Here is a 278,829-nt window from a genome sequence, read left to right as displayed (position 1 = left end):
ACAAACAAAAAGACCAACTCAGACCACATAGCAGTGCTCCTTCTCAACAAAGGAGGGGGTAGGGAGAAAAGGGGGGGGGCAAGGCAAGGAGGAAGACCAATTTAGGCCTGGTGCACACCTGTAATCTCAGTGGAAAAGTTCAGGACTAGCCGAAGTTACATAGTAACACCCAGTCTCAAATTTAAAAAATAAAAATATTTCTTTTGAGACATGGTCTTCTCTAACCCAGGCTGGCCTCAAACTCATGGAGGCTTGCATCACTGTACTTGGTTTTAAGTAGTGCTGGGCGTTAAGCCAGGACTTCATGGACAAAGGATACACAAGCACTCTACCAACTGAACTTTATACGCCCAGCCCCTCCATTATTTTAAGAGCTGGGAATGTAGCTTAGTGGTGGACCAGTGTAGGGAAATCCCCCTGCCAAGGTCAAAGCCTGACATTACTGGACAGCCCTGAGCTCCGTGCAAAATGTCGGGCTCACTTAGTCCTCTCCTCCGGCTTCCTCTTCCCTGGGGGATCCGGGACACCACCTGAGGAATGTCGTGCAGGCCGGCACCTGGGATTCCTGGAATGCTTCCCCATGCTAATGAGGCATCTCAGGACCTTAGCTTTCACTCAATGACCTTTGACCATGCTGAATATTCTCACCCTCTTTCCCAAAACTATATAACTCTCTTCTCACCCCAAATAAAGTCTGTGGGTACACACCCACCCCAATAAAGAAATATGCACAAGTTAAGATGGTCTTGGAGAGCTGTCTCAGGAGAAGGCCTTTGTCTGAAAGAACTGTAACATTTAAGAAACCAGGAAAAGACCTCCCTTCCCCTCCCCTTCCTCCTTTCTCACCCTTACCCCACCCACCCTACCTCTACCCCACCTACCACCACTGCCATCCCCCTACCCCACCCCCTACTTCCCACCCTCTACCCCTAACACCACCATTCCCCATCCCAACCCTCCCCCACAGCCCTCCACCCCACACCATCCCCCACCCCCACATTCACTTCCAACCAGACCAGGATCCTGGCTGATCCAGAATCCACTTTATCCTTCTAGCCCAGTGTGCTGCATCAGGACACCCTGAGAGGAAGAAAACAGAGGACTCAGAACCACAGACCAGGGTGTGTAAGGCCCTGGGTTCTATCCCCAACAGGATTAAAAAAAAAAATCAGCTATTAAAGTACAGTTGTAGCCGGGCGGTGGTGGCGCACGCCTGTAATCCCAGCACTCTGGGAGGCAGAGGCAGGCAGATTTCTGAGTTCGAGGCCAGCCTGGTCTACAGAGTGAGTTCCAGGACAGCCAGGGCTACACAGAGAAACCCTGTCTCGACAAAACCAAATCCAGAAAACGAAAAACAAAAAAAAAGTACAGTTGTATTAAACTGAGCCGATGGTATTTAGTGTACAGGATGAATATGCCTAGATGAGTCCTTTCACACACAACCAAAACCAAGAAACTGACAGTCCCATCACCCAAGAAGCTGGTTCCTGGGCTGCTTGTCAGAAGAAATCCTGTTCTCTTCTACCCAGTCTGCACTCACTCATATGGAGTAGAGGCATGGACATCAGAATCCTGCCTCTGGGTCGGCAAGGTGTTTTCCATTTCAGAGCTTGGCTCCTTTGTTTATTCCCTGGACAGCCCAGTTGGGATTGGTTATAAATACAGCTGCTGGGACATCAGCCAGGCTGCTGGGCTGTAGAGCCAGTGTGTGTGGACCTCTGAGAAAGCAGTTACTGACTGGTTAGCGCCACTTCCCTGTCTACCCAGCCTGTCCCACACAGGGTGTCACAGCTCAGTGCCTACTGAGGCAGATCCTGTCAAAAGCTTCAGCTGCAACCTCACCTGGGGTTCCTGATGAGCTGCCTACAAAGCATACTGTGAAGACAAGTCCCTGGCCCAGAGAGATTGTGACCCAAGTCACAAAAGAGCTAGGGTTCAGGTGGCTGGGGCAGGACCTGGGGACCAAGGAAACAGGACAGAATTGCAGGGTCCAAACTTCAGCTTTGGTCCAGAGATAAGCATACACTGCTGCTGGTATGGAGTATGTGACTCTCCCTCCCCATAGAGAACCCACCAGACCTGTACATACAACCCCCAGGCATGTACACACACAACCTCCAAGCATGTATATACACCCCCAGGCACACACACGTGCAGTCTCAAGACCTGCACATACAGCCTCCAGACATGCAATGCAATCTCTAGGCATGCACACATAGCCCCCAGGAATGTATGTGCAGTCCCCCTAAATATGTACACAAAGCTTCCAAATACACACATACAGCCTGTAGCCTGTAGACCCTGATACACACACACACACACACACACACACACACACCAGAAAAAAAAACCATACATATATCACCTGTCGAACAGTCACAAGCTGACGAACAACCAGCCACTTTCTTTTTTTCTTTGATTTGGTTTTTTCGAGACAGAGTTTCTCTGTGTAGCCCTGGCTGTCCTGGAACGCACTCTGTAGACCAGGCTGGCCTCGAACTCAGAGATCCGCCTGCCTCTGCCTCCCAGAGTGCTGGGATTACAGGCGTGCACCACCACTGCCCGGCTACCAGCCACTTTCAAATGCCAAGACTTGTGCACCAGATCTGGCTTAGCCAGAGACTGCTTCACATTACATCTTAGGCTAGGGCTTACAGATGACAAAGGTGTACCTCTCGTGGTCCTGGATGAAGAAAGTCCAAAAGCAGATCTGATGACAACCTTCTCTCTGTGTTATCTGGGGGGAGGGGAGGTGTCGCATGGAGCTCTCTGCTCTCTCTGTAAGAGCTGGTGCTATTCATGGGTCTTTGCCCTTTATGTCCTGATTGCCACCCAAGTTCCCAAGTACTACAGACTCGGTGTTAAGAAATCAACATATGGAGTGGGGGCAGGGGCACTTCAGACGTTAGCCAAAAGAAAAGAAGCAAAGCATCTGTCCACTTGCACACAAGTCGTCTTTCTCCAGACATCAGGCTGAGCCCACATGGAACATGCCTGCTCCCTCCTGTGGAGCCCGTGCAAACATACACACACATGCTGAGCTGGCAGTTACTTCTCACAAAGGTCCAGCCAGAAGGTAAGGAACATGTGTCTCCAGTGCTCTATGGCCTAAAACTTTCCCCTTCCTGGAGCCTAGACAGATGTCCTGGAGCTAGAGACAGTCCATTCTCACCCTGAGCTCTCAGGGCCAGATGTCAGCAGCAGGAAGTCTTCTATCCTTCAAGACCCAAGACTTCTTCCTCTCCTAGTCAACGAGGTTGCTCTGATGGACCCCCACTACCTACCTTTTGTGGTTCCATGTATGAGGCACCCCCCTGCTTCTGAGCAGCATCAGACAAGCTGGAGTAAGGGATGTTGAAAGGCACTTGCGAAGGGGGCAGGACTGTGGACATCCGCAGCCTCAGAGGACTCTGTTTCCAGAAGGAATGAAGCCATGATGTCACTGTCCAGAAGGAAAAAGGCGTGACATCACAGAGCCTGGCCTGTCTAGCACCTTGAGCCAAGCTACCTCATACCAAGCCAGCCCCTGCCCCATGTGTCATGCCAGGGTTCTACCTGTCTGGGGCATCCTGAAACCCAGAGATGCCCGTCCACTGTGACACCCACAATCCAAGGTAGCCTCTGACCACCTCTACCATGAGCAGAAGCCAGCTCTCTGTCTCAGGGAGGCCACAATGGGTACTGCACAGCCCAAGACCCAGTAAGGTCTTTGAATAGTAGTCTCCAGAGGCTCACATCCTGGGTTTTTTATCTACAAGGCACAGACAAAGTCAGGATAATTGAACTGTATCTATCCAGTGTCATTCTGGCCACAGACCAGAAAACCAAAGTTAGACAGGAAAACTTCACCTGCCCAAGGTCAGCCCAAGGCAAGTTGGATGTAGGGTCCTCTAAACATCTGACCCTTGAGTGGCAAGGTCAACAGCATCTCCCCTTCCTTCATAAAGGCCCCCGCACCCTGGCTGTGCTCTGGGCTAGCCTGTGCTTCTGTCCAGAGCCGCACAGGATGCTCCTAGAGATGATCAAGCTGAGGCACCCCTGCAGCTCGGATTATGGGGAAACAATTTAGCTCTATGCACATGGCCAGCCGGTTCTTCCACTCCCAGAGATGGCCAGACCAGTCTGGCGGCTTTAGGCAGTCCCTGCCTCCTTGCAGCTCCCGGCTGGGAGAATCGGAAACCTGTCAGTCGGGTTTGGTCAAAATTCTGTCTTGCAAGTTCATACTGCTTGCTCCTATCTCTCCCAGGTGGGGATCGCTGAGGACTGAGGCCCCCGGAGGTCCAAGGCTGGCCAAGTGGCCATGTGAGTACACGGTTACAGCAGGCAGGGCCCTTCCTGGAGCTGGGTGGACTGGAGTCGTTGGGGTGCTCACCATGGGGGCTAGAGACCCAGCTCAGTCTTCAGAGCAGGAGGCCGGAGACAGGAAGCAGAAGGCCTGGGAGGCGGGAGGCGGGAGGCAGGGACAGGCAGGCTGGCCTGCCTTCACATGTGTGTGGTATGGAGGACTACCTGATGCCTGGTCCTGGGGACCAAGCAAGGAGCAGGAAGGTTCAAGGATTTCCTGGGCAACGATTTGGGTGCAGCAAAAGCAAAGCCTGTTGTGACAATGTAGCCCCGATCTCTGCAGGGGGTTCCAGGGCTGAGAAATAGACTGGTGGCCAGCACTGTGTCCTGGACCACTCACTCTCCCTTTCCATGTGGGTCCGGAGACTTTGAAGCCATGGAAATGAAGGAAGCACAAGGCCAGGTCCACCCACCCATAGCTCAGAGCTTGCCCGGAGACATTGTCAGGCCCTAAGGTTGAGGCAGTGGCTGGGAGACTGTAGGATCAATCACCAGCCTATTCCGTCCCCTGCCCCCAGGCCTGGGGCCCCCCCGGAGTCAGGTTGCAGGGCCCTCTGTTACCTGACCTGTTACCTAAGCTGCCTTATTCTTTCACTTGTGCCCAGGCAGGCAGTGTGCACACAAGCATGGGATGTGCAAATGTCCGTGCCCACCTACCTGTGTGCACACAGCCATCCCTAACCCCACGTAAGGGGCGTGTGTGGCAGGGGATGGGCTGTGATTGTGCAAAGGCATTTACTTTGGGCATGGACTCAGATGTGGGTTTCTCAAACTGAAAAGTATTGCTCTGCCTGTGGTGGCTGCCTGTCTATCAGGGCCTATGTGTCAGAGAGATCCAAAGACACCAAGAAAACCTTTCTCCATAAAGCCCACCACCTGACTGACCAAAGCCTGTCTATGTCTAGGCCATATCTCGAGTGAGACAACGATTGTAGAATTCTGATCTCAAGTCTCTATCTAATAGGAGGGGCCATGGGTGACCCTGATGAGATGAGGGAACACATGGGGCACTGTTCCCGGCCCCGCCCTCTGGAACACACATGGAAGCTCCTGCTATAGACTAGGCTCCTCCTGTCTCCCTGGTCACCACTACCAGATTTACAAATGGGGAAACTGAGGCACTGCCAGACAAGTAGCTTGTCTGAAGCCACTGTGGGATGCTTTGTCCATCACAGCAGTGCCCCACACAGAGAATGAGAAGAGATGGACCAGCTAGACTCTGATTCAAATCCAGCTTCTGCCTTCTTGCCTCTGGTCTGCCCCAAGCCTTGAAGGTTGACTCTATAGCAAGAGATGCTCAGTACTTCCTCCAAGGCCAAGTGGGCTCCAGCCACATTCTTGTGGTGTTACTTGGCCCTGCCAATGTAGGCCAGATAATAGCTTGGCTTCCTTGGCTAAATGATGGGCCAGAAAATCCCTAGCGAGATACAGGTACAGAGTGCAACAGCAACTGCTGCTGTTACCGCTATGGTAGTAGGTGCTGATTTTTGTGGCGAGGTGGGTATCGGATTAATAATAGACCAACAGCCCATCCTTAAAGATATAGAACCAGGGTCTGCTGAAGAGACCTCTTCCCTTGAGAGCCTGATAAAAGACAGGGGCCAGGCATTAAGGACGCCAGACAGGGTGGCTGTCATTGTTCTCCTCTGACTTAGCACTTCTCAGAGGGAGCAAAGCCAGCTGCTATTACCTACCAGTGACATGACCAGGTAGCAGGAGGAATCCAGGGGCTCCAGGTGCCCCAGAGAATAACACCCAGATATGGCCACTGACCTATCACTTGGGCTTTGCCATGGGGCCAGATGGCACCAATCTTATGGGGTAGCTACAGCTGGGGCCATGAACCTTTATCTATAGGGGATGAATGGCACCTTCTCTGGGAATGGTCACTAAGACCCATGGACTAGTAAGCACTATGTAACCAGTGTTGATGACAGGCCTCTTCTCTGAACTCGGGGAAGGATCTGTCTTCCTACAAAAGGTCTTTTTGTTTGTGAGATTCAGGTTTGTCACAATGAGGAGGGCACCGTTAGCTGCCAGGGGTCTATACATGAGGGAGATAAGAGGTTCAAGGTTCCCTCTGTCACACACAGAATATGTGCTACCTGCCTTCTGCCTGGAACATTTAATACTGGTGGGAGTCTCTCAGAAAATTCAATATTGGACAGGGTGAGGAAACATGGGATCAGGGGATAAAGCGACTTACCCAAGACTAGGAAGGACAAGTACCACATTCAAAGCCCGGGCTAGCACTCTGGGCTGAGGTAGTAGCTCTCCTCTGGGACACCAGCCTGCTGGCCTGCTGATTGACTATGGAAAACCCCTACCTCCTCTCAGAGGCCACTCAAGGGGCTCTGTGAGGAGCAGGTGAAGGGTCTGAGGTTCAAGTGGAGAACCTAGCAGGTGGGTAAGGTGGGGGGACCCTGAGAAACATGTGGGAGCTCTACAGAACAGAACAGGTAAAGACTCCATCGAACAGCTGGGAGGGTCTGAGGTTCAGGTAGGGCTCCCAAAAGGGTAGTAAGGGCCCTTGCAGTACTGGAGGCCTCACGGAAGCACATGGGTACCCTAGAAGGTAGATGGGGACCCAGAGTGGCAAATAGGGGCCCATGAGACATGTAGGGGTCCTGGGGAGCAGGTGGAGATCCTTGGAGCAAGTGAGGGACTGGGAGGGGCAGGGGGAATGGGGGGGGGGGGGAATTGAGGTTCAAGTAGGCTTCCTGGGAGGCAGGCAGTTTACTGTGTGCTTTCCCTGTGAGGACCTGTGATTGAAGGCTTCTGCTGTCCCTCTGGCTTCCTCACTGTGCTCTCCTAGGCTCTGACAGGGGACCATTCGGCTCAGAGATATGCTCTATTTGGTTCCCAGGAACTGCACTGAGTTGGTTTGAGTAGCACTCAACCTGTCCACACAGAAACCATACCTCACATCCGGCCTTCTTCCTCTTGCCGGCTTTGACTCTGAACAAACCCCACCTCTGTCACCGACCCCTCACAGACAAAGGGAGGCACAGTAAGCTTGAAGGTGTATAATGTCTATGTTGGTGGCAGCTGCTCCCAACTTTGTACTTGCCTCCCCAACTGTCCAGGTTGCAGCAACAAATGGAGCAGAGGCTGATCCAGCAGCCTTGTCCCTCTAGCCCCTCCTTGCCGAGGATGCAGAGCCTCACAGATCTTCCGGCCTGGATGTCGAGAGTGAGGGGGTCCTCTTGCCCCTTTCCTGGGACCCTAAGGCACAGAGTTCGAGTCTCAGCTCACTCCCATCACCTTGCAGGCCCAAACCCTCACACTCTCCTGGGTGTCACCCTTCTGGGTTTAAGGTGGCACCAAGACTTACTCTTGCAGGTTTGGTCCCCTGCACAGCTCCGTACCCCTATGCAAAATACAGTCTTGGCCTCCAAAAAGACCCACACTCACCTGCAGCTCCCTGCATTCCCAAGCGACCTTTTCTAGCCTAGAGTCACAGAGCAGACATCCTAGGGATAGCTACTCTGCTGACCTGTGGCTCAAGGCTTCCGGGCAGCTATCTCCCTCCATTTCCTTTTCCTGCCTAAACCCCCAACACTCCAGAATGGTGGGAGCTTGATGGAGGGAGACACCCCAGGCATGGCAGGGTCCACTTCATCTGATTCACATGTATCTCCGCCATCTGCTTACCAGGGAAGTCACGTCGTACCTATAGCACTGTTACCCAATATGTATCGGGACAACCTTGCTTGGTCTTGTCTTGGCCATGGGTCCCTGGATAGGATGGACCATCTTCCTCTGAGGGAACTAAGCCAGTGGACAGCAGAAAATGCAGAATGGCCCATGGGACCTTAAGAGTCACAGCCAGGTGGTGTCTGTAAAGATGGGCCACAATGTACAAAGAAGGCAGCATGTGGACCCAGATCCCATTAGGCCTCTCCCAAGCCTACAGGCACCTCAGGATCCCTTACAAGTGTTGCTTCAGCCCATAGAGCAGGTGCTAGGGGCCTGGGAAGAGCCACCCGTTGGGCAAGTCTGGGTGGAATTACAGGTGTCTCTGCTCAGCCCCTTCCTCGCCCTGTTTGTCCCAGCCAGCTGGTTTCACCTTCTGGGCCTCTAGCAAGGTAAAAGCCTACGCAGCTGAGCATACAGGCCCCATGGAAAACATCCCAGGCTCACACTAGGTGAATGAGCAAGGTCTGAGTTCAAATCTACTCATACCCCTACATCCCCCACACCTTGCCCCCAGTGAAAGAGGGGGAGACAGGATCTCTTTGAACCTTAGATTTCCCACTGGAAGATGGGACTTCCCTCTGGAAATCCCTTGAGATGTCTTGAAGATTAGATGGTTCTGTTGAAGGTGATAACTGTATTGAAATCAGAAGAGAAGAAAGTCAGCTAGAGTCCTGTAACCTAAGACTGGGGCCCTCAGCCTCTGCCCTTAGCCTCGGGGTGGTTAGTTAACCCACAACGACACCCCTCATTAAGATGAGCCTCGGCTGCCAGTCTCCAGGTGAGGGACCTGCCAGTTCTTCATTTCTATGTGGCTCACCCACCAAACACAGAGCCACCAACTGTCACCTCTACCACTGTAGCCAGCAATGGGGCAATCAGACCCCAGGTGAGTCTGTAAAACCAGTCTGGGAGTTCATCTTCCTCCTGGTTTCTCTCCTCGTACCATAGGTGTCTCTGCTCAGTGAGTTCCTGTGGCCACCGGAGCCACTCACTGTCCCTCAAGATCCCCACTGTCCCTTCTCCCAACCCCCAGCCTTTAGCCATTCACTCTCTGCCCCTCCCCCATGCAGCCCCTTGCAGTGAGCAGATGTGCCCCATGTGTAAAGTTTTTATACTTTCCAGCCCATAGCCCCTACCTAAGCCAACCCTCTTCCCACTCCCCTCTCTGCAGGCTGGACACAGAAGGGCAATAGTTGTCCCAGGCCTCCTCCCAGCCACTGCAGAGTGGCCAGCGTACAAGGAGTCATGGACAGCTTCATGGAGTCGCTGAACAGGCTGAAGGAGGCCCATGAGAAGGAAGTCCTGGGTGAGTGAGCAGTGGAAGGCTCCACTGCGCTCATAGGAAGACAGTCTTGGGGTTCTCGGCCTGTCAGGGAACTTCCAAGGATCCTCTCTAATGCACAGTGAGTCTGGCTGGAGAGCAGAACCCTGACCTGAGACACAAGCTGCGAAGTGTTTGGATGACCAGCCTGGGCTCAGACTTGACTCAAAAGACCGCCTCATCCAGAATATCTTCAGACCATAGCCTATCAGGATCAGGAGAGGGGCATAGCAACACCTCATGACCACAAGCTACATCCAGCCCCCAAGCATGTCCCTGCTGTGTCCTCTCAGGAGGCAGACAGATCTAGCCATATAGCTCATAACCCAGAGGAAGAGGCCGCTCACTCTAGAGGGTCCTAAGGTCGTATAAAGTGTCTCTGGCACTGAACAGACACCTTCTTCCTTCCCTCCCCAAGTTCCCCTGCTAAGTTCTCCACTGGTCAGACTTCCCTCGACCCACTTCACTGCAGTTCAGACCTTGGAGGCCTTTCAGAAAGGGCCACTGAAGGTCAAAGAAGCTAGCCACTCCCCCAAGCCTCAGGGAAGAAGTCACACTGTCTTTCCTGGAATCCCTGGGCCTACCCAGGTTGGGATCAGCCTCACTGGCTCCCAGAAGAAAGGTGTCAGTGAGAGAATGGTCTCGTGGGACTTGCTCTGAAAGCCCTATGGATCATGCAGCTAGTGTTATGGGAATGTCCCAGAAGCAACAAAAACAAAGCCTTCCGGGTGCACTTGGGGATACAAGCTAGGGTTAATAGGATTTGAGCTTGAGAGTCATGGAATCAGCGCTGACCAAGAGGAGACCAGGCCACTCCCTAACAGAGGAGGGGACCTTTTTTGGCAATTGGTTTGGGCTGGCAGACAACTCACATTATACCTAAGGGACTTGGCTGGGTACACAGGAACTCAGGGAGGGGCAGAGGCTGCAGAACCCCAGGGGCTAAGAACTTGCAGCTGCTAAGAGAGTAGATGGCTAGCCCCGCCCTCGGAGATTGTGTTGATTTGAGGACTGAATAGAACCTAGCTAGTAGGGAAAGACACAAACCAGATCTATCCATTCCATTCTAAGTGACCATTAGACAAGTCCAGGAGAAGTTAAGGGTGTGTGTAGCTTCCCTTCCCTGCCCCTCTTGGATACTCTGCTCCTCCCAGATGGCCAGCCACTTCTAGAACCAACCTCTAATCAGATGCTCAGCTAGAGTCCCCAGGCCATAGTTCAGGAAACCAGGACATCTGGGCAGAGGTGTGGATGGGGTGTCCTCTTCATACCTTTCTTGGGGGCCGCTTCCAAGAGTCAGGCAGATATCAAGGGTCTGGAGATGCTAACCTGGGCAGGAGTCAGGAGTTCCCATGGCATGCCTCAGCCCTACCCCTGCTGTGAGGAAGCAGCCGGGCTGGGCCTGACATGCACCTCCCTGTCTTCTCTGCTAGGCCTGCAGAACAAGCTTCTAGAACTGAACTCAGAGCGGTGCCGGTGAGTCAGCCCAGCCAAGCAGAGGAGCAGACATGAGGACAGCTGTTCCCACAAGCCATGGTCACCAACACTGCCCACGAGGTCCCAGGGTGACAGCCCACCCAGCATCCCAAGTGAAAGAAGGGAAACTGAGGCTTAGCATGGCAGGGTGGGCACAGCGAGTCTCTTGGCCAAGGTGACATAGTGGTAGTGCCAGGGATGGACCAAGTGACAGTACTTGTAAGGTCCAACACACGGCCTCAGTTGCTATGGTTGGCCTACAGGCCACCCTCCTGTGTCCCATCTCGGACTAGACCGGTGTTTCTCAACCTTCCAGATGCTGCAACCCTTTAATACAGCTCCTCATTTTGAGGTGACCCCCCAACCATAAAATTATTTTTGTTACTACTTCATAACTGTAATTTTGTTACTGTTATGGATTGTAGTGTAAATATGTGTGTTTTACAATGGTCTTAGGCGTCCCCTGTGAAAGGGTCCTTCAACACCCCAAAGGGGTTGTAACCCATAGGTTAAGAATAGCTGAACTAAGCGGCGGTGGCACACGCCTTTAATCCCAGCACTTGGGAGGTAGAGGCAGGCCAATTTCTGAGTTCGAGGCCAACCTGGTCTACAAAGTGAGTTCCAGGACAGTCAGTGCTACACAAAGAAACCCTGTCTCGGGAAAAAAAAAAAACAAAAAACAAAACAAAGCAAAAAAAAAAAAAAAAAAGAGTAGCTGAACTAGATCGAGGTCCATATGGACCACAGTTAAGGTAACACAAAGACAAGGCAGGTCCCCACAGGGAGATGCACCAAACCCAGGCCACGCTGGGCACCAAGACCAGCAGCCCACCTCAGCTATTTGCCACACAGAGACTCACAGAGAGTGGAGGAGCTCTTTGCCAAGAATCACCAGCTCCGGGAGCAGCAGAAGGTGCTAAAGGAGAACCTGCGGGTGCTGGAGAACAGGTGAGGGAGCTCCTCCCAGAGCCAACCTGAGTGCCTTTAGCACAGACCGAACCAGACAGATGTCTCCACTGCAGGACTTTGCAGAGCCTAGAACCTCCTTTCCATGATTCCCTCCCAAACACAATTACAATGAGCTGCTAAGCCCTCAGCAGAAGGCAGGCCTGGGGGGCAGGGGGAGGGTCCATGGAACTCAGTTCGGGAAGGCGGGACACATCGTAGTGATGGGACAGTGGGGCGATGGGGCGGAAGGATCCAGAGTATCTGCCTCAGCATGGCTTCTCCGTCCCCAGGCTGCGGGCCGGCTTGTGCGATAGATGCATGGTCACCCAGGAGCTGGCCAGGAAGAAGCAGCTGGAACTGGAAAGTGCACACCTGCAGAGCCTGCAGCATCTCTGCATCCTCAGTGAGCCACACCCACAGTCCAGTGACCCCCCCCCCCCAGGGCCTGCCCAGCCCACAGAGAGAGACCCAGGGAAAGAAAGAGACAAGCTACACTCTGGTTCCCAGACACATGGAAGGAGGCCCCGTGGCCTGTGTCTCCTCTCTCATGAGGTCCTAGGCCGGGGCATTCCCCACTCTCCTAGGGACAAGCTGGGGTACAGGTTTCATCCCTTCTGCGAACCTCAGAATGGTGCTTACTTAACACTATCCCTCCTGCAGTGTGCCAGGCTAGAGCAAGACAAGGAGAGCTTTTCTGGGACCGTGGGAGTCCCCTGCCCCCTCCCTGCCCCTGCCTGGCCCCTCCCTACCCCTACCACCACCACACTCACTGCCAACACTCTTTGCAGCCAATGAGATGAATGGGCTGAGGGAGGAAAACAAAATCTTGAAAGAAGAAGTGAAGCGGCTTCGGAATCTGGGGTGAGTGGGGAGGCACAGGCCACTCACCTGCTCAGCGGGCCGCCCTGCTCATCCTGCCCCACAGAGAGCCCTGGCAGAGAGCCCTGGCTGCCGCAGGCAGGCGCTATAGCATCTTCATCCTCATCATCCGCCCTGTTCCTCTCCAGAGACAAGACCGCGCCGCAGGCCTGGGAGGGCACCTCAGAGCCCCCATCACCCTTGCCGCTCCCCTCCCCCAGTAGCCGGAAGGGTGCCACAGAGAACCCCCCAGGAGGCCTGGAGGAAGCTGAGGAAGAGCAGCCAGGCACAGGTCCACAGGGTTAGGGGAGGGGCTGGGAGACTGAGCACTGAGCACCTGAGTGGGTATTGGGGTTGGGGAATCCCATAGCATTCCCTAGCTCCCTGTCAATCCTCCTCCACAGATAAAGTGTCGAGCCACAAGACATCCCCAGTGGCCAGAGTCTCCCCAGCTACCAACCTGCCAGAGCCACGGGCCCTAGACATGGTAAGGCTGCACCTCCTGACCTACCCCCAACACTAAGTGCCTTCGAGGCGAGCGGGTTGGCAATATCATCCCACTGTGTGAGAGGTCCTCCATACCAACCAGCTTCCCATCCCCAGGCCAGGCCAGCTTCATATGAATTGGGGGAGGCAGACCTGGGTGAGGTACCCCACCATGCTCACTTACCCACCGTATACAGACCCCACAGTGCATCTCCAACCAACTGCACTCAACGGTAGCCGTGGTGCGGCCTGGCTCCAGGGCCTGCCCACCAGACAGTGGTACTGCCAATGGGACACCCCCACCGTCCACGAGAAGCACCCCATCCAGCCCAACGTACGAACATGGTCTCCCCGTGGACAGGTGAGATGTCACACCCCCCCACACACCACTGGGAACAACTCTTTGCTGCACCCCATAGTAGAGGAGCAGCAAGCAGCCTGGGAAGTGCTCCTCAGCATCCCCCCAGGTACCCCTACCTCTTCCTGGATTGACTTTTCTGGACACCTGGGTTGGTCCACAGCTCCCACAGACTCTGAGTGACCGGGCCACGAGGGCATCAGGATGCTGGTATACACCTTGGCGAGGACCTCAGTAGACCTGTGTCTCATTGCCTAGCACAGCCAGTGGGGCTGTGGGGGATGGACAGGAGGATCAGACACTCCAGGAAGCTAGTGCTCCCTCCACAGGATCTTCTAGTTCACTTTTTCTTGCTGTGGTAAACAAAACCTCTGACCAAAAGCAACTTAAGGGTTTATTCAGCTCACAGGTCAAGGCTCATCCCCAAAGGAAGTCAGGGCAGAAATTCAAGCAGGAACGGAAAGACAGGCTTGTTTGCTGCTCTCGATGAAGTATCACCTCTATTAGGGGACTCACTCACAGCCAAGGGAATAGAGCAGGAACAGTGGAGGAGGATGCCAGCTAGCTCCCTTACGCAGGCTAGGAGCATCTACCCACACACAAGGGCAGGCCTCTCCTGCTTCACTTAATAATCAAGGCAATCTCCCGTGCATCCACCAATCACATCTGGGCAGTCCTTCAACTAACACTATCTTCTGAGGGGGCATTAGGTTGTATCAAGTGACAGTTGAAGCTAACTAAGACATGGGAGGAGGCTTAGGACCCAGTGACCTGGCCCTGGGTCCTCTTTGGTCAAATTGACCACTTTCTATATCCAGTGGCCTCCAGAGCCAGGGCCTGAAAGTCTGCCCTCTCCCGTGGCCACGTGATCTCAGGTGGCTTGCCTGACCTTCCTGGGCCTCAACTTTCTGCTCCATGAAGTAACATGCCTTTGTCCTCCCTCTAGGAGCCCACTCAGCCAGTCTCTGCTAGCTAAGGGTCACTAACATCACTTTTCTCTCCCTCCTAGCTTCTTACGGGCCTCCCGGCCATCAGCCATAGCCTTTGAGACCCTGAAACACACCCTTCAGATGGATCGCCTCTGTCTCCTGAACCGCCACTTGTCTCTGCACCTGCAGAGCCCCCACAGCAGCCCCCTGGCTCCTGCTGCAACTCCCAATAGCCCCCTGCCCCAGGGCCCGAAGGCTAGAGAGGCAGAAACATGGGAGGAGCCTGGTGCCTTGGTGGGAATGCAGGACCCACGACTGGAAGGAGCATTACACCTGCTTCTAGTCCAGCAGCATCTGCGGGCACGGGCACGGGCAAGCACTGCCAGGATGAGGGTCCCATCTGCACCAGAAGAGATGCCATCTTCCCCACCAGCTGGCTCAGATTCTGGAAGCTCTGACAGTGAGGCCCCCAAGCCAGCTCTGAGCACAGAGGCCCAGCCTGATGGGTGGCACCCTCGGTCCACAGGCCAAGGTAGCTCCCAGAGGCAGGAGACACATGTGGCCACTCAGGACTGTCCTCCAGACAAGCCTCTGGACCTCTCTGACCGAGGACGGTGTCGGGACATCTCCAAGGCTACTGGCCAGCCTTTGCCACTCAGCTCCACAGTTGTCCACACTCCCGGCCCCCAGCTACCCACCTTGCCCAGACCCCAGATTCACAGCTCCCATACTCTCAGCAATGGCAGCACAGAGACTACAGCTCAGGAGTCTGAAGAATACTCTACTCCTAAGGTAAGGATCTCAGCCCTGTCCTCAGCCTCTACGCAGCTCCACTGCAGGATGGTATTACACCTCGTGGGCTGCTCTCTCTCTCTCTCTTTTTTTTTGTTTGTGTGTGTGTGTGTGTGTGTATGTGTGTGTGTGTGTGTGTTTATGGTTTTTTGTACTTTTGGTTTTTTTTCCGAGATAGGGTTTCTCTGTGTAGCCCTGGCTGTCCTGGAACTCACTCTGTAGACCAGGCTGGCCTTGAATTCAAAAATCCTCCTGCCTCTGCCTCCCAAGTGCTGAGATTAAAGGCGTGTGCCACCACCGCCCAGCAATGGGTTGCCTTCTCTTTGCCCCACTAGTTGATACCAAAGAGCAACCTAGCTGTCTTCACACTCAGATGTAAAGGACTGAACACCTACTACAGTCTGAAGATTGAGTTGGCTTGGGTACACACACACATACACACACACACAAACACACAGAGACAGAGAAAAAGAACAGAAGAGAAACAGAGATAGAGACAGACAGAGAAATAGACAGAGACAGACAAAGAGAGACAAAGACAGACAGAGACACACAGACAGACAGACTCAAACCATTAATTTGCCTCTCCCAGGATACCTCACACCCTCTCCCAGAGATCCATGAGGGCCTGACCTCTCCTGGAAGGACTGCAGAGGAGACTGGAGGAAGGCCAAGGCCAGGACCTTACCTGCAGAGGCCAGACACTGATGGGACCATGGGTAACATTAGTACTCAGGGAACCAGTCCAGTGGGAAGTGATGTACAGTGGGAAGGGAGGTGAATGGCAGCCTGTGGGCCTCCAGCAGAGTCTCTCCCACTGTGGATAGAGGCTGTCCAGAAGAAGTTTTTCTAAGGGAAGGCTCCAACTCACAGGGCTGTAGGAGCCAAGCAGGGGATTACCTAGCAGGTGAACCTGGGTTCAGAACTCCGGCAAGATCCCCGGAGCAGCCCCTCTACGTCCTCATCTGAAGAGTTATTATTCTTTCTTGTCCTGGGACTGCATGTCCAAGACCACCAGTCTGGTTGACCTCGTTTCTGTCTTTCAGAGCCTAAGAAGGTCAGAGCACAAAGACCAGAGCTGGAGCAACTGGAAGAGTCAGATACATCAGACACCAAGGTGGGTCCTCAGCCACTCATTCAAGGTAGCCCTGGCAGATGCCCAGGCAGGGAGGGTGTTCTTTACCCTGAATGTGTCTCCTTCTGCCCAGGTGGGCCTGATTTCTGAGGCAAGTGCTGAGCCAAGCATACCAGGGGACGGGCATGCTGAAGACCATCGACAGAGTCAGCAACAGAAGAGGAAGCGGGCCTCAGACCTGCAGGACAAAGGTACCTGGGGAGGTACCTGGGGAGGAGGGGAAAATAGGGCCTGGGATGTGGTGGGCGTGTCTCTAGCCACCTGGAGAATAGCGTCTGGGCCCCAGTTGGAGCTTAATAGAAGCCCTGAGCTTCTCCAGCAAAGGCCTCTCTGTGAATCCTGACCAAATAACCTCCTTGAGGTAACCCTGGGCCTTAGCTTCCTTTCTTCAAGAAGGCCAACACCAGAACTCCATTAACTTGAGTGGAATAAAAGTGTGGCTGAGAGGGGCTGGGGTGTAGCTCAGCTGGCAGAGAAGGCTTGCCTAGCCAGCATGAGTCTCTGGATCTCATGCCCGACACTTAAAGAAACTAAGGCTTCCACAGGGAACAATGTTTCTCTTTTCATTTTGTTTTGTTTTGTTTTGTTTTGTTCTGACACAGGGTCTCACTATGTAACCCTGACTGGCCTGGAGCTTTCTCTGTAGACCAGGATATCCTCAAATATACAGACTAACCTGCCTCTGCCTCCTGAGTGCTGGGATTAAAGGTGTGCACTACCACACCCAGCCGCAGGGAACAATGTAAATTACATTATGACCCTCAACTGCCTCAAGGCCAACCTAGGCAATATGAGCCCCTGTCTCAAAAAGAGAGATGGGGAACTGAGGACAGTTATTACTGTCACCTGTAAGCAGCTCCCTGGGGCTGGCATCCTTGGACCCTCTTGTGCACCTCTGGGCAGGCACAGAGGCACCTCCAGCACATCAGGGGATTTGTGCTCCTTCAGTGTCAGGGTTGCTCTCATGTTTGCCGAGGGCGGTACCTTTGAGCTCAACTCTGTCTGATAAGATAGCTGGACTCTCAGCCTGGTCCTGGGTAAGAGTATCAGGACACTTCCTGTTCCAATGCACAATGGTGAGTCTTTGAACACCTAAGCTAATATGCATGTACCCTATGTTTGCCCAGGCTACAGCTCAGCAGGCTGGGCTGGGGCCACCACAATAAGCCATTGTTGCCGGAAAGGGACTGACCGCAGCCTGTGTTTGCTCCCAGTGGAGGCCAGGGTTTCTATGTCATTTCCAAGCACTTCCTGCTGTGTGCACATGGGCTGGGGTGTGGTCCAGTGAGTTCCCACGTCTCACCTTCTACCTTTTCACACTAAGTAAGACAACCCACCTTGTCCTCCAAGCTAGAATTGAGTGGCCACTTCTCTCCATTCCAGGACACTGCCTGGCAGCCAGTGAGAACAGGCTCATGTCCTGTGAGGGCCATGCTCCCACTTTGCCTAACAGGATGTCACACATCCCAGGCTTAACTTGAGCCATGAAGAGTGAGAGGGGTGTGTAGCTGTCTCTGCCTTGGGCTTACTACTCTGACTAGCACATAGAATTGACATTGCTTGATGCGTGGGGAAAACTGAAGCCCGATGAATTAACTGGTCCCAAACCACAGGCCTGCTGCATAGACCAGCATCAACCACAGGCCTGCTGCATAGACCAGCATCTCAGAAGGTGTTTCCTTCCCAGACCAGATGCCTGTCCCTTGTAGTCATAGTCCCAGTCACACTGTAGCAGTGAGAGAGACTCTGGGGTTAGGCTCTGTGAGAGAGTTGGTCCTTTGGTCATCCTCTTGTGGTTCTCCTCCCGTGCTCCAGCCATTTACTGCCTTGTCAGGAACAAGCGTGGCCAACAGTCTTCACGGAGTTGAGCTTTCTTGAGAGCCTAGAAGTAGAAAGCCAGAAAAACTGGCTGCTGCTGTGTCTATTCTAACTTCATCTTTCCCACAGCCCCCAAGAAGCCATCGCAAGGGAAGAGGAAACCGAAGGAACCCCTGACACCGGCAGAAGGTCCCAGGAGCCCAAGGGACATGGAGGACTTCAGCCTCTCTCCCATTAGCAGCTGACTCGCCAGACTGAGGGACACTGCATTTGCCCAGAAGTAGCTGTCACAGACTATGGCCTGTACAAGTCAAGCCACACAACCTGAAGATAGCTCAGAACAGTCAATGTGCATAAGCTCCACCTACACCCAGGGGCCTGGTGAGACAGTCTCTTCTCAGGTCTCTGGGCAGCTCCTCCCACCTGGAGGCAGGGCAGGGGATAGGGGAGCCCCAGCCTAGCCCTGCCGTCCTTTTCTGGACAATGTCCCCACCTCCAGATTCATCAGAGGTCCCAGACCCTACAGACTTTTCCAGGCTAGGAAGGAAGCCTTAGTCAACATGGTCTCATGCGCCCCCTTGTGGAGTTTTATCAAATACAGCCTGAAAAGGGGGAAAAAGGCACAGGGTACCTGGTCAGACGTGAGAGAGCTCAGAAAAAATTTGAATGGCGACACATGCAGCTGGCAGGTCTGAGGTTAGATGCATTGACCCATTCAGGCAGGTGATCCAGGATTAACTTGGATCCAAGGACAGAAAGACCGAGCAATATTAGCCCGTATGTTCTGCGGACCCCTTGCTCACCGTTAACCTGGTGATAATGAGATGGATGTCTCAATGTCTCTGAGCTTAAGAATCAGCCCTGAACCACTGGATCCTGACAGTATTGAAGAAACTTAGGGAAATCTCTGTGTGTATGAAGTTTAAGAACTGCAATTTCCAGGGCAAAGACAGGCTCTATTGGCAAAGCTCTCAATCCGAGCCAAGTGGGGTAATGAGGAAGAAAGAAGCTGCCTGGGGGTGGGGGAGTCAAGGAAGGTGGCGCCTGAAGCTTAAATTTGGGTTTTGAGAGATGAATTAGAGTGTGCCAAGCAGGCAAACGTCCTAGCATGCTCTTATGAGCATCTAGATGTGTCCCAAAAGGTCAGGATAAAAACCAAGGAGAACTCACTTGACCATAACTGAGTGAGGAAGGCCAGAGCTGGCCAAACCAGGTAGAAGGGACTATAGCATAAAAGGGTACTGTGGGTACAATTATAAGAGCCTAAAACTTCGGAACTGTCAATGGGGCTGGCTGAGGCCTGGGCTTGACGAAGTGTCATTCTCCACTGAGCAGACATTGACCTCTCTACCTGCCACCAGAGAGACCAGAAGGACTAAATACCAAGGGACAGCTGGGGGTGTATGTGTATATCTGTGGGTGTATGGGTGCATGCATGAGTGTGTGTGTGTGTGTGTGTGTGGTGTTCACATAGTTACAAGTTTTTGAGCTTTTTCAAAATTGAATAAAACACAAACTGTATGTTTTACCCACTTCCACCTCCTGGTCAGGTTTGATCTGTGAGGGAGCAAACCACAGCACCACACCCAGGAAGAGGCCAAGTTCCTGCTTAAATGTCCCTCAAGCACCTCACAGGTGCCACGATGCCTGCCAACATTGGGGTCTAACTCTAGAGCTATGTCCACATCCTGGTACCCTGCCGGGAACACTCCTCCTTATCATCCCTGGTAGACAGTGGCTTCTGTTAGCTATGAGTTTGTTGTTCCTCCCTATCAAGGACCTAAAGCCACTGTACCACAGACCCAACACTATCATCTCTCAATTACCCATCCCAAAGCGGCTTAGGCATATGGCTAGGACATCATGCTACCGGAGACCAAAACTTAGAAAGGTGAGCTGTTCCCGTGGTCATTTGCAGACAGTGGCTGCTACTAGCAGCCTGAGTGTGAAGGACACCACACCAGGTCAGCAGACACCATGGCCCCCTGACAGAAATGACTCTCTCTGGGAGTGCCCACCACCCAATGGACCAAGCCCTGCATTCTGCTAGACAGGAAAACTGCCCACCTTGTCACGGGTTCCTGGCAGAAGGCAGCTAGGAAAAGACAGTGAAGGGGACAGAACAGAGTAAGGATAAGCCTACTTGTTCAGGGATGAAAGGGAGATGCCATGGATAGATGGGGATGTCTGACAGAATCAAGACTGCCCACCTTGTCACGGGTTCCTGGCAGAAGGCAGCTAGGAAAAGACAGTGAAGGAGACAGAACAGAGTAAGGATAAGCCTACTTGTTCAGGGATGAAAGGGAGATGCCATGGATAGATGGGGATGTCTGACAGAATCAGCCTGCCTGAGCCTTGAAAGCAGGGAGGGAACAGGCAGGGTGTTCCATTGATGGCTTCTCCTCCCAAGCAAAGAAGCCACTTCCCAGGGATCCCTGTCCCTCAATCAACTCCACTCCAGCACCCACTACAAGCAGTCACAGAACCAGAGAAGGCAGTGACCATAGACCAGAAAGAATATCAGGGAGACTTTCCTTTGTGCTTCCTCGATGATCCATCGAACACTTTAAAGACAAGAAGTCCACATAGGTTGGGAGCTGGAAAGAGCAGGTGGTGGTAGGTGAAGGCAAGCTTCACCAGTCTCTCTACAGGTGAGGACCGACATACACACACAGTACAGAGCCAGAAGGGTTTGTATACTCGAGTCCTGGCCACCCTCCACGGAGGGAACTGAAATTCCAGTATCATGCAGACTCAAGGCCATGTCCATGCTGCAGCTGAGGCAACCCAGGAAGGTGTCAGCTGTCCTCAGATCATAGATGGGTGTCTTTAGCAGTCAGTGAGGGAGGGCCCCGCTGGCACAGCCTGGAAGTTGCGGGCTCTGGTGGTGCATGGGTGGATGCCTGCCCAGAAGAACCTCAGAACTGAAGAAACACCCTGGAGCAAGTGGCCACGCCTAGCCCGCACCATGAGTCTGCAGCCCACAATGAGCATTCTCTGAAGGGTGCCCTGTACACTGAGTCCTGGACAGAAGAACAAGACACAGGTTCCCACCGACCTTAGCGTTTAGCGTCTCTTGGGCACGCCAGACCTACAACAGTAAGACGTTAACTACCTCTAGGACCCAGAGGAGCACACTCTCGCTAGCCAATCAAAGAGCTCAGAGGAGCTTTTTTTTTTTTTTTAATGCTTATTTGCATGCAGGCACGCCGCAGCCAATAGGCAGGGACAGCGGAACTATATTTGCATATAGACGCACCTCCGCCAATGGGCGGGAGTGACAGAGTGTCATTTGCATGCAGGCGCGCCGCGGCCAATGGGCAGCTGCGCGGCGGCGCGGCGCGGCGGCGCACTCGAGCATGGCAGCGGCAGCGGCGGGAGGAGCCCCGGGTCCGGCCCCCGGCCCCGCCAGGCCCGCGCCGTCGGCCCGGAACCCGCCGGCGGTGCCGCGGAGGCGCGGGGACTCCCGGCGCCGCCAGGCCGCCCTCTTCTTTCTCAACAACATCTCCCTGGACGGACGGCCCCCGAGCCTGGGTCCCGGAGGCGAGAAGCCACCGCCGCCGCCGCCACCTCCCACCGAGGCCCGCGAGGCGCCCGCGCCGCCGCCCGCTCCACCTGGAGGCCTCCCGGGGCTGCCAGCCAGGCCCGCGCCCCAGGGCCTGCTCAGCCCCACGACGGCGCCCGCCGGCCTCAGCTTAGATGGGCAGCGCCAAAGGTGAGTGGGCTGGACGGGGGCGGCTGCACGCTGGGGTCAGGGTGGCCTAGAGGCCTAACCAGCACTCCGGCTGTGTGACCTATGGCCTTGGCAGCCCGGGGCACCGGTGGTGGTGAGCCGGGTCTGTCCTCCCAGCTCACAGGGTAGTTGACCTGTGGGTTCGGGTAAGCCACAAGCTCGGCAGACCTGGACATGGTTGAGATGAGGTGGGTCCATTCACCCCGCACACAGGTGTGGTCACCTGGGACCCACCAACTAACACTCAGAGGTCTGGGTGAACCGGACTGTTCAGCCCGGGACATAGGATCAAGAACACCAACCTAAGATCAAGGTGTTGGGTAACTTGGGAAGGAGATTCTTCAGCCCATGATGCAGGAGCCTGAGAGGTCCAAGGGTCCTTCATTCTGGTACTTGAGGGCCCATCTCTGCAGCGTGCAAGAGTCAGTGGTTTGTAGTCCCGTCTGCCCTTGGCTGGGGCTGAGGTGATGTGGCAGCATCAGTCCAGAATACAGGAGACAAATTCGGGATTAACTGAAGCTGGTCCAGATGTAAGGGATAGTTTCATTAAAGCTGTCAACTCCTGGATATGGGGTCAGCTCTACCTAGAAAGTCCCCTGAACATGGATTTTGGAGTTCTGTCAGTCTAATTGACTCTAGACACATCCCTCCCCTGGCTACCCTAAACACCGGGACTCACAAACACTTTTTACCGGCTGTATGTCCAACCGAGCTGTGGGCCAGGGTCTTACCTACATGGTCTCATCTCTTCTCAGTCTTGTACACCTGGCCAGACCTCCCTGTCCACTGTCCCACACCTGCTAGGCTCGGGGCCTGCAACATAAAACTGTTCTTTCACCCCTGCCTGGATCATTTCTAGGATCCTTCAGCCTAGCCTAGGACAGCTCTTATTCCTAACCACGCCCCCACCCCTACACCCCAGGCTGTGCTCATTTCCCAGATGGCCACAGCTACCAGGCACCATGTGGGTCTCAGCCTGCTTAGCCCCCTCTTGCATTCTCCTAGAGAGTGACAACAAGAGCCGGGTCTGTACACTGAGATCCCTTCTGGGCAGGCCCCACTGCTATATCCGAGCTCCTGCCAGGTGGCTGGGTCCCAGGTGTGGGAAGCCCTGGGCAGGTCTGTAATGGGAAAAGCTGTCTTACATCTGACCCTGCATCACATATCTGTGTCCAGAAGGGCCTCAACTTTCTGTGACTACCAACTCATCCTACAGGTAGGGCCAGGTCATGCTTCTCCACAGGACATAGAGGGACCCAGTAGCGACAAGGGGTCAGTTTGTCTCAGAGTGTTAGCAGGACCCCTTGTGAAGAGCAGGCTGAAATGTTGGTGGGTGAGGCTCCCTTTGGTCCCCATACCGCCCTTCCTAGTTCTGCCTCACTTCATCCCGGTCCCCATGCTCTTGCCCACAGTACATCTTCTGGGGGAAGCCATCTTCTGGGGTTCTGCCTCCGAGTTCCTGACACTGCCATGGTGTTGGAGAGTTGTCATCCTTGTGTGGTCACAGCCCTCATCAGGAGGACAGTCTGTGGGTAGGAGACAACAGTAGCTAGCCTCCTGAAGTGAGTCCAGACCAGCCTTCCTCCATCCCCTAGCTCTGTGACCTTGAGCACCTAATGAGTCTCTTATAGCCTCAGTCTCCCGCTCTGTGGAATAGGCTGACAAGAAGCTCTTTCTCCTTGATCCTAAGGACTCAGTAAAGTTGACAGCTTGTTACACCTTGGGCCCTCAGGAATGTTTTGTTGTTGTTGTTGTTTGGTTTTTGGATTTTTTTTTTTCTAGACAGGGTTTCTCTGTACAGCCCTGGCTATCCTGGAACTCTCTCTGTAGACCAGGCTGGCCTTGAACTCAGAAATCCACCTGCCTCTGCCTCCCTGAGTGCTGGGATTACAGGCTTGCACCACCACCACCCAGCCAGGAATGTTTTCTAACAAGAGACAAAGTCAGTGCTGGTTTTCTACATAAGGCCTTTAGAGCTGTTTATTGTCTTTTTTACTGCGTGCCTGGGAGTAGCTCATCTCTAGGACCTATGGTCGGTCAGGTTCCAGGTGTGTATTCTAGCTACTTGGCCACCTCTGCCTTCTGCTTAGAGAGCCTGTGTGTGTACCTCCAAGGCCATGGTGACAAAGAGCACAAACCTGGTAGCACTTTCCCCCAGCCCTTGATGCAGATCACTGAAGGTCAGGCTGTAACCTGGAGGTGCTTCAGACCCTGTACAACTTCTACAGGCCACGGGTGCTGGTGGCTTAGGCTGTGTTGATCCCTCTCCTCCGCTCCATGTGGGGCTCCTCCCTGCATGTCCTCACAGGCTTTTCTTGTCCTCCTTTTACCTTGATCCCTTCCTAGAGTGTCTGTAGCTTAGGCCCCCTAATGAGGGCTTTTGATGGATCTTTTTGGGGAACCAATTCAATTCACAACAGCCCTGCTTAGTGCCTGCTGGAGAAATGAAGAGGAAGGGAAAGTCCCCACAGGCAAATGACTTTGCAAATTGCAGCCTAATTGCACCCACCATCAGAGAGCTGGGTATAGCCTAGAGGCAGGAGGCTGTGTTCTGCTTTGATCTGGAAGAGGGGCCTAGGCCAGCTAAGTAGCACCTGAGCCATTGAGGAGTCATTGAGTGACTTGGCACCTGGGTATTAGTCTCTGCCCAGAATCTACTCACTAGGGGCTGAAAACCACTGAGATAGTCCATTCTCTAGGACAGCCCAGTTGCTGAGCCTGCCTCTGAGGCCCCACTCTCTCTATGAAGCTACTAGACCACAGCTTCAGGGATGTAGAGAGTGCTGGGACTGAGACTCACCAGGAGATCATGGGGGTTTTGCTTATTTGTTTGTTTTTTAGCAGATTTGGGTCTGTGGTGACCCAAATGATGTGCTCAGGCAGGGAACTGAGCCCTGGGCCCTGATGTGAATGCTGTGGTGGCCTGTGCTTCCTTAGCAGGGGAGGGTCCCAGACTCCTGAGCATGCTAGCCAGGATGGGCTCCTCACTGGGGCTTCTCTGCAACCTGTCATGTGACAAGTGGCTCCTGAGTCTGCCCGGAGCCTTCACAGTCCATCCACTCTTCCTGGATCCCTAATGGGCACAGAAAAAGCCACGGGGAGGTGATCCTGTCTAGACCTCTCCCCATCTCCCAAGTCACCAAGTCAGGAAGCCTGTCACATACCAGTTGCTGTTTTTAAGGTCTGTAGTTAGGTTTCAGGTACTGACTGAAGAGAAGATGATGATGGTTTTCAGTGGCAGCAAAGTTGCTAAGGGGCAGTTCTGAGCTGTTGGGACAGCTGAACTGCTAAGAGGTAAGCCCTCTTAGAACCCTCCCTCTCACTCCTGACCCCTGGCCTCTTCACCCCATGTCTGCAGCTTGAGACTCTGAGCTCGTGGACTTAGATGGTTGTCTGGAGAGTGTCAGCTGAGGCAACAGAAAGTCCAGACCGCTCCTCAGTGTTTATCTGCTTTTAGTAATTTTCAGATTGAGGTGCCAGGCACATGTGAACAGTACAGGAATCTGAGTGTGCAGTTCTCCGTATACATTTGTGAACATACACAGTACATGCCACTGTACACACCAGACGACAGCCCCTGGGTTTCCTCATACCCTCCTCAGCCATCTCCTCACCAAGAACCCATTGCTACATAGAGTGTCATATCAAGCATTGTATACACAGATGTCCCACACATCAACCTTTATGCTGGCCAGCACAACTGGCTCCTGGTGGGGTCACTTCAGGGCGCACTGTGGGGCGTGATCCTGTCTTGTCTGTGGAGTGCGGTGTCTGCAGCATACAAGCCTGGCCTTTACTCAGAGTAGCTGAGCTACACGTGTGGGCCTCTACTCCTCTCTTGCCAGCTGTTTGATTTCAGACAAGTTGGATGGTTCTGTGCCTCAGTTTCCCTATCTGAAACTGAATAAGAGTAATGAGTACCTGGTACAGTTCTGACGATTGGATTTATAAATAGCATGCTTGTGAGGGAGGAGAAAACCACAGGGAACAAGAGGTTAGACGAACTGGGAACATTGCACAAGCTCCCAAGGGAGCATGGCATCCCTAAGGACCAGAAAATAGCAGGAAGAGCAAGCTGGGCGCCTGAGGAAAGATCTGCCACAGCTCTCCCACACTGTCTCTGAGGACTTGCAAATGAGATCCCAGGGCCACAATCAGCCACCTGGTTTTGCCTGGATAATTACCTCAGGGAATGCCATGTCAAGCAGATGGCCCTAAGGGCCTCAGAACAGACTCTTCCCTCAGGTCCCACATTCTGTCCCACCTCAGGCCAGCTGCTTTTCACCGCCCTGTGCTTCCAGCCCTTAGCTAATCCTTTCTGGGCAGTTCTGCCCCCACCACCCAGCACACAGCCCTCATGGTTTCCTGAGCCTGTGTTCTAACTGGTCTAATCCTTCCTATCCTAGGCCCCTAGCCTTTCCCTCTGGCCATGCTTCTAGGCAAGGTACCTGGCCCACTCTCCTCCAGAGCCTCTGGGATGGTGTCTTGTTCCTACGCAGGCTCAGCTGATGGCTGTGGGATCCTCTGGAGGTGGCACTAAAGGTGGCATCAAAGCAGTCAGTTCACCTGGCTGGTTTTTCTGTAAACTCCTGTGACTTTTGTTATTTAATTATTATAAGTGACCCTATAATAAAGAAGGGAGAACCATGGACTGGGGTCACGGTGACAGTCTCGGAGCCCACCAGGACCTCGACTGAATTGCACTGTTCGTGTGCCCTTGGGCAAACGGGGCTCTCTATGCCACCCCCACTCATGTGTGAGTGTTATAGCCTCTGAAGTGTTGGTGTGAGGTGGTGGATCTATTCTTGTTTCAGCAACAAGCACAGGCAAGGGCAGGGATCTTTGCCTGGCAGGTAGGTTCTGACTGTGCCACACCTCATATAAGCCAACTATCCTGCTGGAACGGGACCTCAGTTAATGATGCTGCAGGAACAGTATGGGTCTGGCGTTAAACAGATACAGCTCCCCAATGTTCATGCTCAGGAAATGGCTGCTGCCAAATGTTTGGCGTGGGCCAGGGACCTGTGTACAGTAAGCACACAGCAGTCAGTACTCTAGGCACCCTGGGAGCACAAAAGTCTAGAGCCATTCCAAAGCCCCTGTAGACGGTAGGCTGGTAAACTAAACGTATGGATGTTTTACTTGTATATCTGTCTGTGTACCATGTGTTTGCTTAGCACCCACAGGGGTCACAATAGAGCATTGGGTTCTTAGCACTGGAGTCATAGATGGCGTTGAGCCACCACGTGGGCACTAGGAATTAATTGAATCTAGGTTTTCTGGAAAAGCAACCAGAGTTCTTAACCATTCAGCTGTCTTTCCAGCCCCAAAGAGCAGACTTTTATTTCTCACATTCCAGAAGCCCAAGAAGGTGTGGCAGGCTCCCTTTGAGGCCTCACCCTTGGCCTCATAGACTTGTCTTCCCTTGTCATCACATGGTCCTCCCTCTGTGTGTGTCTATGCCCTAATCTTAAAGACACCAGTCACACTGTATTAAGGGCCACCCCAGGTAATCTCTTTAAAGACCACATCTCCAAGCTCAGTTATATTCTGAGGTCCTAGGGTTAGTGTATAAATATTGGGGTGGGGCACATAATCCCACCAGCATCCCAGTATAAAGGACCTGTTTCTTATGAGGCATGATCAGATCTGCAGGTGCCTATACTATAAAAGCCCAGGGGCTCTTACTCTTAGAAGTTTCTGATAACAGCTGAAGTTCAGCCTGTGTGGTGCCAACCTTTCTTTCTACATCTCCACACCTAACGTGGAGATATTTTTCTTGTCCTTGAGGATAAGCATTTCTGAGCTGCAGTGCCTTAGACTTTGGCATATCAGAGGCTCATGGCTGGATTTCCAGGTCCTGCTAGAGGACTCACTGATCAAGGAACCTGGGCTTAGTTGCATCAGACACACCAACAAATCAGTGAAGCCTTTGATGTTGTGAAAGAGCGCCCCACCTGTAAATCTGGAAGGATGGACAGGTAGATGTGATTGGGAGCTCTCAGGGAAAATACTGCACTGAGGACTGACTGAGTCTCCCCTCTCTGGGAATCTCTCTGCACCCTGCCAGCCACAGAACCCTGGAGGAAGCTGTAGAGAGTCCTTGGCATTCCTACCCCGGACTTCTGGCTCAGTGCCAGCCTGGGGCTTTCCTTTCCAGGCACCTGGAAGTCCTTGGACTTCAGGCTCACCTCACCTCCGATTCTTCAGTGTGCCTTTTCCTGCTGATCTCCAACACCACTGGAGGCTTCTTAACTATGACATAGCCATTTTGTGCTTTGTGCCCACTGGGTGAGAGGAACTTGATACAAAATAAAGCACAAGGACACTGTGTGTACGCAGCAGTTAGTACAGCTGAGGTACTCTAACTGCCATCACCACTGACACATCCCCCCACACTGCCAAGCACATGTCTCAGTACCACTGCCATCCCCAGCAGTAGCTCCACCACCATCAACATCTATACCATCCCCTGCAATACCTTCTCCGTCATCAATCAACATCTGTACCATCCCCTGCAATACCTTCTCCGTCATCACTGTTCTGAATGGGTGGTTCTCCTAACAGTGCTGTGTGGCAATACTTGGCCTTATCTGCTGCACTTTCAGAATGTTTTTGGTGCAGAGCATGATTACCCATGGATCCTGCTACGAGGAAGAGAGGAGAACCAGTGTCTGTGCGTTAGCAGCTGGGTGGCCTGGAGAGTCCTTTGGCTACTTTGATCTTGTCAGAGGGCCAGCCACACATCTTGCATGGGGCAGTCTATTAGTTAGCAGAGCTGGGTCTAAGGGAGGGTGCCCCTTGTGCAGTCATCCCACAGGCACGTGGCTCAAGTCTTTATTTAAAAATGCCTGTACAATTGCTGAGGTCCAGGTAGGAGGAGGATGGCTCATATGTGTTCCAGCTTCTGTTGGGAAGCCTCAGAGTGTATGTCTGGTGAATTCCTTGGCCAGATACCTACTTTCAGGACTCTCTTGGAGTGAGAACTAGTGAGAGTGTTTGACATATTTCACTAATCCTAAATGACCCATGCATCCTGCACACGACAAGCTGAGTCAGGAGCATTTGATGGGAAAGTGCTAAGGGCTGGAGTCTAGCTTAGTGGTAAAGCAACTTGCCTACCATGTGTGAGACTCAAGATCTTCACCACCAGATGCATGTACTCAAATGCACACACATATATGTATACACACAGATGCTGTGGCAAGAAGTGACTGAATCACGGCATTTTGTGTTCACAGCCCTGGTGTTTTACAGGAAGTTATGATACATAGGTGAGCGGCTTCTGAAGGAGTTGCTTCTCTATGTGATCTCACTGGGCAGCAGTGGAGGCTGGGGAGTTAGGATTGTTCCAGACAGTCAGTGGCCAGTCTGGAACACATGAGACCCTGTTTTTAAAATTATGTAATAACAAAACAAAAAGAGATAAGATCTCATATAGCCCAGGCTAGCCTCAAACTTGCCATCCTCCCTACTACCATGCCTAGCTGTTCCTTATTTTTTCTTTAATAACATGTACCACATGACTAATAATAGGAGGATAAAGACGGGAAACTACAGCCCACTTGGGTCTGGATACAGCCCTCATTCTCAAGGGCTGTGCGAGGGAGTCACAGTGGTTGGCACACCTCAGCCTCAGCTTGAGGCTCCTGGTGACTCTGCTTTCAGGAGACCCTGGCACAGATTTGTCAGTAGCGGAGGTCTCGGAGCAGCTTCGAGCCCAGAACCATAGACCAGCTCTCCCTCCCACACTGCCAGCTTGTAGCTTTGCTGCTGCTTTCACTAACTGTGTCTTGTAAGAACGAGATAGTCGGGGCTGGAGAGATGGCTCAGCGGTTAAGAGCACTGACTCTTCTTCCAAAGGTCCTGAGTTCAAATCCCAGCAACCACATGGTGGCTCACAACCATCTGTAATGAGATCTGATGCCCTCTTCTGGAGTGTCTGGAGACAGCTACAGTGTACTTACATATAATAAATAAATAAATCTTTAAAAAAAAAAAAAAAAAAAAAAGAACAAGATAGTCTGTAACTGACTAGTCCCTAAACCGTGGGACTAAAGACTTGAGTTTGTTGTCCTGGTGTGAAGGTGGAGTCTCATTCCTCAGCCTGAAGCAGCCTGCTCTGGCGCACAGTGCTAGGAAACTGCTTCCCATGTCCTGGCCTCCTAGAAACAGGCACAGGGAATCCAGGAATCAACATGACCCACAGGGATCACTGCTCTCAAAGCAGAGCTGTTACCTTCCTTCAGTCAGTCAGCAACAGGTCTTCCTGAGGGGCAATATGGAGCTAGAACCCCAAGTCCACAAGGAAATCTTAGTTGCACATTTAGAAAAGAATGGTCTAGACCCAGGGGCAGCTCCTGGGAGTGGTGTCTGTGTGTGTGTGTGTCTGTGTATTTGTGTATGGTATTCATGTATGTGTATGCACGCATGCATGTGTGTATGTTGGAACTGCCATGCACTAGAAGCTTTCCCTTAGGAAAGGCTGGTGAGCTGTGACAGGGACAAGGACTTCCCCATGCTGCAGTCTTGGTTTCGTGGCAGCCCTTCCTGCATATTCCCACACTAGTTCAGTTCTGCTCAGCGATCTGCCGCAAAGGCTTCCTGGAGTCCGTGTGCTGTCTCTTCTGAGGCCATGATGTCTTCCTACAGGAGACGAGTCACATCTCAGCGCTGTTCCCTTGAATTTCTGGAAGACGCAGTGGGATGTGCCTCGGTGCAGAGGTATACACCCTACCTGTCCCTGCTCTAAGGCCTCTGACCCCAGGAGCCACAAGAAGGTCCAAGGAGGGCAAGAACGACCTGCTTTTTACCTTACAGAACCAAGCATGCGTCTGGATCACCAAGACACAAAGGCCTGAAGAAAACCCACTTCATCAAGAACATGAGGCAGTACGATACCAAGAACAGCAGGTAAGAGCGTAGGGCCCAACCTGGGGCTGCCCCATGCTCCCCTCACTGTGGGGCCAGGCTGTAGAGCATGTGGTCCTGGCCTGGGGCTGCCCCTGTGCTCCCCACACTGTGGGACCAGGCTGTAGAGCATGTGGTTCTGGCCTGGGGCTGCCCCTGTGCTCCCCACACTGTGGGACCAGGCTGTAGAGCATGTGGTCCTGGCATGGGACTGTGCCATGCTCCCCTCACTGTGGGGCCAGCCTGTGTCTCAGGAGGCCAAAGTTAGGACATCCGGGCCCTGCTCTTGTTGGCAGCAGCACCCTCAGTTCATGGGGCTCCTGCTTCATCGCCCGTGGCCTGTCCCCCAACCCTCTATATTAAACACTGATTAGCATAGCCAGGCCAGCAAGCCACCAGTGTATAATCCCAGGGAAGGGCCACCAGCTGAACACAAAAAAATTAAGAAAAAGAGAACATGGAGCTGGGCAATGGTGGCACACGCCTTTAATCCCAGCACTTGGGAGGCAGAGGCAAGCAGATTTCTGAGTTCGAGGCCAGGCTGGTCTACAGAGTGAGTTCCAGGACAGCAGAGCTATACAGAGAAACCCTGTCTTGAAAAACCAAAAAAAAAAAAAAAAAAAAAAAAAGGCTGAGAGAGAGAAAGAGAGAAAACATAGAAGGCAAAGATGCCTCCCCACCACTGACCCATGCCCAGGATAGAAGGTGCGGCCATATTTGGGGAGTATATACAGGATAAGGCATGGTTATACTTGGCAGCACTAAGAGTCACATTGGGGACACACAGAAGGAGATGTGGTATATTGGGGGACATATGGGAGTCTTAACTCAAACTGGTATTTGGCTCCCCAGAACAGTGCTAGACTAGAATCTGGGCAGCTGCGTATGCCTGTACTGGTGCAGGAGCAGTGCTTTAGGTATGTCCCTTGGTAACACATTACCTGTCACTCTGATCTCAGAGTCCCTTTCCCACTGTAGGTCACCCTGGTAAATGTTCCCAAGAAGTATTGCTGCAGGACTTGGCCAGAGGTAGCTCCCTGCAAATCCTAAGTACTGAGACAGTAGGGTGGCCTATGGTTACAGCTTTGAGCATCCAGGGGCCCCAGTCGTAAGTCCCCTGGATAGCTGAGTTTCATATTAGATCTGGGGCTCTCTAGTAGTAATAGGCTGAGTTTGTCTGGATGCTGTAGCCGATTGCTGATGAACTTTGGCAGCTTCCTGTACCCTCTGTGAAAATGAGGTTGGTCTTTCCTGAGTAACCTATGCTCCCAAGAAATATGAGCTCTGTGGCCCTATGCCTGGGAACAGGGAGCTTCCTAAGTAACTCTAGTGAATCTGGCCCAAGTGCTAAGATGCCAGGCCTGGCTTCCGGAATCCAAGTCCCCTCGGTGGCTCTGGCAGTTTCCCATCACCCAATGTAGACAGGACAGAGCTCCTGCCCTCCTCTGACCTGGGCCTCCCACAGGATTGTACTCATCTGTGCCAAACGGTCCCTGTGTGCGGCCTTCTCAGTCCTGCCCTATGGAGAGGGCCTACGGATCAGGTAAGAGAGCGCCCATGCTGCATACACAGGTAAGCCCTGGTCCTGCTGAGCACAATCAGTGCAGCCCGCCTCTTGAATGTAGGCTGGGGCCTTAGACTCCTGGGTCAGCATATCATCTCCACCACAGCCCAAACTATATGTGTGTGGGTGTGGGGGTGTGTGGATGGATGGATAGATAGGCAGGCTACGTATAGGTTGGCTATATGTAGCCAAACTATATATATAGGTTGACTGAGATATTCCTGAACTCTCTCAAATAAGCTCCTAAAACCTTTTGACCAGCCCAGGCAATTGTGTCCTGAGTGTAAATCAGGGAAGAGAAAATATCTGTTGGGGCGGGGCAGTGTTGTACGTGACCCCACAGAACAATAGGGCACAGAGAAATCTGTGCAGAGTGGAAGATAGCCAGTTCTCAGGGTCGCAGGCCAGCTGCTGAACTATGTGACTGCAGTTGAAAGGATTAAGGCATCTAGGAAGCAAATTTAAGCCAAAGTAAGCGTTCAGAGATATTCCAGAGTAGTGGCTCCCAGGTGCCATGACAGGTGACATGTGCCTGTCATCCACAGGGCAGGAGTGAGATACAGGCTGCTTTCAGGTTAAGCCTTCTGTCACACACCTCCACGGTCATGCCTGTCCCCTTCTCCGGTGTTGAGGACTTTGTGGCAGGAGCTCTTTGTGTAGGTGGATGTGGCTTCGTTGTGGCTGAGCATCCCCACTGACCACAGGCAGAGGGACTGCAACCCTCCCTCTCCTATGCATTGCAGTGACCTGAGGGTGGACAGCCAGAAGCAGAGACACCCATCTGGCGGCGTTTCTGTGTCCTCTGAGATGGTCTTTGAATTGGAAGGCGTTGAGCTGGGAGCAGATGGAAAGGCAAGAGCCCTGTGACCCACCATGGCCAGCAGAGTTAGGCAGAGGTGCTGCACCTTAAGACAGTATTGGGAGCAAGCCACGCCCCATTAATACCTGTCACCAGCTGGCTCATGCCACCCTGAGAAAATGTACACCTAAGAGTACACCATGCATGTCCACTGCTAGCTGTAGGTAACCTGTTTCCCCCTGGGTTCTCCACGTACAGCCTTGCTTCTGGACCAGGAGGCCAAGGGTCTTCCAAGACAGAGGCTAGCCTGGCTACAGACCACAGAGTAGGCGCAGAGGCCAGTGCTCTGACCTGAGAGTACCCGCTCCAACTGGGCAGCAGCAAGGCTTCCGGGTCCTCACTGGAAGGCAACGGGAAGCAGAACTTGGTTGTGCTTTCTGGCTGGGGATCAGGACTGAGCTCTAATGTGATTGCTTTTCCAGGTCGTGTCTTATGCAAAGTTCCTATACCCTACTAATGCCCTGGTCATACACAAGAATGACAGCCATGGCTTGCTGCCCCAGCCTCGGCCCAGCATCCCTCGGGCTCCACCAGGTTCAAGACACAAACCTGTACCTACCAAGTCAACACCAGCTGGCACAGAACTAGGTAGCCGAGGGGCCTTCACCATGGCACTGTCTGGACTAGGCACAGTGATGGGGCAACATAAACCACATGCATGCCTCTGCACTGAGGTTTCTCAGAGGGAAAGACTCCAGATAATGTGGCCCTAGGCTCTGCCTGAGTCAGGCAGAAGAGTCAATCTGTGGGAAGTCTGTCCAGACGTCACTTCTTGTACCTAAGCCCTGACCTTTGATCTGGAGCCCCTCTCAGACCTGAGAGCCTTGCTGTCGTGCCCTTCATTGACTGCAGTGGGAGAGGAGTGGTGTGGGTTCTGATCAGGATCTAGGGTATCAATAGCTGCCTATGCCTACAGGAAGTGACGGGGGTGATGCAGTAGAATACAACCCCAACCTCCTGGATGACCCACAGTGGCCATGTGGGAAGCACAAGCGTGTACTCATCTTTGCTTCATACATGGTGAGTTCCATAACCCTAACATAGTTCAGGGAATGTACTGAATGGCCACCCCTCCACACCATCCCAGGTGCCTTGTCCCCACCCAGCACCAACAGGTAGTGGGAAGGATCATAGCTAAGGGCAGTGTCCCAAAGCAGGATAGCCAGTCAAGCTGGTATCTCCTGGGTCAGCTCTGAATGCCTAGCAGGCTATCTAGCCACAGAGGAGAGACAAGTGAACCATGTAACCCTCAGAAATGCAGTCACCTCTGAAGCCCACATGCTCATGTGCAGGGCATCCATTCCCAAGCATCTTACCTCTGCTTCTGCTGTAGACCACCGTTATAGAGTATGTGAAACCTGCAGACCTCAAGAAGGACATGAACGAGACCTTCAGGGAGAAGTTCCCTCATATCAAACTGACATTGAGCAAAATTAGGAGGTAAGGGCGGGCTAGTCAGATACCCCTTCCTTCCCACACCTAACCTGGCTCTGGGCTTCTCCGTGTGTGCTGACAGCCCACAGCACGTGGCACAGCTGAAAAGGGTGGCTGCTGCTTCCTCGCAGTCTCAGGACAAAGGTTTGCCCCAGGGACATGGCTCCCATCCCACCCACAGTTTAAAACGGGAGATGCGGAACCTTTCTGAAGAGTGCAGCTTAGAACCTGTGACCGTGTCCATGGCCTATGTGTACTTTGAGAAGCTCGTACTGCAGGGCAAGCTCAACAAACAGAACCGCAAACTGTGTGCCGGCGCCTGTGTTCTGTTGGCTGCCAAGATCAGCAGTGACCTCCGCAAGAGTGAAGTGAAGCAGCTTATTGATGTGAGTTCGAGGTGCGCACAGCAGGCACTGAGCCTTAGATGGGGCTAACCCACTGACCCTTTGTTTTCCTTCACTGCAGAAGCTGGAAGAAAGGTTCCGGTTCAACAGGAAAGATCTCATTGGATTTGAGTTCACGGTGCTTGTGGCTTTGGAACTGGCCTTGTACCTCCCCGAGAACCAAGTGTTACCTCACTACAGACGCCTCACCCAGCAGTTCTAGCCCAAACGTGCACCCCACAGGGAGGCTGCTTTGGCAAGAAGGCTAGTAACTTGGCTAGAGCACTGACTAGTGTCCCTGCCCCTCCTCCAGTAACTGCACTTGCCCCTCACAGCCCAAGAAGCTCTTGGCTTCCTTGCGCTGCACACCTCCATCTTGAGACCTTGTTGAGGATTTTCCTGAAGCAAATGAACAGTGTGGGGCCTGGTTTGCTTTTCATATGCCTGAGACCAGCCTGGTTTATGTTGTGAATCCAGAGGTCCAGCCTTCATTTTGTCTAGCCATGAAACCATTCCTGTAGAGACCTTCTGAACATGCTGCAATTGCCAGGCTTCTGGTGCATCCACCCATCAGCACTTTTTTTATTTTTGGTTGATACAGGGAAGGGCAGATACCTTGACCCATTCTGAGTCTGCTCACCCTGGACCTTGTTAAAGCATCTGCCACTGTGAAATCCCTGCGCCATCACATGCACAGCAGTGCTTGGCCACCACCAACCCCTGCCTCCTGCCAGCACTTTTCCCTGCGTTACTACACTGTTGACAACCACTGACTGTGGGCTCTTGACTTTCCTAAGCAATATCATGATGGAAAAAAGGTATTCTAACTTTAGATTTGGTCTCTATGGGAACAGAAGCTGACCCATTAAGACCTGCTGCTGACTCTGAACCACACTTGATCCTGCTACCTAACATCAATGAGTAGATGTCATCTAGGCCAGCTTGCCTATGTACTGACTGACTGCCACTGTCTCCCTGCTGACTGACACAAGAGCCAACATCCTCCACTGGCAGATGCCAGTCCAACACCTCTCAAGTGCTTGGTTCCACAGCCTCAAGTTCCAGAAATGCTCACCCTCAAGCCTAACAAAGCCCAACCACCCAGGCCTAGTGGGTCAGTAATAGCTTAAACAGCAACTTTGAAGGACAGTAAATACCAGTCTTATCCTACCCATGCTTATGCTGGTATAAGCATGCCATGTCCTCAGAGCATCTTTGAGGAAGACAGGTCATCTTCAGGGCAGCCCCATCATTTTGTTTAAAATGAATTCTTAGATACGGCTGACTGGGCTGGCAAATAATTTCAGCTATATTTATGTAGTAAGGCGTATTTTACCAAGCTGGTCTGCTGTTAGGCCTTCCCTCCCTGCCCTCGACAAGAGCTGCTGATGTGTGGTATTGAGCCCCGTTACAACAAAGCCAACCCTTAAACTAAATACAGCATCCTATAGACTTGAGTCCAGAAACTTGAGGTATATCCATGGTGTCCAGCTGGACTGTGACCCAATGCCACAGACCTGGTGCTGCACCCTCAGCACTCAACAGGACACAGCTGTGTCAGACCTCAGAATGTTGTTTATGTCCAGTAGGTTTTGAATGGAAGGTGTTAAAATGTTTTTGTTAAAGTAAAACTTGTTTTTGCAACATACTTCCTTGCTTGTCTCCTTTTGAGTACTGTGTGCTGCCCCTTTTCTGGTCACAATAAAAACACCAGCCCTGCATAATAAAAACACAGTAAAAGCATACTGTTACAGGTATTTATTATCACTTTTATTTGTAGCAAATTATTCCGGAGTTCTTCTGCTCAAAAGTTCCTAACGGAAAAAAAAAAGTATTATTAAAAGCTGTTATCTCTTGGGAAGTCCCAAGCCACTCAACCCCAATGTCCCAATGTGAGATTTCCCCCAACTTACTTTGAGACAATTCCATCGGCCTTAGCCAATCGGAGAATAGAATCATCTGACTCGCCCTTTAAAATTAAAAATAAATACCTGAGTATCCCCACAGAGTTGGCTCCCCACTTAGCAGGGCAGGGCTTGCACTATCAGACCCAAAACTACACCCACAGGAAGAAATGGACACCACCATTACAGCTCAAATATCACTTGAGGCCCATGTAGTAAAACTCACCATCCTGCGAATGGCTCCGCAGATGCCGTAGGTTTTAAACTGGCCATTAAATCGGCCTGTATTTCTGTCAACCTGCGGGGGAAGAAGGTAGGGAGATTAGACCCCACCCCACGCTGTGGTCTACCCTCGATGTTAGGCAACAGCAATGCGTAGAGCCAGGCAGAGGCCGGTCTCTCTCCTAACTCCTTCCCTCGGGGACTAGCCTCACCGACGGGTTCCCGGCTCACCTCGGCCACATTCATCTGGATGGACGCGTGGTCCTTGGCAGCAATGATGCGGTTGCTAGCGGAGCTAAATAAGGAAATACGCAGTGCGTGTAATAGGTTGCGAAAGAAAGTGGCTAACAGGGAGTGGGGAAAATGGGTGCAGGAAAGAAGGGTCGTAGAATCTCACCATTTCCGCGGCACGTACAGGTCCACAAACTCGCCGGCGTCGTTCTGCATTCTCAGGCCGTCCCTGCAGTCACCACACGCGGGTCTTGAGGCTGGTCAGACCCGCACTCCGAGTCTGTCGGCCCAGCCAGACCCATGCCCTGCCCGAGCACTCCCCGCCAGCAACCGCGACCTCCCCAACCGCGCCCGGCCCAGCTGCGCCTGGCCCGCTCGCGCCCACAGCCCGCCGCGCGGCCTACCTGCTCACTGGTCCAGCGAGAGCGTAGAAAGGAAGTTAGCTCGTTCCCTCTCTGTACTATTGGGCGGGAGGGCGGGTCGTCGGTAAGTGCCTCCGGGTCACGCTGACTATAGCAACCATTCCGAAGGCTTATTTTTGAGTTTTAACTTCCGCTTCCGGTGTAAAGAAGCCCTGGTTCTCACAAAGCATAGACAACCGTCCCTGGCTCCGCCTCCAATCAAGACACGCCTCTTTCTTCAGGCTCCGCCTCCGTCGCGGAGCCCAGCCTTTCGGGCCTCTGCTGGTTGGATTGGACTTGGAGTGTCTGCCAGCCGCCCTAGAAGTGGAAGGTTGTCAGAGGGAGCTCGGTCGCTCTGCTGGGATGCTGGTGCCACAGACCTGAAGCGCTTTCGGGAAGCCGCCTCCAAAGCCTGGGAGAGGAACGACGGAGCGTGGCGGAGGGAGGCGGGAACGGAAGTCCAATCCTTGGAAGGGGAAACTGAGGTCGGGTCAAATGAGCTAGACCGCTGGCTTTCCACTGAGCATTCATTCCCTTCAAGAACCCCCTACCCACCCTGCGAACTGAACTGCGTCCTCGCTATCCTGCCCCTCCTCGGCCCAGGCTCTGCTCTTCTCCCCAGGCCCTCCCCTACTCCTCAGGCTCCAGCCGCCTCACGGTCCACACGCCTGGGGAAGTGAGTCCGGCCTGAGAGTGCACACCTTAAAGGATGCCGAGGCAGGTGGCTATCTATTTGAGGCCACTCTGGTCTACACAGTGAGTTCCTGCCTCCCTCAGACCACAGTCACGTTGATGCGCAGTAAGCCCCTTGTTGAGGTTACAGAGCAGCCCGGACCCAAGACTCTGTTGACGACTCTCCTGCGATTACATTTCTTCGCATGTGGATCCACTTTTCTCACTCATCTGTAGAACTGTATGCGTGATATCTCTGGGACTGGAGCTGCAGTCTAGAGCTGGTGCACACACCCAGTTACATGGGCTTGGGGAGAGTCTCCCTGCCATGTGCTCACCTTCCAGGACTGTCACGTGGTCTGGTGAAACCCAGCCTACACTTTCCACTTCACCCCTGGAAATGGAGTAGTCACGTGTTCACTAAGCATCCCTGGGCAGCAGTTTTCTTTCAGATTAGGGCGCAAACCCCACTCAAGGACCAGTTTTCACGGAGAGCTCCTTTATTAAGTAAGGGGAAGAAAAGTTAAAGTGGCTGCTTTCTGACTTGAGCTGAAAAACACCAGCAAATGACCTTGCAGGTGTGACTTTTAGTAAGAGAAAAGGGGGAGGGGGGAGGGACTGGAGAGATGGCTCAGTGGTTAAGAGCACTGATTGCTCTTCTGAAGGTCCTGAGTTCAATTCCCAACAACCACATGGCGGTTCACAACCATCCGTAATGAGATCTAATTCCCTCTTCTGGATTGTCTGAAGACAGCAACAGTGTACTTGTATAATAAATAAATAATCTATAAAAAAAAAAAGAGAGAGAAAAGGGGGAGTTCTACATTAGAACTCGCTAGGACAAGGTGGTATGTTTTGATTGGATAGGGTTTTTAATGCCTGGACCTTGGTAGTCAGCCTCAGGAGGAGGAAGTGGCCAAATTAGGGAATAGAGCTTGGTGACTAACTTTAGGAATGGAATCTATTGGTTTTTAGCAATGCAAAATGATGGGGGAGAAGGGCAAGGTCTGCCAGAGTCATATTTGCCACATTCAAGCTGTCCAGAGTTTTTTCCCATATTGCGTCTAGAATTTGCACTAGATCCTTACTGTGTATCAGAAGTGAGAAGACCAGAGCTCTGACCTTAGGAAAATCACTGTTCATGTAGCCCATAAGGCATGTGGACAGGGGTGGTTTTAGTTTTGAGATCTGCAGCTAGTCTGGCTGCATTTGTGTGTGTTGAATTGAACCCTCAAGGCCTCCTTAGTGGCCACAGATGAAGCACATGGCCAAAGAGAAGCCCCTGAAACCTGCAGTCGACACCACTAGGCAAATTCAGCAGTCCTAGTAAGGGCTGGGACTGGAGTCAGGTAGAAAAGCTTAATGCAGCTACGCAGTAGTGGCACATGCCTTTAATCCCAGCACTTGGGAGGCAGAGGCAGGCGAATTTCTGAGTTCGAGACCAGCCTGGTCTCCAGAGTGAGTTCAGGACAGCCAGGGCTACACAGAGAAACCCTTGGGGGGGGGGGAAGAAAAGCTTAATGCATATAGTGCCAGGCAGAATGTTCAGAAAGGTCTAGCCTCTGGTAACTGCCCAAAACAATGCCTAGAGGCCACCTAACATCATAAAAGCAGGATTTGCAAGGATCAAAGAAGTAGTAACTCCACTGCACCTCCAGAAAATGGAGCAGGAAGGCTAGCTGCATGAAGCCCACAACCATGAAATTCACATCCTCTGGTGTCCACTCAGTGACTGCCAGATTAAACAGCAAGGGAATGTGGTCACTAGAAAGAGGCATTGAGCCAGAACTCAGATGTTAGAAGTAGCAGACAGGGTTGTGGTGAGGGCTTTCACAGAATGTTCACCATCTGTTCCAGAGACCCTTGGGAGAGGCAGGGCACTGCATGTCTGCAGCTTGGCACTAGGCAGGTGTGGGCGGGAAGGTCAAGTGTTTGATCTCGCCAGGCTGTGCAGTGGTGGCACGCCTTTAATCCCAGCACTCAGGAGGCAGAGGCAGGCAGATTTCTGAGTTCGAGGCCACCCTGATCTACCAAGTGAGTTCCAGGGCAGCCAGGGCTATGCAGAGGAACCCTGTTTTGTTTTGTTTTAAAAAAAAGTTTGATCTTAGGATACAAAGTAAGACCGTGTCTCAAAAAATGTTAAAAAAAAAAAATGAGTAGGACTAAAAGAGTCCCAACTAGTCCTCAGCAGGGCCAGGCAGGAGGCTGCGCACACCTTTGATTCCAGCACTCAGGACACAAACGCCAGCGGATCTCTTGAGTTGGAGGCCAGCCCGGTGTACAGAATGAGTTCCAGGACAGCCAGGGCTGTTCAGAGAGACCCTGTATCTTGCCCAGCATTACCCATACTGGGCCACGTGTGGCTGCCAGCACTTACCAAGTCCCAGTCCAATGTGACAGTGAACTCACAGGTAAGCACAAAGCTCTCATTAAATCAACCAGCATAAAGGATGAGTCATTCTAGTTCACCTGACTGTTTTGCTCCTGGTCCCTCCCCCACCTGGCTGAGGAAACAGAGCACTTGTTCAGTACCCTGATCTTTCTGACTAAGTCTTAGTCTTCTGTAAAATGTCGGTGAATAACCTTTTTTTTTTAAAGATGTATTTATTTATTATATGTAAGTACACTGTAGCTGTCTTCAGACACCCCAGAAGAAGGCATCAGATCTCATTACGGATGGCTGTGAGTCATCATGTGGTTGCTAGAACTTGAACTCAGGACCTTCGGAAGTGCGGTCAGTGCTCTTAACCGCTGAGCCATCTCTCCAGCCCCCATTGTGAATAACCTTTACAAAAACAAAACAGTATCAGAGGGCTGGGCGTGGACGGTGCAGGTTTTCAGACTTGTGGGAACAAAAGCCTTTACACCGTAGCCATCTCATCACTCAGGTGGTGGATCATGATTCACACTAGTGACGGATCATGCTTCACACTATACTCACTGTGTAGACCAGGCTGGCCTCAAACTCACAGAGATCTACCTGCCTCTGTCTCCTGAGTGCTGGGATTAAAGGCGTGTGCCCTTACCGCCACTGCCCGGCAGGTTTAAACCATAAAAAACGTGGGTACTGTGTGACAGCTCACACCTCTAATCACAGCACTTGTCTTGTTTTGAAACTGACACTGGATTGCTGCAAGTTCAAGGACAGCCTGGACCATAGAGTGAAACCCTGTTTCAAAAAAATAAAATAAAATAAAATTAGAAAGTATGAGGGATGGGGGCTGAGGAGATAGCTCAGCGGTTAAGAGCACCGACTGCTTTTCCAGAGGTCCTGAGTTAACTCCCAGCAATCACATGGTAGCTCACAACCATCTGTAATGATATCTGATGTCCTCTTCTGGTATGTTTGAATTGTACTTACATAAAACAAATCTGAAGAAAGTCTGAACCCTGGTGGTGGTGACACACGTCTTTAATCCCAGCACTTGGGAGGCAGAGGCAGGCAGATTTCTGAGTTCAAGGCCAGACTGGGCTACAGAGTGAGTTCCAGGACAGTCAGGACTATACAGAGAAACCCTGTCTCATAAAACCAAAAAAAGAAAAAAAACAAAAAAAAGAAAAAGAAAAAGCCACTAACCTCTAGCCTATACACACACACACACACACAGACACACACCCCTCTAGCCTGTACACACACAAACACACCTACCTCTGGCCTGTACACCCCCCCACACACACACACACCTCTGGCCTATACATAAGCATACACAAACCCCTCTGGCCTATACATATGCACTCACATACACACTCACACATACCCCTCTAGCCTATACATATGCCCACACACACCTCTGGCCTACACACACACACACACACACAGAGGCCAGCGGTTATCTCTGGGTGTTGTTGGTCAGAGTCTCCCATAATTCTGTATCTCGGCTGATTTAGCCAGTGAATCCCAGGGGTTCATCTGTCTCCACCTCTCCAGCACCCCAGCATGGAATTGCAATCCCACCCTCAGGGCCCACAAGATCTGGGTGGCCATTTCTATAAAATAATTTGATGCACAAAATTCCAGACCCCAAAAGTAAAGAAGTGAGTACCCCCACTGGAGGAGCCATAGTGAGTTTCTTTATCCTCAAACCCCAAGGATCTGCAGGAGAGAAAACTGCTCACAGCAGAAAGGTCACCTCACATCCCCCATGTACTGTTCCTAGTCGCCATTGGGGGGCATCCAAGAACCATTCTGGAACAAAAGCAAGTCTACACAGTTCAGCTTAGCCGCTTCCAGGCTAGCGGAACCCCTTCACCCAAGTCATGCAGTCAGTCACCTGTCAACAGAACCTCTTGTAAGATCTCTAGGGTGGGAAAGGGGTCAGAGGCCAAGTAAGAACCCCAAAATTCAGACACTGCCAGGCAGATGCCTTCCTGCAGAATCTCAGACCTCAGAGTTTAAACTGCTTCTGCCAGGCAGTCTTGTCAGGCAGGGTTCCTGAAGGGCCCTTGGGTCTCTTCCCCAAGAACATGATCACACCTGCTCTGCCTCAGTGTTCCCCATGCGGCTTATATGACCTCGGCCGCCCACACCATGCAGGGAGTAGGGCTGTCTTTGTATTCACTGTTGCTTTTTAGTTATTGTAAAGAGGATGCTTTTCTATTATTACATTTTATTTTTTATTGTTTGTGGGCGTGGGTATGTATGAGTGTGCACAGATGACATCACCATCCTTATCACCATCATCATTATCAACATCACTATGATCACCATCATCAATTTTCTTTTTTGTTTTTTTTTAAGACTTATTTATTATTATATGTAAGTACACTGTATCTGTCTTCAGATACACCAGAAGAGGGCGTCAGATCTCATTACGAATGGTTGTGAGCCACCATGTGGTTGCTGGGATTTGAACTCAGGACCTTCAGAAGAACAGTCAGTGCTCTTAACCCGCTGAGCCATCTCTCTAGACCCATTATCAATTTTCTAATTAAAAAACTGGGTGGGCTGGGTGTTAGTGGTACATGCCTTTAATCCCAGCACTTGGGAGGCAGAGGCAGGTGGATTTCTGAGTTCGAGGCCAGCCTGGTCTACAGAGTGAGTTCCAGGACAGCCAGGGCTACACAGAGAAACCCTGTCTCGAAAAAACAAAACAAAAAACTGGGTGCATAGATCCCCAGTCCTGGGATGGTTACTCAAGAAGCCTCCATCCTGTGCAGTTCCGATCTAGGTTGTCTGGGTCTCTGTGTGCAGCACACCCCACTGGGTTCCCTATAGTTCCTGAAGGCCCACTTCCCATATGTGTAAACTGAGACTGCCTGGTGTAATGGACCAAAGGGGTGGAGCTAGGCCACCATCAAATGCAGCTTGTGAGAAAAGGACCAGTTCAGGACAAGGAAACCTTCCTCACAGGCCTGGACTTTGGTCGGAATAAATGACAGGTCAGGGTAAGGGGCAGGCCTTCTCTTGGAACAGGTCTGACCAGGGTCTTCAGCCCTTGTCTCCCTCAGGCCCCTCCTGGGTGAAGGCTCTGACAGCCAACTCAAGAAAGTGACTCCTGGTGCCTCTGCTTCCCAGCCATGGTCTGCAGCACACAGACAGTCATATAACCCTCTCTGTCCCCTAAGCACACAAGACTCAGGTGAGGCCCCATTAGGCAATGCCAATAGAAAGTCAGCCCTGCTGTCTGAGGCTGTCTGAGGTCTAGAGGAACTGGGTGCCCAACTTTGAACCACTCAACAGGAAAAGAACCTTTGTAGCCCAGCTGTCCACTAGTTCCAACAACAGCCAACAACTCCCTCCAACCAAGGTGCACTGTCAGGTTGAAGGGAAGAAAGCTTCAGGTCCAGAGTCATGCCCAGGCTCCAGGCTGACCTCTGACCCCAGGCACAGATAGCCCTGACTCTGGGTCTCTCCATTACCCAGCATGAATGTGAAGTCCTAGGACTCATTTCTGGACTCTTGCCACTTCCAGGTCTTCCCTTAGAGACAGGAACAACATGTATGAGTCAGCAAGCAGACCTAGGCATGGGGGGGGGCTGCCCCCACAGGGACAAATCCCCAGTGGTGCAAGTGACTTAATCATTTTTTATCAAGCAAGTTTAGTAGTTGTGTGCCTGTTTCCCCTCAGGTCCTCTCCCTTGGCTCTGGTGTTGGGCGTTAAGGATTTCATGTTTGTTCACTCAGATATAATCTAGTTCTTGGAATGTCCATATGTCTGACACGCTGACTCACTGACACAATTTCCTGGAATGGTTAATTTAGCATATACCTCTCTCCCAGTACCCTCTTTCCTTTATTGACGGTAGTTTTCAGCCTAGCTAATGTGTGTAGATTGTGAGGCTGAGTCTCACGAGTGAGGGGCAGCCACAGCACCCCTCGCACCTGTCACATTAGGGGTGTGAGGTGGAGGCCAGTGTGGAATGGATGTTCTTGCCCACAAGTGAAGTTTTCCTTGCTGTGACCCTTAACTTGAGTGGTACCTTTCTATTTATTTATTTATTTTTTGGTTTTGGTTTTTGTTTTGATTTTTGTTTTTTCTCTGTGTATCCTTGGCTGTCCTGGAACTCAATCCATAGACCAGATTTGGCCTTGAACTCATCGAGATCTGCCTGCTTCTGCCTCATAAGTGCTGGGATCAAAGGCATGTGCCACCACTTCGCTGCTGAGTGATAATTTCTTAATTCATGACCCATTCTTTTTGTTTTGTTTTGTTTTTGTTTTTGTTTTTGTTTTTGTTTTTTGAGACAGGGTTTCTCTGTGTAGCAGCCCTGGCTGTCCTGGAACTCTCTGAGACCAGACTGGCCTCGAACTCAGAAATCCGCCTGCCTCTGTCTCCCAGAGTGCTGGCATTACAGGCGTGCGCCACCATAGCCCGGCCTCGTGACCCACTCTTGTCTGTAACGATGACATGGGGGCTTGCCCAGGAGTCTAGCCTTCCTGAGGAGGAGCACAGTTCCCTTCCCAAGGAAGAGCTTCCAGGCCTGTTTGCAGTGGTCCCAGGCCCCGGGAGTGTTTAGTACTCCTTAGCTCGTGAAGAAACAAGCCTAGGATTGGAATCTGGAAAGATGGCCCCTCTAGATAGTCCAGGTTTGGTTTCCAGCACCCACACGGTGGCTCACAACCACCCAGAATTCCAGATTCCAGATCCAGGGAATCCAACACTCTCTTTTGACTTCTACAGGTATTCACATACACACACAGCACATATGCACACCATATATATATATATATATATATATATATATATATATATATATATATATATATATATAAAAGTGGGCCACTGCTCAGCCATAAACTTTTATCTATCTATCTGTCTGTCTGTCTGTTATCAGATCCCATTACAAATGGTTGTGAGCCACCATGTGGTTCCTGGGAATTGAACTCAGGACTCTGGAAGAGCAACTGGTGCTCTCAACTGCTGAGCCTTCTCTCCAGTCCCAACTTTTTATCTTTTTAAGGAGACAAGCAGCGCACCAGGTTCTAACAGTGCAAGGAAGGACACAGGCAAGAGCTGCAGTGACTTGAACTCTGTACACAGGACAAAGCAAGAGAGACTATGGACTGGGGATGTGTTCTGTGGTGGCCGGGTCATCCTGGAGGCTGAGGGAGAGCAAGTGGAAGATGGTGCTGGGTGTGGAGCCCAGTCTGATGTCCCATGGGTATCCTGGTGACTCCAGCCTTTTGGCTGTCCCTTTGGACCTCATCAGGACTTTGTGTCAACACGCCTATTGCTAAGAGCCACCAAACACAGAAAACTGCTCTGTAAAGAATCAGTTGGTGACCAAGCATTCAGAATTGGGGTACAAGAAACCTCCATAGAAGGGGTGAGTGTTGAACCTCTCATCAACTACAAGAGTATAAGGAACCTCCATGGGGAAGGGTGACTGAAACTTGGATGTGGTGACATATAACTTCCCTGAATAGCTCTTTGAAACTTGTGCTTAAATACTGAGCAGAAGGCACCCACACTAAAGGCAAGAAGACACAACAAATGTCAAAAGTCCTCCTGCTGTTTCTGGACCTGAGAGCCCCATATATTTAGCTCAAATAGTGTCATGGTTTGTATATGCTTGGTCTAGGGAGTGGCACTATTTGGAGGTGTGGCTCTGTTGGAGTAGGTGTGGCCCTATTGGAGTAGATGTGTCACTGTGGGCATGGGCTTTAAGACCCTCATCCTAGCTGCCTGGAGTATTGCTGTGACTGGCCTGGCTGTGCTTTCTTTTGGAAGAATGTGGATCTGGGGACTTGGATTTGGGGACTTGGATTTGGAAAGCAGTGGAATGCTTTAAATGGGGCTTAATGGGGTATCCTAGTAGGAATATGGAAGACTTTGTTACTGAGAGTGATTTGAACTGTGCAGACCTGGCTTAAGAGGTTTCAGAGGAAAAGAATTTCAGTATGTGGTGTAAAGATTGTTTTTGTGGTATTTTGGCGAAGAATGTGGCTACTTTTTGCCCTCCTCCAGAGTCTAGTTGCATTGAAAAAGGAAGTCTCAAAAAAATCCCAGCAGAGACTTTGTTCTTTGGTGAAGTCTCGTGAAGAGCATTTTAAATAAGCGTAACAAACTGAGAAAGGAAAAATATAAAATATATGGTTCAGTATTAAAAGGGCACCAGGAAGTAAACTGGAGCTGAATCCTGTGTTCTAGGAGATAGCAGATTAAGGGAGTGGAACTTTGGGACAAGATCCTACCCAGCTAAGTATAGATCCAAGCATGATGGTACACACCTTTAATCCCAGAATTATAGAAGACAGAGCCATGCAGATCTCTGAGTTCAAGGTCAGTCTACAGAGCAAGTTCCAGGAAAGCCAAGTTTAGGAAGAGTGGGAGTTGGAAAACAGAAAGCTGGTAATAGAATAGAAGGGGGGTATGTTCCAGCTCCTGCAAGCAGCAGAACTCAGCATCTTTGGCCATGTGGCTCTAGCTTTAGAGTGAAAAATAGAACAGACTACTGGGATAGTTGATGCTAAAAAATTAGTGGTGATTAAGAAGAGACCAGCATCACTGAGGGGAAATCTTCTGGGAAGAGTTTTGTTTTCTGAGAGCACAAAGAAGCTGTATTCCAGAGATAGCCAAGATTGTACCTAAATTGCATCTAGACTTGGTAATGTGTAAGAGTCACCCAGGTGGCACTGGTCTTGAAGGCATGAAGGGGTCATAAAGAGCAGCTGAGGCTTGTCTCTGGCCATGGAAGGTCATTAGTGAAGGTACAGCCTCAGTTGTAGTTGACAGCCCAGGATTTAAGAGGTCATGCAAAGGATTTGAGGCTTGGCACTATAAAGAGAGCCTATGAGAGGCCATTGGTGAGGCCTAGATGCAGCAGAAGACCCAGCATATTGGAGATGCCAGTACCATGGGATGATCACCAAGAACAGCAACAGCAGTAGAGTGGACCCACCTGAGCTTAGAGTGCTACAGAGTGCAGAGCTGGGGAAGTGACGCCAGCCCTTTGGAGGAGCCCAGAAGATCATGTGTGCATCCCAGACATTGAAACAAGAAACTGTAACGTTGAAGTTGCTTTGGAGACCCCCCCGAAATGTTTGAGATGCCAAAGCCATGGGCTATCTGCTGAGGAAAGCTGCTAACAGGGAGTGGACCAGCCCAGAAGAAAGAAGTTTGTTACAGTCAACAAAGATGAAAAAGAAGTTGGAGATCTGAAGACTGCTTTGCCATCAGACATGGAGATGCAGAGTTTGGAGTTTGCCCAACTGGGATTACAGTTAAGTGATTGGATGTATCTCAGAAGAGACCTTGAACTTTGGACTTTTGACATTGTGGGGGACTTTGAAAGTTGGACTAAATGTACTTTTCAAATTATGCTATGGCTAGGGCTGGAGATAGCTCAGCAGTTAAGAGCACTGACTGCTTTTCCAGAGGTCCTGAGTTCAAATCCCAGAAACCACATGGTGGCTCACAACCTTCTGTAATGAGATCTGACGTCCTCTTTTGGTGTGTCTGAAGACAGCTACAGTATACTCACATATAATAGATAAATCTTTAAAAAAATATGCTATTAATAGATATGGCCTCCATAGACTCATGTGTTTTAACACGCCTATGGGACCAGGGAGTGGAATGTGGTGGTTTGTATATGCTTGGTCCAGGTAGTGGCAATATTTGGAGGTGTGGTCTTGTTGGAGTAGGTGTGTCACCTCATCCTAGCTACCTGGAAGTCAGTCTTCTACTAGCTGCCTTCAGATGAAGATGTAGAACTCTCAGCTCCACCTACACCTTGCCTGCCTGGGTGCTGCCATGCTCCCACCGTGATGACAATGAACTGAAACTTCTGAACCCGTAAGCCAGCCCCAATTAAATGTCCTTATAAGAGTTGCCTTGGTCATGGTGTCTGCTCACAGCAGTAAAACCCTAACTAAGACAGATGAGGACTGGGTCTGCCAGCCTCTCATTGAATAAGTAAATTCCAAATGTCCTGTTTGTCAAGAGGGAATTCACTATGCTCTGTGCTGGAGGAAAGGCTCCCCATAAGAACAGATCAGGATAACCATGCAGATAAAAGAGAGTATAAACACGCCCCGGTGCTGGCCTGGTTCGCGCACTCTCCGACCCAGACCAAACCCGTGACCCTTGGATCCCCGGATGCAGCTGCTGCTGTTCCCTCTCCTTTTCCTCAATTCTCTGAAACCCTTCAACTCAGACAGACCCCAAATCAGACTCAACAAACACTGGCCTCAGGTGATCAACGTGAGAGGGGAATTGAGAATCTTCCATTCTGGGTCACCAAGAAATATGACCCCAACAACCTGAGACCCTCTTTCAACTGAGGTTAGCAAAGCTCTCCTAGGAAGGGGGGCAGATGTCGGGTTTGTGAATGTTCGACTCACACAATGAACTCAGAGACAGCTAGAAGAACCGGATCCCTCATCTTGGAAACCAGCAGAAACTAGGTTAGTAAAGAACGTTGAAGAAACCTCGCTGAAGCCAGGTGGTGATGGTCGTGCACACCTTTAATCTCAGCACTTGGGAGGGGATCTCTGAGTTCAAGGGGATCTCTGAGTGAGTTCAAGGCCACCCTGGTCTACAGAGTAAGTTCTAGGACAGCCAGTGCTATACAGAGAATTTGTCTCAAAAAACAGAAGACAAGGAGGAAGAAGAAGAGGAAGAAGAGGAGGTAAAAGAGGAAGAAGAGGAGGTGGAGGAGGAGGAGGAGGCAGCAGCCCTATTACTGCCCTGTATTAGTGTTAGACCTGACATACTCATCAGTGCTAATAAAAGGACAACACTGAGTGTCCCTACACAAGAACAGAGGACACCGACAACCACCTGTGGGGTGTTTTGGGTAGGACTTACACTATTACTCTGGACTGGTAAAATGTATCCAGTGGGTGACAGCCACCATTCTTTCAAAAAGGGTGGGCAGATGGCTCACCGATTCTCGGATCTTGAAGTAGGGAGCTATCATAATAGAGATTACTTGATTCTGACAAGTCCTTGAATGCAGCCCAATTGTTGTTGGATGTCCTAAGCCTGTATTGAGCACATTGTTTGGACAGCATAGACTATCAGGCTGAGGTCCCGGCTTACATAAGAGAAACTCACATTAAGATTGAACTTGGAGTGGGAGCTAGAGAGACGGCTCAGTGGTTAGAACCTCTCGAAGAGGACCCAGGTTCAATGCCTGTCACCTGCACAAGACCTTACAGATGCCTTTAAATCCTGTTCCAGGGGATTTGGTGTCTTCTTCTGACTGCCACAGAGTCATCCAGGCACACACACACGATGAGCCAACATCCATGCAAGACAAAGAGAGAGAGAGGAGAGGGGGAGAGAGAGAGAGAGAGAGAGAGAGAGAGAGAGAGATGAGAAAAATGACTGGGATTACATTCTTTATAGACAGATCCTCTAGAATGTGCTGCAGTCATTGGGAGTATTGACTAATACAGCAAGCAGCCTAAAGTGAGGAGTGTACCAGGCAACTAGTTAGCCCAGATCTGTGACCTGTGTGCTTTAAATTAGGCCTTGACTCTGATTCTAAATAAGCCTTTGGTGTAGCACATGTTTGATGAGAGCCGGGTTGACAGGAAGGGTGCCTTGTCCACAGGAATTTATCATTCAGATTGTAGATATCTTTTTTTTTAGATTTATTTTATTTAAATGAGTACACTGTAGCAGTCTTCGGGGTCTTCAGACACACCAGAAGAAGGCATCAGATCCTATTACAAATGGTTGTGAGCCATCATGTGGTTGATGGAAATTGAACTCAGGACCTCTGTATTTTAATGCTGCTTGAAGAGATTGGAACAAGACATTTCCCCGGGCTCCCAGAGGGACAAACTCCTGAGATTTAGGGGAATGATCTGTCGTGTGACTTTGCTAACGAGAAATTTCACTTTTCTATCTCACCTACATCTCTCCTCCTATCCTGAGTTCCCTGCCCTGTATTTACCCCCCAAGGTAAAACATGGTAGGACCGCCAGAGAGGAGGACAGGGGAGGGGCTCTAGAAAGATGGCTCCGTGGTTAAGAGCACTGACTGTACTTGCAGAAAGCACAAGCCCGCCAGGCAGTGGTGGTGGTGCACACTCAGCACTTGGGAGGCAGAGGCAGGCAGATTTCTGAGTTCGAGGCCAGCCTGGTCTACAGAGTGAGTTCCAGGACAGCCAGGGCCACACAGAGAAAGCCTGTCTCAAAAAAACAAAACCAAAAAAAAAAAAGAGAGAGAAAAGAAAGCACAGGCTCAGTCCCCAGCACTCTCAGCTGCCTATAAGTCCTGGCTTTCGTGACCATATATAATTTAAAAATAAATCATGTTAAAAATGAAAAGACAGGAAATGACTTTTTCCCAGAGAGACAGAAAATGCAACTTATGCCCCATGTGTATGAACTATTACATCATGTACATAGTCACTGAGACCCCCAAGTGTGGTGCTACCTTAGATTTTAGGGGTACATGGCCTTTATACCATAGCAAGGATGCTTCAGCTGTTCTAAAACAAATAAGCGAGCTGTGACACCACAGCCTCCTGAAGGGAAACGCAGAGGTGAAGCCTTTTCGGAGCATGTAGGTTGTCCTTATGGGCATGCCTAAAGCGGGCCAGCTGAGGTATTGTAATAGTTGATCACTTAGCTTACTAGGAGGAGACTATACCTCTACCTGGGGCTGCTCTTAATAATGTAATCAAAATATGCCCAGAAAGTAAATCTAGGTTTGGAATAACCGACTCAGACAATGGGAGCGATTTGACCACAGCCTTTGTCAGAAGATTCACCCAGACTCTTGGATTGACTTGTGACCATCATACCCGCTGGCACCCTCCCTCCTCTGATAGAGGACAGTCTTAGTCACTATTCTATTGCTACAAAGATACACCACGAGACCAAGACCACTCTTAAAAGAGAAAGCATCTAACTTGTTTACAGTTTCAGAGGTTTAGTCAGTTATCATGACAGGGAGCACAGCAGCAGCAGGCAGACGTGGCACAGGACCTACATCCTCATCTGTAAGCTCATCCAGTGACACAGTTCTGTCAGCAAAGCCCACACCTCCAAATCCTTCTCAAATAATGCCACTCTCTGAATAAACATTCAAACATATGGGCCTATGGGGAGCGCTCTTTCTTCCTTAATTCCTTCCTTCCTTCCTTTCTTCCTTCCTTCCTTCCTTCCTTCCTTCCTCTCTCTCTCTCTCTCTCTCTCTCTCTCTCTCTCTCTCTTTCTTTCTTATTTATTTTTTGGTTTTTCAAGACAGGGTTTCTTTATGTAGCCCTGACTATCCTGGAACTCACTCTGTAAACCAGGCTGGCCTCAAACTCAGAAATCTGCCTGCCTCTGCCTCCCAAGTGCTGGGATTAGAGGCATGCGCCACCACTCCCTGGCTGTGAGGGACATTCTTATTGAGACAAGGAAAAAGGATGAGTCAAGCTCTAAAAAGACATTTGGTCAAACTAATACTTGAAACAAAATTACCCTGACAAAATGTCTCCCCATTACCCTCCTAAAAATAGCACTGGCCCTTGAAGGGACATAGAATTGTCACCATGCAAGATGGTCTACCATTTAACCTTCTGAATCCTACTAGAGGTCCACAACCTTTAAAGCCAAGAACAAGTTTCTCAGGGACTATCACCTTGGGCTGTTTCTACTCTGGTCTTGGGTAGCTGGGGCTATTAGCCCAGGCACCACCATCCAAGTTTCCTGCCCAGAAGCATAAAGCAGGTAACTATGTGCTGATCAAATTCTGGAGAGAAGAAAATAGAACCCTCTAGGTAGGACCTGACCAAATCCTACTTGGCCAAACACTGCCTAAAGGGTCTAGGAACAAACACTCAGATCAAAAAGTGACCTGCAGGGCTGGAGAGATGGCTCAGCCTTTAAAGGGTAGGCTTACAACCATAAAATATCAGAGTTGGGTTCCCAGCGCCCACAACTGTCTCTCCAGCCACCATTTTTGGCTTATACCACACACTCACACACACAGAGCATGCAAAATTAAAAAGGAATACTTAAAAAGAAAGAAAGAAAAACAGAAAGAAAAGAAAAACTAGAAGAAGAAGAAGAGGAGGAGGAGGAGGAAGAAGAGGATCTGGCCAAACTCATCTGAACATAAAGGAAGCACTGGACCAGTCTTTAAAGCCAAACCTCAGGAAATATTCAACACCCCTTGCTAAAGCACCCTACGCTCTCATCCTGTGACATTGCGACCTGCCACCACGTGTCTCAGTGTTCAGTTTGCCAGGATCATGCAGGTCTTGCGTTTCTGCTCCTCTCTTGCGACCTTAACTCTCTGAGGCTATTTTTAACTCAGGATGCTTCAAAAGGCAAGCTATTAATTTCTTGTCAGAGGCTCACTTTAAAAAGACTTTAGTGACACTCTTGCTTCTAATGCAGGCAAAGGATAGCATTTTTACTATTAACCATGTAACACAGCCGAAATACTCTGTCTATCCAACTTGATGCATGCTTGGTGATACCCTGTGGGAACATGAAAAGACAGCTCTCTGGGATGGTTAAGTACCTTTGTCTCCTCAGAACTCTGGAAACCAACATAAACACAGTGCTGTGAAGAGCCCATAGTGACTGGAGTGACACTTGATAGACCACTCAGGATTAGGGATGGACTTATAACCTACCCTCCACATATGCCATGAAAGCTCTAATGGAGGAGTTTTAGGTAATAAGCATGCCCACTACTCCAAACTGTCAGCATCAACTCTGCCACACATAATGCATCACAACAGTAAGTATCACACCAAGAATCCTCAATATTCAGATCTTAGGGACTAGGAGTAGAGCTCACTGGGAAATCTACCCTAAAAACAGGTAAAGGGGAGATCACTTACCCCCGGATCACTTCTAATAAATCTTTAAGTCATGTCCTTACTACCCCCTTGCTCAAGTCCAAACCTGTTCCCAATTTCCCATCCCTTAGATCCAAATATTATCCTCACTGACCAATATCCCCTGCTAGCTATAATGGAAGCCCAAGACTTAAGACAGACCTTTAAAACTGAGACAGGATGCAGAGGCACAAATGCCTAGTAAGAATGGATAAAATACTCAGTCCATATACTTGATAAAAAGTGGTTATTGGGGCTGGAGAGCTGGCTCAGTGGGTAAGAGCACCGACTGCTCTTCTGAAGGTCCTGAGTTCAAATCCCAGCACCCACACGGTGGCTCACAACCATCTGTAAAGAGATCTGACGCCCTCTTCTGATGTCTGAAGACAGCTACAGTGTACTTACATATAATAAATAAATTAATTAAAAAACAAGTGGTTATTATTTGTGTGCGACTGGACGACCAGAGACTCAAATTAGGGTGGCCCTTCAATCCAAATGGCAAGCACTGCATGATGTTCCTCTTCCAAGGCTGAAGGGCCCAAAGCAATGAGTCCTGTTGTTTCCTGTGAGGTCCTGGCTGCCACTGAGCCCTCACCCCAGGAGTAATTACACCCCATGGTGGGAAGATAATTGACTCTCCATGGGCAATGTAATGGGGCTCAGTGTCAGGCAATCTGTTGAAGAGATGACCAGTCACATAATGAGATATCTGGTGTCTTTTGGAGGATCCTTATTTGAAATCCTATAGGTGGATTAGAGTGACTAGTCTTTTAGTGCTGTTGGCTACCTCTTTCACTATAGCAGTTAGACGCCCCCGCCTGCCTAAAGTCCCCTTCAACAAGAAGAGGGATCTGTAAACTTCAGGAGACTCATCCCATATTTATATAGATGGTATACATGTGTCCCAGCGAGTCCCAAGTTAATTCAAACCTCGAAACCAAATAGCAACCAACTTCAACTAAGCCTGTTCTGGTGGTTAATAAAACTGTAGATTGCTGGGCAGTAGTGGTGCACGCCTTTAATCCCAGCACTTGGGAAGCAGAGGCAGGTGGATTTCTGAGTTTGAGGCCAGCCTGGTCTACAGAGTGAGTTCCAGGACAGCCAGGGCTACACAGAGAAACCCTGTCTCAAAAACAAACAAACAAAACAACAACAAGAACAAAAAAGAAATGGCTCAGGATTAACAAGATTTAATTAGCTGGAAAAGACGGGGGGTCTGTGTGTGAGGAAGACAGTGCCACTTGTTCATTCCAAACAACGTGGTTCTGTATGGGACTGTCACCATGATTCTCCAGGGTCTTGATGCTCTCACCAATGAACTAGCCAAAAATGTAGGAAAAGATGATTCTTTTACTAACTTCATGGAACAATGGTTTGGATGATGGAATGATGACCTCAGGTTATAAATCTATAATTATAATCTTATAACCAACATCTATAATTGTAATAGTTGAGTCATGATTCCAGGAGGTTGTCGTAGACAACCTTGTGTTGGAGGTCTAGTCTGAAGGCTTACAGGGACAGCCAGTGCCAACAGCCTCCGCCCAGGACCCACATAGCCCCTTCCTTTAGATGTTCAGGGCAGAGGCCCACAGCCTCTGAACAGAGTCTGAAGAAGAGAATATATAACGAGATGGAGGGGGTTGTGAAAGAGTTAATCATTTTTATCTGTCAAATATGTTTAGTAGTCTTCTGCCTGTTTCCTCTCAGGTCCTCCCCTTTTGTTACTTTGTCAAGGACTGTGTGTTTGTTTAGCCAGATGTAATCTGCTTCTTGGAATGTCCACACGTCTGACACCCTGACTCATCCTCATCCGACAACTTCCTCAAACACTTATCTGTTAAAATTTTACCCCTTCAGGCTGGAGGGATGGCTCAGCAGTTAAGAGAGCACTGGTTGCTTTTCCCAGAGGACCTGGGTTTAGTTCTTAGCACCCTCAGGGTATTTAGCTGCACTTCCATGAGATTTGACATCCTCTTCTGGCCTCCATGGGCAAAAGGCATGCATATAGTCCACAGACATACATACAGGCAAAACACACAAAATAATAATTAAAAAAACAATTAAGCCGTGCAGTGGTAGCGCACGCCTTTAATCCCAGCACTTGGGAGGCAGAGGCAGGCGGATTTCTGAGTTCAAGGCCAGCCTGGTCTACAGAATGAGTTCCAGGACAGCCAAGACTACACAGAGAAACCCTGCCTTGAAAAACCAAAAAAAAAAAAACCCCACCAAAAACAAAACAAAACAAAAAAAACAATTAAAAACCCATTCCTCCTCTCTGTAACCCTTTGTTTTCCTTTGTTCCTAGTTTTCTTTTTTAAGAGTTATTTATTATTATATGTAAGTACATTTACATATAGAAAACAAAACTATCTGTCTTCAGACACACCAGAAGAGGGCATCAGATCCCACTATGGATGGTTGTGAGCCACCATGTGGTTGCTGGAAATTGAACTCAGGACCTTCGGGAGAGCGGTCACTCTCAACCGCTGAGACATCTCTCCAGCCCCTGTTCCTAGTTTTCAAACCAGGCAATCAGGTTTAAATCGTGAGGTTGAATTCAACCAGTGAGGCACGGCCAAGTGCCCTTTGAGTTAAGGATAAAAGACTGACACCTTTGGGGACTGCTTGTGTTGGGTTTCCAGCTTTGGGCAGCTACACACCCTTCTGTGCTTTGTCAAGACACCTTTATTTTGTTTTTTGAGACAAGATTTCTCTGTAGCCCTGGGCATCCTGGAACTCAGTCTATATAGGCCAAGTTAGCCTTGAACTCTGACTGCAGCCCAAGTTTGTGGGCCACTATGTAGTTGCTAGGAATTGAACTTAGGACCTTTGGAAGAGCAGAAGAGCAGTCAGTGCTCTTAACTGCTGAGCCATCTGTCCAGTTTTTGTTTTCTGTGAAAGATAGCTAGACACCCAAGGGCCAATATTCCACAAACACGCCCCACCTAGTAAAACCTTTTTGTAATTCCTGTTTGCTCCACCCTAAATATTTCTGAGACCACCACCCTCCCTGTCGTGCCCTGTACGAACTAGCTAGTTGAATAAGATTGTGCGAACTAGCTAGTTGAGTAAGATTGTGCGGTCAAACCCATAAAATGAGCCGCAGTCGCCACCCACTGTAGAATAAAACTGAAGTGAACTCCCTGCCCCAGCGTGCTAGCCAACCAGAATTGGCTCATGACACAGCACCCCCTTATCTCAAAAAACACCTTACTTTCTCTCAGTGTGTTACTGTGCCACCCCTAGAATAATCTTTCTTAGCAGTACAGAGAAAGTATCAGGTAGATCCCATTTAACAGATCAGGAAAAACAAGGCTAAGTGGGAAGAAGTCTGTCCTACAGAGTCAGAAGCTAGGAGACTGAGGGCCCAGGCACTGCTTAGCCTATGGCAGTGTTAACAGGGAGATTCAGAATCTGGGGGAACCTCACCTCCCATATGACAAGAGATGGAGTGGGGGAGCCTGGGCGGATTGCAAAGGAATCGTACCCACCTCCATTCCATCAAAGAGGAACTGCCATCTGGGTGTGTTGAATGGCTGTCAAAACAAGCCCCAAGGCCAACTCCAGTAGAAAGTGACCGAATCCAAATTCCAGCCCAGGTGAGTTGCCTGGGCTTGCCTCTCTGAGCCTGGCGCCATATCTCCTGGAGGCTTTTTTTTCTTGTCCTTCTGGAATGTTCTCAGCACTCAAGGAAACGCTGCCAGAGAGTCAAGGCCCAGAAGGAAGAAAGTTTGAAACTCTTCTGTGCCATGCCCTCCCGAGGCTGCCTGTAGCAGGGACTGGCAGGTACCTCAGGTTGAAGGCCGCCCTGAGTCCTTGGCAACAGTGGGCCAAGCTTTCCAATAAGCCTTCTATTGCCAGTTCCCGAGGGTAGAACGGGCAGGAAAGCGGGGACCTTGGATGAGCTCCACTTCTACAGTATGACCTGGCTGTGCAGCTGCAGCCAAGACCTGGTCCATAAAGGCGTCTATCCGGGAACCAGCGTGCTCTAGGCAGCTCCACCACCTTACGCTGCTCCTGTGCTGCTGTTTGTTCCCTGTAGAGACTTTGTCTACTCCCTTTGTGAGAACCTCATGGCCACAAAGCCACTGGATACTGTGTTCTTCACTGTATAATAAGGACTGGATGGATACCTCCTGACCTACCCTGCCCAAGCCCAGCCAAGAAGAAGCCGGGATGAGTTTGACTTGAGCCTGCAGGCCCACTCTTACCTCACCATCTCCCTGGCGCGGTTTTTGTGCAGCCCCTGTGCCTGGCCGCCATCTTCAGCTCTAGTTCCAGGGGCACCTGAGCCATAGTCTCCACTCCTGGGTTGTTCATTCTACAAGCACTCAACAAGTAACCTGTTTGTTCAGGCCTCTGAGGGCCAGGGCAGGAGACTCATAGAGGTTTCCCACAGGACAAGTGGCAATGTGGAGACTTTTGTGGTTGTCAAAACTTGGGGTAAATTAAAGGGCTCTTGTGTAGAGGCCATGGTGGCTGCTCGGAGCCACAGGGCATAGAACACAAACTGAGGATCTGTGACCAACCCAGCCAGCAATCAACAAGGTCTACTGGACAAGTTTTCTTTGTTTGTTTGGTTTGGTTTTTAAAGATTTATTTATTGTTATATCTAAGTACACTGTCGCTGTTTTCAGACACCAGAAGAGGACATCAGATTGCATGATAGATGGTTGTGAGCTACCATGTGGTTTCTGGGACTTGAACTCAGGACCTTCAGAAGAGCAGTCAGTGCTTGAGCCACCTCTCCAGCCCCCAGGTTTTGTTTTTATTTTGGGGGGTGGTGCTGGGATTAGAACTCAGGGCATCCTGAATTTGGAGTCAACACTTAGTACTGAGTTAAAGCTGTGGTTCCCAAATTCCCTAGTGCTGGGGCCCTCTAATGTAGTTCCTCATGCTGTGGTGAACCCAACCAGACAATTGCTACTTCACAACTGTAACTTTGCTACTGTTATGATTGTAAACATCTGATATCTGATGTACAACACCAAAGGGGTCTCAACCCACAGTTGAGAGCCACTGAGTTAAAGTCATAGCCCAGCAGTGGGTGGTTGGAGGGTTTTAAAGAGCTGTGGTTCCAAATGCTGGTGTGCTGGGGAAGAGCTCTTAGAGCTATTTCCAAGCGAGCAGACCTGAGAGTGCTGGTGCCATTGTGAGCAGAGACAGAGCTCAGCTCCCAGTGGTGCCAGGCCTGGGGGAATTCCAGAAAGAGGCCCACTGCATTCCTCCACCTGGGTGGGCAGGGGCGGGGGCTCCGTGCATTCCTGGAGAAGACAGGGGCCCACAGCCTGCGCCGGCATTCGGAGGGACCCAGATAACCTCTGCCCAGACTCAGCTCAGTGGAGCTGGGCTGAGCCTTGCTGAAGACAGCAGGGGTCCCTGCCCTGCCTAAAGGACTGGAAAAAGGCCAGGCTACTAGGTCAGGCCTTTTCCAATCTGGTGGGCAGGGTGTGGTAGAAGTTATGGTGGGTGGGGGCAGCGGAGTCACTGGTGTCTGGGGTCACACAGCCATCTGCAGCAGTCCACAGGTGGCCTCTCCTCTGTGAAATGGGTTTTAGAGCAGCTCACTCCAGGTGACGGTGTCCCGTTGCATCATACGCAGTTGGATCATATGCAGCCCTGCGGAGGCTAATAAGTGGCACCTGGCTCCGTGCACAGGCGCGGCTCTGGGACTAGGCCAGAGGGCCCAAGACAGATGGAAACAAAGGTGCAACACAGTCCATCACTGTGTCCAAAGGTCCCAGGGACGGTCATAGCACAGCAAGGCTTGGGAGAGCTATGATCAACTAGGAGATGGGGCCTTCCTGTCTGGAGACTGCACAGTGGTTCTCCCTGGCCCTGACAGCTGAAAGGAAGCCCTCAGAGGACAGGAACAGTCCCTCAGCTGGGACATACAGACCTCTGGAAAGAATAATCCTACGCTTACAATGAGACGCCCCCATGCACCCGCACACCCTCAGCAAGCAGGAGCCACTCAGTCACCATGTGTTTACATTCCCTGGAAATGTATTTCCACATAAGAGTCATAGGACAAATATTTTGCTAATGTTGAAACTTGGGGCAAACAGAGATCTGGAGCAGAGCCTCCATCTTAGCCCTCCCCGTTCCACACAAGTAGGGGGATAGCTACGTTTCCAGGTGTGACCTCCTCATAGGCTAACCCATGTTCCCATGTAGCCTGGCCTGAACTGAAGGCTACTCGGCCTGGCCAGAGATGGCCTGCAGGATCCAGCTGTGGTAACGTCTCCCTGCCAGAGCTGGATACCCCAAGTGCCCTTTAAAGTTTCTGCCCACATTGGATTTCCCCAAGCTTTTACTAAACAAGTGGGAAAACAGTCAATGACAGGGCCTGGAGAGATGGTTCAGTGGTCAAGAGGACTGACTGCTCTTCCAGAAGTCCTGAGTTTAATTCTCAGCAACCACATGGTGGCTCACAGCCATCTGTAATGGGATCTGATGCCCTCTTCTGGTGTGTCTGAAGACAGCGACAGTGTACTCATAGACATAAAATGAATGAATTAATCAATCAATCAATCTTTAAAAACAAAACAATCAATAACAGTATCTGGGTATCACTTGGTAGTTTGAACCACTACAGACCTCAAGAAGACATGTGCCAGGCCCCCTTGTGTATGGGACGGGATAGGCACTCTTCCAGCTGGATTCTAGACTCCACAGGAGCCTGGGGTGGTGGCCCAACTGAAGACAAGTCAGGGAGGACCCATATCTCTTAGTCTCTGGGAACCCAGATGTCTCTCTGGGTCTGGCCAACTTGAGGGTAGAATGTCCTGGGTTCACTGCAAACCCAAACATGGGTACAGGCCTCCTAATGTGGGTTGACAGGGCCCAGCTGCTGTCAGAAGTCTGTGTGGTCATAGTCGCCAGGATGTGGCCTTGCCTCCACCGATGGCAGCCTGATAGGCCCCAGGCACCCACCCTGCCTCCATGGCCACCAGTTGCCTCCAAGACTAGATCTGATCATTGATCTTGCATAATTGAACTTCATGCTGAAGTCAGGAGGGCCATGGCCACAGCAAGTCCTGAGCTGTCCACATCTAACTCTGGACAGCCTCATTAAAGAGCTGGCCTTCAAGGTCTGGACGGCAAGTAGGTGAGAGTGCAAGTCTTTCTCTCATCCTGCAGGAGCTGACAGCCATCGGGGCCTCTCCTCCTCTCAGCGGCGGAGATTGCTGCTGCTGCTGCTGCTATAGACATAAGTACAGAGAGCATCCTGTGACTCACAGGTTGTCTGGGAGTCTTCACAGGGTCAAGTGTGACTACGTTTAATTCTAGCACTGCCACCAGTCTGTCAACATCGCTGCCCCTCAGCTGTGTGTGCTGTCCCCTCATGACATTCCTTATCGTTCCCGTGGTTCCACTCAGGGGCCACAGAGTGAAGACCATCCCTGTAGGCCTCAGGTGGCCACGATGTGGGCATCAAGTCCTTCACCCGATTGCCCTGTCTCCATCTTAGAGCCTCCAGGCCCTGCACGGGGAGGGGCTGGCCTCCCGGTCAGTGAGATGGTGAGAGAGACAGTGGAATGGACGGGTCATGTGGCCGGTTTGATCTGTGTGCTGAGGCTCACTCACCACAGAACCATCCGGCCTCACAGGCTCCTATGTGCAGGGCTGAGTGACCCAGAGTCATCTGTTCTTTGTTGTTACAGTTTGGACTTTTAATGTAGAGATATAAAGTGTTTATTAACAAGAAAAGCCTCCACATTCTTCTTGGATACGCCCATGACTCAGCCCCTGTGGCCAGTGGTCTCGGCCTGCTAACCTTGCACAGCAAGTCTCCTAAAGCCCTTCTCAGTCCTGGTGGGCCCCTCAGCCACGTGAGCCCTGGCTATCCTGGAATGCATTCTGTACACTCTATAGACCAGGCTGGCCTTGAACTCACAGGGTGCTGGGACTAAAGGTGTGTACCACCGCCGCCGCCAGACACAGTCACTTCTTTTTAATTTATTCTTCTTCTTTATTTTATTATTATTATTGTTATTATTATTATTATTATTATTATTTTGGTTTTTTGAGACAGGGTTTCTCTGTGTAGCCCTGGCTGGCTGTCCTGGAACTCAGAAATCCACCTGCCTTTGCCTCTGCCTCCTAAGTGCTGGAATTAAGGCATGCGCCACCACTGTCTGGCTTTTTTTTTTTTTTTAAGATTTATTTATTTATTATATGTAAGTATACTGTCATTGTCTTCAACACACCAGAAGAGTGTTGGATCAGGGCATCCAGACTCCCATTACAGATGGTTGTGAGCCACCATGTGGTTGCTGGGAATTGAACTCAGGATCTCTGGCAGAGCAGTCAGTGCCATCTTTCCAGCCATTGCCACTTCTAATGACTGTCACACCTCAGGCTGTGGTGTGGGCACAGTACTTGCTGCCCACTGATGTTGGTGTTAGTTCTTAAAAACTGTGCTAAGACTTCTTAGGGACTGCAGGAGACAGGCAGTAGCACCTGCAGACTCCCAGGGACAGCTCACTGTCCTCAGCCCTGGGCTGAGGCAGCACAGCACTTCAATGGTGAAATAAAGTCTGGAGCCACCTTGCTGATAATGCAGTGTCCCATGATCCCTATGAATAAGAATCAGGCCTGGATCCATCTGTGCCAGTGTGAGGCAGGATCTTGGTGTCCTAGAATGACCAGCCCCTGAAGTGGCCTTGAGCCACCTGCAATATCACAAGTGAGATGCTGAGGAAAGAACATGGGAGGGCCCCTAGGTGTGCTGATGGGCTCTGAGGGGGGCTCTGAGGAGGGCTCTGAGGGGGGCTCTGAGGAGGGCTCTGAGGGGGGCTCTGAGGAGGGCTCTAAGGTGGACTCTGAGGTAGGTTCTGAGGTGACTCTGAGGAGGGCTCTGAGGTGGGCTCTGAGGTGGGCTCTGAGGTGGCTCTGAGGTGACTCTGAGGAGGCCTGAGGTGGACTCTGAGGTGGGCTGAGTGGCGCTCTGAGGTGGGCTGGGCTGGGATCTGAGGAGGGCTCTGAGGTGGCTCTGAGGTAGGAAGTGATTTTAGGGCACAGCTAAGGAAAAGGTACAGTGCTTCTAAGAACATTGAGGAGGGGTTCCCAGAAGGCAGAGGGTAGACCTCGGGGCAGGGCAGGGGCACTTGTAGGCCTGAGAAGCTTCTAGAAGGTCAGCCCTATGGCAGCTGTAGAACTAAGGCCTGTCAGCTTGGGGGGTCCTGGGTATCTGTGCCTTCCAACTGGCCCATTGCCCAACCCAGCCTTTCCAGGGCCACAACAGACCCTGCTGTTGAGTTTGGCAGGTCTTGGGTAGCACTAGCCAGGGGGGTGGAGAGAGATGGAGAGAGAGACAGAGGGACAGAGAGATACATGGAGACAAAGAAACAGAAACAGAAAGAGAAATTTTAAAAGAAACAAAGAGAAATAGACAAGAGAGAGAGAAAGGCAGAAAGCAGCCTGAGAAAGCAAAGCAGAGACTCAGAGAGACAAGAGGAGGGTTAGGGTTACAAGAGCTGGGGGGAGCGGGTGGGCAGAGGGGCTGCTCTTGGCAAAGAGCAGAGGCTGCTGGGCCCAGTCAAAGAATTGTCTGACCGGTGTGAGACAAGGTAGGCTGATCTCCAAGTTGTGTTTTTTTCAGTGCAGAAAAATTTGGCACAGGTGGAATGTATGGACCCCATCCTCCCAAGGTCCTGTTTGGTGGCTTCCCTGCTGGGCTACGCCTGAGACACCAAGGCCCATGGGAAGTACTCTGACAACTCAGGAAGCCTTGCTCCTTCTGGAGTCTGGAGTCAGGCTCTGCCCTCAGAACATTCCTCCTGAGCATAAGCCTCCTGGCCATATAAGGCCGCCTGTGGGCACCTCTCACAGGCCCTCACCCCCACCTACCCCATGGGAGCCAGTTTGACCAGCCAGGACAGGGAGGAGCCTGTTGGAGCATTGGTGCTGGGGGCAAGTACAGGACAGTTTAGGGGGTTGAGCACAGCATCCCCAGATGCTGTGAGTCTCCCTTGTGTCTCTCTTGCTCTTTCCATATAGGTTTGAGCCTCAGGCTTCTCAGGGTACTATGTAGGAGGTGGTGGGGATGGGTTAGGGAAGGAAACAGATCCTGAATCTTTTATCTCAGCCAAGTGCCAGGAGACCCCTGGATGCTTCCTCTAGCTGGTAGTTCCCCAGGGGCAGACTCACCATGGAAGGACAGGCCCCTTTCTTTCCTAGGCCCGTTGTCTATCCCTTCCCAGGAAGCTGCTGGGCCTTGAAGGACCTGACATGTCTCTCAGGCAAAGGGCTGGGCCTCTTGCGCAAGCTGGCAGGTAGAGGTGTGTCTATATTCTGGCAAGGATACTTCTGGGAGGCCCCTCATTCCAGTTCCTGAGACACCCCACCCCCTGACCCCAGGCTGGGAAGTGGCTGGATCTACAGGAAAATAATCTCGGTGTAGTATGAGGGAATCTCTTTGGGAGCTCAGATCTTTCTCAAAACTTCTACAATTTTCCTCTAAGAACTGCCAGGGCTTGGAGCAGGGGAACCCCAGCTCATTGGGCTCTAGGTACCTTATCCTATCTTCTGATGGCTCTCCCAACTCAGATATATTCACTAAGGTTGGGAAGCATCAAAATTGGACCCTGAATTCTTTTTATGGGTGTTTTGTTTTTAAGACAGGGTTTCTCTGTGTAACCCTGGCTATCCTAGAACTCTCTCTGTGGACCAGGCTGTCCTCAAAGTCATAGAGATCTTCCTGCTTCTGCTTCCTGGGTGCTGGAATTAAAGGCTGCGCCACCTCTACCCCAATTGGACTGTGAATTCTTGAACATTTTTTAAGGATTTATTTATTTATTATATGTAAGTACACTGTAGCTATCTTCAGACACACCAGAAGAGGGCATCAGATCTCAATTACAGATGGTTGTGAGCCACCATGTGGTTGCTGGGATTTGAACTCAGGACCTTTGGAAGAGCAGTCAGTGCTCTTAACCTTTGAGCCATCTCTCCGACCCCAGTGTACCTGTTACAAGCATGCCCTTCTCTCCAGGGCATCCAGCTAAAGTTGCACCTTTATCCCACCCACAGAGAAGAGAGGCTGGGTTGTGAGGGAAACCTTGAGGAACGCTGTGTAAAGCCTGGGACCTGAACTATCATGACTCACTCACCCATGAGCAATGACTGCCTCGGGTCAGGCCTGCAGCAGTTACAGAGGGCTCTGGGCAGGGAGCTCTTTGCCTGTAGAGGTGATGGATCTGTTTGAATCCTTAGGTTCCTCTTGTGGAAATGAGACAGACTACTGTATGCAGGTTTACATATATATCCATGGTGCCAAGGCCCAAAGGTTCTAAAGAAACATGAAGGGAAAAGTCGCTGCTTGTTTCCAGGTCCCGTCTCAGACCAGTGATGTCTAGTAGCCCCAGCCCCACCCTTACAGGTACAGGAGCCAGGAGACTTTTGAGAAGTTAGATCGGATAGCTGGCCGGGCGACACACACGGCTCTCCGAGCCTGGGGGCGGGGTCTCAGGGTGCTCTGCCTGGGGACTGTCGCTACCAAGCTTCCCAGCCCTGTCTCAGTGCAGTTGGAGGGACATGATGTGCTACTCTGCCAGGCAGCGGCCAACAGAGGCCAGGCGCTGTCCTCTGGGTTTACGACATCCTGATGTCAGCTTCTCAGGGCTGTGACTCCCTTTGGCATCCGTCCAGTCTGAATCTTTTGGAGGATAGAGCTGGATCTTGCTGACGGCAGCTGCCAGAATCAGCTCTGCCACTGGCTCCTGGCTGCCTTCCACGGGCAGGGACAGAGCTCTCTGAAAGGGCCTCGGCGCAGCCCTGAGAAAGGGAATGTGGCTTCCATACTGCTTTTTCTCTGAAGCGTGTCCCTGTGGAGCACACATTCTGGGCCCTGGAACTGGACCCTCTTCTTGGCTTGTCTAAACAAGAGGTAGAGAGTCAGCTCTCTAAGAGGGTGTGGCAGCTACCTGAAGGTTGGGGCCTGGGGCCCGTTGCTTGTGACACCAGGTGACAAGCTTGAGTGTAAGCAAGGGCTATCCCCTGTCCTCTGGGTGGTTTGCCTCCCAAGGCGGGCTTCTAAGGCTGAGCCGGACAGCTCACATAGGGTTGTTTTCAACAGCTGCCCCCAGGTTGGGTGGCTTAGGGGCTGACGTATAGTCCTGGAATGCTGTTGGAATAGAACCCTGGGCCAGAGCAGGGAGAAACCATGCCAGACTTTTCCCCCAACAAGCTGCAGCTGACCTCTCCGCCTTGCTCTGAGCCTGGGCCTTGGTGAGGACCAGTCCTGCCACAAGTCCTTCTCTTGGTCAGCTTGCTCCTTAACTCATTCTAGACTAGGCACCCTCTCCCGCAGGACAGGACCCTCTAATGTTGTCTGGATTGTCCGAAGAAAAGGGGTCAGCTAGCTGGGTGGTGGTGGCGCACGCCTGTAATCCCAGCACTCTGGGAGGCAGAGGCAGGCGGATTTCTGAGTTTGAGGCCAGCCTGATCTACAGAGTGAGTTCCAGGACAGCCAGGGTATACAGAGAAACCCTGTCTCGGAAAAAAAAAAACAAAAAAAAAGGGGGGGGGTCAGCTTTGGGAACTGGTACCCAAAAGATCCTAAAAGCCATGCCAGAGAACAGGAGTAGCCGATTTAACTCCTCTCTTTAGAACTCTGCGATTGACTCCATCTATCCGTGTGACCTCACTTTCTCCATTCACAAGGAAGAAAACTGGCTGTGTTGTCAAAGGAGATGAAAGGAAGATTCTGGCCCACTGTAGTGAATACTGGAAACTGGACCTGGTCAGCGGGGGGTGGGTACAGAGGTGGAGTGGGCAGAGAAAACCACCCTCGGACCCCTCCCTCGTGGGATATCTCCTACTGCTCCTTTCCCTAGCTCCAGATCCAGCTGTTCCCTCCTGGCCCAGGCAGACCAGCTGCCACAGGGTAGTGTGTGGACACCTCACCAGTCCCGTGCCACAGAGTCCTCTGCCCGCATCACCCGCCCCGTCCGTCCGTCCGCCACCAGTTGCTCTCCCGCAGCTGTCTGCTGGGAAGTAGCTAGCTTGGGGTTAACCCTCCGGGTGCTGGCTGCTGGGCTGACTCAGCACGGTCTCAGCCATCTGCCCCTCTTTTCCACTGGGCCGGTCCTCTGGGACCAATCCAAAGTACACCCCGCCTGGCCACTAGGGGGCTCAGAGGAGTCCTGGCACAACCTTTGCCCTCTAGACCCTCAAGAAACTCATTTGAAGTCAGCAGGCTATCAAGCCCGGAGGTCACACGCTTTAGTAATGTATCTCTCAGCCTCAGGGCTATTAGGACACCCAGCTGCTAAAAGGGATGGAGGCAGGAGCAGCGGGAAAGGCTTCCTGATGGGCATGATGGACCTCTAGGCAGTAGTAGGGTGGGGCCAGCCATCTGGGAACCTGCTACTGCCCCAGCTGTGCCTCACTCGGGGTCATAAATCAGCTTCTGAGCCTACTCTACTGAATTCCAGATTCCTCCCCGTCTCCCGCCCTCTCTGGAGCCAGCCCCTCCCCCACACCAAGCCTTCGAAGCAAAGGGAAGCGGCTGCTTTGCCCTCCCCCAGGTGGAAAACTAATAGTGAGGTTATAGAGGAATTCCGGGGAGGGAAAGTGGAAGGATCCAGGGAGGGCAGCTTGTCTTGACCGCTCATTTTCAACTGTGACCGGGGTCCTCCCAGCCCCTTGGGGTTTAAGATTTGTAGGAGACTGGGGGTAGTCAGGAGGACAAGAGGGTGGTGCAAACTTTCCAGACAACTACGGGTCAGAACCGGGCTAGGACATGATGGCAGTGTTTCAGGAACTCACTCGGACCCTTGGGATTATCCAGAAGGCCTAGCAAGATGGGAGTCCTACCCAAAAACGTGAGATAGTGGCCTGGCTAGGAAACTAAAGGGAGCTGCTAGCCCTGCTGCTGAGTCCGACCTCTATGCCCCCTCCCCCCCATCCCGGGGCTTTCCTGTCTGGTCCTAGAATCCAAGGGGAGGTGATCCATTGGCTGTGGCGGAAGCAGAATTGAAGGTACTCAATCATCTTAGCTAAGCCTTCAGGACCTTCAGAGTTTGCAACTCCGAGCCTGGCAGATCAGCTGGAGCCCACTGTACCCCAGAAACACGGGTGCTAGAGGCACGGCTTGCTTAAAAGATGTCTAACCAAAGTCTCAGCTCCCCAAGGACCCTATTGGGTGGCACCTATAGGCCAATGAGCATCCTTAGACATGCCCCATGGGTGGGCACCTGTCATTTCCTTGCTCTTGTATTGATCCCCCATTGCAGAGGAGTTTTAAACCCAATAAGGGTAGACAGGGCTAAATCCAACCTAACAATGGAGGAAGTAGGGGGTCTCCTCCTGTCTAGTCTTCCTCCCCTCCCCCACCATTTGCAGATCACATCCCCTCTAGTTCCTCACCCACGGCTACACACAGTTTATACAAACACCAACAGGGAAGGAAGAGAGTAACAGGCTCGGGCAACCGGGAGGCGCCAGGTGGTTGAGACCTGTTTGAAGTTAGGGAAACAAAAAGGGGAGCCGCTGGGCGGGTAGAGGCAGGCCCGGCATGCTGGGGTCCTGAACACCCAGGGAAAAGGCAAGGGGTCTCCGTGGGGATTGAAGCCATGACCTAGGGGAGAGGAAAGCCTCAGTAGCGCCAAGTTCCCACGGCCTGGCCCGCAGCCAGCAGGTGCCCCTTCCAGGACGCTGGTTTGGCCGGGGTCCGAAGGGTTAAGGTCCCCAGGCCGCCCCCTCTCTTGTGCCCTCCCCCAACCCCCTCTCCGGGGCATAAGGCTCGGGCGCCAGGGCGGGCCTGGGCGGGGCCTGACGTCCTCGGACAGGCGGGGCCAGCCGGGCTGGCCGCCCCAAACTAGACTTGCCGGGCTCCTGCGGCGCGCGCCGTCCCTAGAGCCGCAGCCCCCAGCAGGAAAATGGCGAAGCGCGGAGGGCAGCTCTGCGCGGGGAGCGCACCGGGCGCTCTTGGCCCCCAGAGCCGTGCGACGCTGCCGCTGCGGCTGTTGCTGCTGGCTGGGCTGGCGCTGGTAGGCGAGGCGCGCACTCCCGGGGGCGATGGCTTCAGCCTGCACCCGCCCTACTTCAACCTGGCGGAGGGCGCTCGCATCACCGCGTCCGCGACCTGCGGCGAGGAGGCCCCAACACGCAGTGCCTCGCGCCCCACCGAGGACCTCTACTGCAAGCTGGTTGGGGGTCCGGTGGCGGGCGGAGATCCCAACCAGACAATCCAGGTGAGCGCGGCGCGGAGGAGCTGGTTACACCATCCTGTGGTGTTCCACCTTTTGCGCCGGAGCCCAGCCATCTCCCAGTGCTGGGGAGAGTAAGTACCGACGGACTCTCTCTCACCAAGACTCCCTGGTCCCATGTTTTGGTGGACTAAGAGGGACCCTGACGCGGCCACCGAAACTCGTGCAGACACTGCACGTGCCTCTGTGAGAGCCAATGAAGTGTCCGGGTCACGGACCAAGGGCCCCCGGGGCCGATGAAGTTCGAGGGGGGGGGGGTGACCTAGGCAGGAGGGGACCGGTGATCAGTCCCCAGCAGCCGTAAGTCCGGGATCCCTGCGTGGATAGGACTTGGCCTGGGTGCCCGCAGACTGTGAGGAGGGGGCGGGAGCTCCTGGTTCCCCCGGGACAGGCTGGAACCTGCTGGCCTCCCGGATGGAGACGGAATGAGCGCGGAAGCCGCGCCATCGCCCGTTTCTCCTGGTGTTGAGTCTCACTGTCTCAGCTAAAAGTTGAAGCTTCTCAGCCTGAGAACTGGGAGCTTCGGAGGGAGGTGAAGAGAGCAGACAAAGTTTTAACTGAGCTCTAACACCTGTGGGGCATCTTGGAGGCGCCCCCTGTCTAGCAGGTGGCAGGTCCTTGGGCTTCCCAGGAGATGTGGATTCTGTGCCTAAAAACTCTCCAGAGCCCTGCCTTTCAGGCTGAGCCTGCGGGTGGGCCGTGCTGTCCAGCCGCAGGACTCTCTTGCTTCACGTTAGGGACCGTAGGAGTTGGGAGTCGTAAGGGCCTGGTAACTTCAGCTACCTTCTTAGGGATCTGCTTCCACCTTCCTGGAAAGAGGCTGGCTAGGGAAAGAATAGCTGAAAATGGATTTGTCTGGGCGGAGAAAGAGGGGAGCGGTGAAGGAATTCAGTTCGTCCGCTGGCTTACCTGGCCACCCTCCCCCCAACCTTGCCTGCTTTCTCCGCCCTTCCTTGGGCCTCCGAGTGGGGAGTGGGGAGGGGGGAGTTGAGAAGGGCCAGGCCTCCCTGTGCTCTAGTTCCCTTGCAGTCTCAGTGAGAGCAGGTGTCGGCCATCAGAGACCGGGAAACTGAGGCCTGGAAAGGTACAACAAACACTTGTTTTTGAAGCTTTTCAAGTCAGAGCAGGATCCATCTTTGGGCTGAGCATTTGGAAGTGAGGTGTTGCCTCTTGGCTGGTGTTGCCCTGTATACAATGTCAGGGAGCTGAGTCTCAGGAGGGAGCTCTGTTGGGAGGAATTTGTCCTGACCCGGAGGGATGGCCTGGCCCCTCATCTCTGCTGACATAGTAATAGTTATTCTCTGGGAAGGGAACTCAAGTCCTTTGACACATCCTGGATCATCGTTCACAGCCCTACCTGTGCGCAGACCTTCTCGGAGGGGCACAATTGTTATTATTAGTGTTACTTATTATTATTATTATTTGGTTTTTTGGATTTGGTTTTTTTTCGAGACAGGGTTTCTTTGTATAGCCCAGGTTGTCCTGGAGCTCACTGTATAGACCAAGCTGGCCTCGAACTCAGAAATCCACCTGCCTCTGCCTCCCAGAGAGCTGGGATTACAGGGTGTGCCACCACCGCCCGGCACTAATTATTATTATTATTATTATCATTTATTATTACTAATAGCTAATTGTTATTAGTGGTAAAGGTCCAGCCAGGTGGTCAGAAGTCACCGCCCCTCTCTTGTTACACCTCCTTGGTGAGAAAGTAGAAACAACAGCTGCTTCCCCAATGGCCCACTATCAAGGGGTTAGGCATGAAACTCACAGATTGGCCCCAAAGAGTCAGGGACCCTTTATGGCAACAGAAGAGGGATCAACTGGGCATCCCAGGCAGGAGCCTGAGAGTCCTCCGGGGCCTCTGGGTAAGATGGCGTGTGGCTTGGTTCTCCTGCCCTCCCAGTGGGCTTCACAACACTGCTGCCCTAACCCTGTAGGGCATGACTCAGTGGAAGGGAAAATCCTAATCAGCTCCTATGTTTCCTAGTTCTGTTCCTGGCAGGACCCTCTGCAGCAGGGGGTGGAGGAAGCCTGGTCTGCTGTGAGCCAGAGGTCAGTGGGGGAAATCCAGGCTGCCAAGGGTGCTTGTGGCTCAGTGAATAGCTGATTGGAGATTCTCACTGTGGTTTCCTAACTCTCCTCTCCAAGGAGGCACATACTGACCTCCCTGGACCCCTGGGCTCCTAGAGGCCTGCCTTGTAGGCCCTGAGCCTGGACCTGACTTCTGGGGCAGTATGACCACAAGAAGCCTCCCTAGGAGGCATGCCCACCCCACCCTGCTTGGCATCCATGGAGCTCTGAGAGCTGGGGACACGCAGGCTGTAGGTAGGGATTTATTTATTATTATTATATGTAAGAACACTGTAGCTGTCTTCAGACACACCAGAAGAGGGCGTCAGATCTCATTACGGCGGATGGTGGTGAGCCACCATGTGGTTGCTGGGATCTGAACTCAGGACCTCCAGAAGAGCAGTCAGTGCTCTTAACCACTGAGCCATCTCTCCAGCCCGACTGGCTGACTGGCTCATTTAGGGGCATCATTGTCCTAGCTCCTCAGAGTCACAGCCTGGGGGGTGGTGGAGCAAGGAAGGTGTGTGTCACACCAAAGAGCTCTTGGGGCCCTGGGAGAACTAGTCAGATAGTTTGTATGATGGGATAAACTTGGCAGACAGTGCCTGGCAGGGCGCAAGTCAGCTTGGGTGGCCCAGAACAATGTCCAGGGGCTGATGTCTAAACCAAGATCAGGAGAGCACCGCGACCTGTGCAGGCCGCCAGGCAGGAGCTCCGCAGAGGTCGACACCTGGGATTTGGAGAGCCACAAACAACCCTAGTGATGGGCACATAAGGCGGAAGTCTGGAGCTAGCCGGACTTCCAGGGAGGCAAAACCCACTGTGTGTACCTGGGGCTTGGAGGCTCTGTTGCCACCGAGACCGCCCAATCACAGCAGGGTTCTTCCACACCCCGACCTCTTCAGAAAGTTCTGTACCGCACCCTCAGTCTGGGAGGGGTAGGGTCACTTTCTGGGCCCCAGTCTCGGCAAGTCTCCAGTGTGGTCTTTGTGTAGGACAGGTTTGGTTTCCCTGGAGTATAGGGGGCGGGGGCTCTCCTGGCTGGGATCCATGGCCCCGCCCCTCCCCCACCAGGAACAGCCATCCAGGACTCTGCTGGGACTTCCTACAGGCCCCAGCAGGTGGCTAGGCTGTGAATGATGCAGCTGCCAGGCCCTGTGTGTGATCATGGCGGTGGCATCTTCCACAATGCATCACTGTCCCTACCCTGCAGATGGGGACACTGAGGTTCCCTGGGTGCCTTGTCTTGGCTTTGTCCCAGAGGGCAGAAATGGTGGCTGGGAGCCCCAGGCTGCCACTGCCACTTACGATAATATTTACATTCTAGCTGCATCCACCCCACCCCCAAAACCTGCTTAGTTCTTGTCTCTGGAGACTCAATCCAGAAGATACTGGACTGCTGGGTGTGTCTCCAGGCACAGACTGGGAACTGAGGACCTCTGATTCCCCCATGAACCCTCTTCTTCAGACGATCCTTCTTCCTGATAGCTTTACCTTTCATTCCTGCCCCCATTGTATCATCCTCTCCATCCTTCTCCCCATCCCTACTATCACCCCCATCCCCTATCTCATGCTATCAGCCTCATCCTCCGATCCCATATTGTCAATCCCCTTCCCTTCCCCATCCCATATATCAACCCATCCCCCAATCCCATATTGTTAGCCCCCCTCCCCCATCCCATACTATTCTATCAACTCCATCCCCCAATCCCATATTGTCAACCCCTCCCCCTTCCCATCCCATACTATTCCATCAACTCCATCCCATACCATCAACCCCATCCCCCCAATCCCACATTGTCAACCCCTCCCCTCCCCCTCCTTTGCTCTTCAGCTGCATCCATCCTCGAGCCTTTCCAGTAGCCAGCTCTCTGCCCAGGGCCTACTCTCTTCACCCCAAAGGCCTCTGAAGCTGCCTTCCCATTGGGGCTTGCCTTGATTTTTTTGCATCTAAAGCCGGTTTCCCCTCCCCCCCCACACACACGGTGTCCCCTGTTCCCCCCCCCACACACACACACACACTGTTCCTGCAGTGGGAGGTCCCACACCTCTTGAACTGACCTAACTCTGAAAGGTGAGGATCTCCAGGTTGAGGACAGTTTTGGGGGACCCGGGGTTCATATGGCAGGAGGGTGGTTCTACATGAGAAAGGGGGTGCTTACATCTTCTTGGTCATCTGGCCATCTTCTCCCTGCAGGGCCAGTACTGTGACATCTGTACAGCTGCCAACAGCAACAAGGCACACCCTGTGAGCAACGCCATCGATGGCACGGAGCGCTGGTGGCAGAGCCCGCCCCTGTCCCGTGGCCTGGAGTACAATGAGGTCAACGTCACTCTGGACCTGGGCCAGGTAGGGTTCATTTCTGTCTTGCTTTGGGCACAAGAAAGTAATGGGCCTGGTGAGGTCACCATCCGGGGAGACAAATCCTGGGGCAGGCAGGGCTGCTGGGAGCAGGGCTAGCACTGGCAAAGGCCCTTATAAAATATAATGTGAGCTGGGCAGAGCACGCCTTTAATTCTAGCACTTGGGAGGAAGAGGCAGGCGGATTTCTGAGTTCAAGGCCAGCCTGGTCTACAGAGTAAGTTTCAGGACAGCCAGGGCTATACAGAGAAGCCCTATCTCAAAAAAATCAAACTGAAGGAAAAAATATCTTATATATGTATATTTATGTATATACACACAAAATGTGGCTTGGGGGCGGGTACCTGGCAGGCCCATGCCAAGGTGTTCCCTGAGAAATCATGCATGTGACAGACCTGGGTATGAGGGAGGTTTATTTGGGGAAGAGAGAGGTTGGGGAATGAGAACCATGTAGAGATAGACAGACGGGAGCAGAGCCATGAGGGCAGACAGAAAGGGGGACAGAAAAGGACAGAAAGAAAGGGAGAAAGAAAGAAAGACCGGATGGGAACACGAGGGAATAGAGAGAAAAGGGGGCGGGGTAGCAAGCAGTCCTTTTATATGCCGCCAGCACCCACACCTGGCGGCAGATAGTGTCTGCTGTAAGGCTGCTGCTAGGGCCTTGGGAGGAGTCTAGTGCCTGTAAGCCAACAGTGGGCATCTTTGTTCTTCAGTGTCCCCGGATGTATGTGGAAAGCTGGGAGTGAATGGGACGTCACCAGAGGCCATGCCAGGGTTGGTAGGGCCAAGTGCTGACCGCACACAGAGGCATGGTAGGCCTGCCTTCGGGCCCCTGGTGCCCTCAGAGGCAGGTCCCTGGTGTTTACTCTGAGGAATTCCTGGTGGAGATGGGAGGGGCGCAGGAATGTGGAGGAAGCCTGGTAGAAATGGACATTCCTGAGATACCTGTGCTCTGGTGACCACCTTTAGGTCAGGGGATCAGCGACTGAACCCACACCACTGCTGGCTCTGAACCCTCATAGGCCCTCCAGGCTCCTGTTCAGGCAGGAGGGCAGAGCAGGTTTTCTCTGTGATGCACAAGCCACCTGAAGGTGAACAGGGCCTGGGGACTCCGGTGTCACTCCAGGACCAGGCCACACTCATGTAGTTGTGTGTTTGTAGTCCTCTGGGATCCTAGCTTATGGGAGGGGCGGACATGTTGAGGCTCCCAGGGACTAGGGTGAGGTGATGAGGCTGGGCCAGAGCCAGGGCTGGGGCTGGCTGCACGGTTGATCCTATACACTTACTATTCTGCCAGTCCAGAGACTTGTGTCTTTCCATGCCTACCACAACACGGCTGGCCTCTGCGTCTTCCTGGGGCTGTGTGCCTTCTGCCACCTGAGGTGGGAGAAGATGAGAGGTGAGGCAGAGTATGGTAGATCTCCACAGCCAGGCTGCAAGGGACAGGCCTTTAGGGAGGTACCTGCTTCCCACCTGGTAACCTGTGGTCAGGCAGCTGGAGAGCAGACAGAGTCTCAGCAAGTGGTGTTGAACTTCAGGGGAACCCATCCTCAACTGCGATCCAGCAGGAGTGTAGAGAAGGCCCTGTCCCAGGGCTGTGTGGTTTGGTTTTGATCTCCCAGCTTTCTGAATTCCTGTGCCCAGGAGCTTAGGGGTTCTCAGGAGCCACTTGAACCTTAAACCACTTTTTTCTTTGGCACTTGAAGTGGGGCTCCTGTGGGAGGGCGTGTGTGTGAATTGTCCACACCTTTGGCATGGGTGGTAAGGGGTACCTTGCCAGTCTCACCTGACTGCACCTTAGGAGGCAGGAGTTGGGGTAGCGCTGGGGAGAGGGGGCCCTATCTCCATAACAATCTCAGATGTCCTACAGAGCAGGTGGGCACTGTGCCCAAGTGTTGTGTGGGAGGGAGAACAGCAGAGGACTGCCTTCCTGACAAAGTATGGACTCTGCTACCTCCAGGGCCCAGAGCTATCCTCACATATATGTCTCTTGGGCCCTGCCTGGGTTGTTGCATGCTAGGAGAAAGCTTCATGCATGGGTGCCTTGTCTTCTTTCTAAGCCTCAGTTTTACCACAAGGCAGGGGAAGGAAAGCCTTTCCATCTACATCTGAGAAGAGCCCATCCCCAGGCTCCTCCCTCTCGGTGCACTACAGCCCCTGTCACCACTGGCCCAATGGCTGCTAGCCATGGCTGGGGCAGGAAGCTCTGGGATTGGGACAGGCTGACTGACTCCAGCCTTTCATGGGGAAGTTCTTCCTGGGTTCTGTGCTGCAGGCCTGGGAGGTCCTCCAAGGCGCTAGCCCTGGGCTGGGGCTCCTTCAGGAAGCATCAGGAAGCGCCTGGCCAGGCGCCTTTGTTCTGGTGAAAGCGGATGCCCTAGGAAGGGGGTGGGGGGTGGCTGGCAGTGAGCCTTACAGGCTGGGGAGGGCGGGCCTGCCCGAACTGCCCTGGATCTTATGCCCTGGTGTGTGAGTCCAAATCTGAAACTGAATTTGGAAGGGTGGTCTCCATGACACCTGTCTGGGAGCAGCCAGGACACCTAGGAGAGACTGGGCACTTACTGGCGTGTGAAAGAGGAGTCTTTCTTTTGGGGAGGGTCCCCAGGAAAAGGTTTCCTGAAACCCAGCCTGATTTGCCGAGGGTTGAAGGGGGACTCTTTTTGTCTCCCTTGTGTTTTTCTGGAAGTTTCTGGGGCCTGGTAGTCAGGGTGCTGCTCCCAGCATCCTCCAGGCTCAGGCCTCATGGCCACCCCCCAGCAGGCAGGGATGAGCTGACCTGTGTCCTCTTCCTCCACCGTCCGCTGGAAACCTGGCCGCACGGGGCTATCAGCTACGGTTCGTCTTTACATGTAGCATCCGCTCCCCTTCCCAGGTCAGCTCTAAGAGGTGAGGAGTGTTTGTCTCCCTCCTGATAGGGCCTTCTTTTCCTCCTAGTGTGCAGGCTACACAGGTCCCAGCCCCAAAGGCAGGACACACTGGAGGTGCCAGGCTAAGGGCAGGGAAGGCGTGGTCTAGACAGGGACAGTGAGGGTACTGAGGATGAGAGCTGAGCCGGTTAAAGCTGGTTAAGGCTAGGGTGAAGGGCCTGTGCCCCAGGGGTGGCTTTATGACCTAGATCTTGTCTTCTCCGTGACCGGGAGAGTGATGTACCGTGGCCTGCCACTCAGCGGTGGCACATTGACTGTCAGGTGTCCTGCAGGCTCGCCCTGTCTTGCTTCCCTCGGGTTGGGGCTCCGTGGAGGTGCCCGCTGGTCTGGGGCAGCTCGCTCGTGTTCATGAGGCTGAAGCTTCTGGCATGGCTCCCTGGGCCTGGCCGGGCACACAGCCATGTGGCCAATGTCCTGAGACCGCTTGGGTTGTCCAGGGAAGTGGCAGGAAGTGTAGTCATGGCCAGGATTAAGTTACAAGTTACAGAGTCCAGTGGCCAGGACAGGTGCAGGGTCGTGCCAGTCTGACTCTCAGATGGACTCCCAGGGGTAGGATAGAGTAGGGGTCTGTGCAGGCAGGTTCTCAGACCAACCCTGAGTTGCAGTCACCTTCTTCCCTCACTGACTTGCTTCATGTTCACACTGTGAGGTGCATACTCACCTCTCCCCCACTTCCTCTCCCCTACCCCTTCCACATCCCTTTAGGTCTCCTCTATCCAACTCCCTCCCCCACCTCTCCTCTCCCCTTTGCCCTCCGCGGCCTCCTCCTACCCACGCCTTCCCGCTTCTCACTCCCCTCTGCTCAGAAGAGGACCCAGCCCAGAGCTGTGTGTACTCTGGCTTCTCCTTTGCTGCCACACTGGCTCTCAGTAGCCACACACTGCTGTCTCTTGCACGGTGGTCCCTTCGCACTCTGAATAGAACAAGGCACGCTCCTAAGTCACCCTCTCTGACCCCCTGTGACCCTCCCTGTGCCCTGTCAGCCCCTGAAGCCTTCCTGTTTTCTGTGGTTTTAAACAAACTCCTCTGTGCCGACCTCTCCAGCTCACTGTACCTCTCAGTGGAGACTAAACTGTTTGGCTTTCAGCGGTGGGGGGTCCCCTTGGGATCAACTCTACTTCCTCTGCCTCACTCTATGACCTTCTGGCCTGACCAGGCTGATCCACAGGCAGGAGGGGCCGAGACCTCGGGCCAGCTGGGGTGCTGAGGGCTGTTTGGCATCTGCTTAGCTGGAAACCCCTAGTTGACAACCTTTTACCCACCCCACCCCTCCCATTATTTTATGGTCTTTCTGCTGTGCTTATAACACGCCTGTGGCCCCAGACAGCTATCCGTTCTTGGTGTATACCACAGTTTTTATTTTTTGTAATTTTTATTAGATAGCATCTCTTGTAGCCCAGGCTGACCTTGAACATGTTAAGCAGTCAAGGATGACCTTGAACCCTTTGCCTTGACCTCCCCGAGTGCTAAGATACTGGCTTGAGTTACCACACCAATGTCCATCCCTTGCTCTCATTGCATTATTTGACTCTTGCAGTCTGCCCAGGTCCTCACACATGCCAGTAAGCAAACACCCCAGCACTGAGCTGTACCCAAGTTCCATTTTATTTGTTTTTATTCCTGATTTTGAGTGGTGGGCTTGCCTGGTGTCTCCCGGGCCTGTCCATTCCTGGGAACGGGGTGGAGTCCACACGTTGCCTGTTTCTGGACTCCCTGTGTGTTGAAGGGATGGCTCTGCCTTTTTACCCAGCTGTTAGCCTGAGCAAACCCTATCGTGGCTCTGCCGTTACAGCTCTGTCTGGTGGCAGATTTCTAGGTAAGGTGGAGAAAGACAAACTGTGCTGGACTGGACTCCTCAAGGTCTTGGAGGGCTCTGAAGGTCCAGGTGCTCTAGGGCTTGATCTGAAGGGAGTGGTCAGGGCATTAGCCGGATGCCTGGGGCTAGGAAGGGCTTCCTGCCTCCACCCTGCACCGCCTGGGACCCTGGCCTGTCCCCGGGAATTGGCAACGGGCCTTCTTCCTGCAGGGTCCAGGCTGAGTCACAGGCCACTGGCTGAGTCACTCCACTAGAACTGTGGGTTGGTCTCCTCAGCCCAGGACAACATGTCACAGCAACCTACACCCAGCTAGGGTCTCCCTAGACCCTGGGGCCAGGGGAGAACCAGGCTGTAGACTCAAGACAGGACACTGCTCCTTCCTGGAGGTGCCAGATGTAGCCTCCCTCTGGGTGAAGCTGTATCTGCGTTTAGGATGTTGCCAGCCAGGTGGCTTACCTTGTACATGCCTACATCACAGAGCCTGGGAGGCCCCACCAGCTCCCCTCTCACCCTCACACGGATGTCCGAACCCACCTGCCATTTTCATTTTTTGTACATTGGTGTTTTGTCTGCATGTGTGTCTGCATGAGGGTGTCAGATCTTGGAGTCACAGACGTGAGCTGCCTTGTGGATGTTGGGGTTTTTTTTGTTTTTGTTTTTGGTTTTTTTTTTGTTGTTGTTTTGTTTTTTTGGATTTGGTTTTTTTCGAGACAGGGTTTCTCTGTGTAGCCCTGGCTGTCCTGGAACTCACTCTGTAGACCAGGCTGGCCTCGAACTCAGAAATCCGCCTGCCTCTCCCTCCCAGAGTGCTGGGATTACAGGCGTGCGCCGCCACTGCCCAGCTGGGTGTTGGGATTTGAACCTGGGACCTTTGAAAGAGCAGTCAATGTTCTTAACTGCCATCTGGCGTTTTCCTTGGCCTTCCCTGGGGTTGGCTACTTTGGCTTCACCTCTCTCCACCCAGAAGACAAGTCTCATCTTCTCAATGGGGCCTTGGAACCTTCATTTCCTGGAGTTATAATATTGGATGCTTCTCCATGTGCCTGTCCCTCTCCCGAGGGTGGAGAAATGGCTTCCTAGGGCCACATGGTCCCTTGAACCTGGAGCCTGCCCTGTATTCCCACCCTGGATAGCCAGCTTGGTCCATGGGACTCTGGCCAGCCCTATCGGGCAGGGTTATGGGCACAGCCCCTCTTTTGGAGTCTTGGCCCTGTGAGATCTGGCTGGACAGGGGGTAAAGGGGTTCAGGGAGCCAAGGGCCTGGCCCCGGCTGCTGCCTGGAGACATGCCTGCCCCAAAATAGCAAGAAATTTAAAAATAACCAACAGCTTTTGTTTGCTTTTTGCTTTAAAAGACATTTTTTTTCCCTCTGCAAAGAGCTGTACGTCAGCGGAAAGGTCAGGCTGCCTTGGCAGCCCAGAGGAGCAGGCGTGGCGGAGGAGGGGCTGGAGCCAGGGGTCCGTGCCCCTCCCGGGTCACGCCAAGGGCATGGCTGTAGAGTGCCTGGGAGCAGGGACCAGGTTGGAGACAGATGGGAGGTGCGAGGGCATAGCTTTCCACCCTCCGGGGTCTGCAGCCAGCGAGCCCTTGAGGACAGTCAGTTACTCAGGCTACCCTGTGACAGACTTAGCTTGACAGGTAGACAGAGGTGGGTGGGTAAGTGCATGACATCCCAGCTCCTGGCTTAGAAGTTTCCACGTGCCCTTACTCTGCCCATCAGCAGCCTGGAATTAGTGTTTGTAAAAGTGCTCTCAGCTGGGAAAAATGCAGGGCCAGCTGACTGGGGAAGGCCAGAGCCTCTAGCAAGGGTGCAGCCTGGGGTCGGCCCAGGGAAAGGCGGGGGTGGGCCCCAGGGACTCATGAGGGCTGGGCTGCCAGCTCCCAGGGGCAGCCGGTGTCCCTGTCTGTTGTGCCTAAGTTTGCCTCTTTCTGTCCCTGGCCTGTCTTCCTCACAAGGGTCTCTCTGTTATTATACAATCCCAGACCTACTGGACCTCCAGTTAGGGGCCACAGGGCACAAGGGACTGTGGCATGCATGAGGCAGGATGCAAAGTAAGTTGTCCCTGAAGAGGCCAGAATCCCTCCTCCAGTTGGGTGGGGCATCCCTCTGCACTACTGCCCATTAGGGAAGTGGACAGTGACCTCAGAACTGGCAGCCCGTGAATAGGCCTGTGCCCCTACCCTGGGGGATAGTGACTGTGCTTGGTCCCACCCCTTTATCTCAGCAAGGACCGTTCAAACTGTGTCTGGGGTCCTGGTGCACTGCCTGCCTGGAGTGGTCAGTCTGTGTGTGTGTGTGTGTGTGTGTGTGTGTGTGTCTGTCTGTCTGTCTCTCTGTCTCTGTCTTTGTCTCTGTCTCTGCCTCTCTGCCTCTCTGTCTCTCCCTCCCTCCCTCCCTCTTTCCCTCTTCACCCCTGTCCCCCAGTAGTCCTCCCCTGTCCTGGAACTAGCTCTGTAGACCTTGCTGGTAGTGAATCAGATCCACCTGTCTCTGCTTCTGCTTCCCGAGTGCTGGGATTGAAGATGTGTACCATCCAGCTATGAGAAGGATTCTCAGCTAAAGTATTGCCTCCCTCAAATTGGCCTGTGGGGCATTTTCTTGGCTATTGACTGCTGTGGAAGGGCCCAGACCAATAGGGGGTGGTGCTGTCCCTAGGCAGGAGGGTCTGGGTTACTTAAGAAGGGCTAGCTGGGAAGATCAGGGGGAACAAACCAGGAATCGGTGTTGGCTTTTGTTCAGTTCCTGCCTTGACTTCAGTGTGAGATGAAGTAAATCCTTTCCTCCTCAAGTTGCTTTCTTTTCTTTTTTCTTTTTTGGATTTTTGAGACAGGGTTTCTCTGTGTAGTCTCTGCCTCCCAAGTGCTGGGATACAGGCGTGTGCCACCAGAAGTTTGAGAAGTTTGAGGCCCTCACAGACTCTCTTGGAGTCATGTGTGTGGTACTTCGAGTTAGGAATCTGTGGTTTTAGCCTGGCGTGGTGGTGGTGGCAGCGTATGCCTTTAATCCCAGCACTCAGAGGTAGAGACAGATGGATCTGTGTGAGTTCGAGGTCAGTCCAATGGACAATTGAGTGAGTTCCAGGATAGCCAGGGTTACACTGAAAAAGTGTTTCCAAAAACCACAGGAAGGCACCTGTGGTTCTGGTCATCTGGGACGGAAGAGTCAGCTCTGTTAATGTGAAAACTCCGCTTTCCTGGGGTATGTGATGCTCACTGGCTGGAGCTGAAGAATCGGCCATGATTGTTTAGGAAGAGGACAGCATCACTGAGGTGGATTCTGGGAAGTGTTCCCTCAGGAGCAGCACACAAGGCTTTTTCTTTCTTTGTTATTTAAACGTGGCTCTGTTTTATAAAATGTATTTACCTTTATTTTATGTGCATTGGTGTTTTGCTTCCATGTATGTCTATATGAGAGTGTCAGATCTTGGAGTTACAGACAGTTGTGAGCCACCACGTGGATGCTGGGATTTGAACCTGGAGCCTCTGGAAGAGCAGTCAGTGCACTTAACTGGTGAGCCATCTCTCCAGTTCCTGAAGGCTTTTTCTTAAGCCAAGCTTGATACTGTATAAGAGTTTCTTGTATGGTACTGTACTGGTTTTGGTATCATGAAAGCTACAGGATTGAAGGAGCCATGGACAGAAGCTGAGACTTGTCATAAGAGGCTGGGAGAGTCATCGGTGAAGGTACAGCTCAGCTACAGTGGGGACCCTAGGGCTGAAAGAGTCATGGAACAAAGTTAGAAAAGAAAGGTTAGAGGGCTGGAGAGATGGGCTGCTCTTCCAAAGGTCCTGAATTCAATTCCCAGCAACCACATGGTGGCTCACGACCATCTATAATGAGATCTGGTGCCCCCTTCTGGCTTTCAGACGTTCATGCAGGCAGAACGTTGTACACATAGTAAATTACACACACACACACACACACACACACACACACACAGAAAAGAAAGGTTATGGTTTAGTAGTGATGGTTTGTTGTCAAGTTGTTGCAAACCTAGATGTAGCTGGAAAGAGGGGATCTCAGTTGAATTACCTCCTTCAGACTGGCCTGTGGGAGTGTCTGTGTGACATTTTCCTGGTTGAAGGTGGGAGAGCCTAGCCTACTGTGAGTGGTGTTGGGGGGGTCGGGGGCTGGAGAGATGGCTCAGCAGTTAAGAGCACTGACTGCTCTTCCAAAGGTCCTGAGTTCAAATCCCAGCAACCTCATGGTGGCTCACAACCATTGGTTATGAAACCTGATGCCCTCTTCTGGGGTGTCTGAAGACAGCTACAATATACTTACATATAATAAATAAATAAATCTTAAAAAAGAAAGAAAGAAAGAAAGGAATCCAGGAGGGAAGCAAGCCACTAACATAAGCAGCATCTTTCTGTGTCACTGCTTCAGTTCCTGCCTCCCTCCGGTCAGTGCTTAGTCATAGTGACCGAAAGCAAGCTAATACAGCCTGGAGTAGGGGTTCCCCTCCCCCACAGGTCCTACACACTTTAAACCTGGTGACCTCCACCTGCTCTTGGTGAGAAGCTGGGACTGCAGATGGCATGAGGGATCTACCCTGTGCAGGCCAGGTCCACCTGCTCACACGGCTGGCCCCCTTAGTTCCAGTGCTTGGAACAGATCCCAGCCTGGACAATGGCTTCTCCCTTTTCTTGTTCGTCTTGCTCCAGTCTCCAAGGGCTGCGTGTGCGTAGGTGCATTCTTCTCAGCTTTCAGACTTGTGTGCAGGCTGTGGAAGCCACTCCCTCCCCTTCCTCAGAGGAGCATGGGAGAGGCCAAGCCTGGAGTGGGTGCTCTTGGGCCGCCCCGCCCCTGAAGCATTAAGAGGAGGGTCTGAGGCTGGCTTGCCAGCACTGGGGGCTGAGCTGGGCATGCAGAGAGATAGCAGGTGGTAGGGAGCTGAGCTTCTTGGTGCTGGCCGAGAGCGAATGAGAAATGTTGCGATGTCTGTTTTTCTTGGGATGGAATCCAAGGCTTCATCTATTCTTGAGGAGTTTTCTAGCATCGCGCTGCAGCCCAGACCCAGGCTGCTAAACGGGCAAATTGCCCACCCACTGCCTCTATCCCAAGGACTTCACTCAGCACAGATGAATAGGGAACTTCCTGCTTCATCTTACCCTTGGCTGAGGTAGTTTGCACATACTGAACCTTGCAAGTGACCCATAGGCAGAGATAAGATTGGTGGTGACAGTGAAGTTGAGGTGCCTCACATGAGGAGGGACCACAGCTGGTAGAGTTAGGCAGCGAGGTAGGTTTGGGGTAGTGGTGGGTGGGAGCCTATGAAGGGAGCGTGGCCCTTGGAATGTTCAGGGCAGAGGCAGCTTGTTGGTCCACAAGAGTGCTTTGCTGAGGAGGTGACTAATCTTGCCAGGTAGCTGGGATCTCACTGATGGGCCTGGCCTGGCTGTGGAGGAGCCCTGAGGGTTTAGAATTAACAATTCCCATCTGGAGAGATGGCTCAGTGGATAAGAGCACTGACTGCTCTTCATTGAGTTCAATTCCCAGCAACCACATGGTGGCTCACAACCATCTGTAATGGGATCTGATGACCTTTTCTGGTGTGTCTGAAGACAGCAACAGTGTGCTCACATACAATTAATAAACAAACAAATACATAAATTTTTAAAAGAATTAACAATTCCAACACTTCACATATCCGAAGTTCAAAGTATCCTCTGGACTCAAGGCAGACTCTTTTTAACATCCATAAGAGCTAATAAAATAACAGTATCATTCCTTTTAGACATCTATTTACCTACCTATCTATTTATTTATTATTTTTTGTGACAAGTTCTCACTATAGTTCTGGCTGTCCTGAAACTCATTATATAGGCAAGGCTGGCCTTGGACTCACAGAATTCCACCTGCCTCTGCCTCCCAAGTGCTGCAATTAAAAGTGTGTACCATGGGGCTGGAGAGATGGTTCTGCAATTAAGATCCACTGACTGCTCTTCCAAAGGTTCTGAGTTCAGTTCCCAGCAATCACATGGTGGCTCACAACCATCTGAAATGGGATCTGATGCCCTCTTCTGGTGTATCTGAAGATAGTGATAGTGTACTCATATACATAAAATCTTTTTTAAAAGAAAGTGTGAGCCAGGTGTGGTGGCGCATGCCTGTAATCCCAGCACTTGGGAGGTAGAGGCAGGCAGGTTTTTGAGTTCGAGGTCAGCCTGAGTTCCAGGATAGCCAGGACTACACAGAGAAACCCTGTCTTGAAAAACCAAAAAAAAAAAAAAAAGGCGTGCATCACTGTATCCTGTAACAGTCATAACTATCCTAAAAGGATAGTAAAAGGACATAGGTAAAAGCAAAAGGACAAATATTAAATCCTGTAGCTATATGATCAACATTTGCGGCATCTGTATGCTTGACATTGAGGTATACGGTGGCAGTCTGAGCTCTGCCAGGCACGTGACCCCATCCAAATGGCTTGCTGTTGGCAGACTACATAGCTTCTCCGGGATGACTCCATTTGGTGCTTGTAGCTTTTCTTTGTAGATTTTCAAAGTTCCTGACATCGCCAATGATCAGGTCCTTGCTGTAGCTTGGGCTTCCTTTGGAGCCTGACTCTGTTAGAAACCTTGTCACCTGATGGGCTTTTCTCAGAAATCTTGGTGGAAGCCTCTAGGATGCCAAACTCCACCCCAGCAAATCTGTTACCATATAGATGATGCCAAGTTCTGTCACCAGCCTGAGCAATAGGTGGGCCCCTTATGCACAGCTACAGGTACCTAAAACTGTGAGGCCGTCTTCCTAGGTAGCCTTCTGTCATGGGCAGCAGCTTTTCGGGAGAGTTGACAGTTTCACACCATGGAACCTGATGGAGTCACCTCACTGCATTGAGGGACCCTGGGGACCCTTCTTATTTTCCAAGTGCTAATTATGTAACTTCTAATTAAAGTTAGTAGTCTTTTAATTATATTTAAACAAGTTGCCTTTCTAGTATACTTCTATTCTCTACATCTTTGCTTCATTTTTTTTTTTCCTGATTCTGGTTGTAAATCTGACCAAAGGCAGCCCTTAATAACCATGGCACAGCCTGGATCCTGTGCTGCCTTGACTTTACCCCACAAAATTAATTAGTTCATTCCTTTTGGATTTAGTCTCTCTGGGAGCAGGCAAAATGTAGACAGATTTCTTGCCAGAATGACCCCCAGTTCTGTGGGATAACTGTTCCAATCTGAAGCCTCACATCTGTGTACCACATATATATGCCTGGTGCCAGAAGAGGGTATTGAAATGCCTGGGACTGGAGTTACATGTGGTTCCACGTGGGTGCTGGCAATCAAAGCTGGGTTCTCCGGAAGAGCGGCTTGTGTCCTGAAGCCACCACTCCAGTCTCCTGTCCATATTGCTTTATCATTATTTTTTATGCGTATTTCTGTGCATGCGCATATGTGTTTGTGTAGGTATGTGGGCCATGGTGCACATGTGGAGGTCAGAGGGCATCTTCACGTCAGGTTCTGGGAATGAGAGTCAGGTTATCTTGTGGGAGGTGCTTTATGCAGGGAGGCATCCTCTTGCAGGCATCATTGCTTGTGTTTCTACTGGGGTCCTGGTCTACGCTTGCATCAGAACTGCCCAGCAAGTTCCACCTCCAGCTTCTAGACTTCTTTTTTGTTTAATATATGGACATGTGCATGTACACCTGCCTGCCAGAAGAGGGCCCAAGCTCCCATTACAGATGGTTGTGAGCTACTATGTGGTTGCTGGGAATTGAACTCAGGACCTCTGGAAGAGCAGTCAGTGTTCTTAACCTCTGAACTATCTCTCCAGCCCAGCTTCTAGACTTTTCTAACCTATATTTCCCAATCTTCCACATTCCTTTCACACACCGGTTCCAGAGCCTGGGGATCATGTGATTAGCTTTAGTGACAGCAGTGGCCAACTACTTTGGTATTGGATTTCTTTTTTCTGTGTAGTAGTCCTGGCTGTCCTGGAACTTACTGTGTTGACTAGGCTGACCTCAAACTCAGATCTTCCAGCCTCTGCCTTTCGAGGGCTGGGTGTAAGGGTGTCAGTCCATGGTGACAGGAGCATGCTGGCAAAGCCTGTTCGAGACACGGCGGGGACAGGAACCAGATCTTCGAGGCTCCTATCATCAGAGACATGCCTCAGCATCACCTGCTGTACCTCACACCTGAGAGGGTAGGAAGCTCCTTGGAGGGCCTTGTTGTATGACGTCACACTCCTGTCCCCCTGTAGGTGTTCCACGTGGCCTATGTGCTCATCAAGTTTGCCAACTCGCCTCGGCCTGACCTCTGGGTGCTGGAGCGGTCCACAGACTTCGGCCACACATATCAGCCGTGGCAGTTCTTTGCCTGTGAGTATCCGGAGCTGCAGCACTGGAGTCCTTGCGGTGGGGCTATAGTTGCTTCAGGACCCCTGATGTCAAGCCCTGACCCCTGGGATGGCCTCTTTAGGGTTCATTGCTGCTAGCGTCACCTAGGGGTAGATGGGAGCTTATCGACTCCCACACATGACATTGGACATAGCTGGTGTCACACTGGTGACAGGGATCTTTGGGCGTTTATGGCTCTACATAGGATTCAGCTCAGGCGGCTCCCCGGGTAACAAAGCAGCCCTGGCAGCTGTGGGCCTGCCTCCTGCCAGCTTGACTGCCTGTGGCAGGAGACAGCTGGAGTCCCTGGCAGGCCCGGCCACATGCCACCTGACCATTTATGTTGGCAGGGTGGGGGTAACTCTGATTAGATAGGCCTGGTGACACATCCCCCCAAACTCCCTGGCCGAGAGTAGGAGAGGGACGGCTGCAGACCATGCCTGAGGAGAGGTTAAAGAACACCCATTCTCTGGTGTGTCCCAGGAAGAGAGAGGCCTAGGTAATGTGGTAGCAAAGGCTCTGCAGTCCAGTGTGGACTGGCTGCCTGAGGCAAGGGCTCAGCAGAGCTAGGGTTTTGTTTTTTGTTTTTAAGATTTATTTATTATTATATGTAGTACACTGTCACTGTCTTCAGACACTAGAAGAATACATCAGATCTCTTTACAGATGATTGTGAGCCACCATATGGGTGCTGGAATTTGAACTCACAACCTTCGGAAGAGCAGTTGGTATTCTTACCTGCCAAGCCGTCTCTCCAACCACTAAGATTTATTGTTTTAAAGAGTGATTATGTATACAGTGTTCTGTCTGAATGTATGTCTACAGGCCAGAAGAGGGCACCAGGTCTCATTATAGATGGTTGTGAGCCATCATGTGGTTGCTGGGAATTGAACTCAGGACCTCTGGAAGAACAGCCAGTGCTCTTAACCTCTGAGCCATCTCTCCAGCCCCGAGCTAGGGTTTTGCTGTCTAGATAACTCCTGCTGGTCAGTAGCAATCTGTTTCAGAGCATGTAGGCAGCACGGGGATGCTAGGCTGGGGTCCAGGATGGGCATCTATATCTGGTATCCATTACCCCATCTTCTCATCCATTTCCTGCAGCCTCCAAGAGGGATTGTTTGGAGCGGTTTGGACCTCGGACTCTAGAGCGCATCACACAGGATGACGATGTCATCTGCACCACGGAATACTCTCGAATAGTGCCTCTGGAGAACGGAGAGGTGGGGTGCACAGCTGTGCTTGTCTGGGGATGGTGGGTCCCTGCTCTTTCTGAACCTGGCCTCATCTACCACACCTTCTGCAGATCGTGGTGTCCTTGGTGAATGGGCGCCCGGGGGCCATGAACTTCTCCTACTCACCACTGCTTCGAGACTTCACCAAGGCCACCAACATCCGCTTACGGTTCCTGCGAACCAACACGCTTCTGGGACACCTTATGGGCAAGGCGCTGCGGGACCCCACCGTCACCCGCAGGGTGAGCACAGGGTTGTGGCTGGGTTCTTGTAGAGGCTCTGGGGTGTGGGTTGGTGCAGGTGGCATGGTCAGGTGACACCTAACGCTCTTGGCCTCCACTGTAGTATTATTACAGCATCAAAGACATCAGCATTGGCGGTCGCTGCGTCTGTCACGGCCACGCGGATGTCTGTGACGCCAAGGACCCCTCGGATCCTTTCAGGTGAGACCTTTGGCTTTCTGTCTCTCCTCGTCTACCTACCTGCCAGTCACAGCTCTGGTGTCCCAGTGGGACCTGCACCGGCTTCTACTCCGAGTCTCCGTTTCCATCTGAAGAGGTGAACTGTGTGTCCTGGTCTTGGGTGACAACTTACCTGATGCCACAGACCCAGGGCCTTTGGGATGGGCATCAGTGATAGCCATGATCCCTTGGCACACACCTGTATCCCTAGGTGGATGTGTGCCATTTGTCTAGGCAGCTCACCCCACTCTGCTTTGTGCGCTTCCCCAGGGCACAAAGACTGTGCTGCCTTCCTCCTAGACCTTTACCCAACTCAGGGCAGGGGTCAAGGACAGGAGCAGCAAGTATCCCCCATTTAATGTACCTAGTGCTCATGTAGCTAGGGCCAGCCCAAGGTTCTGACCTCTCATGAGTAAGCAGTGCTTAGCCTGGCCCTGAGCCTGACAGCCAAATTCCTATAACCCACCCAGAGCCAGCTGATTAGGCAGAAGTACCCAGTATCTACCCCACCACCAGATGCCATCACACAATTTGTGTCTGAGACTAGAGCCCTTACCTAAATGGACGACAGGAGCCCCGCCCCCGCCTCCACCCCCACCCCCACAACAGCCAAATATTGAGCTACTAACAGACAAGACCCTGCGGGCATAAATCAACACAGCTGCACCGTGGAAGAAGCCAGGATCCATCACTCCCTAATGACGTGCGCCACAAGTCAGAACAAAGCAGGGACAGGAGAGGATAGAGTCGCAGGGCGGGACTGGCATTGGATAGCTATTGTAAGACACTCAGGTCCTATCCAGTACATTGGCCAGGCAGCCCCCTCCCCCCTCCCCTCAACCTGCCCCAGAACACTCCCACAAGATGCAAGCAGCTCACCTGCCACCTACACACACACACACACACACACACACACACACACACACACGCATGCACATGCACACATACCCACAAGCACATTTGGGTGAGAATACACACACACACACACTCACACACACACTCACTGATGAAGTTGTCTCCTGCAGACAGCTTAAGCAGTAATGGCATGGTGTCTCCAGCTGAAGGACTCTGTCAGGCAGGCTGCAGTCCTAGCCTTCTGGAGACACTTGTGGGACTGAGTCTTTGGCACTGCTAATTGCCCCGGGAAATTGAATGCCAAGTGGGAGTGCAGTTCCCCATGGCCAAGAATGGATGGGGCCCATTAGTAAACCAAATTAGCCTCAGAGGAAGTGGGGCCCAGCATCTGGGTCCGTCCTTACCTGCTGGGAGAGGCCTGTGCCGGCCTCACATGCTCAGGCCTGAGCTGGGCCCAGCCCTCCCTTCAGGCATTGAGGAATGGCGTGTGCCAGCATTTTCCCCAGTGCCACAGACTTCAGCAAACTAGTATCTCAGAACTCCAGCTTGTGCTCTCCAACCAGCCAATGTGTTCTTCCATTCATCACTTGCTGCCTGCCTCTCTAGAGATGAGGTCATCTGTTCCTGCAGCTGGCTTGTGGCCGCCTTTCCCTCATCCCGTCAACCCCACTTATCCATGCCATGGCACCTACCTCTGATGAAGAAGTCTTGTGCGTGCTAAGCAAGCGCTGTACCAGTGAGCCCCAGCCCAGTGTTCTTGTTGCTTTTTGTTTTGCACAGGCTTGTCTTGAACTGACGATAGTCTGGGCAGACTTTCTGTCTCAGCCTCCAGGGCAGTTGTGATGACAGACAGAGAGAGTGTCTGTCCCACGAAGCCTGGCAGCCTGTATTCTGCCACAGGCTTGCCTGGCTCAGACAAACCCAGATGTGGAGAGAGACCCTGGCCACCTCCCCAGGTGACCTGGTCCTCAGCCCCACATCCTTCCCACCTGGAACACTTGTCTCTGCCCAGCGTCTCCATCACCCTCTTGTTCCCGGTTCCTGTCCTCACAGATCCTTGCTCCTCTGGTCCTCTTTCCACGTTCTACAGTGTGCTACCTAGTGGGTGACAGTCTGCCAGTCACCTTTGAAGACAACTGCTGAGCTGGGTGTTGTTGGCTTTGATTCTTTTTTGATGACTGTGCCTTCAGACCTTTGGTGGAGTTCTTTATCTGGGTCAGCATTAGGTCCTTGTTGGGTTCAGGGTCCCTTGAGCTGATGTTGGCATTGCTGCCGTGTTTTTATGACCTCTGCCTGTACGCTCTGTGGATCTAGTTGGAAGTGTAGAGGGGGTGTTTCTGGTTCTGAGATCTCAGAATGAATGTGTCTTTGTTAACTGGGTGGCCATGGTCCTCCTTGCCCTCTTCTGTGCTCCCATATAGTGATCCCTGTCTGAGAACACCTTGTGTTTTCCTTTTGTCTTCTCAGCAGCCTTCCCTCGGAGAATGTCCCTGTTAGCTCTTTCTTTTCTGTTGTTTAACCACTCTGTTGAAAATCCTTAATTTCATTTTCCTTTCAGGGGTATTTTTAAGTTTTTGTATGTATGAATGTTTTGCCTACACGTATGTATGTGCCCTACATGTGTGCCTTGTACTTGAGGAGGCAGAAGAAGGTGTCAGATCCATGTGTGCACTGGGTACTGGAAATTAAACCCTGGCCTTGGAAGAGTAGCCAGTGCTCTTAACCACGGAGTCGGCTCTCCAGCTCCAGTCTTTGTTTCAAAGTCTCACCCTGCAGCTCTGGTTGGCCTCAAGCTCACGGTGCAGATGAGGCCTGGAATTCACCCAGGGTACAAGATTAGCCTTGAACTCACAGATCCACCTGCCTCTGCCTCCCAACTGCTAAGATTAAAAGCATTCCCCACCAAGCTGGGCTTAGCTTTTTCTTTTTTTTTAATTTAATAATTGCATTTTTTCAATTCTAGAAGTTCTAACTAGTTATTTTCCACATCTGCCTATTTTTAGATTCCTTTGTTTATAGTCATTTTGAAACATTCTTTCACAGCATCTACGAGATTGCTCCATTAAACGGAGTTGGGCCCAAGTCTGCCTAGTGTGGCATCTGCAGATCCTCCTTCGTCCTACTTTTGCCTGGGGGCTCTGTCTGTGATGGGGAAAAGCCCCCAGGGCAGACTTGTAAGGATTTTTACCCATTGGCCAGGCTTACACCACTTTATACTGACTCCTTCCCTGTGCCTGTTAACGTTGTAGATCGCTGTCTGCCTCAGCTGGGTTAGGCTGAATGGCTGTCTGTCCTGACAGGTAGTTTGTTCCTTCTACACTGAGACTGAGGCTTTCCCAGAAGCCTTTGGGATGGAACAGGAAGCAGAAATGACTCCCAAGGCCCTGGGACCAGTGGGAGTCAAGCCTGGTGGTTTGCCTTCTGGCCTCTTGCTCAGGAAATGCAAATGCTGCCTCTCCGAGCAGGCTGGCTGTGACCCTGCCACGCGCTGGTAGACCGTGGGAGGTGTTGGTTTATACAACGCAGATGCTCCTGTCTTGCGCTCATCTCCAGCCAGCTGTCCCCCTGCCCACTGGGACAGCGGCGGGCCTCCAGCCTTTGGAAAGAGGAAGTAGCTCTTGGCTACTAGCCCTTGAGGAGATGCCCTAGATATATGGGGGTGTCTGACTGACGGGATTTCACAAACTGAGTAAGATCCAGGTCTCTTGGGGAACCAATGTATTTCTCCTTAGAACTGGATCAGGGTTTGGGTGCAGGCAATATTGAGAGAGCCAAGGTTCCACCTGTGTTAGTGCCTAGGTCTCACCCCAACATCAACACACACCCTAAGGTAATCACTGAGATCCCCTGTCCTTCTCTGCTGACACAGGCAATCCACCCCCTTCTTCCCGATTCTCTAAGGCTCAAGCCATGTGCAGAGCCATTGTGACGGGAGCTGGAAGGCTGGACCAGAGCTTACTGCATGACAGCTGGGAAACTGTGGGGAGGGGAGCCTGTGTCCACACAGCAGGCAGGCGATGCCCAAGGTTGTACCACCCACCTTGTCTCTAGCCCTCTGACTCAAGGGTGGGTCCTGACGCTTCTCTGTCCCTTCATAGGCTGCAGTGTGCCTGCCAGCACAATACGTGTGGAGGCTCTTGTGACCGATGCTGTCCAGGCTTCAACCAGCAGCCGTGGAAGCCCGCCACCACGGACAGTGCCAACGAGTGCCAGTGTGCGTATACCACACTGCTATTCGCTGCCTGCGCCCACGGCTCACGGGATATGTCCCAGGGGTCCCGGGGTCGTGGAGGGCATGCTAACCGTTGGCCCTGAATCCGCAGCCTGCAACTGCCACGGCCATGCCTACGACTGTTACTACGACCCTGAGGTGGACCGGCGCAATGCCAGCCAGAACCAGGACAATGTGTACCAGGGTGGAGGTGTCTGCCTCGATTGCCAGGTAGGCCAGGCAAAGGTGCAGGCGGCCCTATGACGAGATAGGGACATGCCTGACTTAGTGAGCTCTCTGTCTGTATCCCCAGCACCACACCACGGGTATCAATTGTGAGCGCTGCCTGCCTGGCTTCTACCGTGCCCCTGACCAGCCCCTCGACTCGCCCCATGTCTGTCGGCGTAAGTATAGCTGTGGTCCTGAGCCTCGAAGACTGCAAGTCTTATGGTCAGCCTGTCTTAGCTTCCGTATCTCCCAGATCCCCCTCCTACCCCAGGAGGTCAGACCATAACTCCCTGTTTTATGACCCTCTTCTCTCTGACTGTTCCCTTCAGCCTGCAACTGTGAGTCAGACTTCACGGATGGGACCTGTGAAGACTTGACAGGCCGCTGTTACTGCAGGCCGAACTTCACGGGAGAGCTGTGTGCCGCCTGTGCTGAGGGCTACACGGACTTCCCACACTGCTACCGTGAGGGCCAGCTTGGAGCTCGGGGTGGGGGTTGGTTGAGAAGGCCCAGGGTCGCTGCCTGAGGGAATTGAAGGGTGGAAGGGTGAAGACCCAGGGCCCAGAGTCCTGGTGTGGTAGTCTGTGGTACCAGAGAGCCTGCCCTGGAGATCTGGTTGACAAGTATGATATCTCCTCCCTCAGCTCTGCCTTCATTTCCCCACAATGACACGAGAGAACAGGTGCTTCCTGCTGGACAGATCGTGAGTAAGTACCCTGAGGTAATTGGGACCCACAGGCCGGAGCTGTGCACAGATGACCAGTTATTATTTTAGCCACCTTTTATTTTGTCTGTTAACTTTTAAAGTTAATTTCTTTTTTTAAAAAAAGATTTATTTATTATTATATGTATGTATATATATGTATACTGTAGCTATCTTCAAACACACCAGAAGAGGGTGTCAGATCTCATTATGGATGGTTATGAGCCACCATGTGGTTGCTGGGATTTGAACTCAGGACCTTCTGAAGAGCAGTTAGTGCTTTTAACTGCTGAGCCATCTCGCCAGCTCTTAAAGTTAATTTCTAGTTCGAGGCCAGTCTGGTCTACAAAGTGAGTTCCAGGACAGCCAGGGCTACACAGAGAAACCCTGTCTCGAAAACGCCAAAATAAACAAACAAACAAACAAACCCTATCTCGAAAACGCCAAAATAAATAAATAAATAAATAAATAAGTAAGTAAGTAAGTAAGTTAGTTTCTATTTCATGTGTATGCATGTTTGTGTGTGTGTCTTCCTGGTGCCCATAGAGGCAGAAAAGGTATTGGATCCGCCTGGTCCTGGAGTTACGGTTTGAGCCATCACGTGGGTGCTACGATCTGAATCTCCTATAAGAGTAGCCATTGCCCTTAACTGCTGAGATGTATCTTCAGCACAGTTATGTGAGCGACCCTCCCAGAAGCTCTGCTTGGGGCTGTAGCTATGGTTCAGTGCATGGCCTGGCTTTCGCAAAGCCCTGGGCTCCATTGTCAGCGCTTCAATAAACACAGAAGGCAAATACCCCCCTCCATGCACCCCGAACTCCGTGTGTGCACCCATTCTTATAAACACTGCAGCGAACCACACACGCCGTTTAGGGGTTGTGTCTTCCCCTACCACAATCGTGTAAACACGGATGTCCACAGCTGTGTTATAGACAGATGGAGCATCGAATATATAGACAGGCCAGCCAGTCATAGGCGTGTGATTGCCCGCCTTCCGAAAGATGCTCTGACAAACATCCGGGCATGAGCAACTTTTCATGGTCTCATCTCCACAGGGTGTTTCCCGGACGTCAGCAGGCTCTGGCTTAGCAGACTTGCATATGTTGTGGCCTTTTGCCCAGGTGCCAGGCGGGCTTCCTAACATAAGACAATCTTGTGCACTGGCTGTGTGCATGGCTGCTGTCTGGACCGCTGCCGACCTACACAGTAGCCTCTGCTGTCCGCTTAAGTGGAGACCTCTCTCCTAATGCAGAGACAGAGGCCCCTTCTCAGTGTTTCTGGGTTGGGGTAGATGACTTTTTTTTTTTTTTTTTTTTGGTCCTGTTGGCAGGATCGTATCCTTCTAGGGCAGGACAAAAGTGGACGCTGTTTCTTAGTAGCCTGGCCCCCGAGTGTGATATCTCTGGCTGGGTTGGAATGCTCGCGGATCTCCCCTCCCAGCCTTTCCTCCTGACCTATGATAGATAAATCTGGAAGATTCTGTCTGGCTTGTCATTTTAGTCGTTCCCTGCGTTTGTACTTTTGCTAATTAGGAGCTTCTGTTAAAACTGTAACAAATTAATAGCTGTGTTGTTGTTTGTTGTTGTTGGTGGTGGTGGTGGTGGTGGTGTGTGTCTGTGTGTCTGTGTGTGTGAAGGCCAGGGTCTCACTATATAGCCTTGGCTGTAACAATCTGTGTAGACCAAGCTGGTTTTGATCTCACAGAGATCCACCTGCTTTTGTTCCTCAAGATAGGTGTGTGCCACCACACTCTACCACATAGGTGGTTTGAATCTGCAGTTCATCCCTGTTTTCCTGGAGTACCAGCTTCAGGAGTTTTACTTCTGTTTTAGATCCTAATCTGTGCTATGTAAATGTGTAAGAGTGCGACTTTGTAGAAAAGCTGGTCTTTCAGGTGGGAGGGTTGGGCTCTGCCTGTGTCCAAGCCTCCTATCCCCCACCTTCCTCCCAGACTGTGACTGCAATGCTGCAGGGACCCAGGGCAATGCCTGCCGGAAGGACCCACAGTTGGGACGCTGTGTCTGCAAACCCAACTTCCGGGGTGCCCACTGTGAGCTCTGTGCTCCCGGATTCTACGGCCCTAGCTGCCACTGTGAGTGTAGCCCCTCCTCCACTCGTGAGCTGCCCCTGCACCAAATAAGCTCTGACTGATAAGTCGTCTCTCTCTTTGCAGCATGCCAGTGTTCCAGCCCTGGGGTAGCCAACGGCCTCTGTGACCCAGAGTCTGGCCAGTGCATGTGCCGCACTGGCTTTGAGGGGGACAGGTGTGACCACTGTGCCCTTGGCTATTTCCACTTCCCTCTCTGTCAGCGTGAGTGGCATCCGTCCATGTGGGCACAGGTGGCTGGGGTGCCTGAGAGGCAGCCTGCTCCTGTCAGGATCCCAGTAACACATTCTTCTCTGCAGTATGCGGCTGCAGCCCAGCAGGGACCCTGCCTGAAGTCTGCGACGAGGCTGGCCGTTGTCAGTGCCGACCTGGCTTTGACGGTCCTCACTGTGACCGCTGCCTTCCAGGATACCATGGGTACCCCGACTGTCATGGTGAGCAGAGAATTAGAGCAAGGAGTCATGCCTTACCCACAGGACCAGGGTCTGATCCCCAACCCCTTTTGTGTGCCCACAGCTTGTGCCTGTGACCCTCGGGGGGCTCTGGATCAACAGTGTGGAGTGGGCGGTGTGTGCCGCTGTCGTCCTGGCTACACGGGTGCCACGTGTCAGGAATGTAGCCCCGGCTTCTACGGCTTTCCCAGCTGCATCCGTAAGTTTCTCGGGAGAATGGAGATGTGCAGTTCATAGCCCTACCTTGGACCCACACACTGATTTCTCCCCACAGCCTGCCACTGCTCTGCCGATGGCTCCTTGCATTCAACCTGTGACCCTACAACTGGCCAGTGTAGGTGCCGGCCTCAAGTGACAGGACTCCATTGTGACGTGTGTGTGCCAGGGGCCTATAACTTCCCCTACTGTCAAGGTGAGCTGGGGGTGGGTCAGCGGAGGGTGGGCCTGTTTGTGTGATCTGTACCCTCTTCACAGAGGTCACCTCATGTGTGCATTCTGGGACTGTACTTTGTAGCTGTGTCCATGTGCTGCATGTTTTTAAGGTTGTTCATGTACTGTGTTCACACGCGATGTTTCCGCGTGCCTCGTATGTTCCGTGCTTTCTGAATGTTTGTGCATGTGAATCATTCGTGTGATTGCTCTGTGTGCATGTTACATGTATTCACTGTGTGTGGGTGAGTGCCTCTGTGTGTTCATGTGCTGTGTTCACACGTGATGTTTCCGTGTGCCTCGTGTATTCCATGCTTTGTGAATGTTCGTGCATGTGAATCATTCCTGTGATTGCTCTGTGTGCATGTTACATGCATTCACTGTGTGTGGGTGAGAGCCCTTGTGTGTTCATGCGTGTAGTCACAAGCTGTGGCCACTTACAGCATGGTGGGGTCAGGGAGACATGCATGCCCTTGCCTTGGTGGTGGGGATGGGCAAATCCATGTTTTCAGACCTGTTCACGACCACAGGAGGGACTTGGGTTCATTCTGGGGCTGAGGAGTCCTTGACCTTGGGAAAGCCCTGTCACTGAGGAATGATCAAAGTGTGGTTATCTCTCCATAGCTGGCTCTTGTCATCCTGCTGGTCTGGCCCCAGCCAATCCTGCCCTTCCTGAGGTAAGCATAGGATTGCCCATGGTGCGGGGTTAGGCAGGGGACCCAGCCTACCAAGTCTGAAGCCCAGAGAGACCCTGGTTTCTGCTGCTGCTTGATTGCAGGGGCGACCCCAGGCCATTTGCTCCTTCTGTTGGTCCTTTCTTTCCATCCTGGGTGGCTGCCGAGCACAGGGTAAGGGTGGGTGAGGGGCTTTGGCCCTCTTCTTTCCTGTAGTCTTACTCTCTCCCAGGCACAGGCTCCCTGTACGTGCCGGGCTCACGTGGAGGGACCAAGCTGTGATCGCTGTAGACCTGGGTACTGGGGGCTGAGCGCCAGCAATCCTGAGGGCTGCACACGTGAGTCTGCCCCAGAGGGCTGGTTAGGGTTTCGAGGGGTAGACCTGTCCCCCCATCCTGTCCCCCAGGGCTCTCAATCCTGCTCTGCTCTCCCCAGGCTGCAGCTGTGACCCACGAGGCACTCTGGGTGGGGTTACTGAGTGCCAGGTAAGTCAGAGTGTCAGGGTATTGGGTTGGGGTCTGGGGTCAAGTGTGTTACCTCACCAAGCCTCACTCCCTGTTCCTTCCCAGGGCAATGGGCAGTGTTTCTGCAAGGCTCATGTGTGTGGCAAGACGTGTGCAGCCTGCAAGGATGGCTTCTTTGGCCTGGATCATGCTGACTACTTTGGTTGCCGTAGTAAGTGCTCATACACTGGCCCCCAGTCATTGTCTATACTGTGTGATGATGCACACGGGAAGACTGAGGCCCGGGGAGGTACAAGCGGGTCAGGCAGGGAGGGGTCTCACTCTGACAACAGCAAGAGGATCAGATGTTCACCCTCCCTCCCTACCCCCACCCACGCCCCACTCCACCCCTGCCACCACCAGCCTGTGCTGGGAGTATCTCTGTTCTAACACGTGGCCCTTTGCCCCATCCTATGTTCAGAGCAGACATCACTAATCTATTCTAGTTTCCTTGCCCCTGTCCCCAAGCAGACCCTAAGAGTTGATGTTAGTTTATCTACTGAAGGTGGGTAGAAAGAGACCTGCCTATGGGGCCTAACCTGGAGGGTTGGGAGAGGGACCCCTGAGCGTGCTGGGGGCTAGACAGCCTCTGACCCCCTCCCCCCTTTTTTCAATACAGGCTGCAGGTGTGATGTTGGTGGTGCCCTGGGTCAGGGCTGCGAACCAAAGACAGGTGCCTGCAGGTGCCGCCCTAACACCCAGGGACCCACCTGTAGCGAGTAAGTTCCTTCCACCGACTGGGTCTGGGCTGGCGAGGCAGCATCAACGGTACACCCATATTCTCGCCAAGAGCTCATATGGTACCCAGCTACCCTGGGAAATCTGGGTGGCCACGTAGGGCCCATTCCCGCCCTGCTCAGACACCTGTTCCACGGCAGGCCAGCGAAGGACCACTACTTGCCAGACCTGCACCACATGCGGCTGGAACTGGAGGAGGCGGCCACTCCCGAGGGCCATGCTGTACGCTTTGGCTTCAACCCCCTGGAGTTTGAGAACTTTAGCTGGAGAGGCTACGCACACATGACAGCTATCCAGGTGGACCACGCTGCCCCTCCCTGGGCTTGGTGCAGAGATGGGTCTATAGGGTGGCCAGCAGAACAAGCAGTGCCTCAGGCTCAGGGGACCCAGGTCAGTGGTTAGAGGAGTGACGTTGTTGTCTTACATCCACCACAGCCCAGGATTGTGGCCAGGCTGAACGTGACCTCCCCTGACCTCTTTCGGCTGGTTTTCCGATATGTCAACCGCGGATCAACCAGTGTGAATGGGCGCGTCTCTGTTCGTGAAGAAGGCAGGCTTTCCAGCTGTACCAACTGTGAGTGGGGTCTGCTTACTGCTTCCTTTCCTACCCGATACCACCCAAGTGGTGCGGCGGAGGACCCAGCCTGTGTGACCTCCATTCTGGCGCCTGCGAGGCAGTTACATGGGGGAAGTGCAGACTTGGTCTGTGGATTGACCTGATTATCTTACCCTCTCCACCCCAGGCACAGAGCAGAGCCAGCCAGTGGCCTTCCCACCCAGCACTGAGCCTGCCTTTGTCACTGTGCCCCAGAGGGGCTTTGGGGAACCCTTTGTGCTGAACCCCGGCATCTGGTCCCTGCTGGTGGAGGCTGAAGGTGTACTCTTGGTGAGGCAGCAGCCACAGCAGGGTGGGGCATGCGCTGGGACCCAGAGCCTTTGTACTCACACACACACCCCACCCCACCCCACCCCGCCTCTCTCTCAGGACTACGTGGTCCTACTGCCCAGCACCTACTACGAGGCAGCTCTCCTACAGCACCGAGTAACCGAGGCCTGTACCTACCGTCCCTCGGCCCTGCACTCCACAGAGAAGTAAGGTCCTGCGGGATGAGTTGGGGCTAGATCCCACGTGGACCTGTGCTGATCTCTGTCTCTCATCTCCAGCTGTCTCCTCTATGCACACCTACCCCTGGACGGCTTCCCTTCAGCAGCTGGAACTGAGGCCCTGTGTCGCCATGACAACAGCCTGCCCAGGCCCTGCCCCACAGAGCAGCTCAGTCCCTCGCACCCGCCGCTGGCGACCTGCGTCGGCAGTGATGTGGGTATCTGAGGGCCTGCGGGAGAGTGGGTGCTGTGGACCTTAGATTGGAGGAGAGGATTATCTCAGTGGCAGAATGAGTGCAAGATGGCAGAGCTGCCCTGCATGGCCCGGTGTGGTGTGGCTGCTACTGTCCCTGGTGGACACTGGGTGTAGTGCAGGAATTCACCTAGCTTTTCTGCTTCCTCCAACACCTGGCTTTGCCCTCTCCTGCCTGGAGATGCCCTGGGCGCCAAGAGCTAGCTGTAGGCAGCTATGGGAAGGTTGAGGACTATGGGGCTCTGGTCACCCTGCCCTCCCACAGGTGGACATCCAACTTGAGATGGCAGTGCCCCAGCCTGGCCGATATGTTCTCGTGGTGGAGTATGTCAGCGAGGATTCACACCAGGAGATGGGAGTGGCTGTGCACACCCCTCAGAGAGCCTCCCAGCAAGGGATGCTCAGCCTCCACCCCTGCCCATACAGGCAAGCTTAGAATGGAAAAGGGCGGATGGGAGGGCCCCGCCCGGGCTTTCCATTTACAGTCCGTCCCTCCCTCAGCTCCCTGTGCCGGAGTCCGGCTCGGGATGCCCAGCACCATGTGGCCGTCTTCCATCTGGACTCTGAGGCTAGCATCCGGCTCACAGCCGAGCAGGCTCGCTTCTTCCTGGTAAAGCCCCCTGAGCCCTTGCCCCAGGGTGGCTTCCGCTAGCGTGGTTTAAGTATGTATAAAAGAGAACAGAGCCTCTGGGTCCCAGGAGCTGCTGTGGTGTGGGGCTGCGGTGTTGTTTGGCCTTGCTTACTCGCCTATGAAGTGGCTTATGCAGATCTGGCCGTGTTCTTGGCCTCTGAGCTGAGAGCCCAAGATAGAGGTGGGATGGAGACAAAATAGATAGGTGGGGGCCCCACGAGAGTTGGGGAACCCTAGAAACCGTCACCAGTTCTGCACCCGAGCGTGGGCTCCAGGCAGAAGACAGGAGTGATGGAGTGTAGGCTCAGCGGATTCCTGGCGTCTAAAGTATGTGGTCAGCTGGTCCCCACCACACCTCCTGTCCTCAGCTGTCTGGAGAAGAGCAGCATATCACCCTTGCCCCCACAGCACAGCGTCACCCTGGTACCTGTGGAGGAGTTCAGCGCCGAGTTCATGGAGCCCCGGGTCTTCTGTGTGAGCAGTCATGGAACTTTCAATCCCAGCAGGTAGTGGGGCTGGGAGTGGCTAGGGAGAGGAGCAGGGAACTGTTGGCCAGGAGAGTGTTAGAGTGTTCTCACTCACTCACTCACTCACTCACTCACTCACTCACTCACGGTGCTTCCCAGCGCTGCCTGTCTAGCCTCCCGATTCCCGAAGCCACCACAGCCTATCATCCTTAAGGACTGCCAGGTCTTGCCGCTGCCTCCAGACCTGCCTCTGACTCAGTCTCAGGAGCTCGCACCCCGTGCACCCCCAGCGGGACCACAGCCCCGGCCGCCAACCGCCGTGGACCCTAATGCAGAACCTACCTTGCTGCGCCACCCACAGGTCAGGGCTTGGGCCATGTGGAAGCCTCTCCAGGGATGGGGGTGAGGCAGGGTGGGACTGTGGGTCCTGTCCTCTGCCATCCTGTGTCAGATGCTGCAGACAGAGGTGGGGCCAGCTATTCTCTGCTCCGGCCACTCATTGGAGACTCTCTTCAACAGGGCACGGTGGTTTTCACCACCCAGGTTCCCACCCTGGGCCGTTACGCCTTCCTTCTGCACAGCTACCAGCCGGTCCACCCCTCCTTCCCCGTGGAGGTACTCATCAATGGTGGCCGCATCTGGCAGGGTGAGTGGCTGGGTGCACCACCGTGGCAAGGGAGAAAAACCTGGGTGCTGTCAAGTTTTCAAACTAAGTGCCCTCTGGTTGCAGTGAGTGGTACTAACACTTGGTCCCTGTATTAGAGCTCTTTATGTCTGTCAAGTGTGTGAGACAAATGTTTGTTTATAAGGTGCTTAGAGGGCTTGATCACTTGTACATGGGGGTGATCATATGTGGCTACATATCATTCATTCACAAAGAATGAGGCCTGGTCTCCAAGGTAGGCTCTCTGCCTGTGACACACCAGAATCCTGAAGTTCTTAGCACAAGGTCTGTCCTGTCTGTGTCCCCTGATAGCTCTAACTGCCCTGCACCCAGGATAGATCAGCCATGCAGCTAGGGTGGTTGATACCGGTGGCCTGACCTGCCCGTTTTGACCCCCTGCCAGGCCACGCCAATGCCAGCTTCTGTCCGCATGGCTATGGCTGCCGTACCCTGGTGTTATGCGAGGGCCAAACGATGCTAGATGTTACGGACAACGAACTCACCGTGACCGTGCGCGTGCCAGAGGGCCGGTGGCTCTGGCTGGTGAGCCTCGGGGCTGGTGTGCCACTTGCAGAGTGGGCTTCCCTTTACGCCCGTCACATATCTGTGGGTCCCAGCTTGAGTATATCACCTGTTTGTGAGGGCATTACCCGTCACAGGTGCACCATGGGAGAGGCTCTAGAGGCTCTCTGAAAAGCCCAGCTGATGGATGGAAGTGGAAGGGGAGGCTGGGTAACAGGAAAGAAGAGAAGAAGGCCTGAGCAGTGCTAGACGTTTGCCTTGCTGTCCTTCAATGTCTGCCAAACTAGCGCTGCCATGCCTTGGCCTTAGCCAGTCTGAGGGGCTGCACCATTACCTGTTCCTGCCCACAGGCTCTGTCCACAGTCCACCAGCAGAGGCCCTTCTGCTGGGCCCTAGCAAAGGTGACCAGGTCTTGTTTCGTAGGACTACGTCCTCATTGTCCCTGAGGATGCTTACAGCTCCAGTTACCTCCAAGAGGAGCCCCTGGACAAATCCTATGACTTCATCAGCCACTGTGCTACCCAGGGCTACCACATTAGGTGGGCTGGGTTGGGTTGGGGCAGGGCGGGGGTGTGGTGGTGGGGTCTGGGGCACAGGGTCAGGCCAGGAGCCAGGCTCACTGTCACCCCTCAATGTAGCCCAAGCAGCTCATCTCCGTTTTGCCGGAACGCGGCCACCTCCCTGTCTCTCTTCTACAACAATGGGGCCCTCCCTTGCGGCTGTCACGAGGTGGGCGCCATGAGTCCCACGTGCGAACCCTTTGGAGGCCAGTGCCCTTGCCGGGGCCACGTCATTGGCCGTGACTGCTCCCGCTGCGCCACTGGCTACTGGGGCTTCCCCAACTGCAGGCGTGAGTACCCAGTGCTCAGAGAATCAGAGCTAATGTGCTGAATCCCAAGAACTCCCTGGGGATGGGGTGCGCCAGGACCCAGGTGTCATGGTGGGCAAGGGAACATTCTGGAGCCTCACTGACTGCTCCGCAGGCAGCTAGCATCCTGGGTGACGAATACTGTTTTGTGGGCTTGCCTAACAGTGACACATAGGAACCTGGAAGGGGTAGAAGTAGTAGGATAGTGTCCCCGCCCTTCCCTACCACATCCTTACGGGCTATACCTGGGGCTTGAACGGGGCAGAGGGGTCAACGAGCACTGTCCATCCCAACAGCCTGTGACTGCGGGACCCGCCTGTGTGATGAGCTCACAGGCCAGTGTATCTGTCCACCACGCACTGTGCCTCCTGACTGCCTGGTCTGCCAGCCACAGAGCTTCGGTTGCCACCCCTTGGTGGGTTGCGAGGAGTGTAACTGCTCAGGGCCCGGTGTCCAGGAGCTGACAGACCCCACCTGTGACATGGACAGTGGCCAGTGCAGGTGAGTCCAGCCAGCCAGCACCCCACAATTGTGTGGGATCTCTGGTCAGAGAGAGCATCGCCTCTCACACCCCACTCCTGTTTATCTCAGATGGCACTCTAAGGGCCAGGACTAGAGGGAGACTCACCTAGACTTTGTCCACATACAGGTGCAGGCCCAATGTAGCTGGGCGTCGCTGTGATACCTGTGCCCCGGGCTTCTATGGTTATCCCAGCTGTCGCCCCTGTGACTGCCATGAGGCGGGCACTACAGCTAGCGTATGTGATCCCCTCACAGGCCAGTGCCATTGCAAGGTGAGCAGGGGCTTGTGTCTAGGTCACCTTCCCAGGCTTCCTTCTGCGTATCGCCTCGGTTGAGCCATGGTCCTCAGCAGCCTCCCTGGGCGGGTGGGGCTTCCTGGAAACTTTTGAGGGACAATTGAAAAACTAGTCTGGCTCTCAACATATAGCCAACTGGCCTTGATTGTCCCCTGCCCTCAGGAGAATGTACAGGGCTCGAGATGTGACCAGTGTCGCGTGGGGACCTTCTCCCTGGATGCTGCTAACCCCAAGGGCTGCACCCGCTGCTTCTGTTTCGGGGCCACGGAACGCTGTGGGAACTCTAACCACGCCCGCCACGAGGTATCCTGCCCTAGCCTGGGACTGAGGTGGGAGCCGCTAGAGGGGCCTCAGTGCAGGGCAAGGCCCAGTGTCCGCTCTGTGACACACGTGTGTGCTCACAGTTCGTGGACATGGAGGGCTGGGTGCTGTTGAGCAGCGACAGGCAGGTGGTACCCCACGAGCGTCGGCCTGAGATGGAGCTGCTGCGTGCAGACCTGCGCCTTGTGCCCGACACCTCCCCAGAGCTGTACTGGCAGGCTCCGCCCTCCTACCTGGGAGACAGGGTGAGCAAGGGCATTTGGTTTCAGGGGTTGTACTCTTGAGGGCAAGAAGTGCCCTAGGGCACTGGGGAGTGTGGGTGGCGATGTGGTCATATCAGGGGGCCTTGGAGCTATATAGTAAGGAGAGCCGGAGAGGTGCCCAGCCAGGTAAGGGCTGTAAGGGTGGGTGTGGCAAACAGGGAGACCCTTCCCACTGTGCTGGCTCCAGGTGTCGTCTTACGGTGGGACCCTCCACTACGAGCTGCACTCAGAGACCCAGCGAGGTGATGTCTTCATTCCCTACGAGAGTCGGCCGGACGTGGTGCTGCAGGTTGTGGGGCGCGGTGGGTGTGGCCAACCGGGATAGTGAACCAGCCCAGTTGCCAGCCCTTACCTGGTCCATGTGTCTGCTTCTCAGGGCAACCAAATGAGCATTGCCTTCCTGGAACTGGCGTACCCGACACCCGGCCAGGTTTACCAAGGACAGCTACAGCTGGTAGAGGTGAGCAGAGCTGGCCTGGAGCTTAGCCCGAAGGAACCGTAGTCCCTGCTCCCACTAGTCTCCATGATGGAGAACACTAATGTTAGGAGACAGAGGGGACTGGAGAGATGGCTCAGTGGTTAAGAGCACTGACTGCTCTTCCGAAGGTCCTGAGTTCAAATCCCAGCAGCCACATGGTGGCTCAACCATCTGGAATGAGATCTGACACCCTCTTCTGGGGTGTCTGAAGACAGCTACAGTGTACTTACACATATAATAATAAATAAATCTTTAAAAAAGGGTGGGGGACAGAGACTGGTGGGTTTCCTTTCTGATCATCCATAATGGGTTATCTCTGGTTCTAAAACCCTCGAACATAGTGGTTGGCGGCCTCTGAGGCACTGTGGGAGCCCCTCTGTCTCTTACTCAGGCTCTGTAACTTTTAGATGACCTCACTTGAGACATAGCAAGGGCCAGTAACTTGGTCTTTTTTTAAGTTTTTTACATTTTATTTATTTATTAGATGTGTGTGTTATGTACACATGCACACGTGTGCACACATGTTACAGCATGCACATGGAATCAGTGGACAACTCGCAAGAGTTGGTTCTCTTCTACCATGCAGGCCCTGAGGACTGAGCTCAGTCGGCTTGAGGGCGGCAGGCACTGTTGCTCCTTGAGCTGTCTCAAGTGCCCTGTGGCTTTCTTTTGTAAAAATGTCCAGGAGAGATGGCTCAGTGGTTAGCCACTGGCCGCTCTTCCAGAGGTCATGAGTTCAATTTTCAGCTACAACATGATGGCTGTCCACCTATATGTACATGCAGAGTCCTGATAGATATGAAGTACATAAATCTTTAAAAGCAAAAAAAAAAAGCTTTCAAAACGTCCTTTGATGAACAGATTTTTGATATCCTGACGTTTATCAGGTTTTCATGTTTAATTCAGTGTGTGTGTCTTGTTTGTGAAAATGTTTGCCTCTCTGACATCAGAAAGGACCCTTTCAGGTGTTCTTTTAACAACTTGAACTATTTTCTTTGCATATATTCCCGGAGCTGACTCTGTGGTGTGAGGTGGGAGCCCAGCTGCTTACTCGCTCCACGGGTGACTGCCGGAGCCCCCTCCTCCTCCCGTGATCTGTGTGCTCACACACCCTCCTCTCCAGGGGGGTCCGTTCTGCGCTCCCTGCCCCGCCCCAGCTGAGGTCTTACCTTGACCCCGCAGGGGAACTTCCGGCACTTGGAGACTCACAACCCAGTGTCCCGAGAGGAACTTATGATGGTACTGGCCGGCCTGGAGCAGCTGCAGATCCGCGCTCTCTTCTCACAGACCTCTTCCACTGTCTCCTTGCGGAGAGTGGTGCTAGAGGTGGCTAGTGAGGCTGGCAGGGGGCCTCCGGCCAGCAATGTGGAACTGTGTATGTGCCCCGCCAACTACCGTGGGGACTCATGCCAGGTAAAGGGGTGAGGGGGGCTGCTCAGCCACGACAGTGCCCCCACCATGGGTCCTTCCCCAGCACCTCTGCCAGTATCATCTGCTTTCTACCCTGTCCCATGTCTGACCCCGAGGTACTCTCTGTACCCTGCAGCCTGTGGCTGCTCAGAGGGCTGCTGTCCCAGTATTCACCACTGCCTACCCTCCATACACACACAGCTGCTGTGATCCGTCCATTGCTCGCCCAGGACCCACACAACCAGCATCTCTGATCCACCCTGATCCCTACTCTCTCCTCCCTCACCTGGGGATCTGGGTCTAACGTAATACCCAGGGAAAGTTTGTGACTGACCGCCACTAGAAAAAGATGTTCAGGGTAGAAAGAGGGTGGCTCAGGTCACTAGTCCCACAGGCTGGTCATTCCTGAGCCGTGGTATCCACATCTGGCCCTGTGTCCGTAAGTCTAGAAGCCCAGCGGTCAGACATGGCCAGCAGTTCTGGCGTCCAGCTCCCCATGATCCAGTGTGTGCTGTCCCTGTAGCACCTGCTAGTGCGAGAAGGTCCTCGGAGGCTGACATGTCAGCAGCCTATCTGGTCTGCCCAGCCTTGGGGCTGGCATCCAATCACTAATGCTCTACCTGCCTCTCTCCAGGAATGTGCCCCTGGCTATTACCGGGACACCAAGGGTCTCTTCCTTGGCCGGTGTGTCCCCTGCCAGTGCCATGGCCATTCAGACAGCTGCCTTCCTGGCTCTGGCACCTGTGTGGTGAGTCCTCTAAGCAGGCAACCAGGAAGACCCCAGACCCAGGAGTTGGGGTGAGGTGGGGATGTGTCTGCTGCTCTCAGCACTGACCATGGACTGTGCCCCAGGGCTGCCAGCACAACAGAGAAGGGGACCAGTGTGAGCGCTGCAGGCCTGGCTTCGTCAGCAGTGATCCCAGTGACCCGGACTCTCCCTGTGTGAGCTGCCCTTGCCCCTTGGCAGTACCCTCCAATAAGTAAGTCTCTAGACCCCTCTGCAGCACCTGAGCGGCTAGGGTAGGCCATTAGCTGGGAACCCCAGCCCCGAGTGCCTGTCCTGATGGACAGGGTGGGAAGCACGGGGTACTAGCCCCGATGGAGCGGGTGGGAACCCCAGCACTGGTTGGCTGCCCTGATGGTGAGGTGCTGTTGTGTAACAACTGCTTATCTTGTCCTTACAGTTTTGCAGACGGTTGCATCGTAAGAAATGGCCGAACCCAGTGCCTCTGCAGGCCAGGCTATGCCGGCGCCTCCTGTGAGCGGTAATTAGGCGGGGTGAATCTCTGCCAACAACAGGATGCCCAGAGCAGGGCCACCAGAACCTCAATGCCCCCCCTCCTCTCTTTGTCACCATCCCCAGGTGTGCACCTGGCTTTTTTGGGAACCCTCTGGTGCTGGGCAGCTCCTGTCAGCCCTGCGACTGTAGCGGTAATGGAGACCCCAACATGATCTTCAGTGACTGCGACCCCCTGACAGGCGCTTGTCGAGGCTGCCTCCGCCACACCACCGGGCCCCATTGTGAAAGCTGTGCCCCTGGCTTCTATGGCAATGCTTTGTTGCCAGGCAACTGCACCCGTAAGCACTGAGTGGGATCCTGGGCGCACCCTAAGAACAGGCTATATGCTGGTGCGACTTCCTGCATAGTTGCCAGCTTCTCCGTCAGACCCTGTCCTTGCCTTGTCTTCTTCAGGGTGGGGCTGTAAGGAGGAGAGCCAAAAGGAACCAGTGACTCTGAATATGGGGTGGGAGAGGCCAGGACCAAATAATGGGAAAAACAGCACGAAGGACTGAACCGGGGACAGGACAGTAACCATAGCCCCCACTTTCTGCAGGATGTGACTGTTCCCCGTGCGGGACAGAAACCTGTGATCCCCAGAGTGGGCGCTGCCTGTGCAAGGCGGGCGTGACTGGACAACGTTGTGACCGCTGTCTGGTAGGGCTGGAAGTAGGCCTGAGGACGGGAGAGGGAGGAACCAGACCTGTGGAGGAAGTGTGCTGAGGGAGAGTCCTGGTCTGTGGAGAAATGGGCTGGGGGAGCTTTGGCTGGTTCTGAGGAGCCTGAGCTAGCCCAGGTTTCCAGGGCTGGCAAAGTGTGATGCTAAGGGTTAGGCAGGCTGTGACGATGAGGTGTATCGCAGGAAGGACACTTCGGTTTTGAGCAATGCCAGGGCTGCCGCCCTTGTGCGTGTGGACCAGCTGCCAAGGGCTCCGAGTGCCACCCTCAGACTGGTCAGTGTCACTGCCAGCCAGGGACCACAGGACCCCAGTGCCTCGAGTGTGCCCCTGGCTACTGGGGGCTCCCGGAGAAGGGCTGCAGGCGTGAGTATGGGAGTGTGGGAAGGCTGGGTGGAGAGAGGCAGGCATCCCTGGACCCCTTACAGTCACATCTGCCTACCCCTCTTCCTGCAGGCTGCCAGTGTCCCCGAGGCCACTGTGACCCACACACGGGCCGCTGCACCTGTCCCCCAGGGCTCAGCGGGGAGCGCTGTGACACCTGCAGCCAGCAACACCAGGTGCCTGTACCGGGCAGGCCTGGGAGCCATGGTGTCCACTGTGAGGGTGAGCCTTCGCTCTGCTGTTCTCAATCTTTCCCTACTATTTCTACTCTGCCTGGTTTTTGGGGTTCCCAGGCTTGATGGCCCTAGTGTTCTTTCCCTGAATTAAGTAACCTCGATACCCAGAGGGACCCCAGCTGCCTGTGTCCATTTTCTGAGGACTTCCACAACTCCATGCTAATTTGACATCCACCCTTTAATCCACTTGGGGATGCCACTCCAGTACTAGCCACTGTTGCTTTGGTGGATCTCAGTACACAGGATTCTCCCTAATAAAATGTTCCATAGCTGGTGTGTACACCAGTGGTAGTATGCACCTTTAATCCCAGCACTTGGGAGGCAGAAGCAGGCGGATTTCTGAGTTTGAGGCCAACTTAGTGGTCTACATAGTGAGTTCTAAGACAGCCAGGGCTACACAGAGAAACCCTGCCTCAAACCGCCTCCCTACCCCCCAAAAAAAGTGTTTCATAACCTCAGGCCAGCTTCCTCCTGCCCATCCACGTTCCTCCTGACCAGATCAGGGGGTGGGGGGGTGGGGGGGGGCTTCGCTTGACCCTGGGATGATGCCCTTGCTGACCTCGTGCCCCTATAACTTTGACATAACCGGCATGGTTCGGTCTCTTACGCTCTCTCTCATGCATTTCTGACCCTATGCTGACCCTGTTTTCCCAATTAATTCCTGCCCTGGCCCACTCACTCCATATTAACCCTGGTGCTGGTTTCTTGTGCTGACCTGGTTGCCTCTTTGACTTCCCCCCATGTCCTCCGTACCCACTCTCCCGACAGTGTGTGACCACTGTGTGGTCCTGCTTCTGGATGATCTCGAGCGGGCTGGTGCCCTCCTCCCCGCCATCCGTGATCAGCTGCAAGGTATCAATGCCAGCTCCGCAGCCTGGGGCAGGCTGCACAGGCTGAATGCCTCCATCGCTGACCTACAGGTATTTCCTGCCCACCCGCCTGCTGCCCTGCCTGCCTTCTCTAGCTGGCTGTGTGGTTCTTAACCTTCCTCTCCTCTCCTCGGGCAGAGTAAGCTCCGGAGCCCATTGGGACCCCGCGATCAGACAGCACAGCAGCTACAGACTCTAGAGCAGCAGATTATAAGCCTTCAACAGGATACAGAGAGGCTGGGCAGTCAGGCAAGACCTATGACCCTATCCAGTGTCTTGTGGTGCCTCTCCTCAGGAAGCCCTCACCTCCAGGATCCCCCAGTCCTTCACACCAAAGCCACCTTCCCCCAATCCCTGGGGCCAACCTGTTCATCTTTCCCTGCCTCAGTCATGTACCCACAAACACCATAGCTGAAGGAAACTATACCCACAGGCCACGGGAGTCCAAGATCGGGCAGGCCAGCTGGTGGACAACACAGAGTCCACACTGGGCCGGGCTCAGAAGTTGTTGGAGACTGTGCGAGCTGTGGACCGTGCGCTGAATGGTAAGGCTGGCTGATGCTTGGGCCCAGTATAGCGTGAGCTGCTTGGAGGGGTGGGGCGGGGCCTCCTGGAGGAGGTCTCCTCTTGAGCTGGCTGTGTCCCGTATGTTTATTCTCTGTGCAAGTGGCTATGTGGCTAGATTCTGTTGGATCCCATAGAGCTAGACTCCTATACAGGACCACTGGGAATACTAGCAACCCCCTTAGTGACAGACCAGTGGCTGAGAAGAAACTGGGGCTCCCGATCTTTTTTTAAGATTTATTTATTTCATGTACATGAATACTCTGTCCCTGTCTTAAGACACACCAGAAGAGGGCATCAGATCCCATTCCAGATGGTTGTGAGCCACCATGTGGTTGCTGGGAATTGAACTCAGGACCTTTGGAAGAGCTGAGCCATCTCTCCAGCCCAGAGCTCCCAGTGTTACAACAGCATCTGGTATAGCCAAAGGATTGGGAAAAAGTGAACTTTCTGTTTGGGGAAGGCCAGGGACTGGGCTGAACTAGCCTGTCAGGATTAACAGAGAAAGGCAGAGAGGGGTCTTAGTCTTAGCTCCAAGAGCCGTGTGAAGTGCTATTGGCATATGTGTTCGTGGCCTGCCGAAATGCCTTGGAAATGGGCGATGGAGTCTTGCTGTAGACCTTGACAATCCCCTCTCTGTAGAGCTGGCCTCTCGCATGGGCCAAGGATCTCCAGATGGCGCCTCAGCACCGTCTGGCGAGCAGCTGCTCTGGGCTCTGGCTGAAGTGGAGCGGCTACTCAGGGACATGCGGACTCGTGACCTGGGGGCCCCACAGGCAGTGGCAGAGGCTGAACTGGCCGAAGCCCAGAGGCGTGAGTGGGGTCAAACCCTGTTAGGCAGGGCTGCTCCGGATCAAGGCCTGGGAGCCCTGGGGCCAAGTGTAAAGCAGCAGCAGCTGGCCTGCTTTAGAGGTGGACTAGATGGGCGCCGGGCAGTGACGGGGGGTTATGGCGGGGTCTAGGAGGCAGGGTGACCACCTTCCTATTCTGGTGTTGGCCAGTGATGGCTCGAGTCCAGGAGCAGCTGAGCACTGTCTGGGAGGAGAACCAGTCACTGGCCACACGCATTCGGGACCAGCTGGCTCAGTATGAGTCCGGCCTCATGGATCTCCGTGAGGCCCTGAACCATGCAGTCAATACCACCCGGGAGGCCGATGAGCTCAACAGCCTCAACCAGGAGCGGCTGAGGGAAGCCCTGGTGAGGATGTTGCCCCTTGCCCCGCGTCCCCGCCTCCTACCCTTTCCACTCACCGGCTGCCTCCTCCCCAGGCCCTGGTCTTCTATCAACTCTTTCCCCGTTCTCCCTCCCCTCCCTACACCTCCCCTCCTCGCCTTGGTCCTTTCTGCCTGTCCCTCATGTTCTCTCAACCCAGGCCTCCCCTCCCTCCTGTTCCCCCCCCCCCCCCCACTTACTGCCCTACGGTGCTTAGGGCCCCATTACAGCCTTTACTCTCTCTCTCAAAATGTTGTCCTAAGCAATGGAAACAGGAACTGTCCCAGGACAATGCCACCCTAAAGGCCACTCTTCAAGCCGCCAGTCTTACCTTGGGCCATGTTTCCGAGCTTCTGCAGGGCATAGACCAGGCTAAGGAGGTAAACACCCCCCCACCTCACCCATTCCTGGCTTGTCTCCTCTAAGATTCCTGGTTGCTGACACTAAAACAACGCTGGACTTGCTTGCATGCATAACACCACCTGGTCCCACACTAGGAGGTAATTAAAACAAAGCCCACCACCGTCACAGGACCTAGAGCACCTGGCCGCCAGCCTGGATGGAGCCTGGACACCCTTACTGAAGAGGATGCAGGCCTTTTCCCCTGCCAGCAGCAAGGTGGACTTAGTAGAGTCTGCTGAGGCCCACGCTCAGAGGCTGAATCAGCTGGCGATCAACCTGTCTGGGTATGTGGCACCCCCAAGGGTGCAGCCTGGATGCCTGTGGGTATACTTGACCCACAAGAGGGTAAATAGTCTTGGAGGATTCCTGGAGGGGGAATTCATTGTTCCCAAAGGATCCAGGCTTTTTGTAGCTTTATGGGAAGTTTGGGGCCAAATTTTGGCAGAAAGGAACAGATCTAAATGGGGGTAAGAGACCCAGGGATGTGGCCAACCAGGTTATACTCTCTCTGGCACACCCAACCACATATCCCATGATCCTCTTTCCCTCCCGGCAGCATCATCCTTGGTGTCAATCAGGACCGCTTCATCCAGAGGGCCGTGGAAGCCTCCAATGCCTATAGCAGCATCCTGCAGGCCGTTCAGGCTGCTGAGGATGCAGCAGGCCAGGCACTGGGGCAGGCCAGCCGCACGTGGGAGGTGAGGCTCTAAGCATGTGTGGTCCACAGGAGCCCTGCTCCCAGGCCTGATAGTATGAACCATCCCAGTCCCATGTAAACAGCCCCTGATCTTCTGCAGATGGTGGTGCAGCGGGGCCTAGCAGCTGGAGCCCGGCAGCTGTTAGCCAACAGCAGTGCCCTGGAGGAGACCATCCTTGGGCACCAGGGGAGGCTGGGCCTCGGTGAGTACCGAGATCCTTGGGTACACTGATATCTGGGATGTGTCCTTGTAGCTTCAGGATGATTCTAGTGTGGTTCAGTGTAAGTGTTAGGTACTAAATGTGCCTGCCCTGTGTGGCGTCCACTCCATGGGGGGTCTACTCTGTGGGTGGGGGTTGGGGTGTAGTGTCTGCCTGTCTTGGTGGTATGCCAAGGGACCACAGCCAGAGGAGGATGAATGAAGCTCAGGGCCCCATCTTTGTTCTTACTCCATCTGTGGGCCAGGAGGATTGGGTGGAACTCCTTGCCACTGAGGCTGTCTCCTCTCTCTGCAGCTCAGGGCCGCCTGCAGGCCATGGGGACCCTGCTTCATGATGTCCGGGCCAAGAAGGACCAGCTGGCAGCCCGGATTCGGGAGGCACAAGCCATGCTGGCCATGGACACAAGTATGCGGCTTCTCCCTGCTCTTGCCTGTCACTCTTCTGTACTCAGTTGTGCCTTGTGAGAGTAGACGTGCTCACGCATATGCACACACACGCGCGCGCGCACACGCGCACACACACACACACACACACACACACGCGCGCGCGTGCGTGCGCGCGCGCGCCTAATGAGTCCATGCTGTGGTCAGTGTGTCTGACGAGGCTCTCATGCTAAGGAGGGCTCTGGGCTTGTGCCTCTGACCTGAGGCACAGGTCACCAATGCAGTGGCCCTGCAGGCACTTGGCACAGATAAGCAGGTCACAAGAGTGCTGGACAGTGGTGAAGTCAGGGGCGGGCACCGGACAAGCAGCCATGGGGTAGTTACTGGAGGATGTGGGAGTGTGTCCAGCAGAGCCCCTTGGTTCAGGAGAAGGGCATTCCTGGAAAAGACTTGCTGGCCAGTGAGGGCAGAGGTCAGAGTGGAGTTCATCTGGCTGCCTCTCCAAGAGGGCTCAAAACTGACTAGGTTTCCCTGTGGCCGCCAAAATGTCCCAGGCACACATGGGCACAAACCTTGGGAGTTGGTAATGGCCCCTGGGTGGATTACAGGGCCATGAGGAGAAGTGTGGGTAGGATTTTGAATGTATGGAGCCTATGATACCCACAGGGATGGGTCACCGCAGCAGAGGGCCCTAGGATCAGGAAGTTAGCTGCCTCTGGGCATGGTCTCCATCTGTTACAGGCGAGACCAGTGAGAAGATCGCTCATGCCAAGGCTGTGGCTGCTGAAGCCCTCGACACGTCCACCCATGTGCAGTCCCAGCTTCAGGCTATGCAGAAGAACGTGGAAAGGTGGCAGAGCCAGCTGGGGGGCCTGCGAGGCCAGGACCTGGGCCAGGTGGAACAGGATGCGAGCAGTTCAGGTGAGAGTGGTCCTTGCCCCCCTAGGGGCTGAGGTGTGGGAGACAGGGATCTCATCCATCTTTCCTGCAGTGTCCACCCTGGAGAAGACACTGCCACAGCTGCTGGCCAAACTAAGCCGTCTGGAGAACCGTGGAGTCCACAACGCCAGCCTGGCCTTGTCTGCCAACATCGGTCGTGTGCGCAAACTCATTGCCCAAGCCCGGAGCACTGCCAACAAGGTGGGTACCCGCTTTAATATATAAGCAGCAACGGTGAGCCTGGGAAGCTGAGAATAAACTCTTTTGCTACACTCGCAGGTCAAGGTGTCCATGAAATTCAATGGGCATTCAGGGGTACGACTGCGCACCCCACGAGACCTTTCTGACCTTGCTGCCTACACTGCCCTCAAGTTCTACATCCAGAGCCCAGTGCCAGCGCCCGTGCCTGGCGAGAACACTGGGGACCACTTTGTTCTGTACATGGGCAGCCGCCAGGTATCAAGCAGAGTGGGGATGGGCCATGCCAGACTGTGTTGCTACTTTGTTTCCAACACAATTCCCTGGTAAAAGAAATCTCAACTCAATCAGTAACAAAACAAGTTATAAGCCTAGATTGGGCAGATCTCCCACTACACCACTCTATTTCCATCTATATTATTCCATAGAACTTGCAGTTTCTCCAGGCCACGAGCTTCTCTCTGCAGCCTCTCTGTTGATCATAGCTCCTCTCCTTTCTGTTAATCCCCTGTGGCTCCTCCCCTAAACTCTCAGCTCCTCCCCCTTCCTCCTGCCCAATCATTGGCTCAACCCTTTATTTGAAAAGTTAAGGTGGGGAGAAGGTTCACAAGGCAACTCATCTGCAGCCCCTCTGAGGAGTGGAATTAGCATTAAAATACAAGCTCAGGGAAATCCATAACAGGACCACAAATTAGAAATGGGTGGTGTTTGGTCCCCATCCTAACTGTTTTCTGGCTGCTGCCACAGGCCACTGGGGACTACATGGGAGTGTCTCTGCGTAATCAGAAGGTGCACTGGGTGTACAGGCTAGGCGAGGCTGGCCCCACAACTCTCAGCATTGACGAGAACATTGGGGAGCAGTTTGCAGCCGTCAGCATCGACAGGTAGGGTTACCTTGGAGAGAGAGTAGATTTGTATTTCCATATGCCCTGTCTGTCTCTCACCCCTCACCTCTGCTCTTAGGACCCTCCAGTTTGGTCACATGTCTGTCACCGTGGAGAAGCAGACGGTTCATGAAATCAAGGGGGACACGGTGGCCCCTGGGAGGGAGGGACTACTCAACCTGCATCCTGACGATTTTGTCTTCTACGTGGGAGGATACCCCAGCAACTTCACGGTGGGCCTGGCTCAGCCTCAAGGGTAGTCTTAGAGCGTCCGGGCAGTCCTGCCTACCTGGACCTAGGGAAAAGCCCTTATCTGGTTTTAAGTTCATTCTCCTGCAATCTGAGCGCGGTTGGTCTCTAGGAGGTAGGAAGGTGCCCTAACCGTGCACTTTACCCACAGCCCCCTGAACCCCTCCGATTCCCTGGCTACCTGGGCTGCATTGAGATGGACACGCTGAACGAGGAGGTGGTCAGCCTCTACAATTTTGAGCAGACCTTCAATCTGGACACTGCGGTGGATAAGCCTTGTGCTCGGTAGGTAAGGCCCAGCGGCACCCTGTGCCCCCACTCACCCACCCTCTCTTCGCTGACCAGAGGCCTCTGACCTGCAGCTCCAAGGCCACCGGTGACCCATGGCTCACAGATGGCTCCTACCTGGATGGCAGTGGCTTTGCCCGCATCAGCTTTGAGAAGCAGTTCAGCAACACAAAACGCTTTGACCAGGAGCTGCGGCTTGTGTCCTACAACGGGATCATCTTTTTCCTCAAGCAAGAGGCAAGGCTGATGCCAGGCGCCACCCTGCCCCATGCCTTCTCCCCATTCTGCTTTGCCCTGCTTCAACCCTTCCTAAGGCCCCCCAAGCTCACCTTGCTCTGCCCTGTTCCTGCAGAGTCAGTTCTTGTGCCTGGCGGTGCAGGAAGGCACCCTTGTACTCTTCTATGACTTCGGCTCTGGCCTGAAGAAGGCTGAACCGCTGCAGCCCCCACAAGCTTTGACGGCGGCCAGCAAGGCGGTAAGGCAGGGGGCCTGGGGGCCGAAGGACCGGCAGAGAGATTTGGCTTTCCTGAAGCCCGCTACCCATCCCTTGCAGATCCAAGTGTTTCTGCTGGCTGGCACCCGCAAACGAGTGCTGGTGCGTGTGGAGCGGGCCACCGTCTTCAGCGTAGATCAGGATAACATGCTAGAGATGGCTGATGCCTACTACTTGGGAGGTGTACCACCCGAGCAGCTACCCCCGAGGTGAGCATGGGCCCTGGGGCATGTGAGGTCCCAGGGCCACTAGGGCAGCCACTCACGACCTGACTGGTGTCCTGCAGCCTACAGCAGCTCTTCCCCTCGGGAGGCTCTGTCCGTGGCTGCATCAAGGGTATCAAGGCTCTGGGCAAGTACGTGGACCTCAAACGGCTGAACACCACGGGCATCAGTTTCGGCTGCACCGCTGACCTGCTGGTGGGACGTACCATGACTTTTCACGGCCACGGCTTCCTGCCCCTGGCACTTCCCGATGTGGCACCCATCACCGGAGAGGTCTATTCTGGCTTTGGCTTTCGTGGTACCCAGGACAACAGCCTGCTGTATTACCGTACCTCCCCGGTGAGCTGGTGGTAGCTTGCTTCTGCTGCAGCCAACAGTCTAGGCCTGTGGGGGCAAGAAGGGATGAGTCTAGACTCTTGGCCTAGCCAGTGGGTGATCTTGCCTCTGTTCCTAGGATGGGCCATACCAGGTGTCCCTGAGGGAGGGCCATGTGACACTCCGCTTTATGAACAGAGAGGTGGAAACTCAACGGGGCTTTGCTGATGGCGCTCCTCACTATATTGCATTCTACAGCAATGTCACAGGGTGAGCCCTGCCTCAGGCAGAGAGGGAAGGAGGGCTAATATACCTCACAGGAGGGTCTGGGGGAGGCTAGCCCTTCAGGAAGAATGTGCCGGGCTGGGAAACACCATCTTTTTCCCAGGGTATGGCTGTATGTGGATGACCAGCTACAACAAGTAAAGTCCCACGTGAGAACAACCTCCACGCTCCAACTACAGCCTGAGGAACCCCCGCGGCTTCTCCTGGGAGGCCTGCCTGTGTCTGGAACCTTCCACAACTTCAGTGGCTGCATCAGCAATGTTTTTGTACAGCGGTGAGCTGGTGGGTGTAGGGGATTAAGTCCCAGCTGACCCCCGCATTCCAGTTACTGACAGATACCTATCTACCTGTTACCCCCAGACTCCGAGGCCCACAGCGTGTGTTTGACCTACACCAGAACATGGGGAGTGTCAACGTAAGCGTGGGCTGCACACCCGCCCAACTCATCCAGACCCCAAGGGCTGCGGCTCAGAAGGTAGGGAACCCACAGTGTGTGGACGGGACTTGGGTAGCTGGGGCTCTGGCTATCAAGCAGTTGGCCAATGCATTGTGGTCTGGTCTGTGCCTTAGGTTTCCCGCCGCAGTCGACAACCCAGCCAGGACCTTGGCTGCATGACACCCTGGCTCCTTGGGACTATTCAGGATGCATACCAGTTCGGGGGACCCCTGCCCAGTTACCTGCAGTTTGTGGGCGTCTCCCCATCCCACAGGAATAGGTAGGCCAGGTCAGGCTTGGGTGGGATTGGAAGTGCTGTGTTGCAGGGAAATACTAAAAAAGAGAATCCACCAACTTTCCTAACCCACCAGGCCTCAGCACTAAGTTATTCTCTCCCAGCTGGCTCCCACAGCTTCTCAGCTGTGTTCTCACTTCACCATAAACCCCTTTAATCTGCAGACCCACATTCCAGTAACCAAGTAAACCAATCAGACTTAGGTATAAATAATATCACAATTTATAAGATGCCAATACAATAATTTAAGAGCCAATTGATAATGATAAAAGCTTTATCCCAATATTTCTATAACCTTATAAAAACTTAGCTATTTGTGGCTAGTAAATCCCACAGGTCCACATCTGAAGCCATCTCTTATTCTCCTGCGACCTCTGTCCCCGCCCCCAACTCCTAGTTCCGTCCCCTTCTCCGTCCAATCACAGGCCTTCCACTGCCCTAATATGATTGGGCACGGAAAATCCTGCACAGTGCTGCCCATGCTGACACCATACTTGGCTTTCAGGCTCCACTTCTCGATGCTCGTCCGCCCACATGCGGCTTCCCAGGGCCTCTTGCTCTCTGCAGCCCCCCTGTCGGGCCACAGCCCTTCACTGGTACTCTTTCTAAACCGAGGACGCTTTGTCGCACAGACTGAGGGCCCTGGGCCCCGGCTCCAGGTCCAGAGTCGCCAGCACTCACAGGCTGGCCAGTGGCACAGGGTGAGAGGTTAAGGAGCTGGATGGGTGGCAGGGCCCAGGCAATGCCCCTCAAGGAGAGAGAGCTCCTCTCTTCCCAGGGTCCTGGGATACTGTTGACCGGCCTTCTTCCCACATCAGGTGTCTGTCCGCTGGGGAATGCAGCACGTCCAGCTTGTGGTGGACGGCAGCCAGACCCGGAGCCAGAAGGCACCCCACCGTTGGGTCCACAGGGGACAGCGTCCACAGCCCTACACTCTCTTTGTAGGAGGTCTCCCTGCCAGCAGTTACAGCTCCAAGCTCCCTGTGAGAACCATAGCACTCCCATCCCTGGCCTTGGCCCAGTGTCCACCCTCAGCAGTCTAAGCCTGATGTTATCCATCTGTTCCTTGCAGGTGTCTGTGGGGTTCAGCGGCTGTATGAAGAAATTGCAGGTGGATAAGCGGCCACTGAGGACCCCAACGCGAATGGTGGGGGTCACACCCTGTGTCTTAGGCCCCCTGGAAGATGGCCTGTTCTTCCCAGGCAGTGAGGGAGTTGTCACATTAGGTGTGTAAGGCAAGGGAGGACTTGTGGGAATAGGGGTTCTAAGCAAGGCCCTGGACCTCTTCCCTCACGGCCCCTCCCCACAGACCTCCCTGAGGCCAAGACGCCCCATGTGAGCCTGGAGCTACAGGTCCGGCCCCTGGCGGCTGCTGGCCTTATCTTCCACCTGGGCCAGGCCAAGGCCACTCCCTATGTGCAGCTGCAGGTGCTGACAGGACAGGTGAGCAGGGCTGTGGTGCGGGCTCATCTCTTCACTGTGGCCTTTGTTGGGCAGAACCTAACGATCCTCCACCCCAGGTCCTGCTGCGGGCAAATGATGGAGCAGGGGAGTTCTCCACGTGGGTTACCTACCCCAAGCTTTGTGATGGACAGTGGCACCGAGTGGCAGGTGAGGGGGCCCTTTTCCTTTTCTACAGAGAAGGGTGGGCTATGGAAGGGACTCTGCGGGTTGGCTGGCTAGGGGACACACATCTGCTCCACAGTGATCAAGGGCAGGGACACACTCCGGCTGGAGGTGGACACACAGAGCAACCACACCACAGGCCATTTGCCAGAGACCTTGGCTGATTCTCCAGCACTTCTGCACCTTGGGAGCCTGCCAAGTAAGTGTGGCCCGCCCTGTGGGGACTGGGCTCCTCCCACCCGCCAAAGGGGTAGCAGAAGACCAGGTTGACTAGCCAGTGCAGGGACAGAGGACCCAGCCACCATGACACCAGTCTTCTCTGGCCCCTCTGTATTTTCAGAATCTTCAGTTGCTTGGTCAGAGCCCCCTGCCTACCGAGGATGTTTGAGGAAGCTGCTGATCAACGGGGCCCCTGTCAACATGACTGCCTCTGTACAAATCCAGGGAGCAGTGGGGATGAGTGGGTGCCCCTTGGGAACCCTAGCGCCTCCCAAGCAGGGACAACACTGACCACCCCAGTGTCTTCCCCACACTCTGGCACTGAGGGACCCAGACCTTGGTGTTTGCCTACATTTTCTATGAATAACAAGTCATTTCTGGTTTACACTCTTTTTACAGGAAAAGGACACTGCAGAACAGACGTTATATTTATACTTTGTCCCTCTTGCCCGACAACTTTCAGTGCTGAGATCTGAAATTAAAATGACTTGTTTGACTTGAGTGTGTTGATTTAAACAGTAATGGCCAGGTGGGGGACAGAGCACAGAGTGGGAGCTGGCCTCAGCACACAGCATTCCCTTGTCAGCCCAGCCCAAAGCGGAGATGCAAGTAACACAGGCCAAGACTGACTGGACAGGTACAAGAAAGGACTTTATTAGTGAGGTGGGGCAGGAAAGGTTGGGACAAATCAAAATCACCACTACGGAATCACACAACTACGAATTCCAACTTGGGGAAGGACAGCGAATAATTTAATCTAGACTCATATCTTCCTCTTCGTCTTTCTTGTCTTTTGTGTCGCCCTCCTTTGGGTCCGATTTGGCATTGTTCTGCATGGCTTTGGCAAATGCTTCCACATCTGAAACAGCCATAGAGGACTACTAAACCTCAGGCAAGGGCTACTACCCAGGCAGACAGCCTCTAGCACTCCACAAACACAGGGAGGGCTGGCTCTGGCCATAGCCGGGGATCAGTACTCACCACCTTTGTTGGCGGCCTCTACAGCCTCTGCAGGAAGGCCGAACTGGCACATGAGAGGGCCAAGCTGTCCTGAGGCCAAGGCCGCACTGAACATCCCCAGGGCCTGCAACAAAGAGCAGGCGTGCAGAGCTGGGGTCCTAGGGCACCAGACCACCAATGCTACGAGTCACAGGTACAGAGAGCGCCATGGACATCCATACCTGCTGGAACTGGGGTGAGGTTAATGTGTTCTGGATCTCATCTGCAGTCTGGGGCAGAGACTCCCCAGAAGGCAGGTAGGGCAGCAGGCGCTCCTGAACGTCTGCATTGGCAAGGATAGGAGCCATGATCTCTGGTGTCAGCACACTCGCCAGATCCACTAGGGTACAAGCAACATGGCCATCAGTGGCCTGAGGCTAGCCCAGGCACCCAGAGAGCTGCAGCCAGGCACCAGGGCAGCGTGAGGTGGGCAGGTGTGGCTGGACACCACGGACACCCAGGCTCCACATCTCCAAGAGCCACCAAGTGTATGAGCAGCAGCCCTTCGCCCTGGGAGCACCCGTGGCTCTTTACCTTGCTGGCCACCTCCTGGCCCTGCCGGCACGTTCATGGTGGCCAGAATGCTCTGGAGGTCGCTCAGCTGGATGGGCTGGGTTGGGCTGGCTGCCGTGCTGGTTCCATTACCTGAGCTGGGTGCGGGACTTGGGCTGGTTGCTGAGGCAGCTGCTGGGGCAGAAGGGGCTGGGGTGGCGCGAGCGGAAGAGGTGGTGGAGGATGGGGTGACGGCTGCCGACTGGCTCCGGGAGCTGGGGAAAGTGAGCAAGGGCTGGAGCAGCTAGGCCCATTGCGTCAGATCTACCTGCTCCTCAGACCTACAGGACACCTCCCTGGCAACAAGCTGAGGTGTGATGGGGACCCCCTACCCTATCTCCTAACTGAGGTCTTCAGAAAGGAGAATGCACCGGCATGTGGTAGTGTCTGGTACCCACATCAGGCATTGGGGGATGGGAGCTCACCTGGATGAAGAGCTGCTGGCTGGAGGTCCACTGCTCCCCAGCAAGCTGGCCAGGCCTGGCCCAGTGAGAGCCCCAAGCCCACCTACAGGAGTAAAGAAGTGTGTGCTAGATACACTCCCAGTCCACCTGAGACGGCACTAACCCATGTCCTCCGGCAAGAGAAGTTACACATTCCAATACCAACGCCAAAGGATGAACAGGGAGGGTTAGGCAGTCACAAGAGGCTGAAGCGACCATGCTATGCTAGTCTGCATTCTAAAAGCTATTCTACTGAGTTAGGTCATTTCCACTCCACCCACATTCATACTCAAGACCAGGCCACATCTCGGCCAGAACAGTGCTTTCTTGGTGGCTGTAACATTTGTGCTGTAACTCAGGTGGACTACATATACATGTACTAGATCAGGCCCCTCTCTGCCCACCCAGCAGACAAGCACCTTCCAAAGGAGTGGCACAAGAACAGACATTGCAGAGACCCTGGTAAGAGGAGCTGAGAGGAAACCCTGGGTCTGAAGCAGGCACTGAAAAGGCACCCTATGGGAACCAGGGACAGTGGGGCATTACCCAGTCCTCCGAGGCCGGCTGGTCCGATGAGCTGCATAAGCTGGCTGTGACTCATGTTCCCCAACAGGCTCTGCAGGCCACCCTCACCTGGTGAACACAGGAATCCGGGATGGGCCTGCTGTGGAGGCATGGCCAGGCCCTAGACCCTTGTGAGCACTACATATTCCTGACTAGGGCACATGCCTGGCCTTGGCCCCACCCAAGAACCACTCGGGGTATAACAGCCTCTGGGAGGGACCAGGTGAGCTCTGGTAGATGGGAGGAAAGGAAGAACCAGAACTTATTGAGCAGGGCAGGCTCTCCCTCACAATGCTCCCGGTCACTGAAGGACACTGCCCGACACAGGTCTGGGTGATAATTACCGCCCAGTGCTGAAAGCTCATGGCCACTACTGCCACTTGCTCCCAGGGCCCCAGGCATGGGGGGGTTGTTCAGACACTCGTTGACTTTCCGGCAATGCTCCTCATCTTGGTCAGTCTTGGGCTCCTGCCAGAGAGGAGATGCAAAGGGCCAAGGCTGAGCAGTCTGTGCAAGGAGCTGGCTCAGCCTGCTGGCTTCCCTGCACCCACACGGCCAGCTATCCTGATTCGGCCCACACAGTGGCCGGAGAGGCAGTAACCTGCAGATGTGACAGCACCAGAAGCACAGCTCTACTAGGACAGCAATGGCAACAGTGAGCAGGCCCCAAAGGCAATGATCACAAAGGAAGACTGGAGTGCCTTCAGAGCACAGCGCTTCCTGGACTGTGCAGGGAATGAGCCATCCCCACTGCCTGGGCAGCCGCTGGCCCCAAAACCTCAGAAGAAAGTACCATGCAGCAAAGGGGCAAGAAAGGCACTCCAAGAGAGTGAGGCCAAAGAGTAGCCATGGTGGGGTCCATTAACATGCCCACAAATCCTCTGCAGTTAGATTTCCACCTAAAGATGTTCTGTTACACGGCCACGCCCCTTGTCCTCTGTTTTGGATCCTGTGCTCAGGAGACCAGAACCCAATCTGAGAGGAAGCCCCTCCCCTCCAGGCACTTTGCAGACAAACAGCTGCTGCCCCCTTTCACAGAATGACAATGGTAATGGCTGTATATCCCACCCTTGAACATACCCCAAGGTTAGTCCTGACTCTAAACTGGACCCATATACCCAAGAGAGAGTCCATGTCCCATACCACAGCAGAACCACATTAACAGCACAAGAAACACAAATATGCCAATGGCCTCCAACAGGTGGCAGAATGTGGAGACTACATTTGAAGGACACTGCAGATGCGGGTAAGAAGCAGGCGCCATGACACTGAAGGGTCTCTCACACACAGCACAGGAGAGCTTAAGGGGGGGCGGGGAGGGGTGCTCAACTGTTGAGAGAACAGAGGACATCACCTCTGGGAGCTAAAATCCAATGCCAGGGAGCAATGGAAAACCTGAGGCCCTGAAGCTGTGTGCCTGTAGATGATGAGTCCATGGCAGGGCTCTGGTGCCTAACCTACCTAGCCGCAGCCTTGGGAACTCAGGTAGACCAGGCCCTGCAGGTCAGCACCTTCCAACGTGGGGAAAGTAACCTCAAGTGTTATCACAAGAAAAGCCAGAGCGGACCATTCTCCTGCTTACCTGCATCCAGAAGAAGAGCCGCTTGGACCCTGCCTTAAACTTGAGCACGTAGACCCTCCCACTGGGGCACTGAGGCACGCGCTTGAACTCACAGTCATCGGGAAAGATTATCAAGTCCTGGCGACACAAGGAGGACAGTCAGACAGACAGGCACACATGCACACACACACAAGTGCACACCACCAAGGCTTAGGACCCCTGAATATTTCCTGGACCCCATCAACAGGGTGGAGTCAAGAAGTCTCAGGGCCCAGTGAAGACAGACAGAAGAGGGCCAGGAGTGGAGGGACAGAAAGTGTTCTTTGAGGACCAGATGACTTAACAGAAACATTCTGGAGCTGTGTTCCAAGAAGTAAAAAGGTCAACCAACTCTGTCTGGCTGCTCCTAAGTGTAACAAAGAACAATGTATTCTGAGAGACAAAGAGTCCCAAGGAAAGCAGCCTCTTCAGAGCGCTAAACTACCCGAGGCTGTGGCGAGGGTCATATCTGCACACTCCTCCACAGACTGGAAGTCTAAAGCCAGGGCTGAGGACAATGTCACCAGCTGACTCTGTCACCCTGTCAGCAGACTGTCTCTACTAAAACCTTAAGAACCATGGTCACCACGGGGTGCATGGGTTCACAGAGTGACTGGAGCGAGCACTCTGCCAACCTTGGGACCCCTACACCAATCTACAGAAGGTGAAGCCATATTCCCAGCTCTTGTCCCGCTGGCCTGGTCTGGCTACGGCACTCACATCCTCCACGGTCCCAGAGGTCCTGTCTTTCCAACAGAAGTGAATAAGGGAGTCGTCCGTCTGCTGGATGTACACGAGACCTTTCCGTTTATCTGGGGTCACCGTAGTTCCTTTTAATGACATTTTTCCTGCCCGGAACTCCACCAAATACTTGGTAGAGGATCCCCGAGAGCCGGGCACCAGGCTTGGGAACAGAGCGCCTGAAGTCGTCATCCTGAAAATACAGAGCGAGGCCCGTCGTGCGGCGTCGCGTGCGCAATGTCCCACCCATCCGCTGGTCAGCCCGCGGCTGCCCGGGAGCGGGAGCGCGCCAGGCTGCGCAAGGCCAGCTGGTGTGCGCAGGACCGAGCGCAGCCCGCGGAGCCCCCGCTCCCGCGACGTCACTGCCCGCCCGTGCGGAGCCTCGCTGCGTCCGGCCCCGGCGCGTCTGGGGCACCGGCGGCCGGACAGACTCAACCCCGCACTGTTGCCGCGTCCCGTCCTCCCGCCGCTCGGCCCAGCCTGGAGCCGCGTGCGCCTATGCCGCCGCTGCTGCCACCGGGCCCCTACCTGGCCGTGCTCACACTCGGCCTAGGGGCACCGTCCGGGCTCGCTCTTCCTTCTCGGCGCCTGCCGGGCCTCGCCGGAAGCCCGTGCTCGGCCCGCCCCGCCGCCGCTCTCGCCGCCGATTGAGTTCCGTCAGTCGCGAGGCCGGCCCCGACCAGGTCCCAATTGGCCCTGGACGCCGTCCATCGCATCCGGCCCGCCTCCGCGCCGGCGGCCTGTTTCCGGCGGAAGCGCGGGCCAGAGCGGCCCCTATTGTTGCTGTGTCATAGGGGAGCGGCGGCGGCCCCTGGCGGCGGCGCTGCGAACAGCGCCCCAGCCTCCACGACACACTGAAGGGCCCCCGCGGGGCGGCGCTGCAGAGGTCGAGACACGGGTGGTGGGCCCTGGGCCATACACAAACGTGCCCGTGGAGGTGAGCTGTGACAGGCACCCGGGGACAGATGTCCGCTGAGTTATGCATCCGGTTCTGAATGGACCCATCTCTCTCCACACCGCAGGGAGACAGCCTGTCTGATTTGCATTATTGGGTGAGCGAGATGTCAGGGCCTAAGACATAAAATAGTCACGTGGTTTAAAAGGTAGGAGGTAGTCTCTTGACTCGAGAGCGAGGAAAGTGTCAGCTTCGTGTCAGTTTGTGCTAATTTGACATACATTATAACAAAGTACAAGAAGCTGCTCAGGACGGGGGAGTGGGGAGTGGGGTGGAGAAGGTAGCATGGGGCTGCTCAAAGCTCTAAGAGCAAGTTCACCAAGCACCCAGGGTGGGGTCTAGGGGCTGCTTGTAGCCAGGTGGAGTGCAGGTGGCTACTAGGGCAGAGGTGCTTGCAGGATGTATAGCCCAAGAGTCCTCACAGTTTATTTTACACACCGCTTCCATTTCTTTGCTTCCTCTATGACAGCTTTAGGCCCCAGGCCCATCCTCCACCCCTCTCCAGGGCTAAGCAGTGCTGAATCTCTGTCTTCCCCTGGCATACACGTCTGTGTATGTGTGAAACGTGTATGGCCTTTTTCTGAAACAATGGTGAAAAGTAGTTCTTTCACTTGACTACTGTTTGACGCTGACACAAACGTGTTCTAGCCCAGCCGAAGTTGGAGGGAGACCAGTCTCTAAGATGCATTTATTTATGTTGCCACAGTTGGCTCACTCATTTTAATTCCTGTTTAGAATTCTGATGTAGTAAGTTCTACATGCTGGCGGCTGTCATCTTTTTGTTGGGCTCTCCTGTGTAGTTTCCTTTTTTATAACGTGTGTGTGTGTGTGTGTGTGTGTGTGTGTGTGTGTGTATGTGTGTGTACACCCATGTAGCAGTCTAAGCACAACATTCAGTAACTTGGTTCTTTCCACTATGGGTTCCTGTGATCAAACCTGGGTTGCCAGGCAAGCCTGGCAAGCAGTTTTACCTGTTGACTCATCTCAGTGGCCCAGTTTCCAGCTTTACTACAAAAACCTTTGAATTTAGTGAGGTGTGGCAGCTCATGCCTGGTGATCCCAGCCCTGAAAAGGCTGAGGCAGAACAGCCAAGTGCTTACAACCAACTTAAAAGATTTCATTGGGGCTGGAGAAATGCTTCCGTGGTTAAGCACTGGCAGCTCTTCCAGAGGACCCCAGGTCCAGTACCCAAATGGCAGCTCACAACTGTCTGTAACTCCAGTTCATGGGATCAGATGCCCTCTTCTGGCCTGTGTAGGCACCAGGCACACACATTATCTAGACATGCAGGCAGGCAAAACACACACAAAACGTTTTAAATTCTGTTTTTAAAGATTTAATTGATTTGGGAGCAGCTTGGAAAGTAGAGCTGTCATTTCACTAAAATGTTATGTTCATAAATTGAAAGTTTATTTTTGTTGACATACTTGGTATCCAACCCAGGGCCGATACATTCCTGGTTAAGTGCTTCACCACCAAGTCACATTTCCAGCTCGATTTTATAACAGGTTTTCAGCTTATATGTATGAGTGTATGTGTAAATAACTCACATGCCAGGTGCCTGCAAAGCCCAGAAGAGGGTTATCTGGGATCCTTAAGAACTGGAATTCGACAGTGGTAAGCCACCATGTGGGTGCTGGGAACCTTACTGGGTCCTCTGGAAGAGCAGCTCTGGCTGTTTAAAGCCCACATAAACAAAACATCTTTGGAGCTGACAATTCTTTTCTGTGTGGAGTTATACCACCATACACCATAAGGCAGCCCTCATCATTTCTAGGAATCTTAATTCCAGAGGGCAATGGTGGAGTTCGGTCAACACAGGTGTGGTGAGCCCAGTGTCAGGAGCTGACACTATTTTTCAGTGGGCCATGAAACAGCCCAAGGGAAATAGAAGAAAACCTAACCTGGCTTCCAGGCAAGCGGCCCCAAGCAAATGTGACTTGTTCAAAGCCATGTGTCAAAGCTGCCACGGGAGGTCACAAGGAACCTGCATTTCAGAACCAGATTTGGGCTTCTTCCAGGTCATGAATGCTGGGGGCCTTGGATCCAGTATCTTCTCAAGAGCCAGGAAAGTAAGCAGTCCTGGGCGTACCCAGGGGTGCCTCTCATCCCTTCCTTAAGTAGGTATTCTATAGTGGGAAGCACACTATCCTGGCTGGTGCTGAGGAGGCTGTATTCGTGGCCACTCCATTTGAGGGTTGCATAAGGCCACATGCTGGTCCCCAGTTACTGCAATTCACAAATACGATCCTTAGAACGTGCAAACCTGTAGTGGAACCCAGCAGTGGGTAGGCTGCAGTGATTATCTTGGCCCCTGACCTGTGTGGACTACACTCTGGATGGTTTCTATGTAGTCTTCAGTTTCCACAAGGGAAGTCAATTCTAGCAGTTCTGTGGAAAAGAGCAAGCCCTGAGCTGGAGATGTGACCCAGTCACTGTGTGATCCCCAGCACTTCTAAACAAAAACAACAAAAGCCCCACTGCACAAAACAAACCCTGAAACCTCTGAGCCCTTACTGGTGGGAGAGAATGCTGGTTCACAGCCCTGAGTCCAGCGGCTCTGGTGTGGCTATGCGCCTTCACCTGGAGAGGAAGAGCAGGTTTTTCCAGAGGGTGAAGGCATCTGAAAAGAGGTTCATTTATTTACAAGGACACACAGATGGAAATTCACCTTTGAGAACAGGTCCACAGAAAAAGCAGAGATAGCAAGGGAGGGCTTGGGGGGGGGGTCTTCAGTACTAGAAATGCAAAGTAGCTTAGCCACTAGGGAGCTAACTTCGGCAGGTGTGGCTTTTTCTGCATTTGTCTTATTAATAGACTTAATCCTTCAGAATAATTTTAGGTTCACAAGAGAACTGAGCAGAGAGAACAGACAGCTCACACTTCCCTGCCCCTGCCCCTGCCCCTGCTCCCCAGGCTGCACCTTCCAGGTAGGGCTGTTAGAACCAGTGCCGTTTCTCCCAAAGTCCGTGATCTCAGAAGTCCACGGCATACATGGGGCTCACTCGGCAGTGCTGCTCTGCCTCTGAATAAACACAGATGCATTTCCAGAGGAGAGCCGAGGTCAAAGCAGGCAGTTTCGGTGTCTAGTAGGGCTATGTCTCAGTGGGGACAAACATTTTTACTTAGTGAAAGGTGCCAGGCAAGCAGGGGAATATGGCAGGACACCCTTAGTCCTGTGCTGAGGGAGGCTTCACCTCTGACAGTCCTGCCTCACAATGTTATCACCAAGTTTTGAGTACCAACGCTGTTCACATACAACGTTTGAGACAGTCTCATGGCATACCCCAGAAAGGCCTCCATTATGTCTTCCTGCATAAGCTTCCTGAATGCCTCTGGGTGGTAAGTGTGCCACACTTAGACTACTGTGTCCGGCATGTTCCCTATCCATACTGACAAACACCCTTGTAACAGCAACACAGCTCACAGCTCACCTGCAACTCAGGCCCTTCTTGAACATTTTTTTTTCCAAAACATGTTGATCTAGTGCACTGTGGCCTATGTAAGGGAACTTCTCTCAATAATGACAACTGCGTTTCCCCACGCCTTCTTTCTGACTTAAAAAAAAAGATTTTTAGTATGTAGGTGTACCATGTGTGAGTCTGGTCGCAAACAGAAGAGGGTGTCAGATTCCCTGGATTGAGTTATCGGTTCTTGTGAGGAACTAGGAACCAAATCACTGTCTACTGAGCCACTCTCCAGCTTCCCACCCTTTAATGGTGGGATTGTGCATGTGGAAGTCAAAGCAAAACGTCGAGAGGTTCAGGAGTTAAGTCTTCTTCTGCCATGCGAATCCTGGGTATGAAACTCCAGTCACTAGGCGCAGGTGCCTTTACCCGCTGAGCCTTCCATCTCACTGGTCCTCCAGGTCCTTTTATGGCTTAAATCTCCTTTCCAACACTGCCATTCCATCATCTGGATGCACCTCTGTTCACTCACTTGCTGAAGTTGTTCTTGGTTTCTTACAAATACCAGTCATGATTACAGCTACTAGAAACCTGTGTGCAGGTCTGTGCAGGTAAATATGAAAGCCTGGTTGTCATTTGTGGCAGGATTATTTGGTTGGGTTTTGTTCTGGAGACAAGGTCTCACTATGTAATTAAGATTGGTCTTGAACCCAAGACCTTCCTGCCTTCCCCTCCAAGCTGGGGTAACAGGTGTGCACCACCATGGGCATGGTATGGTTAATTTTCCTTCTTTTAATAGGCAGGGTCTGTGTAGCCCTGGCTGTCCTGGAACTTACCAGGCTGGCCTTGAACTCTGGGATAAGAATGAGGTGCGGTTAGTTTTCTAAGTCCCTGACGCCTGCCTCTGCATGCCCCAGCAGTGCTGAGTGTCCAGTGTCAACCTTCAGCATATGCCGGTAGTTTCCTGATACTCTACGACAACCTGAGCACTCCCTAGCTTCAGTTGTCACTATGGTTCCTCTTGGATGAGGCAGCAATGCTTTTGTTTGTTTCTAATGACAGTAAGCGTACTACAACCATGTGACTCGGCTAGTATTTCTTAGGCATTCACCTAAGAGAGATGCAGGCTGGCGTACAGGAGAGGTATAGTGACTCACACATGTAGTTCCAGCACTGAGGAAGCTGAGGGTGGTGGTGGTTTCCAGCTACAAGAGATGTGACTTCAGAAAAACAAGAGGATATGGACAGAGCATAATTGCTAAAGTGCTTGCAGACCTAGTACTGGGGAGGGGATTCCTGCAGCTCACTGCCCATCAGCCAGTCCAGCCTGATCGTGTACTTCAGAAAATGGATGCTTGTGAGAATGACACCCAAGGCTGAAGTCTGCTCTCTTACACAAAGTAAACAGAGAGAAAGAGATATCCACAGAAAAACCTGTATACAATATCTAGAGATTTTCTTCACAAATGCCACAAATTTGAATCAGCCTGGTAAATGGATAAAAGGTGACAGACATCTCAGTGCTTACTAGTAGAAAAACAAACAAACAAAAGAACCAAGCTCAGGATCACACATGCCCACAGTGACTTTAAAATAAACTACTAAAAATGAAAACAGCCAGATGGAAAGGAAGGGCAGAATCCTGGGGACAGAATCAAGTGGGGGTGGTCAGGGCTGGGGAAGCCTGTCTAATTAGGCACCTACATGGTTTCTCCAGTGAGCTTTGGCAGCATACTCGATAGTATGAACTTGTTGGAATGCATAGGTTATACCTCTCAAGGAGAGGCCCCAGCGGGTGTGAGCCTTTCTGGTGCTTGGGGTCAGACTGGAGGTCAGAGACCAGAAGTGTCCTAACAGTCAGATGCTGTGGCTGAGCACCTGTGCCAATGGTGCCATCTGCACCGCACAGCTGGAGCATTGCAAGCACATGAATTCTGGAAGACCATCTGTCCCTCTATCCAGAGTCATGACACTGGATAAACTTGTGGGCTCCCTCCCAAGCAGTCAAGCTGCCCCTAGCCCAGCTGCTTTATGGCTTGTAACACCAACCTCTAGTCCCCAAGGAGAGTATAAGTAGAGCCACTACAACTCAAAAGGTATGAACCCTCGAACCCTCCTCCATCCTGACACACCACCCGAGTTCCCTCCCACTAGAACAAGCCATTTAAGACAACCCATTTCCTAGGCGAGCTCTATAGAACACTCAGTCTAAATATCTACTCCAGCAGGGTACGAGAACTTGCCTGTAGCTCTTTCCAGAAAAGTTAAGAGCCCCGAGATGGTGAAAAATTATCCAATGTAAAATAAATGCCAACCACAAGCCATTTCCAAAGAATCTCTACTCAGGACTGAAAGTTAATATTTATATACTCATAGATCTGTGCACAATCCTCAAAACCAAAACCCAGAAATGATTGATTCTGCTAAATAAATGATATTGACAGTCACAAAAATAAACACATCCCTAGTGCATTTTCTTGCCTGACATTTCCATGTTGTGGGTGTTGGTAAAGGGCCAGCCACACAGAGGCATGAGGAGGAATGAAGTCAGGGACCAGGCCAGAATGGATGGAAATGTCACTGTCCTCTGCAGCTGCGCTTTCCTCAACCTCTGGTGACAGAAGCTGTCTCTGAGAGCAGCCTAGAAAAGGGTGACTCCCTCAGAGCACACCACCAGGAAAACCTCACACCAAGCACATGGAGGCAGTGAGGAGCCAAAGAGATACCAGCTCTCCTGAGGTCAGCTGGCTTCATTGTTATGGGTTTGGGGCTTTTGTTTGTTTAGAGAAGGAGTTTCTCTGAAGTCTTGGCAGGAACTCACACTGTAGATCCATCTGCCTCTGCCTCCCAAGTGCTGGGAATAAATGTGCCACCACTGCCTGGCAAGGTCAGCTATTTTAACAGGCTGCAGGCCCCCATGTTTGGTACTTTAATGATATTAGACATAAGGATGTCTACGGCTGAGACAGGAGGAAGCCATGGCTCTGAGGACTTCCTATGCAACTCCTCCAGGTCCAAGAACTCGAGGGAGGACAGTCCCCCTTGTGAGCCTAGAATCTAACTAGTTGGCCAGCTCAGGAATGCCTTGTATTCACAAACCCTGCCTCACACTCCAAGGACCTGGGATGCCAAGTGCCCACTACTTTGACAGGTGTCTTCACATTTAGTCTATTGAGATGGTAAAAAAAGCATAAAATGTGTAACTCCCTTTTAGAGGGAGAACTTTCCACAGAAGCAGAGTGTGCGGGAACCTTCCTTCAGGGGCTGCCTGTGGGCTGGTTCCCTAACAGGGACAAAGGAGGCTCCCAAGCTTTTCTTTTGATTTTCTAGGCCTCAAGTATAAGGACATAGGAAATACAGGGCATGAGTATGACTCTCTTTGCATGACTATGACTCTCCAGATGACTAGTTCAACCAGCACGAAGATCCCAGGGCCATCAGGGCTATGTGACATCCTCCTAGGAGCTAAGCCTGTACCAGACTTGGAAGTTTGACACTGACCCTTTGACAGACATAATCACTGTAAGCTCTAGGCAGCCTGAAAGCTGTGAGTGCCAGTGGGAGCTGTTCCGCTGGAGCCCAAATTGAAAGCACTAACATACGGGTATGTGGGTGTCACCATTCCTCCTTAGAGCACTATGCTCCCAGAGCATTACAAGTTCTCAGCCAAAGGATTTCCGGTGTTTTTTTTCTGCAGGATTGAAGAACTGGATTTTGGAGAGGCGGGTTCATGATGTAATCAGGGACAGGCCTACCTCTAGCCAAGCCCTGTCAGGAAGATATGGATGCTGGTGGCCAGGCTTCAGAGCACCACCAGAGTAGTGAGATACAACTAGAAACAGAAATCATTTAAAACGATATTTTACATAAAATGCTACAGGTGTTTATCTTCTCACCTTTAAGTTTCTAATAGATCATAGTAATAATGTTCCTTGGACTTGTAGAAACATGACTCAATTCTAACTTCAATCAGAAACCTGGGGGAACTGAATGAGGTAAGGCCTGCTGCTGATGGCTCTAAGTTCTTTTCTGTTTTCTGAGACATGGTCTCATACACCCTAGGCTCGTCAGCCTGTTCTGTAGCCAAGGGTGACGTTAAACTACTGGCCATTCTGCCTCCTACGACTCGGATGCTGGGATTATGGGCATGTGTCACTGTACCTGACTTCAGAACACTGCATTTGGAAAAGGCTGCTGCTCTTTCCTCCCAAGAGGACAGGACTACTGTAGGCACCAAGGCCCCATGCAAGGCTGTGCTCACATGCAAAACACATACATTAGGAGGCTGTCTTTCAGTGTGTATCTTCCATGGGAAAGCTCCTTATGGAAGCTTTCTGGAACAGCCCAACGTGAGGAGTCACAGTGGCGACTTCTTCATGTTGGTGTAGGCAGAGACTACAGTGAAAGACTCTTCACTGCTATATCACCTGCAGATAGCTGCCCTTTGCCCTTTCCCCTTATACTTCTGGTTTAGGCAACTGTGCACAGAAACTGGGTATGGGGGCTGTGTACATGGTGATGGACCCTAAAACACCCAGACCCTTGCCTTAGGAGATGACACAGAGATACAGACCCACTGACTTGTTATTTCAGGCAGTCACAATCACTGGTGAGAGGTCTAAAGGCTTTCTGAAATAGTCATCCTAAATGTGCCTTAGACTCGTAGGGGTAATGAGCTGTGTAAACATTGCCATGGTCTGGAAAGGCAAATGTCCCCCTCAGATGCACACAGGTTACCCTGCTGTCTCAGACACTTCACAATCTCCTCTTGGAAAGATGATAAAGCCATAAACCTTCAGATGTATCTCAGAGCCATCAGAAGGTTTGCTAAGGGTCTCAGTAGACAGAGTAGAGATGCTGGTCCTGGGAGGTCCTCTGGTTGCCACAGAAACACCTGTTTTCAGTTTTCACAGTCATAAAATCAAGCCTTCAACCCATGTTGGATTCTTAAAGTATTTTAATGACAGAGGCAGTTTGGAAGCCTGGACATAGTGATCATACTTTCTCATTTACAAGTGCCTGGTGTGACTCACACTATGAATGCACAGGTGTGTGTACACAGTAGATTATCTTTGATGCAAAGAGCTCCACTGTAAGCCTAGGTGTCACCATTTTTACATAAAGTCCATCACGTGACAGGAATGCAGAGGTGGACACACCTACTTGTGTTAAAAACAATTTTAATGACACCAGGTAAGTAGATCTTGCTTCTGACCTTCTATTGCACAACTGAATGTAACTTGCCTGGACTGAAACATGCACACTGGGGAGCCAAACACAAGACTCTGGGGGAGCAGGGAGGGAACACGGGTGAGGTGCATGAAGAAATGACCTTAGAAACAGTGTGGTCCACAGTGACAGTGAGGCTATGGAGTGCTGGGGCTAGAGGCAGGGCCTTCGAGGCCGGAGCAGCCCTGGGGGTTCCTCATCTGAGTCACAGTGTTCCTGCCACTCTGACTTGGCACAGGGACACTTTGTTTGGACAGTACACAGTGGTGATTATGTGTTGCTGCACTTCAGCAGATCATTCAAGTAATTTCAATTTAAATATTTTCTAAAGTAATCTTTACCTTATTCAAGATTGGTAGAAAATACAGAATCTGGCGGCTTGTCACTTCATTCCACGGTGCTTTCCACAATGAAGGGGACCCTGACCTCAGGACACTTTCAAGATCCAGGTCCTCCTCCTTGGGTCTCGGTTTGAAACTCTTCCAGAACCCACGCCACAGCCTTGAGAGGAACACACAGGCCCTGCTGGTTCTTCCTTCATTACACATTGTATAACAGAGTGTGCTGCCAGCTCAGCTGGCCCTGTGCACTCTGTCACCCGTGAGGACTGTGGAGTTCTGAGGCCTCGGTGAATACGGAAGCCCAACTGGAGCTTTGTGAAGGGGTTGCAACACAGTGAAGCGCTGGGCAATCAGAGGCTCACCGAGGCCTCCGTCATGTCCGAGACTATCTCGATTGTGGCTGGAGAAGCTGGTGTCTGCCACCATAAAGCTCAGATACTATCTGAGGATTCCAAGGCCTCCTCTTGGGCTCACAGGCCTTATTTAGTAGATGTCTGGACAGTCTGAGAAATTACGCTCAAAGTAGTGGCCGGCATACAGCCAGTCAGGAGCTCCTGTGTAGGGGTTATTGCCTGGAGAGAACCACCTGCAAATGCAAGGGAGGTGGTCAGCAGACGGCAGGATCCATCCAGTCAGCCTTCCCACAGCAGTGTGTGCCACTGGAGAGAGGCGGCCTGAGGAGCCATCACTAGCAATAACTGACCAGCCCCTGTGGCTTGCTTACCCACCTAACATCACTATTTCCCAACAAACCTCAAGTCCAATACCCAAACCTCCACAGGACAACCAGAGAAGAGGGTGCCCACAAAGTTGGGCCTCACCAGGCTCAGGCTGCACTCCTGCAGCTGCACAACACCAAATAGAAGCAACTAAGGTCATCAGGTACACCCGGAAGCACATTCTGTGGGTACTCCCAAAAAAGGGGCAGGGTAATTTTATAGCTTAGTGGTCAAGCAGTTTGCCTGGCAGGTACAAAGTCCTAAGTATCATCCCAGTACCACAACCAAAAAAAAAAAAAAAAAAAAGGAGCAGTAATTATCTTTTATGAAAAAAAATTCATTTTCACAATGAATCATCTGGTTTTTTATTGTTCATTTTTTATAAGACAGGATTTCTCTGTGTAGCCTTGGCTGTCCTGGAACTCCCTCTGTAGACCAGGCTGGCCTCCAACTCAGAGATTTACCCACCTCTGCCTGACTGCTGGGATTAAATGCATGTGCCACCACCACCCAGCATGGATTATCTATTTGTAATTACTTATTTCTTGAGATAGTGTCTCATTTTATAGTTCAGGCTTGCCTGAAACCCTGGCTGGCCTCAAATTCAGATTCTCTTATCTCCACTTCCAGAATGCTAGAATTAGAGATGCAAGCCACGACATCTGGCTTATGTTTTTTAATACTTTAAAAGACCAATGAAAGAAAATTATTTTCAAGTTTTTCTCCAGAACAAAGACATGCACATTAAAGGCACAATAATGAAGCCCATGCATCAATAATTGTCAGAGACTAGTACAGTGGCACAGTGGCAAAGTGTCTGCCACACACAGAAGGCTCTGGGTTCCATCTTTATCACAGCACAAAAGAGAAGGCTCAGATGGGGTGGTGGAGAAGAACTTGTTTCAAAACCCCAGACCGCCTGGACAGTAGTGACACACAGGCCTTTAATCCAGGCAGGGTGAATGTGTGCAAGGGCAGGCAGATCTCTGAGTTTGTAGCCAGCCTGGTCTACAGAGTTGCCAGCCACGGCTACACAGAGAAACTCTGACTCCAAAAACAAAAAGATAAAACAAACAATAACAAACCCAAACAAAACCCCAGCCCAGTGTCACTGGAGATGGTTGCTAATATGACCTAGAAATAAATAACATAAGGAATGGTGCCTAGCAGGCACAGTACCACACACATATTTGTTCTCCCAGCTACTCTGGAACCTAGGGTTGGGAAGTGTGTGAGTTCAAGACTAGACTACAGTGTACCCATCTTAAAAAAGCATGCACAACAAAAAAATAAAAAGCAACAACAACAAAAAAAAGCAACCAGCCTAAGCCAGCTGGTGGCAGCCTACACGCCTTTCACCCCAGCACTTGGGAGGCAGAGGCAGGTGGATTTCTGAGTTTGAGGCTAGCCTGGTCTACAGACTGAGTTCCAGACAATCAGGGCTACACAGAGAAACCCTATCCTGAGAAAACAACCCCCCCCCCCACACACACACACAAAACCCAACTACTAACTTGATAAATGAACTGTTCCAAACATCTAAAGTTTTTACAAAAGACTAAAAATGTTTATGTGCACTATACAGGTATAGATCTTGCTCATACTTAATTATTATAGTACTTTGACTACTGATGAAAAAGAAAACCGGGGTAAGAAATCTGAGTTAGAAGTAAGGCTAAAGCTCCTGGCGGCTGTAGGCCCATGAGTGATAACACACCCTCTGCGTGCCTCCCATATTGGCAGAGGCCCACTTTAGGGCTACATCTTCACACCCACAGTAGATGTGTTCCTGATGTCACAGTGGGCTGGCAGCAGGACCTGGGCTTCAGCCTGGCACCACATTGCACGGGGGTGGGGGGGGGGTGGGGGGGGGGAGATGATCTGTGTGTATGTGTGCATCACCTTACCGCAACATATAACTGTGGGAACAACATCAAAACTCTCACCAATTGTTTAAATGAACAGCTAGACTCAGGCTATATTTTGTCTTTAAACTGAACATATTTGAAAAACTATTTTGGGTTAAAAACGCCATGAAGTAGGACAGCAAGTGAGGTGACATGTCTTCTGTGACAGCCAACTCCCTGTAAATGGTTTTAAGCAGCAGATATGCTAAACAGCCACTGCAGCCTTCAATGCATGGCCGAGTCCCAGCACTAGGTACAATGGTGGGTGGGATCTTTATGGACCGCAGGCTGTGAGGGAGGAGGGAGTTGGCACTGCCTGATGTGGTGTGAGCTTTTCACCCCAGGTGTGTGAGGCCTCTTTTTTCCAACTCACCTGGTCCGCCACTCTGTGTCCTCTTTGGCACGTTCTTTTCTGGCCTCCCTCTGCTTTTCCTCTAGCCGCTCCTTCTCCTGGCTGGCCAGATCTAGGTCCAAGCAAGTAAGCAAGCACGTGAAATTTCCGGCTTATCAGAGACGCCAGATCCACATCCTGACTCCTAGAGGACTTGTCCCACTTTGATGAGAAAGTGTGGGGAGTGCACTCTGGCTCCAGTTGGCCACCTGTTAAGGGTGACTTGTTTCTGCCAGTGTGTGAGGGGCACGTCTCCAGGACAAGCAGATGGGAGGCACCCCAGGAGAGCACAGCATTCCTCACAGCAAGTGTGTCTGTGATGTGCTGGGCAGTGTAATGGCACTAATGGCCCAAGTGGGAAAGCAAGTATCTGGACCAGTGAGCTCACAAAACCGCAAGGTAGAAGAATCCCAAATCTGCTCAATCTTCACCTTGCAGGATGAACCCTGGCTTCTGATGAAGGAGAGGGGGTGAATTTGGAGGGAAGAGCACCCCTGCCCAGCATGCGTCAGGTGAGAGTGAACCTCCAGACATTCGGGCCTTTCTCCCCATCTCCAGGCATGCCTTTGTTTTCACACCCTCCCTAACAAGGAGCTCTGCTGGTACTCAGTCTAGCTCAGTGAGCAAGAAGCAGGCAAGTGACCACTGAAAACCTGAGCACAGCGCTCACTGGGGGTGTGACTGCCTAGTCCTGAGTTAGACTGAGATGGATCCTGGCAGTGGCGCTGCTCACAGGAATTCTGCTGAAGTCAGTCCTGAAATGCAAGCAGTCCACCTCTGGCCTCCCCCGACCCAGCTTTTGAAATGCAATGTTAATAACCACTTAATTAAATAATAAAGTTCTGGGATTTGTATTCTGTTTATTTTCCACTCATTTACTTTTTTGTTGTGCTGTTTTGAAACAAGGTTTTACTAAGTAGCACACTGTGGCTAGAACTCATATGTAGCTCAGACTGGCAGATATCAATCCTCTTGCCTCGGTCTCCCGGGTACTGGGATATAACAGACATGTGTCACCATACCTGGCTCGTTCATTTTTAATTTAATTTTAACATTTTACAAAGGACTGGTCTGTGGCTAGCTGGAGGATAAGCCGATCACCACCTTCTGCTGTTCTATAACGCGCTGTCCTGGGAAGGCAGCACACTGTCAGTCTGTCTTGATGACAGGTATGAGCATCCTTCACAGAGCAGGCCTAAGCTTACCCACACGAGCCCTCCGAGGCCCAGCACTCACCCATGTTTCCGTTCTCCATGCCGCGTATGTCAGGACGGAGGCGGCAGTCTGTGGGTGGCAGAGTCTTCTCCATGCCTGACTCCAGCTCGTTGAGACTCACAGTGAAGCTGGTGAAGTTGTACATCTGCAGGAGAAGCACAGAAGCACTACTGCACATGGCTGCAGGAAAAACGCTCATCAGTGCCCTAAACCCATGACAGATAGTCATGTGTCACCACTCAGCAGGAGGGTGACTGCATCCTATTCAGCAAAGACCTCTATCCCGATCCCGAGGTGGCCTTTTCTTCTTTCTTGACATTATCTATGAGCATGTGGCTCAAGGGGCACAGGGACTATATTTTCTCTAGTCATCCCCACTTAAATGACCTCAGGATACTTAAGTCACTAAAAAGAACAGCAGATACTGCTATGATTCCTGACCTGAAGTCCACAGAGAATCTGTCTGGCTTCCCGACATGGTCCTCAGGCGGCCACACCTGACTCTTCAGAATCCTGCTTCATTCCTGCAGTCCCCCTGCCCTAGAACCAGCTTGCCCGACACCCTCAGAGATGGTGGTGCCAGCCCATGAGTGTACACTCTATCTCTCCAGGCCATTTCCGATACCCCAGATCCAAACCCCAAACAGGCACACAGAACCAAAAAGGAACGAGAATTCATCTTAAAAAGAAATTTCCCCCAAAACAACACATAGGCTTTATTCTTCTAAAAATGATCTAGATGAATCCTGTTCCATTGGTCCATGCTGTTGTGAACAGTAACAGTGGCACCGTGAGAATGCTGGATATGGTTTTTATTTGTTTTGGGCATATGCATGTAACCAGAGGACAAGCTATTAAGAGTTGATTCCTTTCTTCTATAATATGTGTTCCATGGATCAAACTCGGTAGCAAGCACCCTTACCCACCAAAGCCATGCCAGTGCCTGCCCCCAACTAAGTTACATCACAAGCCCTGAAGCTGCTCCTTTTTTGAGAACAGGGTTTCTGTGTAGCCCTTGCCGGCCTGGAACTCACTCTATAGACATATCACTCTATGTCCTCAAACTGAGAGATCTCCTGCCTCTGCCTCTTAAGTGCTAGAACTAAAGGTGTGGGCACCCCCTGCCTGGTTTGACTGACTGACTGACTGATTCATTCGTTTATTCTATTTGCTTGTTTGAGACAGGGTCTCACTATGCAGCTCTAGTTGTCCTAAAACTCACTTTGTAGACTTATAGTTTAAAAGGATCCACTTGCCTTTGAATCCCCAGAAATTAAATGCATGTACCTCCACACCTTGGCTATTTTTTTATTTTTTAATTGTGTGTGTGTGTGTGTGTGTGTGTGTGTATGCATGCACGGGAATTTGCAAGTGACTGCAGGTATGCTCAGAGACCAGTGGTGTTAGGTCTCCCAGAAGTTGGAGTTACAGGCAGTTGTGAACTACTTGATATGGTGCTTGCTGAGAACTGAAATCAGGTCCCCTAGTACAGCAATAAACATGCCTAAGGCTAAGCTGTCTCTCCAGCCCTTGGAGCTCTCTTGATGAGAGATGATCAGGACAGAGCACTGAAGGCATAACCAAGCACTAGTGAATTCTGCCATGAATTCTGCATCAAGATATCAATGCCAGGTGGATGGCCATACCCACCTATTCCCAGGTCCCACATAGGCACACAGTAGGTAGAAGTTACTCTCAGGTTGGACCACAGCCTAAGTCTCATGGCAGCTCTAGGGAGTAAGAGCCTCAGGATTATAGGGATGAGACGGAGCCTCCCTCTCTGCTTGGGGAAAGCTGGTTGGCTACATGCGAGAACAGAATAGAAGAGTTGTGGGCCTGACTGAAAGGTACAAATAGGAATAGCCTGCAGCAGCCACGCCTGGCCTGAGAGAGGGGCAATACAGACCTGAGCAGAGTTGGGAGGCCGGCTGTTGATCCTCCAGAGCAGCTTACTGCCAGGAATGACCTGTACCGTCTCCTGAGCCACAGGAACATCGTCTGCCATGTCACCAGGCACGTCACTGTTAGCTTTCTCGGGGCCATCATCCTGAAACACAGGACACCTCAGGATGACCACTGGCCAGAAGACCGGTTCCCAGAGCACTTGAAGACTTGCTCCCAAGCCCCAAAGCCTTTTCTTTTTCTTTTCTTTTCTTTCTTTTTTTTAAAAAAAAGATTTATTTATTATATGTGAGTACACTGTACCTGTCTTCAGACACTAGAAGGTGTCAGATCTCTTTACAGATGGTTGTGAGCCACCATGTGGGTGCTGGGATTTGAACTCATGACCTTCGGAAAAGCAGTCAGTGCTCTTACCCTCTGAGCCATCTCTCCAGCCCCCCAAAGCCTTTTCTAACTGAGGAGAAAACAATCCGCTGGGCGGTGGTGGCACACACCTATAATCCCAGCACTCTGGGAGGCAGAGGCAGGTGGATTTCTGAGTTTGAGGCCAGCCTGGTCTACAGAGTGAGTTCCAGGACAGCCAGGGCTATACAGAGAATACCTGTCTCGAAAAAACCAAATCCAAAAAACCAAAAAAAAAAAAAAAAAAAAAAAAGAAAGAAAGAATAGAAAAGAAAACAATCCAAACTGTTCATGTGGCTTTGGTTTCTGCAGAGCTGTGCCAGGGAACCACAGGCTGAAACCACAGCAAGCACAAACACCGTCCTCCCTGAAGCATGCCTGGCTATGTGCCTGCATACCTTCTGGACCCATAACACACATCTGAGATGAAAGGTCTCCTGATGCCATCTGTTCTCCTGGGCAAGCCCATGAGCCCATCCCATTTTAACAGGCACAGCTGTCTGATGTGCCTTGAGAGTCGGCTACAGGACACAGCTGTGGAGTGTGGAGAACGCCAGGGACACAGGATGAAAGCCTGGCCCTTCTGACTGCCTGCAGCAAAGCTAAGGGTGGGCCCTTGTTGCCAGGTGATCCAAGGAGCAGTGAGCTGAGTAAGACTGGCACCAGTCAGCACTCAGCAGACTCAACACACTACATGGATTGTCTCTGACTCTGTCTCTCTCTCTCTCTCTCTTTAGATGGAGTCTCACTGTGTAGACTATGGATAGCTGGGAACTTGCTGTAAAGATTAGGCTGCCCTGAAACTCACAGACATCCTCCCATATTTGCATAAATACACTACCACGCTTGATGATGGAATTTTTTTTCTTTTTTTAATATTTATTTATTTACTTGTTTGTTTGCTTGTTTTGGTTTTTCAAAACAGGATTTCTCTGTGTAGCCCTGGCTGTCCCAGAACTCACTCTGTAGACCAGGCTGGCCTGGAGCTCAGAAATCCACCTGCCTCTGCCTCCCAAGTGCTGGGATTACAGGCATGTGACACCACGCCTGGCCTTTCTTTTTTTAAAAAAATAAAATTACCACTGGGCAGTGAGGGCATACACCTTTAATCCCAGCACTCTGGAAGCAGAGGCAGGCAGATCTCTGACTTTCAGGCCAGCCTGGTCTACAGAGTGCATTCCAGGACAGCCAGGACTACACAGAGAAACCCTATTCTGAAAAGCAAACTAAATAAATAAAATTATTATGAAAGGAGTCCAATAGCACATATAAAACATAAAAAAAAAGACTAGATACCTGGATGAGGTCATTTTTGTTAAATAAATACTGAATATCTCTGCTTTAGAACATCCTGATTTTTTTTTAAATCTAGAAAGTAAGACACCTCTTTTGAACTATCACTTTTAATTCTAATTTTGCTTAAGAATAACTTATAGTCATCAGCATTCTGAAATTCTTAGAGGAAAGTCTTTGCCAGTACTTCCTGAACTGATGAATATATTACTGAGAACTCAAGAGCTGGAAAAACAGAAATGAGATGCACTTGACTTCTTAAGTAGGCCTCAGCTAACTCAGGCAAAATGAGAGATGTATTACAAAGGGCTATGTGGAAGGGCTTGCATCCCCCTGGAAGCTTCCGGCAGCTACAACAAAAACAGAATCATGTCAAACACCTCAGCCCGGATAGCAGAACGTAGACGGAAGACAGTTTTACTGCAGACATATCCCACCCACTACATGCACCTCCTGGCTGAGGCACAGAGGAGCACAGTGCCCTGGAGGGCTCATCTACCTGTGCAGGTCACTGCAGCTGGCACTCACCGTCTTGACCTTCCTGGCATGGTCACCTCTCTTCTCTTGCTTCTTAAAGGACTCGTATGAAGTAGGATCTATGCCCCACAAGCACTCTGTCCACTTGCCATACATTATAAAGAGCTTCTTCCTGCTGCAGTAAAGGAGTTTAAAACATAGTTAACAACAATCACCTTCAGGGCAGCACCTGAGTGCCGGAAGGAACTCTGTGTTTCAGACCCTCATTCATGTTGCTGGAGAAAAGGTAGCCCCGTCCCTGATGGCCAGACTGAAAGTGAAGGCACAAAAGCCTGAGAGTCCTTGGGGCCTTAGAAACCAGGGGCCAAAGCACAAATATAAGGAAATGAAGTGTGCTGCTGCTGCTGCTTGTGCAGAGCCTCTGCCAGGGTCCGTGCTCTGCCACTGAGCCTCGCCCCACAGCCTGCTGCTTTTAAATACTGCACTGGGTTTTCATGTACTATGAGTCTTGCAGACCTTTCTCTTTCAAATCTGTCCATAATGCTTCCCAAGGTCACATGATGCTTTGCTTTCTCTTTAGTTATCAATGCTCTCTTCATCTAATCACATCCCTGGAAAACCCCACAGTAGTTAGACTCTGCCTCATATCAAAGTGAACAGAGCCCATTCTGGACAGTCTTTTTCCTTTTGCCTCTGTCTGGGAAGCGCACAAATTGGCTACATGCTCCTTGGGAAGGGCCCTGAGAGGACAGTGCCACCTAGAAGGACACAGGTATATGGCAAGCACTTGTACAGCAAGTGGGAACACAGGAGCTTAGCCCATCTCCTTAAGCAACTCTACCTCCATGGAAAAAGTTTGCTTGGGGCTAGGGAAAAGGTTGCACGAAAGCTTCTTTCAGAAGCACAAGGACCCAAATTCAGATCCCTAGAACAATACCGGTACTGGTGGGGCAGAGACAGAGCCAGCCAGCCAGCCAGCCAGCCAATAGCCAGCCTAGCAAATCAGTGATCAGTCAGTGATCTCCAGGTTCAAAGATCAAACGTGAGACAAATGATAGAGGAAGACAGCCAACACTGACCTCAACTTTCACATGCATGTTCATAAACATGTTCACAACACACATGCACAAACATGTACACACTCATACATCACACACACAAACAAAACACAAAGAAAGGAAAAAGCAAAGTGTGCTTGGATCCAGGATACAAAACCAAAAGGTCAAGACTGGCCCCATCAGCTCAAATTTGTCAGGCTACTTCAACCATGGGCAGGCCAGTCTCAAAAGATGTCTTGGTGCCCTTGGTCACCACTCTGACCATGACAGAACCTGTGTCCTTTACAGCACACATGTGAGGTCCTGACATTTCTACTTGGTTTTTTTGTTTTGTTTTGTTTTTTGGATTTGGTTTTTTTTTGAGACAGGGTTTCTCTGTATAGCCCTGGCTGTTCTGGAACTCACTCTGTAGACCAGGCTGGCCTCGAACTCAGAAATCCACCTGCCTCTGACTCCCAGAGTGCTGGGATTACAGGCGTGTGCCACCACCGCCCGACTGGTCCTGACATTTCTAATCAATCTAAAGTATGACATTAATATACAGGTTGTTTAAAGTTTTTAGTTTCTTAGAGATAGGCAGAGAACAAAAGCATTGTTTTGAAGTTAAATCTAGATATCAATAGCTTGAAAGACTCTTTTGGTATTATATACTGAACCATGGTTAGGTTAGTTATAAATAAAAATTTGAGATCCAGAACATAATTTTCCCAACTGGAGAAAAATCCAGAAAATATGTCAAAATACTACTGGCTATTTTCTACATAAAAATCTGCAGAAAGCCCTGGCTTATAGCATGGAATAATGCAGAGACATGAACAATGGGTGCCCATATGCTTTACTGATACATATATGAAGTTGGTATCTGCAGGGAGGAAGACTCCTGGGCAAGGTTTGCCCCTCAGTTCTGTTTGTAAGACTGCAGCACTAGAGCCGGGCAGGTGAGTCAGGCCATAACCCAGCATTTAGGAGGTAGATACAGGACTGTGAGATTGATGCCAGCCTGCACTGCATAGCAAGGCCAGCTCAGAAACAAAATAAATGGAAAGGAAAAAGGCCACATTATCCCTGAGTAAAAATGTCTATTTTTAAAGGTCACCTCTCTTCTTCCTTCAGAGGGGACAAACTCCTCTCCTATCACCAGAGGTCACACTCCACACTTATCTCTTCCACCCTGAACAGACATCACTGTACAGCCACATCTAGGCACCTCAAGGACACTAGGCACATCGAGGCACTCTCGGTGTGTACCCACAGCAGTGGGGATCAATGAGTAGACCTACTTTTTATCTTGAATGTACCCTTCTACTCTGTGAAGTTCCTTCCCAAACAATCCACAAGGCTTGAAGTGAAGTATACACTTATCTCCAGTTCTGTTGGAACAAACACAGGCATTAATTACTATGTGAAATGTCTAGACAGCCAACCAGGCTACAGGGTAAAGAGAAGGAAGGGTCAGCCATCTAGGAAAGGTCATGAGTGGTAGTTAACATCACAAGGAGCCTTTGCTCAGTGACAGAAGGGCTCTGTAATGGACATGTGTGACTGTTAGCACAACTGGGTAGTTTACTAAAATATCGCTTCAAGGCCCATTTAGAAAATGGGTGAATTTTATGATTTATAAATTATATTATCACTAAGGTGTCCACAAGCAAAGTCAGTGAGCCATGAGCTTCAGCTGTAGCCTGGGCCCTGACTAATACCCGGGCATGGTCACTACACTTCACCTAGCACTGATACTTCTTTGGTGCACTTTACATTTTCAAAGAAATTGACAATGGTAATGAAAAAAAAAAAAACAATCAATCAATACGGGGCATTTCTGATTATCTCCATACTAGACAGAACTAAATCTAGTCAGACACAATGCACCACAGGAAGGACTCAAGCTGAGGGACAGGAATGCAGGGCTAGAAATCTAGACAGGAGGAGTGCAGACAGACAGCTCCCTTCACATCCGTCAGCTCATCTGGCCTGCCTTTCCATGGACAACCTGGCCTGTCATCTATGGCCCAGAATCACCACCCTACACACACAGATGGACTGTTACCTGTGATTTAGGATCTCCACTATCCCATACTGCTCTATCCATAGCTGCCCAAGGATGACATTGTGCACACAGCAGGTAGGGTTGGTCCAGGTATAGGCTTCATTATGTCTGTGAAAACACACATAAACAAAAAAGTCAGGAAGATGAAGCTCAGAACTTGGGCGACCCAGAAGGCCATGACCAGGCAAAACCAGACCATAAATTCCTGGGAGAAAGACAGTGCTTTGAAGTCTTTCCAGTGCAGGCGATTTAGTTAGTGTGCATCTGAAATTTATTTCTCCTTTCCTTTGTAGCATCAACAAAGCTTTCTACCTAAATGTCAAGACAAGTTAATAAGCAATAAAGGAAGACTAAAACAAAAGAGAGGCAGTTCTCCTGGGAAGCAGCCAAGAGGAAAGGTGCTCTAGAAAATCAGTCCTGAGCCCCAGCCTGGATGTGGGAAGTGCAGGAGAGGACTGCTGTGGTCAACAACAAGAAACACTACCCATCCTTTGAAATGACCCTGCCCCAAGGAAAAAACTCCCAGGGTAAATGCAGTGGCCCATAGACCTGTGCCTATGGGAGGCTGCATCAGAGAAGCTTAAGTAAGAAGAGCAAAAACATCTTGACAGAGAATGGCTGAGGAAAAATATCTGCAATCTCTCCAGTGGCCCAGGTAGAGCTCAAACATGTTTCTCAAACACATTTTCAGCTTTCCAATTCTGCCCATCTCAACTCCCACAGCACAGACTATCAGGACACAGGTCAAGCACTGGAGTGCCCACCACAGGAGCTTCCCTCAGGAGCCTGCTCTGTGGTCCTGGAAAGTTGTTCAGGGACAGCCCATAGGTTCTTAGTGTTTGTCGGGTTTTTGAGACAGGGTCTCACTATGTAGTTTGATTACCCTGGAGTTCACTATGTCGACCAGGCATGGCCTCAAACTCAGAGTGATCCACCTGCCTTGGTCCCCCCCCCCTCCCCAGGGCTAGAACTGAAGTGTTCAACTACACCCAGCTTGCTCCTAGGTTCTTAAAACTATCTGTCGATTGGCCAGTGGAGATCAAATCTACACAGATACTCCCTCACGACAGGCTCATATTAGAGAATCACAGCAGCAAGTGAAACCCTGGGCTTTGGGGACTGCAACAGGTTTCAAGCACTAGCATATGCTAACCACTTGCTCCTGACTGAGTCTCTCTGATGGCAGCTGGGCTGGACAGTCTCTAAGAGGGACCTCTGGTGGTCCTCACATACAGGCACTCAACTCTGTGTGTACAAACACACACACCTGTGTGAGCATCAGAAAGCAGGTATATGTGGCTACAGGGTAGCTAGCTTTGGGTTCCTCTGCCTAAGGAAGGAGAGTCCCCGACTCTGAACAGCCTTGAAGAGGGAGTCTATGGCAGAGAGTGAAATTCCTGCTGGCCTAGAGCCAGCCTGTCTTAGGCATGGCCTAGAGGGAAAGTGCTAACTAAGCAGTTGGTTTGGCGTTGTCACAATGCAGTGGCTGATGGTTAAGGTGAGCAGCTCCAATCAGTGTGGGTGGATGTGACTCATTCACCTCAGTGGACACAGGAACTCTCCCCACCAGGAAGCCTAGCAGAAGTGCCGCTGGCAGAAAGGCTCTCAGCCCACACAAGGTCGGGATCTCCCCAGAAGGAAGCCCTCTGAGAAATGGAAGTCATAATGCCCTCCCAGTCAGTGCGGGGCATGCTGGCCCTTGCCTGTGCCTGTCACTCACTTGAGCAGCTCCAGTGTGATGGTCCCCCGGGGCTCAGCCTCCACACTCTTGCCCCAGAACTTCAGCTTTGGATAGATGGAACCATGGAACATGAAGTCTTGATTGAGACCTTCTGAATAAAATGCACTAATAGGAGGGTGGTGACTGACCTGCTCAGATATAAATCTGAACCCTAAGTCTTCCCTAGATCCACAAACAGAAAAGGGGAAGAGAAAAAGCCACATTAATGATAGCCACAGCAAAGGGTCATCCATCCGCTTACCCACCAGTTGGCATGGCTTGCCCTCCCCCAGACACTGATATAAGATCTGGGCCCAGAAGCCTCCAGCTGTGACAGGAAGCAGAAACACCCAGCAACTGCCTCTCAGATGGCACATCTGGCTATGTACCATCACTCTGGAGTACACCTGTCTACTACCACACAAGCTCTCCTGGGAGGGAGCCTCTGTCTGTCCTACTGCTCATCCGATTAGTACCTCAACCTTTCAGCCATCAGCCAGGTAGGCCTCAGATGCAGACTAGCCTCAACACCAAGGACTCCTAAATGCCAGCAAGCCCAAGGGACTCAAGCCTACAAACAGGTGTTCCTGCCCAGTCTTCTGTACAGGCTCCCAAGGCTTCTATGATGATATGTCTTAGATCCCAGAATATTCCTGGCCAGGAAATAGGATTTTAGCAGACTCCCTTATTCAATAAAAATGTCAGTTTTTAATTGTTCCGGAACTATGAATACACCTACAGTTGTAGTCATTAGGAATTATAAAAGCTAAACCACATAATTACTAACTTAGCTGGAATCAGAATTCCCAATCATTACAGAGGAAGGAAAGTTGAAAAATTAGATTTTAAAAGGTTGCCTGCCAAGGTATGTAATCTACAAAATGAATACTTGTCTAAGAAAAGCAAGTGTATTTTTAGCTGTTCAAGAGGGATATGAAGGATGAAAGACGGCGTACACAGCATGGTCTGTGCAGTACAGTGGAGTAGGGCCACTTCATGTCAGGGAAGCTCAGTGTGGAGATACCAACAGGGAGGCCTGGAGAGGAATGTGTTGTGAGGAAGTTTTCCTGGCGGCCTCTGAAACTTCAGCTCAGGCTCTCTGAATTAAATCCCCAGTCAGGCTAAACTGCAGTCTGATTCCATGCCTCACGCCTTGAGCTATTCCTAGTCTCTCCAATCCACACAGCTGCTGCTGCTTTCCTTTTTGTTGAGACAGGTTTGTACTTTGTAACCCGAGCTGGCCTGGAGCTTGTAATCCTGCCTAAGCCAGCTCTAGTGCTAGAATTTAGAGGTATGAGCCACCAAGCCTAACTCACACAGGGTTTGGGTTTTTTTGTTTGGGTTTTTTTTTTTTTTTTTTTTTTTTTTGTAAATCACCCAGAAATGTTCTCCTTCTACTCTTTCTCCTCCTCTTCTTTTTTTTCCCCTTCTTTTTCTTTTTGGTTTTTGAGACAGGGTTTCTCTGTGTAGCCCTGGCTGTCCTGGAACTCTCTCTGTAGTTCTTGAACTACAGAACTTGCTCTTGAACTAAGAGAGATCAGCCTGCCTCTGCCTCTTGAGTGCTGATATTAAAGGCATGTACCACTATTCCTAGCTAAGGAAAATGTTTATGATACAATACAAAAGTCATCAATTAATACCTCACACACAAGAAAATCTACTAAGATCCTGATACTACTTTTCTTTGGTAGGATGTATCTGTTTTCTTCTTCCAGGTCTATACAGAAAACTATGATGGCTAAAACACCAACAGGCTCCATTTAATGAATTCCACAGATTACCAGCTGACCCTGGTTCCAGGGCAGTGGCAGACTGTCATGGCAGAACTCCTCTCTACAGAAAAGATCTCAGAGCAGGATGGCAGGTGCTGGCTCTCCTGCCTGCAGCTCCACAGCCTATGGCAAATAATCATGATGCCAGCCAATGAGAATACCTCATCTAAATCCTTCTAGTTACTTCCTTCCCCCATCAGAAAAGATCTCCTTACTAAACTACACTGTTGTTCTCTGCATTCCTGAGGCATAAGCACACTATACCAGTCACACACGCGGCACAGAATAGGTCACAGTGTGGCCGACTAAGAATGACCCTGAAGAGCACAAATGGGCCCACTAGGAACTGCGCAAATTCAGTGACTCGTCTCTCTTAGAGGCTCAGGCAAGGCTAAGGCAAAACTTCACCAGAGTCTGTGACATGTGACTAGGAGTGTTTACCATGGCAGCATTTCCAAGACAGTTTTCTGCATAACTGCAGGAGACCCAGAGTAGGCAAAGTAGGTAGCACCAATTTCCCAGCCCAGCCGTCTAGAGGCTCACCACAATCCATATGAACTAGGCTCAAAGATCTGCCAGGTCCCAGGATGAGGATGGAGGGTACACACAGCTCATGTGCATGAGCACTGGCCACTGTCTGCCCCAGCCATCCCACACTGCCAACCTCACGCTACAGGGTTCCAATAGGCATGACACCACCCAGAAGAAACCACTCAGAGGGATTTAAGCAAACACTCACTCACAGACTAGGCATCACGGTGAGGCTAGCTCTTTCCTAAGACCCTGCGACACAGGCATGGAATGAACAGTGATTTGGGCAGTCTCTCCTCTCTTTGGTTATTGCACTCTCATCAAAGTGCTTCTACAACTAGCACAGTCCTACTCATTAGTTCTGATTCCACTTAAACTAGTGACCCCCCCACATCTCTGCCATGTAATGCACATACACCACCAGTAGTCAACAGCATGGCCTCTATCCTTGAGCCCACTGTACTAAGATTCTATGCCCAGGGTTCTTCATGTAGTACCAGGGTTCTATCCCTCACATACAGTAACACAGCATTCCACGTGTGTGAATACCTTCTTACCCACAGCATTCCAAATACTTCAGTAGTTTCTAACTCCAAGCATCTATCCTAATCTGAGGAATCAATGCTGAAGAGAAAACTGAGCTCTTCTTGTTCATCCAAGAGCCCTTCTGCAAAAGATTCATTGTCAACTCTCCTTACCTGATCAACTCGTATGTCTCTCCCAAGAGTGGGTTAAAGGGTTTGCCAGTTCTCTCCCACTGGGAAGCCACAGCCGAGACCGCAAAGGCAGCTACAGACTGCAAACAATCCAAAGGTGGGTCAGAGCAGCTTCAGCCAAGACAGCAAAGCTGCCCCCACAGAGCATCCACACCCTCAGCTAACGCCACTGCCCACAGCGCTGACTAACAATGCCTTTTAAGATTATAGAACTTCTGAGGAAGCACCATTATTACCCACTACTTCCTCAAAGTCACAGGGAGGGACTCAAAGAGGGAACAACATGTTTTCTCCACCCCAGGATGCACACCCTGCATATGCTGAAGCAATGTCCATGCATCTGTACACACACAGATTCACAGGTAAACGCCCCCACATAGGCACAAGAACACATGAGACAGTAGGGGGAAATCAACTCTATGAGGCTGAGAGCTGGGACTTCTTAGACTGGTCAGATACCTGAAGAGAATACTATTCTTCCAGATAGCTCACCAAGCAGAATACCTGGGCCCCTCTAACTATGGGGTCAGTCAGTCAAATAGTTAAAGCACTGGGACTGTCCTCACCTGCATCCTCTCCAGGGGCTGGGACTGATTTGAGGCTTTGTGAATAAGGTACACATGCTCCATGTACTCTGTAATCCGCTGCAGGAAGCTCAGTGGCTCATTGAAGGCAATTGGCATTGTGATCTTGGATAGCTCCTAGAAGAAGCCAGAAGACATCTGGTTGGGCTTCTGAGGCTTCAGGGTATGCCCCAGATGCAAATATACCACTTTACTCTCGTGTAAGGATCACTTCTCAGGGCCTCATATTCCCATACAGAGGAGGTCTTAGAGACTCCCTGGGCAAGCTATCTGTTGTGAGCCCTGGTTTCCACCTGACCCAACTTGGAATGTCTTCCTGAGTGGCAGTCATGGCAGCTCTCTATCTCCCACGCCGGGGAGCCAATCCCAATTTGAATGACAGAGTGATCACAGGAGCTCCAAGACAGCCACTTCCCTCCCTTCATCCACCCTAGATGGCATCAGCCCCAAGCTTCCCGGTATTACAACTTGCCCTTGATGGGCAGGCAGTAATAACACATGCCTTTGATCCCAGCACTTGAAGGGCAGAGGCAGGAGGATCTCTGAATTAAAGGCCAAGCTGGTCTATAGAGTAAGTTCCAGGGCAGCCAGGGGGTACACAGAGAAACCCTGTCTGGAAAGAAAACAAAACAAACGTATCCTTAGCATCCATGGCCTCTTCCAGGACAACATGGAAGTACCTGGCTGGTGCTTAGCAGGCAAGCCCTTCTAATGTGGCTGCCTGGAAGCTATTTCAGGGTCTGTAAAAGAGCACCAAGGGACAGAGGTGAGGCTGCAGCTCCTGTCCACAGAGCTCATGCATAGAGGAGGACAAAGGTCTTCAGGAGCCATTCCTATGCTGGGCTTCCAAACAGGCATTAGCAGAGAAGACAGAAGGACTATCAGAAGAAAATGAAGCTGTCACAACAGGGTAGGTTCAGGTGCTCCAGGAACAAGAACAAACTACAAGTTTTGGCTCTAGGATGATTTGCAGGCTTTCTATATTGAGAGCTAGAATGACCCCTCTGCTCTCACCAGTCCTAAATGTCACTAGAGATTGATAGAGTGCCCTGGGGGAGGTAGTATACTCAGTCAGCATATTACCAGAAAGACCATGAGACAACATTCTGGGAAAGGGTAGGGCCTTGTTTACTAAAAGCCTGAACTCACAGATCCTGAGCCAAAGTCAGTCAGGCTTCTCAGACACTACATACCCAGCTGAGAGACATCTGGGAATATAGGGATGCACCATAGCAGAAAGGTAAGAAAAGACAAGGCTTCATATACCTTCTGTGTGTTACATACCTGTAAAAGCAAGGGAAGCTGAGCCCACAACCTACAGTGCAAGCGGTCAAAGAGGTCAGCAGTGGGCAAAAGAAACACAGAAGACAGCTGGGCGGTGGTGGCGCACGCCTGTAATCCCAGCACTTGGGAGGCAGAGGCAGGCGGATTTCTGAGTTCGATGCCAGCCTGGTCTACAGAGTGAGTTCCAGTACAGCCAGGGCTATACAGAGAAACCCTGTCTCGAAAAGAAAGAAAGGAATGAAGGAAGGAAGGAAAGAAGGAAGGAAGGAAGGAAGGAAGGAAGGAAGGAAGGAAGGAAGGAAGGAAGGAAGGAAGAAAGGAAGAAAGGAAGAAAGGAAGAAAGAAAGGAAGAAAGAAAGGAAGAAAGAAAGGAAGAAAGAAAGGAAGAAAGAAGAGAAGAGAAGAGAAGAGAAGAGAAGAGAAGAGAAGAGAAGAGAAGAGAAGAGAAGAGAAGAGAAGAGAAGAGAAGAGAAGAGAAGAGAAGAGAAAAAGAAACACAGAAGACCTCCAGCAAGAGAGAGGCTAGCTGGGAGCCCAGGCCCTTGCATGCTCACTGCTCACCTGCTCCAAACCCTCAGCCAGGGTTCCATAGGCCAGGCTCCATGTCTGCTGCTGGGTATAGTAAGTACTATAGCCTACAAAGTGGACATGGCCAACACATCTCTTTGATTCAGCAATGCCATGTCTCTACACCCATCTCAACAACTATACATGCAGAGCTAGTCACTATGATCTGCTTTGGTCAGCCAAAAGCCAGAAATGGTCTAGTATCTAAACAGGACATCATCCTACTATACTGAAAAACAATCAAGAAAGGGGGTTGAAGTAGTTATAAGATCACTTAGATATTGGCTTCTGAGGGATAAAGAAAAGCCTATTGCCTCTCTGAAAGCATGGAAGCAAACATCTATAAGTCAGGGTGTGGGGCATGGAGGGAGATGCCATGAGGATGGGTGACAGTTACTTATGGGGAGAGAGAAGCACAGGAAGCTGAGCATGACTGTCAGTTCTGGATGTGGTCAGAGTATTCCAATTAAGAGGACGACACTTAATCCATCTATGGTGCTAATGCCAATCTTCTGGTAAGCCATTAGGATTAGGTAAAATCACTGGGTGGAGTGAGCCTCAAGGGTAGCTAAGATAGGGCTGGGCAGGGGCTGGTGAGATATTTAGCAGGTACACTGTACGGGAGAATCAATTCCAGCAGCCCATCCTCTGACCATAAATAAATGTAAGTAATAATAATGGAACAGGGCAGGGTTGGTGAAACAGTTCAGTGGTGGAATGCTTCTGAGGCTCTGGACTCAATTCCCAGAACTGTAAACAAATAACAACAACAATAGGAAAAGGAAAACACACACACACACACACACACACCACACACACACCTGGCCATGGCCCTGCCCTGCCTTTCCCTGCATGTCGAATGCTACCTCAGGACTCTGCCAGCACTGAAGTCATCACCAGACACTGCCCTAGGACTTGTAACTCCAGACACAGGAAATAGAATAAGCCTCTTTCCTTTATAGTTTAGCCAGTCTATGGTCTTGTGGCATAGGCAACAGAAAACAGACTAACATATAGTAAATGAATTTTACTTTGGACTCATATTTTAAAATAAAATCCTACAAGGAATCTGTAAACATAAAAAATGAAACTGGCCGGGCGGGTGGCGAATGCCTGTAATCCCAGCACTCTGGGAGGCAGAGGCAGGCGGATTTCTGCGTTCGAGGCCAGCCTGGTCTACAGAGTGAGTTCCAGGACAGCCAGGGCTACACAGAGAAACCCTGTCTCGAAAAAAACCAAATCCAAAAAAACCAAAAAAAAAAAAAAAAAAAAAAAAAAAAAAGAAACTGATGAACCTACACAGTTCTCCTAGACCCATGTACAATCGCTCATGAAAAAACTAGAATACTTTGCAACAAGGATACACAGTCAAGCAATTAAGGTAAGGTCATGTCCCCAGGAAAACATATGGACACTATGCAATTCTGAATGAGTTCCCTGCTTTTCTGTAATCCTACCCAAAAAGGATCCTCTAATTATAACTTCTTCCAGCTTTCCAATGCCAACCCCACACCAATCTACCTACCTTCAACCCATCTACAGTGATTTAAAATAAAAGTCTGAAAGAAAGTGGCTTCTCTGGGAATACGGTATAGAAGTAATCACAAAAGGAAGATGGCATTAAAAGAACACAGGTAGACACACCTGAAATTTGGCAACAGGAACTTCTGGACTCTTGGACTTGAGTTTCTTGTAGCTGGTTTGTGCATGAAATGTGCCAGACACCATATGAGCACACTAGCCTCTAATACTCTAAGACCATATGGAAAGTTTATGGCTACTAGACACTACATCTATAGCCTAGAGTATGTTTAGGGTCCCACCTGCTCTCATGCAGAAGGTGTTTAGGCCACAAACAAGGAGCACATCTCAGAGCACCAGGAGAAAGGCCTTATGGGATGTCTCCTGCATGCTTAACTGCTTAACTATAAAACTGCCATTCTGCTGTTTCCCTTCCCCTTAGGCGTGTTCCTTTCCTGCCTTGTTACCGTGATTTCATGATCATTATGTAGCATATATTTTCTTAGATACCAACACTATAAATCTCATGGGAATATCTAAACTCCATGCTTCACATGACTTATCTGCACTCACCAAGCCAATGCATTTCTTCAGGATACTCCACACGCTGAAGTCACTTCTGGTGAACATAGGAGCAGGAAGGGCTGTCCTGTGAGGAATTTGAGAGCAACAGCAATTTATTATCTAATGGAGTATGTAGGGGTAGGACATATTTCTCACAGGACTGCTCAATGTCATCATCTTGGCTTGAGACGGAAGCATCAGTCTCTAGACAATGGCATGCTGGGAGAGAAGTGAGGTCACAGCTGACACTACAGGGTTTCTGCACCACTGCTTTAAGTCCTCCTAGGAATGGTTATTGGTCGTGGTGGCCTTGGAGTCTTGACCCAACCCTGCTGTTGCCAGGCCACTGCTGTCCTTCCATGAGCTCAGGGCAAGGCTGATGAAGAGACGGGAATCCCTCTGCTTACTTCTTCTGCCCGGCCTCAGACGGAGGGCAGAGCTGAGACTACAGGAGTGAGATGGGTTAAGAGCTTCCCGAGGTACATCATTCACCCAATAAGGGCAAGCACTTCAGCTTCAATTCCTGCTCTGGCTACCTGGGGAAAGATTAGAGCTTCCTTAGAAACTGTGGGCTGTAGTAAGCACTGTCTCCATGTGTGGGAAGAAGCCTCAGTAGAGATCTGCCTAGCTTGTAGGAAGGAATGTGGCCCATCATAGGAGTGCAGAGAAGACATAATAGAATGAGCCCTCAGATACACATGACTGCTCTGGGCCCTTAGAGAACAACCTAGTTTTTCTTATGGAATTCCCAATTACACTTCTCTGAAGTAGAACTGGAGAACCCTGACTAGACATTTTGATCCTGGGAGAATAATAACTGGGGTCTTGTCAGGTAAGACCTCACAAAAGGCTCATTGAGTCAAGACAAGAGTGAGAAAAGCTCTGAGACAAAACAGAAAAGGAAAAAAAATCTAATGTTTACTGAGCACTGAATACCAGGGCTGCCAAAGGTAGCTGGAATGCTGTGGACAAGGCAAACTGTGAGAGCCACAAGAAATAGGGATCTATATCTCTGAAAAGGGTCAGGGTCAGGCCCCAGGGATCCACCCTGTGCTAGTTTTTGTCAACTTGACAAAACTTAGGATTATCTGGGAAGAAGAACCTCTTGAGAAAAATACCTCTATCAGATTGCTTATAGGCAAGTCCATAAGGCATTTTCTTGAATAATGGATGTGGAGGGGCAGAGCCCACTGTGAAGCTGAAGGCAGCACCACTCCTTAGCAGATGGCCATGGGCTACATAAAAGAGCAAACTGAGGGGTTGGTATTTTGCTCAGTGGTGGAGTGCTTGCCTAGCAAGCACAAGACCCTGGGTTTGGTCCTCAGCTCTGGGGGGAAAAAGCAAACTGAGCAAGCCATCAGAGCAAAACAGTTAAGAAGCATTCCTCCATGGTCTCTGCTTCAGTTCCTGCCATGGCTTCTCTGATGATAGACTGTAACCTGCAAGCGAAACAAACCCTTTCATTGCCAATCACAAGGATGTATTTGGTTGTGGTTGTGTTTATCACAGCAATAGGAAATAACTAATATCCAACCATTGCATGAAGATGGGAAGGGTCAACAGGAGAAAAGACATGGAGGAGATGGCAAGGCTCCAGGCTACGACAGCGGTATGGAGGATCTTTGGTATACACAGGTCTAGATGCAGAACTCAGGATAAGAGGTTCTAGGGGAGGCAGAGCCAGGAGAGTGAATGAAGACAGGTCTGAGTATAGGATAAGGAGCTGTGTGTCCTCACTTCAACAGTGACCATGTAGATCAAGGCCCAAGATCTGTGAGCAAATGGAGCACTACTCAGAACTGCTTAGGACGGGAGTGAGAGGACAGGAATGAGTCCCTGCTACCGGAGCTTTAGGCAGAGAACAGGGGTGACACAAACAGTGTGATAAGTATCACTGCTTAGGAAGAAGAATGAGGGAAGGTGGCACATGTGACGCAGAATCAGATGAGGGGAACAGAATGAGGCAGTGGTCCCACACTCGCTGCTGATATCTGGTCACAAGGTGATGTGCACCTGGAGGGAGCTGGTGAGGTAGGGTGAACAAGCTCCTTACACAGGCCTCACAGCCCACGTGAGGTCCTCCTGTGCCCACTAAGCAGGCTAAGCACCTTGGGCAGAGGGAGCCTGCCCTGAAGACAAGTAGGCCTTGCAGTGAGGCTGAAGGTCCACTGAGGCCACTGAGGCCAAAAACATCTTTTAGAATATAAGCAAGATGCCTGTATCCCATGGGCGCTTTTCCTGAGATTGAGAAGCTTGTGATGACCATGTAGACTAGGTACACAAATGTACATGGTTTTGCCCCAGGAACGAATCAAACCCTGACAGTCCCTACAGGGCCAGCGTGGTCACTATTTCTCAGTGAGATGTAGAAGGTATAAGAGAACTGTCACTAGTCCCGCTAGCCCAGCAGTCAAGCATATCTCAGCAATACACAGAAGGAACAACAGGATTAATCTGGTGCCTGTGGAGTGGCAGGTGGGTCTGTGGGTCAGTAAACAGGAGCTGTGGATCATGCTATGTACAGGCTGTGGGCTATCCTGGGACAGCACTATCACTTCATGGAAAGGGATTTATGGTCAAACACTGCCCTTCACTGATCTCCATGCCCCAGTAGACAGGCATCAAGTCTCATAGGACATCTGGTGGCTAGACTGAGGGAGGAGTTGCCTTGGAACTGGAGGTGCTTCAGTCCAATTCATGAGACGTAAGGGAATACTTTATAGGACATATAGGTGTGATCCTTGATATAATGTATGTAAGACAGCATACCTGTGCTTCTGAATTCCATTCTCTTGTGGTGGTCTCTCCCCATTTTTCCCACTCCTAGTACTTTTGCTGGTATCCAAGTCAATCATCCCACTAATTTTATTTGTCTCTGAAAATTCCCCCGTAGAATTATCAGAATCAAAGCCTGCAACAAAGAAGCAAAAATAGTCACCTTTTCCAGACTTGGGAGATGTAGAAGCCTACTTCAAGACTAACTATACAAACAGAAGCCTAAAAATGTATAAACCTTTTGTTTGGTTTTGTTTTTTGAGGCAGGACCTTACTACTGTCTCGCCTGGAAAGCTTTATGTAGATCAGTCTGACCTTGAACTCACAATGACCCATCAGTCTCTGCCTCCTAAGTGCCTAGATCATGTGCTACCATCCCCAAGGGAACAGAATAATCATTTGTTCCCAACTCAGTAAAAGGATGGCCTACCTCAGTGTCAGGACACAGAGGGTCTGTGTGGGAGCAACCCTTTTGCACTCCTCTGAGATCTGCTAAGATGGCAGAGATCACCTCAACATCAATAAGGCTGAAGCCATCTTCAGGGAATATCAAGACAAACTTACTCAAAAACTTACTCAGGGGTGTTTGGAGTAGTATCTGCTACACCAAGTCCCTGGCTAAGAGGGAACTTGGGTTTTTTGTTGTTGTTGTTGTTGTTGTTGTTGTTTTGATTTGGTTTTTTCGAGACAGGGTTTCTCTGTATAGCCCTGGCTGTCCTGGAGCTCAAAGAGGGAACTTGTAAGGATTGTGTGGGTGAGGAAGCATCTGAGGTCTCTCCATGGTAGGCTTGGCCTCTCAGATATGGCTGGATACCTACCTGTCTGTAGGGCTACTGAGGCTATTCTACAGCACACTCCACTCATAGGCATACACCAATGTGAAACAGAATCAGTGGGTCTCAGTCATGAAGTAATGAAAATTATTTTACTGAGCCTTGGAAAAGGCAAGGAGCTCAGTGTCTTCTTTGGAGGGTCCACAAACGCGATCAGCCAGCAATCAGGACTGAGCAGTGAATGGCTGACACTCCATGCCCAGATATTCCAGAAGAATGGAAGTACTAGCCAGGAAGTGGTGGTACACGCCTTTAATCCCAGCACTCAAGAGACAGAGCCAGGCTCTTCCAAGCATCGAGCCCCCCTCCACCCCTCAACACTGTCCTTTCATGCTGTCTCTTAAGATCCAGTCAAGGTTCACCTCATGAGAGAAGCCATATTGCCTTTCTAAGAAAACTAACATCAGGTCTAATCTAACACACTCCTGGCCTTTGGCTAAGCCAGGCCAAATCCCATACTCCACATCCCATAGATTCCTACACAAGATGCAGTCTCTGGGTCATGTCTCTTATAGTTGCTCACCTGTGACGGCATCAAAGAATTCTTCCTCCCCGTTCATCCTTCAGTGACAAGACTGTCACTGTTCTGGGGTTTGGTCCTCCTACTGGATCATATCTGATGTATATTTATGATGAAGTTGTGTGGATCCTGGAAATCTGAGGGGAGAAATATTTTGGAATGAACTCAACTTCTATAAAGCCTATGGTCTAGAAACAACCTGTAAATTCCCATTTTTCTATTTTGGCTTTTGTTTGAGACAGGATCTCACTCTATAGCTCTGGCTGGCTTGAACCTTGCCATGTAGACCAACCTAGAATTCAAACATCCTTCTGTCTCCAACTCAAGAGCAAGGATTGCTACCATGCCCAGCCAAATAGTCATATTTGAAATTGATCTAATTGATCTCCATAAGGGCCAGGTGCACTGGCACATGCCTTTAATCCTAGCACTCCCCAAGCAGAGACAGTGGATTTCTGTAGGTCTATCTGGTCTACAAAGGGAGTTGCTAGTCAGCCAAGATTACATCATGAAACCCTATCTCAAAAGAGGAAGAGGAAGAAGAGGAGGAGGAAGAGGAAAAGGAAGGAGGAAGAGGAGGAGGAGGAGAAGGAAAAGGAGAAGAAGAAGAGGAGGAGGAGGAGGAGGAAGAGGAAGAAAACAAGAAGAAGAGGAGGAAGAAAAAGAAAAGAAAAAATTGATCTCAACTGATCTCAGTCAGGCAGTGGTAGTGCACGCCTTTAATCACAGTCCTTGGGAGGCAAAGGCAGGCAGATTTCTGAGTTAGAGGCCAGCCTGATCTACAGAGTGAGTTCCAGGACAGCCAGGGCTATACAGAGAAACCCTGTCTCAAGGAAAAAAGAAAGAAAAGAAAAAGAAAATATTGATCTCCTCATGTCTAAGTAATGAAAAAAAGTGAATAAAAACAAATTCATTCTTCGAGCAGCATGAATCAAAAGATGCATGCACACCACATATAAAGATGAAAGACAGCTCAGTATTGATATGGAGGGGAAAACCTGACACTGCCTCTTGGAGGCTGGCCTCTCAGTCCTTGTACATTCCTACCCGCTGCTCTCCCCCACACACAGAGTAAAGAAATAAGAATAGATAAACAAAACACAAAATAAATAAATGGGGGGGGGGGGACAATTCAAGGCCTAGGATCAGAGAGACTGCTCAGTGATTAGCACACAAGCAAGCAGACTGGAGTTCAGATACCCAGAGCCCACATATGTAGCATGTCAAGGCAGTGTGCCTGTAACTACAGCTTTGAAGGTAGGAACCCTGGAGCAATCTGACTAGATTCTCAGAATTAGAAAGTTCTGAGTTTGATGAAGAGATCCTGTCTCAAAGAATAAGGTGGAAGAACTGAGAAAGACCCTGACTGAATCAGTCTATATACTCTACAATCGCGCACACACACATTCAAAAACAATAAAAGAAATAAGATACAGCTACCCAAAAATAAAAATAGAGTTTCGGGCCAGCTTGAGCAAATTTAGTGAGATTTTTGTCTCATAATAAAAAGTAAGAGCCAGGCAGTGGTGGCGCACGCCTTTAATCCCAGCACTCTGGGAGGCAGAGGCAAGCGGATTTCTGAGTTCGAGGCCAGTATGGTCTACAGAATGAGTTCCAGGACAGCCAGGGCTATACAGAGAAACCCTGTCTCAAAAAAACCAAATCAAAAAAACCAAACAAACAATAATAAATAAATAAATAAATAAATAAATAAATAAATAAATAAATAAAGTAAGCTCAGCAGGTAAGAGTGCCTGCTACCAAGTTTAGGCTGAACTTAACTCCTGGAACCACAGTAGAGAGAGAAACAACCCCACAATCTATCATCCGAGACATCTATGCGTGTCACAGCACTCACCCACACACAAAATGTAAGGGAAAGAGGGCTGGAGAATGTGGCTCAGTGGTAGAGTGCTTACCTAACATGTGCAAGGCCCTAGGTCTGATCTTCAATAAGTAGTGTAAAAAGAAAAATTCTAATAACAACCAATGACTAATGCATCAATAAGTAATCATTATTTTATTTTAAGAGTTATATTTTAAAATAACCCTTTATAGTTGTTCAGGAAAATGATAAAATATTAATTTAGGAAGACATGTGGGCAGTTAGAGTAGTCTCGACATGCAATCACATTAAGATGGGGCTCTGTAGACCTCAGGAGGCTCTGCTGTGAGTCATGAGGAGTCATGGACAACAAACAGTGGAATAATGTGTCAAAATATTTGCCTCTCACCTCACACCAACTGATCTTTTCCTTTGTGGTGCTAAGGAGGGAACCCAGAGCCTCACCCACACTCAGGCAAACATTCTACTGTGAGTTATATCCCCAGCATGGACACCAGTTTTTCCAAGCCAGAGAATTAAGACAACTATATAACTTAGTTCTATCGTGTAACCAAAAAAAAAAAAAAAAAAAAAAAAAAAGCTTTATTTTTCTCAAAATTACTTTTAGTAACTTAGTAATCAGTTTAGCGGTTTAGAACCCCTGTACAATAGTGTCTCCTGTTGGGACAGTTTTATTTTATTCAGGACAGGCTCTCTGTACATAGAGCCCTGGCTGGCCTCACACTCACAGAGATATACCAGCCTCTGTCTCTGTACATAGCCCTGGATGGCCTTACACTCACAGAAATGCACCAGCCTCTCTGCCTCTGCAGTGCTGAGATTAAGTGCACCACCATGCCCAGCCCAAGAATAGGATTTTGAAACAGTGAAGCAAAAGTTTAACCTATAACCAGGCATGCACACCTTTAATCCCAGCATTTCTGAGGCAGAGGCAAGAGGATCTCTGTGAGTTTGAGGCCATCCAGAGCTACATGGTAAATTCTTGTCTAAAAGGAAAACAACACCTCTAAACTCTTTCAAAATGTTTGGTTTTTTTTCCCTAAAAACAAGTAGAGTGCCACATATAACTTACAAGGTCTCTGAGCAGTTGCCTGTGAGTCCTGAGGAACAAGGAAAGTCTCAGGTGAGAAATATGGCTTCTTCCCTTGGAGTGATCAATACAGTACTAGAGACAATACCCACCCAATCTCTGAAAACCCTTACTAATGAGGGTTTGAGCGTCTGATTATCAGCCAAGCCCCTTGCTCAGCTCTGGGTGCCTCTCTCTTCTTTACTCCCTTTGCAATGAATCATGTAACTTAGGAACCAGACACCTGCGAAGCAACACAAACAGCCACGGTTCAGTGCATGGTCTGCTGTGAACTGCAAAGCAGGGATGTGTTGCTTACTTCTAAAGCTTAACAGTGCAGGGCTGGCCCCCAACCACCTGAAGCTGCAGGAAAAGAAACTGCCAAACTCAGACTAGACACCATTATGACCTACAGAATAAGATAAGATAGCCAAAGGCTTGCCCCAGGTGAACAAATTTATCAACGCCATCCTGAAGGCATGGATTCCCAGTGACAGCTACATCAGCTCCCACCTACAGACACACTTGCCTGAGCTGTCTCTCCTTTTGCCCTTACACAGCCTTCTTCTACTGTGGTGATGCCACAGGAACAACCTCACCAGATACTGACTGGTACCATTTGTTGCATCTTCCAGCATCCAAAATTGAGAGCCAGTCTATTCACTATAAACTGCCTACTCTGCAGTATCACTACAATAGCACAGAATGGACAAAGCCAAGAGGCCAAATCAAAAGCCCTACAGCAAAGATAAGACAACCTGGATACTGAAATGCATATAACAGACCTACCAAACACTTGGACAGCCCAAGTGACTGGTAACCAGTAGCCAAAGAATTCTCTTGGAACGGGGACAGGGCTGGGGATGTGGCTCAGCTGATAATGTGCTTATCAAGCCTTGGATTTGAGTCTCACTCAGTACCCAGTAAACCCTGTAATCTCAGCACTCTAGAGACAGAGTTCAAGGTCATCCTTGGCTATATGGGGATGGCCCCCTGTCTCAAAACAAGCAAACAAAAGGGATAAAACTGTTTCCCCGCCCTCCACGAGGATCAAACGTGACCACAAAGCAGTAACACAGTGCTTGTGCATTCTGGGGAAAAACCACACAGTCAACCAATGCCATCCTGCTAAGAAAATCTTACCAAAATGCAGCCCCACATATGGTTTAATCTACAAACTAAAAGGATTGTGCTAGACACTGTGGGAGCCCAAACAGCAACAGACTCTGGAACCTTCCAAGCCAGAGGAAACTTCTCCAGTAAACGAGTCACAAAGGAAAGTGACAGAGTGGCAGAGGGCAGGCATTATCCCAACAGCAGTATTTCTGTGGTGGGACGTGACATACACACGGGGAAGGCACAAGTTAACATACATGATGAGCTACACAAAGCCATATTCTCATCTTAACCTTGCACTTAAAATGTGTACATTTTATTATATATGAATCACCCCCTTCAAAAGCTACCCTGCAGCCTGTTGTGGTGGCATATTCCTACAACCCCAGCACTTATGAGGTGCAAGCAGGAGGATGCGGAAATCAAGGTTATCCTGACTGCAAAGTTAAGTTGGAAGACAGCCTGGGTACAAGACTAGTCTCTAAATAAATCCATAAAGAAGGGGAAAAAGTGGTATCTTGGAGGGCTAAGGCTGTGGTTTGGCTGGTAGAACATTGCCTAGCATTTGTAAAACCTGAGATCAATTCCTAGAACCTGGAGAAAAAGCTACCTTTAAAAAGATACAAATGACTCCCAGGTCTTAGTTGCACACACATTTAATCCCATTGGGGAGGCAGAGGCAGGCAGATCTCTGAGTTTGAAGCCAGCCTGGTCTACAGAGAAAATTCCAACAGCCAGAATCACACACACACACACACACACACACACACACACACACACACACACACGAACACACACAAAAAACCCTGTCTTGAAAAAAATCAAAAAACATAAAAACATAAACAAACAAACAAACAAAAACCTACATGCCTTTAACCCCAGCACTTGGGAGGCAGAGGCAGAGGCAGAGTGAGTTCCAGGACAGCCAGGACTAGAGAGACCCTGTCTCAAAAACAAAACAGCGTCAGGCAGTGGTATTATCGAAACCTGAAACCCTGTCTCGAAAAAAAAAAAATCTAAAAAAACCAACCAACCAAACAAACAAACAAAAAAAAACCCAGCATTAATGGGGAACTGATGGCTCTTCAGTTAACAGCACTTACTGCCCTTGAAGACAACCAGGGTTCAGTTCTTGGGGTTTTGTTTGTTTGTTTGTTTGTTTGTTTGTTTTGAGTCAGTGTTTCTCTGTGTAGCCCTGGCTGTCCGGGAAATCATTAGGTAGACCAGGTTGGCCTTGAACTCCGAAAATCCGCCTGCCTCTCTCGGCCTCCCAAGTGCTGAGATTACAGGCGTGCACCACCACGCCTGGCTCAGGGTTCAGTTCTTAGCACTGGAATGGCAGCTCATAAATAACTGTCTGTAACCCCAGTTCCAAGGGACCTGCCAAAACTTCTTCTGACCTCTGCAGACTCCTTCATGGATGTGGTGCGTGTATATACAACATATGTTCAGGCACATACACATAAAATAGCTTTTTATAAAAAGACACTAATATCATGCCTGAAGCCAAATTCAAACAAGGTTATACTCAGAGAGGCCGGTGAGATAACTGGATGTCGGGCAGTGTGAGGATAGAGTTTGTGTGTAAGGTATCATGACTATTGTACTATTGTACTATTTCCTGCTATGTTCATAAAAGCTCCATGAAAACATGCTACAAGCAGGTCTGCTCTTTTTACATGCTTTATCTAAAGCAAAAACCCCTAATGTTAAAAGTAAATTACAGAAAATCATTGTAATGAGGGCATAAACTGTGAGGCTAGACACAAGCTTGCCAGCTACTGAGACACTACAGTTTCCATGGCCTATGTCAATGCCATATGTCCCCTAGTGTCCCACTGTGACCAAGAACCCATATTGGAGCCAGACGGTGGTGGTGCACACTTTTGATCCCAGCACTCAGGAGGTAGAAGGAGGTGGATCCTATGAGTTCAAGGCCAGCCTAATCTACCGAGCAAGTTCCAAGACAGACAGCCCTACACAGAGAAACCCTATCTGGAAAACAAAACAAAACAAAACAAAAAACAAACAAACAAACAAACAGTCTTGGTAGGCCTTTCCCACAATACTCCATAAGGTCAAGGATCCAATCTTCTCACTCATCCTCAGGAATGTCTCACAACTGTGAGTGAAATAAATCACTGACCTCTAACTCTCAGCATGGCTGCAGGTTGCCAGGGAGGAGACAGAAGGTGCTCAAGGGCCAGGAAAGACTGCAGTGCTGTCAGGCTGAACCTGTGCCGCTACACTAGTTTTCTGCAGACCTAAGCCACCAGAAGCTGGGCCACAGACAGAGATTGGTCAAGTCCTTCTGGCATGGCCGACTATGTTCCCAGGGAACTCTCCTGATGAACCGCCACAACTAACAAGTTCTGCAGGAAAATGGGGCTGAGCCATTAAGGCCACATAGGTACCCAGCATTTCACAAATGGCCCACGGGGTGGAACAGCACCTCAGTCCTCAGACCTTCTGCAAGTCTGTCCCATCATCTCTAGGACCTGGTTCAGAATATGGCTTCTAAGTCCATGTAATCTAGAGACTCTATGTTTTTTCAGTTTAGCAGAAAACCCCGAGAGAATGAAAAGTTGTATTTGGCAAATAAGCCTCTTCTGTTAAAGGAAACTGGCTTTCTGAACAGATCATGTCATTGTGGAGAGTTGGAGTGTTGCACATCCAGAGCCACACTATCCTGGGTTATCTCTTCCCCCCCTTAAAAGCCACTTGTTGCCCACACTTTGTTGCTTGACCTAACACCCCTTTGACTATCAGGTTAAACCACTGGAGTCTATTCTTAACAGACTGCAGGCTCCCACCAACCAAAGCCCAGAGCATCATCAGACCGCAACATTGTATCCACAGCCTACAGCAGGACATCTAAGCTTGGCTGTGCTGCCTGCTTCATGTTCCCACCAATGTATTCCTAAAAGACCTGTCTGTCTTTTGTTCTGCAGTCACACACAGTTCAACACTGCTTCCATATTGGGACATTTTACATGGGGCAACCTGAATCATCAGGGCTGTGGGTTATTTTTTTTCCATTCACTTATTTTTATATTTATGTAGGGGTGAAGGTATATGTGTGCCACAAGCAAACACAGCAGTCAGATGATGACTTGTAGGGTTGTTTCTTGCTTCCAGCATGTGGTATGGAACTCAGTTCAACAGGCTTGGCAACAAGTGCTTTTACCCACTAATCAACTCACTAGCCTAAGAGATATGTTGTGTGTGTTGACACAGTTCTCTGCCAAAGCTGAGACCACACAAAGCAGATTTAAAAAAAAAAAAAAAAAAAAAAAAAAAAAGACCTCCTGGGCAATGGACCTATAGCTTCTCATGCTCTCAGAATCAACACATAGGGACTGCTTCAGGAAGGGTTCTGGGGTTGTTTCTTTAATCAGTGCTGTCTAGTCAGGTATTTCCCTTTCTGAAATCTAGAGAAAACCCAGGAAATTAGTTCTGGCTGGGCATCATTTTCACCTTCCACCTTCTCCACAAATAACTCTAGGCTGGGGGCAGGGCTCTCTCCTTTCATCTGCCCCCAAGCATACCATCAGAGAAACCCCTCCCCAATCTGGGACACTCAATGATTCTTCTGCTACCCAATAAATGCCTATCTACTTCAAAAAGGGCCCTCCGAAGCTCTTCTGAAGGTGGCCCCCTCCTGAATTCTTCTGAAGACCCCCTCTCTGTGCTGTCTTCTGTCTTATAAGGACCTGACTCAGCTGGGCGGTGGTGGCGCACCCCTTTAATCCCAGCACTTGGGAGGCAGAGGCAGGCGGATTTCTGAGTTTGAGGCCAGCCTGGTCTACAGAGTGAGTTCCAGGACAGTCAGGGCTATACAGAGAAACGCCGTCTCAAAAAAACAAAAAACAAAAACAAAACAAAAAAAAAAACAAGGACCTGACTCAATCAGGCTCAAAGTGCCCCACTACTTCCATGAATTCTCCCACTTTATACTCTTTTTTTTTTCTATATTCTTTGTTTACATTTCAAATGATTTCCCCTTTCCCAGTTCCCCCCTCCCCATATGTCCCATAAGCCTTCTCTCCACCCATTCTCCAATCACCTCCCTCCTTCCCGCTTTACTCTTACAATGTATCTTTAGGTTACTTATAAAAATAGATCTAGAGGCAGATATGCTGGTACATACCTATGATCCCAGGACACAAGAGGCTGAGGCAAGAGGAGCTGGGGTTACAGGACAGCCTAGCCTACACAATGATGCCTTGTCTCAACCAAACAGGAAAGGAGAGGGAGGTTAGGGGCAGGCGGATTTCTGAGTCCGAGGCCAGCCTGGTCTACAGAGTGAGTTCCAGGACAGCCAGGGCTATACAGAGAAACCCTGTCTCAAAAAAACCAAAACCAAAAAAAAAAAAAAAAAAAGATTCTCCAATGCCACTATAAACTTGCTAAAATACCTAGTCATGGGAACCTTTGCTGTTAAAACCAGGAGGAACCAGCTAGATAGGATCTCTACAAGGCATGGCACGCAGGAGGAATTCTAAAGCCACCTTTTCTCATATATCTGTAATCTTAGCATCTGAGAGGTGGAGGCAGGAGGATCAGGAGTTCAAGGCCAGCCTGGGCATTTAAGAGCCTATCTAAAAAAAAAAAAAAAAAGCATTTGTAGCCAGGCAGTGGTGACACATACCTTTAATCCCAGCACTCAGGAAGCAAAAGCAGATGGATCTCTGGGAGTTTGAGGCCAGCCTGGTCTACAGAGTGAGTTCTAGGACATAGCTACACAGAGAAACCCTCCAGTTAGTTTCTGCAGGAAAATGTTAGTTTCCAATCCTCAAAACCCCTACTTGACCAGACAGGAAAACTTGTTCTGTCCCAAGAGATCACATAGCAGCAACACAGTACAGGAATCCTCAAACAGTGAAGTTTCATCAGTGACCAAGCTAAGGCCAAATATACAATTCCACCCTCCCTCAAGGGTAGGTAGGGACAACGGAGTCTAGAGAAATGTCAGAAATACACCAGACATGGCAGCCATGGGTATCATGACAGCACCTTTCTTCCCAAGGCCACCATAGTCACAGCATTTACTGTCAAGCTTGACAGATAAACTTATGCAAAGGGCAAAGCAAAGGGCAAAGCAAAACAGAACTGATTAGGCCCAGCCAAGGGTACCACCATATTCTCATAGAGCCAATCATTCCTCAACATGAAGACCCAGCAGAAACTATCTGGCTGTATATCCTGGGTGGGCCTGTCAGACCCCAGACACATACCAGAGCATGACATGAAGGAAGAGTCACACAGAAATGCAGAGAAGAGAACATACTATGTAATGATCCAAATAGCTCTGGAGGAATTAAAAACAACTCTCCTAGACCAAGATAGAGGATGAGAAAGTTAAGTCACAAAGACAAAGTTGGGTCCACAATCTGAGCACATGGCTACACCAGCAACCCTTGGACAGGCTCCTACACCAGCCCAGGCTTCTACTCCTCACCAGTCCCAGGCCTAGTGAGGGTCCTCATTTCTCTCCCAGGCAATCAGGCTACTTTGAGTGGACAGTGCTGCTTGGTTGCATTGCCTTTTGGTCACCTCTTCAGTGCCTGTCTTCATCTGTCACTTGGGTGTCATCTTGCAATACCCAGGAAGCTATTGTGCCACAGGAAATGTAGTGAGAGGAAGGAATGCTCAATACAACTCCTCCTCTAAAAGGCCTGGTGAGGTAGCATGGCCTATGGGACTCACAGCTAAACCATTATCCACTGACCCTAGAATTCTTGACAGCTCCCAAAAGGTAGGAAGAAATAAAGCAGGAGACTCTCCAGCCCCATAAATCTGGGTCTGTGCTGGGACAGCAGTAACATAGCCAAGCTCTCAGCTCAAACACCACAGCCAATTCCCAAAGACCAAACCATCTGTCAAGATGAGACCGACCCCTCTCATTCCAACTCCTGCAGTTCTCAGTTCAGCCATGACAATGCTCTTTGCTAACGTTCAGGAAAGATCTGAAGAGCCCTGTCATGGTGGACATGCAGTGGTTATTTTGACAAATTTTGTATAAATTTAGAATCACAAAAACAATCCCTACTCTTTCACAACAGCTTTTTTTAGGAAGGAAACAAGAGCAGCTTGCTGGCTTTGGCCTTGCAATGATCTCATCAAGATGAGAGTGCACACGGGTCATGCAGGCTTCGCTTTAAGCACAGTCTTGGGGAAGGAACCAGAAGTGACCTTTACTAAACATTGGCTCCCAATCTTTAGACAAACACAGTTAACTCCGGCTGTACAAGAGGTGCCATTATAGGTGAGACAAATGGCCTTTACCTAGCTGCCCCAGAACCTCAGCTTTCTTTAGGTTCCCAAGATTTGTAGCTTTTGCCAGGAGCTACACAATCCATACCAAAGTAAAACCTAACCATGCTTAGAGCTGTGTAAGTGAACAGCTGACTTCAGCCTCCAGTCTCCATTCAGCAACAGCAAGAACAAGTCTTGTTAGTATCTACCTGCTGAGCAAGTTTTATAGCCACAGAGGACTCAAAGTTTATTAGGAATTCATGCAGGAAATGGGAAGTGTCCAGGCCCAGAGAAAGACAAGGAAAGCAACAGCATTAATCACCTGCTGTTTCCATTCTCCACACCAGCAGGGTGGCCCTCAATTGCAGGCCAAGAAGGTGCTCAGCAGGGTCCCTTAACAGCAGCCACTTGGGATGGGGGAACCTGTCACCTTTAAAGGGAGCCTGAAGTCCACTATTCATAACAGTTTCCTTCCTTCACTAGATCACATTTAGCAAGCAAGTGACAAAAAGCATACCACACACTTCAAGAACATTATCTTATAATCCAGCACCATGTATCTCAAGTACACACAAGATGAGCCCAGTGCTTTTGTACAAAAATGTTTGTTTTAGTCATCATTATGCTGCAACAGAAGAGAACTGTTCAAAAGCTGCTCAAAGGAGTGGGTGGGAAAGTTGTGGATGGGTCTCCTCACAGCTTATGTCTGCCACTGAGACAACAGCAGAATCAGACAAGTGGTTAATCCTCTGCTACATGTGGCTTCTCTTCCCCCACCCCACCCCCACCCTGCTGATCAAAACCACAGCTTTGGCAAGAGCCAAGAAAAGAGGAGCTGCTGCAGAACCAGATGGATGACCCTTGGTCACCCATGAGTGAGAACACCTCAGGGCATCAGACCAGCCCTGCTGACACTTTATTTGGCTGCTTCCTCTCCCACTCTAGGCTCTTCATCAGCTTGCTCAACATCACTCTGTAGTCCCTTAGCTGAACTGGTTTTACTGTGCTGAAAAACTTGTCATGATAAAACCAAACCTACCCAGATCACACCCAAGATCCTGTCTGAGCACTGGGGCCAAGGGTGAACAGCTGCTAAGACCAAGGTCAGATAATCCATAAACCCCATTCCTCCTGACAAAAGACTAAAAGGGAATGAAAAGAGAAAAGCTGCTAAATTCAATCAGTGTTTATTTTGTCTGAAGAAAGGTGACTCAGCTATTGATTAAGTGATAAAGATCCTTGATCCAAAAACAGGCTCTGAATATCAGAAGGCCTGGGACTGGACAATTAGCCAGGACCACTTCCCTCTGTCCTTTCAACCCCACCTGCCTAACCTCCCCTGGCTGCATGTAACTAGTAAATCTAGAGTGCTGTCTTTGCTACACACCACTGGGAGAGGCCAGCACTAGGATGGAGCATTCATGGGAGTGAGATACACCCCAGATCTGGCCCAAGTCCTTTAACAGTTTCTGGGGTGGCCTCACTTATGACACTAATGGTGCTTTTTCCCCCCTCTCCAGGGTGTCCCAGACACTGGATCATAAGGGTGGATCACAACCTTATTCTGGCTTTGAAGCATTGTTATAGACAGGCGGTGGTGGCACATGCCTTTAATCCCACTACTTGGGAGACAGAGGCAGCTGGATTTCTGAGTTCGAGGCCAGCCTGGTCTATAGAGTGATTTCCAGGATAACCAGGGCTATACAGTGAAACCCTATCTCAAAAACAAACAAACTAAAAACAAATTTAAAAAAAACCCAAAAACAAACCAAAACAAAAAAGATTGTTTAAACTGGGCGGTGGTGGCGCACGTCTGTAATCCCAGCACTCTGGGAGGCAGAGGCAGGCGGATTTCTGAATTCGAGGCCAGCCTGGTCTACAGAGTGAGTTCCAGGGCAGCCTGGGCTACACAGAGAAACCCTGTCTCAAAAAAATCAAATCCAAAAAACCAAAAAAAAAAAAAAAAGCATTGTTATTTTATGTCAAGAGCAAATATACAAGGTACCATGCTGCAGCTGGCACTTGCAACATCTAGCCTTTAGCCAAATTATACTCATTTGCCAGGTGATCCACTGTGACTACTGTGACTACCTCCAGAGATTCCAAAGCAGACTCAGTACATGCTCCCAACAGCCCTCTTGTTCTCCATACATAACTGCTCTTACACCAAGAACTCCAGCATTCACCAATGCAGACACTTACCAGGTATTTTTCCAAAGGAGTATCTCAGTCCTTCTAAAAAACTGTTGCACACAGACTCCAGCCAAGAGCCCTAGGGACCCCACGTACCTGATATACTTAGCACAAGTCTAGAACACGCCAGTACCCAGGCCAGGTCAGGCCCTGTCAGCCCCACCAGGTTAACATCCTGTTTACATCCATCATTCCTCAGCACAGACTAAGAGTTCAGAATATGTTTCTCAAAATTAACCAGGTATTCTAAAGGAAGGCAGACATTCTAAAGACAGGAGAAAGCAAGCAAAGAAAGAAACATACACCAGCAGCCAGCAACAGTGCACACAGTCACCTCTTGGAAGCTAGCCCTTCCAGGCTCACTACCACCATGGCACTGAGACTTCGTGGAAGACTGCTCACCAAAACCACCAAGTGAAAGACATCATGTTTGGAAGTTCTGCCAAGCAACCCCGATTCTGTTTTCTGAATTTGAAGAGAACAGGAAGTATCAATAAAGTTTATGGACACATCACAGGGAGCACATGATCATGTTTATAAAGGGCTGCAGGTACAGATTAAACCAGTTGCCTCATGAGGCTATAATAGCAGCAGTAGAAATGTGTTAACCCGTATGATCTCATTATGGGTGATTGTGAGCCACCATGTGGTTGCTGGGATTTGAACTCAGGACCTCCAGTAGAGCAGTCAGTGCTATTATCGGCAGATCTATATCTCCAGCCCGATTGAAGTATTTTTAAAATTTATGTGTATTGGTGTTTTGTCTGTACATCATGTGTGAGTTACCGGCAGTTATAAGCATCCACATGGGTGCTAGGAGTTGCACCTGGGTCCTCTGGAAGGGCAATCAGGACTCAACTGCTAAGCCATCTTTCAAGCCCCGAAGATTTATTTCTTTATTAAATACAGAATGTTCTGCTTGCATGCCAGAAGAGGGCTCCAGATCTCAATATAGATTGTTGTGAGCCACCATGTAGTTGCTGAGAATTGAACTCAAGACCTGGAAGAGCAGTCAGTGCTCTCAACTTCTGAGCCATCTCTCTGAAGTATTTTTAAAAATCTAGAGGCGGGCAGTGGTGGCTCACGCCTGTAATCCTAGCACTCTAGGAGGCAGAGGCAGGCGGATTTCTGAGTTCGAGGCCAGCCTGGTCTACAGAGTGGGGACAGCCAGGACTACACAGAGAAACCCTGTCTCAAAAAAAAAAAAAAAATCCAAAAAGCAAACAAACAAACAATAACAACAACAACAAAATTTTGGTTATTTATTATTATGGGGGGAACACACATGCAACAGGGCATATGCAAAGCCCAAGGACAGCTCTGTGGAGTCAGTTCCGTTGGTGTCATGGGTCCTGGGACTGAACTCAGGCCCTCAGGCTCTCTGGCAGTTGCATTTACCCTCTAAAAGGTAAAATCATGGTCCCATGATTGAAGTGCTTAACAACTGTGTTCAAATACTGACTGAGTTTGGGACTAAACCCTGCCCTGGACAATTAGTGCTAAACAGGACATCAGATGTCCACATCCAAATGGAATCAGGTGATGACAAGGAGACACTGACTTACACTCACAGTGACACCACAGAGGCTCACAGCAAGTCAGAGTGACCATACCTTGAGGTGTCCAGGATGTTTTTATAAGTACAGTATACCCACTTGATGGCCTTCATTCCACAGCAATGCATTCCAGAGCACAGATCTGCCTGGCAAAGGCTCTCTGACCTCTCCAACTGCAGTATGTCATGTGTGGTATCATTCCTAGGTGCCTGTCTCACCCTGAAGGTGGAAGAACCCTACAGCACACCACATAATATAGCTATATATTACCTACATTCCTCTCAGTAACACATTTTTCAGTCAAAGGCACAGAAGGCAAGAGGAAATAGTGACAGCTCCCGTCAAACAGCCCAGAGACCAGCCAGTACCCAGGAACGCACCACAGCCTTCCCATTAACCCCATACCACCACATCAACCTCCGTGAGGACTGTCACACAACTTCTACCCAAAGGCACACTGTGTACCTAGCTACCATAACAAGGCTGTCTGTACATCAGAGAAATAATCTCCAAGATGCAGTCAACTCTATTTTAGGCAGCACAGGAAAATAAAACACACCAAAAATGTTCTAATCAAAAAAAGGAATGACAGCCTAAAGAATGGTAGTGTTTAAGGGTTCACACTGCTCTTACAGAGGACCAGAGTTCTGTCTCTAGCAACCATCAGCAGCTCCAGGGGCAGTTAACATCTCTTCTATCTCCACTGGTACTGAAATTGGTACACATAAAACATACAGACAAAATAGTCAGACACACACACATATTAAATCTTAAAAAAAGGAGTATTATATTTTCGATTACCTTTATAATCTCATAGCATCTCCAGAAGTGCTGGGCAGGAGGATCAACGTTCAATGGCTTTGTTTCTTTATTTGTTTGAGACAGGGTTTCTCTGTGTAGCCCTGGCTGTCTTAGAACTTGCTCGGTAGACCAGGCTGGCCTCCAACTCACAAAGATCCACTTGGCTCTGCCTCCCAAGTGCTGGAATTAAAAAGATGTTTATCGCTGAGCCTGGCAATATTAACATGTTTAAAAAAGAATGAAGCGGGTGTAGGTGTGTACATTTAATCCTAGCATTCTGAGAGGCAGGAAAATATCTGAATTCAAGGCCTGCCTGATCTACACAGTGAGTTCTAGGTCCACTAGGGCTACAATAGTAAGATCCTCTCAAAAAAAAAATAAGAGGTTTTATTAGCATATATTAACTATACATAATTGTGAGTTTCAATGACATTTTCATACATGTTACATAATGTGTTTTAATCAGATTCACCCCCCTTGTTACCCCCTCTTGCCTACCTCCCCAAGTTTGCCATTTTCTCTTTTTTTAAGGTTTATTTATTTTATGTATATGAATACACTGTAGCTGTCTTCAGACACTAGAAGACACTCTTCAGCAGAAGAGGGCATCAGATCCCATTACAGATGGTTGTGAGTCACCGTCACCGTGTGGTTACAGGGAATTGAACTCAGGACCTCTGGAATAGCAGTCAGCGCTCTTAACTGCTGAGTCGTCTCTCCAGCCCTTTATTATAGATTCTTATTAAACATATTGAAAATTTTATTTTAACTGGGTAGTGGTGGCACAAGTCTTTAATTCTAGCACTTGGGAGGCAAAGGCAGGCAATCTCTGTGAGTTTGAAGCTACAGAGCTAGTTCCAGGATAGCCATGGCTACACAAAGAAACCATCTCAAAAAGAAACCAGAATTAATTTTTTTTTTATTCTGTGTATGTATGTGTGTGTATACATGTCCATGCGTGTATATATGTGTGTGTACACAAGTCATAGTGTACATGCTGAGGTCAGTGGACAACTTGGGAGCTAGTTCAAGATTTCTACCTTATAGGTACCCAGGATCCACCTTAAGTACGGCAGAAAATGCCTCTCCCCAGTGAGCTCCATACCTTGCTTTTTGTGAGAGGACAATTTGTTGTTTGAGTGCTGGGATTAAAGGGCATATGCCACTACGCATTGCTAAATTATTTTGTTTGTTTGTTTTTTCCAGACAGGGTTTCTCTGTATAGCCCTGGCTGTCCTATGTATACATACAAATATGTATACATAGATATACATATATACATACAAATATGTGTATGTATATATGTATGTGTGTGTATATATACGTGTGTGTGTGTGTGTGTGTGTGTGTGTGTGTGTGTGTGTGTGTATGTGTGCATATGCATGTTTTAGGGAGAGGGTATTTTTGAGACAGGGTTTCTCCACATAGCCCTGACTGCCCTAAAGCTCACTATGTAGACTAGACAGACATTAAACTTGTAGAGATACACCTGGTTCTGCCTCTCTTTTTTTTTTTTTTTTAAATGGCTGCCAGAGCCTGAAGACATCCCCTCCAATATTTATAAGCTTAAATCCTAACTCACAGGGTATGGTTCTGCCTCTTAAGTGTTAAAGGTGTGTACCACCACATCTAGCCTAGCTTTCTTATTAAGGTTTTTATAAGAGGTGGGTGGTAGGTGGACTGGGGATGGGTGGGTCTAGACAGCTTGGACTACAGAGTAAGGTACTGTATCAAAGCAGAAAAAAACAAACAAAAAAACTCGGAGTAATTTCCACTTAGTATTTTTTTGTTTGTTTTTGTTTTGTTTTTCAAGTCAGGGTTGCTCTATGCAGCCCTGGCTATCCTGGAACTCACTATGTAGACCAGGCTGGCCTCAAACTGACCTCAAATGTCCAAGTAGAAGGCAGAGGCAGACAGATCCTTGAGTTGGAGGTCAGTCTGATTTACAAATCAAGTTTCAGGCCAGTCAATGTTAAACAGTGGGACCCTGTCTCAAAAACAAAACAACAACAAAATGAATATGAACTTGCCAGAGGCTATGATGCATGCCTATAATTCCAGAACCTCGAAGTGAAAAGGATCAGACATTCAAGGTCATGCTCAATTACATTTGGGCCCACCCCAGTTACATTAGATCTTCCTCAAAAGTAACAAAATGAATGTAAAGAACATACTAACTGGGGGTGGAGAGATGGCTCAGTGGTTAAGGGCACTGACTGCTCTTCCAAAGGTCCTGAGTTCAAATCCCAGCAACCACATGGTGGCTCACAACCATCCATAATGAGATCTAAAGACAGCTACAGTGTACTCACATATAATAAATAAATAAATCTTTTTAAAAAAGATTTAATATAAGAACATACTAACTGGTATCCAATACTAAATGACCAGCCCTGGAAGCATATACACACAAAGAACATTACACAAACTGAGCAGGTTGTACTTAAGTATTTAAAGATACATAATATGTACACATACATACATACATATCCAAGAAATAGAGGCCACGGAAGAGAACAAAGAAAGTACTAGGGGACTTGGAGGAAATGATGTAATTATATTACAATATCAAAAAAATAAAGCTGGAGATATAGTGCAGAGGCTGTGATCTGAAGTAAGCTTCTCCAGCTTTCTATTCCTCGGGAATAAGGATGTTAGCGACTGCTGTTTGACTCATGCTTCTAATGATCCAGAGCAAATAATTGCTCAAAATTATCGCCCCTTGAGATAAGAGTTGTTATTAACAGACTGTACCTGGGGCAAACAGGAAGGTAAATTCTATGGAGGACATGCAGCCACCCTTTTCCTCACTGTCACCCTTTAGATGGCACCATCAGAGGCACTGGGAGGCGACGGACAATGTGTCCATTGAAATGTTCCTGTCCCCTTACTCGCATCAGTGAACTAACACTTCGGCGCACCTGTTGCTTGTCAGAGCCCACTGCAGACCACTGACCCATAAGTACCTCTTACTGGTACAGCAGATGTCACATGCTACAAACAAGAAATGAAGGTGGGAGAGAGGATGGGTGACAGCAGGGGCCAAGCTCTCTGCAGAAGCGGTCAGCAGTTCCTTATCCCGAAGGACCCCACTCAGGAGCTGTCCCTGCACCATTTCTGATGATATGGAGCCTAGCCTAACGAAGGCCTCCTCCAAGTGTGTGCGGAGCCCTACAGAACCACTGGTCCAGATGTGCAAAGGCCGACCCAAAAGAGCATAACCCAAAAGCTTGTCCAACTCTCAAGACTGAGGCCCCCCTACTCGGCCGCAGAGGAGCAAGGGGGATTGCGCGCTGCCGCCGGTGCCTCCGCCTCCCCGCGGGGCCCACCGGCCGAAGTCAGCACGGACAGCCCTGGGTACCACGCCGGTGCAGGTCTGAAGGCGCGCTCCTGACTCTGCTGTGGAGACTGAGGCCACGGATCTGAGGCCACGCGGGCACCAAGTTCCGCGCGCGCCCCAAGGGGATGCGCGGCTCGCCCAGCGATCGAGAATGCCGGAGTCCCTCGCGCGCGACCGCGGACCTCGCTCGAGCCCTACGGGGCCCCGTCTCTCCAGTGGTCGCCCGCACTCCCGCGGCCTAGCGCCGCGACTCTCCAGCCCGGGCCTAGCCGCGGCCTAGGTGGCACATGGGCCTCCCCGAGACCCGTCCTCGCGCGCCCGCCCCGCCACAGCCCACTCACCTGAACCCGGTCCCCGCGGCGCCGCAGACCACACAGCAGCCCCGCCCCCGACCGCGGTCGGCAACCCTCTGACACCCAAGCGGAAGTGCGGCCCGCACTCTCGGACCCACAGCCCGCCGCGCCGCTCGCCGCGCCCCGCCGTCCGTCAGCTGCCGCCTAGCCAATCAGCGCTCGGCCCGCAGGCTGTGCCGGGGGCGGGAACATGCCGATCACGTTCTAAGGACAGCTTCTCCCTCGGCCCTATCAGAGTCCAGATCACACGGGGAGTGGCGGCGCGCCCAGCCAATCACCGCTTGGAGAAGGTGGGTCTATGCAGATACTGGAGCTAGAAGGAAGGGGAGGCAGGAGGAAGGGGAGTGACCTTGGGAGAGGCTAGTTTACAAACAGTGAGTCAGGTGGCTGGGCGTGGACGATTCCAGTCTGGTGCTGGGCTAGACCCACCCTTCTGCTCCTGAGACCGCAGACGCCTCTCACGATTGCTGGGTTTTGGACAAAAGGCAAAAGTGGCCTCCAGCCTTTGCGCGCCATTCATAACTTAGCATACCCTGGGGCCAGTTTACCCCTCCAGTTACCTCCCTGGCCGGTTCATCCTGTTTAACACCCTTAGGCGCCCTATGGTCTGCAGTGCCTCCTAGTTAAACCCGGGATCTCTTGGGACACGCCTGCAGCCTGTTTGGCCTCAGGAAAGCTAACTGATCTCTCTGAACACTCAGTTCTCTTGGTAGCCAGGGCTCCCCAGCCTCCTCATCACATTTGAATGTGGGGTCTGGTTTGAGACAGGCGAAGGGACAAAAACCAAGATGGCTACTCACTTGCATAGGACTTTGCCAGGCACAGGAATTGCAAAGGTATGGGGCATGTGGTCCGGTACGGTCCTAGCCAGGAGGTTCAGCTCAATGTCAAACCACAGGGAAGCAAGTTAGATGTCTATTGTCTTTTACAAACCTACCCAGAAGCAGGGGAGGTGAGGGCTGCTATAGGTGTCTGGTCGTTCGAAAGCAGGAAGCCAAGGAGGAAGCAAGTCCCCCAGGTCACCCAGAGTCAGCTACACCTGACATCTGTCCAACAAGGCTTTCCAGTTACTTGAGCAACTACTTGGGGTTTTTGCTAAGCCAGTTTGAGGTTTTGGCAAAGGGGTTCTGAATCCCCTGAAATCAAGACCAGCAATGTATGACCCGTGAACCTTCAGCACACTTCGAAGGATTCTGCCCCAAGGCCACACTTCTTCCTCCAGTACGGTGGTGCCCACACACAGCAACCCCCCCCCGCCCCCAACTACCTCTGTGGCCCACTCTGCAGATGCTCATGTCCTCTGCAAACACGGAGTGAGTACATGGGCCTCTGCGGCCCAGCAGACCCTGTCTGCTTCTCTAGCTCCCACCCCAGGGACAGCCTGGCTTTCTGGTGGCCCCGTCTCAATGGCACAGGGGAGACGTGCTGGGACTGGAAAAGAGCCCCGTGCATGCTCTGCTCCTAAAGAGAGAGACAGAGGGAGGCGGGCCAGGCTTCCGAAACAAAGGCGTTGCCATGGTTACCTCTGAAGAAAGCAACTCCAGCCCGCTGAGGGCTGATGGAAGGGTGCGGCAGCTGGCCCCCCAGCCAGGACAAGGACAGCAAGCCGGTTGCCACGGAGATAGTCAGACTGACCAGGTTCTGCAGTTTTTCTGGGGGCCTGGCCAAGACCAGCACAGAGTCCCTCAAACCCACCACCACCCACACACTCACCTAAATCTCCAAGATCTGCCCCTTTGCAAGGGACAAGCCTCAAGAGGACATAGCTTACCACCTGCCTTTTTGTTTGTTTGTCTGGTTGGTGGGTTTTTTCGAGACAGGGTTTCTCTGTGTAGCCCTGGCTGTCCTGGAACTCACTCTGTAGACCTGGCTGGCCTCGAACTCAGAAATCTGCCTGCCTCTGCCTCCCAAGTACTGGGATTAAAGGCGTGCAGCACCACCTGCTTTTTGACTTTGAGCTACATAGCCCTGCCATGGGCATCCTTACTCAATCCATGGAGTAGATGGGCTGACCTAGGGTGGTCCCTGGGGCTGGGGCAGCATTCCAACCATGTCTTCCAGCTGAGGATAGCCTTGAGTTCCTCACTTCCTGCTTTTACCTCTCAGTGCTGAGCTGACAGGCGCCCACCATTAGTCCTGGCTCTCTCCTTTCTGGGCTGAGTGGCTCAGCATCCCTGTCAGTAGGGGAGGGGCTTCCTCCATCTTCACTGTGTGGCAGTGTTCTCTAGGATGGACTAGTAAGGTATAGAAAGAGGCAGAGTTGACTCTGGGCCCAGCCATGACAGTGCAGACAGCAATAGCTGGAAGGCCCCCGAGGTGTCCATGATGTACATGTCCCCAATATCAGCAGCTGACCAGGGAGGCATACGTCACTGCTCCCCACTTTACAGATGTCAGACCAGGTCTCAGCCCAGTTAATGCCTCCTGAGGGCAAGGCACAGAGAGGTCTGATGGGCCAGCAGTCTGGCTATGTCCAGACTCCAGACCAGGATCTGCCCTGAGTTTCCCAAAGGGGCAAAGGCTGAGGGCCACAAGATTAGATTCCATGTCACAGGACTCCTGAGTAGCTGTAGCTTTGAGTGCTCTCAGCATCTGAGACGTGCCAAAGGACTGTTTGGGGAGTATGTTCCTTCCTGAACTGCTCCTGGGACACAATGGGATGCTATGAGGGCACGCCCCACCCCACAGGGTATAAATAAAGGATACATCCAGTCCCAAGTGCTGAATGGAGGTAGGGGATTACAGGATAAATGGAGGCCAAGCCAACTCTGAGGGCGCAGAACGGAGGCCAGAGGCTCCCTGACAGAACCCCTCTGTCTTCTTGACCAGGGAAAGGATTCATCTGCCTGTGTCTCGCAAGACCCACGCAAGGCCTCCATGACCACAGCTAGTGCTGTGGGTGGTCACAGGCATAGCAGCACGAACCCCACCATGCTGCTTCCCATCCTCACCCTTGAAGGAGGCAGAGCAGAGAAGATCGTTCCCCATTCCGAAAGAGAAACTAAGGCTCAAGAGCAGCAGCTTGCCCAGGGCCCAGCTGCCAGCCACCCCCCCTCTGCCCTTCACCCACTCCACTCTTACCTCTTTGCCAGAGTGCCATCTCTTCATCTCTGCCTGTTTGTAGGCCAGCTGGGCCAGGGTGTGACATCCAGGAACTGGGGTGCCCCTGCTGCGGAGGCCAGCCTGAGGACATCTCCATCCCAGATTCCCAGGCCCCTGACAGGACACTCTTGCAGCTCTCTTCTCAGCCATGCCATGGAATCTTCCGTGGGGACGGGAAGTAGGCTGCCAGTGGGCAGCCTGGCCACAGAGGCCTGGACCGGCTCACGTGGCTCAGCTGATTCTTCTCAGCCAACTTTCAAGTCGCCTCTGCAACGTGACGATGCTGGCTTCCCTGACGGGGAGGGTGGGTATTTTTAGGTTGAACCCGCCTCGTGAAGAGACAAGTTATCAATAGCAGCAGCAAAGGGCTTTCTCTTATTCTTTTTCCCCCTATGGCTTTGGGACACGAACAAGCTGCACCCATTAAACTCTGCCAAAAGGAAGCAGGAAAAGTGGTGTTCCCCAATAAACTTTTCACCCCAAAGTTCCCTCTACACGACAGCAAGTCCAAGTCATGCCAGGCTGACCCCAACCTTCCTTCCTCTTCTGGGAAGCTACCCTATCAACCTGCCCAGTGACAAGCCCTGCAGAGGTCAAGGAGTGAGGATCCAGAGGATGTGGAAAAGGAGGCCCCACAGACTCCCTTCCAAACACAGAAGCTACTGGGCCATTTCTCATTTCCGAGTGCTGTGTGCCCTGCTGTAGGCTGAGTGCTCTAGAGTGGACTGCGTCAGCAAAATGCCCAACTACTCAAGGCAAGTGATCAGGAGGGCCCCCAGGAGTCTGCCTACCTGAGGTCAGGAGGCCTCACTTGCCTGTTAGCTACTGTTTCCTGAGATCAGAGGGACTATGTGAAAAGCTGGTCAAAGCCAGCAGGCTTCTTCCTCCCCCACAAGGCTGACCAGAGTGTGTGGAGGCACCCGCACACAGCCCAGTGTGGACCCAGCATGCAGTGAGCACCGAGTTTTGGTTTTTTTTTTTTTTGACAGGTCACTAGAATGGCACCCTGCTTCTCTGAAGGAAACATTTGAGCCGACTTGGCTGCCTGCCCTTCGGGATTGGTTAGCAAGCACTCTGTTTCTGAGGAAGCCCAGAATAACAAAGGCTTCGACAAAATAGAAGTGTGCTTGTCTCCCATGTGACAGGAGCCCAAGCTGCCCCGTCTGGCTCCTGCTGCATCACTCAGCTAGGGTTCCTTCCTGTCTCATGTCACACCACGGCCCAAAACAGTGGCTGGTGCTCTAACCATCACATCCATCCATCTCTAACCAGAATGGAAAGATGAAAAGAGGGGGGAGGGATAACATTGCTGCCCCCACCCCCAAGATAAACCAGCTTGATAATCTCCCCAGGAGCTGAGGAATGTTCTGCCAGTGAACCAGTGTGCCCCTCTTCCCAGCTGTACCCCAGCTGCTGGAAAGTGGGTTTCTCTCTCTCTTCCCAGCATCCACTTCTCTGCTCACACTTCACTAGCCAGGACTCCATTCTCTGCTACTTTGACAAGGCTGAAACATTGTAGCTGAGGGAGTCAATGGCTTAAGTAAAACAGGCTCAGAAGGGCAGACTGTTACAGTGATCACTTGTCTGATAGGCCTACTTGCTGACCTCACCTCAAGGAGAGTCTGAGACTCCCCCACCCCACCCAGGCCCCAGGGGCTGGAACTTCACATACATACATACATACATACACACACACACACACACACACACACACACACATGGAATTCCACAATACCCTCAGGGAGCCAACGGCAGTGTAGGATGGATGCCAGCCAGACTCCATCTCATAGTCTTTAGGACAACTCCATGCCCAGTATGGAGCTAGCCCAGGGAGCTATGGTTCCTTCCTGGTTGTACAGGAGCTGATGGAAGATGGGTTCCTGTCTTTCTTCCCAGTATCCCCTGAGCACCTGCCACGCACTGACCCTGGCCTGGACCCTGAACACAGATGCAGAGTACACCTGAGCAGAGAGAGGTCCCGGAACCTGGCCCCGATCCACCAGTCCCAGGGGCCCATGTTGGGTGGCAAGAATATACGCACATCCTCGTGCAGGGAACTGGCAGGGCGGGAGAGAACTGGAGGAGCGACAGCTGGGCTGGGTTAGATTTAGCTTGCTGAGAGCCAAATGCGTTGGCCGGAGCCGCTGGCTGGGCCTCAGTGCCAGGGAAGCTGCATACCAGATGGGAGGGGCAGGTTAAACACACCCGGGGAGCCTAGCTGGAGAGCAGAGATGAGGTTCAGGACAGAGAATGGAGGTTTCTTCTTCTTTCCAGTAGCAGCCCAGGCCAGTGAGGAAGGCAGCCACGGCCACCCACCCTCCCTTCCTGGCACCAGCATGTTTCCTCCATAAGGTGGAGCTAAGGACATAGGGGAAGAGAGCCTGGTAACTGGAGTCCTTCTGGGAGAGGGTATGCACCCTCACCCCATCTTGGGAGAGGCGGTCAAGAAAGACACAGCCAAGGACCTAAGTGCCCACTGACTGTGTGACAGACTGGGTTACCACAGAGGTCACGTGCCCTGGCCCCTGACCTGTGGTGGAGAGGATGAGGTGGTCTCTCACAGTGTTGTAATCTAGCCAGGAGCCTTGCTGGGCACAAGCCTATGCCAATGTGCAAGACCCAAGCTGGATTTACTACACGGGTATTGCTGTCTTGAAATTCTTCAGCCACATTCTTTTCATAGCAAAATCTACAGCCACCCTATAGAAGGAATGGGCTGGGTAATGGCCAATTCCTCAACCAGCTCAGTGACTTTCCCCTGCAGATATGGGGATGGGCCGGGCTATCAGGTTGGGGTTGTTTAGGGAAGAGATGGAGGGGCTGATAAAGGGTCTCATGCTGGGCACTTTGCCAGGGCTGGAAGAAGTCAGGAAACCCAAGACTTCCTTAGCCATGGCTCTAAAGTGACTCACGGCTAGGCCTCCCTAGAGCACCCCTGGAAGACAGAGTTAGCTCAGGGCTTTCCCAATACCCTCACCTCAAGAGCAGCCTGACCTTCTGAGCCCTTGGCAATAGGAGATGGCACAAGTAGATCCTACACAGACAACCCAGGTAGAGCAGAGCCCAGAGTCCACATGGGTTTTTACCTGTCGTTTGTTCTGTGTGTCTCCATTTTCCTGGGGCTTGGGAAGGTATGTGAAAACCCTTCAGAGGGCACCTGGTCATCTGCACATGGTCCATCTAGGAGCTACCTGGACTCCTCTCCATCAGCAGGCAGATCTCACACAGAGGCACCTGACAGCCAGATGCAAGGTTTGAGTACAGACCCCTTTACCTGCTGGACTGTGAGTTGAGATACAAGCCTAAAGGTGCCACACTGAGGGGAGGGGCTCGCCAGGAGAGCAGAGCCAAGGGGACACAGGTAGCAGTTAGACTCCTAAAACCAGCCATTCCTACGGGAGGGTGAAATGAGCAACTTCCTCCACCAGGCTCGCCTGGCTGGGATCCCCCTTCGAAACCAGGAGTGGTAAGACACACCTTTAGTCCCAGCACTTGGGGAAGTGGAGGCCAGTGGATCTCTGTGAGTTAAAAGTCAGCCTGGTCTACACAGAGAGACCCTGTCTCCAAACAAACAAGCAAACAAACAGAAGACAGTCTAGCCTCCTTCTCAGTTCCCCGGCTCAGCACTGCCACTGTCCACACATGACCACTGTTGTCCCAGCTGGAACAGGTAAGCACTGGCTCCGCCCGATTGAGTTCTGTAAAACTACAGCTTCACCTGTCAGCACCTGCACAAGCCCCCATAGGTGCCCATCCCCGCTCCAAAGCCCGCCACCAGCACCTCAGCCCCACTGTCTTCGACAAGTCTGGGGGCCTTAGGGTACACCCTCTTTTGTTTTCCTGTTGTGTTCTGACTCTGTGGGCTGTGAGAATGTCAGATAAATGAATGTGTGGGATGCAGGTATCAACAAGGATCTCAGACACCCACCCAGATCCTAGGCTTCTATGGAGATATAGGACATGTTCCTGTTACTGGCTTGTCTCTACAGCCTGGGTCAGCTTCATCCTGTTGTCACCTTATTATCTCTCTCTCCCTCCCTCTCTCTCTCTCTCTCTCTCTCCCTCCCTCTCTCTCTCTGTCTCTCTCCCTCCCTCCTGCTCTTCCTCTCTCTCTCTCTCTTTCCCCCTTCTTTCTTCCCTCCCCCTCTCTCCCCCTCCCCCTCTCCCTCCCCCTCCCTCTCTCTCTCCCCCTCCCTCTCTCTCTCTGTCTCTCTCCCTCCCTCCTGCTCTTCCTCTCTCTCTCTCTCTCTTTCCCCCTTCTTTCTTCCCTCTCTCCCTCTCTCCCTCCCCCCCACCCCCAGTTTCTGAGGCCCCATCCTTCCTCTCAAGGATCCAAGGACTTGCTGGGCGGTGGTGGCACTTGCCTTTAATCCCAGCACTCAGGAGGCAGAGGCAGGCGGATTTCTGAGTTCGAGGCCAGCCTGGTCTACAGAGTGAGTTCCAGGACAGCCAGGGCTACACAGAGAAACCCTGTCTCGGAGAAAAGGAAAAGGATCCAAGGACTTGCCTTCATTCGTTGCTTTCTCAGCCCTCCTTTATTTTCCCAGCAGGCATCTGTTCCCAGAGGAACTACCCAGACTCCCACAGGACATCAAGAGTAAACAGAACCACCTTACAGAGGGCAGGGGATTCCAAGCAGCCCTAAGCCAACATTCACCCTTTTTTTTTTAACTGTGCTTCTGAGGGCTGTAGAGGGAGAGGGCTCAGGGCTCTAAGAGTCAAGGAGTCCACATAACTCTGGGGTGGGTTTGGGGGCTGGGCATATTCACAGAAGTACGGGCACTACCCTGATCACAGAGTACAATGAAGGAACCCTGGAGAAACCCTGAGGGTACCCTCTAAGGTGCTGGTGGGATGATCCTGAAGGTATGTGACTGGGAGGGGGTTTCCTATGGGATGCATAGCACCCATCCCCCATCAGCATCCATGCTCCACCTGGGTGGTGCTCCTCTGCCGAGCAGTTAGACTCCAGGACAAGCCCAGTGAACCAGTTCAGCAGACTCTCCCCCACCCAGGACAGGGGAAGAATGGACAGGGGAGGCCTGGTCCTCCCATGACCTTAGATGCTGAGTGGAGGGCACTGGTTGGCTACATGGAGTATGATTAGCCCCCAACTTGACCATCTAGCCTTGCACTGTCAGACCTGGGTCTATGTCAGAGGCAAGAGTGGAGTGACTGCAGTGGGGCCCAGGAGACAGTCAAGTAGAGGGCAGGAACCTAGAGATATCAGGAGATGAAGCATTCAGGATGGACAAGGCCATGACAGCAGTCAAACAAACAGAATATGGAGCCCAGACCTTTATGGAGAAGGTGGGACTTTCCAGAAAAGATAGCAGGTGACCAGTCACAGTCAGCTACAGGTCAAGAGTTCAGACAGAGGTCCAGCATTGTGGTACAACCTTTAATCCCAACACTGAGGGAGCAGAGGCAGGTGGATCTCTCAGTTTAAGGTCAATCAGGTCTGCAGAGTGAGTTCCAGGTAGCTAGAACTATACAAAGAAATCCTGTCTCAAACCTCCCCCTCCAGACAGAGGAATGACTTAGACTTACCTATAAGGAACCAGGCCAAGGGCATTGAGGGGCTCCATGTGGGTATCATCTAGGCTGTCGGGAGAGGATCTTGTAAAGACAGGCAGAGTTGAACAGAGCACAAGGGATTGTGCCTCCTCTCTCTCCAGAGCAAGGCCCTCCATTGTAACACCTGAAGCCGTCTGAGAGCTGGCCAGATCCCCTCTGTCGTGTGGCATTCACCATTCATAGCTGCCTAGAACAAGCCACAGTCCAATGGCCCCGGAAGAGCGCTGGTGTGAGGAGTGTGGGAGCTTGGCTAAGTGGGTAGGCAGGCTTACTGTTGCCATGCCAGAGTCTGGGAGTCTCCACCAAACACTCTGGGGAAGGACTAGAGCTTCCGGCCATTGGCTGGGCTCTATACCATCACAGGGCCCCACACCAACCCACATTCTGCCTGGGAGCCTTGAAGCTTTCTGGAATAGGGCTGCATCCACTTCTCTCTCTCTTTCCTGTTGTGGTTGTCTTGGACTTAGCACTCAAAGGACAAGACCAGGTGCTAGAGCTGAGGTCCAGCAGCTACGGTGTTCATCACCCACCCAGACTCCAAGAGTGATAGCTTGGTCTGTGGTGGCACCTCAGGGAGCAAGCCTTCCAAGACCCTGTCTTCCGTTATGACACAACAGCCTCTCCAGCAGCCTCACTGCCAGCTGTGACATCAGCAGACTAATGCCACACTCTGTATTACCCTATTGCTTACTCTGTCCGATGGGAAACTTGGCACAGCTGCCCCAAGAGACCCCACTACAGTTCCTGTTCTGTTGGGGTCATATCTCTGAGGGACAATGTGTGAGCTCCTGATGCCAGCACAGGCTAGTTGGTTGAACGGCGATCCCAAGGGCAGCTGCAGGCCTGACTGATTGCAGCTGGGATTGCCAATACTCCCCTTCTCTGTCCCCTCCCTGGTCATTGTGAAGTTCGAATTATGTGCACCCACACCATGGCCAGGGCAGCTACCATGGGCTGTCATAGACAGACTAATGTGGCAGAAGGGAAGAGGAACTGGAGGGAGCTGCAGGGAGAGATCTCAGGGACAGTCTGGGAAAGCAGCAAACACGGGGGAGGCAAGCTGGAAAAGCAGGTTGTTCTTTAAGCACCCAGAGTCTCATCTTCCCTGGACTTTTGAGCTCTAGGCTCAAACAACAGCCATGTCTTTCTTTAAGGATTTCTTGAATTAGTTTTTGTCACATTCAACTAAATAGCAACTCTATCTCCCATCTCTTTTTTCCTCCCTGACACCTGGTCCCTAAAGGGGACACAGAGAGTTGGACTCCGTGTCTGTTCTGCATCATGGCTTCAGACACCATTTTTATCCCATTTGGGCCCTGAGCTCATCAGGGTGCACCCGGATCTGGCTCAGAATGTCACGGGATGGGGGGTTGTGTGTGGGGGGTGGGACAAGGAACAAAAAAAGAAAAATCTGTATTCCCATATTCAAATGAGCTCCTGCAGGAGAGAGCAGACCGCAATTCCACTGAGGAAATGAAACAGTGAGAGAGACCAGGCCCTGGCAATCACCTTGTCCACTACAAGCTGGATGGCTGCCCTTCAACTAGCCCTTGGTAGTTCCTGTTCTCTCGTTATTTCTCATTAGTGAGCAGTGTTCCCGCACAGCACAGGCAGAGCTCTGCGGCCAGAAGCATCAGGCTCACCCTTAGTTCAAGAGAGGAAAGGTCTTCTCTGGCAATGAGAAAAAAGCTGGAGGCAGAAAGCCGCCTGGGACAGCACCAGAGAATGGCACCAGCTAAGCTGAGGCTGTGACCTGAGCTGGCTTCTTCAGCCCAGAGCTGCTCCTGGTCCCCAGTCATGTGTTCCAAGTATCCTTTTGAGTGTGACTGCACCTCAGTCTTGTAACATTCAATACCCAACACCCAGATGATGCCCACTCTGCTCCAAGCCATGGCTGCAAACTCTGCCCTGTACGGTGCTTGAGTCTTAAGCTCTGGAGGTAGACTGGACCTACCTCTTTCCCCTTCCCTCCCACAGCTTATTCCAGGCTTGAAAGACATCCAAAGTCTTCAGGTCCCCACTTGGACTTCATTACACAACTGCCTCCAGCTGGCTGTGGGCATCTACCCTCCACCTGCCCAGTTAACCCCACAGTGGCCAGGGACCTTTAAGATGACTCTCAAGCCCTCTAGGAGTTCCTGACCCACGCCGAGAAAACACCAGCATCCTGTTCACAGCATGAGAAGCCTCTTCCCTTTCCTTCCAAAGCCTTCCCATCTGTCTTCCTGCGCTTTAGCCTAACTGGCCTCCTGGCTGCCTTAGACTGGGTCACCCTGTTCTGCTGCTATCCCCTCCCCCAAACCTCTATTTCCTTCCTCTCCTCTCTCCTGTTTCTCCTATCTATGACCTAGTGACATCTTGTCAGTGAAAAATCCCTTTAAAAATCAGAATCTGGCCCTAGTCGAAGTGGGGTTCACCAGCTAAGGCAGAGCTCGAGGTGAAGACAGTGACCTAATAAAGGGACCAGGACAGGTGGCCAGAGCCACTCCCTGATGTCCTTAGCTGCTGGTCCCCGGGCCTGAGGAGCTCCAGAGATGAAGACTTCTATCCCAGGTGATCCCTAAACAGCATAGTCCCTGATGGGTCATTGAAAGGGATTTTGGGGTGGCTTTTCTTCCCCCACCAACTAAAGCTCCTAAACACTGTGCCTGTCTCCTGCAAGTAAAGTGCCATAGAAATACCTCTGATCCATAGTAGAATATATCCTATATGAAGGCAAGTATCCTTAGAGGCCATTGTCCCCAGCCTGCGTGCCTACAGGAAGCTGTCCCTGCAGCCTATGATGCAGCTGCTCTTCCTGGGCGTGGGTTGCTGGTCTTGGATCACTCTTAGCCTCTTTTGCAGAAAAGTAGTCTCCCGGCCAGGTGCTGCATATGTAGTACCAGCGCTCATGGTTGGGGACTGCAAGCTCTTGCACGGTGGCATAGGCTGAGTTAGCAAGGGTGGCCTGAACCAGGAGAAGGGAGCCACAAAGTTAGTTCATTACCAGATATAAGGACCATTCATTTAGAGTTTGTTTCTGGGATGGGTCCACAGCCAGGCATTCAGAAAAACAAGAGTTTAGCATATGGCATTACAGCTTTAGGGCCCACAGGAGCCTCCAATGTGGCCACTGTACTGTGCTAACATGCCAGTCTGTGAGGTACACTCTGAGGGGGCAGGGCTTCTAGACTTGTCTTCCTTTTCCCTCACAAAGCTCGTCCTGGGAAAATCCTCCAGGGTAGGGTGCCACATAGTGACTTTCCTTACTTACGCATGACCTTGGTCCAATTGGCCAGCCAAGTCCCTCTACCTGAATGCTTTCCATACTAGCATTTCTGCTGGCCTCAGGAGCCTCTATCTCAGGGCTGAACCAGGACTAGGGCCCTCGAGAGGGTGAACTCTAGGTCTGTGTGGCCCTCTGCAGATGACTCTACATCTACATCGGGCAGTGGTTCTCAACCTTCCCACTGCTGTGACCCTTTAATACAGTTCCTTATGGTGCAGTGACCCCCAACCATAAAATTACTTTGTTGCTACCTCGTAAGTGTAATTTTGCTACTGTAACGACTCATGGTGTTAACATCTGATATGGGATATCTGCTATGTGATCCCCCCAGAGGTGTTGCAACCCCCAGGTCAAGAAACACTGACATGGGGTGTCTGGGAGTCTTATGAAGTCATGCATGCAAGCAGTGAGTCTAGCCTATAGGGGGCACCATCACCACCAGCCACTGTCCTTATCAAACCTCTGGGCTAACTCAGCCTTCCTGCTTCTTCTGGTCTCCATTTGTGGAGGAAGACTTCTGGGCTCCCAGAGACTGTGTAGCTTCCCCCCAAGAGCTGAACGGGTGATGCTAGGGTCTGAAGTGACTCTAGTTGAGTGTCCTTATGGAACTTGGCCCCTTCAGAATCCCTATGAGGGTGCGGGGAGCTGGCCTGTAGGACGTGGGCATACTGCCTGGTTTGTTTGTTGTTGTTTTTGTTTGTTTGTTGTTGTTTTTTAAATGTATGTTGAACATTCCATGACATCAGCAAGCGGCGCCATAGACAGCTGTGGGGCGGTGGGGTTGAATTGGGTCCACCCAGCTGCCGGAAGAGTGAGATGCCACCAGGGAACTGCCCTCTGATCCAGGTGGTCCCCAGGTGGTTCTCTGGGGGTGGCAGCAAGTAGCAGCATTCATGGAGGCCTGGACAGGAGCACTTGAAGGAAGGGGGAGACATAGCCAGTGGACCTCCATGTCACATAGTCCTCAGTTCTTCATAGGGTCCCAGCCCCCACTTATCATTGCTGCACCTGGTCAGAGTAATGACCAATACCAGGGTACTTTAGACTGGGGCTGAGCCTGGCCAAGACTTGACAGGGACTTTATAAATGTTTATCAACTCTCTCCCTCAATCCTGTGTCACTGAGGCTCCAGCCATTAATGAGATCTAGGGATCTCTTTACATTTCCCCCAGCCCCATTTCCTGAGGGCTCTGGGAGTTCTGAACATGTCCGGTTCTACTGGCTTTCTCAGGGAGAAGGAGAGAGCAGCGGAGAGAGTAGCAGAGGTGCTGCACAGTGCTGGGAGGGTGAGCTCCGTCGAGCACTTCAGGCCACAGGCGGACTTGACGGGCATGCTTGATTGTACCCACCAGTTCAGCCGGATCTCGCTGTCCAGTTCCAGGACACACGTTACTTTGACCATTAGCTTGGTGCCTGAACCTAGCACAGCTTCTGGACAAGTCAGTGTGCTGTGGAGGGCAGCCTAAGGGTTTGCTTGTAAGAGCAGATCAGGGAAGGCTTTCTGGAGAAGATATATTGGAATTTACCCCTCCCCCATAGAGGCTTCTAGGGTGCCTGGGGGGGGCTGAGACTGTGGGCTTGGGGAGAGAGACCCCTCTTTGCCAGCGTCCCCAAGGTTGGAACAGAGAAATGCCAGTCCCCACTGCTCAAAGTTCTCAGAGAACCACTTGGGGTGGGGGAGGGGCAGGTCCTCACATGACCAGTCTCTGTCTGTCAGTGTGGGGTGCTTGGAGCGGAGCCTGGGGTCCCCCTCCCCCCACACTCATGCAGTCTACATTTCTGTCCACTTTGAGGCATCCACTGATGTGTGCCATTGGTGACAGAGGACAGTCGCTGCTTCCCTCTCCCTCGGGCACTGTTCCCTGTCTGTCTGCTGTCTGTCTATTCATTCGTGGGTCCCAGCCTGATGCTGGGTGGCTGTTTCCCTGACTGTGAATGTCTGTGTGTCAGAGCGTGGGTGTGTCTGTCTGTCTTCAGGGAGCCTCTGCTGCTGACTCTGTCCTTGACCTCCAGTATCTGTGTCAGAGAAGGGGGGCCGGCGGCTTTCCTCCTCCCCCTCCCACAGGCACTAACGCAGCTGCCACCACCCTGGCTGCACCCAGAACTCAGTGACCTCACCTGTCCCCCGCAGCAATGACCACCCCACTGAGGTATCTCAGGGGGCATTCGTGGCGCGAACCAAACTGCTTTGTGGGTCGCCCCTCCACCCACTGCCGCTGAGTTCTGGGTGAATGTTCCCAGCTCTGGGCTGGGTCCGCTCAGGCTCGTTCTTCCCTTATGTAACTCCACATCTGTGTGTGCCTTGCAGGTCACCCTGGACCCCGTTCTGAGCTCTGTCTAACCACGTGGAGATTGAGACCCACAGTTCTGTGCATATGAGGCTGGAGAGAACCCCCGTTCCCGGCATCACTTTTAGGGACCCCTCCCCAATCCTTCTTTGGACATCTCTTACCCCAGAAACCTACTTGTCCAAAGCAAGATGCGAAAGGGAGTCCAGAGGCGCAAGTTCCCTAGAGCTGCGGGGCAGCCATTCTCCACCCCACCCAGGTACTGTCCCCGGTCCTCACAAGCTTAGGAGCTGCGGACAAGGGTCGGGCAGGGGTCACCAGGGGCGAGGGCATGAAGGCGAACGGATAGCCAAGGGACTAGCTTCTAGGTGTGACCTCAGACATGGTCCCAACCCTGTAGCTGGTAATTGCCTGAGTCGGGCTCTCCGCCAAACGCGGTGCGCACCCGGGCAGGGGCTCTAGTCGGCCGGCGGGCACGCGGCGCTGTCCGTGGTGCTGCCCGCGTCGGGCGGGGCGGAGGCGGGACGGAGGCGGGGCGAGGGCGCCAGCCAATGGCGGGGGCTCTGCGCGGGGCGCGGGGGGCGGCGGGCCGATCGCGGGGCGCACTCGGCTGCGCGCTGAGCTAGGGGTGCACCGACGCGCCGCGGGCGGCTGGAGCTCGGCTTTGCTCTCGCTGCAGCAGCCGCGCCACCCGCCCTACTCCGCTTAGATTCCAATACCAGCTCCCTCTGCATCGCCCTCCCGGACTCCAGACCCGGCTCTCGCTCGGGCCCCGCGGACCATGCTCCGGGCGCCCCCCGGAAAACCGGGCTGGGTGAAGAGCCGGCAAAGATTAGGCACACGAGCGGGGGCCCCACCCGGCCACCCAGCTCTCATCCCGTGCCCTGCCCGGTGTCCCCGAGCCCTGTGAGCCTGCTGGGCCATGGAGCGCGGGCCGCCCGACGGGCTGATGAACGCGTCGGGCGCTCTGGCCGGAGAGGCGGCGGCTGCAGGCGGGGCGCGCGGCTTCTCCGCTGCCTGGACCGCTGTCCTGGCTGCGCTCATGGCGCTGCTCATCGTGGCCACAGTGCTGGGCAACGCGCTGGTCATGCTCGCCTTCGTGGCGGATTCGAGCCTCCGCACCCAAAACAACTTCTTTCTTCTTAACCTCGCCATCTCCGACTTCCTCGTGGGTAAAGCCCCCAGACCCTGTCCGCTGCCAGAGTCCAGGGGCGCAGAGCCGGGGCTGGACGATGGGGCTTGGCGCTTCGACCTGGGGTGGCTTCTCAGGGGTTCGGCCTTGGGAGAGGAGCTCTAGAAACCTTAGGATGGTGGGCGCGGGCGAAGTTCCTCGCCTCCCGGGCCGCAAGACCGGGTCTGAGTAGGGATGTCCCCGGGGAAGCTGCCCCAGCCGGCGGGCGCTCAGCAAGGCGCAAGGCGCAGCGACTGCCGGTGCAGCGCTGGCTCCTGCGCCGAACCAAACAAAGGCAGCGGCGCCGGACTCAGGATGCTGGGAGGACGCTGGGGGGAGGGGACATGGAAGGGGGATTTGGGGAGCTGTGCTGAGGAAGGGGACCGTGGATAAGGGGGGGGGGGTGAGATGAGGGAAATGCTCCGAGGAGCTCGTTCTCACGTGTCCAAGCTCTGCTCCCAACTGGGGGAGGGGGGGCGGGGCACGCGGTGGGGGCCGGAGCGCCAGACACCTGTTGGGGCTGCGAGCTGCTGCGTCTCCCAGACGCTGGAAGCCGGTTTGGGCGGTGAGAGCGACTGGCGCGGCTGCAGCCAAGAACCTTTTAAGCCAAGAGGAAAGCTTTCTCGGTTTTTAAGCTGAGAAGGGAGGCTGTCCAACAGCCAGGGTAGGGATAGATGATCAGCTCCAGAGCCAGTCAAGCCAGGGAGGACATACATCCCTTTTCCCTCTTTTGGCGGTTGGTGGGGCTGGCAGAAACCCAGGTTCTGTGTCCAGAGGTCCCTACACGGAGGTCTTTCCTCCTGCCGAAAGGTCCAGAAGACATTGTTGGGCTGGAGGCTGGCAGCTGCTCAGTTGTAGGAAGACAGTGTGACTAGGAGGTTAAATAAAACATAGTACTGGACCTAGAAAGGTGGCTACCCTATGAAGGCCAGGCTCTGCCCTCTCTCCATGTGATCAGCCTGACCCCAAATCCTGAGCCATGGTCCCACCACAGCTGCTTTCCCATAGGTGCCTTCTGCATCCCATTGTATGTACCCTATGTGCTGACCGGCCGTTGGACCTTTGGCCGGGGCCTCTGCAAGCTGTGGCTGGTGGTAGACTACCTACTGTGTGCCTCCTCAGTCTTCAACATCGTGCTGATCAGCTATGACCGATTCCTGTCAGTCACTCGAGCTGTGAGTTCTGGGATGTGGGCATTAGAGTTTACTCTGTGTGTTGGAGAGCACTGGGCAGGGTATGGCTGCTCCTGAGTTGTAGGTAGATACGCGGTGGTCTTGCTCCCTTTAGACATGGGGGCCATTTTTCAGTGGTCATTGGCTGCCAGTAGTACTAGCATGAGACAGAAGGTTAGCTTGGAATTCCATACCCTCACAGGAAGGGATGTCAGGGCCCAGCCTCTGTCCTGGACAGGTTCAGGATTCCTGGAAATGAAGGGGGGTCTCCACCCTTCTTACTTTTATGTACATGAAGGCGTGCACACATGACACCAGGAATCCACAGCTCCTAGCTGCACACGCTCCCCTAAATGGCTGTTGTGAGATAGCCCCGGGGGACCCGCGCAGAGGGAACAGACACTAGTGTGGAGTGGGGCTTCAGCTCCCACGTCTCCAACTCCTCTTCTTGGTGGCTCACTCACTCCAGGTTTTGTCAGGGTGCATTCTTAGGATCAGCTTGCAAAGAGCACCAGCACAGAGCCCTCTTGAGCTTCCCTAGGTCCCTTGTACCATCCCCTGAATGGACACGGTCACAGGGCTATTGTGACCGAGGTGACCAGTACCAAGCTGGCATGTGACACGTGTACCCTAGACCTGTGGTTAGCTTCTGGTTCCCAAGGTGGCTGTCAAGGACACTTGTCCCGGCTGTCCCTCTGAGGCCCCTTGGAGGACTTTTGGCCCCTCCTGCCGCCCTGCCCCTTACTTACTCATCCTCCTTGGAGCTTAGTTTGTTTCTTGGAAAAGACTAGATAGTCCCACCTCCCTACCTTTTCCAGCCACTCACCTTCTAGAAAGAAAGACAAAATACCTAATTCTTGTGTGTGTGTGGTCCTTTAGCAGTGGGCCAGCAGGTTTCCCTTATGTATTTCCAGCTCCAGTAGTGAGAGGAAGGAAATACTGGTGCAGAATTGGGACAAAGCCCTTCCCTTTCAGCAACAGCAAACCCATTGAAGGCAGTTCTCTGGCCCTTGCAAGAAGCCTCACATCAGGAACAGTTGCGTGTGGCCAGGGCTAGAGATGCAAGCAAAGGCAGGGGAAACCCCACGGAGCTGGTGGAGGATGGTGAAGAGACAGGATTCTGGTTGGTACTGGTAGGCTCTGAGGCTCCGGGAGAGCGTGCGGGCATCAGGCAGACAGGGGACACGAGCAGGGGAGAGAAGGAACATGGCACTTTACCCAGGGCAGACGTGGATGCTGAGGCTTCTCTGAGCCTCTAGTCCAACACTGTTGACCTGTTATTGATCTGTATAAACCACTGCAGGTCTCCTACCGGGCCCAGCAGGGAGACACAAAACGGGCCGTCCGGAAGATGGCACTGGTGTGGGTGCTGGCCTTCCTGCTCTATGGGCCCGCCATCTTGAGTTGGGAGTACCTGTCCGGTGGCAGCTCCATCCCCGAGGGCCACTGCTATGCTGAGTTCTTCTACAACTGGTACTTTCTCATCACGGCCTCCACCCTCGAGTTCTTCACACCCTTCCTTAGCGTCACCTTCTTCAACCTCAGCATCTACCTGAACATCCAGAGACGTACCCGCCTTCGGCTTGACGGGGGCCGAGAGGCCGGTCCAGAACCCCCACCTGATGCCCAGCCCTCACCACCTCCGGCTCCTCCCAGCTGCGCTCCGCCCAACTGCTGGGGCTGCTGGCCCAAAGGGCACGGGGAGGCCATGCCATTGCACAGGTATGGGGTGGGTGAGGCAGGCCCCGGTGTTGAGGCTGGGGAGGCTGCCCTCGGGGGTGGCAGTGGTGGGGGCGCTGCTGCCTCGCCCACCTCCAGCTCCGGCAGCTCCTCGAGGGGCACTGAGAGGCCGCGCTCACTCAAAAGGGGCTCCAAGCCATCGGCGTCATCGGCCTCCTTGGAGAAGCGCATGAAGATGGTGTCCCAGAGCATCACCCAGCGCTTTCGGCTGTCGCGGGACAAGAAGGTGGCCAAGTCGCTGGCCATCATCGTGAGCATCTTTGGGCTCTGCTGGGCCCCGTACACGCTCCTCATGATCATCCGAGCCGCTTGCCATGGCCACTGCGTCCCTGACTACTGGTACGAGACATCCTTCTGGCTTCTGTGGGCCAACTCGGCCGTCAACCCTGTCCTCTACCCTCTGTGCCACTACAGCTTCCGCAGAGCCTTCACCAAGCTCCTCTGCCCCCAGAGGCTCAAGGTCCAGCCCCATGGCTCCCTGGAGCAGTGCTGGAAGTGAGCCGCCCGCCCTTCTGTGGCCAGGCCCTAGCACCTGTTTCGAGGGGAGCCCGAGCATGGGGCCCGGCCTTTGTCCACGGTCCCTGGCCCGCTCCAAATGCCATGGCAGCCTCTTAGACCATCAACCCCGCAGTGGGGCAGCATGGAGGGTGGGCCCAGAGCCCTGGTTGGTGGAACTGGAGTGGGCTGGCTGGCTCTGCCGCCACATTCTCCTTCACCACAGAAGAGACAATCCAGGAGTCCCAGGCATGCCCTCCACCTCCACACACACACACACAGTGCAGTGCCAGTGATGTCCTCCTTTGCCTACTTAGTGGTTGGTGTCCTCCCCTATGCAAACCTCCGTGTGTGCTCCTGGCTCTTGCCCTGGCAATGCGCCCTGCATGTGCACACACCCGCCACACACTTGCAATACCGTCTCTTGCCCAGACGATCTGGGGATGATGCCCTTTGCTGCTGCTGTCTCTTGCTTGATCCTGGAACCTGGCTCCTATCCCCCTCTCCCTTCAACTCTTTGCCCCACAAAGTGTCAAGCGCCCCAGGAAACTTGAAGCTTCTCTGCTCTTCCATTCTGGATGTTTTCAGGAAGATGGAGGAGAAGAAAACATCAAGTCTGTGAACTTGATGTTCCTTGGATGTTTAATCAAGAGAGACAAAATTGCCGAGGAGCTCGGGGCTGGATTGGCAGGTGTGGGCTCCCACGCCCTCCTCCCTCGGCGCTGCAGCTTCCGGCTGAGCCGCGCCAGCTGCTTCTGCCTGCCCCACCCCCAGGCTCAGGACGATGGCCCTGCCCTGCTTGCCCCATCTGCTCAGTCAGAATTTGGGGGCTGGTGGGCTGTGGGGTAGAGCAGCTCTTCACTATGCCCTGGGGGTCCTGAGGAACATGGGGCAGTCAGCAGGAGAGCAGGCCTGCAACACCTGGGAGAAATGCTTTGCCCCGTCCTGTGTTCTCCCCTCAGGCCTCTGCATGCTCTGCTGTCCTTGTGCCCTGGTGTGCTGCCTCTGCCAATGTGAAGACACAATAAAGTGTATTTTTTTATGGGTGCTGACCTTTGGGGACTTTGTGGGTGTAGCTGTTGTTCAGGGCTCTAATGGAAGGTCCAGAGGAGACAAAACTGTGGCCTGGGTATTCTGAGATGGGAGAAAAACCAGGCTGAAATACCAGGGTGTAGTTCCCACAAGGAACTGTGCCCAGAGTGCCCAATTGCAAAACTCCTCAAGGACCTGTTGGGGGAGTCCCAGCTGGTACTCCTTTCCAGGAGGATGCTATATAGTACTGGGACGGTTCACATCTACCTTCAGAATACAGATCTATAGCCATTCCAAGGTAGGTGCTCAGTTTTCTTGTCAGAAAGCATTGATCGATATGGCCTTGACCTTACACATGAGTAGCCAGTCAAGTGCTGCCAAGACATGGGCCCTAGGAGAGGCCTTGACCACGTCTCATGCTTTGAGAGAAGCTTAGGAAAGGGGTAAGGAAGGGGCTGGTAGGGCCACAAGAGGCCTCCAGAGTTAGGAGGCTAGGCTTGTGGGGGTGAGAGATGCAGAGTCACCAGCGCAGGCAAAGAGCTGGCAAGGGTTGTGGTTGAAGGTCAGGATGGAAGGAGGAAGATCAATGGAAGGTGGGTGGTACTGCCCTCAGCAGACAGCCTTATGGATAGCCTTGCCACCTGGAGCAGGACAGCCCAGCGCTAGCTGTCACCTTACCACGACCTTGACCTTTAGGGACTTCACCTTTCTTCCTCAGAGCAGGGAGGGATGTTGCCACCACATCTAGGCACCATGGGGTCTTTACTGCAGCGAGGGACACCAGACACATGAGTAAAGGTAGTTCAGTGCTGCACGGGGCAGGGGGAGGGGGCGGCAACCCGCAAAGTCTTTCCTCCTCCAGATGTGAAGTCCCTGCAGCTGTGCCAGCACTTGTCTTTCCCAGCTACTTGACAACCCCCAAGAGGCCAGACCCTCCCCCTTCTGTCTTTCCCTGGATTTGAGTCCTGCTTCCTGTGGGTTCAAGCAGGACTCTCCTCCACCGAATCCCTCAGGCCCCTCCTCAGTCACTGGGTTGTGGTGTGAGCCTGGGGATTCTGGATTTTCCTTCCCAGTCAGTGTTCCTTGTACCTCACTGCTCCGAGCCGGGCCTTGTCCTCAGCAGTTGTGATTGGTGGGGGTAGGTGCCACATTTCCTCAGCTCCACCTCCACCCCCATCTTGTCCCTGAGAGCTAGGAGGTTTTGTGGCTCCCCCAGCAGGCTGGTACTGGCTCTCTCACCCTACACCAGGCCTTGCCTCCTCAGCGGGTATCTGTCCCCAAAGCCCAGAGTGATCTGGGGAAGGACAAAGGACTGTTCTCTCCAGCATTGGGCACTTCCAGCATAGCCAGTGGCCAGGCTGCCCCTCCGCCCGGCCCTACTAAATGGCTACAAATTGGAGGATAAAAGCACAGGCTTTCAAGCAATTTTGCCTTCAATCTCTGGAAACTGCCGCTCCCGGAGTCGCTATGTGGGGACGGAGGAGGAGAGAAGAAAGACACGGAGTCTATTGGGCCCGCGTCTGCAGCAAACAAACAGGCGGAGGGGGCCTTCTGCAGTTCCAGCCAGCGCTCCCATAGTCCCAGCCTGGGGGAGACAGAGCTGTGGTGATGGGGTTCAGCTGCACAGATGTTGTTTACTGAGCACCTACTGTGCACTGGTGCCAGGGAGATGGGTTGCCAGCAGAGCAGCACAGATGTGGGCCCTGAGCCAGAAGTGACAGATAAAGGACCCCTGGCATAAGCAGTTCTAGGTCAGAGTTGTCTTGGGATTGGGAGAAGGTTCAGTTACCAACCGAGGCCACCAACAGGGACAAACTTCCACTTGTATTCTAAGTCAGGGCTATGGCCAGGCTAAGGGCCACCTGGAGGAGTTCCCCCCCCCCCCCCCCAGTGTTGACAGTGTGTGTCAGTCAGTCATCTCTTTAGTCTATACATTGACTCTGAAGATGCCCTATGGGGAGAGGCCCTGACACATACTAGCTGGGAACCTTCCCAGGGTAAAGGAGGAGCTTAAGCTACTGGGGGTAAACCCAGTCCCCTCCTCCACAGAAGAAGTAATGATTCAGAGCCAGGGCTGTGAGTAGATATGGCTGGGGTGTCTCAGGCAAGGCTTCTAGAGCCCCGTTGTTCAAGAGACATCTTCTCTGTTCTCTGTCCCATCCCAGAGCTTCTGGATAGGTTCCGGGGCATGCAGAACCTTTCACTAAGAGTTAATTACAGTGTTCTTGCTGGGTTTGAGCCAAGGTTAGTATCCCATGTCCTCAGAGCGACCCCCCCCCCCAGGACTGTGCACATTCTCCATTCTGCAGGCTCACCCTCACATCACACAGCGAGGGGCCAGCGTTTGAAGCCAAGCCTGATGTGGAGCCCTGGCTCCTTCCCCTTCATCTCTTCTTCCTGAGCAGTATTGTGCTCTGAATACCATGGACAGCAGTGTCTGAGCTGGTCCCTCTGCAGGCCTCTGTCCTTCTGGAAGACAGCTCCTATCAGCTGTGTGCAGGCGGGGCTAGTGTGGGAAGGAAAGCAAGGTGCCTGAGACAGGCTCTGTTGATCTTTGGCTGGTTTTTTTGTTGTTGCTTTCCAAGACAGGGTTTCTCTGTGTAGTACTGGCTGTCCTGGAACTCATTCTGTAGACCAGGCTGACCTGGAACTCAGAGACTTGCCTTCCTCTGTCTCCTGAGTGCTGGGGTTAAAGGTGTGTGCTATCACTGCCCAGTTTGACACTGTCGATCTTAACACAAAGCATTTGCTGTTGGGGTTGGTGAGATGGTTCAGCGGTTAAGAGCACTGACTGCTTTTCCAAAGGTCCTGAGTTCAAATCCCAGCAACCACAGGGTGGCTCACAACCATCTGCAATGAGATCTGACTTCTGGAGTGTCTGAAGACAGATACTGTGTACTTACATATAATACAACAAATATAGGAACAAATAGCATTAGCTGTTGAGAGTTTGAGGTGAGGTTTTATGTAGCTCAGGCTGGCTTCGTATCTATTATGTAGCCAAGGATGGCCCTGAACTGCTGATCTTCCTGCCTCTGCATTCTGGTGATAGGATTCTTAGCATGAGCTGCCATGTTCATGCAGCACTAGGTATGCTTCGAGCACACGAAGCAAGCGTTCACCAATGGACTTACCTCTCAAGACCAAAACACTTGAGCTGGGTGGTAGTGGTGGCACACACCTTTAATATCATCACTCAATGAGGCAGTGGCACGCCGATTTCCGAGTTTGAGGACAGCCAGGTCTACAGAGTGAGTTCCAGGATGGCCAGTACTACACATAGAAACCCTGTCTCGAATCTCATCCCCCCTCAACCAAACAAAGAAAAAAGAAAAGCAACCCTTGCTGACCACTAACTGTACGCCCTTCACTGTGCTGAGACAACGAGACAGGAAAGTGGCCCCTGCCCCCCCTAAGCTGCTGTGGGGAGGAGACCGGAAGAGCTGTGGAATCAAGGCTTGGCTGCCCAAGTGGCACAAGTGGCTTCCAAGGGCACTGTGACCTGAAGACCTCCCAAGCTGGTCTGTGTTGAGGGTTAGAGTAAAAGCCAGGCACCTTAAGAGAACACCCATCCTTGTCTGTCCCAGGCCAGTTTGCATGAACAGCTCGGTGCGGGAGGGGTATCAGGGATTCCTAGGCTTTGCTCCTCTGCGGCTCAGGCTCAGCAGCTGGGCTGGGGCGGCCAGGTGCCAGCATCATTTAAATGTGAGTGGCAGGGCTCTTTCCCCACCCCCACCCGCCAGCAGAAAGTGGCACTTGGGCCGCTGTAGGCCTCTTGTCATTACCACAATTGCTCCACTGTTGGCAGTGCCTGCACCTGCTGCCTGTGAATAGTGCTGTGCTAACCTGGCATTAAGTGCCTGGGTCTCACCTCCCGGTAGGAAAGCAGGCTTCAGGGGGTGGGTACTGGCCAGGGGAAGGTCCACAGCTGGTACTTGGAGGGGCCACCTTCCTGCTGCTTTTCTCTGTCCCTACACAGTGGGGCAAGCAGGTCCTTCAACCTCAGAACCAAAGAGCCCTTTCCTCCCCCCTAAGGCCCAGTGAGAACAGAGGGACATCTCAATTCTGAAATCCAGGTCTTAGGGCACATGGATGACCACACTGAGGTGGGGACCCCCGGGGAGGCTTTGGCTGCACAGAGGCTAAGGAAGAGACAGGGGATTGAGTAGACCACTCCCTGTGCCTGCCTGGGAAGGGTCACCACAGTACCAGCCTGAGGACCGTGCTTAGGCCATAATGACACCAAGGACAGCTGTGGGGAGTTGCACTGTGCCCCCAGACCCTACTCTGATCCCTTTTCTTACATTCTAGTTCTCAAACACAGCAGCTTCTCGAATTCTCACTTTACAAATGCTGAAGCTGGGGTTAGGCAGCAAAATGTCCCACAGCTGGCAAAAGGCTGAGCTGCAGCTGTCTCCTTCTGTGGTGACTTCTCAATTTGTTTAGCGTTCAGGACCATCTTCTTGTATCCCTCTTGAGCCAGTCTGACAGGCTCTGCTCAGGAGCCACATTCCTCTCCACAGGACACATCATCCTGCTTTGGGATGGCCTCTGAGTCACCATGTGGGAGGTAGAGGCCAGAGGTGCAGAACTTCAGAGTCATCTTTGACTACACTCGAGACTCTGTCACAGAACAAAACAACATGAAGAATGGGAGCTAGGTGTGGCTTATGCCTATAATCCTAGCACTTGGAAATCTAAGGCAGAAGGCAGATTTGAGGCTAGCCTGAGTTTCAGGACAGTCTCTGCTATCTGTCTCAAAAAGAAGAAGAAGAAGAAGAAGAAGAAGAAGAAGAAGAAGAAGAAGAAGAAGAAGAAGAAGAAGAAGAAGAAGAAGAAGAAAGAAAGAAAGAAAGAAAGAAAGAAAGAAAGAAAGAAAGAAAGAAAGAAAGAAAGAAAGAAAGAAAGAAAGAAAGAAAGAAAGAAAGAAAGAAACAAAGAAAGAAACAAAGAAAGAAAAAAAGAAAGAAACAAAGAAAGAAAGGAATCAAAGAGAGGATAAAAATAAGACCTAAACCCAGCCGGGCAGTGGTGGTACACACCTTTAATCCCAGCACTTGGGAGGCAGAGAGGCAGGTGGATTTCTGAGTTCCAGGCCAGCCTCGTCTACAGAGTGAGTTCCAGGACAGCCAGGGCTATATACAGAAACCCTGTCTGGACCCCTCCCCCACAAAAAGACCTAAACCCAGAAGCTCAAGCATTAAAAAACATTAAATCCCTGTGCTTCACTGGCATCTGGGGCACTGGTACCTTCGCATGAGCTACAACGGACTTGGGCAGTTCCACTTGGGCTCTGTTTACAGCCCACATGGCCTCTCTCTTGGGCTGGTTCAACTCATCACCAGTGACTTTCCTCAGCAGACAGACAGTCCATATTATTTCTGGCATCTCTAAAATCCTGGGGTTACTGCAGTAGTTTGGGTTTCACCTTTGCAGCTTCTCCTATTGCCTTTCTTGAGGAAAGTTTGTTGTCTTAAGTTTTTCTTCTTTCTTAGACAGGGCTTCCCTTTGTAGCTCAGGATTATCTCAAACCCATGACAACCCTTCTGCCTCAGCCTTCCAAATGCTGAGGTCAACTCAGCTAGCCCTAAACTCTCAATGTAAAACATGGCTATATGCAGCCAGCAATATTTATGCCACAACCCCAAGGCTGAGCTGCTTTTAGGGTTGAGACTTGATTAACTAGCCCTTTATTTTTAAATTCACCCTCACACAAAGTCTCCGGGCACAGGAAGAACATATATGAATGAAGACCCTGTGTCTTCATCTCTCCCAGAAACATCAACATCATCAGTACAGTCTTTTTTTTTTTTTTTAAGATTTATTTATTATATGTAAGTACACTGTTGCTGTCTTCAGACACACCAGAAGAGGGCATCTGATCTCATTACAGATGGTTGTGAGCCACCATGTGGTTGCTGGAATTTGAACTCAGGACCTGGAAGAGCAGTCAGTGCTTTTAACTGCTGAGCCATTTCTCCAGCCCATCAATACAGTCTTTCTGCCCATTTCCTACCATCATTCTCTGCCCCCAACCCCCAACTACCCCCTTCCTCCCCACTCACCATGAACTCTCACCAGAAGTTCTAGTGGGAGGCGAAGTCACAGGGCTGAGCACATTGCTGCACAACTATGTTCCACATTCATGAGACAGAGCAGGAGAATCTCCGTAAGTCTGAAGCCTGCTTTATCTCCATAGTGAGATCCAAGTCATCTAGGGCTACATAGCCAGACCTTGTCTCAGATAAACGAACTGATATTACTAACCCAGTGGCTCATCTAAGGGCAACAGGAGGGAGGAAGAGGTGAAAGCAGGATCATTGTTGTGATATAAAGCCCCATAACAAAACGAAACAAGACAAGCTCATCTTACAGCATCTAGGTCTTCTCTAGCACACATCTCCACACTTGTAAATTCTTCCTAAAAACAGTTTCAGGTTTAGTGTAGGTAATGACCTCACTTCTCTGTTTTTTTGTTGTTGTTTTGTTTTGGCTTTGGTTTTTTTTTTTTTTTTTTTTTGGTACTAGTTACATTGTGTCAATATGAGAGAACATCTGGCCAAAGCTAACCAAGAGATGAAGAACAGAGCAGCCTCAGTTCCAGGGGTTTAGTGTGCAGACTCTCAGCTTATCCTTGGCAGCCAAGGGCGGGGGGGGGGGGGACACTCATTTATAGTAGCCAGGAAAGGAAGGCAGGGACAAAGTGTAACTTTGAATGTTCCCAGTGCTTCCAATCATAAAAGACACAACAGTGATGGGGGGAGTCCACAGGTTTTCTACAGTTCCATAACCTAGACACCCCTCAATTCACTGTAAACTCCAACCACTCTTCTATGGTCCCCATGGCTTGCTCAAATGAGGTTCCTCACACAGGAGTGCCAACTTGCGGGCAGGCGTCTTCGTAGAGGATGCCATTAGATGCCTGGGAAGGCAGTTTGCAAGCAGCTTTTACCATTTGGCTCCCTCCTAGTCTCATCCTCTTAGCAAACAGCTCTAAGCAGAACTGAGGACCGGGTGAGCCCTGCAGCTGGGCCCTCCTCCAGCGCTCCTCACTGAACTGTTCCGTTTGAGGTTTTTCCAGATCCACATGCCACAGTGACACGTGTAGAGGCCCATGCACCCTTTACCTGGATCCTAGTAGAGCCTCGGACAAATGGTCACAGCTGCAGGGCCAAGCTAGGAGACTGACATCAATCTGCTTCCTTGTTTAACACTCAGCCCGTTCCATGCAGGTGCAGGCCATGCATGCTCTGCTTGGCTAACCTGTGTAGTGCGGTGTCAACACAAAACCCCATTTGCTCACAGTGGTGTCAAGTGCACTCATGCTGGGAAGCTGTTCCTGTCTACTTCAGGAGCATGTTTTGTTTCTGGACAGGAGTCGACATGAAGTCCAGGATTAATCTTCTTGTCTCAGCCTCCTAATTGCTGGGGCTGCAGGCATGCTTCTGCTATGCCTGGCTCTTGAGAACGTGTTCCTTTCCTCACAGGTGCCTAATGCTAGGCAAACACGAGACTCTAAGTTGTTTTCCACTCATGTAGGCTCTGGGGATCTCTCCTGCTGTCTGTCCTTCACCACCTGGGCTGCTCCTCAAGTTCCAATGTTCAGTTAGGATTTTGAGGACATCTGGATTTAGCCTGGGCCCTAAGTACAATGAGAGAGTGTCCTTAAAAAGAGAACATCAGATGTGGTCCCCACACCTAGAATACCAGTACTTGGGAGGCTGAGGCAGGATTATGAATTTGGGGCTAGCCTATGCTATACAATAAGACCTTGTCCACAAAGTGGGGAGGAGAGAGATGGGTAGATGGCCCAGGAAGACAGAAGCAGAGATTAGAGAAATGCAGGCATAAGCCAAGGTCTGCTGGAACCAACTCCGTTAGGGCCCTTTCCAGAGTCTTAAGAGGGAGCAGGTCCTGTGCCACCTGAACCCCAGATTTCTGGTCTCATTTTATGTGTAGTCAGTTTGTCTCTGCTCCATACTACTTCCTGGGTCTCTGCCTCTGCTGGGCTTCTCCATCAGAGGAGACCCAGGATGGGCTATGTGCTCGGCACTGTGGTACCCAGAGAGCAGAGTGGGAGCTCTTCAAGACCCAGTCGGTATCTCCTTGTTGTCAGGGCAGATGCAGGCACCCAGACAAGAAAGTGGGAGCCAAGCTAGACTTACAGAGCCAGCAGCCAGAGTTCCAGGCCACCCGCTGTCCAGCTGTGGTCTCCCGACTAGCATCACCATGGGGGTGGGGGTGGGGAACCTGTGAGACTCTAATGGTTGAGGAGCCTGAAGCACCCAGCCCTTAGTTTGCCTGGGGCACAAGACAAGCAGCTTCTTCAATAAAAAAACAAACAAACAAAAACAAAAAAAAAACCCCAAACAACAAAACAAAACAAAATGGGAAAGAAATGGGGTGGGGGACTCTCTCTGTGCAGAGAAGGGCCAGTGGAAGAGGAGCATGGTAGCAGCAGGGAGGATAAGCTGACAGCAAGGCCCCTTATGTGTTCCAGAAGTCCCGCAAAAGCTGAGGCTCGGCTCCTGGAGCAAGCTCGTGCAAATACAGCTCTGGATCAGCAGTGCCAGGCCTGAGTGGGGACTGGGCCAAGAGCTGGGAAGCTTCAGGGAACTCTGCACCCCAAATCTTGCGCTCCATCCTCAGACCTGCTTCCAGAAAGGCCTGGCAGTAGCTAGGTTGCAGCAGATGCCCATACACAATCACTGGTAGATGACTGTCACCAGCAGACAGATTGTGGAGCCCCAGCAAGGGCAGGCTAGACCCCACAGGCAAATGTGCCAGGAGAGAGCACCCAGAACAGAGGGAAGCAGGCTTGCTGTGCTGTCTGGGAAATGTCACCAGTCAGTGGGGACAGATGTTGGGAGATGGGAAGAATCCAGAAACAAGTGATTGGGGAACAACAGAGGGCAGATGTGTGCTCCAAGACAGCTTAGCTTGCCACAGCACAGCAGCTCCTCCAACGCTCTCCGTCCAGACTATGGGCTACTGTGGGGAAAGGCCGGCAATATCCCAAATGGTCATCAGAAGCCCACATAGCTCTTTGGAAATGGCCAGTAGAGAAGCATGGCGTCCAGCTCAGGGCGGGGCAGGGCTGCTACTGTCTTTCAAGTGAACAGGAACCTGGGACAGCTCACCCTCATTCATCCCACATCCGTGTGCATGTAGCTAGGAGCCTTGCTGGGCTCAGACGCACTGAGGTTGCTGGGGAACGGCTTATGATCCCAACCCTGCCCTGGAGGCAGTCTCAGTCCCATGCTACCTGTGGCCCTTCTGTGACGTAAGGCGGCAGTAGCTATCTCAGAAATGGCACAGTGATCTCCTATTAAGCTATTCTTGCACAGCTGGTGTCTGGGCTCACGCCTTCAGTCCCAGCACTCAAGCAGATGGAGGCCAACCTGGTCTACAGAGTGAATCCCAGGACAGTCGGGGCTACACAGAGAAACTGTCTCAACCCCACTCTCCACAAAAGGGTGCTGCATAGCTAACTGGCCATCACTGGCTCCTCTAACTTGTGTGGAGTATGGAGGATGTAGGTACAGATGGTGGTGTACTTACATGGTGGTGGTGTTTACAAGGTTGGGTGTAAGCAACCAGGGAAGGGGTGGGGCCTGACATTGCAGAATTCCATTCTGGGAATGGAACTGTGGTCAAAGCTGGTATCTGTGACAGTTGCACAACCCAGAGCCTTACACATGTGATGGTATGCTATTGCTCTTTTGTTTTTCAAAATTTGAAATAGACCCTCATGTAATTCGGGTTGGCTTCATACTATATCTGTAACTGAGGATGGTGACCTTTGAACTTCGGATCTGCTGGCCTTCACCTTCCAAATACTACCAGTGTGTGCCACTCCTCATTACCACAATGTGCTGCAGTGCTGGGGAGGGAGCTGGGGATGGACCCCAGAGCCTTGCACACGATAAGTGGGCACTTTGGCACCATGCCACATGCGGGCCTGTAATAGCACAGGTTTGTTTTTGTTTTCTTTTAATTTTATGTGGATGGTTATTTTGCCTGCACGTCTAGGATCGTGCACTATATGCAGCATACAGTATCCTTGGAGGCCAGAAGAGGGCATCGGATCCCCTGAAACTGGAATTACGACTGCTGTCAGTTGCCATGTGGGTGATGGGAATTGAACTCAGGGCAGCTCCCTCTGCCTCTTACTTTGTGTGTGGGTGTTTCCTATACATGTGTGCACCATGAGCGGGCAGCAATAACTGGACCTTAAATGAGAGCAAACACTCATCCCTGAACCAAGGACATGGCTGTTTGGCTTTGTGGTGGGACCAAGTCAATTTTTCTTCTCTCCAAAAACACCAGCTGGGAGGGAGGCCAGCTTTGGAAACACCCCTCCTGGGGTGGTCCCAGGAATGATGACACTGTCGGCAAAGCTGGACCTCAGCTGCCTGCGTGATCGAGTCCCAGCCAAGGACTGTTGGTGGTTCCCAGGACATACGGCAGCTCTGGGGAGCCAGCCCACCCCCAGGTCTCTAGAGCACAGCCGGCGGGCCACAAAGATGAAAGCCAGTGGTGGATAATTAATGCTCTCAGGTCTGGCCTGACTACAAAACCCTTTGCCGTGGCCTGAAAGAGAAAAGCCACAGACACGAGACCCGCCCTGGCCTCCAGAACGCCAGGACCTTTGAAATTATAAGACATTAGAATAAAGCTTCCCGGAAAAGGACCCCGTGTTCCAGCTGCAGATCAAAACGGAATTGCTTCTGAAAGCTGAGGGCAGGATTGCTGTGTCAGCCCCGCCCAACACAGAGGGCCCTGCACCTGTGCCAGAGCATGGCTAGCTTCACTCTAGGGCAAGGGTCTCCCCAAGGCATCAACTCCCTTGGGGAATATTCTGGGACACATGGTCCCCAGCTGTACCACCTGGGATCACCTCACCTTCCATAGGGCAGTGTCTGGAGAAACAAGTGGTCCCACCTGGCAAAAATGGCTGGTACTGAATCACAGGTTCAGGTAAGTTGTGGTGAGCTGAGTCTTTGGCCAGGGTAGGGCAGGGCAAGGCAGGGCAGAGTGGTGGCAGTCCTTGCCTTCAGGGACAGGTCTCTGGCCATTCTTCCATACATCCTGCTGAGCCCAGCCCACGTATCAGAAACACCACCAGCATTTAAGGTTCTCATCTCTTTGGTTGACAACCGGCTGGCGCATCCTGGAGGCACAGTCAGAGGCTGCGTGCCTGGTCGGATATTGGGTGCATTCAGTCGTGAAGCTCAAGGCTGCCTTGGTGTTCGGCCCCCACAGAGCTCAGCGTTCTGGGAACAACAGGGAAGGAGCTAGCCCTCACTGTTCTTAGGCAGCTGGCTCTGGAGAACAAAGTATGGCCACTGCACCCTGCTTCCCTGACAGGCTGGCACAGCAGACAGCTGTGTGTGGGGCCCTGCTGCTCTGCAGGACTGTGGGCAGACCCAGTCACACAAGGAACCGAGGGCCACAAATCCCGCCGTGTCCAAGAAGCCCAGCCATGGCTCTGCTGCTTAGCTGCACTGGCCCAGGCTGCTTGGCAGCAGCTTTTGCTACCTGCAGCCAGCAGCACTGTCCTCCTACTAATGAGGTGTTAATTAGCACAAATGAGTCAACTCCAGCAAACCAGTCAGCAAAGGTGACAGGCACACCAAGCATAGGGAGCAATTCAGGTACCAGGTGGCACAGAATACTCCATCGCTGTGGGCCAGAGAGCAGGGGGCACTTTAGGAGGGTGCCCCAAATTGGGAAAACAAAGACACTGACACATTCATATATTTTCAAGTACTCAGTCTCAGGAGTTCAAAGTGGCCTGCGGTTTACAAAAAGGTTGCTTTTGCTTCCTGTGACTGATGGCCCACCCGTTCCATGCTGGCCCCGGGGCACAATCCTGTGCCCACTACCACCTGAGAGGCTGGCGGCCCTGCTCCAGTTCGGCCTCTATGTGGGCGTCATGCAGTTCCTTCAGGTGTAGAAGCAGCTGCTCCAGGTTCTCCCCAGTCAGCGCCGACAGGGCTATGACCTCCTGTCCGAGGCGGGCCTGGAGCTGAGGCAGGTGGGCTCTGGCCTGTGGGAGATCGACCTTATTTGCAACAATCACGTGGGACCTCTCCGACAGGCCTTCTTCATACTTCTCTAGTTCGTATTTTAAATCATCAACCTGAGTCCATGGCTCAGGCAAGGAAAGATCGACCACAAACAGGAAGAAGCGACAACGCTCGATGTGCCTGAGGAAGCTGAAGCCGAGGCCCTTGTTCAGGTGAGCGCCTCGGATGAGGCCTGGGATGTCGGCCACTGTAAGGTTAGAGTTAGGTCAGGTCAGGCTCCTCGGCCTCCCAGTGCCAGTCTCAACCTTGGGGTCAGGACACTCCCCTCAGGGAGACCCTTTCTGGCCCAGATCTCATGCTCTACAACTTTCAAGGAACACTGGGAATCAAAGCCACTCATCCGCCCCCAGGTGACTCAGCAGGCCAAGCGACACGGAGGCACCTCAGCTCTCAGGTCTGCAACATGCTCTGAAATATTTGGGTGACAGGCCTGGTGGATTAATCTAATGAGGAAGATTTAACACATTCCTGTCTCCCAGGCTTCAAACACGGTTCAAAAAAGGGAGATGGCTCCCTGCATTCTATGGATAATTTGATTATGGATACAAATCACTATCGTGCACTTTGCAGATATAAAGTGCTGTACAAATAACCTTACCAGCAGGCTTGCTATTTTTAATGGGTACATTATCTTCTGGAAAAAAGTTTTCCTCTTAAAATGGTACAGGAAAGGCTTTTTAAACCACATGCTGTCTGCATGACTGATCCCGCCCAGTTCCACAGGAGAGACTGAGGAAGGCAAGAGGCAGTCCTCTCCTCAAGCTCCCAACTCCAGAGTACAATTCCCAACAGAAGGGATCAGATTTCTTGGCTGGGAGGGGAGGGGTTGACTTTGACAGAGAACAGACTCATTAAAATTGTTTCAATCAGGGAAAACAATGTCTCATTTTTTAAGTGGGAAGCTAAACTCAGGGGTTACATAATTGCTCTCCTGAATCACTAGGCCATTTAAACCCATCCTCTGGCAGGGGTTAGAGGCTCTACCTGCTACCTGCTGGTGGCCTTCATAGTGAACGATCCCCACGTGAGGGTTCAAGGTGGTGAACGGGTAGGAGGCGACAGCGGGCTTCGCATTTGAGATGGCTCGAAGAAGAGAGGATTTCCCAGCATTCGGGAAGCCAACCTGGGAACACAGTAAAAGTGTCCTGTGATCTCACAGAGGACACTGTCAATGCCACCAACAGCTGGCACCGGCAGATCACTGGGCAGGGGGAGTGAATGAAAGCCAGCATTTTCTCCTGGGTAGCAGTATCCTCAGGGACCCGCTACCCCAGGGTGTGGCATGGTCAGGGGTGGGCATACCATCCCAGCGTGAGCCATTGTCTTGAGTTCCAAGTGAAGGACCCGCTCCTGACCGGGTTGTCCTGGGGTGCAAGTTACAGGGGCACGGTTGTCATTGGCCAGGAAGAAACGATTGCCTTTTCCTCCTGCACCCCCGAGAGCAGCCATGTACTCATCTCCCAGGTTAGATAGGTCAGCCACGATCTCGTCTCCTTCTTTCACCAAGGTACCCATAGGGACCTGAAAAGCATGACCACCACCATCACAATCATCAAGTTCTGTTCTATAACTGTCCAGGAAGAGGAGGGCACTGATAACCATTCTCTTCAGCTACCAGAACAAACAAATCTCTGCCCTGAAGAGATTTTATGGGGCTAGTCAGACCCCATACTGTGTCATAGTAGGACTTGCCTTCCAGCACTCAGGCAGCTGAGGCAGGGGGGATTACAAGTTCAAGGACAGCCTGGGTCCCACAGTGAGGCCCTCTCAGAACACCAGAGACCCATTTCCGTATGGGGCTTTTCTGAAATGTTTCTACCTGAACCAACTGAGCGACGGGGAACCAGCATGGGAGTGTGGAGCTCTGGGTGGGCATGCTGCCCCTGTCTAGACCTGGGAAGGTGTGTTCTTGGCTTCCTCTTCAAGGTCATTCCTTCAGACTCTCTTGGATCAGAAGGAACATGGTACCACACCAGTGCAAAGGTGTTTGTGTGGGGATGTGACTCCTAAAACACACCACTGTCTGCTTCTGTGCCCAGCTGGGTGCTTTAGTCACCCATGGACTTGGTGATTAGGACCCAAGGGGATGGTGCCCGTTCCAGCTCCTCAGCTTACCTGGATGTAGAGGGTAGCACCACATCGTCCAGAGCAGTTTTTACTGCCACCATCTTCTCCATTGAAACCCTGATACTGGGACAAGACTGAGGACAAGGACTTGACTTGCTGGTCAACTAGAGTGAGAGCAAAATCTCATGTTCCGTTGTGTTAAGACTCAGCCAATGCAGCAGAGAACAGTGGCCTTACATCTGTCACCCCCCCCTTCCCTCCCCTGGCTTGGGTGTACGGCTGGCCGCCCACACTCTTCATTATCCTAACCGAAATAGAATATGACCTTTTTTTTCTTCCTGAGACAGAGTTTCTCTGTTTAGCCCTGGCTGTCCTCGAACTCACAGAGATCCACTTGCCTCTGCCTGCCTGCCTCTCCTAAGAGCTGGGATTAAAGGCATGCACCTCTACCACCACCACTCCCGCCACGGGTGCTTCTCTCTCTCTCTCTCTCTCTCTCTCTCTCTCTCTCTCTCTCTCTCTCTCTCTCTCTCTCTCTCTCTCTCTCTCTCTCTCTCTCTCTCTCTCTCTCCAGGCTTTCACTATGTAGAATGGTGGCCTGAATTTTGCTCAAACTTGCATCAGGAAGGCATCACCACATGAGGTGAATATAACTATCATCAGTTAAAATCCAAATGAATCACCTAGGGAGCTGAGGAGACAGGCTGCTGGTTAGGAGCATGGCTGCTCATGCAGAAGTTGATGCCCAGCATGTAATGGCAGCTCACAACTGTCTGCCATTCTGGTTCCAGGGGATTGATGGCCTCTGCGGGCATACACGTGGTACATACACAGACAAACACTCAGGCCTAGCACCCGTACACATAAAATAACCAGCTAACTTCTCTATGCTGTGAAGATGCTTGCACCCAGATCATTCAATATTCATGCCAAGCATGTGCTCAGTACAGCCCAGGCCTCTGCTGCACTTTCTGACCCTGTGACATGGGCTGTCATGAGATTCCTGAAGGGAAACAACCTGTGTTTCTGAGACTGAAAAATAGAAATGACCTCCAAAGTCTCTTGCCTTGGTACACTGGTGCTGAGCACATACACACACACACACACACACACATACACACACACACACACAATTTATAAAAATGCTGTGTACACACCAAGTTTGAGTGCAAACGCCTGACAAGATGAGACAGCAGGGCCTCACCCCTGCGTGTGGGCTGCCCCTCCCCAGCTGCTCCCAGGGGACATGCCTCTTAGGATGATGTGTCCACCGTTTCCTCCATCCCCACCGTCAGGGCCTCCGAACTCCTTGCGGGGCTCACTGTGGAAGCAGCTCATGCCAGAGCCCCCACTTCCTCCACGGACCAGCACTCTCCGGTGATCCACGAAATGCCTTTTCTACAGAGAGTGAAAGGCATCAGAGGATGTTAGCACCCCTGCAACACCCAGGAGGCAAACATGCATGCAAGCAAAGCATTCACATACATTACCATCCACTTGATCCATGCCTCTCTAGCAACATTAGAGGCTAACCATGCTAATGTGATTACAGAGCTCTCCAAAAATCACAGGTAAGACCCAGCTCTTACAGGTCACCAGCACCTGGGGGCTGGTGTGAACCACTGCAGACACAGCGGGAGGCTGGTATGGCGTGCACACTTCAAAAGGGAATTCAGCAATTCCAGAGAGCACAGCTTGTTTAGGAAATGTTCCCTGAACAAAGTGTCCTTCTAGCTTCTTTCAAACAGAACTGTATTGCTAAAACAGCAGCTCTGTCTTTACTAGCAGAAAGCTATAGCTGCCAGTGGGAGAGGGTGGGGTCCTCGGGGAATGCCCAAGCTTTATCTGTGCAGAGTCTACTTTCCATGGTGCCACCGGAGGGCTTATATGTAAAATGCAGGGAGGCAGGCATCACCCTTCTCAGCCCTTAATGCAGAACACAGTGAAAGAAAAAAAAAATTAACCAACTGGGCTGGAAAGATGGTTCAGCAGTTAAGAGCTCTTGCTATTGTTGCAGAGGACCTGGGTTCTATACTCAGTGCCATACGGCTCACAAACATCTGTAACTCTAATCCCAGGACATCTGAAATCCTCTTCTGACCTTTGTGGGCACAAGGTATGTGGCGTGTGGCCCATCTAAATACATGCGACAAAACACTCATACACTCAGCTCATCCTCCAGCTGTAGTTCCCTCCTCCATCTGTAGCGTTGGATTTTTAAAATATTTACTTTATGTGTATACATGTATGTGCCCGAGTATATGCATATGTCCCATATGTGTGCAAAACTTGCGCGAGATCTCCTAGAACTGGAATTACAGGTAGTTGTGAGCTATTCTGAGGGTGCTGGGAACCACAGCCAAGCCCTCTGCCAGAATAATGAGTGCTCTTAACCACTAAGGCATCCCTTCAGTCCCCAGGAATTAACTGTTTTTAAGAAAAAACAAACAAAACAAACAAACAAACAAAAAAACCCAGGTGTCCAGCCCGGGGTAACACTCAGCAGTACAGCATCAAGTCATCACGTGTACGGCCCTAGATTTGATGCCTCATACCACAAAAATAAACAAAGAAGTCCCCAAAACAAATGTCCTAGGATTCTGTGGCCACACCCCGAGGAAAACTGCAAGCTGCTACTTCAAAAAGAATGCAAATTTGTGCTGAACTAACAACGAAACCAGAATCCACCCAACAGGAAAAAGCAAGATTGGAAGGCAAGAGGAAGGATTCCACACAAGCATGGACTGCCAGGAGGGGACAGCCTGAGGATGCCTCCATGCTGCATCCCTCGGCCTGGCTGCCAACGCTCCTCTCCCTAAGAAACACAGCTTTCTCTCAGCTGCTCAACTGAAGCTCTTCCACCAAGGTGAAAATGAGGAAAGTCCTCATGTGTAAGTTCTTTAGTCAAAGATCATCAAAGGATAGCCTGTGGTGGTGGCCAGTGGCAGCACACACTTTCATTCCCAGCATTCTGGAGGCAGAGGCAGGAGGATTTCTGTGAGTTACCGGACAGCCTTGTCTAGAGTGAGCTCCAGGAGAGCCCAGGCTATCACACAGTGAAACCCTGTCTCGAAAAACAAAGCAAAGCAAAGCAAGACGATCATGAAAGGTTCTTGCAAACAGAAGAAAAACTTCTTCCTACAGCCCAAGGGTTTGGTCCTCAGAACCCATACAAAGAGCTGCTATGGTAGCCAATGAGAGACTCCATTAAAGGAAGCAGATAGTGCTCCTGAGGATGCCTTCACATGCGCATGCACACAGGCACCTGCATGCCTTAAACAAATGACTAAGCTGACACCTTGTTCATTACAAGCCTGAAAGAATTTAAAACTAAAGATGTACCCAGTTCCCAGGGTCAAAACAGAACTTGAATATTCAAAAACACTTAAATGCAAATAAGTAAATGTACATAAAAATATTTTTAGGAGAGCTGAGCAAGGTGGTGTACATCTATAATCCTTCCACTAGGGACGTGGAGACAGAAGGATCAGGAATTAAGATCATCTTCAGCTCCACAGGGAGTTAGAGGCACCCGGATGACCTGAGTCTCTGTCTCCAGACGGTAACAAGGTTCTAAGGCTGTGGCTCAGCTCTTGGAGCACGGCAACACTCAGGCAAAAGCCCTGGGTTCCAACCCCAATACTCCAAATCAATCAATCGAACCAGGCCTTAGCCCCACCTGGCCTTTGTTGTGGCTGGCAAGCTTCTGGCACACAGTCCATTCAAGATCTCCATGCTGCCCTCAGTAGTGCATCATGGCAAGCCATGGGTGGGATACAGAATGCAAAGGCTAGTGCTAGAGAGACAGCGGGCAGTTAGGAATCCTCGCTGCAATCCCAGGAACACAGTACCTACTTTAGGTGTCTGTAACTCCAAGGGACCTACCCTTTACCCTGACCTTCCATGAGTACACACACAGGCACATGTGGTCACACACACACACACACACACACACACTGGCGCTGGGGTGGGTGCAGGGCAGACTCAAAGGCATCCTCCCTAGGCTGTGACTTACCAGTTTCTTCTCTGACAGAAGCTTCTTCCCAGAAGGCTCCCGATGCTTAGCGTGGTCTACAATGCCCACAGAGAGCACTCTGCATGGCGCTTGCAGAGGAAGGAGTTGGCTGGGCCTGAGGATGGCCCATGTGGATGGAGCCCATTTCAAAACACCCTCAAACACGGTGCGAGTCCTTGCTGAGACAAGTCTGGTAGGTACCATGGCCCTAACAAGAAAGTCAGAAGGATCCAGTGAGGCCCTTGGGGTTGTATATGAACTTCAGACTAGAGCTAGAGCAGAGTCTAGCCCATGGCAGAATCCAGATGATGTCAGAGAAAACAAGTGAATGGAGGAAGTGATCTGTTGGCGCCCACGGTGCGTGGGGCTTCCCCGTCTGACAGCTCATGTGCACTTGAGCCAGGGTCTGGGCACACAGCTCTAGATAATTAAATCTTTGCAATGGTGAGAGAATCTCCCAGGAGAATATGAGGTACCTGCTTGATGAGATTATTAAAAGCAAATCTAAACCTCAAGTCAGAATTTCTCCAAAGTAAAAGCAGCCATTTGCTAAATTGTTACTGAAGAGTGTGCTCTTGGGTAGCTGAAAACCATTAGACTGGCACAGGAGAACACTGAATAACGGCACCCACACACCCAGACACAGGTCACCTTTGCAACTGCTGCCTCAGTCTTCTCACCTGAAAGTGGAAAGGCTGGGCAAGGCCAGGCCAGCCCACACGGTGCACTGTGGCGTCTGTCCTGCTGGGAACACAATGAGCAGTGTCTGTGTGGTCTCGGCCCTCTGTTCCTCACGCAGCTCCCATCCTTCTAATTTCCTGAGAGATGAGAGTGATGGGGCCTCTGAGCCTCAGTGGCTTGTGCTCTAATGAGGTGACGTGCCCTCCTGCAGCTGCAGGGTGGGGACCTGCCTCCACAGAGGCCAGACAGCATTGAAGCTTGAACACCTACCACACCCTGCAGCAGAAAAACCAGCTAGGATGTAAAGGGATGCTTCCATGATGGTACACCCACGAAACCCTGAGGCCAGGGGAGAGCTGAGCTGCTCAGCACACAGTAGGCTGGGCCACACTCCGCTCCACAGGGAAGGACACTCCTGGACAAGGCCTCTCTGCTGCCTTCCCACTCCACAGGGGTCTAGCGAGGCAGCCTAGATCCTGCTCCTCCACACAGCACCACTTTATTATCCTATGCACACGTCTTCCTCGGTCAGTGTGCAAGCTCTTGGCAGCACTCATTCTTAGTCTCCGATTGCTCCCAGTGCGGCCAGCAGAAGTCCAACTCCGAGTTTTGGGTCCTTCCGGTTTGTGCCATGGGTCTCGGTACCTTTCTGTGCTCAGTGGCCCCCGCCATGTCCTTCTTGAGCACAGCCCTGCAGAGAGCCTCACCTCCAGGAACCATGGGGACCACATCAAGATCATGTGTGACAATGATGTCCCAGATGTTCACACACTGTGGTGGTTTGAATGAAAACAGGCCACAGGCTTCTATTTAGGAGGTGTGGCTGTGTTGGAGGAAGTGTGTCCCTGGGGCTGGGTGAGCTTTGAGGTTTCAGAAGCCCAAGCCTGGCCCAGTGTGCTTACTCTCACTTTCTGCTGCTTGCTGACTTTAAGCTGCCTCTCCAGCACTGTCTGTCTGAATGCCACCATGCTTCCCACAGGATGGTAATGGTCGATGAATAGTCCCAGTTAAATGCTTTCCTTTGGACTGGAGAGATGGCTCAGTGGTTAAGAGCACTAGATGCTTGCTCTTCCTGAGTTCAATTCCCAGCAACCACATGGTGGCTCACAACCATCTGTAATGGGATCTGATGCCCTCTTCTGGTGTGTCTGAACACAGTCACAGTGTACTCGTATAAATGAAATAAATAAATCTTTAAAAAAAAATGCTTTCCTTTATAAGAGTTGCTGTGAGCATGGTGTCTCTTCACAGTGAGAGAAGCCCTAAGACACACAGACATTCAGGGCACCTCTTCCTGCTAGCCCTAAGTTCTTTTTCTTTTTCAATTTTGAATACTTTATTACTTTATTTTATGAATATGGGTATTCTGCCTATGTGAATGTGCAATACATGCATGTGTGTACTTGTCTACCTAGTGTCTGTGGATATAGAAGTGGATATCAGATCCCTTGGAACTGGAGTTACAGACAGTTGTGAGCTTCCAAGTGGGTTCTGGGAATAGAACCCTCGTCTTTTGTAAGAACAGCCACACTTTTAACCACTGAGCCCTCTGAAAGCTTGTTTGTTTTAATTTCTCCCAGTGCCTGGAGAGATAGATGGCTCATGCTTAAGAGTACTGGCTGCTCCTCCAGAGGTCCTGAGTTCAAGTCCCAGCCACCACATGTAATCTGATGCATGCAGGTGTACACGCAGATGAAGTACTCATATACATAAATAAATAATAAAATGCCCCACCACAGAGCTACAACCCCAGCCCTAACTATGAAAGTAATCTTTTTAAGGAAGATTGCTTTGGAGTGACTAGATTTACAGAGACATGGCAAAGGAATTCCTACACACTTCACATATGGTACTCTGAGACTCACTCACATGTCAAATGGACATAGCTTTCCTTTCCTTTCCCTTCTCTTCCCTCCCTCCTTTTCTTTCCTTCTTTCCTTCTTTCCTTCCTTCCTTCCTTCTTTCCTTCCTTCCTTCCTTCCTTCCTTCCTTCCTTCCTTCCTTCCTTCCTTCTTTCATTGTTTCCCGAGACAGGGATTTCTGGGTAGTCCCATCTGTTCTAGAGCTTACTCTGTGGACTGGGCTCAACCTCAATCTGCCTGCTTCTGCCTCTCAAGTGCTCTGTCTAAAACCTGCCAACCACATGCGTATATCCTTAGAGATTCAAACAAATACAAGAACAAACAGCCCTACATCACCTGAAGAAATCACATTTTCTAGAAAAAAATATTCCCAAATTTCAGCCTTGGTGGTTAAGTTCCTGGTAAATGCTATCAAAATAACCCCAAACTTACATACGTTAGATTACTATCCAATCTGTTTTATGAGTTTGGTGTAGCCCCAGACCACAGCCTAGCTTTCACACAAAGCAAGGTTAGAGGCTGGTACCCCTCAGAACAGCACTGCTCTGAGGGTTCCAGGCTAGCCTAGCAGGGTCTGCTGAGAGAGCACAAGGCCACCTCTGCAGGTGGGTCCTGGCCGGCATGCTAGGGCACATGGCTGGGACCTTCTTGACATCCGGTAGGGAAACCAATGCCTCAGCAAGCAGGAAGGGAAAGGAATGCCACCTGGCACAGGACAAGTGGCCAGGCGGGGGCTGATGCCACACTATAAAGGGAAGGCATGAGTGGTTCCTCGAGATGTAGACAAGACATGGGTGCCCACGCTCACTCTGTAAGTCATGTGCTTTCAGATGCTAAGGCAGTAAGTAGATGGCCCAGTGATTCCGAGGACAGCTCTTGCAGACGAACCCAATTCACTTCCCAGAACTCACACCAGGCAGCTTAACTATTTGTAGGAACTCTAACACCTTGTACTGAGCTCTGCAGAAATCTGCTCTTTGCGCGCACACCCACAGGCAGACAGACAGACATACAGTTTCTAAGAATCTTAGGAAGAGGAGAAGGTAGAGAAGACTGAATGCATAGAAAACCCCAGGAAAATCATTTATAGTATCATGTATTATTGTCTTAGGGTTAATATTGCTGTGAACAGACACCATGACCAAGACAACTCTTAAAAGGACAACATTTAATTGGGGCTGGCTTACAGGTTCTGAGGTTCAGTCCGTTATCATCAAGGTGGGATAGTGGCAGCTTCCAGGCAGGCATGCTGCAGGAGGAGCTGAGTTCTACACCTTGAACACCTTGAAGGCTGACCCCGAGAGTGACACACTTCCTCCAACAAGATTATACCTCCTAATAGTGCTACTTCCTGGACCAAGCATATCTAAACTACCACATTTATACCAGCAGTAATCAACTAGAAATCAAAGTTAAGAAAGCAGCCCTTTTGCCAGGTATGGTGGTGCATACCTTCAGTCTCAGCACTGAGGAGACAGAGGCAGATGAATATAAGTTTGAGACCAGGCTGGTCTACAGAGTAAGTTCCATGACAGCCAGGGTTACATAGAGAAACCCTGTCTCAAAAAAACTAAACAAAACAAAACAACATCAGCAACAGCAAACAAAAGAAAAAAAGAACATAATCTTCTTTATCCAGTGCCACATACGAAAAGCACTTGAACATAAAAATACATTTTCCTCATTTATTTTATAAGTGTTTTGCCCACATGTGTATATGTTCACCATGTGAACATCCAGTGCCCATGGAAGTCAGAAGAGGGCATCAGATCCCCTGGAACTGGAGTTATGGATTGCTGCGAACCTTTGTGTGGTTGGGGAACTGAACCTGGGTCCTCTGTAAGAGTAACAAGTGTTTCTAACCACCAAGTCACTTCTCTGGATCACTTTGTAATAAAATAATAATAAACATGAACCAGATATGGGAGCTCATGTCTGTAATCCTTACAGTGGAGCCCAGGGGAGCAGGGTCCCCTTGACTCTGAGGTCACTCTAAGCTGTTCTGATTTCTAGGCTCTGGGCTACAGAGGGAAATGTTATCTTTTTGTTTTTGTTTTTGTTTTTTCGAGACAGGCTTTCTCTGTGTAGTCCTGGCTGTACTGGAACTCACTCTGTAGACCAGGCTGGACTTCAACTCAGAAATCCACCTGCCTCTGCCTCCCAAGTGCTGGGATTACAGGCATGCGCCACCACTGGAGACTTTAAACACACAAGGCAGCTGGGCCTGCTGGCATGCATATTTAACCTCAGCAAGTTCAAGACCAGCTTCAGTTACATGGTGTGAGGCCAGGCTGAGTTACATGAGGCCTTGCCTCAAAAACCAATCAACCAGGGCTGGAGAGATGGCTCAGTGGTTAAGAGCACCGAGTGCTCTTTCAGAGGTCCTGAATTCAATTCTTAGCAACCACATGGTGGCTCAAAACCTATAATGGGATCTGACATCCTCTTCTGGTGTTTTTAAAGACAGAGACAGTGTACTCACATATATAAAATAAGTAAACCTAAAAACAACAAAAAACCCCAGCCAACCAGTCAAACCAAACCAAGCAACCAGTAGCAAGTGCTCCAGCCCTAGTGAGCTATTTGCAGAATTGTTCCTGCTAAAGTGAGTTCCAGGGATTAACCCTTCTGTCCACACAAAGGTTCCACAAAACACATTCTTTTATATCATTCCCATTTGACAATGGAAGACACTGAAGCAAAGATCAGGAACATAACTACTCACCAAGGACTTGAGCTACTGCATGAAGGGAAGAGTGTCGTAGGAATGCGGTGGGTCAAGGAAAAGCACTCTTTCTGGCTCTGCTCTGGGCACCAGCTGGCACACCGGCAGCTAGACCTATAAGGCACAGGCTGTCACCATCAGTTGGTTTGGCACTGGTGGAGCCAAACTGAAAGGTTAGGAACAGCTGCAAAGCCACCTGGAGTCTTGAATCAGGCCTGCTTTGACATGTTTCTTTTTTTCTGTGCTTCCTGTTTTTTTTCTTTTCCCTTCTTGTGGGGGTGGCAGGTTGGTTTTGGGACAACGAGGTACCACCATATAGCCTTGGCAGGCCTGGTTCATAGAGAACTGTTTGCCTCTGCCTCTAAGTGTGGAGACCAAAGGTGTACGATGCCACAGCCTGCTCCTTACCCCACTTTCAGTTTGTGTGTCCACTCACTGAGCGGGGTGGCTCCCTGCCAGGGAGTGAACAAAACTTCTTTCCTGTTGCTGTTCTTCCTCATTGCTTTCTTTTCTTTCTTTCTTTCTTTCTTTCTTTCTTTCTTTTTTTTTTTTTTTTTGAGAAAAGGTTTCTCCGTGTAGCCCTGGCTGTCCTGGAACTCACTCTGTAGACCAAGCTGGCCTTGAACTCAGAAATCTGCCTACCTCTACCTCCCAGAGTACTGGGATTACAGGCGTGCGCCACCACCGCCCGGCTCTCATTGCTTTCCTAACGCCATCTCTGCACTGTCCCATCCAGTGTCTATAGCCACCTGGGACTGGTAAAATTAAAATGAATTAAAATCCAGCTGGGGAGATGAGGGCAAGAATGCTTACTGTGTAAGCAGGGGGGCTTGAGATGGGACTCCACACTCAACCCACACACACTACATGGAGACCGAGATGGCAAGATCCGGACTCAGGGAGAAACCTGGCCTCAAGGGAACGAGAGAGAGTTCTAGAGGATATCTAATGTCCTCTTACCTGCACATATGCACGTGTATGCATCTGCACACTCACATCCATGGGAATGCACACTCACAAGAGTAAATAAAGCCTAAGTATCTAGTTCTTCAGCTATAGGCCACACAGGGCTATACCAGGAAATACAGATCAGGATATTCCCATCACAGAAAGTCCTAGTGGGTAGGGTCTTCCCACAGCACACTGCCCAGAGGGAGCCTAGGACACCATGCTCACTTTCCATCTAACAGTGCCTTTGTTGGGCCAGTGAAGAGAGTCAGGGCCTGGAGCCGAGAGTCAAGATACTTTAAGGCTGTACAGCAAGGCTTTCATGCATGGGGAATTTCACAGTGCTACAGTGTGAGAGGGTCACTGCTGCTATACAGGATGCTGAGTTCCGGCTACTGTCCACAGAGGTATGTCCAGGAACCTTCTGTGCTGGCTTCACAGTGTATGGACTGAACTGACTAAGTAGCTGGCACTAGAGACATGTGCTACAGTGTCGTCACTGAGAAAGAGGAAAGCATTGTGGGAGAGGGGTGTAGCACTGGTAGAATGCTTGCCCACCGAGCATGCACAGAGCCCTGGCGTTGACCCCTAGAACCACATAAACCAGGCATGCCACCACTTACTCAGGAGGCAGAGGTGGGAAGATCAGAAAGTCAAGGTCATCCTCTACTACATAGAAAGTTCAAGACCAGCCAGGGAGCCAGATAGGTGAAAACCAACCTGTCATTAAAAAAAGAGAGAGGAAAAAAAATGTTTTCATTTCTTCAGTGTTATTCTTTTATAGGCTAAGCACAATTGGTTCATAGTATTTTACAGTTAACTAACTTAATTCTAAGCATTCCATTTTCATTTTGCTACAGGATATTAAATCCCCCACGGGGGAGGGGGGAGTATTACTGTTTCTGCTACATACTGTTACACTTCATTACATATGTTTGTGATCTACTTCGTTCTTCATGCGGAAAATATTTAGAGACTGGAGTATCATTTTGTCACCTGACAATTCACATTACATGGTTTTTACTTAATTGCATGTCATTCACAGGAAAGAAAAAAAAGGTGTTCCTGCTGTGTGTGGTGTCAAATGCACTCTGGAAGCCAGCCAGGGAGAGTCTGTTTCACAAACAAAATAAAGCACGCGTTCAACAGCGCTGCTGTCTGGGTGCCTGCCTTATGGGCCTTGTGGGACGGACAGACTGGAGGGATAGCTGCCCCCATACCCCGACCCAGCACTCAAGGTCCCCAGACTGGTTCACATGCAGGCAGGGAAACCTCCGACAGCTCCAAAACAGTTCCGTGCCTGGTCCTTTAGGCTCCCGAGTACGACCAAAGCCATTTGCTCTCACCCCAGGCGCATCTCTACCAATCCTTGGTGGTAAAGGATGCTTCTTTACCTCGTTTTTAAAAGAATGCCTCTACAGAGCCGCAGAGGCGGGGACTTGGGGGAACTCAACTGCCCATAGACGACACAGCCCATAGAGGCTGCATCTTAGCAAGCGAGCCTCTACCCTAGTAGCACATCCATAAAGGCTTTCCAAAAAAGCTGGGCAAGGGGAAGTTTCTGCCATCGTTTTCTGTTCATGGTCTCACTATGTGGCCTAGGCGGGCCTCGAACTCCCAGAAATCCACTTGTCTCAGCTGGGAAGCGTGCGCCATCACGCTCAAGCTAGGCAAGAACGAGGCTTTCAGAAACCAACTTTCTGGCGCTTAGGCCGAACGGGCTCTCCTCATCAGAGCCACGGCACACAGAGATCCCGCCCAGCCATCCCGCCCGCCACCTGCCGCCGGAGGACGCACACCCTCGCAACGTCGCCCGCACCCACCGGCTCCGGGAGCTCCCACCTCCGCCCGCGCGACTGGTTCCGGGGCGGGCTCTAGCCACGCATGCGCAGTGCACCTGCAAACCGGAAGGCGCGGCGCCGCCCCTGAGCCGGCGGTCCCTTCTGCTCCGAAACCAAAGTTCACAACCTGGGCACTGAGGGAGCTGAGCAGAAGGGTCGCAGTGAATTCCAAGCCAGCCTGAGACACACAGTGATCCTATCTCACAAAACCAGGAAAAAGCCAGGTGCAGGATCGCACGCTTTAAATTCCGGTCTCGGGAAACAGAGGCAGAGGGAAATGAACCTCCGTCTAACCAACCAAACAAAAAAGTGAAAATGATAGGGTGTTTTAAAATTGTTCTTCGACTCAATGAAGCAGTATTCAGCAAAACCAGAACGGGGAAGTGGGAAGGGGTGGGTGGGAGGACAGGGGGAGAGAAGGGGGCTTACGGGACTTTTTGGGAGGGGGGGGGCTAGGAAAGGGGAAATCATTTGAAATGTAAATAAAAAATATATCGAATAAAAAAATTGTTCTTCGTTCACAAATAACAAGACTGTTCAATAAACAGAAATGCGGTAATGGCTAAAAAAGTGTTTTAATGGAAATGGAAAGTCTTTCTCTTTTTACAAGTTTGAATGGACACTCATTACTGAAGCCCAGGTCTGAAAACTGGTACAACAGGAAAGGAAGACACCTCCTTCTTGGACCAGGCCTGTGTCTACCCAGTGCCTCTGCGGACATCTCCCATCTCCCACTGTGCTATATGCTAAGTCTGCAGAGATGTCCATCCAACCATAGCTCCCAGAGCTTCTGCTAAGCCTCGGGTAGTGGTCAGCACATCTGAAAACCTCAGTCATCAGCGGTCAGGTTCACCAAGTGGGAAACGGGAGGAAGAATGAGCAGCGATGTCCAAATCTCCCTTTACATCTTTTCTGGCCTTCAAGTAGAAGGAGTCATAGAAAACAAAACACAGTCAACCACGCCTGCACAAAGAGTTCATTTCAGCCTAGGACTTTCCAAACATGTTACAGAAGAAAAGCTATAATACAGGCAAATGAAAAAGACTGGCATCACTTTTCCCCCACAAAATTACATAAAAATGAACAGAACATTAAATAAACAATATTATTAATCATTAAATATATTAACACCAAAATCAGGTATAAATTAGGAAATAAATGTACAAACTATTTCACAAAGTGCTTTTAAAAATATATACACAACATTCAAGAAATTCTTAATGTAAGACATTTCAGATTGAACTTTTGGGGTGACACATATTTTAAGTGTTCTTTTCTTTCAAAAAGTATTAACACACACTAATACAGTACTTAACACACATACACGCACATACACACACATACACACTAACACAGCACTTAACATACACAGGCACGCACATACATACACACACATATACACACACATACACACTAATGCAGCACTTTAACATACACATATATATATACACACATACACACACATACACATGTATGCATACATAAAAGACATATTCCCATGTCGGCAAGGAATAAAAACCATTTTCACAGTTACTTAAAATGTTTCGACATTTTCAATGAGATATTTTAGCCCCCAATTGAGCTTGCAGACTAGTTTTATAAAAATTGCTAGAAAGGAAAGGAGCTAAACAGATGATGAGTCTCTACGATGAAGAGATTGCTAATACTTGTGTCACGGAGCGATCAGAAATTCATTTCTGTAAAGTTAAAGCCGTCACATAGTCAGTCCTTGCCTGTGTAAGTGTTTCCTAAACCCTGTGCCTATGAGACATACATGCCCATGGCTGTTGATATCGGTCCCACAGGAGAGGGAGAATGTCCTAGAGTAAGACAGTAGCCAACATAGACAAGTCCTTTAATCTGGCCCTTGACTCTTCTGTAAGTAAAATGGAGCTTGCACTGTATTTTCCAGCAAGACTGTCAAGATTAGTTTAAGCAAACCCCACAAAAGTGCCTTACCCACTGAGCTACAGGTTAAGTTTTATATTTTAAAAACTATCAGTTGACAACAGGTGTGGTGGTACATGCCTGTGGCCTCAGGACTTGGGAGGGGAGGCAGGAGGGTCACTAAGCTCAGCCTCAGTTATATAGTAAGTTTGAGGCCAGTCTGGGCTACATATAAGACAAATAAAGCAAAAGCATCCTGGTGGGCAGGCCTGATGCACCAAGCCCTGCATCCCTGGGGATGGTTTTGTATGTTCTTGGTTGTTCTTAGCATTCAGAGGTTGTTCTTTTCTTCTCATAGTAACATGTTACTATTCAAATAAATGCTGAGAAATGTAGGTGCTATATTATATGTGGTGTTTTCCTTTGACAGAACCTTTTCAAAAAGGCTGTCTCTCATGTTTGCACAGAATTAAAACTAGATTAAACATCCTAGGGATGTAAAAAAAAAATCACCCAATTTTCACTGTATAAAACTTGTCCTTTTCATTTGAAAGAACATAATAAAGTTATTTGGATTCATTAAAAATGCAGTGTGTGTTCCAGACTTCCCTCAACGCAGAGGAACATCTGCTTGGCAATCTGAACTCAGAGGTCCTGAAGAAGTAATATAAACACTTGCCAAATGCTTGTAAAATTAAACATGAGTACTTTAAATTCTATTTAAATTTAGCTTTGGGCACACAAAAATCCTAGAGATGACACCAAATAAACAAGGGCCAAAGCCACACTACACACAAGCAACTGAGAGACATGGAGAATTGATCTTCAGATACCACCCTCCTTAGGAAAGACTCCCCTCATGCTGCCCTCACCCTCACAGGCACAGTTATCGGGAATACCATCACCAATCCCTCTTTACTCGCTAATACAAAGACATACTTTGGGATCATGGAAACTGGAGAGACACAGGCAAATGGTAAGTGCTGGAAAGGACAACTCATGGTCCTTGCACACGAAGCACATTTTCCTTGTTATAGTGACATGACCCAAGACACAGAAGGTGTCCCCAAGCCCTACTTAGGCACAGAGGAGATGGCCACTTAGCGGTATATGTATGTCAAGCTATGAGCCGCCAGTTGAAGAAAAATTTACAGTCCACTTTGCAACAATGGTATGAGAGGGGGCAGACTGAGTCTGTTCACGGCAGCATGGACCATGCTATCTTAGACATCGTCTCGCCACTGAGCACAGAACATGTGATGACACGGTGACCCCCAAAGCTAGCTAAGAACATCAGGGAGGGAGTGGGGGGGGGGACGACACAGACAGGACAACCTCCCTGTCGTACCGATATACAATACTTTATACAGCACCAGACATGTCACGCCATTGCAGTCAGTGGTGCACACACATCATACCCAGCACGAAATGAGCCTGCCTCTCATGCAGACACAGCACTGGGCATGCTGAGATGGTGGCCAATATGTCGTTACTCATCAGAGCTGCCACCGGCTCGTCCAGAACATACTACTATGAAGGGTCCAAAGACAACGTTTGTCCTTTATTGCTGGTAATTTCCATACTGGCCCTAAAAGAGAACAAGATGTAGATTACACCTCTACAGCCCTGAGTGACAGGGTCTGCATACCTAAACAACAGGAAGCTTCCTCCCACAGCCAGAACCCTGGAGAGCCTGCTGAAATCCACGAGTGAGAGGGAACACTTCTCCCATCCAGAGGTATCGTCCTCTAGTCTAACAGTCACTCCCTAACCTTACACAAATTGTATTCTTTTTTTTTTTTTAAAGGATTCATGTATTTTATTTATATCACACTGTACCCGTCTTCAGACACACCAGAAGAGGGTACCAGATCTCGTTACAGATGGTTGTAAGCCACCATGTGGTTGCTGGGAATTGAACTCAGAACTTCTGGAAGAGCAGTCAGTGCTTACGCTGAGCCACCTCTCCAGCCCCACAAATTGTATTCTTGACTGGTTTATTTTCATTAGCTTTCCTCACAGGCAGTGTGTCCTCACTTGGCTCTTTGAAGGTAGGGCCTGGCTATATGATGCCTAACCAGACATCATGGTGGTTCTCCGGGAAGGGAGTCCCTCGTACCCTCATGGACTAACACCGGTGACCTGTATCAGTCAACACAAAATCTGATGGAGAAAGAACTAGAGCTTGAATCCAGGCTGACTGAAGGGTTGGAAGCCAACAGAGCCCTGCACACCGAGGGAGTCTCCTGGAGGACAACTGTCCTTACGGACACTCAAGCTTCTTCTCCCCCACAGTGAGCTAAGGAGGGCTCCCGGGGAGCCCACAGTGAAGAGTCTATGCAGAGTGGCCTGACAGGTCTCTGGTGCCTGTACCTAGGGGGATAAAGCAGAGGGCAGAACAGGCCTTGAGTATAATCCTCAGGGCAGGCAGACTCAGGAGAGTCAAGTCTGAGCCAGCGCCTCACAAGCCAGCTATTCCACCCTGCAGGGGACACAGGACAGAGCCCAGAGCTGCTTCTGACCCTCAGAACTGGGGAGTAGGCTGGGGGAGTGACTCGCATCTATGGGCAGAGGCTAGGGACAGCAGAAAGCACATACAGTACACACAACACCTTGCCTGTGCTTGACTAGGTCATGGTCCAACTGACTTGGTTGGGACCTTGAGGTGCACAGCTAGAACTCCTACAGGCTGCAGTAAAGGTCTGGATGGGGATGCTTGTCCCTGAGACGTCACTGCTGTGCCTCCTCTAGAGATAAATGTGGTTGTGACCTCCAGTTCAGTCTATAACTAAGTTAGCATGCCTCTCTTGTTGACCCACAAATTCAAGAGATGCTCTTTTCTGACCTCTGGGAAAAGAGGTACCTGTGTCGTTAAAAGCCTCTAAGCAACTCTAGTCCCACAATGGCTGCGCACTGCTTCTTGACTAGAGGCCAACTAGTCCCACCTTTGTTCCTCAGGACAACAAGAGAAATCCTTGACAGGCCTCACTTGACACTTGGCAGATAGCGCTTCCTGAAACACCCAGAAAGCTTGCCTGCTCATAGCCATACGGCCGCTGCTGCTGGGCAGAAGGTCCCGTCTGCGATGTTCTGTAACTTCCATACTGCTGACCTTGTCCTTGCTGGTAGCTTGAGTACTGTGAGGGGGCTCCCTGGGCAGGGCCTGCGAAGACAGCAGAGGCCGTGAGACCAACCACAACCAGCTCTCCATGCCCACGAACATCCAGGCACCAGGTAGATGGTGGCTTTGGTGGGTAAAGCCTGTACTACAGTAGTGCCACAACCCCGCACGCCATCCGTGTGGGTCCTGTGAGGACTTGGGACTGTGCCCACACAGATATGGAGCACCAAGGGCCTGTCCCCAACACCACCTGAGGTCAGTTATAGTGGACCCAGTAAAGCAGAACCTTAAATGCCAACAGGAACAGGGAAATTCTCAGGCAGAAGAGAGATGTCAGGTTTCTTATGAAGACTACGTTGAAGGCTCAGGAGAGCAGGAGAGGATTGCTAAAGTGCCCACATTTGTTTAGTTGTTATTTAGTTGTTAGATGTGTATGTGTGTGTGTGTGTGTGTGTGTGAGAATCTGTGTGTGTGCGTGTGTATGTGTAAAGCACAGATCACCACAGATGGCAGTACTCTGCCTCGGAGCTGCAGTCCAGCCTCCTGGTGAAACCCAGGTAGACTTTCAATGCCTGTGGCCTGAAAGCGACTGCCTGACGCTGTCTGTCCATCCGTCTGTCCGTCCTTCCATCCTTCCTTCTTTCTGCACATCGCTCTCATCAATCAGAGGTCAGAAGAGGGAGTCAGATCTCCCCTGCGACTGCAGTTACAGTCAGCTGGGATCTTCTACATAGATGCTGAGAACCAAACCCAGATCCTCCGCAAGAGAATTAAGTGCTGTTAACAGCTGCACCATCTCTCCAGGCCCTGATGTTGGTTTCTGACTGTGACCACTGTACAGGTATAACTGATGATCTCAGACACGGGAAGCAGGTCCTGGGTACATGGGAATCCTCGACACAACCCCCAACCTCTCCAGAGATTAATGGCCACGCCCAAATAAGTCTGCTCAACATCTGCTGGACCGGTATTATCATAACGTATGAAGCCCACGGCAAACACCAGGGGGGTCCTCTGTGAGGAGAAAGGTGTCCCTCTTACCGTAGCCCTGCTGTTGCCCCGGGTAGCTCTGCTGGTTGGGATACTGCTGCTGGGAGTAGGTCTGCTGCTGTGCTGTGCCCTGCTGGTACCCAGCCTGCTGCTGACTGTACTGGGAATTTCCTGTAGAAAGAAGGGGCACAGTCTCATGTCTGGGCAGTGCAGGAAGCTCCCTGTCACCCACATGACAAGTGAGTAGCCAAGGAAGGAATCCTTTCACCATGTCTCCAGAGGCAGTATGTCCCCACGATGGCTTAAGTATCATATGGCATCTTTGTCTTTTTTATTTTTTTTTAAGATTTACTTATTTATTATATGTAAGTACACTGTAGCTGTCTTCAGATACTCCAGAAGAGGGAGTCAGATCTTGCTGCAGATGGCTGTGAGCCACCATGTGGTTGCTGGGATTTGAACTCAGGACCTTTGGAAGAGTGCTCTTAGCCGCTGAGCCATCTCTCCAGCCCGGCATCTTTGTCTTAATACTTTATAAAATATAAATGAAAAGCCAGATAGTAGCCAGGTGGTGGTGGCACACGCCTGAAATCCCAGCACTCTGGGAGGCAGAGGCAGGCGGATTTCTGAGTTTGAGGCCAGCTTGGTCTACAGAGTGAGTTCCAGGACAGCCAGGGCTGTATAGAGAAACTCTGTCTTGAAAAAAAAACCAAATCCAAAACACCACCACCAACAACAAAAACAACAAAAAACAAAAAAAAAAAAAGAAAAGCTAGATAGTATAAAATGGGTGATGCGGCTGCCCAGACAAAGGCTAATGACAGTCCTGTGCATTGAACGGTCAAGTTCCACTCCACTCCGCTATCAATAGTTGTCAAGGACACTGGATTTACAACCATACTACCCGGCCAGTCTGTGAAGGTGTTTCTTGAAAGGTCTAACCAAATATAGGTGGCACCATGGTCTGGGGTCCCCGAGGAGAAAGGAACTGAGCTAGCATTTCCTCTCTGCTTTCCACCTGCAGATGCAGCGGCTGTCTCAGGCTCCTGCCACAATGGGTTGTACTTGAAACTGTAACCCAAAGTAAACCCTTCCTTTCTTCTGTCAGGTGTTTTGTCATAGCAACCAGAGAAGTAAATTAGCCAGGCAGTGGTGATACATGCCTTTAATCCCAGCACTTGGGAGGCAGAGGCAGGCAGATTTCTGAGTTCGAGGCCAGCCTGGTCTACAAAGTGAGTTCCAGGACAGCCAGGGCTACACAGAGAAACCCTGTCTGGGGGGTGGGGGGGGGGAAAGAAAAAAATAAAACAAAACCAAAAAGAGAAGTAAATTAGAGCTCTCAAAGTTATCTTTACTTCCTAAGACACGAATGGGACCTTAATCAGAAACAAGATCTTCAGTGGATGCCAAGAGTGAGGGTCTGTGTGAAGCCAGGGAAATGTGAGCAGATACATAGAGGCCCCAAGACAATGCAGGTAGAGTCTGGAGCATGTTTCTCCAAGCCAACAGTCAGACTGACGGTAGCCAGCAGATGCTGGAGAGGCCTAGATCTGACCTGCCTTGAGCTGGCAGAAGGTAGCTCTGCAGACACCCTGACCTCAGATCTTAGGCTTCCAGAGCTCCCAAAGGTCTGATGTTCCAAACCACCCAACTGGTATTCTATCCCTGCGGCCCCGAGGGGCTGCACATCAAATAAGAATGCCACAGCAGAGGCTTGAGAGGAGTGCCCTGCCTACTTGTGTTTGGTTTTGAAGGAATAAATGTAAATAAGTATACCTGGTGAGAATCAAGTCTGAAGAGCTCACTGAGACCAAGCAGGCCAGAGTCAAACCCGTGGGCTGAATCATATGACATGTGACAAAACAGTATCACATTCATCTCCATGCAGAGTTATTCTAAGAGAGACTATAGGTCAACTTATTATTATTATTATTTATTTATTTACTTATTTATTTATTAATTATTTGGGGGGGGGTTGAGACAGGGTTTCTCTGTATAGCCCTGGCTGTCCTGGAACTCATTCTGTAGACCAGGCTGGCCTCGAACTCAGAAATCTGCCTGCCTCTGCCTCCCAAGTGCTGGGATTAAAGGCATGCGCCACCACTACCAGGCCAATATCTTTTTAAAGATTTATTTATTTATTATATGTAAGTACACTGTAGCTGTCTTCAGACACTCTAGAAGAGGGCATCAGATCTTGTTACAGATGGTTGTGAGCCATAATGTGGTTGCTGGGATTTGAACTCAGGAACTTTGGAAGAGCAGTAGGTGCTCTTAACCACTAAGCCATCACTCCAGCCCCATAGGTCAATTATTAAACATTTCACTGGGCAGTGGTGGCATGTGCCTTTAATCCTAGGACTCGGGAGGCAGAGGCAGCCAGATCTCACGAGTTCAAGGCCAGCCTAGTCTACAGATTGAGTTCCAGGATAGTCAAGGCTACACAGAGAAACCCGGTGTGGAAGAAACAAAAGACAAACAACAACAAAAAATCCAGGAGAGATGGCTCAGAAGTTTAAGAGGGAATAGCTACTCTCCCACAAGACTCAAATTTGGTTTCCAGAGTCTATTAAGTGGTTCACAGCCACCTATAACTCCGGCTCTAGGGGATCCAACACCCTCTTCTGGTCTCTAAGGATGGCCCTGGTGAGGGTGCGCAAGTGTACATGCCTATACATATGCACTTTAGAAAATAATAGATATGTACTATATACATGCATGTGTGCTAAGTCCGATTGAGCCTGTGACTCTCAACTTGCTCAGGGACTGTATATCTCCTCTCACTTCCACATTCCACAGCATCCCATTGGTGATGCCTGTCAGCCAGGAAGGGCACATTTACACCACAGAGGGGCAAATGCTACGAAGAAAGGCTTTCTGCTCAGAGCCTCATAGCAACAACACCCAGCTGTCCCTCTCTACCCCATCCCCACAGCACCACGAAGGTCAGCTCATGGGCTGTTAGGCTGGAAGAACAACCATGTTTGTCTCCCAGCAGCAAAATCCCCAACATGGTCAAACTCTGCCCTGCTTCCCAAATGCACAAGCCACGGGTGAAGCCCAGACGCACAGCCCGGCAAACCCAACTTCACAGACCTACGCCGATGGCTCACTGGAGGCCAGCAACGCTAGCTCTAGTAGTGTCGTGTCTGAACCACTGTGCCTGAGCTGCACCTGTGCACTGGGGCGTGGCGCACACCCTGCTGTGCTTCTTACCCCCCTCGTAGTAGTGCTGTGTGGGATCCTCAAAGGAGCGGTCATAGCTCTGCTCTGTGTAGGATGACTGCTGATAGGCGTAGTCACCGTGGCCTGCAAGGAAACAGGAGGCCTACTGTCAATGGAGGTGTCTCCGTGCCTAGGTCCTGGGACAACAGGACTCTGCTACAGTGAGCTCGGGCCGGGGACGAGGCAGAACTGTCTGAGTCTACCTCTCCAAGCCCCTCTGTTCTCTCTCTCTCTCCCTACCTCCCTCTAAAATCCTAACACCATCAAGCCTTCTTGACAGCACCAGCTGCTCCCTCCTGTCCTTGTACAGCTCCTCGGGATTTCTGGGTAGTAGTGATGTGTCCACGAAAAGACCTTTGGATCATGCCACTACCTTACGTCAGAAATCGTGGCTTGGTACAAGACTTGTCCCTGCCACCTACCCTGCTCTTATCCCCAGTGCCAGACTTAAAGCTTATGTCATGCTATGGCTGATACCAGGGCCCTGGCCAGAGCTCCCAAGAGACCTCCATCTTTAGATCTTAAAATCTATATTTAAAATGGATATTTATTGAGACAGGGTCTCCTAAAGTAGCCCAGGACAGCTTCAATTTTTTTTTTATATTAAGTAAATTTTTAAGATTTATTTATTATTATATGTAATGATACTGTAGCTGTCTTCAGACACACCAGAAGAGGGTGTCACAACGGATGGTTGTGAGTCACCATATGGTTGCTGGGAACTGAACTCAGGACCTTCAGAAGAGCCGTCAGTGCTCTTAACTGCTGAGCTATCTCTCCTGCCCCAGCTTCAAATTCTTATTCTTCCTGCTTCACCTACCGGAGACCTGGGATTATAAGCCTGGGCTACCATACCCAATATTAAGATCAATTTAAATATCGCTTCCACAAATCCACTTAAAGGTAACTAAAGGTGACAATTTGCAGAAGTGAGGTCAGGAGGCTAGAAGTTGGGATCCACCATATTACATACAACTGTCAGCAGTGGGTGGCTCCAGCCAGCTCAGACTGCTACTACCTTCCGGGAAAGGGAGGCAGAGAAAACTCAAAGCAGGGGGGGAGGGAGATCCCATGATGACGCTCTTCTTGGCAGAGACTAAGTCCATGCCCCAGTGTGCTCAGGCGGAGGGGACTCAGGATGCTTTGCTGGCAGGGCACAGAACTCTGGGTATGAAGAGCCAATCAACCAGGAGCTGCCAGCAGCAGCGCGCCTTACCGTCTGGGTAGTACTGTTGACTCATGGGCTCTGCAGAGCCCTGGCTGTGGCTGTACTGTTCACTGTAGTACTCCTCCTGGCCCAGATACTGCTGGGAAGAGCCTGTAGGAATGTGACCAGACACTCAAGACCAGCACGCAGTTGGGTGAGCCACGCTCACACCTGGTCTGGCAGCAAAGAAGCCTTGCCCATGGGAGGAACACACCCAGGACCATTCAACCGTCAATCCTCCTTATCCTATTAACCCAAATACTCTGGAACTGGAACAACAACCACCTGCGTCCCCAGACCCAAATATCTGCTCCCTGGGCAAGCTGATGCTCACTCGGTCCCCCATGGCACCTAGACATCTAGCATCCTTGCTTGTGCCATGGAGCAAACCTTACAACTCCCACGTGGAGAGACAGTACTGACCCCTCACCGAGGGCTGAAGCAGGGCCTCAGCTTACCTTGCTGGGAGGGTCGGTAGGGTGCCATGGGCCGCTGTCCCATCATGCTGCCTCCTTGGCCACCCTGGCCCATCATGGCAATGGGCGCCTGTCCCTGGTAATGCTGGCTTCCGCCCTGTGCTGAGTTGTAGTGGGACGTGGCTGCCTGCTGGTGCATCATGGAGACTGTGTAAAAGGACAGAGACCCCAAAATAAACCTGAGAAAACGCTAGGGTAAAGCTCCTTTCCCTGCAAACCCGACTCCCTCTGATAACCGGTACCTTTGATTCTGAGTCGTACCTCTGACAGTGTGAGCTGCACTCATGCTCTGGTACTAAGCCAGACCTCAGCTGTTAGGACTAACATTTGGCTATCTTAGGAAAGAGCCACTGGGCAAAACCAATCAGGTCCTCAGGCCCATACACAGTTCCTGGCCACAGAAACTAAAATCCTGTCCTTACTTGTCTCCAGGGCTTGCCCTGAAGGTGTCACAGTGTGCTCTCTCCACTTCTTGAGCAGCAGCCCTGCCACACTGTGGACCATCTATACACTGCTCAGAAGTCACTGGAACAGCACCACGCGACAGGAACCAAATAACAGCCATTTGTTTTAAAGTTTGTAGAAGCCAGGTGGAGTATGCATGCCACCGTAGCTACTCAAAAAATGGAGGAAAGAAGACCCCAAGTTCAAGGCTACCATGGACCAAGAGAGTACGTTCAAGGCCAGGCATGGCCCTTTAGTGAGGGAGTGTAGCTCACTAGTAGAGCTTGCATGTATGAGGTCCTGTCTTTAGTCCCCAGCCCTGATGAAAAAAAGGAAGGAAGGGAGGGAGGAAAGAAGGAAGGAAGAAAGGAAGGGAGGGAGGGAGGAAAGAAGGAAAAAAGGAAGGGAGGGAGGAAGAAAGGAAGGGAGGGAGGGAGGAAAGAAGGAAGGAAGAAAGGAAGGGAGGGAGGGAGGAAAGAAGGAAGAAAGGAAGGGAGGGAGGAAGAAAGGAAGGGAGGGAGGGAGGGAGGAAGGAAGGAAGGGAGGAAGGGGGGAAGGAAGGAAGGAAGGAAGGAAGAAACAAGGGAAGGAAGGAAACTTCCAGAATTCATGTTGAAAAAAAAGAAAACATGTGAAACACTCTTCAAGGAAACACTATAACACTGTACTTGCAAAATACACCTGCAGTGTTATGACTAAAGGAAACATGAGGGAAACATTCTATCCTATTTTGCAACATTCCTCTGAGACCCGTGTCTCTGATGCTTAGGGAGTAGCTGGATTGGGTCCTGCCATGTCCCAGGTACCCCAGGACCCCTGCATGGCTACATGCATGTTCAGAATCTACTGTAACCTCAGTATTAGCTGTGACCTCCACCTTAGTATCTGTGACTTCCATTTTAGTAGCTGTGACCTCCATTTTAGTAGTTAAGACCTCCAACTTAGTATCTGAGACCTCCATCTTAGTAGCTGTGACCTCCATCTTAGTACCTGTGACCTCCGTATCTGTGACCTCCAGCTAAGTAGCTGCGACCTCCGGTTTAGCTGTGACCTCCATCTTAGTTGCTATGACCTCTATATCTATGACCTCCATCTTTAGCATGTGGATCTCCATTTATATTTTCTACCTCCAGCCTTTGCCAGGGTCCCTCTCCTGAGACCAGTGTTCCTCCTCCAAGTCAGCCAATGACTTCCTTTCCCTAGAATTGCTGAGGTCTCTGAGCAACCACTCAGGGCTGAGTCAGATTGCCCACCATCCCAGCCCTGTGGAAATGCCTAGGGACAAGCCACAGCACCCACCAGGAGGGCCGCCCTTTAGGAGCCACACAGACAAGTTGCCTGTGTTTGCTAGGGTTGGGAGCTGGCCGTGGGTATGGGGCCAGGTGTAGGGACAGTACCTGGGTTGGACTGCATGTTGATATTGGTCCGAGACACATAGTTGCTGATGGCACCTTGCCCTTGCATGGGGACACTCTGCGAGGTAGGTCCCGAGTGGCTGTACCCAGGCCCAGTACCATGGCCACTGCCTGACATGCTCATGGAGGTTGTGGGCAGTGTGCTCTGGGCCGTCTGTTGCATGGACACGTGGTTTGGACCTGCCAGGAAGGGTGGGAGAGGTAGCATCAGGCACCGGAGGCCAGGTTTCCACCTCAAGGTAAAGATACCCAAGTTCCCTTCAGATGACTTTGAGGAGGAAGGCAAACCACAAGTCAATAATGCTTAGGAATGGGGCGAGTGATTAATGAACACGCACATACGTGTGTGCATACAGACAACCATACAACCACACACCACACATAACCACACACCACATACACATACACACATACCACATACACACCACACTCACACACACACACACATATACACCACACATATACACACATACACACACCACACACATACACACACACTCATACCACATACACACACCACACATACACACACACACCACACACACCACACACACCACATACACACACCACACACACACCACCACACACACATACCACAAACATACATATACACACACCACACACACATACACACATACCACACACATACATATACACACACTACACTCACACATACACCACACACACACACACACACACACACACACACACACACCACACATATCACACATACACCACATATACCACACCACCACACCCCCACACACGGTTCCTGAGAGCCCCAGTTGGTATTAGGAGTTCTTATTTTGTAGCACGGAACAGTGGAAATACCACACTATCATTCTTAAAGAACGCACGCAGACGCACTTGACCATACATTAAATGCCACAGGACAGAGTCAAGTGGACCTGGGTACTTAGAGTCAGCTTCATGTTCTCTGCATGGTTATTGACCACCACATACACCTAGGCTTAGAGGAGTACCTGTGGCCAGGACAGTGGGAGAGAGGTGGGCGCAGGACAGGAGGGAAGGCACTGTGCCCAGCCCTGGTGGGTGTAGGCTGCCACTACAGCCTGCTATCTATAGCTACCTTGGCGACATCGCTGCAGCAAACCAGCTCACCGTTACCGATCTGGCCCTGCATGAGGGAGGCAGGGGGCAGGCCTGTGCTGACGGTATCACTGAGGCTGCCCTGGGGGTGCAGGCCCTGGCTGGAACCGCTCTGACTCAGTGCTCCGGGGCCGAGGTTCATGTTCTGTGTTGGAGGCTGCAGACAAGAGAGGTTAGAGCAAAAGAGAGTTAGCTCAGAGAATAAGCCACCCCAGGGACTCAGTGACCCGTGGGAATTGCACAGCCACCAGCCAGCATGGTGCTGAGCTGAGACAGAGACTTCCATGACATTCAGACACAAATCAGCTGGCCAAGGGTCTTGGTGCCTATGCCTCATTGATGAACCAGTCAGCACACAAGCTGGTTTCCTGTAGTTTCACTTCCTGTATTCCCTCCCCTCTCATCCTCCATCCATCCCCTCAGCCAAACATGCGGTGAAGAAGGAAGGTAGATCTTCTTTCTCCTGCAAAGGTTTGCAAGCGCACACTATGTATGTATGTATGTATGTATGTATGTATGTATGTATGTATGTATGTATGTATCTATGTATGTATGTATCCATCCATCCATCCATCCACCCATCCATCTATCTATACCTGGCCAAGAAAAGCTCCCAACCAGGCTTGGTGCTGCAGAGTGAGTTCAAGCTCACTCTGGGCAAAACAGTTATATCTGGAGACTTAAAACTTATTTTGGGGGGCTGGAGAGATGGCTCAGTGGTTAAGAGCACTGACTACTCTTCCTGAGGTCCTGAGTTCAATTCTTAGCAACCACATGGTGGCTCACAATCATCTGCAATGGGAATCCAATGCCCTCTTTTGGTGTGTGTGAAGAGAGCAATAATGTATTCATATACATAAAATAAGTAAATCTATGTTCAACCCTAGTAATGAAAAGAAATGAGAAGGGGTGTGTCCGGCGGGAGCGGCACCACAGCTGACCAAGGTGATGCCACTTGTAAGGCCTTCACCTTCCAAGGGAGCCACGTACTAGGGACGAGTCATTTCCCTGGTTATATACTGCCCTGGCACCTGCAGCCAAGTCAGTCTTGGTCATCATGGGGTGGCTCCCTCTCTCAGCCATATCACCTCATTTGGCCAAAGGCACACAATCCGACATCAAAGTTTAAGTTTAATTAGGGGACAGTGCATTTATGGAAAATCAAACAGACAATAAGGTATTTATAGCAATATCTGGGACGTGACTGCCCTGGAGATTTCCCCTTTTAACTTTTTCTCTTTTTTGGACAGGATTCATAGTGTGTTCCTTTAGCTAACTTGGTATTTGATATATGGCCCAGTCTGGCTTCAAACAGCCAGCAATTCTCCTACGCCAGCTTCCCAAGTGCTAGGATTACAGGTGTACACCTAGAAAGACTTATTTGTTTGTTTGTTTGTTTTTGAGACAGGGTTTCTCTGTATAGCCCTGGCTGTCCTGGAACTTACTCTGTAGACCAGTCTGGTCTTGAACTCAGAAATCCACCTGCCTCTGACTCCCAAGTGCTGGGTGGGATTAAAGGGGTGCACTACCACTGCCCAGCTATGAGTGCTTTATTTGCATATATGCCTTCATGACAGAAGAGGGCATCAAATGCAATTACAGATGGTTGTGAGCCACCATGTGGTGCTAGGAATTGAACTCGGGACCTCTGGAAGAGCAGATAGTGCTCTTAACCGCTGAGACATCTCTCTAGCCCATTATTATTTATTTTTAGGAAAGACTTATTTATTTTTCTATCCCAGTCGTACGCCCATAAGCACTGGGACTGCTCACGCCATTCAGAGGGGCATACAATGTATGAGGACCTGCATTTAAGCCTCAGCACCACAGAAACAGAGAGGAAAAGGAAGGGTTTACAACAAAGGCAAAAAGCCCTCTCCTGTCGGTCATGACACTCACCATTAACATTCCCAGGGTTGGTCCCTGGTCACCTCTCTAACCTAGGCAGGCTAAGTCTCAATTCCTCCTGTCCACCACAGCCATTTACAACCTCTCCCAGAACCCCTAATTTCTGATGCCTCATAGGTCTGGGCTGCTGTAGGTCACCTGTCTACTTGAGGTGACACACGCAGAAACTGGTTGCAGTACCCACCGCAGGTAGCAGAGACTGCATGTTCTGGTTGGAATCTGCTATGGTGGCCAGGTAGACCAGGTTCCGATGCAGGATCTGCTGGTACCTGTGGAGAAGCATACAGGTGAAGCTGCCACACCCAGCGCAGAGCCAAATCAAACCAAGTCAGCCTCGACCTCCAGCCTGGCAGGACAACGAACACTGATACCTAGGCCAGGCTGCAAATGGGCAGCTGGCCGCTCTCCACAATCCAGCAAGGGGTCAGGTCCAGCCAAACCCTAAGCAGGCTCCTGTTCCATGACTGAACCCTGGGAAGACCCTGAGGTATGAGCCAGGAGGAAGGTGGCACTGGGTCTATAGGAGAGGAGGAGGAGAGGCCAGGCATCACAGCATGGCAATAGGGAACAGAGCCCTGCTCCACCGAGCCAGATGTGAAGCTGACTTCATAGAGAAGACGTCCTGAGGAACCCTGGGAGGAAACAGGAAGGGCCCAGGGGACTGAGGCTCCTCATCCACACTTCACCCACAGAGCACACGGGCAAGGTCTCACTTTTCTTGGACCAGCTGCACAATGTGGGGACCCAGGAGACCCAAGGCCCCTTGTGAAGGTCAGAGAGAGGTCTGAGGTACTCTGCCCACCCAGAGGCACAAGCTGTCTTCTGGTTGGGTCTACTACTGGCACCATGGATAGAGGCTGTAGAAACAGCTCTCCATGTTCTCCCTTGCCTCTTTTCCCCAAGCTCTAATGGAAAGGCTTCCTTGAGACCTTATCTGTGCTCTGCACCAAGGAAGCACATGGAAAAGGCAGCCATAGAGACTGGGGCGAGCCAGGTGCTGGGCTGGCACGGTTACTCACTGGGTGCACTCAGCTGTCTTGCCCTTGCTCTGGTAGTCCAGGATGCACTGGATCAGGTGGTGGTTCTCATCCAGCATCTGGAGAGAGGTAAGCAGCATGCATGCAAGGTCACACAGCAGCTGGTTCACATCTAGGATGCCAGGACCCTTCGGGAGTGTGCTAGTGGTACCCACTCCAGGTCCTGGCCCCTACTGGAGAGCTCCACAGACCCTCAAATCACGATTCCACAAGAGGGCAGAGGCAGCTTACAGCAACACCCACTCCACATCCCAGCCCCTCCCTAGAGAGCGCCACAGACCCTCAAATCTCAGCTCCACAAGAGGGCAGGGATAGCTTACATCCATCCCTGCAAGCTATGTTCAGTCCTGGCCAGTGGGAAAAGCCCAGGAGACATATGGTCTGTAGGAGGTACTGTAGATACACAAGACAAGACAATGAGAAGACCAACCGCCAATCTGCGGCCTCGTCCTCTTGGATCTCCCTGAGCCCTGAGGACATGAAAGGAAGGGGGACAGAGGCCCAGGCTACACTCTACAGAGGCTGGCACTGTCTTGAGACTGTCTTACATATCACATAGGGTCTGGATTACAAACCTGGAGTGATGTGTGAATGGTCAGGCATGAACATGTCAGAGATGGAGGGTGGGCTCCCAGAAATGTGGTGCAAGCCAGGGACTCTGTTGCTGAGGGAGAAGGAAGTTGATCCTCACTCCAGCAGGCATAGCCCATGCTCATTGGCCATAGCACCGTAGAAACGGTCAGAAACGCAGATCTGCACCTGCCCAGGTGGATGGTACATGTGGCAGCGCTGGAGGGCACTATTGGAGCTCCCAAGGTGTCCTGGATGTGCTGACCTTTTTCTTGGAGATTCTAGCCCACTCTTCCCAAACTCAGTCATGCGAGGTCTGACCTCCACAGACCCCAGGGCTGTTCTGACATGTACTGGTTCCAATGACTGTCAACACTGAGTGGAATATCAGGGACACTAGGCGTGAAATGCTTGTGAGTGAAGGGGGCCAAGCTTAAGGACAGGTACGGTACACAAGGGCCTTCTGCCACTTGACAGTCCTTGAGGGGCACCTGAGAAAGGTGGAGGGAGAGATGGGAGGGGACAGAAGAAGTGTGGTAAGCCAGTGGGCGGAGGACAGCCGGGAGGCACAGCGCTGAGCCACTTTCTACCGGGAGTGACCAGTATCCCTAGGGGAGGAAGCCCAAACACCTGCTACTTCCTGTGCTCACACCACCTTCCTCTACCTTCACAAAAACACACGCTTGCCCTGTTCCTCTACTTTGCATTGTGGGTCCCTAGACCTTCCCTGTCTGAGACCAGCTCCCTGCTCCACACCTCAGCCTGTAGAACCTCAGGTGCAGTCTCTCCTGCCCAGCTCCCTGGTTGGTTAAAGTGCCTCCTCTCTGCTGTGTTCCTGGACTGAGTGTCCACTAGAGGGCACTGCCACACAGAAGCTGCTTGAAATCAGTAAGCTTGATCTAAAGGCCGGGTAAGGACTTTCACTCACTTTCCCCCACACCTCACGCCCACACCTCACGCCCACCCACACAAGCAAGGCTCCCAGAATCCTCTTCTTCAACTCCTCATTCTCAAGGAGAGGCTCTCTCCAAGGATGCAAAGTAAACCCCCTACAGCATGTCCAGGTTGTCGTGTAAGCCACAACAGCCAAAGGGAAGATGCAGAGAGGCTGGTGACAGGTTTACGGTACAGCCACACAGAGGGACAGATTCACACAGGACCTAGCATTTGTAAGCATAAGGAAATATTGAACTGTTGCCATGTTTTAAAATCTGTTTTTTTTTAAACTATGTGTGTATGTGTTTACTTGTGTGCTGGTATGTGCGTGACGTGTGTAGGTACCCATAGAGGCCAGAAGAGGAGGCCAGATCCCCTAGAGCTAGAGTTATAGGCAGTTGTGAGCTGCTCGGTGAGGATGCTAGGAACTGAACTTGGAGTCTCAGCAGGGCAGTCCATGCTTAACCTCTGAGCCACATCTCCAGCCCATGGTTCCTTAAAACAGCAAACAGGGCACTCACTTGCTAAGTTTAAAGACATTCACAGGAGAGACAGAACACAGGACAAAAGCGCCAGACCCTTACAGGTCTGCTTGCGGGAACCAGGAACTTCCAAGGATCACAAGAACAGGACAAGTGCTGGCAGCTGTGGATTTCAGGGAGAAAGGCAAACAACTCAACAGCCCCAACGCAACAGTGGGGCTGCAGAGATGGCTCAGCGGTTAAGAACACTGATTGCTCTTCTGGAGGTCCTGAATTCAAATCCCAGCAACCACAACCATCCGTAATTGAGATCTGATGCCCTATTCTGGGGGGTGTTAGGATTCTGTCTAAGCTCCACCCCACAGTTACCTGGCAACACCCAGGTACGCCCCTCCCCACAGTTACCTGGCAACAGCCAGGAAGGCCTGGTCTACTATAAAAGGCGATGCTCAGCCCCTCCTCTCTCTCAAGCATCTCTTATTTTCTCACTCTCAGCTTCTCTCTTGCCCCCTCTTGGGCTCTCCTCCCCTCCCTCCCCTCTCCACATGGTCATGGCCAGCCTCTGCTTCTCTACTGGCTCCCCCTCTCGGCCTCTCTCTGCCTCCACTACCCCCTTAACTCCCCTCCACATGCCCTGAATGAAATCTATTCTATACTACACCGTTGTGTGTCTGGTCCCTCAAGGGGAAGGGATGTCTCAGCATGGGCTCACTGAGGTACCTCCTTTCCCCACACCACCACATACCATATTCTCACACCTCTTTCTCTTCTTCTTTTTCTTAAAACTCTGCTCAAATGTTTAGACTTTTATTTTATTTTTTTAAGATTTATTTATTTTATTTGTATGAGTACACTGTAGCTGTCTTCAGATACACCAGAAGAGGGCAACAGATCCCATTACAGATAGTTGTAAGCCATCATGCAGTTGCTGGGAATTGAACTCAGGACCCCTGGAAGAGCAGTCGGTGCTCTTAACCACTGAGCCATCTCTCCAATCACCCTCTTTCTCTTCTTATGATCACAACATGGGGTATCTGAAGACAGCTACAGTGTACTTACATATAATAAATACATGTGTGTGTGGGGGTGGGGGAGACCTGAATAGCAGTCGTCAAGGCTCAGGACAGGACTGCCCCCTGCCTGCATCCCGCTAGCAAGGCTGGAAGAGTCACGGCAGCCACACACATACATAGTACTATATGGAATTAGAAACCACAGGAAAGACAAAACTCTTCAAGTTAAAAAATCTGTGAAAACAAAATGAAAGCCAGGTATGGCAACGCATGCCAGTAACACCAGTACTCGGGCAGAAAGAGTGCCAAAAGTTGAAGGCTAACCCGGTCTACATAGTGGGTTCTAGGCCAGTCAGAACTACACAATGAGACCTTGTCAAAAATTAAAACAATAAGGATGGAGAGATGGCTCGGTGGTTAAGGGGGAGTGTTGATCTTGCAGAGGACCTAAGTTCAATTCCTAGCACCCACTCAGAAAGCTCACAAGCACCTACAACTGAAGAATGACCTAGGTTAGACTGGGGTAAGAAGACCCATCATCCATTGTTTGGTGGTTCCCGTCCATGGGCTGAGGTCCTGAGCACAAGTGTCCACCTCATCCCCTCATTTCCTATTCCTTTCCATCTTGGAGAAAAGCTCTCTAAAGACCAGGATGTGAATGGGGAGGTGAGACACCCAGCATTTTAGGACAGGATTTTCTGAGAGGTGAAATGCTCCATTCTGCATGGATCTTCCTTAAGATGGGAAGTAGACAATTCAAAATGGCTTCAGGAAGTCCCTGAAACTGACCAGATTTACTAGGCCTCAAGAGTATATAAGCAGTAAGGACCACTAGAAAGACTCCCAGACACACCTGCCCACCTGGAAAAGGTTCTCCAACCTGCAGAGCAGTCTGCAGCCTGTGCGGTATGCTGCAGGTTCCCAGCTTTGGGCGCTGTCACCCATGCTAGAGAAGCCTTTGGTGATGCGGCTGTGAGATGGACGCCTGACTTGAGCACAGTCCGGGAAGGACTGCAGACCTACTTCACATTCACCCACTGCACAAGATGTGAATTAGCTGTGCAGGCTTCAAAGTCACACACAGGCCGTGCATGTGAGATGTACACACAACCTTGTAGTCTCACTACCATGCTTAACACATATGCCCAGTTTTCAAAGACTACACACATGGTTAAGTAAATGACCACAGATACAATATGTCTCCACCTTCCCGAGACAACACGGGTGGCATTTCTGGTCCTGTACATCCCTGAATACTTAGAAGACTGAGTCAGCTCAGCACAGCACAGCACCCTGCCTCCATTAGAGTCTCTGCACTGAGGAAAGATACACAGATGGCGGATGACGTTAAAACCCTGAATGTTCAGATGAATCCAAACCGCATGCCACAAACCGCCTCTTTACAAGATTCTGGACTGGCCACAGTTTTCTACCATTTTCAACAGACTGAGTCCTCAGCACTTTGCAAAACAGCACTGAGATGGTCTGGCCCATCCATACTGCTCGAGTGGCTTTAGCTCAACATCATCTTCCCTCTAAAAGCAGGAAACTGAGGCCTGGAAAGCATGTGTCAAATAGAACTGATGGAGGAGAATCTGAGCCCAAGAAGCCAGAACAATCTCTTTGCTCTCAAGCAGCCCAGAGTGTAAATGTCATTTTTATTTCCTCAGATGAAGGGATGAGAGCTGTACTCAAGCTATGCAAACACACAGCTTGGGTTAATCCCAGAGTACTTCTCTCTGTGTGTTCTAACTATCCTTGTGCATAGGCCTGGAAGCGTCTAACCTCCATACAAGCTAATCTTCCATCTGACTGACTCAACCTGCCTTCTCACGGCTTTTGACTGAATTGTTCTGCTTGGCCTCACGCTCATACCAAGTCCTCCTACAACATAGGCAGTATGTTCTGATTTCTGGCTCCTTCTCATTCTCTGGCTCGTTCTATCTTCATCTGTGTCTGGTTTCTCTGCAACCTGTCTCTGTAAAATCCCCCCCCCCACACACACACACACTATCACTCTTCCCGCCTGCCCCCTACTTTCTTTTTTAAAGGTTTATTTATTTTATGTATGTGAGTATGCTGTCTCTGTCTTCAGACACACCAGAAAAGGGCATCAGATCTCATTACAGATGGCTGTGAGCCATCATGTGGTTGCTGGGAATTGAACTCAGGACCTCTAGAAGGAAGATCAGTTAGTGCTCTTAACCTCTGAGCCATCTCTCCAGTCCTGTCTCTCACTACTCTTTAAGTTGCCTAGCTTTCCTGTGCTATTTTTGTGTGATCTGGATGTATCCTATGCCTGACTCATTCTGTCAAATCTTTCTCTGATTTGTTACTTTGTCTGCCCCTCAATTAAACATAGCTTTCAAGCAATGGCTGCTTCCTTCTATGAGCTAACCTTACCTTCACTGTCAGGGAGTGAAGGTGTGTATTAAGAGTGTCTGTATTCCAGACAGATCATACAGACCTAAAAGGTCTTTGGATATGATCCCTTGCTAGAGTAGCCATGCTGCTGGAATAAAATTCCTCTATAACAGACGATCCCATATGCACATGTTTACAATGAGACACAATCTGAAAGGTAGCACAAGTATGCACAGCCTGATCACACAGCATTCCACAGTTGTCCCCCCTCCACCCACCATCCACTGCCTACACCTTGGGTCTTTCTCTTTCACATGCCATGAACTAGGCTCTGAAGCTTGACTGCTTTTCCCCAGCTTCAGTTCCACACTCTGATGGCTGGTACGCCTATCTGCCCCTCACTGCACCTGCTGGACACAGTGCGTTCGTTCCTCACCTTAGCCTGGGGACTTCCTGGAAACGGCCCTAGACTCCAAGCACAGAGACAGCGGTAGGCAAGCCCGCTGGCCCAGAAAACTAGGAACATGCCTAAGGCAGAACACTGCGTACAAAACAGTGTAGGTGTTCTCTCCAAAGGCACACAAAGGACAGGGGTGTAAGGAGGTGGGAGACACTGAATCCTGTTCCGAGTGACTCTCCCCGTGAGACTGGAGAACAGATCTGGCCTTTGGCCAGAGATGCCTTCTTGGGAGTGTTTCCAGCCAGGCCTCACTGGGCAGAGGGCACAGGCCTGTGTGTCTCTTTCCAAAGAACACCTGTCCCCGCTTCTCTCTGAGGAACGCGGAGCTCAGACTGAGAACCATGCAGAGTGGTCCCTTGTCTGACAGAAAGCAAAGAGGCCAAAGGGCTGTTCCCTCCCCAAGTTGGACTCCAGACTGAGGAATGAAGAGATATCATTCCTTCACCATTCCAGGGACGGGAAGAGAGACCTTGTGCTCCCCTAGGGAGGACTGCTGCTCAAGAACAGCTACCCAAGGCCCTTCCTCTTCCACTTTAATGGCAGACTCAGACTCAGCTCCACACACCATTTACCATTATGGGGACAGCTCGAATGCTCCAAGCAGCCAATCTGCCTTCCTAACAGGATTGCCTTTAGAAGCCTGGAGATGAGTTGGTAAGATGGCTCAGCGGTTAAGAACACTGACTGTTCTCTGAAAGTGCTGAGTTCAAATCCCAGTAACCACATGGTGGTTCACAAACATCTGTAACGAGATCTGATGCCCTCTTCTGGTATGTCTGAAGACAGCTACAGTGTACTTACATATAATAAATCTTAAAGGGCTGGAGAGATGGCTCAGTGGTTAAGAACATTGACTGCTCTCCCAAAGGTCCTGAGTTCAAATCCCAGCAACCATACGGTGGTTCACAGCCATTAGAAATGAGATCTGACTCTCTCTTTTGGGGTGTCTGAAGACAGCTACAGCGTACTTATATATAATAAATAAATAAATCTTTAAAAAAAAATCTTTAAAAAAGCCTGGAGATTGGAACTTATGTCAAAAAGAAGGACCTGATTCTAGAATCTTCTGACCTCTACCTGTACACTGTAGCACATATACACATGCAGGTAAATAATAATAATAATAATAATAATAAGCCACTGTAATTAGCAACAGCAACAGAGATATATAACTTTTATTGTGTAATTGTTGCATGAAACAGCAGGGGGCGTCCAGTGGGCCTTCTAATAGGCATGCAGCCATGGGAATCACTGCACTATACCCTGGCTGGTGGTATCAGGAACACACGGTGCTGGACATTGGTGCTATAGCCCTTAGCTAGTGGAGAGGAAGACAGAGTTTGTCCTTGGTCAGTGGTGTCTCTGAGGGTTCTAGCCAGCTGCAGCTCCACCTCAGGATCCCTGGCACACACACTGTACACACAAAAGCACAGTTCAGACTACATCCCTCTCAGGTGCCAGTGCTCTGTCATGAGGTCACTTGCTCCAGGTCAGGGCAGCTCTGGGTCCAGCTCTGGGTCCCCACTCCCTGATGGCCACATCGAGAACTATTTGCAGCTGGCTCAAATTTCCTGACCTTGAACCCTTGCTTCTATGGAAAGCCCCTAAACGTGGACAGAGAGCTATCTGCAAATCAATGTTACCTTATAAGAAGAGGCAGAAGAACAGGCAAGGAGATCCCAGAAGAGGAAAACAGAGATTTCAGACCAAAGGACACCAAAGGCGGTGGGAGCCACCAGAAGTTGAGAAGGTATGAGGTAGGCTCCCCCAGAACTGCAGGACAGAAGGAAGGCAGCCAGACACTCTTCACACCTTGACAGAGCGAGTGCAAACTGTTTTCTAATGTCTCCTGGGTTGTGGCCAGTCAGGGATGTTATGAGACACGGATACATCTGCTCAGGCAGAACCTGTGCTATGAATTCTATAGCATATAATGTGTACCATGTAAGACTAGGGACCAGCAAAAGCTACATGCTAACTCATATGTCACCAACAATATCTCAAAGTCCTAAAGTGGCCTTGTGACCATCTAGAAAAGATTAAGAAGAGGACATTCTGTGGGACTGTGAAGGCTGAGCAGGATCTGTTCTCCAAGAACAAGCTGTTACTTCATTTGCTTTCACCACCCACTGGCCTTCTTCTCTAGAATCCCTAGCTCTCCCCAGTGGTCTTAGCATGGGCTGGTTAGCACTGTGTGTGTGTGTGTCTGTGTGTAGTTTAGGGGTTTTGCAAGCTAGACAAGAATTTTACTACTAAGATACAGCCCTAGCCCTTGGCTTCCATATATATACACACATATATATGTATATATATGTATGTATATATGTGTATATACATATATATGTGTGTGTATACATATATATGTGCATTTATATATATACACACATACATTTATATACACACATACATATGTACATATGTGCCCACATATACATATGTATGTACACACATATATACATATATATGTGTATATATATATGTGTGTGTGTATACACACACACACACACACACACACAGCTTGAGCTACCTTTGAACTTGTCATGTAGCTCGGGCTGTTCTTAAACCTTGCATCTCGCCACATTTGTTTCAGAATGTGATTACAGTGGTACATCATCAAGCCAGGTCACAGTACACGTTTTAAGTATATGACACATCCCCTCAAGCCTTCCCACACTCCTCAAAAGGATTCACAGAGACTGGAAGTGAATTGCTGGCCCTACCAGGTTAAGGACCTTGACAGACTAAACTTAAGACCCACTTCCAAAGATGCACAGGCTGAATTTCTGCCCTGAATTGAGGTCAGCAAACATCTTCTCTTTGTGATCTGATGTTTGGGGTAGTTCACCAACACACCTTTGCCTGGAGAAACTGAAGATCTTTGATGAACAAGTGTGACTACAAAATTCTGACTAAATGTTGAAGCCAAAGGTGGTGCTGGAAACAGTGACTGTTAAGATCCGGCAGCCAGAGTGCCTGGATACTATTCGTGGAATGTCTCCACCAACCAAGACTCCTAGTCCACAGCCACACTGACAGCAGCCTGTGGAGCCATATGGAAGTGCTAATATTAGCTCTACCAGGTAGCCTCTGTAGCTCCTTCACTAAGTCACTTCTGCAAAAAGTTAAATGTGGCAAGATCTATAAAACCCTTATTTCTGCTCTGCTCCAATAATCTCCCTTGCTCAAAGCTAACTAGGGCTTGCCAACTGTGATAACCGTTATATTCCTAAGGAGGATAACCAAGGGAGATCTGGGAAACAGGCAACAAGCGAAGGAAATACCCGCGAGCCTCTTGGGGAGTAGAGAGGCCAATGCCCTTGGGGACCTAACTGACTCAAGAGAATTCATATATTCTGTAAAAGAAACCAGAATTAGGAAAAGCCAGCGCGTAAGGAAGATGCTCAGAACCGCGAAGGCAAACAGTACAAAGCTAAAGTGTCCAAGCCAAAACTTAAAGCTTTCTTTTGTTAAAGACGTCCACAAACCTATGCAAACGCCTTTTCTGAGAAACTGACCCAAACTAAAGGATGGGACTAAGAGAGACTGCAGGACAAACCTGCGGTGTCAGAAGCCAGGGTGCAGGAGGAGAAGCTCGCAGATACCCAGTGGCCCGAGCGGGGGCGGGGCTGCGCTAGCCGCAGGTCCGTCGCGTGCAGCAAGCTCCGGACAGCGGTGCGGGCCCTGGGGATGGCACGCACACTTTGGACTCTTCCCTTTGTGCAGGGCACCGCAGTACCTCACGAGAGCGGCCAGCTCGCTGCAGCCGCTCGCCTCCAGGCTGCCGGCGCCCCTTTCTCCACTCACTAAGCTGCGCGCAAAGGCGCGCGGCCGTCGCCACCAGGGCTGTCAGCAGAGCGCGACAAGCCCCCGCCCCGGCTGGAGGGGCCTCGGGCCCCCGGCGTCTCGCATTGCTGCGTCTGCTGCCTGGGGCGCTCTGCGAGGACACCGCGCAACGCGCTCCGGGGTCCCCACCCCGAGGCCGCCTGGCCCCCGCTGCCAGTGCCTTCGGCAAAGTTGGCGCAGGCTTTCCTGGGGGCGCGCGGAGCCACCGTCAGGGCTCCGTGAGGCGGCTGTGCCCCGGCTTTGTTCGTGCCCCGCGCCCACCCTCACTTTGTGCCCCCTCGGCCCTGCCCACCTTCTGGATGGTCTGCTGAGTGACCTCCCCTTTGCCTCTCGGCCGCGCCGACGCGAAGGCCACGGACATGGTGGTGGCGCGGACTCAGCCCGTGATCATTGGGGTTTATTCTCCGGCTGCGCCCCGCGGCCCGAGGTGCCCATTCTCCGCAGCGCGGGGGCGGGGACGCAGGGGGCGCGGTGCCGTGGGCTCGCCCACCTGCCTGTCGCCAATGCGCGCTCGAGCCCCCCGCGTCCCGGCGCCTTACGCGACTGCCTCCCGGGACCGGATACCGCGCGGAGCCCCCCTGCACCCGGCCTGCGCTCTGCGTCCAGCCGGTCGCCGCTGCGCCGCCCCCTGTTCTGAGCTACGGTGGTTCCGCCCGCCCTGCCCCGCCCCGCCGCGCCGCACGTCCCCCTGACGCCCGACGCCGGCAGCGTGGCCCGGGCGGGCGGGCGGGGCGCTGACGGTGAGTGTGCGCTTTTGAGCGGCGGCGGCCGGAGCTCGCGCGTCCGCAGTGATGAGCTACGACCGCGCCATCACCGTCTTCTCGCCCGACGGCCACCTCTTTCAAGTGGAGTACGCGCAGGAGGCAGTCAAAAAGGGCTCCACCGCGGTGAGCCGGCCGGGGGCCTGCACGGCGGGGTGCAAAAGGAAGCGGGGCACGCAGACCTAGGCGCGGGGGCCGCGCTCTCTGCTGGTGGCGGGTAGCCCAGGAGGTGACGGGAGCTGAATGGTGACGACGTAGAAAGGGCACCAGGCCACGGGGGCTGCGTCGTGCTCCTCGGAGAGTCGGGCAGTTTTGCCTGGCTTCCCCACTGCGGAGCATCTAGGCGAGCGCTTCCCCGGGGCTAGGCCGGGGCCATCTTGGTGCTGTGCGCGGGGCGCGGACGGCGGAGGCCGCAGGTGCTCGCGGGCGGCAGGAGGCTGTCTTGTAGCCGGCGCTGGCGGAGACTTGGGAATCTGCGAGCTAGGCCCAGGTGGGCGTTGTGAACAAAGGGCGGTTCGTTGGCCCTGCGATGGTGACAGGCTGCTTCCGGGTCCGCCTGCGCCACCGATGCTGCGTTCTGGTTCCGGTGGGCCCTTCTCACCGCGCCCCAGTTTTTGTTAAGACCTTAGCGCAATTTGGGAAGGGGCTGCCTCACACCTGTAAGCGTCATCAGTGAGGCAGTTTTAGTTTTGGTTTTGGTTTTGGTTTTTCCCGAGTCACCGGATCTTCCGGAACACACGTGGTTCCGAGTGTCGAAGCGCTTGCATTTCTCAGGTTATTTTATCTCCTTGAAACTAAAGCCCCAAAGCTTTTGGTGACCCAATCCAGCCAAGAACTCTGGAATGACCAGGCTTGGAAAGTGCAGGCCTATAAAATTCTGGCATTTAGAAGACTGAGGCTTGAAAATCCCACGAGCACAAAGCCAGCCTAGCCTTTTAAAACTAAAGACCCTCTATCTTTGTGATTGTGTATGTGTGCATTATTAATTTATTATTTTTAAAGTTATTTTTATGTGCATTTGGCATTTTGTGTGTGTGTGTCCCTGGAGCTGGAGTTGCCATATGGGTCTAGGAATTGAACCTGGGGACCTCTGGAAGAGCAACCTGTACTCCAAACCGGTGAGCCATCACTCCAATCCCAGGAGATATGGCTAATGAAAAACCGTCTTCCTGTGAGGCCTGTGGCTAAATCGGTGAAGTGCTTGCTCTGAGGCTCCCAGCACCCACTTTTGTCTTTAAAGGCAAAGGCAACCGCACCCAGGGCCATGCCTGGAATCCCAGTGCCGCAGAGGCAGGAGGATACACTGGGCTTGCTGATCAGTAAGTGTAGCAGAATCTGTGAGCTTCAGGTCAGTGTGAGATCCTGGCTCAAAAAAAATGGAGGGTTGGAGAGAAGATGCAGCAGTTGGAAGAGTGCAGATCTGCTCTTGAAGAGTACCGAGTTTAGTTTCCAGCACCCAGGTTCTAAGGATCAAAATTGTCTTACACCTTAGCTCTAAGGGCTTCAACTCCTCTGGTCTCCATGGGCAGTTACACTCAGGTGCACAGACACAGCATACTTAAAAGTAAAACTGCTTTTGAAGTTGGAGAAGGGATTGAGAAAGACCTCTGTATGGACCTCTGGTCTCCATGCACTCTGTAGGAATGTTCTGGAATCTGGGATGCCTGTCTCCAGTGCTCCCACCTGGCAGCTGCCTTCTGCACCCAGCTAGCCTCCCTGGATCTTGCGGGTCACGAGTCAACGCAGCAGGAACTTGTGAAATCCTCTGAGCCCTTAGTGAGCCTTGTGGAAGGTTCCTGGTGTCTGAAGTACTGGGCCCAGGAATCCTGTTCCACATCTGAGTAACCTGCCATGGAGTTGTGCCCTCTCCCCAGCCCCCTTTCGGGGATGGCTACATTTGTTTCTGTTCCTCTGGGTTGAAGGGTTAAGTTGTCAGTGAGGTTTCCTGGGTTTACTGTGGAATTTTGTTGTTTTAACAAAATCTCAATGGCTGGATTTTACCAATGAAGACTCAGGAACCAGATGCTGGGGTGAAAGCCTGTTGGCTCAGAGAGGCAGAGAGCACACCCAACCAACCTTCCTCAGCCAGTGTCCCACCAGAAATGCCTCCCCTCCTCTTGCTGACTCAAAAAACCTTCAAACTGAGTGTCCCTTCTTTCTGCTTCCTGTGTGTCTCTCTATCCATCCTCCTGACTTTCTCTTACTCTGTTTTTTTTTTTTTTTTTACTTTATCGTATGTTCACTTCCAGCCAACTGGTTGCTTGCCTGGCCTCTTGACCTATGATTGACTTTATTTAATCCTGTTTACAATATTCAAGCAGAAAGTCCTTGGACTAAAGGTGTGTGCTGAGACTGAGCCATACCACAACTAAAAAGATGTTTTGGGGTTTTTGTTTTTTTGTTTTTTTAGTAAATAACACCATCAACAGTGTTATCAAATATTCTACAATGTATGTTTTGTTTGATTTTGGTTTTGGGGCTAGGCAAGCACCATTCCACATCCTCCGCCCATTTCCTACCATCTAAACAGTGGCCACTTCCTTCTACTATAGCCATGAGCAGGGAGGAGTGTCTTAAACAGTGGGTAGTGCTTCACTGTGTAGCATGCTGGGTCCCGCCAGTACTCTGTGCAGAGTGAACAGGCAGGATTTTGGCCTGGGGTTTAGTCAGCTTGGGCTTCTACTCAGGGTCTCAGAACTATTCAGCTACGATACAGCTGTAACCACCTCAGTGCTTTGAGGGCGTGCAATTGGCACTCGGGTCCTGATAACTTGCCCTAGTCCACAGGAGCGGCTCTGGATCCTCGTTTGTAGTCCAGTTTGTCAAGCGGTAGGCCAGATACAGGTGGGCACGCTTTCCTGCAGGGCTCCTCACCAAGTCTTGTGCATGTGCCTAACCCTGCTCCTCTCTGCCGTGTCGGAAATTAACAGCCGCCCTCACGCAATTCTTAAAAGTGACTTACGTATATTTTCATTTCAAGGTTGGTGTTCGGGGAAGGGACATTGTTGTTCTTGGTGTGGAAAAAAAATCAGTGGCCAAGCTGCAAGATGAAAGAACAGTACGGAAAATCTGCGCCTTGGACGATAACGTCTGCATGGCCTTTGCAGGTATAAGTTGGACATAGGTAGCAAGCAGAGCATTGGTGGCTGGCTGGAGGGGATGGGCGGTTGTGACGTGTGCAAACTGGGTAAATGGAGCTCTATTCAAAGAAATGGGTGTGAGTCTCTGGGTTCCAGGCTAGCCTGGACTACAGAACAAGGCCAGCAGTTGTAGCTTGGAGTCTTTGCTAGGGATTCCTGGACCTGGCTGCACAGTCACTGACTTTCCAGACCAGGAGCACCTTTGGCTGGAGGGATGACAGGAGCTCCTTGCTGAGCCTAACTCTCGCCACAGAAATGGCAAGTGCCATCTTCAGCAGATCCAGCCCAAGAAGTCTCAATTCCCCTGAACAAAACTTAGTGCCAGTGTGGCTGGATTTGCAGTTGTTTGTATACTTGCTTCTCGGGACAGCTTGCAGAAGCTGGTGAGCTCTTAGATGTGTTGATCAAACACTGTACTTGTACTCAGTTGTAGCCATGAGCTGCCCTGACAGAAGCCTTTGTCTCAGGTCTCACCGCCGATGCAAGGATAGTCATCAACAGAGCCCGGGTAGAGTGCCAGAGCCACCGGCTGACAGTGGAGGACCCAGTGACTGTGGAGTACATCACCCGCTACATTGCAAGTCTGAAGCAGGTAGGTGCTCACTTAGGCACCTTCTGCCATCAGGGTGCTGTGTGACTTCATCTTGCCACTCTGTTACATCTTCTGGGTTGGAGTCATTCTCTGTTCTCTGGAGCTAGGGAGTACAAGTATTTGTCTTGCTACTCTGGTTGAGAGGGCCTGAACAGCACCCTCAACTCTGTAGGAATATGCTCATGAATGTTAGAGGTAGCTTATAGCTGGAACACGTCTGCCTGTGTTGAGGTGACTTCCAATAGTCTCAGCAGTTAAGGACATTAGCTTCTCTGAGGGCCTGGGTTTAATTCCCAGCACCCACAAAGTAGCTTACAAGCAGTCTCTTAACTCCATTTGCAGGAAATCTAGCACCTCCTGACACCAGACACAAACACGGTGCACATTCATGCAGGCAAAAACACATAAGTCTTTAAAGAAGGCACACAGTATAATACGTTTGCCAGTTCTGGGTGTGTCTAAGAGGAAAGGGATGTATTGAAGGCTGTTCTCCAGTTTCACTTACCACCTGAATTGTAGGTTGCTTGCAGGAGGCTTAGTTTCTTCTCACTAACCCCTTGTCTGTCTGGTGTGAACTTTGTGGTTGATGGTGCTCCCTTTTTTCCTTTCAGCGTTATACACAGAGCAATGGGCGCAGGCCGTTTGGTATCTCTGCCCTGATTGTGGGTTTTGACTTTGATGGCACCCCCAGACTCTATCAGACTGACCCGTCGGGCACATACCATGCTTGGAAGGTAAGTCCATCTCAAAACAGTGCAACTTTAGGCTATTGGAAGGTACTGAGCTTGGTTCTACATGCACTGCCTGTTTGTTCCATGATGTGTGTATGAAATCAAAACATTCTACATTCCTGTTTAGCATTGTATCAAAGGACAAAGGGATTATGAGAGAGAGGGGCCTAGATTGAAATCTCCATAAGTGGCTCATAAGTGGCTCTTTCATAAGTGGAACTTTCATTGTTGACAAGGATCAACACCAGGTGATAATAGCTTTTCAAAAAGGTGGGGGGGGGGGCAGGACCAAGGTCTGGAGAGCCACTTCTGGAGAGCCAGCTGCAGACCATGAAGGAGGCAGCTACTAGCCAGCCACTCAGATTGGCTCTACTAAGACATGCATGTGTTTTAGGCCAATGCCATAGGCCGAGGCGCCAAGTCAGTGCGTGAATTTCTGGAGAAGAACTACACAGATGATGCCATCGAAACAGATGATCTGACCATCAAACTCGTGATCAAGGCACTGTTAGAAGTGAGTGTACTCGTGAACTCCCCACCACCACCAACCCAACACACATACACACACAGCGGGCCAGCCTGCTGGGTGGCATTGTGTGGCTGGTGGGTTCTTTATTCAGCTTGGTCAGTTGGGGCTTGCCTGAGGACGGAACATGAGAAACAGTGCTGAGCTGTGGAGTTCCCTGCTCCTGTGACTGGGTCTTTCCAGAGGCTTGTGTTGTTAAATTGTGGTAAGTAGGTTAGGCCAGAGTGAGTAGAGCTGGAAATACAGGCCTTGAGTCCCAGTGGCCAGTACTGCCTATGAGTTGCTATACAGACTGATGGTTACATAGGCATCTTGCTTGAGTAGGCCTGACTCAGCAGCATTTGGGGCAAAAGCAGTAGGTGTTCCATCTCTAGTAGGTTTGGTCATGAGCCAAAATTCAGATCCATGTGAGGCCAGACGCACCTTGACTCTTTGCCTTCTTCAAGGTGGTCCAGTCAGGTGGCAAAAACATCGAACTTGCTGTCATGAGGCGGGATCAGCCCCTCAAGGTAAGCCTACTGGGTGGAAGGGTTCTTGTAGGGGAGGGCTCCTTACATATCCAGTTACAGGTGTGCGCTGGCATTGATTTTTGCTTTATGTCATCTTCTTAGCTTACAGGGCTGAAATGCCCTGGGGAAAAACCTCCCCAGGTCCTGGGATGTTTGCCTCTAAAGTTTACTTTCTCACCAGGCTATTTATTAGCTCCTGGCCCTTGTCTTAAGAACATTCCCCCTCCCATCTGACTCCCTCTCTGCTGCTTCAAGGCCATGCCTTGTTCCTAGCAGCACTCCACAGGGCTGGTTGAGTAGCCTTGCCACCCCTTGGTGCTCTGCTTGTACCTTGTGTAGAGAGACTAACCATGGGTATGCTTCTTGTGGGGCAGATTCTAAATCCTGAAGAAATTGAGAAGTATGTTGCTGAAATCGAGAAGGAGAAAGAAGAAAATGAAAAGAAGAAGCAAAAGAAAGCGTCTTGATGAAGAGGGCACTGGTCAGAGCAGCTTTGCGCCTCTGTCTGGGCAAGCAAGCCTCGGTGCTGTGGGCCTTGTGGCTATTTGTCCGAGTCCAATAAATTACTACATTTTTTAACTTTCTGTGATGAGAACCTGTTGTTTGGGTGCAGCTGTGGTTAAGATGGATCTTTGTGCCCAAATGAGTGCTTGCTTCACCCATTCTCAGGGCATGCATTGAGGGGTGTAGCAGGTCCTGGGTTCTCAATACAATTTATTTCCTTTGAGACTTTTGGTCAAGTCTCTACAGGTACAAATGAAGTAACGAAAGCCTGTGGAGCTTTAAGTGGTGTAACTGGGGCCTAGCCTGTGATGCTCAACACTTGATGGTGCTCTTCCAAGGGGCTTGTGTTTGGTTCACAGCATCACATCAGGTGAAGTAACTTGTCTCCAGTTGATAAGTATGATAGACGTATACTCAGTGATATGCATACACCTATACACAAACCTGGAGTGAGAACCTTCATCTCCCACACCTTCCCCAAACAGCTCAGTGCCCACTCCATTTTCCTGTTTGTCACATTTTCTACATTAACCATGAGGCTGACAGTACCTTCTCTTGGCTTCTAGACCAATATCTTCCTGCCATCTGCTTTAGCTTACAACTTCCCTTGCCCTGTCCCTTAGTTTACCAGTTTTATTTCCACCTAGCACATCTATTCTTATCCATGGTCCCAAGACGGTCATGAGGCTGGAGGAGCCTGCAGGAGACTATGCATCTGCTCTTGAGGACTGAGCCTATACTAGCCTGCATCCACACTAGACTGGTGATCATCCCAGCAAGACAGCCCAGTGAGAACCACCCTTGTCTACTTGTCTGTGGTGCCCTTTAAGTACTTCTGAATCAGCATGTGCTTTCAATAGGCATGACACTGGAAGCAGCACTTGAAGAGTCCAATGTTTATTTCGTTTGCATTACCCCAACAGTAGCCCCAATGCTATGTTCTACTCTCAGCTATGAAGTCCTACAAAAATAAAGCCAAGCTTTTACAACGTGACTTCATTAATACAGAACTAAAGCTTTGTAGCTATTTTGAAGGGGTTTTGGTTATCAAGGTGCTTATTTTCAACAAAATGCCCTGTCAGAGGATGCATGCTTATACAGAAGATCTGACAAGTTTACTCATGCAACAAATTTATGTCCCCACCCTCCCTTCACCACCTTTAAAATAAACATAACTATTTACAACTGAGGAAATAAGGCCAGTGACCTTGGGGGGGAAAAAAAAAAGACTGGCTCATTTCAAAGTGAATGAGAACACTTAAGTGCAGCCAGAAGCTGACAAGGACGGGAAGGTCAGGCACACCACAGGAGCTTGCCTTCAGTTTCAGCACTAGGCCTCAGTGCCCGTGGAAGGAAGGCTCTACATGACACTCAGGCCCTTCCCACTACTTCACTCATCCCATTAGCCCCCAGCATTGAACATCACTGGTTCATTACACAACATGATCCATGAAACGCCCGCCCCCCCTCCCCTGTCCTGGCCCTCCCACCCCATATGATGGGTTCACCCTGTGCTGGCCCTGCCTGACTCCTGAGACTTCCTGCTTTTAGCAGTTGGGGTACCAGGCCAGCAGCACCAGGGGCCAGATGGGTTGCAGAGAGACATTTGGACACCACACGTGCCAAATAAAATTTGGTTCCATTTTAAGAGTCAAAGCTGTCATTTAAAAAAAAAGTTACAAAGTGAGGATTGAGCCTTTACCTATAGAAACCTTTTTTGCAAAATTCCAAAACCTTACTATTAGGCTGTGTGCAACCAAGAAGGAAATGTAGGTCAAGACACCTTCCTACAAATACTTCCCAAAAACCAAGTGGTTCTAACTCTCAGGCCAGACCATGTCCAAGTTAGGTTAAGCCCATAACTAAGTAGCAGTACGAGGGTTTCCAGAATGGAAACAAGGTCCGCTTCTCCTGCTGACTGCAGCGTTTCCTTCTGTCCTTATCTTCAGGGCAGCACCTCTGCCTCTTCAGGACCCTGTGAGGACAGTAAGGGAGTGTGTCCAACAGGTACCTATTATGCAGCTGTCTAGTACCTCACCCCGTGGTGACCAGAGGGCAACAGATGTGGCACTGCACAGGGATGGTCCAGCCAGATTATTCCACAATAATGAGCTAAACAACAAGTCCTGACTCAGTGGCCACAGGACTTTCATTCTCGCTTATAGACCACACTGCACAAACCCTCAGCTCACCAATGGTTGAGCCCTGGCCCTCCTGTTCAGACAAAGCAGGAGCCTGGTTACTGTGCTCCCTGCTCCTAGGATCGCCTGTGGTATTCTAAGGGTCACGACCCATGACCCATGCTATGGTACAGTTTCTGTGAGCACACAGGCCTAAGCAGCATCTAGGGACACTCACCCCACCACCCCTCCCCAAGGATCTAGAAAGTTCCCCACTCACTTGTACTGCACCCTTATACCCGGCCAGTCCCAGCGCGGTGCGAAGTGGGGTTGCGCCGTGTTGTCCCATTTCCTCTGCCTCCTCGGAATCCACCACGTGAACTGCGGCCACGAAGGAACCTCCCCGACACTCCAAAAGTCTCTGTGTTCAGCTTCCTCTCTTCAGCCCATGTTGTCCGTCTAGAACTAAACCAAGAGATAAAATGTGATCTGACTGTAGTGGGCAAAAACTAAAGTTTCTGAAGTAGGTTTTGTCCTTTGATAGTTCAGAGAAGGAAGGAGGGCCTCTGCCACAGTTGTTAGGGGCATGGTCACTGCCTGGGAGCTTCCTGCAGCCAAGAGGCCACAACTCTGAGTCTCTATCTGAACCATCTAGCTCTCATACCAGCCCTGCTTCAACTACCGTCACCAAGAGACTGTACAAATCAGCAAGTTGTCCTGATTGGGTGGGCCCTCAACTTAGCATATAGCCAAGCCATCACTCTGCAGGCTATTCTGATGCACAGACACAAACATGTCTTGGCTTCACCTACAAAGTCCCTTCTCTCTTCCTCCATTTCCTACAGCTGCTGCTGAGCGCTGGCCACACCTCTTATACATGATAACGATACAGCTAGGACTAAGTCCTTTTCTCTTGTATTGTTCTTGCTTTGGTTGCTCCCCTGGCAAAGTGTGTGCATGATTCAGGCTACCTAGCTCATTTCCTGCTCTTCAATGGCTGGCAGGATGCCTAGTACTCAACCAACAGGACTCCTGCGTCTAAGTCTGTACACCATGCCTTCTGTGAAGATTCCCATACAGCCAACACACATTACAATGGCGGACTTCCAACACATGTGAGGACAAGATGCTCAACCAATGGCTAAGCAGCAAGGTCCTTGAGGACGTCCCAGGCTGCTGGGCAGGTCAGCTGCAGAGAATAGCATGAATGTAACTCTTGGAGGAAAAGCACAGAGTGCAAAGACCTGCCCTCAGCAAGTCCTGACCAGCTCAGAGACAGCCAGAAGTTTCTGGTAGCATATCCTAGCAGGCAGAGGTGGGCTCAGCTGGGTCTCTTGTGCTTGTCATGTAGAATGTAAGATCTCAGAACACCCACTCCGAATATAAGCTCCAAGCATGACTTAGTGCTACATTTCAGTCACGTGCTTCTAGGACTAAGAAAACAGCCACCTTTTTTTTTTTCCCACAGTACACCTAGGCCCTGACCTTGTTTTGAGTTCAGAAGAGATGTTGTCAAAGAAGGACTTGGATTTGTCATAGTAACAGTTGGGCCCCAGAAGATCCTCCTCAGCAGCAGTCTCTTCACTCTGGGTCATGACGGCTGGATCCTTCTCTTCCCCCTTTTCAGCTTTGTCATCTGAAAAGACAAGCAGAGCGCAAAGGTCCAGAAACAAACAGACCCCAGTGGTCTCCTCCTGCTGGGTCCACTCTGCAGCCATCCTCAGGCTAAGAACTGACCGGAATGTTTCATACCAAAGAGAGCCTTTCCTTTTACTACAGGTCACAAGTTTCACAAACCCACCCAACACATCTAATTTATTTCTCAGTTTATTCCAATTTTTACATTGGTCAGGACCCCAACTCACTCCTGAGTGACCCCATTCCTGTTTTAGCATGCTTTAAGGATTCTCTGGGGGGAGAACTTTCATGTGAGTCAGACCTTTAAAGTTCAGTTTCTTCTTGAACTCTTTATCAAGCTCCTCTCGGTTGAACTGGGCATTTGCACTCTCAAAATCAAAGTCACCTTCAAACTTGATTGTGTTTTCCTTAACATTAGTTGGACGGTTTTGCCCTCTGGAACGATTTCTTGTTCTCCGATTGCCTATGTGGAGAAAAAACAGCATGGCTGAAGTCACCAACTTATTTCTAGCTTGAATTCAAAAGCAGCTCACACACACTAAAGGAAGGCACAGCTCACTGCAGCACCACCTTAGTCCCAAGTCCCCAGCACACGCAAGCAAAGCGCAGCCTGCTGCTCGTGGCTATGGACTCCGTGGCCATGGCGTTACCTGACCGCCTCCGTGGAGGTCTTCTGTTCTCATCATTCACCTGCCCTTGAGTGTGTACAGGTGCCGGCTGGACTACATCTAAGGTGCAAAGGGAGAAGTGAGGGAAGCTCCTGCAGAAGCCAGAACCCAGCCACCAAAGCAGACCACCACCGCCACCGCTGCCACCACATGCAGCCCATGGGAAGGACTGAGGCTGCCCACAGGCCTGCCTGCAAAAGCATATGATTTGGGCTAGGATAAGACTTTAAAACACAGTGAAACCTCATTGGGAACACAGAGCAAACTATAGGGGAATCAGTGTTCAAGTACCGCTGGCAGGCTTGCTGCTTGGCTGAGCCTGGCGACCATTGAGCTGTGTCGCCGAGGTGACCTTGCTGGGCAACAGTTTCTTAGCATTCAAGTTATCAACAGAACTCGTCTGGACAGCCTGCTCCACCATGGGGCTCTTGCCGACTGGGGTAGATGGGAACCCAGCTCCTGAGGTGAAGAGAGAAGGAAAGTTTAGAAACAGCTGAGCAGAGAAAGCTTACTACACTTCAGTCAGTTTTCCTCTGGCTGGCACCTTGGGGACAGGTCAAAGGTGACATACTATCTAGAAAAAGTCTGAGCTTAGGGTTTACTCTCCCAGGCTGGCCCATTCCCTCTGAAGCTGGTCCAAGGTGACAAAAGAAACCAAGTCACAGGGTTGGCACCAAAGCCCATTCTCTAAGAGCACCAATCCTAGAACTCCAAGTTAAGGAACTACAAGGAGAGCAAAGTCACTGTGCTACCAACGGGAACTCCCTCAGGTTTACCAGTGGGTTTTCTAGGCAAGCTCTGACCAACCCTGAAGGTATGTGTCAACAGCCCTGAAACAAACTCAGAATTCAAGAAATGTTGAAGAACAACCACCCAGCCTGGGATCTTCTAGAAAGTATAGTCGTCAGACTCTGAAGTTCTCGAACAGCTTTATGAAAACCAGAATGAGGTGAGGAGGACAGCCTACAATGAAGAGTTAACAACCCAGTTTCTCAAAGAGTAAGCAAGGACAGGTGCCAGGTGGCCACTGTGGGAGATCACACCCCACAAAACAGAATCCTCTGACACTGGCGAAATACAAAGTGCTTCCGGTACTCTCTGCTGCCCCTTGACCTGTCCCAGGTCCTATAACCCACGGGAACGTTACATTCTTCAGGGCTGTGTGGAACTGGACTGAGACCTGAAGCAGAAGTTTTGATCATGGCAAAACAAAATGACAAACACTGGTGTAGAGAAACTCCAGGGGCAGGGTTGGAGGAAACTTGCAAGGCAGGGATCCACAAGGTCCTCCTGACAGAAACTAAGCTGGACCAGTTTCTCAGGCCTGTCATCTCAGCAAGAATGACCCCAAGAAACAAACAGGAAAATGTCTGAAAGAAGTTTGTTCATGTGTGGTTTTTAAAAATACTTATCCATACAGACATTCACAGCCAACCATTGGACTAAGGTCAGGAACCCTATGGAAGAAGCATAGAGGGGAAGGACTGAAGGAACTGAAGTCCCCTTCATAGAAAGAACACAAGTATCAACTAACCTGGAGCCTGGGAGCTCCCAGAGAACATGAGGAAGGCTGGTGGTGTACCATCAAAGAGCATACCAGGGCTAGGGTGGGCCTACCTCCACCCCCACCCTATGTGTAGAAGACTGCCTTGTCTGGCCTCAGTGGGAGAGGATACGCCTATCTGTAGAAACTTGATGTCCCAGGGAAGGAGGATGCTAGAGGGGGGTGGTGAGGTGGAGGAGCACCCTCTCAGAGGCAAAGGGGAGGGGGAATAGGGTGAAGAACTCTGGAGAGGGGACCAGAAAGGGGGAAAACATTTGGAATAGAAATAAAATAATCTCTCTCTCTCACATCTCTGTGTGCGTATGTATGTTTGTATGTGTGTGTATATATATATGTATATGTATACATATATATACACACACACATATATATGGATGGGGGGGTTGGGCCTAAGCATATGAGTGTGGGTATATGTGTATGTTGTATCTGTGAACCACATGCATGCCCAGCATCCTCAGAGGCCAGAAGAGGACAGGGACCTTAGGACTGGAGTTACAGAGCACTGAGATGACCATGTGAGTGCTGGGAATGAAACCTAAGCCATCTGAAAAAGCGTCCAGTGCTCTTAACCACTCAGCCATCTCTCCAACCCTTTGTGTGCTTTTTAAGCAATTTTGCCATATGGGTAGATTTATGTGACCAGTCCTAAGAACAATGGAGGAAGCTCCAGTCACAGCTCTTAATTAGAAAGGATACTGTAGGTCCTAATTCAGATACAAGAGCCCACATATGCAGACTGATAGCATGCTAATGCCCCAACCCCTGGGGGCCTTCTGAACTGAGGTGAGTAATGATGAAGGCTCGAGCTGACAACTAGCACGGCACCACATATAAAACAGATCTGAGCACGAGAACACAGGAAGGTGAAGACGCCCTTAAGCGCTACTGTCTCAGCAGAGACAGGTGAGTGCATAGCAGCACTAACTAGCTGGTTCTCAAGATGGCACTGTTCATGCAGCCAGACACATGGGGCTGCCATGCAAGCTCCCTGCTTGGTATGTCCTGAAGAGAACTACCTGTCTCATCTGACTTGATGGGAAATTTTCCACAGCAGCAATTCAAAACATGTTTAAGACCTAGAAAACCCCAACAAATACCTTTATGTCTTCCGGTGCAATGGCCATAAACAGGTCAAACCCTAAACCCAGGCAGAGTGAATTAAGTGCTTTGCGGACTCTGACCAAACACAAGCAGTACCCTGGTCCCTGGGCCTAACGATGCTCTGTCCCAGCCCCTGCCATCCTGGCTGTTCTGTTCACCCCTGGCTCTCTCTCACGGTCTACAAGACAGCATGCACTTAGTTCTCCAAACTGCTGTTACCCTTGCAAGTGAGCTGAGGTGGCTCTGAGGACATGTCAAGCTCTGAAACAGGCTGTGGAGATGGAGAAGAACTAGGGCTGGAAGCAGCGGCTGAGGCTGGAGGGCTTACCAACTTCTCTGAAGAAGAGAGAGAGAAGAGCAAAGAGAAAGCACACAAATAAGTCAGGACATACTTGTCTTATCCTAGCAAGCCTGGAAAGAGCCAAGCGACCTCTCAAGTGATGTATTTAGAGCCAGGCTGAGAAGTCACCTGCCACATCAGAACAGCAACCACAACAGGTGGCCCATAGCATTGGTCTGGAGCTTAATTAACACTGCCTACCCTATGCTGGAGTCTGAGAAAGGGTGGACGGACAAGATGCAAACTCTGTTCTCAGGGATGGGGAAGTACGTATGTATACATATATGCACATGTGCACATTCATGTGGAGGCCATAGGTGTTACTTCCTGAGGTGTCATTCACCTTTTTAAAGACAGGATCTCTCACTTTGCCTGGAACTCACTGATTAGGCTCAATTTGTGGGCTAGCCAGTCTCAGGGGTCTGCCTATCTCTGCCACCCGGGCACTGACATAGTGCCCAAGTCTCTGTGTTTTGAACACAGTTTCAAAGTCAAAGACAGGGCTGATCTCTGGTAGAGTAAGCCCTGTCAGTAGAACCATGTTTGAGCTGGGCTCTTGCAACACACCAATCTAGGCTTCAACAGGGTATTAATAGGCTCGCAGACAGACCTCATCTGTAAAACTACAGCTGCACCACAACTTCTCATCTCAGGTGCATTCTGATTTATGTCATCTGGTGCAAACTCAACAATGCTGCCTCAGTCTCAGGAAACAGCTAGTCAACACTAATGCACTGAAGCTGTGCTGGGTAACTTATCAGGAGTGGTTAGGATACAAGAGTCCAGCAACTGCAGGCTGGCTCTCAGGGTGCATGACTCCACTGCAAGGTGATCACGGTAAGAGTAGTCGCGCACACAAAATGGTCACTCACCTAGACCTAAGGAAGCGGCATACTGCTGGCTGAGCAGGGAGCTGGCTGCCAGCTGGCCATACGGTGGCATCCCTCTGAAGGGGCTGTAAGGCACATGCGGCTGGAAGGGCGAGGCGGAGGCAGAGCCCAGGGAGGACTGAACAATGAGACACACATGTAAGAGTGCTGAAACATCCTGTTACCCTCAAGTCTCCATATACATGCAGCACTTTCTCAGGCAGGACAAGTGTGCCAGGTTTGTCAGCCTGCACTCCTGGTATGGTAGGTAGTCCTGGGCAGTTTCCATTGTTGCCAAACATAACTTTCCCCCAAACATTTCACTACAGCTGCACGAACTTCTTCACAGAATTAAAACTCTCACAGGTCCCTCTGCCAATAGTAATCTGACCTTTTTACATGAGGAAATGCCACTTTTAGCTGGAGAAAGGCTCCCTTAAAGAGGGACAGCTGTGAGGCCAGGAACTATTTACACATCTCTAATGTGTCCTTCATTTCTCTGCCCGCCAACCTGCCTCCAGGCTCATGAGTGCTCATGAGAACTGCCTGTCCCCATAACCCTCTTCCTCTAGTCTGGCTGTTAACTTTTCCCGTTCTGAGACCATGAATACCTATCCACCAAACTCTTCAGAAATCTGACTTGGGTTCTCCCAAGTGTCAACCCTGCACCCTGCTTGCTCCTCCTACCTTTCTAAATATAGCTTCATCTCAGAACCTGGGGCAGTCTGAACTGGAGAAGCCAACAAGGGTCTAAACTTACAGAAGATAATAATCTAGCTGCCCTACCCCTTATAATCCTGAGGTATAACCTACCAGGCAGTCAGGCTTAGCTTAAGACTTTCAAATTTAGTGTCATACAATAATGCAATCCAACAGAAAACTATTAGAGAACCCCATAACCCCCAAAACACCCGATACACCACTTATATATACTCTGACTCAAAGCTGGACTGATACGCTCAAGGCACACCAGGACCAGGCAAGACCACCAGCAGCAACAACTGTACATCACTCACAGCAAGCTACAGGCCTCTTTCCCTAGTGACCTTCCATGCCAAGCATATTACCCTATAAAGTGTACGCGCTGCATGAATTAACCCTTTAGGAACAGAAACCGTCTAGATGAAAACCAGGCCAGCGTTCATTAGAGGGCAATTCCTCAAATTGAATGCTCTAGACAAATAGGTGACACAAACTTTCAGGTGGAAACCAGTCTCTTGTAAAGGCACACCCACAGAGGTGCAACACACTTACCTGAACAATAGCAGGATCCTGAGGGAGTGTATGCTGAGCTTTTGGGGGTTCGCACACAGTAATATCTTTGATATCACTTCCCCGAAAAATGATGTACTCATAAATTTCCTCTCTTGGGGGAGCAGGCCTGTCGGTGGGACGGTCTTCAGTACCAAAGGACCTCACTTAGGGGTTGAGAAAAAGATAGTTAAGTTGTTGTCCTGTGCCAAATCCATTTGCTCCAGCTTCTGACACAGCACTCTCTTTACAATAACAGCTACTTAATCTCTCAGTTGCCACTGACAATGCCTATAAAGCACCACGTGGCAAAGATCACAAGGAACAGTAGGTTCAGGACACAAGAATTTCCGCAAAATCCCAAGCCTCACAAAGCTCCCCGGATAATCCGCAAAAAGGCACGGATGGGCTTGCAGACAAGGTTGTCATTGCAGAGCCTCTTTTCTCACATCCGACTTTGCAGATGGAACCCTGGGACCTCATCACAAGCTGCAGCTGAGGAGATTTTGTGAGGCAAGCATGAAAAGTCTCCCTAGCCCTGGTACAAAGAACAGGCTCATGGTGCTGCAGAAACAAAGGGAACAAGTACCCAAACTCAGACCCCCAACATTAGTTTCTATGTCCATAAGGAAATCCTGGACCCAAAGGATCCTCTATAGGATGGATCTAGGAAGCCTAGCACACCTCTCTTTAGCAAGACTCCTGGGCTGAGCTGAATCTGGCGGCAGGCTTTAAGCAGCAACTTCCTATTGTGGACAGGGGCCTGTTTCTCCAGCGGGATCTCACGTCAAGTGCAGCATGAAGAGTTCAAGTGAACAAAAAGCTCGAACACTGAGCTCTTCCCTGCAGCACCGCAGTCTGGGTTCGGGCGCCACACTTCAAACAGAAGGTATGGCTAGGGTTTAGAACGGCCCAGGACTGCAGCATGCTGGCTTCAGACTGGCCTCGACCCTTCCATGCGCACCCTCGAGGGTCTAACACACCCCTCCTGCTGCGCTCACGCTTCTGGAGAGCCGAAGGAGACAAGCGCCCCATTTAACGCGGAGAAAGAAGACAAAGAAGCTCTCGGCCCTCACGCTGCCGCGACTAGCGCACTGACTCTGGACCTCTCTCATCAAACCAACCCCTCAATTGGACAGGGTCGGGAGAGTTCAGAGCAGGACAGCCTCAGCTCAACCGACGCCCTAGCTCGGCGGGAGGCTGCACCAGGACTCGACGGGCGGTGGCTACCAAGGGGTTCCAAGGAGAGCGCGCAGGACCCGGCCCCCCCACCCCCGCCTCGGCACGAGTCTCGCCCCGCGGGGGCGTCTCGCAGGTGGGGAGGTCCACGGCTTCAAAGCCACCCCACCCCCCGACACCGGCAGGACCCTGGTCCGCTCCTCCCACAGTCCCCACCGAAGCGGGGAACACCATTGTGCTGGCAGGCGCGGGGCGGCGAGCTGTTGGGGCGGCAGTTGGGCGCGCGGCGGGCGGCGGGCCGCTACCTTTGGCGAGCGCCACGGTGGAATTGTCGGTGTCGATGGTGTAGAGGATGCCCTCATAGCGGATCTGCGCCTTGGAGATGAGGCTGATCTTGCTGCCCAGATACGGGGTGCCGGACGAGCCGCTCATGGCGGCGGCCGGGGCGCGCAGGGCGCGGGGGACCAGCGCCGGGCCCCGCCCGCTCCGCCGCCGCGCGTTAGCCTGGCCGCCCACTCCTGCGCAGCTCCGCGCCGCCGCCTCCGAGGCGCCTCCTGCCGCGCCTAGGGGCCTGCGGGCCACGAGCGAGCGGGAGAGGGAACGGAGCGAGGCGCTTAACCTAAGTCTGAGGGGAGCGGGGGAGGAGCGCCGCCGCAACCACATCCGGGGCCTCCCGCCACCACGCGCCGCCCCCGCACGCTCGTAGCCCATTGGCTCCTCGCTGCCGGCTCCCTTTAAATATGGCCGCGCCGCCGGCGGTGGGCGGGCCCGCGCCTGCGCAGTTCGGAGCTGCCGGCCAGGGAGCTGCCTCTCCTGGGTCTTCCCCAGCCGGTTCCCGGCGGGCTCCGCGCATGGCTTAGGGGCGTGAGACTGTGCGGGCGGGGCGGAGCGCGCGTGCGCCAGGCAGGCGGGAGGCCAATGTTTGCAAACTTGGGGGCGGGGCTGGGGCTGGACCTGGAAGAGCGCCAGGCTCCTCCCGCCGCGCGTGCCGGCGGCACCCTTCGGGCACAGGTGTTAATAGGGCGGAGATGTCAGTCTTCCTTTCTTGTTTGTAGGAGCTGGACCCCGACAGCGCTGGGCCAGGTGTGCTCCGTCCCGTTCGCGCCCGGGGGCTAAGGAACGGGCAGGCGTGTGCTGCTCAGTTTTGCAGTGCTCACGGCGGGGCGGCCCCGAAATTGAAAGTGCAGGGGGAGCTCCCGACAGTCCTGCGCTTCTCCCAAGCCTGAGGCGCTGATGTCCCTAAAATAAGCCCTAACTGTTTCCGTGGCTCCGGCCCTTGTGCACGCGTCCTCAGACTGCAGTCTAAAGCTCTGCCGGCAGCAGTAAAATTGGGAGATTCCCCCCTAAATCGCTTCCTATTCTTGCCGTGCTGGCTCTGTGTCATGCATAATTGGTAACTTTGTATGTATGAGTACATGTTTATTTACAGTTAGTCTCCACCATCAGATTAGAGCCCAAGATTAGTTACTATGAGAAATTTGGTAGGTGGTAATCAGCATTTTGTAAACATGAAATAGATTGAAAGAGGAGATAAGGGAACACCCCTTATAGCGAAATTAAGTACTGTTTTGTGAAACAATTTCTCTTAAATGTGAACCATAAAACGTACTTCTTACTGTGGTGACACCAACTTACCACCACCGCCGGAAGATGCTGGGAATAGTTGTGAACATTTTAAATTTTTAATATTTTATGTCCGTGTGTGCATGTCCTAACAGGTGTAGAGGTCAGAGAACAACTGGGAGTTCTCTGCTCTCTGGAAGCATATGGGTCCTGGAAATGGGAATTCAGGGGGTCACACTTAGCAGCAAGTGCATTTACCCGCTGAATCATCTTGCTGAGCCTGTTTTTTTTTCTTTTAGTTGCGACAGGGGTCTGTCTTACTCTTAGCTCAGATTAGCTTGGAACTGACTGTGCAGTCCAAACTGGCCTCTAACCTCCTACCTCAGCCTTCTAACGTGCCAAAATTTTGAGAATGAGCCACCACACTAGACACCCATAGTGGGACTTCCCCAGTTTACAGAGGCAGAAACAAATGTAGTATGTCGATGAATTGCTAGTGAGCCTGGAGAGTCCTGTGAGATGTTAGTCTGGGCCTCTAACACCATGCATCCTTTTCCACCCTGCCTCCCACCTTTGTAAGACCCTCCCACCTTTGTAAGACTGAGTCTCCATCACCAAACAACCTCCATCACCGAGCCCCAGAGAAGGTAGAAAAGTCTATTTAATCAACCATAATTCAGCCACACTCTCCCCAGCTGTGTCTTAACTCAGGAAAATTATGCTCAGGAAAACTAAGGAAGCTCTGTGGGGGAGAGGTCTCCTGGTCTGGGCATCCAGGCTATTACTACAGCATGGCTGTGCTCACTCATAAATCCAGGTTGTACTTGATGGGGTAGGTGTGTGTACCTGTGAGCACCTCAGTGGCCTGGCTGCAGATCCCTCTATGTAGCCCCTGCCTTTCAAGACCACAGAATCACAAGCTTCATGGGTTGGAGGTGAGTGCATTCCTCAGTTAACGAACAGAGGCTGATTCTTCCTGAGTCCTAGAACTTGAGATAGAGGAAGGGGGTTTGGCTCGCAGTGGCCTCAAAGTGCCTGCCAGGCCCCTTCATGTGCAACTGGGTGGTTCCCCGAGGACATAGGCACAGTGCAGAGGCTAAAAATATACACACCACCCAGATCCAGGAATACAGGCTCTGCCATTCAGTCCTGATGTCCTGCCCAGTGCCAGGAATGGAGGGCGCTTGTACAGACCCAAGAACAGGAACAGCTGTGCTAGACTGAAATTTGACCTAGGTTTCCACTGGAGAAGTGTTTGTTTCCAGGCTGGTGCATCTACCCAGTACCGCCACAATGTAGTTCTTCATCACAAGTGTGCAGATCTGGAGAACCTACAGAACCCACCCTTTTGATAATCACAGAGCCAGTGAGTGGAGAGATCTATAGAGAGAAAGAAACCAGGGCTTCTGAGAAACTCTGACTATGTCAGATTCCCTATCTCAGTCTCTCCTTTTTCCAAACAGGGATTTAGCTATTCTGCCCATCTTACTGGAACACTAGAAGTCCCCAGAAGATAATGCCTATGCAAGGCTTTGAGAGTGGCTAGGTTGGATGTATAAAGAACCTGAGTCAGCTTGCAGAAACCTGCATTGCAGCCATAAGCTGCATGGGAGTAGGGTGCACAACCCCCAAGAAGGGCAGGCAGCAGGCAGGAGGCAAATCCCCTTCCTACACTTTAGTGCTGGCCAGCTGGGATTACACTAGCCAGTATTCCGTAGCAGGTGATTGTATGCTACAGAATAGTTTACAGCCAGCCTTGGCTACTTGAGAGACCCCTGTCTCACAAAACAACACAGGACCAGGAAGGGGAGAAAGAGAGGTGGGATGGAGAGCTGAATAGAAATGAGGGAGGGAGGAAGATGTCAAAACACATGAACTTTGACCCACTTGTGCAAATTCTGGAACAGCAGGCTGTCTGGACAGTGGGAAATGGAGTTCATCTGGGTTTGCCACAGAAAACCATTCTGTAACTCAGAAGCACACCCAAGAAAGAGTGGCTAGCACACTGGATCTCACAGGTACTAGTGCTTAGCACAAAGCATACAAATCAAGAATTGAAGAAAACTATGGTTAGGTTGACAGTCCACAGGTAAAGAGGAATTAAGACCCTGGTCTGATTTATAGAGAGATGCCAGGTAAGGAGTCCTGACCTGGTTCCTCTTCCTCCCCACGTTCAGAATCTATCATCACACTGCCGGAAAGAGTTGTGTGATTACAACTGTCTGGGATGGAAGGACACAGGCGGACTGTGTGGGAGGCAGAGAGAAGAGGGTGGGCAGCCCAGGGTGACTGTCTCCGAGCATACCGGTGCTGCATGTGTGACTTTGCTTTAAGTACGAGGATCTACATAAACAGCAATCCTCCTGTCTTACCTGTTGTCCCTGGTTCCAGATGAACTCCATTTCCCACTGTCCAGCCAGCCTGCTGTTCTAGAATTCACACAAGTGGGTCAAAGTTCATGTGTTTTGACATCTTCCTCCCTCCCTCCTTTCTATGCAGCCCCCCTTCTCTCTTTCCCCCTTCATGGTCCTGTATTGTTTTGTGAGACAGGGGTCTCTCAAGTAGCCAAGGGTCATGTAGCTCAGATGACTTTGAACTCTTGATCTTCCTGCCTCTGTATCCCAAGTTTAGGGATCACAGGCATTTGTTACCACATTAAACACGGGCTTACTATAAAAGGGGGTGTTTGCCCCCTCTCTCTATTCTCTTACTTTCTTGTTCTCTTGCTCTTTCTCTTGTCCCCTTACTCCACATTCCCTTCCCTCTCTCCACCTGGCCATGGCCAGCCTTTACTTCTCTACCTTCTCTCTCTCTCTCTCTCTCTCTCTCTCTCTCTCTCTCACTACTTCTCTACAATAAACTCTCTAAAACCATTAAAAAAGAAAAAAGAAAAAGAAAAACCCCACGGGCTTGATGCACAGTAGGCAAGCAGTCTGCTAGCTAAGTAACATTCCCAGCCTTCCTGATTCTCTTTCTGTCCCTACTCTTTAAAAATTACATATGTTTATTTATTGTATATGTGGATGTGAGTTTGTGTTGGGGGCCGTTGCACACGTGTGATAGTCAAAGGTCACTGTGGGCTTTGGTTCTTTCCTTCCGTCATGTGTGTTGCCTGAGCTGAGGTCCCCAGGCTCGGCAGTTGCCTTTATGCTAAGCTCATCTTTCTGTCCCTTCTCTTGTCTGTCTCCTCCCCTCCACCCCAGGCAGTTTCTTGTTCTCTCTGTTGCCTTTCTCCTCTTCCCATGCACTTCCCCGGTACCCAGGTTTTGCAGGTTTGGAGCAGTGCAGGACAAAGCTACAGGGAGGCAGAGTTAGAAGCACGTGAGGCTCTTGACATAATCACCGAGCCTCAGCCACTCTCACAGGTACAGCTGTTTGGAGCTGGGCTGCTAGTCAGACCTGATGGGGTGATAGGCAGCCCTAGATATCAGATCTCTTAAGTGTCAGAGAGGCAGAAACACAGAGTGCTTAAAGAACACTGTTTGGACAGACATGGACCTCTATTTGGAGACAAGCCTCTCTGAGACCTCAGGAACAGCTTAGGGTGAGGGACAAATTCCTTGGGCCTCTGTTCTTAGATAGAAATAAAAGCTCATTCAGAGCTGATCTGCCAGGTGTTTACTAAGTACCCACCACCACACAAGAGCCAAATCTATGCAGGTCCACATACTCCACCTCAGCACACCTGGCCACGTGGTCCCTTTGCCAGCCCTCTGAGGTATCATGCACAGTTTCATCCTGAGCTGAGTGACTTTGCCAGGGTTACACAGCCAGGGAACAGTAGGTAGGGTAGGGTTCTGATCCAAATCTTCTGACCTCTGACCATTGGTTCTCAGCCTCTGGGCATCCTGCTTTGCCGATCTTTATACTCAGCTGATCAACAGAGTCCAGCTATGGCTTTGCTTGAACCCAGGCTCTCCTGATGTCCAGAGGAAGGCTCCCTGAGACTGGAGCAGGGCAGTGAGAAAAAAGCAGCAGATTCTCCAAGTGTTTTCTCTGGCATTTCATCCTAGCTTGGCTCCTCAGGAGATGCAAGATGCCTCCCTCCTGGGTGGTTGCCATGACAACCAGAAGCCTACCTAGGAGCATTCCAGTCAGTCCAGGCACTCCTGGCACCTGCTTGTTGGGGAAGGAGCACCTGCTAGGCAAAGCCACTACCTAAGGAACAAGGTCATGTAAATGAGAGATGTCCAGATTCCCCGAGCTAGTCCTTAGCTGACCCAGGACATTTGTCCCTGTTCCGAGGCTCTGTCACTCAGTCCAAGGCTGGCACACTGGGAAACGGAAGATTCTATTTTTGCTCATAAGCAGGTCTGACTTAACAACCACAGTCCTTCTGTCTCCACCCCAAGAGCAAAGGGCGAATCAGTGCTCCTTGTGACTAAATTGTCATGTGCCAGCAATGGAGGCCTACAGAGTGGGGCACTTGTCTGGGAAGCCTGGTTAGGAGCAGGCAGAGTTTGAAAAGAGGGCTGTCCCTAGAGGACATTGGTTTCCTGGGCCAGGGCTTCTGTGCTGTTTCAGCAGGTATTAGGCACTAGATAGGAAAGGTAGCCACTGGGAATATGTTCCCTATGTACTAAAACTCTTGCGGGGTCAGAACACTCAAGTCACAGTCATCGACAGTGGTGACATTTCTTTTCCCACACTAGGCTGGACCAGAAGAATTTCTGATTTACGTAACAGTTTTACTGAGATACTACTTACTTACCATAACAGTACTCAAGTATACAGTTCAGTGATGTTCAAATATGTTCAGAGTTGTATAACCATTACCCCAAATGGAAACCCCATGCTCATTAGCAGTTTTCCTCTGTTCCCTTCTTCTCCTAGTACCAAACAGCTTAGGTGTTTTTGTTTCCATTGATCCGCCTAGTATGGACATTGAATAAAACTTCATATGAATGGAACCGTGCACAGTCCCCCTTCGCTTGGCATACGTGATCCAGGCTCACCCTTAACAGCATGGATCAGTGGCTCCCTCTTGATGACTAGATAATGTTACAATGTTGCTGACATTTAGGTTACTGCCACTGTTTGGGTGTTACAGTTTTGCCATGAACACCTGTGTATTTTCCTGGCTTTTTTTTTTTTAATTGATTCACTTTACTTTGCTTCCGGCCCCTCCTTCCCCCCCCCCCACCAGGTCCAACCCCTCCCACAATCCTTCCCCTCCACTCCCCCTCCCCTTCTTCTCTGAGTGGGTGGGAGCCCCATGGCTATATCCCCACCCTGGCACAGCAAGTCTCTGTGGAGCTAGGCGCTTCTTCCACTGAGGCCAGACAAGGCTTCCCAGCTAGAAGAACATACCAGGCAAACACTGCCTAGCTGTTTTAATTGTTCTCAGGAATACGGTATCCGGATTGCATGGTAATCTTTATTTCACACTGTTAGAAGCTGCTGGCTATTTACCAAAGCATGAAGTCACTTCTGCTCCTGTAGGTAACCCCTCCCAGTCCACAGTCCCAAAAGCAACCCCATTAAAACCTCATAGTCCCATCATCAGCCATGCACAAGGCAAGGCAGATCCTGTTTTTACAGTGCTGATTACGGCTGAGGACAGGGTGTCGACACCTCGGTGGCCTATCCTTCAGTTCAGGCACAGGGCCGCCTACTCACCAGAGCGAGCGTCTCGGAACCAAGTGCCCACTCTTCCTGACCACATTTTCCCAGGGTCTCAGGTGAGCAAGGCAGATGGAGGCTTCTCTCCTGGTGGAGACATGACTAGACACCTCTTTCAGAGCTGACTCCTCACTCTTGCTAGACAAGCCTCAAGGTTTCTCTTTCACATGCCTGTGTGTGTAATGCGCGGAGAGTGTGTGCACACATGTCTGTGTGCATGCAGGTACACATTCACTGCATGCACGTGCATGGAGGTCCATTGACTCACGTTCTCCATGAGCTTCCTGCTAGCCTCGATAGCCAGCTCGCCCGAGGGACCTGGTTTCCGCCTCCTCAAAGCTAAGCAGAAAATCAGCCTTCATGTGGAATTCAGGCTTCATTCTGCAGAGCTGTGTGTGTCCCACAATCCTCTTGTTCTCTCCCCTCCCCTCCCTCAGTCTTCTTGTTACCGTCACCATGACCACACCCTGCACCTGCTGTGTGACAAAACTTTTCTTGGAGAGGTACAACACACATCTACAAACCCCAGATAGGGAACCCACTACAGACAAAAGTACAGATATCACACAAGTCCACTTTGGTAAATGTTATCTTATTAGGCATTTTATTAGGGTTGCTTTCGGGAACATTGACTGGGAAGGGGTCACCTACCGGAGCAGAAATGACTCAGACAGCTGTATCACCAAAACCCACTCTAGCACGGGTGACAGCTCACAGAGCTGGGAACTTGGAGCATGCTGCACAGCCTGCAGGCAGCTCAACAGGTTAGAGTGTCCTTTCCAGGTGCCTCAGTTGGTCCAAACCTCTCCTTCCAGGGATCTGGGCTGGTGTTTTCTTCTTCCAGGCAGCTGGTCTGGTCTAAGAATCTTCTTTGCAGCTTAGCTCTGTTCTCCCAAGACGGACTCTCAGGTTTTATTATTTTGCCTTGGCAAGGAGGGGCCTAGTGAGTTTGCTCAATTTCAGGGACTTCTGGGTGTTGTTTTGAGATTTTCCCCTTCCTGCTTAAGGAAATACCTGCAGGATGGATGCACAGCTAGATACAGACCTAGATTGGAGAAAAGAACTTTCTGGCCCTTCCCACCTATCCTTCAGGAAAGATTCTGTGAGAGAATGTTGTAGACCACGATGCTCCAGGCACAACAGAGCCGTCACCATCTTTCTTTCTTTCTTTCTTTCTTTCTTTCTTTCTTTCTTTCTTTCTTTCTTTCTTTCTTTCTTTCTTGGTTTTTCGAGACAGGGTTTCTCTGTGTAGATCTAGCTGTCCTGGAACTCACTATGTAGACCAGGCTGGCCTTGAACAAGCTATCACTATCTTAATTAGAGTATCTGAGATTACTCACTGGTGACTCTACACAAGATTGAGAGCGTGGAGCTGGGTGGTGGTGGCGCACGCCTGTACTCTCAGCACTCTGGGAGGCAGAGGCAGGTGGATTTCTGGTTTGAGGCCAGCCTGGTCTACAGAGTAAGTTCCAGGCAGCCAGGGCTACACAGAGAAACCCTGTCTTGAAAAAAAACAAATCCAAAAAAACCAAAAAAAAAAAAAAAAAAAAAAAGATTGAGAGTGTGGGAGTGTCATTTGGTCCCTGCCTGAGGTTCTTGCCACTCCCCTTTAAAACTGTCTGTAATTCCTTTCCAGACACACTTGGTCTTGGTAAGCACCAGACTACAGGAAAGGGAAGGTGTCCTGCGCAGCTCTGAGCAGCAGCTCTGAGCAGGGTTGGGACTTTTCAGTGTCGCAGCCATTGCAGGATGGCCCGTAAGTAAGTTTGATAAACTAACTCAGTGGTTTGCCAACTAGACATGGGTGGGCTCGTTCTATCTGTGGTCAGTGCACTACCTGGAGTAAACAGACATTTACTCATGTCTCCCCAGGGTAAGCCATAGACCAGCTTCTCCGGGAAGGTAAGTGGTGGGAGCTAGCGCCTGGGAGTGGGCAGCAGAGATGCAGACTTCAGGAAGTCGGCCAGGCTTACAGGGGGCTCTGAGGAAGCAGACAGCGGACAATGCAGAGCCCCACAGCAGGCAGACCTATCTGGGTTCTAGTACAGTTGGCAGTGGCAGGAGCTACAGCCCAGTGGTTGTCAGAAACCTGAAGAGTTCCCTTCCCCATATAGGGAGCTCTGAGTAAAGCCCGATCCTTGAGTATACCACAAAAAAAGAAGCTCAGAGTTCTGAGGCCTTTAGGTATTTAGACAGTCATATAGGAAACAGTACACACCCATGACATGGGTGGGGTCCTGGGGAGAGTTGTAGTTCAGTGTCTTTACAAGGACTGCTGACATGATTTGGCAGCTTTCCAGCTCATGCTCCTGAAAAGATATAATTTACAACAAGGTTTAAAGAATGTAGTAAGGTTTAACAGGTGAGAACATGTGAGCTGGCTTAATTGTCTTCTTAAAGGATTTCCTATTGTAAACTGTAAAGGTTTTTGTTTGTTTGTTTGTTTGTTTTTCGGTTTTTTTAAAAGATTTGTTTGTTTATTTATTTATTTATTTATTTATTTATTATATGTAAGTACACTATAGCTGTCTTCAGACACACCAGAAGAGGGTGCCAGATTTCATTTTGGATGGTTGTGAGCCACCATGTGGTTGCTGGGATTTGAACTCAGGACCTCCGGAAGAGCAGTCAGTGCTCTTAACCTCTGAGCCATCTTTCCAGCCCCCTGTTTTTCGGTTTTTATAAGGGACTTGGGTTGAACAGGTGCCAGTATAGTTAAGTCACAAACCCTCTGGTCCTGAGAGTTGGTCCAGTTTGTTTTAAGCACCCTTTAAAAGATGTCTCTTGGAAAACATGCATTTTATCTTCGTAATTTTGGCTGTGTCAGTTGCACTGACGTTTCTTAACCCTTAGGCTGTGGGGAAGGCACATTAGGTCCCAAGGTTCATGGGTTCCCTCATTTCTCATGGTTTTCCCATCTTGCCTGTCTTTCTGTCCTGCTGTAGTACCTACCACAGTCGCATTCAGAAGGCACTGCCAAAGCAACCTGAAGCAAGCCCTGAAGCATCAGCAGCTGCAGACAGTTGGGTAGAGTGTCTCTTTTGCTGAGGAAAGGGGGCAGCAAGGAACCTAAGGACTCACAGCCACTGAAGAGAACTCTGCCACCACACCACCTCTACTTATGTGTCCCTTTGTGAATGGAGATTCCAGGACTGACCCTTACGCCACAAGCGCCTCTGTATCTGTAGGTAGCTCAGTGTCTGTAGCTACAGCTTAGCTCTCACCCGATAGATTTCCTGTCCTAACTCAGTTCTCCAAGCCCTGCCATAACCCAGCTGTTACCACCATAGTTCTCCTGGTCGAGCTTTGGCCATTGTACCATACTAGGGAAGCTGTACTTCTCCGTTCACAGAAAGAACTTGTGAGGGAAACCTGTGGCCCCCGAGGGCCCCACGCACCCTCAGAGTCCAGTCCCACAGTCTTCATCACCAGCCCACTGTCTCACCAGCTGGGTTGTGTCGGGACAGGTCTGGCTATAGAAAGCATATGCACAGCGACTCCCACCTCAAGAAAAAGTTGTCCACAGTCAGTCATCCCCACCTGGAGCAGGCTAGACAGGGAGAGAGAGGGGTCTACCTCTGAGGCTCAATGTGGTTCAGGTCTCTGAGGGGTCAAACTACAAACCCCTTGGAATATCTATCCACCTAACTGGGCCCCATCCTTCCCTGTCTGGTGTCCCGACTTTGGCCTAACAGCTGTGCTGATTGAGTGCTCAGCTGTCTTTGAAGTCCGTCACTCTGGCCATAAAATCTGGATGTGAACTTGAACTTTCTCCGCTGCTCTTTCTAAGAGAGAGAGGGGGCATTGAAAGTTGGGAACTTAATTGTCTGCCCTCGCTTTCAGCTTTCAGTTGTTAGCTAATTGCCCTCAGCTTCTCATTATCCAGCTGTAACAGTTAACAGCTCTCCAGTGCCTCCTCCCCTCCCCTCCTCACAGTCCTGAGTCCTTTGACTCAATGGGGCACTCGCCCTGGAACAGCCCCTTGCTGTTCCAACCCCTGCCCCAGGCTAGGTCTCAGGCCATTCTAAGGAGAATGGTCAACTTCAGGCCTTGGCCGTGAGGTATGGCCACCCCCTGAAACCCACCACCTCACTGATGCAGTTGTGAGCCATCTGGTGCACAGCTCATCTTAACTGTCCTTGTTTGGACCATTCATTCCATCCCTGGTTCCCACTCTCCAGAAAACAGGTGCTGAAGTGCCAGAG

General features: G+C 51.2%; 11 protein-coding genes across 31 annotated transcripts; 5 read left to right on the top strand and 6 right to left on the bottom strand.

Annotated features, from left to right (window-relative positions):
- Positions 1-9,288: 9,288 nt before the first annotated feature.
- On the top strand, positions 9,289-18,409 carry Rbbp8nl (RBBP8 N-terminal like). Its single transcript, XM_052181743.1, has 13 exons — positions 9,289-9,349; positions 10,798-10,840; positions 11,693-11,788; positions 12,079-12,191; positions 12,577-12,649; positions 12,796-12,938; positions 13,051-13,133; positions 13,330-13,493; positions 14,500-15,211; positions 15,804-15,930; positions 16,258-16,328; positions 16,420-16,549; positions 18,294-18,409. The coding sequence occupies exons 1-13, from the start codon at positions 9,289-9,291 to the stop codon at positions 18,407-18,409; spliced, it is 1,932 nt and encodes a 643-aa protein (XP_052037703.1).
- Positions 18,410-21,477: 3,068 nt separating this feature from the next.
- Cables2 (Cdk5 and Abl enzyme substrate 2) lies at positions 21,478-36,695 on the top strand. Of its 4 annotated transcripts, XM_052184519.1 has the most exons (10): positions 21,497-21,879; positions 30,550-30,621; positions 30,718-30,810; positions 32,273-32,350; positions 33,115-33,223; positions 33,653-33,818; positions 34,147-34,250; positions 34,564-34,670; positions 34,846-35,050; positions 35,130-36,695. In XM_052184519.1, exons 1-10 carry the CDS (start codon positions 21,524-21,526, stop codon positions 35,268-35,270), a joined length of 1,431 nt encoding a protein of 476 aa, XP_052040479.1. In that variant the 5' UTR covers positions 21,497-21,523; the 3' UTR covers positions 35,271-36,695. The 4 variants fall into 4 exon arrangements, with proteins under 4 accessions (XP_052040482.1, XP_052040479.1, XP_052040481.1 ...); XM_052184521.1 differs by lacking the exon at positions 30,550-30,621; XM_052184523.1 differs by lacking the exon at positions 33,115-33,223 and having other exon boundaries at positions 21,782-21,879.
- A 95-nt stretch (positions 36,696-36,790) lies between these two features.
- Rps21 (ribosomal protein S21) lies at positions 36,791-37,922 on the bottom strand. 2 transcript variants are annotated; one of them, XM_052184524.1, is made up of 6 exons: positions 37,809-37,922; positions 37,571-37,633; positions 37,405-37,468; positions 37,178-37,249; positions 36,961-37,016; positions 36,791-36,861 (listed from the first exon to the last, which is right to left on the bottom strand). In XM_052184524.1, exons 2-6 carry the CDS (start codon positions 37,618-37,620, stop codon positions 36,852-36,854), a joined length of 252 nt encoding a protein of 83 aa, XP_052040484.1. In that variant the 5' UTR covers positions 37,621-37,633; positions 37,809-37,922; the 3' UTR covers positions 36,791-36,851. The 2 variants fall into 2 exon arrangements, with proteins under 2 accessions (XP_052040484.1, XP_052040485.1); XM_052184525.1 differs by having other exon boundaries at positions 37,571-37,654; positions 37,809-37,878.
- Positions 37,923-68,554: 30,632 nt separating this feature from the next.
- Positions 68,555-119,717, top strand: Lama5 (laminin subunit alpha 5). Its single transcript, XM_052184518.1, has 79 exons — positions 68,555-68,923; positions 73,206-73,358; positions 86,318-86,435; positions 87,555-87,673; positions 87,757-87,927; positions 88,031-88,128; positions 92,100-92,215; positions 92,325-92,443; positions 92,526-92,616; positions 92,770-92,904; positions 93,085-93,147; positions 95,095-95,235; positions 95,317-95,454; positions 95,550-95,684; positions 95,767-95,901; positions 95,977-96,114; positions 96,756-96,808; positions 97,038-97,143; positions 97,241-97,290; positions 97,375-97,480; positions 97,928-98,027; positions 98,187-98,343; positions 98,482-98,620; positions 98,790-98,932; positions 99,032-99,138; positions 99,211-99,364; positions 99,669-99,829; positions 99,905-100,013; positions 100,443-100,540; positions 100,661-100,862; positions 101,021-101,147; positions 101,569-101,708; positions 102,111-102,226; positions 102,326-102,537; positions 102,852-103,056; positions 103,205-103,349; positions 103,536-103,676; positions 103,778-103,939; positions 104,145-104,246; positions 104,334-104,417; positions 105,618-105,848; positions 106,480-106,593; positions 106,698-106,825; positions 107,030-107,110; positions 107,209-107,423; positions 107,681-107,781; positions 107,987-108,167; positions 108,258-108,407; positions 109,190-109,341; positions 109,429-109,539; positions 109,724-109,835; positions 110,497-110,667; positions 110,856-111,052; positions 111,331-111,447; positions 111,599-111,753; positions 112,026-112,167; positions 112,267-112,369; positions 112,682-112,792; positions 113,512-113,691; positions 113,762-113,910; positions 113,989-114,165; positions 114,655-114,791; positions 114,871-115,024; positions 115,192-115,325; positions 115,403-115,565; positions 115,681-115,803; positions 115,882-116,030; positions 116,108-116,384; positions 116,500-116,630; positions 116,749-116,919; positions 117,006-117,120; positions 117,216-117,361; positions 117,882-118,077; positions 118,195-118,359; positions 118,449-118,602; positions 118,686-118,819; positions 118,897-118,987; positions 119,082-119,201; positions 119,343-119,717. The coding sequence occupies exons 1-79, from the start codon at positions 68,609-68,611 to the stop codon at positions 119,510-119,512; spliced, it is 11,112 nt and encodes a 3,703-aa protein (XP_052040478.1). The 5' UTR covers positions 68,555-68,608; the 3' UTR covers positions 119,513-119,717.
- A 134-nt stretch (positions 119,718-119,851) lies between these two features.
- Adrm1 (ADRM1 26S proteasome ubiquitin receptor) lies at positions 119,852-124,775 on the bottom strand. Its single transcript, XM_052184517.1, has 10 exons — positions 124,649-124,775; positions 124,100-124,313; positions 123,362-123,478; positions 122,124-122,247; positions 121,762-121,848; positions 121,198-121,279; positions 120,755-120,987; positions 120,403-120,560; positions 120,203-120,305; positions 119,852-120,080 (listed from the first exon to the last, which is right to left on the bottom strand). The coding sequence occupies exons 2-10, from the start codon at positions 124,310-124,312 to the stop codon at positions 119,974-119,976; spliced, it is 1,224 nt and encodes a 407-aa protein (XP_052040477.1). The 5' UTR covers position 124,313; positions 124,649-124,775; the 3' UTR covers positions 119,852-119,973.
- Positions 124,776-133,421: 8,646 nt separating this feature from the next.
- On the bottom strand, positions 133,422-177,519 carry Osbpl2 (oxysterol binding protein like 2). 5 transcript variants are annotated; one of them, XM_052184512.1, is made up of 15 exons: positions 177,371-177,519; positions 173,690-173,869; positions 158,854-158,987; positions 157,492-157,633; positions 154,732-154,807; positions 150,769-150,903; positions 150,185-150,282; positions 147,184-147,366; positions 145,464-145,571; positions 144,697-144,786; positions 142,410-142,533; positions 140,191-140,331; positions 138,306-138,429; positions 137,052-137,142; positions 133,422-134,638 (listed from the first exon to the last, which is right to left on the bottom strand). In XM_052184512.1, exons 3-15 carry the CDS (start codon positions 158,888-158,890, stop codon positions 134,536-134,538), a joined length of 1,452 nt encoding a protein of 483 aa, XP_052040472.1. In that variant the 5' UTR covers positions 158,891-158,987; positions 173,690-173,869; positions 177,371-177,519; the 3' UTR covers positions 133,422-134,535. The 5 variants fall into 5 exon arrangements, with proteins under 5 accessions (XP_052040472.1, XP_052040475.1, XP_052040473.1 ...); XM_052184515.1 differs by lacking the exon at positions 144,697-144,786; XM_052184513.1 differs by lacking the exon at positions 173,690-173,869.
- Positions 177,520-192,539: 15,020 nt separating this feature from the next.
- On the top strand, positions 192,540-196,199 carry Hrh3 (histamine receptor H3). Of its 5 annotated transcripts, none has more exons than XM_052181595.1 (3): positions 192,540-192,789; positions 193,797-193,963; positions 195,264-196,199. In XM_052181595.1, exons 1-3 carry the CDS (start codon positions 192,540-192,542, stop codon positions 196,197-196,199), a joined length of 1,353 nt encoding a protein of 450 aa, XP_052037555.1. The 5 variants fall into 5 exon arrangements, with proteins under 5 accessions (XP_052037555.1, XP_052037557.1, XP_052037558.1 ...); XM_052181598.1 differs by lacking the exon at positions 192,540-192,789 and adding an exon at positions 192,850-192,874; XM_052181596.1 differs by lacking the exon at positions 192,540-192,789 and adding an exon at positions 192,850-192,977 and having other exon boundaries at positions 193,783-193,963.
- Positions 196,200-208,987: 12,788 nt separating this feature from the next.
- Positions 208,988-223,493, bottom strand: Mtg2 (mitochondrial ribosome associated GTPase 2). Of its 5 annotated transcripts, none has more exons than XM_052184506.1 (10): positions 223,441-223,493; positions 222,241-222,337; positions 220,670-220,783; positions 216,082-216,219; positions 215,402-215,609; positions 212,637-212,784; positions 211,435-211,550; positions 210,622-210,840; positions 210,304-210,442; positions 208,988-209,506 (listed from the first exon to the last, which is right to left on the bottom strand). In XM_052184506.1, exons 5-10 carry the CDS (start codon positions 215,603-215,605, stop codon positions 209,112-209,114), a joined length of 1,221 nt encoding a protein of 406 aa, XP_052040466.1. In that variant the 5' UTR covers positions 215,606-215,609; positions 216,082-216,219; positions 220,670-220,783; positions 222,241-222,337; positions 223,441-223,493; the 3' UTR covers positions 208,988-209,111. The 5 variants fall into 5 exon arrangements, with proteins under 5 accessions (XP_052040466.1, XP_052040468.1, XP_052040470.1 ...); XM_052184508.1 differs by lacking the exon at positions 223,441-223,493 and adding an exon at positions 223,415-223,433; XM_052184510.1 differs by lacking the exon at positions 222,241-222,337 and having other exon boundaries at positions 223,441-223,480.
- A 521-nt stretch (positions 223,494-224,014) lies between these two features.
- On the bottom strand, positions 224,015-250,654 carry Ss18l1 (SS18L1 subunit of BAF chromatin remodeling complex). 2 transcript variants are annotated; one of them, XM_052184503.1, is made up of 11 exons: positions 250,239-250,654; positions 240,261-240,337; positions 239,426-239,510; positions 237,346-237,490; positions 236,206-236,403; positions 234,347-234,511; positions 233,898-233,999; positions 232,673-232,765; positions 229,508-229,627; positions 228,381-228,508; positions 224,015-226,933 (listed from the first exon to the last, which is right to left on the bottom strand). In XM_052184503.1, exons 1-11 carry the CDS (start codon positions 250,305-250,307, stop codon positions 226,907-226,909), a joined length of 1,209 nt encoding a protein of 402 aa, XP_052040463.1. In that variant the 5' UTR covers positions 250,308-250,654; the 3' UTR covers positions 224,015-226,906. The 2 variants fall into 2 exon arrangements, with proteins under 2 accessions (XP_052040463.1, XP_052040464.1); XM_052184504.1 differs by lacking the exons at positions 239,426-239,510; positions 240,261-240,337; positions 250,239-250,654 and having other exon boundaries at positions 237,314-237,397.
- Positions 250,655-250,659: 5 nt separating this feature from the next.
- Positions 250,660-256,789, top strand: Psma7 (proteasome 20S subunit alpha 7). The gene is made up of 7 exons (XM_052184505.1): positions 250,660-250,833; positions 253,688-253,814; positions 254,315-254,439; positions 255,051-255,173; positions 255,565-255,684; positions 256,143-256,205; positions 256,580-256,789. The coding sequence occupies exons 1-7, from the start codon at positions 250,738-250,740 to the stop codon at positions 256,670-256,672; spliced, it is 747 nt and encodes a 248-aa protein (XP_052040465.1). The 5' UTR covers positions 250,660-250,737; the 3' UTR covers positions 256,673-256,789.
- An 801-nt stretch (positions 256,790-257,590) lies between these two features.
- Positions 257,591-268,100, bottom strand: Lsm14b (LSM family member 14B). Of its 4 annotated transcripts, XM_052184499.1 has the most exons (10): positions 267,745-268,098; positions 266,264-266,427; positions 265,013-265,148; positions 264,020-264,136; positions 261,427-261,594; positions 261,118-261,195; positions 260,769-260,930; positions 260,315-260,465; positions 259,110-259,294; positions 257,591-258,684 (listed from the first exon to the last, which is right to left on the bottom strand). In XM_052184499.1, the coding sequence occupies exons 1-9, from the start codon at positions 267,869-267,871 to the stop codon at positions 259,123-259,125; spliced, it is 1,275 nt and encodes a 424-aa protein (XP_052040459.1). In that variant the 5' UTR covers positions 267,872-268,098; the 3' UTR covers positions 257,591-258,684; positions 259,110-259,122. The 4 variants fall into 4 exon arrangements, with proteins under 4 accessions (XP_052040459.1, XP_052040460.1, XP_052040461.1 ...); XM_052184500.1 differs by lacking the exon at positions 261,118-261,195 and having other exon boundaries at positions 267,745-268,100; XM_052184501.1 differs by lacking the exon at positions 264,020-264,136 and having other exon boundaries at positions 267,745-268,095.
- Between the last annotated feature and the right edge of the window lie 10,729 nt (positions 268,101-278,829).

The sequence above is a fragment of the Apodemus sylvaticus genome, chromosome 5, assembly GCF_947179515.1.
Source record: "Apodemus sylvaticus chromosome 5, mApoSyl1.1, whole genome shotgun sequence".
NCBI lineage: Eukaryota > Metazoa > Chordata > Mammalia > Rodentia > Muridae > Apodemus > Apodemus sylvaticus.
This window is presented reverse-complemented; position numbering and strand designations above follow the sequence as displayed.

Coding starts and splice junctions, on each gene's coding strand:
- Adrm1 (XM_052184517.1), bottom strand. CDS start 124,312: ATGACGACTTCAGGCGCTCTGTTCCCAAGCCTGGTGCCCGGCTCTCGG. Junction 123,479..124,099: donor CCTCTGGGACCGTGGAGGAT/GTGAGTGCCGTA, acceptor TTGTGTCGCCAG/GACTTGATAATCTTTCCCGA. Junction 120,081..120,202: donor AGAGGCCGCCAACAAAGGTG/GTGAGTACTGAT, acceptor TGGCTGTTTCAG/ATGTGGAAGCATTTGCCAAA.
- Rps21 (XM_052184524.1), bottom strand. CDS start 37,620: ATGCAGAACGACGCCGGCGAGTTTGTGGACCTGTACGTGCCGCGGAAA. Junction 37,469..37,570: donor CTGTACGTGCCGCGGAAATG/GTGAGATTCTAC, acceptor TTCCTTATTTAG/CTCCGCTAGCAACCGCATCA. Junction 37,017..37,177: donor GCGGAGCCATTCGCAGGATG/GTGAGTTTTACT, acceptor TTAATTTTAAAG/GGCGAGTCAGATGATTCTAT.
- Ss18l1 (XM_052184503.1), bottom strand. CDS start 250,307: ATGTCCGTGGCCTTCGCGTCGGCGCGGCCGAGAGGCAAAGGGGAGGTC. Junction 234,000..234,346: donor CTACCGACCCTCCCAGCAAG/GTAAGCTGAGGC, acceptor ACATTCCTACAG/GCTCTTCCCAGCAGTATCTG. Junction 228,509..229,507: donor GGGGCAACAGCAGGGCTACG/GTAAGAGGGACA, acceptor CTGTCTTCGCAG/GCCCTGCCCAGGGAGCCCCC.
- Osbpl2 (XM_052184512.1), bottom strand. CDS start 158,890: ATGAACGGGGAGGAAGAATTCTTTGATGCCGTCACAG. Junction 150,283..150,768: donor AGCCCCTGGAGAGGATGCAG/GTGAGGACAGTC, acceptor GATTGTTTGCAG/TCTGTAGCTGCCTTTGCGGT. Junction 147,367..150,184: donor GAGACATACGAGTTGATCAG/GTAAGGAGAGTT, acceptor TTGTGGATCTAG/GGAAGACTTAGGGTTCAGAT.
- Mtg2 (XM_052184506.1), bottom strand. CDS start 215,605: ATGGTACCTACCAGACTTGTCTCAGCAAGGACTCGCACCGTGTTTGAG. Junction 211,551..212,636: donor TGGACACATCATCCTAAGAG/GCATGTCCCCTG, acceptor CTCTCACTCTAG/TTGACCAGCAAGTCAAGTCC. Junction 210,841..211,434: donor GTGCTACCCTCTACATCCAG/GTAAGCTGAGGA, acceptor CATGCTTTTCAG/GTCCCTATGGGTACCTTGGT.
- Hrh3 (XM_052181595.1), top strand. CDS start 192,540: ATGGAGCGCGGGCCGCCCGACGGGCTGATGAACGCGTCGGGCGCTCTG. Junction 192,790..193,796: donor CATCTCCGACTTCCTCGTGG/GTAAAGCCCCCA, acceptor GCTTTCCCATAG/GTGCCTTCTGCATCCCATTG. Junction 193,964..195,263: donor TCCTGTCAGTCACTCGAGCT/GTGAGTTCTGGG, acceptor AAACCACTGCAG/GTCTCCTACCGGGCCCAGCA.
- Rbbp8nl (XM_052181743.1), top strand. CDS start 9,289: ATGGACAGCTTCATGGAGTCGCTGAACAGGCTGAAGGAGGCCCATGAG. Junction 10,841..11,692: donor CTGAACTCAGAGCGGTGCCG/GTGAGTCAGCCC, acceptor TTTGCCACACAG/AGACTCACAGAGAGTGGAGG. Junction 12,650..12,795: donor AAGCGGCTTCGGAATCTGGG/GTGAGTGGGGAG, acceptor GTTCCTCTCCAG/AGACAAGACCGCGCCGCAGG.
- Psma7 (XM_052184505.1), top strand. CDS start 250,738: ATGAGCTACGACCGCGCCATCACCGTCTTCTCGCCCGACGGCCACCTC. Junction 255,685..256,142: donor TGATCAAGGCACTGTTAGAA/GTGAGTGTACTC, acceptor GCCTTCTTCAAG/GTGGTCCAGTCAGGTGGCAA. Junction 256,206..256,579: donor GGCGGGATCAGCCCCTCAAG/GTAAGCCTACTG, acceptor CTTGTGGGGCAG/ATTCTAAATCCTGAAGAAAT.
- Cables2 (XM_052184519.1), top strand. CDS start 21,524: ATGGCAGCGGCAGCGGCGGGAGGAGCCCCGGGTCCGGCCCCCGGCCCC. Junction 32,351..33,114: donor GGAGAGGGCCTACGGATCAG/GTAAGAGAGCGC, acceptor TATGCATTGCAG/TGACCTGAGGGTGGACAGCC. Junction 33,224..33,652: donor AGCTGGGAGCAGATGGAAAG/GCAAGAGCCCTG, acceptor TTGCTTTTCCAG/GTCGTGTCTTATGCAAAGTT.
- Lsm14b (XM_052184499.1), bottom strand. CDS start 267,871: ATGAGCGGCTCGTCCGGCACCCCGTATCTGGGCAGCAAGATCAGCCTC. Junction 260,931..261,117: donor ACCTCCACGGAGGCGGTCAG/GTAACGCCATGG, acceptor TTCTCCACATAG/GCAATCGGAGAACAAGAAAT. Junction 259,295..260,314: donor TCTTCTGAACTCAAAACAAG/GTCAGGGCCTAG, acceptor CTCTTGGTTTAG/TTCTAGACGGACAACATGGG.
- Lama5 (XM_052184518.1), top strand. CDS start 68,609: ATGGCGAAGCGCGGAGGGCAGCTCTGCGCGGGGAGCGCACCGGGCGCT. Junction 107,424..107,680: donor GTTGCCAGGCAACTGCACCC/GTAAGCACTGAG, acceptor CACTTTCTGCAG/GATGTGACTGTTCCCCGTGC. Junction 113,692..113,761: donor ACAGGATGCGAGCAGTTCAG/GTGAGAGTGGTC, acceptor TCTTTCCTGCAG/TGTCCACCCTGGAGAAGACA.